This window comes from Corvus hawaiiensis, chromosome 30, assembly GCF_020740725.1.
Source record: "Corvus hawaiiensis isolate bCorHaw1 chromosome 30, bCorHaw1.pri.cur, whole genome shotgun sequence".
In the NCBI taxonomy this organism is placed as follows: domain Eukaryota; kingdom Metazoa; phylum Chordata; class Aves; order Passeriformes; family Corvidae; genus Corvus; species Corvus hawaiiensis.
In genome coordinates, this window is record NC_063242.1 from 18,695,691 (window position 1) to 18,984,048 (window position 288,358).

The window sequence follows — 288,358 nt, forward strand, 5'->3', positions numbered from 1 at the left end:
AGCAGGCTAAGTATAATTAGGTTATTTGCTGACTTCAGTAAGCACCGTATTCTATCCTCTGACTCTCATGTGACATGAACATTGCTACTATTGATTAGGGCAAAGTTCCAGTGGAGTGTTTGCCTTTAGCTCTAGTTGAAAGTATTCATTTAGTCAAGCTTTTTTTCAAAAGCCTGCAGTTGGAGCAGATAAACTATATGAGAGAGCTTGTCCAGCGGGCAGGGGAAAAGAATTCTTATATGAGTGTCCCACATATTCTTAATGATAACCACAGTCTCCCTAGATGGCTAGAGCTGATTAGTATTTTCCACTCTGTAATAACACAGCTTATAGTTAAATATGCTTTGAAGCCTATCAGGCTGCTCAGTGGAAGGATTGTCCAGCTTCTCAAGGCTTCCCTGAGTATGCAAGTTACTTGAAGGTCAGAAGTTAGAAGTAACCCATAATCTTTCTGCCAAGAGGCTGAAGAGACCAAAGAGCTATTCCTTCAACAAAAATTTGCAACCCTTGTAGCAAAGTCATGTTTCACAATTGGGAACCTTGAGATGGTCAATGTCGTTCAGGCACAGGTTCTTACATGTGTTGAATTTAACAAGGCGCCTTCCTTACCTTTGTGTTTGCAACTCTTGTTATTCTCTCTGTCACATCTGTTGTGGTTTTTGTATTTTGTGTCCTCAGTGCTTTTGTTCACACTATGCAAATCCTCCATTTCAATTATTTCTCTGTCTGTATTTTTGATAGCAGAACTGTGTCCCTTCCTTCTTGTATGTTCCTTCTGAATGTCCTCCTGTTTTCCTTTGCACTTGAGGTTGGCTTAAGCATAGTGAGGCCCTGTCCTCATGTCCCTAACTCCACTCTTCAATTTCATGTACTGACAGGAGGAATTCCTGAATTTGGTCTTGACATAATTTCACATTAACTTTTTGACATCCCTTATTTCTCTCCATTGGTGGCATAAGAAAGAGTTTTGGCTACCACCTGAAGAAAGGATGGGGGCACTTCTTTTGTCTAGTTACCTCTGATCTCAACCATGTGAGGAAATTCAGAAAGAAGTAGATGTTTCAAGGTTGTTTGGTTTTGGTGGTGTCTTTCTGTCCTATAGGCCACCTGTAATTTTCATTCTTCTGTATCCTGGGTTCGGTTTTTGGTGACAGCTGAAGGGTTTCTTATCAAAGAAACTTAAAAACAACTAGAAGACAGAAGCTTCCATCTAGAGTGTCTTGTGCACTTATGTTGCCTGGAGGAAGTTCAGTAGGACTGCTTGCAAAGAGGAGCAGTCTGATTTTGGACTTCTTACTGCCTCCATAAAGCATTAGGAGAAAAATTCCATCTCTTTGAATAAAGTAGATCTGAAACCACATTCCAAGTAATACTTTTCTACTAAGATTTCATAGCCTCTAACTGTGTATATACCTTACAGTTGTAAGGTATTATGATATTCCATGTGAAAGCTATATACAATTAATAGCAGTTACACAGCATTTATTTCCCAATGGCCGTAGATTGTTGGCTTTGAAATACAATGCTATTTATTCTTCCTCTCTTCTTCTTCTGTGATGAGACTTGTAAAATAAAGATTACTTCAGGTTTATGTAGACAAGGCTGCTTTTCCTAACATAAGCCTGTAGTTCAGCTGTTTGGGGTATAGCCATACAATTCAAAGCATCATGCTCAAGTTTTTTGACTGTTTTTCTGATCTATAGCACATGGCATTTAAAACACCTAATTTATATTGATCTTGGGTTTTGGTCAGGTGATTCTGATTGTATGTAAGGCTGAGGAAGTCTTCATATCGTTGTTGTCCTCTGAAGCTGCATTCTCCCACCTTTTCATGTGGAGGACATAGGGTCTGGAAGCACCATTTTTTGTTGAGATAGAATAGTATGTTAGAATAAGGGCATTGGGAAACCTAAAGCTAAAATACAGTCATAGGCCTAGTTCTTCTGGAGTTTGTGAGGTAAGAAACTCAGGTGGCAAATTTGAGAAGAGTATCTACTGAGTTTTAAATTCTTCTGTACCCTCTCTGGAGAGCTTGTAGCATGGGTACATTGAGTCCTGCTGTAACCCTGCCGTGTCCTGCATGTGCCACCACCCTGGATAGGTCCCTCCACACCAAATCTCCCTGGATTAATATGTCTTATAGTACTACTGAAACTATTCCACACATGGAGAAGAAAAGGCGTGGGAGTTAAAAGCCAGTCCCTGATGCAAAAGTTGTGGATCTGCTGTTCTATTTAACACAGCTGTCTTCCCATGGCACACACAGAGGATGTAAAGAAGTGATCTTGACTCAGATTTACAGTGAACTGTGGCTGTCTGCGCCCAGGCAGCAGCATAAAGGAGCTGCTGCAAATCAACTGCTCAGTAATGAGCTGTTTGAGGTGCCTGCCCTGCAGCAAGCAGAAGTTGGGAGCCACTTACACTTTTAAAGTGTTGCAGCCAAGTAGGGTTGAGTGGGCCAAGCCCTCTGGGCATCTACTTGTCCTGAGCTGACATTGCTTTATTGATAAGTGGCATGGAAGTGAATTAGATTTGAAAAGCATATCTTCATTAACAAGATTGGGATACCAGACATTTAATTTTAGGTTTTATCTGCTGTGCTGAATCCAACAGTGATACCAAGATTTGGCAAGCAGTTGTTGAGCAGTCCAGGAAAGGTTAGTCATTGCCTTTTGTAGGAGTTTCTCAACTTTGAGGACGTAGTCAAACAGTCCTCAGGAAAGAAAAAAATCATCTAGCAGGAGTGTTTCAGAAGAGTTATCTTTTTTTTTTTTAGTTGGTTTGTTGGCTTTTTTTTTTTTTTTTTTTTTTTTTTTTTTTTTTTTTTTTTTTTTTTTTTTTTTTTTTTGTTCTTACCCTCTACTACTGGATGGGAGCTGTGTCTGGTTTTTCATTTCTCTTGCCAGTTTTCATTTAGCCAAAAATGCTGCCATAATTGCTACTTGCCATCTGAATTCACCAAAATCAAATAAAAATCCCATGTGTCTGTTCCTGACCACCACACTACCTCTCCCCAGAACATCCTTCCAAGGGGATGAATGTGCACTTGTGGGCTATAGGAGAGCTAGTGTTATCCTCTGTAACTTTCCAGGACAAGGAAAGAAGTGTAAGTGTTGATTTGGTCTGATCTTTTTCTTTCTGACCATCTTCAGTTATCAAATGTTGGGATGCCTTTTTTTCACATGGCATTTAATTTTGAGAGGAAGTCAATGGGGGCATCATTGCTGTGCCTGGAATTCTTGGATTTGGGCTGTCCTTTCCTACAAAATCAGGCCTGTTGGCCTAAAATAGGTTGTTTTCTGAGGTACAGGTATTTAAACATTAATCTAGCCAGCTCTGCTCACAGGAATATTAAGAGATGGCTTGGACCTGGCAGGTTTTTCTAGGGAAGGTAAGGAAGTGCTTAGCACATCCCAGGTTAAGCTCTTCCCGGTCACAGCTCAGTGCTAAATGCTGTGTGACCTGCAGTGTCTGAAGGGTAGATACAGCTTAAGGCATCTTCATGGCACAGTGCTGTGTCTTTAGGATCTCGCAGTGGGAGCAGAAATGCACTGCATCCATGGTAACGTAGTATTTTTCATGAGTTGGTGCATCTGGCTTTTCTAGAAGTGTAGATGGCCTGAGACAAAGTCAGTAGGTACCCCAGGGAACCTGGACATAGAGCACTGGGTGGTGCTCGGTGCTCTTAGCCCAAAACTCTAGAACAAGTTTCCTTGTGTATCTGTGGATTGGCTGTCAGTGAATTAGAAACAAGAGAATCTGTAAGGCACCAGCTTTCCATGTTTGAGTGAAAAGTGTCCTTCCCTGTGCGTTATTAATTTGCTTCCTCCTGATATGGAAGGAACAAAGGAAGCTAACAAGCCTAGCTTGTTTTGCTGCAAACTGTGTATATGCAGCATTGAACATCTCCTTAGGTAGCTTTGAATGTGGACAGGCAAAAAAAAAAAAGGGGGGGAGGACAGGGAGGTCTTTAATGATGTGTTACGTTATTGATGGTATTTCTAACCCAGAGGAGAACTGCCTGCCTCGGAGCTGTGGGCAGTGTTACCCACAGTAACTGCTTGCTTGTGCATAGTTCATTTTTGTTTTATTGTTCAGGAAAGATAAAGTGGTGTCTCTGCTAAGTGTGGTGACTGGCTGGGAAGAGCAGCCTGGTTCTGTTGAGCACAGCTGCCAAAACTGGAGCAAGCCAAGGGAGAGCGGTTCTTTTGTCAGGGACAGAAATGTGGTCTGACACAGCTTTCTTATCAAAGGGAAGGATTTTTCACTTCAGGAGGAAGTTTGGCTGGGAAGGCATCGGATAACTTTTTTTTTTTAGCTCTGCGGGAAGTCCTGAATAAATGTGTTTTCCATGAATGTAATAGTTCTGCTTCTGACTCTCTGGAGAGAACATTAGTGGCTGTATATGAAGGAAATAACACAAAGGTGACTAAAATATTTTTCATCTGAGTAAGTCAGCAAACACACCTTGCACACTCACAGCCAGGAGCCATTTGCTCTTGGCTCGTGCCATGGGGTAGACAAAAAGTTGTTCTCTTTTTTTTCTAATTTTTTATTCTAAGTATTTCTGAAATTTCCCTTGATCCGTTCCAAGCCATCATGTTGTAGTTAAATTAAAACTTAGCCTTTTCTTCTGGTAAATACCTTGTGTAACAGGAGTGATTTGTTTGTGTTTCAGCTTAAACTTGCATAATTTTGTTTAAACTTTAAGAACCTATGTGTATTATAGAGAAGTTTCTCTAATACCATTGAAGAAACAAATTGTCCTCTAGCTGAGGCCATTAGATTTGTTAGATTTGGTTTCCGTGGTTTTCCTGTGAATCTTTACACAAGTCACTTAGTTTTGTGTTTCCTCTCTTCCTCAAGTGTGAAATGAGAAATTACTGCTTGGGGGTATGAAAAGAAATCTGCTGGTGTATGCAGGGAATCCTACAGCAGCCTTAATGAGTTCCTGAAGGTAAGATGCCTCCCCTGCCAGCCAGTCACACAGTGGTGTACCTGCTCAGTTTAGTGTTCTCCTGATGAAAAACTGAAACCTGGTACTAGTGCTACTTCAGTCTTGCCACAGAGCAAATAGGCATAAAATAAACTAAAATCTCTCATCACCCAAGCAATGGGAGTAATTAATTAACTAGTAATTATATACAAATATGTATTTTATTATACTTAACAAGTAACTGAATGATTATTATTTCCTCATTAAGGCTGTTCATGAGAAAGAGCTGTATTCAATACAGGTACTGAGTTATAACTTCAAGTAAGCTGACAAAATGCCAGCTTTTGGGTGGCAGCATTTCTCTGACATTCTGTCTCCGTGATCTTGTCAAGTGTACCGAAGCATTTTATTAAGTGCTTTCTGAAACTCCACCTCCCACAGCCAGTGGGTGTCACTGCAGCATTGCAGTGAGGGAGAACAATTTTGGGGAGAAAGAATAAAAGTTCAAGTGTATGTTGTATTTTCTTTAAGTTAGAAATAATTGCAGAAGAACAATTAAATCCTAACTTATTAACTTGGCAATTTGCATAGATGTTTCTTGGAGATGCTTAAGGGTTTGAAATACTTACTAAAAAAAAAAATTAAATATCCTAGATGACCAAGGCAAATCTTCTGATAGAATTTGTCACTGGCAACTTCCATAGTCATGCTGGCCCCAAATGCTGGCTTGCTTCCTAGTGCTGAATGTTATGCACCTCACAGATGATGGTGGTTTAAAAAAACCTAACAACAAAACAACCAAAAACGAACACCAAAGAATCCCAAAAAGCCTTTCCTTGAATTCTTTAAAAACCACTTACATGGAATTCTTGGTGTTTGCAGACCTAAATCCTTGTCGTGGTTTGATGCAGCTGAGTGTCAAGCACACAAAATCTGTTATTTTTATAAGGGGAAAATAAGAAAAACTAGAGAGCTGTGAGGCAAAACATGTTTCAACTTAAATGGTTGAGGTACAAAGAAAGAGTTTTATTACTAATAGAATTAAAAGTAAAAAGAAATAACAAGAAATTAAAGCAAACACCCCCCCTTCCAGCACTTTCCTCCTTTTACCCAACTCGCACAAAGGCTAACAGAACATGGGATTTTAGACAGTGTTGCAGTTCTTGAAAAATCTCTTTCTTATGCTTAAGGAAAAAAAGGGTTTCTTCTGCTTCACGTGGTTCCCAAACTGCCACCAGCAGCAGACCCACACAGAAAGAAACAATCTGCTGTGGTGTAAAACATCTCTCTCATGAAAAATCTCACAGTTCCTTCACACTGCCAAACACAGGCCATCACATGGGGTTATTAATCTTTTCAAGGATGAGTTATTTTCGCCTGCACACAAAGGCTTTCTTCGCCACAAGTCTCTAAAAGCCTCTCACTGCTTCTATATAGCCTGGCACTCTTCACAATCTTCACGGGCCAAACGTGAATTCTCCATCCCCCATGTCCTTCAAATGGATTAAAGAGACAAACAGTTTGTGATATTACAGTTTCTTACCACGGCATGCAAGAAGGTTTTTTAAGCTACGCGTGAGAAACGCGGCACCGCCCCCTTCCTCTTTTCCCGAACCTGGTGGGGGGAGGGTGATTGTAACCTGCCTTGTATCAGAGGATATTTTCCTCCAAATTTGTCCAAACTGGCACAAATAATTTAGTGGCGCCCAAGGTGTGGCTCAAAGGAAAGTGAAAGAACCTGTACTAATTACATTTTGGTCTGAATTTAATTAGTTTGTGTTGGGGTAAAGTAGTCACCATGTTGGTTGAGTTCATAATGCCTCTCTGGTTTGATGTACCCAAGTCTTTCTGGTCCCTGGGCCTGTTTGCCTATCCACAACTTGCTCCAATCTTGTCCCATACGTAACTTTTGCAGAGCAGGGATTCGAATCCGGATTTCTATTTTGCTGTGCTCGGTGATAATGATTTATAAGAAGTTAACAGAGGTACAGGCAGTTGTTCAAAGTGTGTATGATATGTGGTTTCTCCATCCTAACCCCAGTCCTAGTTTCAGTAGCCTTTTTTGTGGGTTTATTAGTAATTGCACCCAGTTTGTTAGAGGTGGAGGAGATGGGGTTTCCCAGCCTTTCATGTCCCTCTGCTTTAAATTTGAGACATTATCTTTTGAGAATGTTCAGTTTCCCCTGGATGTTAAAGAGACCACCTTCCTGGTATTTTATCTGGTAAGCTTCCTCTATGTGGTTTGCAGCTTGTCTAGAATGAGAACTCAGATTTCTAGGGTGCCTAACGAGACACCTGACCCAGAAGTGGAAAATCCTGAGTGATACGGGGAATGGGAGGATATGGGCCAAATCCTGAAGAAATTCTCTGACCCAATAGCTTGGAATTTTCCCCCTGAACAAATTCAGAACCCAGCTGAGGTGGGGAAATATCTGAGAGAGAAATACAGTGACAATTCTAATGAGAAAAATCTCATTGCAGTATGTTGGGCCTTGGCATATGCCTATCGCATACTGCTAGGTACCGTACAGCAGGAGGTAAAGGTAGAGGGGCAGGAAGATAAATCGGCAGACACCCCAGTCACACTTGGCTGCAGCCAGATGGAGAGCCTAAGCCATTGACAGTGGCTCCTGTCATGAGAAAAAAGTACACAACCAAAACTGGTTGCCTAGTGAAAGGTGGTGATGATGCAGGGGAAGGGACCTCAACGCCATCAACGGACTCAGGCACAGAGAACATTACTGAGTCCATGTCCATAAAGGACCTTCAAAGCCTGATAAAGGACTACACCCGACGGTCTGATGAATCCACAGTAAGTTGGATGGTCCGTATTTGGGATGCTGCAGGTGATGATGTGATGCTGGATGGTGCTGAAGCGAGGCATTTGGGATCCCTGTCACGTGATCCAGTGATCGACCAAGCGATGATAAGGGGGGCTGACTCTGCCAGTCTCTGGACATGGGTTTTGACAGGTGTGAATGAAAGGTATCTGTGCACAGGTGACTTCTATATGCAGCAAACCCAGTGGAAGACCAGGGAACAAGGGATCCAACGCTTGAGAGAGCTAGTGGTGGTAGAGATTGTCTACACGAATGACCCAGGACTGAGGAGTCCAGGCAGGGTCAGAGTTGACGCGGTGATGTGGTGAAAACTCATACGACTTGGGCCACAAGAATATGCTTCTGCTTTAGCAATGATGAAACCGGATCACGGTGGGAATGAGACCATGTGGGATATGGCGATGAAGCTCCGAGCATATGCAGACTCCGTACATGACCCAACACATGGAAGAATCGCAGCTGTGGAAAAATGTCTGCAGAAAGTGGAAGAGAAGATAGAGAAGAATCACCAGGAACTCAAGAAGGAGGTTAAAGAGGGCCTTCTCCAAATCTCGGTGGTACAGATCAGAGATTCTGCTACCAAACGCAGACGTTCCCCAGAGAGAGAGAGAAGGTACATCCCACGAAGTGAGCTGTGGTATTTCCTGTATGATAGTGGGGAAAACAAGAGAATGTGGGAGAGACAACCCACTTCTGCTCTGGCAGCACGGGTGCATGAATTGAAGGAGCGCAAGACTCAGAAAGGAAGTTCTACCAAAAAGGAAGTAGCTCCAGTTGCCAGTAGCCAAACTGCCAGAAATGATGGAAAAGATGATGACATGTCCAATTCCCATGAAGGAACCTCTAAGATACAGGCCCAGGGAAAGAAGGATAGCCAGGACTAGAGGGGCCCTGCCTCTAGCCAGGTAGAGGCCAGGGAAAACCATGTTTTTTGGACTGTGTGGATTCATTGGCCTGGTACCTCAGAACCACAAAAATATGATGCTTTGGTTGACACTGGTGCGCAGTGTTCAATAATCCCATCGCAGCATGTGGGGGTAGAATCTGTTTCTATTGCTGGTGTAACAGGTGGATCACAAGATTTGACCCTGGTGGAAGCTGAGGTGAGCCTGACTGGAAATGAGTGGAAGAGACATCTCATTGTGACTGGCCCAGAGGCCCCATGCATTTTGGGCATAGACTTCCTCCGGAACGGGTATTTTAGAGACCCAAAGGGACTCAGGTGGGCTTTTGGAATAGCTGCTGTGGAGACAGAGGGCATTAAGCAATTGAACACTTTGCCTGGGCTATCAGAGAACCCGTCTGCAGTCGGCCTTCTGAAAGTGGAAGAACAAAGAATACCAATTGCCACCTCAACAGTGCATCATCAACAGTACTGGACAAATCGAGATGCTGTGATCCCCATCCACAAGATGATCCGTGAGCTGGAGAGCCAAGGGGTGGTCAGCAAGACCCACTCACCCTTCAACAGCCCCATCTGGCCTGTGCGCAAATCGGAAGGAGAATGGAGATTGACTGTGGACTATCGTGCCTTGAATGAAGTGACTCCACCGCTGAGCGCTGCCGTGCCAGACATGTTGGAGCTCCAGTACGAGCTGGAGTCCAAAGCAGCAAAGTGGTACGCCACTATTGACATTGCCAATGCATTCTTCTCCATTCCTCTGGCAGCAGAGTGCAGGCCTCAGTTTGCCTTCACCTGGAGGGGTGTGCAATACACCTGGAATCAAGTGCCCCAGGGGTGGAAGCACAGTCCCACCATCTGTCATGGACTGATCCAGACTGCACTAGAAAAGGGTGAGGCTCCAGAACATTTGCAGTACATTGATGACATCATTGTGTGGGGGAACACTGCAGCAGAGGTGTTTGAGAAAGGAGAGAGAATCATCCAGATTCTCCTGGGAGCTGGTTTTGCCATCAAGAAGAGCAAAGTCAAGGGACCTGCCCGAGAGATCCAGTTCCTGGGAGTAAAGTGGCAAGATGGACGGCGTCAGATTCCCACCAAGGTCATCAATAAGATCACAGCAATGTCTCCACCAACCAACAAGAAGGAAACACAAGCTTTCCTAGGTGCCATAGACTTTTGGAGGATGCATATTCCTGAGTACAGCCAGATTGTGAGTCCTCTTTACCTGGTTACCCGCAAGAAGAATGATTTCCATTGGGGCCCTGAACAGCAACAAGCCTTTGCCCAGATCAAACAGGAAATCGCTCATGCAGTAGCCCTTGGCCCAGTCAGGACAGGACCAGAGGTGAAGAACGTGCTCTACTCTGCAGCCGGAAGCCATGGTCTGTCCTGGAGCCTTTGGCAGAAGGTGCCTGATGAGACTTGGGGCTGACCACTGGGATTCTGGAGCCGAAGCTACAGAGGGTCTGAGGCCAACTACACCCCAACAGAAAAGGAGATCTTGGCAGCCTGTGGAGGAATCCAAGCTGCCTCAGAGGTAATCGGCACTGAGGCACAACTCCTCCTGGCACCCCGACTACCAGTGCTGGGGTAGATGTTCAAAGGAAAGGTTCCCTCTACCGAACACACCACCCATGCCACGTGGAGCAAATGGATTGCTCTCATCACACAGTGTGCCCATATCGAAAAACTGAGTCGCCCTGGGATTTTGGAAATAATCACAAATTGGCCTGAAGGTGAAAACTTTGGTCTCAGTGATGAAGAAGAACAAGAACAAGTGACACGCGCTGAAGAAGCTCCACCGTACAACCAACTGCCATCAGAAGACACACGCTACGCTCTTTTCACTGACGGTTCTTGTTGAATCGTAGGGATGAAACGAAAGTGGAAAGCAGCCGTATGGAGCCCCACACGACGGGTTGCAGAAGCTACTGAAGGAGAAGGTGGATCAAGCCAACTTGCTGAACTCAAAGCTTTTCAACTAGCCCTGGACATTGCTCAAAGAGAGAGGTGGCCAAAGCTCTACCTCTACACTGATTCATGGATGGTAGCCAATGCTCTATGGGGATGGCTGGAAAAGTGGGAAAAAGCTAATTGGCAGCATAGGGGAAAACCAATCTGGGCTTCTGAAGAGTGGAAAGACATCACTGCCCGAGTAAGAAAGCTGGTTGTGAGAGTCCGCCATGTAGATGCTCACGTCCCCAAGAGTAGGGGCATAATGAGGAACACCAAAACAACAAACAGGTAGATCAGGCTGCAAAGATAGAAGTGTCACAGGTAGACTTGGACTGGAAACATAAAGGAGAGTTGTTCCTAGCTCGATGGGCCCATGATGCCTCAGGCCATCAGGGCAGAGATGCCACCTATAAGTGGGCACGAGACCGAGGGGTGGATCTAACCATGGACAGTATCTCCCAGGTGATCCATGACTGTTGAGACATGCGCTGCGATCAAGCAGGCCAAGCAGGTGAAGCCCCTGTGGTACGGTGGGCAATGGTCCAAATACAAGTATGGGGAGGCCTGGCAGATTGATTACATCACACTGCCTCAAACCCGCCAAGGCAAGCGCTATGTGCTCACAATGGTAGAAGCCACCACAGGATGCCTGGAGACCTACCCTGTGCCTCACGCTACTGCCCGGAACACCATCCTGGGCCTTGAAAAGCAAGTGCTTTGGAGGCATGGCACCCCTGAGAGAATCGAGTCTGACAATGGGACTCATTTCAAGAACAGCCTTATAAACACCTGGGCTAGAGAACATGGCATTGAGTGGGTGTACCACATCCCTTACCATGCACCAGCGGCTGGGAAATCTCCTTTCGTTGGAGGAAAGTGAAAGAGATAAAAACTATTTATTTAACAAACACACAGGAAAAGGATAATAATGCTAAATAATAAAACCTCTCGCTGTGGAGAGAAACCTGGGGAAATTTCAGAGTCCTTCTGTAGGTGTAATCTCTTTCCTTCTCCTTGGAGCTGGGTCGTGGACCCACCTCCAGGGCCTCAGTGGAAAATTCTCCCAATGTGTTCTGATGTTGAAACAGTCCAGAAGAGAAGAAGGAAAAAAACGGAAGTCACAGGAAAACAAAGTTCAACTCTCCGTCTCCCTCCGGAGAAAAGGAGCCAAAAGCTGGCTGAAAAGCAAGCAGGGTGCTTCCTCTGCTCTTGCTACTGCAGCGGAAGAATGCAGAGAAGAGTGTGTCTGTATCCTTGAACAACTGCTTTGAAAAGTTCACTTGGTTTTTTCCTCTCCCCCCCTCTCAGGCTCCATTTAAAGGCACGGAAAGGCACAAAATTAATTTCTGGGCATAGAGCAGCAATAGGGGATACACAGCATAAAGTCACCCCAAGACAGTGCTGAAGGTCACTCTGACTCAAAGCACCCACCTTCCCCAGAGAGTTGGCCATCCCCAAAGCCAGACAAGCACTGACGCGGATGCTCTTCCAGCCAGTGCTGGAAAAGATGTGGTTATACCCTCCTGGGCAGCCCTCAGGCCTGTGCCTCTCAGCGTGGCACAGCCCAGGCAGCCGTGCGGGCTCTGGACTGTTCACAGGACAGACATTGCCTAGCGGTGCCTACTCTTCGGAAAGGGCCTCCCTCACACAGGTTGTTGCTAAGGCCCACGTTGTCTCTGCCTGTGTTATCGTGAGGATGACAGTTTAAACAGGCCTTATCACTGTATATTCAATCAAGGTTTATGAGGGCTGATAAAGATGTCACCTAGTTGCTTCGTGTGTTCATTAAAACCCTATTCCCCAGTAGGACTTTGCTGTATTACATTTTCTTTTTTCCTTCCTTCACTGAATTTTAGGTATCTTCTGAAGAAAGAGGTATGTGTTGGAAGGGAAGGCATAATGCTTACTTGAATAACCCTAATATTTCTGCAGGGAAGAATTAAAAAAGCCCAAAGCCCAAAATTAGTAGCTTGGTTGACACAACCTTATCTGTATTTAATATTGTGCATCGTCATAATTGCTTATTTAATAGTTCAGGAAAGTTTCCTAAATGTAGCCTATGCAGGGCAGTAAAGTGACTTGTGTGCACTTCCCTGCTATGCTGTGTTGGTGCTGAAGGTGGCTTGGGAGGGGCTTGGTGCTACTCAGTTATGATACAGGATGTTGTAGATTGAGTTCCCATTGTGACTTTTCCTGATGGATGGAGACTGCATATTTCCAACACAGGAATGTAAGCCTTGTTGGCTTACTGTTCTGGTTGTATGTCAAAGCTGAAGAAATGATTGCAATAAAGAGGTAGTTATATAAAATGCACCCATAATTTTTATGTCATCTGTCTGTGAACAGAAAGCAGGCAAAGATTAAGTCTGTCTTGTCCTGTAAACTTCTTCATTTCAAGGTGGTTTTTTTTTCCTCAACCCATGTCCTCCTAGCTAAAATTTAAAATAAATACATTGTCCTAATTGTATCTGATATCATGTCCAATTCTGCCAGTCTTCTGAAAAATCTTATTTCTACAGTGAGCAGAAGTTGCTCAGTTGCATTTTTGTTGGTTAAGTAAAATTTCTTTTAAAACAAAACAGATATACAAAACCATAGTGAAATATGATTAGTTGCAGCTGCTTGCTGTGTTATAAAAGAGAAAAATGTTAGGGGACTCTTTTGGCTAAAAAGATTGAAAATATGTAACAGACTCAAGACCCTAGTTCAGGCACAAATCAATTGAGATTAAGCAGGTATGTTTAGGCTCTTTTGAAAAATAGGAAGAAACTGAATATTCAATTGATTCTGTAGATCCCCAGGTCACAGTAAATTCCTGTTATTTACACTTTAGTGTATTGGCTCTCTGCATCCTCTAAACTTTGTGAATACTGATGGCTGTTGGCATTTCAGAAGTGATTCTTTCATTTTGTTTACAATTTTGCTGCCACTGGCAAGCATTGGACTATCAAAGGCTTTAATGCTGTGCATGTGCATTTCATAATAGAATGTTATTCTATGATGATAATAACACTTACTAGAGATCAGTAATAAAATGAAAAACAGAGCCTCTCCACCATCACTTGTTAACACTTGTTATGATTGTTTGCCTATTAACACTAATTGGTTATATGCTTCCATTTTAGCCCTGTGCAGGCTGACATAAGCATGAGGCACTTGTGTATGTACAGTACTTATGAATAGCTGTGCTGGCCTACTGACCTCTGCAATAAAAGTTACTCTACCATGATCTGGGTCTGCTTTTTTTTAAAATGTTTTATATCAGAACACTTGTTGACCTCTACCTTATCAATTCACTCTGTTTGCCTTTAAACAGTAGTCACGGTATTCTCTAGAATATTTGCCTGATGCAGTGGTGTCCATTTAGCCTTGGCCATGGAATACTCTGTGGTCATCCAGCAGTGCAGTAGTTTTTAAAGCTTGCCTTAAAACTAGAATGTGTTGTCAAACCTTTGTTTGACTTAAAACAGTTGACTGTGGGCACTCTAAAATCATAATTGATCTACCTTTTGATGTTCCTAGAGCTAAGATAGAAAGTGTCATGATTGCAGCCAGTCACTGGGTTCAGGAAATCACCTTCACTCATGGCAGAGTGAGGAAGGAGAATCTGAAGCATGGCAATGAAAGGTACCTTTGGAAGTGTTTCCAGTTTCTGTGCTGAAGTCTCACACCAGACACATGTGCTTACATGCTAAATTGCCAGAACATGATTGCCATCCAAAAGCTTGTCTGGCTTTGAATGTATGTTGATTTCTGTTTCCTCATTTAAGTCCAGAAAGCTCATGACAAGAGAATATTATGCTGAAAATCTGGGGATAATTTGGTATAGAAAAATAAAGTGGTTCAAATATTAACAATAACAAGAGATCCCTGGTCTGTTTCTAGCCAGCTGAATGGGAAAGCCTTCTCAGTGCAGAGTAATTGACTTTTCCCTTCTACTCTTGCTTGGATCAGGCAATATAATATATTCAGTTGTATCCACAAAGTGCTCATTTCAGCCATGCCTGGTGGATACTATCCAACTTTAAACATTGAGCTGAACAAAAAGTACACTTCAGTACAGTTCTTGGCATCAGGAATTGTCTTTGCAGATCTTAGGCTGCTATCACCAGCCTTTGGAGGAGTGTCAAGAAGTATCAGAGAGTCACAGTCACTTCTGCGTTTCCATACTGAGAGGGGAATCTTGGTAAATCAGGAACAGGAGAAGGCCCTGTTATGGGAAGAGCCATGAATGATTGTGTTTGCCAGTGCCACCACCTTCCCAGAGCACGCTGCTGCCTCGTGAAGGGAGGCAGTGCGTGCAGCGCTGATAAAGGACGGCGATGGTGCCAGTGGTGCCATGGCTTTGCTGCAGTGTTGTGCCGTATCCATGGCACCCGGTGATTGATGAATGTCTGTGGGCTGGTGCTGTGCTGAGGTATGATTAGATATTTATTGCTAACAGACATGCTAGTCCAGTCTAAAAGATGACTGAGGCCTCTGCAGGTCTGTTGAGAAGACTTGCTCTCAAGGCATCTGTGTGCAGTCAGTGTTTATAGATACCTGAATACTCACCAGTGGTCAGCCTGGTTAATCCAGCTCCTATGGAGAGGTCAGGAGCTCCACGCACTGGGAGGTTGCCAACCCCTGTCCACGAGGATGTGGTAATTGATTTTCTCAGTTGAGTAAAAAGAGCAAGAAAACTTCTGTCCATCTGTCATTCTGGAGCAATTGCTTACAATATTATGTGATTTGTTCTATCATGCCCACCAGCATTACTCAGGGACATACAGTGAATGTAAGTTTAGGAAATAGGCTTGTTTCTTCTTGAGATACCTTTCATTTATCTTCAAAGCAGACCTCAAAGACTGATGATTTAAAACCATTACTCTAGAGGGTAGAATGTCTAAATCCAATCAAAGAGTTTATCCCACAGGTATTTGTGTACCTCCCTCAAATTCATGGAAATGTCAATAGGACTGATTTATTAACTAGAAACTTCATTTTTTCTAATTAGTGAAATTACAGCGCAGGCCAGCCACAAAGTTTTGTTGTTCTAACCCTTACCCACCTTCCCTGCAATGTTGCTTCTACTTGTGCCAATCTAAATGTGAATTGTAAGCCCTGTGGGACAGGGTCTGTCCCTTACATTCTCTCCCTTCCTTTTGTGTGTATTTAATTTAATTTCATTTTATGTTTGCACATAATCCTCAGGGCAGAGTATCTTTTGTTTGCCTTATGTGCTCCTTGATGATTCCTAAATTCATGTCCTTAATCGAGTCCACTTGTGGCCTCTCTTTTTCGACCATGAATCAGAGTATCTGCAATAAGCCAGCAGCAGAGAGCGTATTTTAAGCTCTTAACAGCTCCCACTGGAGCCTCCTCATTTCCCCCATGACCAGGGAAAATGAATTGCCTGTGTGAGATGCTTGATCAACTAACTAGAATTGTTTGGGAAAAGAAAAAGAAATGGATGTGTGGAAGGAGTTACAAAAAGCCAGAGAACACCCTGTGGTTTCTTCTCCCTCTCTCACAAATGGAGATCCTGCTCATGCACATCTGTGGTGGTGGAGCCCAGGCTGGGAGAAGGCTTTGGGATATGTAGGCCTCCAGCCACAGAGGGGGTTTACGGGTCAAAATCAATACCTGTATGTTAGTCCATATAAATAAATCATATGCCTGTAAAATACACGCTGTAGTTTGCTGCTGGGTCCTGAGGGAGCAGGAAAATAATTTAGCACAGCTGGATGCTTGTTCATCTTCCAAACTGTTTTTATGGTCTGAAAGAATAGCTTCCTAAATCGCCGTCTTATGGAAAAGCGGGGTGTGGGGCTGCATCAGAGTGCAAATGCACTGGCGTCACTGTAATTAAAAAATCTGCTCTCTCACTTACCTTCCAAAACATCCCTGTTCCCTCTAACGAAGGAATTTTTACCTAATCCGAAGGAGCAGCTGTTGCCTGCCAAATGGCCAGTCCGTGCTCCTGGTGGAGCCGCCCGGGTGAGCAGCGTTCCCCCTCTCCTGTGCTGCGAACGGCTCTGTGTGAAACCTCTTCCCTCAACTTGAACTCCAGCGAGGAGTCCCTGCGGCCCACGGAGATTGAACCAGTCCTAGCAGCAATAAAGGCTCATTTACAAGGCTCCCAAAGACTCTGTAAGTGCCCAACACAACTGATGTTGAGGACTCGTTGGAGATGCTGGGATGCCAAGAACTGATGTTTGATGCTAACCCTTAATGGACTGAGTAATTTCTTCACTGCTCTTGTCAGTCAAAAAAACCTGGCTTTTGTGAGCCCAGTGGAAGCTATAGGAATTATTTGAGGGGCTTTGAAGACCACAAGTGTGGAATCAGTGCTAATTACAGAGGCGCTTCATTGCTTTGGTGCCTGCAATCCATGTGAGGGAAGAACCCAGCACAGGTTTCCACATCCTTAAAAACTGTGGTGAATATAAATATCTTTGTAAATACCTTTGCATTCAGCTCAGGTCTCTAAGGAAACATGGGAAGCCAGTTCTGGTGTTTGATCTGCATGGCTGGCAGCACCCAGCAGTTGCTCTCAGCTGAAGGATGGAGAAATGCTGGCTGGCCCAACAAAATGCTGTGTGAGCAGCAGCAGTGCCAAAGTTTTGGTTTCTCCTCGATTTCTGGTCTATAAAATGCTCTGGTAGGTTCTGTCAATGGGGAGTTGGAAGGAAATGGTGTGGCCCTCGATACATGGAGAACGTGGGCCCTTGTCAGATATATGCCCCCTTTTAAAAATGCAAATTGGTAAATAAACACTGAAACAATAGGGCTGTGCTAATCCTTTTACAAAGAGTAAATTGCTAATCTAACTCCCCAGCCAGGATGGCTGCTTCACCTTAACAATAGCTGCATTTATACCTTATGTTTTACTTGTAAACTGACATGTAGAGAATTGGAAAGGGTTTCAGCTCACCTGCTTGCTGGGGGAGGGCGGCTAATCCTTTCATGCCCTTCACACTCGGTGAGCAATGCTGCCATTTGATCACGCTGAAGCAAAAAGGCCAGCCAAATTTTCAGCCAGTTTAGACTCGGTTGTGCTTGTGTTTTAACAATGCTGCCTGTGTCTCCAGTGAGGGCAAAGAGAAAGGTCTATTCATGTCTTCACATAGCAAGCACCCAAGGGCCTGATCTTCAAAGGCACTGGGCACCCCCAAGAAAGGATGCTGAGCTCGCTGACGTTCAGTGACCCCGGTTTTCCTAGCTTTGCAAGCATGTTGAGTCCTTGTTAATGGATACTGGCAGCAGAGAGTTCGTGTGCCCATCTTCAGTGTCCTGCTCCTGGCTGATGGGACTATCATGGAAAACCAGCAGGAAGGGAAAAGGGTCTGAGCACCCTGGTCCCACAAATTGCCATGATAGAGGACTGGGAGCTTGAAACATGGGCTGTGTGGTGGGTTACCAGGGAGGTGGAATGGTGCCAATGAGTTGATTGAAAGGTTGTGTGTCTTTGCTTTGCCTGGCATTCATGCAGATTTTATAAGTTTAATGGAATTGCTTAAGGTGATGTTGGGTAAATCCTGCCTTGGAGTTTTGTCCTCAGCTGCTGCAGCTTCTTGTTCTTTCCTACCACTTGGGGTTTTTTTTCCCCTTTTCTTCTATATTAGTCTCCAGCATTTGGTCTGATCCAAAGAGATGGAAATAAGATTTTTCTTGCTGTATTTGGTCAGTAAGATGTCTACAAACCCATGAGCCTGTTTGGGAATGAAGGTAACGTGGACAATTCATAGCTGTAGAGTCACAAATCTAGAGCAGTTTGATTCAGAAGGAGTATTGAATGAAATATCGAGGTAGACAAGAGACCTATGGGGTGCTCTCTTCCATGTAACCAGCTTTATATGACGGTAGAAGAGGAAAATCAGGATGATTTCTACTTTTTTATCCCTGGAGGAAATATACTTGTAATCTCCCAATGTCATGTGAGATTAACATCAGCTTGCATTTTTTCCAAGAGAAATTGTGTCAGGCATCTGGCAAAGCAATTCATGTTGCTTGTATTTAAGGTATTCTTTAGAGAGGGAGGCAGAAGCAGTCATGGACCAAACATGCCAGAAAGGTGTGAAAGACTTGAAGAATCTTGGTCTGACATTGCTGGTCTGAGGTCTTCTCCTCACTGCCTGGAGAGGAGTGTTAATGCAGCATCAGCTCCAAGGAGAGTCTAGTCAAGTAAGGGACGCTGCAGCAGATTAAATTAAAGACTGTGGGAAATGGGTTATTAGAACTTAAAACCCACTAGCTCATAAAGACATACAAGTTTCATTATTTTTTTAACATGAATTTTTACCACAGCTAGCTTGAATTAAGAGTGCCCATTCCTTTTGCTTTGGTTAATGAAGGCAGAGCTAGCACATGTAACACCAATGGAAGAGTAATAGGAAAAAGCTTTTTCATCTCCATTTCTGTCTCACAAAGCTAAGAAAAACTCACACGTTAAATTACTGGTCATGAGTTTTATTTGAACTCCGATTCAAACTATTGAAATTGGGAATTCAGTGTGTGGTTAACAGACAACAAATTTAAGTGACTTACCTGCTAAAAAGAAATAATAGATTGGAGGGAGTTTTCTTGGTACAGTTTCATAAAATTAAATTTGGCAACTAAGTTGCATTAATTGACCAAGTGTCAATGTAGGAGTATGCTGATGACCTGGAATTGGGAAGCATTTTACATAAAGAGTGGAATTTGGATCTCCACAAGGAGAACAGAATAATCACAGTAGCAGAAGAGGTGTGAAATGTAATGCTGCAGAAGATAAGATCTCATAGTATTTAGGGGGAAATAATAAACTTTTTGGCAATGATCTGGAGCCAGAGGGTTCAGAGAAGGTGAAAACCAGGGTGCTGTAGTGAGTCACAGGAAGTGTAAGTTGGATGCAGTGTCAGTGCAACCCTTTCCAGGGAAGAGGGGAGCATTGCAGCCGTACTGCTGAGCCAGGTGCTGAGGAGAGACCTCGTGTGAAGTGCTGCATACGGCTCTGGGCAGCGGCCTTTGTAGGAAGAACTGGAAAATGAAACAGTCCATGCTGAAAGTAAGTGCAGCACAGGGCTAGGAGAACAACCAGGAGGCTGGAAACCCTGTCTTGTGAGAGAGGGCAAACCAGCTTCACTCACAAGCTACAGAACGGGAAAGATGCAAAGAAGAGGAACTGGGACTGAAGGACAGTGACTATAAGGAGTATACATGAGTGTAAAATAGTAGGGAGAACAATTAACTGTAGATTTAAGAATATAGGCTGCAGGTTTAAGAGGAAATTCCCACCATTTGAGCTGTGAGATTCTGGATGAGCCTTCCAAGATGAGCAGCTTAGAAAACCTGATGAGTGTTTAAGTGTTTAGTACATGCAGTATTAGATTGGCAGAAACAGTTGATCAAGCTAGCAGCAGGGAGGGCAATATTCATTATAGTACTGGCCTAGTTTGAGGGATCCTTAGGAAAGAAGGGTAGGGGCAGTCCTCAGCCAAACAAACTGTGCTGGAAAGACAGAAAAGATGCAGCGGCTTTAGATCAAATTACACCGTCCTAGGTCTTGTCTTCTCTGCCAATACAGTGGTACTAGGCAGCTCAGAATAAATGTATTCAATTTTGCTAGGTGGTAAGTGCTTAACCTGGTGGTGGAGAAGAGACTTGTGGGAAGTGATGAAGGAAGAAAATGGATTTTGTTTCTTTATTCTTTCTGTATTATTTTACACAGACATATCTGTAATTTTCATGAAAAGCCTCAAAGGAAGCTATTCCTGCTTCAGGATACTGCCATCCTTGTTTGTGGTAGGCAGGGGCAGGAATGAGCTCTTTGAGTGAATGAGAGCAGCAGCGTCTAGCAGTCTGTTGGGAGGTGTAAATCTCTGTGTGGGGTAAGGTGACCAAGCAGGGTTTGAGACTTGCAATCTGCCCAGCTAAGTCCCCTTTTGGACTGGAAGCACAACTGTGTTGAAACCTGCTGTGAGACCCTCAAGACTCTTGTTTAAAAAGCAACTGGACAAAGGTCAAACCCAGAAAGGGAGAAAAAAAATCACAACAAGAAACTAAAACCTGTGGGAACAATCATGGACGGAGAGGAAGGAAGAATGTTTCCTGGAAAATAAAGAACCTCACTGAACTTTAAATCTAGCCCAGACATCCAGAGTCAGCCCTGTTATGTTGGAAAAGCTTAATCCAGCAAAAACAGGGAAGGAAAAGAAAAGTTAAAATGCTAGAGGAGTGAATGATAACAAGTTGCCCTCGTGTCATGGTCCTTCATATCCTGACCATACTGCGCACCACAGAGGGATGTTTTGTGCATCCCTGTGCTCAGGCTGCTTTGTTTCTAGATAGAAGAGAGAGGGGAAATGGGTGCAAGGAGAAAAAGTGTCATGTTCTTGATCATCCAAAAGAGGAGGAATGTCCCTCTGGACACGCAGCTCAAACCAGCCTCCTAAATGCTGCACAGGAGAAACCCCACTCTGTAATCCTAAGCACACACTGTGCAAAAGTTAAAAGCAATCTCAAGAGAATTTTAATGCCATATTAAATGTTGATTCATGTGTGGCTGGAGCCACAGTGACCTGGAGGGCTGGTGCTTGATCCAGCTCCGAAGTGATAAATTGATCTGTAACTTATGCCAGTTTCCGTGCGTGGCTAAAGTCATCTGATAGGGACCAGGGGCGAAGGGTGTGACTTGGAGCTGGAGCCAGGAGCCGTGTCCTCCCGGAGTGGGTGTGCACCTGGCAGGCTGAGTCACTAATTGCCTTTGGGAATAGCCCTCTGCACAGGAACGTTATCACCACCTCTCCTGCCGAAGCACACCCCAGTAGCATCACTGGTCGCTCACTGCCCAGAGTCAGGTGCATCGTGTTCAGTTTCTTCTGCTTGAAAAAGGAGCGGCTGGAGGGTTTTAGCAAAGAATTGCTCCCAATCTGGTCCACACCAATGGTAAACAGCTTTTCCCCCTATCACAAATGGCATCAAAAAAGACTATCCTATTGCCTTTTTTTACTATTATCGTTTGGTTTTGATCACACAAAAAAATAAGGACTATTTTTTAGGAAATAGATGGAATTTTAAATATATATCAGATGTTTAGGCCAGATGCTTATTAAGTCAATGAATCATTCGCAACTGAGAAATATTTGCTCTCTCCACATGTTACTGACATGAGGAGTTCTTTTTTTACAGAGCATATGGAGGAACAAGTCACTCTCTGAGTAACGGAGTGAACTGAATCAGATTTTCATCAGCTTTCACTGGAGCGGGTTCTCAGAGCTCTGGCTGTTCCATGAATGAGCCACGCTGCTTTCTCTGGGTCTCGCTCTCTCTGCCCTTGCCTCCCACTTGTTCTTCTCTTTTATGCAGTTGTATATTTTTCTCAGGCTTTGTTGAAGTTCAGTTTGTCAAATTTGGTTTGCCCAAGGTTTGGTTCCATAGGATGCTGAGCTAAATGCAAACCGGTTAAAATCTTGCAGCCAATTTGTGATCACTTACATAAAGAAAGGGAATTGTCTTGAAGTGTGTGAACATTGATGAAAATTGGGACATCTGTGTCATCTCCTCACCAGCAACAGTTCTTGTGAGTATCCAATAATCATTGTCTGCCTTGTTTTCCCATAACTCTGAATCAAGGACAGCATCTACAGGAACTGCAAACTGTATTATAAAATATCTTCAGGCAGACAGTCGTACTTCATGAGTGAGTTATTATTGTCCTAGCCAGGCTGCAAAGAAAAAGAACAGTTTTGGAAAGATGCAGATAGCGGTCTTTGCTACAAATTAATGTTGGATACTCAGAAGGTGAGAAGTCTTAAAATTAACCACGTGTGGAGTTTAATGGGTTATAGGTTTGAAATGCCATCATTCCCATGAGAAGCAAACAGACTTACGTGCCGCATCCTGGATGAAATATCGTTATACTTATTTTTTTCTAATGTAACTGTTGATTGGTATTGTGTGTGTGTGTATATATATGGTGTAAATGTGTATACTGTATATAGACATGGTTGTATATTGATGGGCTTTGGGAGTCATTAGGCCCACTGCTCTGTTGTGTCACCTGCTTAATTGAAATTAGCTGTAAAGTTTTGGCCAAAATATGTGTTTGGATTATCAAGAATCCAACAGCCTCTAGGACTCTGGCAGGGAAGAGAGGAACAAGTGTCACATTTATCTAGCTTGCTTATTTAGTTCTGCACGTAGTTCCTTGATGCTGTTTGGGCACTAGGTCGTGTAAGTGTTTCCCCAGAGCTATCTGTCCAACAGGAAATCATGAAAGCATTAGACATGTGCCAGCTGAAAATCCCCTTGCTGAAATGCTGTCAATTTTGCTATATTTCTGCAGTAGGTGCTTTTCTCTGAGCTCGTGCATGAAGAAACCTCCCAGACTGGAGCTGAACCAGAAAGGAGAAGCTAGACAATGTGGCAAAGTTGACGTTTTGAAACTATTTCCACTTATTTAAACAAATCTATTACCTGTTTGAATACCTGGAAGTACTCCAGGACTTCAACAGTTTATAATTTTCTCTTGTCTAGCTCCCCTGGTTTATTTTCCCAGGCCTAGTAGCTGCTGTCTTGAAATGTTCTCACTAAGAAGGCAGAGAGGTCCCTGTTTTCACCCTGTCTTCATCCCTGCAGTTGCAGGACTTGGTATCATGGTGCTGCTGCATTAATCCTCCATCCTAAAATCCTGATAATGTTCAAGATTCAGATCTGCAGGACAGTAGCAAAGGCTCTGGGCTGGTGGTGAGCAGTGGTAAGGTTCCTTGCCTTGAGGTAAAGCTTTAAAATCTGACTATGGTGGGTGGCTATCAGCACAAGGGACTGCAGGAGCTGGGTTGTCCTCCTGGGATATAGGAATAAGGAGCTGTGTGAGGGGTATCACTCCAGGCTTTCAGAACGGATAAAACCCAAGGCTTTTCTTAAGTAGTGGCTGGGCACACTATGGCTTTGGTCACAGGGGGAAATTGCCAAGGCCTGTGGTCCTTAGAAGGATTTAAAAGCAGCTTGATATATACACACAAGTGCTCTATGGCATAAGCAGCAGTATTCGTCTAACATGTTAAAAGAAATAACAAACCACTGTGAGGGTTGACGGTTCCCCTTCCTTCAGGCTATAAACCAATTTCTTGTTGTACTTTTAATTCCTCTCCTCTCTCAATAAAAAGTGATCCTGTTGGCCAGGTGCAGTGTCAGAAAGTAGTCCCTGTCAAGCAAAGGCATTGGCCAGTTTCCGTGGGACTTTATTAAATAATGGAGTACCGCCGCAAAATATGACAGAAGTCCAGTGTTGCTGACCGCAAATAAATAAAACACCCGTCTTTGACCACGGGGAAAAACTCAAGTTATTTTGCACACAAATCTCTGGCCCTGGAAGAGGCTGGGGGAAGGGATATTTAGTTCCTTTCATAATGTTAACCAGACCTGCTTCCTAGTCAGAGCTGAGCTTGCCATTTTCTCTGTTTGGAGTGCTTTTCCTGAAAGTGGGAAGTGGGAATCCAGCTGCACAGGTCGAATTTGCAATGGAGCAGGTCAGGAAATACTTTCCTTCCAGTCTTCGGTATTTAGGATTTGTTCTGTTTTCCGCTTTGCACGTTTGCTGTCTATACTTCTCATACCTTTAGAGCAAAGCTTAGCAGCAGAATCCTGCACCCAGTCTTTTCCAGTCTTTCTAGATTAATAAAATTACTTTTGACAGGCTTTCTTGCTCAAATCCCTTTACTGGTGATGTCTCTCATATCTTCTACTAGGTGAGAATGGCTTTGTCACTTTTAGTTTTCTTGGCTTTTTAGGATTTTTTGTTTTCAGAGAAGGAATCAAGTGTGTGTGGGCAGCTGTTTCCAAAGAAGCCAGAGGATTTGAGAAGCTCTTTGCTAAGAGACCAGGGCAGGCATTTTGCAACAGATTATTCAGCTGTATACATGGTGAGAGCAGAGGGGCTTCAATGGACTCTGGTGAAATTAAGAACCTGAATCACCACCTGCTTTTGAATGAAGACTGTAGGAGAATGGCTGAATTATACTGTTGGGAGTCCTAATTCCCATTCTGCCTTCACCTCCATCTCAGACTGATTTCTGGTGTTTTTTGCACATACATATATTCTACAATTTGTGTTTGTGAGTTTGCACCTTGCAGTGACAGAGGAAGACTCATGTGCCTCAGGGACACTTTCTTATTATGTCTTAGCCTGTAATTCCTCATCTCAGCACGTTCTTTCACCTAGTTTCTGTGGATCAGGAGATACATTCCTGCAGAGGAACATCTTCCTCTGCAGCTTGAGCCATGCCTGCAAGATGGACACCTGTCACCCATGACTCAGCTTGAACACAGCTCCATTCAGGTGATATTGGCAGACCAACACAGCTATTTCCTTTCCATCGATCATAGCTGGATCCCACAGTATGATGCTGTTATCCCAATTTCATTCATGTTCTGATGTGCTTGCCTGCCCCACTTTGCTAGTCCCTGATCTCACAGTCCTTGAAGAATGGCAGTCACCATTTGTCACTGTAAATGTAGCCCCCGAGGATCCACGTTCCTTGATGTCCATCTGTACTCTTGCTCTTTATTTAGGATAAAATGTCCTTTATCACATGCCCATATCCACATCAGAGGCTGAGGGAAGTGGCTGGATGCATGAGATGTGTGAAAGGAGTTAACTGCTTGCAAAATAGATGGAGACCTTACAGCATAACCAGAAAACAGTTCTTGGCAATCAGAGTTTGATTTTCCTGCTTAAAGCTCAATTCCCTTTCCTTTCTAAGCCACTTGGCTATGGCTCTTGATCTTCTCTTCCCAACCAGTCACTGTAGAACTCATAAAGGTTTGTAGAGGCCACAGTGGAGAGGAAATCCTGTTCTGTTTCAAAACCACTTCTATTTGCATTTTCTTTTGAATGGTATGTAGAAAATCAGTCAGTCATGTGTGAGGAGAAAAGCTAAATCCCTTGTAACCAAGCAGTTGAATGCTCTATATACCTGGGTGAGCAGGCTGTAGAAGCTGCAATTAACCACCTTTGACTGTCTAGTGACTTCAAATTTTCAGCTTTGATGGCCACTCATTGGTGTTTGCAGAGCATTCCTATGGCATATGGTAACCTTTAGCCCAGCACAGACCTTCAGGAGTAAGTGCAAAACCTCTGTCATTCCTTTATGGGGCATATGGTTAATATTACAAAATGGCTTAGCTCTTGTTTGTTTGTTTGTTTGTTTTTGCTTTGAGTACATCTGAGTCCATCAGCTCCCATTCAATATCACCTTCAGGGCTGCTTGAAAGACTATGTCAGTGCTAAAACAAAGCATCTCGTTTGCAAGACACTCAGTCATAGAAAGGCACGACTAATCCTGAGGTGACTCGGGTGACATGACACAGCTGACAACAGATGAGGCCAGGAATAGGACCCAGAAGTCCTCGGCTGTGTTGCCTCTGTCACCCACTATGTTCCCAGGGTGGACTGTTATTTTACAGACGTTCGTGAAACATCTGCATGCATAAAAGAACAAATCATAAACCAGTTGTAATTTTCTGCTTTTCTTTTCTGTCAGAAACATTGTTTTAGGACCAAGGAAGAGAGACAGAAAGATTTGTTAAGCAACATCCCACAAGAAATATAAATCTCCTGAGAAAATAATGCAGCTTCTTCATTCTATCTGATTTCTGAAAGGCTTTCTTCCCTCATAGGACAGTATACGCTTGGTGTCCCAACATATTCCCGAGGAAAAATGCTGTGCTGGGCAGGCGGCAGGGCCCAGCTGGGATCCTGGCAGAGCATGAGAGTGGGGGTGAAAGACAGTGGGTGTCCTAGCTGGCTTTCTAGTGTTTGGACACTGTCTCTTCTTTTCCTGCAGCTTAAAAGAGAAAAGAGCAGCTGCAGGGGAAGTTAAGGTCCTCTCTCACGTCCTTACCCTGGAAGGGATGTGTTGCCACACCTGTGCCTCCATATTTAAATTGTTGGTGGGCAACATATAGGGCAGTCAGTGGTGTCTGCTCCACCCGTCTCACGCAGGGGCAGAGACAGAGCTGTATCTCAGTCAAAGCAGTCTACAGCTTGTTGTATCAAAGCAGCCCTTTTGTCAGTAGCTGGAGCCAACAGGGATGTTCTGAGTTGGGAGAGCTCATGTTCTGCTGCTGCTGTCCTGCCGCAAGAATCCAGCAACCTCTGGGACGGGGGAGGTGGAAGATGATTGTGCTCTGAAATGCAACCTATCTGCTCAAATACCTGTACAGGACCTTTTGTCTGCAGGTCTCTCGGATCCTTGGGAGCACTAGTGACCTAATCCCCGTGGAGTTCTCACAGACCTGACACAAGTGGGAGCTCTGGGCACCTCAGACAGTCAAGCCATATACTTTCAAAATGATGCTCCTAAATGGCGAACAACCCAAATTTAAAAACCTCTTTTGAAAATCTCAATTCTAACAACACTCCCCACAGCTAAAGTGAACCAGTGGGAAAGTCTTCTCAGTGATGTCTGAACACAGGCAGTTGCACGAGCAGAGGAAAAGTCCATTTAGCACTGAAAAATTGAGTGCTTTTGAAAATACGTGTCCAAAAATGTTTCCTGCATCATTCAGGGGTGTCAGCTCTTCAAGTACAGATTAAAGAACTGTTGGGAGAGGAATTACAAAAATCAGACCATCTTCTTTCCCTCTCCTCCACTCCAGTATCTGCTTAGGTTAGGATAAAAGCTGAGTCCAGATTACCTTTTCTGGGACATTTTTCTGTGAAGACATAGATATGAGAGAGGGGTAAATAATGGAAAAGTACATAATCTGAGAGGTTGCTGAAGGGGCTGAGGTGTGGGGAAGTGAAAGAAGACAAACTGTCACCAACTGATAAACTTTTGTGTAATTTCTAAGTCATGGGGAACAAAAAGGTTTGCCTAATTGTGACTGTACTAATTTAAAACATTAAGATGAATGGTTAAAAAATGGATGCCTAAAATGAAACCCCTTCAAATCCATAGTTAAGCATTTAAGTAGAGAGGCTTCTGGACTCTGTGGCAGAAGATCCCTTTGCTGCAGTGTATTTACTGGAATATTGCTGGACTTTTGCAAAAGCCTTGAGCATCCGGCAGCTCCCGCTGAAGTCCCAGTTAAAATATATTTCCATTTCCTTAAAGTGCTGAATTATGGACTTAAGAACCCGACTCTACCATTTTTCTCTGTGTGAATGATCTGGTTACAAGTATAATATAATAAATTGTAATAAAATAGATTTATGGCCTTTTTTCCTTTTTTGCTAGTGAATAGATGGAAAAAATCAGATTTTTTTTTTTTAATGTTTCTCAGTCAGTAGGGATTGTGCTAGGAGCTCTTGCCTCCCAAGCTATTCTCTGAACAAGGCTGTTTTGCCTCAGCTGGCTGAGCTGGTGGGCCCACTCAAGCATGGGCACTTCTGGCTCTGAGCACGCAGCAGGGCTGCACAGGAGCCTGATGGTCTGTGCCAGTAGGAAGTGGTAACGAGCCAACCCTCTGAGATGAACTACAAGTTTGAAATCTCCCTCCTCACATCCTCTTCAGTTTTCAATGTTTCCCATCTGAACTGTGCCTGGAGCGCCTCTGCTTTGCCCGCAATGAATACCATTTGAGAAAAGAACGACAAAATGCAGAAAAAATCCCATGGCCGTGGTAGATCTGTGAAATCTTAAGGCAAGTTTTCTGACAGTACAACTTCTGCAACTTCAGCTATCAGCTCTGGTCCCTCTGGCTGGAGACACATGTTGTGGTATTTCTAATTAATGGAGAGTAGAGGTGCGAGTCACCCAATAGGTACCAAAGTGCTCCTTCTCCCTATGCATCCCCCCACTCCCCCCTTTCTCCTGCCTGCCACTTTGTCCCACCTTTTGTCACCATCTGTACATGGTTAGCTGGAGAATGTTTATTATATAATTTAGTTAACTTTTGAGCTGTGAGCCTGCCCGTTTGATGTGCCCTCCTGTTAATGCAAAGCACACCATTACTAGTTAATGATCATGAACTGTCATCACAGTCACTTTGAAAAGGTGACAGTGATGAATGGAGCCGGTGGCTCCCAGGGAGGTTGATCACTGAATGGACAGTAAAGTTTATTTAAGCCCTGGCCTGATAATGGCTCTGCATATTTCAGATGGGTTGTTTCCACTCAGTTCTGGGATAGCAGACATTCCCAAAATGATGCGTCCCGCTGCCGCCTCCTTCCCCCTGCATCCTGCTACCTTATGGTAAGAAAAAAATCTCCCCCTGTTTTTGCATCTGCTGCCCTAACTGCTTCCTGGTCCACACGGCAGTTCTCTGGCTAAAAGAGAGGAAACCCCTGGGCAAAATTTCCTCCAAGCTTTGACAAAAGAAAAAGCCCCTCTCAGAGCTGTTTCCTGAGTGAATGCCCACAGCTGCTCCACAGGCCGGGGAAGGGGCTCACACTCCAATTTAACTTGCCAGGACTTCTCTAGCACGATGGCAGCCACTTGCCTGCCGTAAGGTTGTGGGGATGGGACTAAAAATAAAATCTGCACCTCACTGGGCATTCCTAATAGGGGCTGGCAGCCAGCACTGGCAGGCCTCGGAGCTGGGAGTCAACCCGGTGCTTTCAGGTTGGGAGGTTCGAGGTCCCAAGATAAACAAATCTTCTGGTGAGAGTGACCAGCGTTAGGTCAGGCTAAGGGTCGCCCGAAGGTCATGCCGCCCTGCAGCTTGGATATTTTGGTTGTGTATTTACCTTCCCAAAATGCATGGTGTGCTGGAAGGCTCCCCACTCCGGGTCATGGAGCTGGGATCAATCTGCCAGTCGGTCCCGGGAGGGGACATCCCTGCGATGTCCCTAGGGAAAGATCCCGGGGAGAGCAGGGGCTTGGTGGTGTGACTGGAGAGGGGGCCTCTGAAGGGCCACAGGGCTTGGGGTAGGCAAGGTCTCTGTGAGCAGGGGGAAGGTGCATGAGGTGATTTATGTCACAGCCTCTTGGCTTTCATTTTAATATATGCTGTGTGGAAAACACTGGTGGTAAAAAGCAGGCACTGCTTTCTCAAGCTGTGTAAGACCTGGATCTTCATCACCTGACAGGAGCCCAGCCTAGCAAATCGCACTGCCAGAGACTCACACATGCAGCAATCAGGTCTGGCTTAAGGAGCTGGAGAATCTTGCAAACCTGAAGAAACAGAGAAAAATCCAAGACACTCTTCATTTTTCTTGTTCTGGCTTTTGAATCTTCGGAAGACCTGTCTGTCAAGGTTTGCTGTGCAGCCAGAAATGCTAGAAATGCCTTTTTTAAAATTTTTCCTAAGGCGTGAAAGTAGAGATATTTGTTTAGAGGCTCTGATAAAAGTTTCAGGGAAGTTCACAATTGAGGACCTTGTCCTTTTTAGAAGGATGAGAAGGAGCCTGTCATGTAACAGTAGCTTCTAGATGACCTGCTGGTACCTAGGACTTCTATGCATGATCAAAACCAGGAGGTGTCTCAGCTGCATGAGAAAATCATATCAATTTACATAAGTAATGGTTTGTCTACAGTTCAAACAGTATCAAGCTTTACTGTCAAAGCAAAATAAGGACACTGCCACAAGGGAGCCACTTAACCAGACTGTTGATAAACTGACATGGCTTTTCCTGGTAGACAAGTCTATAAACCATTTGCTGGTATCTCAAATGGCAAGTTATCATGCACATTTAGGGGGTAACAATGGGCTTTTAGGAAAAATAAATCAATGGGTGGAATTAATAATCGCTTTCATTGTCAAAATAAATGTTTCAAGTGAGCCGCAGAAAGGGAGGCAAATTATTCTCACGAAGTTCTGAGGTTTGGGGGCGATGCCAGGGAGCTGCTGGTGGCAGGGGGCTGTCAAGCCCAGGCAGCGTGGATGTGTGCAGCAGTACTCCAGAGCAGTCATGTCCTCCGGAGAAAGAGCTCCCTGTCGGTGCAGGGCGCGGGGAAGGCGGGAGGCCGAGCATCAGCAGGATGCTGAGACGCCTTCCCCCGACCTTCCCAGCGCAGGGGCAGGGATGGAGCAAAGCCACTCTCATCTCGCTGCTGCCTCTCCCGCCCCACGCACCGCGGGGAGGTGACTGTCCTTATAAATTTGGGTTGAGACATTTTACCCGAGCGTCTGCAAACATTTAGACACAGAGCTGCTGCTGTTAACTGCCAGCCCATTGTCTGCCGGTGACACTTCTCTCTGAAAGTCACTTACCAGGGGGCGAATGTTGATTGAGCAAATGAACCCAAAGCGCTGAAGCCGCTGGCTGCGAATTGTGCTGCTGTTAGTTTAAACAACTGGAACAGAAATGCCATTATCCGGGTGAGTTGAGGGAGCTGGGTGGAATATTCACAGCGAGAAAAAATTGCCGGCAGTGACTAGCGCAGCGAGATGGATGGAGTGTTTGGCCTTGATTGAGATGTCACCCTGGGTCTAGCTTATTGTACCCACACTCCACTCCTTCCAGAGGGAATGAATCCGAGGCTTCCCCCTCCCTCCCTCCAGCAGCACTGAACCTGTGCTCCCTCTTACTGGCACAGCTCAGCCAGACCACGCAGAGCCAGTGGATCTGCTCCAGCCTCAGCCTGTACATTCCCAGCCCTCCATGTTCTGCTTGTTTATTCCCCTCTCCGTTCTGTGGGTTGGTTTATACCTTCTGTGGTTGGTGTGGAGGCCAGTACAGCTGGCTGGTCAGAGGAGCTTGCTGGGCTCTTGCAGAGCTGGAGCTCCAGCTCAGATATGGCTGGGGGGAGGGCATTCCCTTACTAGTGTGGTAACACCAAAAAAATTGCCTTCAAGCTGGGGATCAAAGGGTCTCTCCTCCAAGCAGAGCACTTAATGAATCCCTCTGGCTGATGGAAGGGCCTTGGGAATGCCACAGCTTGGCCACTGACATGGCACAGGGAACAGGTAAGAGGAGTAAGAGAAGTCTCCAAGGTCTGACTCACTATGCCATTAGCGTTACAGATGTCATGGAAGAGCAGCTCCACCTTGGCTGTGTTTGCCACATCCTTTTCCCAAGACCTGTTCCAGCCTCTGCCGCCACACTCACTGCCATGTGTGAAGCAGCACCCTTGGGCATAGAAATCTGTCCCCACAAGGGGTACAGACATGGCTCAGAGAGAATAGCAGTGCCTGGACTGGGCAAACTTTTTAGCTGACAAAGTGGAATAGAGGAATGAAAGCCCTGAGCATTCAAAGGGGTGGGGAAACATCAAACCAAATGAGAGATGTGGATGTTGTCTGATACAACAACAGTAAAAGAACATTTAAGAGAGACAAAACACAAATTTAACATTTGTGTTAAATGGGATCCAGTCTGATTCCCAAGGCTGGGTAATTTGTGAGTGTGAGGCGTCACAGCTGGAGATTGAGGTGAACACGATACATTATACAGATTATTTTCTCACTTGAATTTGCTAAGGAGGCGGGGGATCTTCCTGCTTTGCAGACTCATGGGAGCAGCAGTATTGGGTGCCTGGTGTCTGAGTTTCACAGGGAGCAGGGTATTAGATTACTAGATGCAGACATTGGTAGCTGATGGTATTAATGCTCTTTTCCCAAGCTGGTGTGAACACAGTAAAGCAAATACAGTATAAAAGTGAAAGTCTTCAGTGCTTCCCAGCTGGAGGGCACACCAGTTTGGCTTGCTGTGAGAGGAATGTACCATCCCACAGTTTGTAGCTCCATACCAGCAGTAACAGGAGCTGCTGAGCTCCTTGTGGAGGCAAGAAGTGAATTGTACCTCATCCAAAGTAAGGTCTAGCCACCAAGACCTTCAAGCCCTGGTTTTAATTAATTTCTCCCACCACACTCTTTGCTCTGCCCACACCAAAGCCAGATTTTCAGTGAGCAGTTGGAGTACTGGGATAAGGGAGCCAGTAATATCTTTGTCTTCCTCTCCATGGGTGCTGTTGTGCAGCCTCATCCTCCATGCAGAGCAGGTCTGCTCACCAGGTGGGGTGAGAAGAAACTCTCCAGTCTGGGATAACAGATGTCACCAGGGACACCTTGTAAGCCCCCTGGGGTGCTCAGGGAGACTGCCATTTGTTCCAGCAGCACAGCTTAGCCACAGGGCACAGCCTGCTGAGGCTTCATGTGAGTACAGGTAAAATACTGCTGCTTTTTAACACTTCTCTGCCAAGTGCCAATCCCAAAACCAGGGGGGTTGCCGTTCTTCAAGGGTGTGTGCTGCCCCTCTGCTTGCTCTGAGCCCAGTTCCCCCCACAGCATGCTCCCAGTGCCCAGCTGATGGGAAGCACTCTGATCCTCTGCCTTGCACCAAAGCAGTTTACCAGACCAAGCTGATCTTTCTAGCACCTATCTGTTATGGCTGGTACAATGAGGGGTCAGGGCAGCAGAGCCTGCATGAGTGGGAATGATGGTGTGTGTGCTTTGGCTGGTGGCTCTGGACATGAAAAGCATCAGCACAGGGCAGCTCAGGGAGCATCCAGTCTGGGCTGTTGCCTGTACACAAAGAATCAAAAAAGGAAAGAGGATTCCCTGTTATCAGCCATATATGTGTCAATAAATTAAATTAGGCCAGGATGTAGCTGTTCTGTACACTGAATTGTCAGTGTAGTACCTGCATGGGTCTGGCTCATGCCAGTTACCACCCCCTGCAATTTTGTTGCTAAGCTATTGTCCATCATCCTTGCAAAATCATGGGAGGTGCCCGGTGATTAGAGAAAAGCCGATATTATTCCCATCTTCAAAAGGGCAAGAAGGAGGATCCATGAAACTACCAGATGGTCAGCCTCATGTCCATCCCTGGAAAAGGAATGGATCAGATCATACTGGAGGTCATCACGAAGCATGTAGAAGTAAAGAAGTTAATAAGGACTAATCACCATGGAATTACGAAGGGGAAATCCTGCTTGACGGATCTGAGGATTGGTCATGGCATCTATTGGTCTAGCAGGATGGGTGAATGAGGGGAGAGCAGTGGATGTTGTCTACCTCAGCTTCAGCAAGGCTTTTGACATTGTGTCCCAGAACATCCTGGTAGGTAAGCTCAGGAAATGTGGCTTAGATGAATGGACAGTGAGGTGGATCAAGAACTGGCTGAATGGCAGAGCCCAGAGGGTGTGACCAGAGCTCAGAGGGTTGATCAGTTGAGCAGAATCCAGTTGGAGGCCTGTAGTCAGTGGTGTTCCCCAGGGATGAAGACTGGACCCAATCTTATTCAACTTGTTTATAATTATTTACCTGGATGAAGGGATAGACTGCACCCTCAGCAAGTTTGCTGATGACACAGAACTGGGGGGAGTGGCTGACACACCTGAAGACTGTGCTGCCATTCAGTGGGACCTTGATAGGCTGGAGATCTGGGCAGAGAGAAACATAATGAGGTTCAACAAGGGCAAGTGCAAGGTCCTGCACCTGGGGAGGAATAACAGCAAGTAGCAACACAGGCTGGGGGCTGACCTACTGGAGAGCAGATCTGCAGAGAAGGACCTGGGAGTCTTGGTGGATGACAATTTGAACATGAACTGGCAGTGCCTTGTGCCCAGGAGGGCCAACAGTATCAGAAGGTGCATTGGCAGGAGTGTGGCCAACCCTAACAATTCTGTAATTCTGTAATTTGAGTGTTTCAGATGTTTGCAGCAGCTGTGACTACTGAGCGCATTTGTTGTGGCAAGTCTGTTTTTAGAGGTACGAGAACTGGCCCCATGGCTGTGAACTGCACTGGGCTAGCAGGCTTTGAGGCCAGGGGACAGCCCTGGAGGATTTTAGTCACTTAGAGAGATGTAACTACACTTCCCTGCTGCAATGTGCATTTGGCATTAGGCACAACTTGGTCCCTGGGGTGATCCTGCAGCAGGTAGGCTGGAAGAGAGCCCTGGCTTCAGGAAAACTCTTTTGGGGCTCCACACCCTTTGGTTTTGCACTGTGTTGGGCATTACCCCTTTGCTGCTCCATCGTTTTCCCAGAGCTGCCCTTCCCTCTCTGCACTGCCTGCTGCAGCATCTCTGTGCTGCCCACATCCTGGGAGCTGGTGCTCAACCCTTCCAGCGCCTGTGCTCCCCTCGCCTGCATCCCACACTTCATCCCTCTCCTGACTGACTGTCCACACCTACTCTTGTATCACCTCTTTATGAAAACACATCCCCTGCACTTCTTCCATGAGAGCCACACACAGAGTCATGTCTTCACATGCATCGGATGGCACGACCACACTGACTGCTGGGGCAGGGGACCCACGCTGACGTGGAGGTGTCACCCTTCTCCGTCCACACTGGCACCGAGATGGACAAGGCAAAGCGAGCTTAATGCTGTTTTCTTGGCAAAGTCTTCATTTACACCTCAGCTGGTATAAATGAGGCCAGGCTTTAGCAGTTAATTTAATCCTTTTACTTCTGGTGTGAAAGAATGTGTGCTCGATGGCTGGGACTGCCCCACACAGACCCATCCTCAGCCTCCTCCTTTTCTCCTGGAGGTAAAAAGTTCAGCTGGCCTCGGTGTGGGGAAAGGTTTTCAGCATACCCAGCTCTCCGGGGAAGCCATCAGTGTGCAGCACAGCATCCTTGGGTGCAGCGATGTGCGCGTCTGCCCGGGGCTGGGCGGGCACGGGCTATACATAGCTCAGGTCCGGGGCCGGCAGACAAAGGGAGCCTCTAAGGCTGCTGGGATTTGCGGTTATCAGTGGCCAGGGCAGGAAACGTCCCACACCACAATAACCTCAACTCCACCTTATGTCAGCAAGCCCTACAAACAGAAGGACCCAGCCGCGGGCTTTTGCTCAGGCTGGTACTGTACACTGGACCCGGCTTCCAGGGGGAACGGACGGAAAAATAACATGACTGGCCTGTTCTGATGGCAGGCAGATAAACCTCGCTCCACTCAGACGGGTATTGTTTCCTTCCCACAGGCCTCCTTGCTGCTACCACCGAGCACATGATAAAGCCTTGGCTTTTTATAGGGCTTCTGTTTGAGTTTGTGCCGATTTCAATGCAGTCATTCAAAGTGAACATGCTTGGTGAATTGTTAATTCAAGTGTCCTGGAACACAGCAGTTAGGAAAAATGGAAGGATTATTATTAACCAGTTAATTCTGGACAAAAGATCCCTACCTCTGCTTGCATTAGAGATAGAGCCTCTTCAGCTTTCCACAGCGGTCGAGTTTGGAGCCAGGACTGGACAGGAGGGAACATGTGCAGATGTCAAGAACTGTGCCACAATTTTGGTCAAACTCTGCCAATATTGCTGCTTCTCTGTAGGCTGAGTCATTGCTCCAGCCTGGATTCCAGCAGAAATAAAACCAGACGTTCATACAGGCTCTGTTAGGTACTACATCCCAGCACATCCACACATGGCTAGAGACAGGAAAGACCTATGGGGCCTTTTAGACCTGAATCCTCATGTTTCTTATTCCTGAAAGTACTGACAATTAATGCAGATATTTTGCCGGATGCTTGATACATTACAGCAGCACCTTGGGATCACTGGGCCACCTGCTGATATCCTTTCCCCATGCTGCAGCATCCAGCTGGCAACCATACAGCCAGGCATGCTCAGGCAGGAAGGGAAGGTGGGAAAATGCCCGGCGCACTTGGGCAGAAGTTTTGGTTTTTAGCTGGATGGTTTAACACAACAACCTTCGGGAGAAAACCTAGTGCAGGTACTCTAACTGCTGACAGCCTGCTTCCTTGCACTGCAGGACTGAGGGCATTTGCCCTAATTGGTGTTTCCTACTCTATTTTAAGGCTGAATGCTCTTTCAGGAAAAATAAATGAATAACAGGCCCTTTGTAACAAAAGCAAGTACATTAAATGCTTCCCTCCCATGTGCAGCTCATCCATAGCCTTTTCCCTTGGGATGTCCTTCATGCCCTTGTCCCTCACACACACTAGAAAACACTGTCTTCATTTAAATATTTCCTGAGAAGATGAAGTGACTTCTGTCTCTGCCATGGTAAGTGGTACTTACCAGCCACTACCATCTGGCTGTATGCACCTAGAAGGACGTGGCTCTCTAATCCTTCAAACTGGTTTAGGTATTCTTCTTTCATGTACTGCACAGGCTGTTTTGCCTTTTTTTCCAGCTCAGGTAGCTCTCTGCAGCTGGTCCACATTTCTTTTTGTACTGGATTATCTGCAGCAGTTTTTTGTTTCCTCTGTTTGTGAATTGATTTGTTTCTGTTCAATTCCTCCTTGCCACATCCACCACACTCACTGTAATTCTACCCACAGTACATCTTCATTTTCCATGAAGAGGTTAATTTTGTTTGACTGAAATATGCAATGGGAACACGGGAGAATCTCCCATGCCCTTGTAAGTCATGTTTTTCTCCTCTTTTCCAAAACCAAACAATACAATATGACTGGAAAAGACACAACAGCCTGGGCTCTGATGAGGTACAAAGTCTTTGGTTGCTGCTGCTGCTCCTGCTGCCACTGCTCAGAGTGGGGAAACAACCAGACAACTTCACTGCCCTGGGAATATGCAAAACCCAAGTGAGAAAGAGACCCCGGCCTGAGAAACTCACAGCCCTGTTAGTCAAGACAGATAGTGGCAGGGAGAGGAGGCACGGGGAGATGGGCACTGGAACAAGAAGTAATTAAATCCAGGTTTCTACTCAGGAAGGGCTATCCACGGCTCCAAGTCACCCACTCAATTTTTCAATTTTACTTGATCAGTGAATATTGTGATCTTTATGACTTTTATATCATTCTGTGTGTTTCCGTTGCTTTTTTATGTTTGGGCTTTGATGTTTGTTTCTTTTTTGCTTTTTGTTTCTTCTTTTTTTTTTTTTTCTGCAATGCTTACTCAATAAGCAGGTAATTTCAAGCTGATGTCTCCTCTTATAAGGCCATTCTTTGGACACACTGAGACCCTCCTGAGGGATGGCTTTTGCCCAGTGTCATCTGCAGCTCTCAGGCTGGCATGCTCAGCTTGTGAAAACTGCCTAGAGTCTTTTGCTTAAGAGGCCAATAAAATTAAACACTGTGGCAATTTCTGTGGTCAGGGCAACATCTGCTTCCTCTGACATATCATGAGTGTGGAACATACTAGGCCAGAAGGGACAGAACTGGGAGAGAAAAAAGGTCTTAAAAAATTAAAAAGAAAATACCCTTCAGCAGCTACAGTGCGTCAGTGCTATGTCCTGGCACCGAGGCTGGCCCAGCGTGGGCGCGTGCATGCCTGTGCTCCAGGAATGCCATCCTGGCTGGCACTGAGCCTCCCAGGAGCCACACGTGGTCCTTGTGGACCCAGCTGCTGCCTCATGTCCTTGCCACCATGAAGGGTCTCCCCAGGCTGGTGGGGCAGTAGGAACCCTGGCCAAGAAGAGAGGATCCTTGTGCCTTGGGTCCTCTGCTGAACCTCATGGGTGTGTGTGGCAGGGCCTGGAGTGTGGGAACTGTGACCAGCAGCACAAAAACCTGGGATTATGTTTGTTATGGCCATACGGGCATATAATTGCCAATATAAGTGCATGCAGGCTCCAGTCTCTGGTTGGATTAACTCCATGCAGTAAAGTTGGGTCCTCTGGATATTTCTGTATCTCTTGCACTATTGTTCCCTGCCACAGGAGGCATACAGTGATTCCTATCCTCCAGCATCTCCAATCCTTCCCTATGCCACAGGAAAGAAACATTTGGAAAAGTTTTCAGTCAGATCCTCCTCCTCGTTAAATTTAGCACAAGCCTGTAGACGCCACCAGGAAAAGCAATTAGGGAGCTGCACGTTTTGGTTCATGGTTATCTGCAAGGTCAGAGAGAAGTACAGGCTGTGTTAGTGAAGGTTCGTCAGTCCTCATACAGTATAAACACAGAGGCAAATGCTAAAAATAAGAAGAAAAGCAAAATGTATTAGTCAGTTCTGACTCTCAAAAACCTAAGCCCCTTCCTAACTGCTCCCCCCCAATTGCTTCTTCCATCTGCAATATTGGTAAAACACAATCAGCTGTATTTAATGGAAGTTAGCTTTGTTGAAGGCCAGAAAAGTCAATGAACCACTTGTCACTGTGCAGGGCTCCAAAAACAGGGATCTTCCCTAGGATCTTCAATTTAATGGCATCCCACTTGACAGAGAATGAGGCCAGAGGATCTTCATGCTGAATGTTTCACCATCCCTTGTTCTTTTTTAACTCTTTTTCTTCTTTATCTTTTCCTCTTCCTCTCTCCTGCCACCCACCCAGCATCACCCACCCTTTGCTTTTAGTTCTTTCCCGAGCTCTGTACCCACTGCTCTCCCAACTTTTTTCTTCCCTTTCCTTCCTTTTCCACACCAGACTGCCTTCACCCTGATCGTGTAGGCTCCCTTTGATCCCTTGAACTCCCTCCTGCCCTCACTGTGGTCCTTCTCTCCCTTATGTCAGGTCCCTGCCTGTTCTCAGCACTGCTGGGGGACATCCCAGTGGGCGCTCCCTCTTTTCCTGCCATGCTGGTGGCATCACATGTAGGAAGCACGACAAGGACAAACACTTTCTACAGGGGGATGGAACACCAGTGACATCACTCAGCACCCCCAGAGACAACCAACACATCCCTCAGGCTCAGTCTGGCTTTAACTTGCCATGGGCAACACTCCAGCCTTCGTGCCACCTCATTCTCCTTGTGTCCCTTTCCCTTTCTCTCTTCCCCTGCCTCATTCCACGTCATTTCCATTGCAACCAGAATACGCTCGCTCTTTCTTTTCTTTAAAGAGCCCAGTCTGCAATTTGTCTGAGGGGTATTTTTAGCGGGAAGCTTGGCAGCCTGGCAGTCCTGGGCGTTTTGCCACCTTGAGCAAAAAATGTGCATCAGCCTGATAAGGATTACAATGGGGTGCTGGGGGCCGTGAGCACCCTGGTGGCTGCGTACCTGCTCTGTGGGGCAAGGCACAGGGGCTGTGGGGCTGCCCCCAACCCATCCTGCACCCTGCTGTGGATCCCACATAGCCTCTAATGCATGTTTAAAGGTATAAAAGGAGGGGTTGCTGGGAAAGCTATGGGAGTTAAGTGGAAGAAAGCCATTGTATGGCTGGAATAGGGATATTTTCTGGCCACAGTGTGTCTGTAGGTGATGGGAACACAGCACAGTGTCCCAAAAAGTTGCCCTGATGAATGTAGCAGCCAAGTAATGATGGGTACGGGGCACAGCTCCCAATACCACAGCCTTAGGGTTGCTCCTTTTCTTCTGCTTTTTCTTTTTGGCAGTGCCATGGCTCAGGGTGAGGTGTTGGCCACCTCACAGGCACAAGGTGAGTTCTGGGAGCAGGCACTATTTGTCTCAGTGCTGTGGCTGGCACGGCTTGTTTGGAGCTGTTGTCCCCTGACGTGTCAGGCAAAGTATTTGCAAGTAGGAATGGCCTGCCGTGGTGACTTCCAGCTGCAATCAATAGAGAACTGTGCTGCGGGTTTTTAATTTGAAAAATAAGTATCATGTCCAGCTAATGTTTTTTAATATCTAGTTCCCCCCTCACAGTTCAAAGGTATAGATCTTAGAGAAATGGCAACAATGTAATTAAATATCCTGTGAAATGTATGCAAAAATGCCCCTTTTTACAAGCAGGGCACTTTGGGGAAATGGGAGATCTATAAGCCATCGAACCAAGTTTGCTTATCTAGCCTCCTGATCATCCTAGCTACCTCTATAGTCGAGGAAGGGAGAGAAATTCCCTCAGGATGTATTTTTGGGGGGTAACACAGATGCTCTAAATACTCTTCAAATAGGCCTATCTTTCCTACTGACACCCCAGGGAAGAGCTGGCTGGTCAGTCAGGGACCCTCAGCTGTGACAACCTCTTCCAATCCACACCACTCCGACCACACCTGCATGGACTGGTCCAGGCGAGCGCGATCTCCGACTCCAGACAGATGGCTCTGTCGTCCTTCTGTGAAAAACAGAATAATTTCAAAGGGAACCTTGCCTCAAGGCTGGTAGTGAGGATGTTTATTTGGTGCTGGGTAAGTATGGATGACTGCCTGCCTGCCTGCAGGTGAGGGACCCAATGCCTGGAGCACAGAAATGGATGGAAGGATTGGAAGGGGTCTCCAAAAGCATCTCTCTGCCCAAGAAGAGACCAACTATACATGCACTGTGTTGTGAAAGGTATTCTTACATCATTCTTAAGGGTTTCCCTTACCATTAGAAAGGTTTTTCTCCCTGTTAACTAAGAACAGGGAAGCAGACTTCTCCCTTCCTCATCTGTGAGCTGTTTTATGTAGCTGAGGATTATTACTGCATCCCCCTCAGCTGCTTTTTTTGACCTAAGCCATCCAGTTCTTTCAGCTCTCCCCTGCAGGTCACATTTCCCAGACTTCTGCTGTTTCTGGATTCTCTCCAAAAGGCCAACATCTTTTCTGAAATGCACTGCGCAAAACTGGCCACCCTGTAAGAGCAGTAGCATACCACGTCTGCCCTGAACAAAAGGGCCGTTTCTTTGTACAGGCAATGCTGCTTGCTATTCCTTCCAACATGACGTTTGTTTTATTGGTTTTGGTTTTTGGTTTTGGTAATTGTGTGATTTAGAGTATTTCCTACAGAATTGCTTCTTAACCAGCCATTTCCGCTTGGTTATTTCTGCCTGACTGTAGTTCCTTGCTCTCTGCTCTGCTGAGTTTTGTCACACACTTTCTCTAAATTGTCAAAACCATGTCTCTCTCCCCCCTCTTCCCCTTTTTTAAAGATTTTAAATTCTGATCTTCTCTGCCAGGTTTGTCATCACAGTCTGTGTTCCCTTGTGCTCTGAGCAATGATGCCAGGGTACCCAGCTGGGTACAAGCCTCCTGTACCCACCCCTCTGTGCCTTTTTGACAACGAACCACCAACAGCCGCTCCTTGGACCACATTATCCAACCAGTTTTGCATCAAAGCTGTGTTTTCCTGGTTTACTTGAAGGCACAGCACCAACCCTGCCCCCAGACAGTGCTCAGAAGAGGCAAGACAGCTCAGAGGACACCCTGGCACAGACACTGGTAGGGTTTAGGTGTTTTGCCACTCCGCTTGGCCATGTTTTAAGAAGCCAGGTACATCTCAGATGTCTGAAGGCACCTGGGCAGAGATGTTTAGTACCCAGCCTTTGCACTCAGGTGCCTCTGGGGCTGTTGAGGTTTAGGCACCCCTGCCTGTTTGCTGGCTCCAGTTCTCGCAGTGCAGCTCCCTGCTAGGCCAAAGGGCACAAACTCACGTCAAACTGAAATGTTTCACTCAATCCTGGTCACGTGTTTGGAGATGGTGTTCTGTATGAAAAAGACTCCCAGTGTCCATTAACTGGTATTTTTCCTTTGGAAAACTTCTCTGTCCAGGAAAACACTGGATACTAAGAACTTCTATCCCAACTTACCAAGGAGAATAAATGTCCAGGTGCTGGGAAGGGCTGCAGCCTACAAGACCCCAGCTCTCAAGCAGCTGCTGGGTTTTGGTTACCACAAGTGCCTTGTATTAAAAGCCAGGGGGCTGCCCCATGAACCAGGAATTTGCCTTACTGTGAAACCTGCATCTCGCCTTCCCCTCACCCCTTCCTGGTATTAAAACCTTGAAGAGCTGCAGCACACACAACAAAGGAGAAAGCAATAGCAGAGCGGCAAGGTCACACATCTGCTGCTTTCCACACTTTCTTATCTCTGACATCACGGGCCTCAAGGTCTTTCTTCTCATTAAAACAGCTGAATAATTGCAAACTGTACACAAACTGACTAAACCTGTGGCCTTCTGCCTTAGTCATAATATGGGATGTCTGGCTAGGGAGGATGTTTCTCGGTGAGGGAGAGTGAAGGGGCTGAAGAAATAAGCAGCTCTGTGCCAACGAAGTGGGAAGCTGCTGCCACTGGCCCTTGGGCTGACAAGCTGCAGGTGACCCAGCCAGGCGAGTTCGGTGTCATCGATGGGGCTACTGAAAGCACCGGGATGTGACCACACCCCACCCTCAGGAAATGCAAGGCCAGCATCGAAATGACTTTGTAGAGGGCTGATTTGCAATGATCCCACCAGTGCTGCCTCTGCTTGAGGTTTGCTGTTAGCAATGGAGAGAGAAATAACAGGCCAAGGGGGGAAGGGGAACTATGGACTGAGAGAACTGTGGAAAATCAAAGGATAAGGCATGTTATGGATGCAGAGGCATTAAAAAATGATGGCAGAAAAGGCAGGAAATGTACCCTAAATCAGCAAGTCTTTTGTACAGCCTGGATTTGTTCAAGCAATACCAGCCTAAGCTGATCTCAGGCCCCTCTGTCTCTTGCATCTCTTCACGTCTCCATGTTTTGGACAGTCGCTTCTCAGGTCTGACCATTGCACGCGCTCCTGCTGATGTCTTTGTGGCTGCTGCACCTCGAAGAGCTGCCACTGTGATTTCTGAAAACCACACCTGCATCCCCCACCCTGCTAGTCCCGATGAAACTCATTAATGGCAAGTCATTTGTCATGACATAACGTGGGATGAAAAAGATCTATTTCTGGTGGTCGCACACGCCTCCCTGCTTGGTGATTAGTGTTTAGCATCTGGGAATGAAACAATCTGGGAAAGCTAAGGCATTAGCAAGTGGATGGGGGTGGTCTCCACTGTGAAAAATTATATGTGTACTGAAGTAAGTGGATAAAGATGCTTTTGAGGTTCCAAACATTTTCCTACAGGAATAGAAATGATTGTGAAAGATGAAAATCAGGAAAAATCATGTAACAGGTGGCTACTGACATCAGCAGATAAACATGAGTGTTAGTGATTTTAGTCCTTCCTCTGCTGTTTGTGAAGGTTTGAAGGTGCCAGAGCACAGCTCTGTGGGTCTCCTGCATAAAACCAGCCACACTGTGTTTCCCTGCATTTTGTCCCCATGGTGAGCCCAGCTGTTTGCTGGCATTCTGCTCATGCTTCACTGGGAAGAATGCAGTTGTAAGTTCTTACATCAGTTTTTTGTTTTTTATTTTTTTTAACCTGGCTTCAAATTCCATTTCTTTATATTGTGTCTTTCCCTACCAAGAAAGTGGGGTTTGCTATGTGACACAATTTCCTTCTGAATGAATTTCTACTGCCAGCAAGCCAACTCAGCCTTCTTTTAAAAAGCTGAACACTGACCGAGAGATGCTGCCTCTGATCTGTATTTTCCCGCACATTCTCCACTTTTTTGGTGGTTTTGGAAGTGTTGATCCCAGACCAAGAGCCATAGTCCACAAGTGCTGTCTCTACTTCCTTGCCGCTTGGTGAGACTCCATTACACCCTTTTCATCCTACAAAAGCAGTAGGGGCAGAGACAGAGATCTTTCCTGTAATGAGAATGCACAATTCTCTAGCTGCATTATGGGTTTGTTTTTACAATCTTTTTTTCTTTAAAAACAGGGTCTTGACTGCTGCTAGAAGGAAAGTTTCAAACAGATCAAGTTTTCCTTGGAAATAAGCTATCTAGCAAATTTTCTATTTGTGACAGGTTCTTAGATCAACATGCTGCTTATCTGATAAAACTCTTATCAGAGACAATTTGTGGCATGTTGCCCCAGTACCATGGTGCAGTCCTTTTAGCTTTACTCAACTGCGAGAAGACAATAGAAGATGACACTGCAAATAGTAAAGAGCAAATGCTGACTGTGTGTAGGTATCTTCAGAGTATCATTCCATAGTTTGAACAAACAGTCAAATACCTTCTGACAAACAAGCAAAAGTTGGCAGGAGTTAATGGTACCTCTGGAATAACAATGTGCTGTGGGAGTACTGTGAAGCATCCTGAGCTGGACAACTGTGGCAAAATTTATGTTATCTGCTAGACAGAAATAGTTTGTTCATGGATTACTGAGTCTTTTAAATGATCTTCCTCTGGGCCCTGCCTCTTGACTAATGCCCACAGGCAAAGTACAAAGAGAATAAAAAATATGCAAACTAGCAACAGTGATGCTTGGTATAACTGCAGGATATACTAAAGCCTGAGTGAAACAGTTATTCCTTTTCAAATATCTAAATATTTAATGCAAAAAGAATTCCAGTTCTGATGGGACCAAATATATTGAAACAAATCACTAAGTCTTCTGCATTTCACATTATTTCATAATTTTGCTCTAAGCAGCTGCTTCAATTAATGAGTCATCATCTTTGGCAAAGTAAAATTTGGCAAAGTAAAATTATCCCAACAAAGCTCTCCTGAATATCCATTTTGTAATTTAAAATAAGGTAGCAATTCAGGTTAATACTTTGGTCAAAACAGCCCAATATTTTGCAGTGGTAAAATAACCTGCAGAATAGAAATGATCATTCCTCACCACTACTAATGAGAAAGAACAATAATTCAAGTCTACGAGCTGTTACACACAGAGTATCCCATAGATAGCCCTATGCCTAGTGTGTCTGCTGATGTGGGTACAGACACATCTCTCTTACATATGTATAGCTTCAAACCTGTGGAGGAAAAGCCACTCTGATGTGACGCCTCTCTTCCTTCCTCCTCATGTTCCTCCAGACTCAAAAGCTGGAAAAATACAGCAGATCAAGCATGATAATGTCAGGGATAAATAACATTAGGAAGTACAGACTCACTTGTAGGTCTTCCCTAATGAGCAGAGTGGGACTTCCGCAAAGTTTTGAGAGGTATCCCCCATGCTCAGATGATCCATGTTTGACAGCATTTCCTCAGCATCTGGCCTGAAGCACTCAGCCTGAATGCACTGCCTTCCCACCCCCAAATACTTGTCCCCCACTAATAAAAAATGATCAGCATTTATTGCAGTGTTGTCCATAATGGACTTAGGCTGCTGGTGTTCTGGGAAGCAAGACTCCACAGTCTCTTACTGCTCCCCTTTTTAGGATCATTCATATTGCTGCAGTACCTTGGGATCTAAGGATCTCTTGGTCTTGCTGTTTCACACACACACAAGAAGGCAACATCATGACCTCTAGGATGCTTATTACTGAAGTAGATACCATAGGGTAGAGGCAAATGAGCTCATGTGAAGTCCACACGGCAAGCTGGATGCAGAGATGATCAATGAGACCAGAGTTTCCATTATCCCATGCCAGTGTTCTGAGCCATTGGGCCCAGCATTCCCATCCTTAGTGCCTTCCTAAAACCCTTCTTCCATCTGCACCCAATGTGGTCTAGAACAACAGGCATCACTGCTGTAAGACCTGATTTCTTGGTTGCTTCCTCCTCTGACAGTGGCATTCAGATCTTCCCCTCTTAGCATTGCCTGAGACATTTGTAACTGGAGTCACCATTCAGGCAGCATCAAGCACTGCTGTGCCTGCAGATATCATGTTCACCCTCTGCCCCAGCATCAGCCCCTCTCCTCTCTCCCTCAACAGTGGGTGCAACTTTTCAACAACAGTGGCTGAAAAGTGGCCCAGTGGAAAAGGACCTGGGGGTGCTGGCCAGCAGCAGCTGAACATGAGCCAGCATGTGCCCAGGTGGCTAAGAAGGCCAATGGCATCCTGGCCTGGATCAGCAATACTGTGGCCAGCAGGACTGTGCCCCTGTACTCGGTACTGGTGAGGCCACACCTCGAGTGCTGTGTCCAGTTCAGGGCCCCTCAATTCACGCAGGACACTGAGGTGCTGGAGCGTGTCCAGGGAAGGGCAATGGAGCTGGGGAAGAGTCTAGAGGGTAAGTCCCATTAGAAGCAGCTGAAGAAGCTGAGGTTGTTTGGCCTTGAGAAAAGGAGGCTCAGTGGTGACCTTATCACTCTCTACAGCTCCCTGAAAGGAGGGTGTAGCCAGCTGAGGATCAATCCCTTCTCCCAGACAACCAGCAACAGGACAAGAGGACATGGCCTCAAGCTGCACCTGGGGACATGGTGGACATGAGGAGGAATTTCTTCACAGAAAAGGTTGTTAAGTATTGAAATGGGCTGTCCAGGGAGGTGGTGGACTCACCATCCCGAGAGGTGTTAAAGAAATGACTGGATGTGACACTTAGTGCCATGGTCTAGTTGACAAGATGGTGTTTAGTCAAAGGTTAGACTCGATGATCTCAGAGGTCTTTTCCAAACTACTTGAATCTGCAATTCCATGATATATTCCTGATCCTAGAGTTCATCTATGGGGTCTAAGGGCATAAACTGGTGCAGCATTTACATTCTCCCAGAAAGAACTGGACTCTAAACTGGAACTATAAACAGCTGTGATTTGGTTCTAATTTAGCTGCAGCGTTTTCTACTAACCTTATGCTGCACTTTATGCTGATTTAAACTGAGAAAGTAACTCTGAGTACATTTGGACCATGCTACTAACCCAATCTAGGCCTAGACGTCTTTAGCAGGGATTGTCACCTTGGACCCAAGGTGGCTTTAACTCAAGTAGTTCTTGCAGTCAGCTGTGGAATTTCTGCTCTGCAGTCTCCTGTGATTTGGGGTCTAAGTTTGGAAGTCACTACACCTAGGATGTAAAATCACCTGTGTCTAAGAGGTTTAAATACAGGCATTGTGGAGGCCTTTCCATGCAGGAGAGTTTTCTCAGAGCAAAACATTCCTGATGCACTCATCAGCTTCCTGAACAGGAGATCCTTTGATAAATTCATGTAATCTGCTTTAGAGCTGACCCAGAGGTTTTCGGTGTACAGTGCCTCATCTGCAAGAAGAATGGCCACAGAGGAGCCTTAATTAGGTGTGTCTTTAATTATGTATTTATTCAGAGCACACATTCATTCTCATTGTATTCACTGAGCTTTGGTCAAATCCCAAGTCATTGTCTGCTTGCACACAAGTATTTACCCAAAGGTATGGGTTTAAACTGATTAACTCACACTGGAGCAAGGCACTGATATTGGCTTAATACCTCACTCAGAAGTACTCTGAAGTTGGCTAAGGTCTTGTACGGATCCTCTTCTTTGAGAGTAAAGTGTTTGCACAGGGGCAGGACTCAGCTTTACTGGGTTGTACAATGGCTGAGTTGAGCTGATACCAGGCTGGCTGAGGTGCATGGAAGCAGCGTGTCTGGAAGCAGGCTGCTGGACAGCTGGAAATGGAGGACCTCAACTGCATTCCTGGTAGTGGAGACTGACTTTGCTCTTTCAAAGCTTCCAGCAAGATAATGGTGTTTTAGATCAAGGTGAGCAAATGCTGCTTGTACCTTCCCCTGGTGTGACGTGTCCTTGCCCTGTCCCAGAGCAAACTCATTTGCTTTGCAAAGCTCTCAGAGATGCCTGGAAGTGGAAAGGGGTACAAACCCACCCCTTCTGACCCAACTCCATTGCTGATGAGCCACACACACACACACATGTTTTCTGCCACTGGGGTTGCCTTCGCGCTTAGTGGTGCCTCCTGACTAGTTTAATCCTCCTCATGCAGGAGAGAGACCAGAGCAGCAGAAGAAGCACTCAGCTTTATTGGCCCCATTTCTTCCTTCAGCTTATCAACAAATGAACTCCCAGTTGGCTTTATTTGACTTCTAGGGTTTATTGGATTTGTTGCTTCCCTTCTTCATTTTCATATTAAAGGCTAAGGTTGGGCTGTGATCCTGCTACTGTAGCCTCCAGCTCCTGAACTGATCCTACCAACTCTAATTGCTCAGCTGCCTGATGTAATCACCAGGAGGTGTATTGTGTGTGTGGCTACAGGCACTTCATGTTTTCTCCCCAGCCAGATGAAAAAAAAAATAAAAAAGAAGAAGAAGGAAAAAAAAGAGTCAATTGGCTCTAGGTCTGTCAATAGTGACTAATCAGGCGCTGTACAATTAATTATGAAGGGGTGTCATTTTAAAACAATTCTGAGGTGGGAAAGAACAGGCCTGGGCCCTTTACCTGCTGGCACTGTTTGTGTTGCTAAGCCAATCCAGGCTGCGTCCTCTATTTCATTTACCTTTTAAACTATTGCCCCCGCATAAGTAAACACTTTCTATAAAGTGTGTGTGTGTGCATGCATGTGTGTAAGTGGGTGGAGGGTGATCTGGGAAGCTCTCCACCCTAGAAAAGAAATTAATGATGGGGAGGAAAAAAAAGAGAGCAGCATAATTTGGCAGTAATTTCTCAAGAACAGCAGGAGATAATAGCAGGTGGATGAAACAGGAATAGGATGAAACAGTCTGGGGCTGAATCCCAGTAATCAAAATAGCTGTGAGATACAGAGATGGAGGTGAGAGATGTCCCTGCAACACAAACACCGTGAGCAAGGAGCCTGGGTTCCCCAGCAGCCCCCTGCCAGCACGGGTCAAAGGGGCAAATCCCTGTCCCACCTAAACTGGCTCACCCAGGCTCCACTCCCAGCAGTGGCCAACACCTCCCACCCACTCCCCTGGGGATGTGGCTGAAGAGAGCAGGATGGCGTTCCTCCTCTTCACTCTGCTGGCAAAACAGAACCATCCCTTGCAAACCAAAACTCGTTTTTCAAGGAGGATGGCAAAGGAGCTGCTACTGTCCAGTGCCAGGCTTAGGGCACTGACTGGTGAAATTACGTGAGTGTGGAGGGGAAAGAAGCGCAGCCACAGAAATGACAAAACAGCTTGTAGAAACAAAGTGACAATGCTAAATGACTAAGCTTTATTTTGAGAGCTGTCAGTCATTGAGACTGTGATGACACCGTGTCTGTTGCCTGGAGGGGTAGAAGGGATGGGCTGGAAATGTGAATCCAAGACGCTGGGGGAAAGCCTCTGCTGGAACCACCTCCTTGAAGATGCTGACTGCAAGACATCTTCTGGGATGTGGCAAGGGGCAAGTGTCATGGTGTCTAGTAGAAAAAATTAGAAATGCCCTGTCCAACCATTTGGCTTGCTAATACAAAAACTCCAAAAGGCCCTGTGGTCAAAAATTCTGCCTGCAGCACTTGCAATTCTGTTCAATGGGCAAAAAAAAAGGTAAATTCCTGTGTATGTGAGAGTGTATAATTGCTAACATTTCTTTTTACTACAATAATTGTAGAATTAGATGGATTATTCTGGATAAAAATTTATAAGCAAAAATATTTTAGTTCTGTTTTGAACTTTTCAAAATCATGCATGTTAACTTTGTTCCCCAAAATTAGTCTTCTTCACTTTACTGGTTAATATTTTAAATTAAAACATATTTGATCAAAATGCACATTTATTTCATCTAGTTAGAAGATTTCTAAAACCTTATTCAAAGTTATTTTTACAGCTTTGCATGTATTTCAGGATCATTGCTGGCAGAGTTCCCCTCTCCCCAAACTTCAAGAAAGCACATTACATTGTCTATGTTAACAGTGAAATATTTAGTACCCTTAACCTCTGTTTCTGTCAGCATTTTGATGACAGCAGCTACTGGATCCCAGCCACAGCATTTCCTTGCCCTGTGTCAGAGGACTTTGAAATACGACGTGAGGAGGTTCAGTTTGTTGGGGCTATGCAAGGCAGGGGTTGCCAGCTTGGTTTAGGTCAGGAGTCTGTTCAATCCTTTGTCCTGGTTTTGAAGCCTCAGCAAGTCTTGCACCAAGAGCAGGGAAATGCATGGTCCAGGGAAAGAGCTTTACCCTGAGTCATCCCGAACCCCAGTCAGTCCCTGCAGAAGGGCACCGTGGCACTGAGCAGTGACTAACCCGGGGTTACACAGCAAAGCAAAATTAGCAGCTGTAAAAGTGGAAGTTACAACACAAACATGTGCTCAGATACTGGTGTAATGAATGTAGTATAAATATTTAGATGTATTCCTACATCTTATTCTTAGACTCATCATTCTTATGTCAAATGGTTTACAAAAGGCAAAACTATATTTCTGTTACTGGCACGGCTTCATAATTCTTCAAGTTAATTAAGGCATCTAAATGTGCTTCATGTCTTTCACCTCTGCTTTGTAAATGGCACAAACCTGAAGGTAATTAAAAGCTTGTAATATCAGTGACAGTAATGGCAGTTCAGGTGTCCAGCCTCAGGGAAAAGCAGCAGCTCTGAGTGTCATTTGTACACCTCCAATGAACAGATTGTTGCTTGTATCGTGTGTGCAGACATCATGAAGGGAAAGAATTAATTGTGGTTTGGGATCTCTTTGTACTGAATGTGGGGGTCCAGGTGCTGGTGTAGATGCTGGGTGGTGTCCCACAGATGGGCTGTTGTTGTGCTGATGGGTGCCCAGGGATACAGGGGTGCCTCTGCCAGCTGTGGTGTCAGCAAGGGGCCTGTGGGTCCCACCTTCCCAATATAGCTGCAGTACTGTGCAGCTTGTGTTGGCCCAGAACACCTTTTATTGCTCTGATTCTTCCTCTGTCTGGTGCCTTTATGCATAAACTGTGTTACTGCCTGCACAGGCAAGGGAGGAGAGGGTGGCCTGTCCCCAGCTGGGGTGTACCTTTGCAAAGGGCATAGGGTGAGCAGGCAACTGGGTGCCACGCACAGCAGACGTCTCCCTGGGGGCCTGAGGGTGGGCTGCCTGTGGTGGTCCCAGAGCCTCACTGGCGACTGAGGTCTGCTTGGTGCCAGGTGGGGAATCTCCCTTTGCCAGGGGAATCCCTACCCGGCCACTTCATAGTGTTTTTAAGGACAGCAAGGAGCCTTATCACGTTTCCACATCTGCTCCAGATGCTTTGCATTCCAGCAATGCTCCACAAAGGTGCTGAACCAAGAGGGCTCACTTCTCGACACCTCGGCAGCTGTCAGCTTCTTGCATGCACCCAAGCCAAGGGGAAGGGAATGGCCCTGCTCTCAAGGATGTCCCTGCAGAGCTGACAGCAGGTGACACAGCCCTGCCCCTCACCCGTGTCAGAGGGACCGCGTATGGCAGCGGGTGCTGTGTGTGCAGGAAGGCTGGACTGCATGCAGCCAAAGTTCAGGCAAACAGTGGAGAGCAGAAATGGTTTCTGACCCAGTGGCACCAAGGCTGCTTTGGCCACTTTTGGGTTTCACCTTGAAGCACAGCCAGAGCACAAGGCGCTGCTGGCACTGGGGTCTCTGCAGCGGGGTATGGCTCTCAGGCAGCGCTCAGCTCCCAGAAGAGGGAATAATTAATAAGTGCCTCTCACAGCATTTTCCAACGTGCTAATACCCATCAGTCCCTAGCCAAACCCCAGTGCTTTGCCATCTCATTGCTGTGTGGGTTATCAGCATGCCCTGTCCTCCATCTCTCTCCTTCTATCATCTCCCACATCTGTGCTGTTTCAGAGCTTCTTTCTCTTTAAGAGGAAACTCGGCGGAAGCCTAGCTATTCAATATTGTTTCATATTATTTGGTTGTGAAACAATTTAATTTGTTTATGGCTCTAAAGGTCAGATTTGACTGTTGCCCAAATTTCTAAAGAATAAAGAATGCATCAGGCTGAATGGGACTTCGTGGCATGATCAACTGGAGAAAGAGAAGGGGGCTAGTGAGAATATTTAACTGCAACGGCAAGGCAAACTTACCTTCAGCTCAGGTTTAAAAGCCTAGTCAATCATTACACATTTTTTATTATTTACTTGGTACAAAATCTCCCTGGGTGAAGAAGTAGAAAAACTCACAGGCCACACTCTTTCACATTTTTAGTAGCTTGCTCAGCATTTTTTTTTTCCCTCTGTCTCAGGACAGTTAGAGTGGTATGAGTTGCGATGGTGCCTGTGGATAGATGAGAATAAAGTGGAAGCACATTGAAGTTGTAGCTCCAAGCAAGGGTGTTTGTAACAGTGAAGAGAGAAGGGCCAGCCAGGGACTTTGAGAAGGAAGGTAATTCTCACACAGTCATCAGAAGACAAAGGTTGCATTTACACCTGGCCAGAAGGTTTAATCATCTACTATTTCCAAACATTGCAGGCTCACAATCTGTTGTGTCTGAGATCATAAAACATAATCACAAACTGGAGACAAGAGACCTGGGGCTTGATTGACCAGACCTTATCTTTTCTTTTTCTTCCTTCTTATTTTTCACTCAATTTTCTGCCTTTTTCAGCGGGGGGAAAAAAAAAAAAAAATAGAAAAAAAAAGAAAAAAGAAAAAAAAAGATGCTTTGCAAAGAACTTGCTTTGATCAGAAAATTCTTAATGCAAAAAAATTCTGAAACCCAAGGATTAACGGGCAATTTTCACTTGTGTCAAGAGCATTTGGGAGACAGATCACCTGCTTGCTAAGATCTCCCTCCCAGGCTTTCAGGGAAGAGAAGAGAAATTGTGGAAAAGGGACTAAAAAGAGAGAAGTATTCAAAGAGAGCCAGGTACAAACCTCTCATAGCTTAGTTTTTCCAGGTCCTACCACAAAAACAGCTAACATTCAACCACCTGAAACACTGGGTGTAGGTGGCTTTCATCTGTCTTTGGGGGAAGGGTAAAATTACGGTAACATTGAAAGAGAATCTGACAGTAAGGGGAGGGTTTCTGGGTAATGTTAGCCACATTTTTTCAGTTTGAGACTGTAATTGGTTTCCTCTGTACCTATGAGGTTGGTGAGGAGGTTTATCAAGCATGATCAGTGACTCCCATGGCAAAGAAAGTTTGGGGCAACATCACTTCTTCTTCCCTCACCCCATTGCCTCTGCAGGGTCATCGCTCTTTACTGTTTGCCCATGGCCAGGCTTGCAGAGAGGAGCCGGGTGTTTCTCACCTGATATTCCTGATGGTTTATAGGAGAAAGGGTGGAAGGGCCGTGTCCCAGCCGCGGCTCCAGCCTGGCTCAAAAGGGTTGTGTCGGCATCAGGGAGGGAGCCTGGAAGCGATGATGGTGCTTTGCACCTTGTTTGTGTGTTACAGCGTGGACTCATCAAAGCGCCTAGTGCTGGGAGGAAGAACTGGCCCTGTTGAGATGAAGGGTTGCCCTTGCTGACTTCAAAGGGGGCTGAATTTAACCCTTTGATTTCAGTGGGGTTTGAGCTCCTGGTTGGAGTTAAGCACGTGCTGTTTCTGGATTAGGACCTTCCTCTCTTTGTTTGAAGGGGGAAATAAATAATCCAGTTGATTTGCAGTATTTCATCAGCTACCTGATGATGCCTCTGTGTGTTTTATGACTGCCAGCCCTGTAACTTCCCGTCCTCAAAAAACCAGAGTGGGAGCAATAAGAGCTTCCCCAGGAGAAGTTCATCAAACAAGGCAGGCTGGAGAGCCATCTGCCCCTGGCACTGCCGGGTGCCTTCGCGGTGTCCCTCGCCTGGCTAGGGCTGCCTGCCACCTGATGAGAGTGGCATCTTTGATGTCGTCTAGGGCAGCAGCCATACCCAATTGCATAATCAAGGTCACTGGAAAATTACACAAAACTTTGCCCAGGTCTATTGGGGAAAAAAGCGAAGCACTTGCAAAAAAAACCCCTAACCACCCAAACTTCTGCTCATGACACCAACTTGCTACTCTGCGTGAATGTCACATACGGTGCCAAGCTGCCCCCTCACACTGCCCTGTAAGCATTGACAAAAAATAATATTGTCCACATTAAGGCAATTGCAAATTTTCCCTGGTAGCCACATGAAGTCATCCCTGTGGTTTTCCTTGTCTTTCCTTCAGCTACAGTTTCAAGTAGATAACAATGATGTGCAAATGCAAGAAGTAATAGTCTCATGCTTTGCATTGCTGGATGCTGTCCTTCTGAGGATTTTAAGACTCAGGGTGGTCAGTATGGTTTCACATGCCCTTAGGAGCTATCAAGTCTTTCCAAGGCTTGATAGAGAAAACAGTCAGCTTGAAAATCTGTAAATGAAAATAAAAGAAGAAAAAGATTCAGAATTTATCTTCAGAAAAAGAGAATTCTTAGAGAATTTTCCATTATTCCTCCAACATTTTTCCACTTCTGTTTGTGAGGAAAAGAATCATGGACTTTCTTTTTCTCACAAACAGAAGAGGAAGAACCTGCAGCGTGAAAGAAGCCAAGGCTAAAAAACAGAGTAAGAAAAAATTCCTGAAATTTGAAGCACTTTCCTTTTTTTATACAAAAAAAAACCTGAAAAAAAATGCTTCTGAATGCCTTGCTAGGCAGGTGCTGTGTGTCAGGGAGGGTGCAGGTCCAGCCCTGTTTGCCCAGCTGGACTAGCAAGGGCCATGTTTCCTGGTGACCTCCTGCTGTCCATTCAGTGGGGACATCCTGCTGGTGTTACACTACCAAAATGTATGTGTCACAAAGGTCCAGGTGGTGCTGGGCAAGGCACTGTAATGCCCCTTTGAAAATCTTATGCCTTTAACTCTGTAACTCTCAGAATTTACATTTCTGACTAGCCCCTCTGTCAGCCAAGTCATTTCTGAGTAATTTGAGTGTGTCTCCTTCCAATTTCTGTCTTGCCAAAGCTCATCTTCTTCAAGCCTTTCCCAGCTTCCTGAGGATGGTTTGATAACTGTCAGTATTTCTGGTCATGAGAATATTGTGGCAGAACTTTTAAGCTTCTCTTTCCATAGACCCAGGTAAATGAATAATTTGAAATATCTGCTGTTTCATAGCTTCTAGACTTCAGTTATGTTAGAAACAAAGCCCATCTTTCCCCACCCCCCCCCAGTGGAAGGGCTCTGTCCTTCCATTCTTCAGATCATACATGGCACAATGATTTGAGTCTGTCACCTCAACTTTAAAAGTTGGAAAGTTTAATGAACCCTTTATCCTATTTTTATTTGTGAGGAAGCTGTTAGTAAACATCCCTATGGCTTTCCTAGCCAATGTGGCATCCTCTAAAAGACAAATCAACCTCCTTAATCACATTCTTAACCAGACGACTTAATTGCAGTATAGGAATTGAAGGGAGGGCACAGTCCATCCTGTTGGGTTTCCCTTGTGCTCTTGTTTTTCTTTTTGAATTGACACGGTGGGTAAAGATCCTCATACTCAGGACACTGACATTTATAGGGTTGCACTGCTTATATTACCTCTGATGGCCACTTTGTTTTGTCTTAAGTGGCTTAAATGTCCATCATCTGATTGCATGCTGCAGAAAGAAAAAAAGAAGATATCCATCCTGGAGAGCTCCTATATGCCTGTGGGCACCTCCCCACAGCTGGCAGGAGTGCAGCCAGGCATTCCACTTGATGTCACCCACCTGTTCCTCTGTCACCAAAACATAGTCACTTTCCAGTTTATTAAGGAATAAGACTTACATTACAACTGACAAAGCATGTAGTAGGTCAGTCTCTCCAAGAACTTTTGGTTCCTTGCTCAGGAATTTGATGGAAGTTAAATGCTGGGGGTGGAAAGCAGATAGGAGCTAGCACATGGAGATCTTGTTCTCCCTTTATTAAGACAAACTGCAGCAGGCCCAAGGAAGTGCCTTGTTTGACATTTATTTTGTCCAAGGGCTGCTACGTGTGGTTTAGCCCTTGAAGGCTTTTGTCTGCCCTCCAAGGAATCGCCTTGCCCCTGTGGAAAGGGCTGGGTTTGGGGCTGGGTAGCTGGGAGCTACACAGAGCCAGCAATGTCTCCATCTGCCCGTTCTGGCCACAGGGTGGAATTTCAGTGAGAATTTGCAGGAATCTGGCTAAACCCGTGCCTGGCCCGTTGGGATAGCAGGGTGGCTCTGGGGCCATGGGCGGGGCAGCAGCCTGGAAAGCCAATAAATTCAGGAACTCTGCTTGCTTGGCTGCTTTGTGTAGAGATGTAACAGTACCAGCTGGGATATACCCCTCTCGCACATACCTCGAGCCTTTACTGTCACCCTCACAACATTTCCTGGATTAGCAGAATGGCTCTTCAGCTATAATTTTTGTTGAAATATCTTGCTTTAAACCTAGAGAGCACCAATGAAGGCCTCAAATCTGTAAATCAGCTGCACTTTGGAAAACAAATCATTGCAGTGGAGTTTTGCCAAGCCAATTTTCTGTGCTCATTTATTATGTAGTTTTCACTTTATGAGCTGATTTAAACCAACCATGCTCCAACTGTACCAGTTGCATCCAAGATAGGAGCCTGATTTACACTTTGAAAATGTGAACTGCTCCATGGTTGCATTTCCAGGAGGAAGAAGTGCTACAAAGAGGTCGTTGGGCAGCACCCATAGGCCTTATAGACAAGAGCTTGCAGGTTGCCTCTGCTTGTCTGCTTGAGCTGGTGAGCTGTTATTAGTGAAGGGAAACCTATGATGTTCCCATGTGCTGCAGAAAAAGTGGTGTCTTCCACGGAGAAAATTACAAGACAGATCCAACTGTGATTGCCCAGTGGGAAATTAGAAGATAAGAAGGTAGAGTGGAACGAGCATCTATGAAAGTAAAGGGGCACATGGAAAAAAGGGGTAGCAGAGGAGAGACAATGGAGATATGGCATTAACATCTGCAGTCTGTGAAAAGGCAGTGGTGGACAGGCAGCATATGTGGCCTGTGAGAAGAATGGGAAGAAAACAGTGGAAATTTTTAGACTTATTTAAGTGCCCACATAAAACTCAGCTCAACAAAATTGTTCTTTCACCCAGGATGTCTGCAGGGGCAGTGTGAGACTGTGTGTCTTCACCAGCTCTGTAACAGCTGTTAGGGAAGACAGCAATGGTTTTTAGTTTTTGTTCTTGGCTTTGAATGTTTCTGTAATTCTGAGGTTTCCTATGGTAAAGTGAGACAGATTTGGCAAAAAAAAAAAAAGCTGGATTCAAACACTTAACCAGCACTGCTAACAAATGTTATTAACCTTAGTTATTTATTTTTTGGAAGTTAGCCTGCTAGAAAATCTTTCCCATTTTTAGCCTTCCCAACAATTTTTTCCCCTGGTATCCCTGTGAGATCAGAATTTTTTTTGATTGCAGTAGTGGGACTGAGCTTCACCTTAAGTATCTTTGTTCCAGTTACAAGCAAGGCAAGTATGAAGGAGGAATTGCTGTCATGCAGTGCAGTTTCCACACCATTTTTGCAGTTCCTGTAAGTCTGTGTAATTACAGAGACTTTGGGATGAACCCCACATATCCCTTCCTTGCTCATGTGAAAGCTGTTCAGGCTGGTTGAAGGTTATTGTAATAATGCCATATTGGCATGTTAAGAAATATCTTTGACTTTCTAAGAACACACAGTTATTTATATCTATCATAAAGCTTATTTTTAAAGAAGAACTTTTCTTCAAAGGCAAAATGGGCTGCCTTTTTATTAATATTACAGCCTCCTTGTTTTCCCATCTTGGTGAGCAAAAAATGTCACCATACAGGGAATAGTCTTATGTACAGAAATATGAAATCCAGGACTGGTATATGTGCATGACTGAAAAAAAAAAGAAGCTGGGTTTGTAAAATTCTCTGATTTCACATTTGTCCACTCATAGATTAAGAAGATTTAAAATAGTTGAACAGATTCACATAAGAACAATTGTTATAGCCTCTATCAAAACAGTACCATTGATATCCTCTCTAAAATGCTTTATGCTGCCAGAAGCAGAATGAAGAAGCCTTTGTCTAAAATCACACTGAGTCACCTGTACTAAGACTGTGTAAAATGCTTGGAAGGGCAGCTGCTGGAGGTGATGGAACCCTGTGTATTCCAGCTTCTGTGAAATTCCAGGTACATTTCTCCAACAGTGACTAACAAGAATAGATGCCCTTGACAAGCTCTTTTATGTGGATAGCAGTTAGGAATGGCAATTACCGTACTTGTTAATCTGAGTGACATTTGCATTAGCCCATCTCTGATGTTCCTTCTGGTACTGCAATTCCCTTTCATGTAGTCAGAAGTATGTATCATCCTTCTAGGGAGGTGATCACAATCCCGCAGTTTGGGTATGTCCTTCCTTCAGGTGGATCCCCTTAGAGATTGTTATCTACATTTCAATGCCTCCTTCCCCCCTGCAGCTGTGAGAATCTTGAGCCACATCTTCCTAGCATCTTCCTTGCTTTTAGGATTTCCAAGAAGTCATCCTGGTGGGGTATCGAGGAACTGAATGTGGTGCCAGGGGTGTTGCAAGTTCCCCAGTGAGAAGACCGACTGCATTTTACAAGAGAACGGTTGTGCAAGGATGGGCAGGACAGATGGCTGAACCTGCAGAACGAGTTTCAGCCATAAATGCTCTGAACACCGTAAATGTTCGGTGGCTTTTCTTTTTTTCTGTTTGAAAGCTGAAATATATTTGGGAAGTACTTGTTCAAACTACAGACTCAGTCAAATATTAACAAGTGGAAACTGAGCGGGGGGAAAAAAAGATACTTTGAAGGGCTCAAGCATGTGTGGGTTCTTGCTGTATTTGCCTAACTATAATCACTGGGGCCACACTTGCGACAGGCTGAAACGTTGCTGTGAATAGAAAGTATACCATAAGGGTTCTCAAATATGAAAGTGGGGCTGGAACAAAGAGCAGGCACCAGACAGACTTCCCCTGTTAACGATTGCTGGCCTGTCACCCTGGTGCCAGCAGTCTCAGAAATCCCGTCGGGAGCGGGCGGCCCTATCTCGCCCAGTGTGACGGGGCTGCTTTGAAACCCTGCCCACAGCCTCGCCGTGTTCCTCGCTACCGCCTCGTCCCGGGGGAATGAACTTTATCTCTCCGCTTTTAAGAGTGTTTGCTTTAAAGATGATTTACCACACTTGACAATTACCGAATTTCCTAAATTCAGCCTGAGGTATTGTTGTTGTTATGTATTTTGCACCGTGCAAAGCAGCGCCTCAGCCGCAGCCCGCAGAAGGTCACCATCTCCCGGTGTGCAGCAGGTTGCTCTCAGCTCATGCTGAAGGTCCTCCAGGGCTGCTTCCCCCTGCAGTTCTGTGGCTCGGGATGTCAGTGGAGACATGAAAACCTGACTGAAGGGCAGAGGAAAACAAAGCTGTAACCCATTCTTGCAGGAACATCAGCACACTACTGAGTTAGGACTCCTCTTGCTGGTGTAGCAGGAACAAACACAGAGCTGAAAACACTCCATAAAGAGTTTTCAACTTTTTTCTTTCCTTGCTCTTTTTTTAACCATATTTGATATTTTTAATCAATGGGGTAGCACCTCCAAAACAATACATATGGATCAGTAATGAATGTGATCCATTTGGTGCTAATGTGATTTTCTTTAATGATGTTGTTGCTGACTCAAGTGCTACAGGAATGCTCTTCCTCCGCTCAAAAAAAGGAGTTATTGTTTCATTTATATTTTGTTGGGAAAACTACCAAAACCCTTATATTAGAATATTTGACTACAGTGTTAACAACATTTCTCTGGACTGCTGCTTAATATACTTTTATTATTTGCTTTCCATATGTTGGTTCTTTTAATCTGTACTTATTAAAGTCTTCCATGTTTCAGTAATATTGTCATTGTGTTTCTTTTGAAGAAGGCAAGTGTGTGTACTGAAAGATTAGATTATCCTGTTAAAGAAAAAAAGAGAGAGAAAAGGGAGAAATGTCTTCAAAATGAAGTACATCAAAAGTAAAAGTAGGTGACAAATGTTAATATTTGCAAAGTGCTTCTGCTTTGATCCTGCATTTCTATTTCTTTAAGAGCTTGACAAATGTGTCCTGTGGTTTGGCTCAAACCTCTTTGCCTAGTGCTTTACTTGACCCACAATCCATTTGATCTTCTACTTGTTTTTCCTTCTGTCCAGGAGGCCTCTGGACTTGAAAAAGGCTAGTTCTTATCTTCCACTTGCTGCTGTTCAGAGAAATAATTTTTAATTTTTGGTTGGATTAGGTTATTGTGTCTGTTTGCTTAGGCAGTTTCTAAAGAGATATTCACTTTGCTGTTATTTGGGATGGTTCCCTTTCCATTTCCATGCCAGTAACAGCTATATCAGATCAGAATCTGGTTTGGCTGATTGACTCTGGCACCAGATGTGAGGAAGACATGGATGCTGGAGTGCCTGACTTGGATGGCAGGCTGCCACTTCATTTCTACAGCACAATTTCCAGGCGCGCTGCATCCAGTACCTGAGCTTACAAGTATTTAGTAGATCAGACACTTTCAGGGGCTCTGGAATGGCCACAGCTGAGTAAAATGCACATGGCCCCAAACACCCATCTCAGTCTACCTGCTGTGATCCCAACCCCAGTATTGTCTGCAGCGTGTCTGATCTGCTCCCACTATGCTGCTTGCACAATCTCAGTATTGCCCAGCTCAGTAAGAGCCATCCTACCGCCCAACAGCCTGAGCAGTCTGGAAGATGCTTCTACAAATATGAACGTTGGCCATAAAAGCTGACATGTGATTTACAGCCTGTTTTATAGCATCAGCTCCCTTATTCCCCCTCGAGAACCCCTCCTCCAGAGAAACCATAAGCCATAAACCACAACTGAGGGAAGCATGGAGTTTTGAGCTGCAGTTTCAGCCAAGTAGGCCAGGAGGAGCAGCATCTGCCAGCCATCCTCCCTGCAGACCACTCCACCAGCTCCAGGCACAGGGGCACTTCTCCATGTCTCTTCCTCAGGAGCTTTCTCCTGTCCTTAAAGCAACGGAGAATAAACCATAAATCAGAGTAGGCGATGACTGCTTATGTGTCAGTTTGGGGAGCACCCCCCTACAACCGAGTGTGCCCCCATGGTAGTGGTGCCCCTGGGCCTTGGGTGCTGACAGTGAGGTTGATGCCATTTATGCTGCTCCCAGGTTTCAGGACAGAATACAGAGGGCTCCCATGTGCTGTGCATTTGCTTTCTGGAGACAAGTTTAGGATATTAATTACATTGCAGATGTGTGGCTCCTCCACATGGCACTCAGCTTCTGTCCCCAGAAAAAGCTATTGGCAGAGTGAGATCAATTCCACTGCCATTGAAAGAGACATGTGTGTTTTGAATAAGTGTGAATGTAGGGAAGAAGGGAAGCTCACTTTTGGGAGCAACAATTACAATGCCTTGCTTAACTGGAACAGTTAGGCAGGATGTTATAACAATTGAAACCTTTGCAGCTCCATTTCTTGTCTTTAATGGGAGTATGACACCTGCCAGCTCTCCATCTGTTTCCCTCTCCTGCAGAATGCATGCCATCAAGTGAGTGAAGAAGAGAAGGTATGCAGCAGAGCAGATCAAGGTCCAGATTTTCTCAGGTACAATTGTCTGTCAATTAAAAAAACCCAAATAAAGCGCATAAAAAATTCTGAGAATGAGGAAAACTGCGATGATGGCACTCAGAGATTCAGAAAGAGCCTCTCTGGGTAAACACTTCAACATCATAGCAGCCTCCTTTGTGTTTGTCTATCCCTTTCCATTCACTCATTTTTCATGCAGACTTATTTCCTTTTGCACTTAGAATTATGTGACTCCTTTGCCTGTCAGCTGTTTATCTTCTAATACTATACCCATAATAAGGCACTCTGCCTTTCCTGGGGTGACAGAATATTTTTATTCTGGTGAGAACTATTTTTTTTTCATTAAAAAATCCCTAAAACAACAATAACAAAAAAATTCACCCAAAAAACAGCACCAGGATTTTGCACCTTTCTTATTTCAGGGAGTATCTGCAGCCAGATCAGCTATTACTTTCCAAAACTGTTTTCACAGGCATTTCCTGAAGTCAGACTATCAGATAAAATGCTGACTTTAGCATTTTCTTTATCCTCAGCCTAGGGTATTATTTCATTGCTCTTATTTTTGCAATTTCTCTCTCTGGGTTTTGCTGATACCACTTTTGCCAGTACCTGAGGAGTTTTGGTGCCTCTGTCACAGAAGCTGTGCATGTCTCTGCTGGACAGATGCCCGAAATTGCTTTATGAATTATAGCCAAAATAAGTTAAACCTCTAATCACAATTAAGGAATGTATTTGCTGGGGGTTTTTTTGGTTTGGTTTGAGGTATTTTTTGAAAGACAGTCTTTGCAAGGATTCCTCTGCTTGGAGGATGTCTCTGATGGACAAAGGCTGCGGTAATGTCTCTTATTCCACTTTTCAGTATGCAGGAATCCAAGTGGACAGTAGAAATAACTAATTTTTGGTACTGTGGTGGGGTCCTCTCCACTGGCTTGCCAGCTTTGGAATGTCAGAAATATTGCCACTTTACCTCTGAGCAGGTCCAGTCAATCTTTAACTATTCGATTGCTTCTGAGGCTGGAAGTCTGCAGTTTTCCACAATGCAAGAATGCAAGAGGGTGTACAAAATTACTCCTTAAACACAATGCTGCTTTGTGGGGAGTAAAACACCCAATAAAATGACCCAGACCGTACAAAATGGAAGATGTAGAAAAATATATTATAATATTAAATATTTTAGTAATATTATTTCTCATCATTATATTTCTCATCTCGCCAGTAGCCTTCTCTTATGCTTTCTCCCCACACTGTTAGGTTGATATGCAAATTTCCTTGCATTTCCTGAGGAGAAGACCAGGCATAATCCTTGTTCCAGGACACCTGTGCAGTCAGCAATAATTGGTTGATTTGCATGAAGATAGAATACATCATTGCTAAAGGGAAGGATGTACATGAGGTTGAGAGTCCCAAAAGGCAGCCTCTCCAAGGATCTCCTCTTTTTCTTGGACAGATGACATCCTGCATCGTATCTCTGAACTATGAGCTAATGGAAAATGCGCCATGTAGAAAATGAGACATTTTTAATAACATCTAAGTGTCTGGATCCCAAGGGCGGGAATTCATTCCACTTGCTTGAAATCTAGATGTTTCATTTCAGCTAATTGTCCTAATTATGATGGCCATAGAGATTTAATATCAAGGAGTGATTTAACCTTTTTTAGTCTGGACACTTCCGTGAGGCAAAAAAGGACAGTGAGGGATGCAGTGAGAGGAAGAGTATCAGTCATCTCTCTGAAGATCACCCTCTGAAGTGCTTGTGCTCTGCATGCCTGCACTACTGCTTCTACTTAGCACTGGCATTTGTTACCTCCTCCAAAACCAAACTGGCACCCCAACACTTCAAATTCTATTGCAGTCTTGATTTCCTAGTTCTGGCTATGACATTGCTTGTGTAAGTAAGTTCTGTAAGTGCATGTGCGGGCTGATGCCCTCCATGGAGAAGGACCAACTGGTTGGTGTGTGAGAAGAATTCCTGTGCCTCTGTGAGGTTATTTTTCTCCTCTGGGTCTCCTATTTCAGCCCAAGCACGGCCCTGCTTGGTGGGGAGGTTCCCAGCACCATGCCTCAGACGGATCTAACCCAGGGGGACAACGGCAGCTGTGGCCATCACAGAGGAGCCCTGAGGCTGCGCTCACGTTCACTGGCTCTTCTAGACGCTGTGCAAGACAGGGAAAGTCTGTCTTTTGCTTTTGTACTTGGAGAAGTGTGAGTGGCTTTTTGCCTTGGTGTGAGCAGAGCCAGGAAGCCTCTGGGGAGGATGGAATAGCAAGAAGAAAAGTCCGTGCAGCAGTTTGTGGAATGGAAACTGTTACAAGTTGAGGTGGTTCAGGGTTGTTGCAACACTTGTCAAGGGTAGGAAGCAATACCTTGACCCTTCCCTAGTGCTGCTCAGTCAGGTGCTGATACAGTGATGGATGTTACTTACACAGGGATAAGGGGGAGGCAGGAGGAGGGCCTCATTCTTTCCAGAGAAATATGTCAGGAGAAAGGTGCAGATTTAGCAGGTCTGGAAACGCTGGGCAAGAGCAGGAAAGGATAAGCATGTCAGAAATCATGTTAAGAGGAGGCAAATGAGTACAGCTTAAAAATAAGCAAATAAGCAGAGTTAATCTAAAAGCCCAGACTTGAACCAAGCCTTCCTTTTTTTTTTTTTTTTTTTAAATTTGAAGTTTACCTGTGCATAGATATCTTATATGAACTATTTTCCATTTTAAGGAAGGGGGCCATTTCTGGATCTGACCACAACTGGCTTGCAAGGTATAGCACCATGGAATGTTCAGGCAAGATTCGTAGCCTGCTTCAAGGTGGGAAGAACCAGAAATCACATGAGGACTTGTGATTTTTAGTTCCATTTAGTTCCATTCTGGAGACACAAGAAATTTTATCTTGATCCAGCAAGACAAGTAGCTGTGTCTGACTTTCACATGTGTGAGTAGCTGCTTTATTTTTGGGCCACTAATGCAGAGGCTCACCGTTACAGCAAGTGTTGCATAGTTAGAGAGATACCCCACAAAATCCTTCCTTTGTGAGATCCTATTAGGTATCCAGGTGTTTGTGAAACATCCAGAGTGAGGTGAATGCCACCATCTTGTGAAGTTTGTTCCCACCTCAAGCTGCCTGGGTTCAATCTTTTGCCCAATAAGATGAGACTAATATACGTTATGCAAGTAAAACTAATTTCAGTTTACCAGCCTCTCGTGTAAAGCCTGTTGTTGCCTTCATACAATTAATTGGTAACCAGCAGGGCTATCTGAACCTTGTCCATTATTTGAGGTACCTGCATATTAGCATTAATCATAGACTGATCAAGACAAATCTTAAAAGGAATGGGGAAAAGATGTAATCTTCTGCCAGTCCCTTCTGATGTTAGAGTTTATCTTTCTGTTTGATGTCAAAGACAGGAGGCTTGTTTTGCATTGTTCTCCCCTGTAGATGACTGACATAGGCAGTGTCCATCATCAGCACAGCCATCTTTTATGCTCTTGCCTTTCCTGAAATTTGCCAAAGTGGTGGCATTCAGGGCAGGAAGTCTGCTGTTGTGCTCACAAAGTGGAGTCATGGTGTGCCCTGGCATTCCTCTTTGCTCCCTTATCTTCCATTTCCTGCCTTCTGTTGCATTTGGAGCCAAGGAGCTCAAATCACCTTCATTTTCCCAATCTGAGTTATAAAAGTTACCTCTTCCAGTTGACTGCCTCCTCAGAAATGAGCAAACCAGTTCTGCCAAAGAGCAAGTGGTGGAGGCTGCAAGGGAAGGTCCTGGGCAATCTGGGGCTTTTTATTCAAGGCTCCTGTAACCCTGTCAGGAAAATGGTCATCATAGCCTTTATTTTGGTCATTAGTGTGGCCACAGACAAAACCCAGTTTGCCACAGATCTTTCTGTTTTGTGCATGAGAGCTCTGGGAGCCTGGTATTCTGCCTTGCCTAGCTCTCCTGTGCTTTGAAACAACAATATAACATAAAAAAAAAAAAAAAAAGAGGGCTTTTTTTTCCCCCAAGAATAAATGGCCTTCCATGAAATATGTCTGAAAATTTCCAGGAGGCCCTCTTGATTTTAACCCATCACACCCTACAGACCCAGAGTTTTTCTACTGAGAGCAACTATGAGATTTTCTGTCTGCTTTGCTTTTTTCTTGCCTTCCCCCACATCCTCCATTTTCCCTCTTGTATTATTACCTTAAACAATGCCTTTTTGGAAAGCATACCCTTTCCAGAGGTGCTTTGTTAAAAAGCAAAACAAAAACACAAACCCAACAGCAAAAGCCAAACTTCCCCGAAATTCCCACAGAAACAAATAAGACAGCTTTGAAATTGTAAAGCACTGGCACACAGTGGGTGCCACTGAGCCCAGATGTTACAGCCCTGGCAAACCACAGTTGCCCTCCTGTTGCCCTGCTGACTTCTTTTCCAACTTCCATTTGATGCTCTTCCATCGAGCCCTAAGGTTTCCAGGCTCAAGTACCAACATCCACAGAGACCTGCTAACTGGCAGGGAAAGATGAGTGTGTACAGAAATACTGCTCCCTCTGCTTCCTCCCTCCCTCTGTGTCTTGGCATCTAAAAGGGCTCCCGAGGGACGTAGCTACAATGAGGAAGGTGCATTAGACACTGTGTGCTCTTAAGTGTGTAGACAAAGGAAAGCTCAGGAAGGCCCTGCTGAGCTGGAGCAACTGGCACATATGAGGATGAGGGATTTTTTTCCACAAACCAGGAGCTGCTGTTCCTCCTCCCTCAACCCTCACGACCCTTCTGGGAAGAAAAAGAGTAGGTGCCCCACCTGCATAGTGCCACATGCCCTTAGCTAACCCTCAAACCTTTTTGCAGGCAGAGGACAGGTGAGCTCTCCCATTCCAGGCAGGACCCTGGAGCTCCCTCTCTCCCTGCATCTTGACTACAAGATAATTATCTTGTGGTGGGTGTACCAAAATAACTATGCCATGAAAAAGTGTCCTCTTTGCACTGCTCAGTGTTCATGAAGGACGGACAGATGAGGGGCAAGGGGAAAAACCCCCATGTATTCCTTCCTCATTTCCTTTCAAAATTGCTCATGACTCTTAATGTTACAGCCTCACCAAGTATTTGGAGACTGTTTATAATCTAATCTTTGGAAGGACCTTAGGACTACTGGATTTATAATATCATTACTTCTACAGGAATTTCTGTATTTTAAACTATCCTCTGGGCCCAGAGCTGTATAAAGTGTTCACACACTTTCATTGTGTTCTGGTTAGTATGAATATGTGTTAATTTTTTTTAATGTCCTGCCACATCTGTGGTGTTGATATCATAGGACCGATTTCTACTGCCAGATACCCCTGGGTAAAGCAGCTTGTGTGAGTATCTTGCAGCACATGCAATTTGTGTGGAGGGAATTTTATGTGACCTTCTTTGCATTGTCCTACCGATGACCCCTTCTGTAATCAGGCAGAAATCATGCTCCTGAAGAGTGGGAGGTATTACTACTTCCATGCTGGTCTGTTCCTGGGCCCCTGCTGCACAGACATTGCCAACAGTAACAAATTGCTCTGAGTTATGTGCAGGGGTTTAGTGATGTGGACTAGTTATTTATTAGAGAGGGAGCTGAGACATCAGCAAAGGGCAAAAGACTGAATAAAAGAAAAATCCCCAATCAAATGAAGTGAAGCTGCCTCATCAGGCAGGCTTCTTGCAAAACTGCTTTCTCTTCTGGATCACACCTTGTTTATCTAATGGGGGGATCACATGCAGAGTTTTGAAAGTAAACCCCTTAAAACAAAGGAATTTCCCCAAAGTCTGTGGATAAAAGTGACAGAGTTGGACTAAACTGCATTTCCAGAGGTGGCAAATCAGTGATTTATTGTTTCGTTAGTCACAGTTTCCTAAGCACAAACCTGTGTGTGATACTGATTGCCTTGTTCAGAGGCACCTTTTGAAGATATATGATAAAGATAAGGGACCTCCTCCCATGCACTCGGAAAGAGAAGGCAGCTCCAGAAGAGTGAGGGCCCTGTCTGCTAAAAGCCAGACCAATGGAGGTCACTGAAGAAGCATTCATTGCCAAGAAAGTCCTGTGTTTGTTTTGACTTGGAAAAGAAACTTCGAAGTTTAACACCATGTGTCTACAATGTGTACTTTCCAAAAATGGGAGGAGAGATCTTTATGGTGATTAATAGTGATATTGATGTGCAAAAGAGATGCCATTAGACTATTAGTCTGCAAACATAATTAAGTTTCACCCTCATCGATTGAATTCAGTTTGCCCAGAATAGGTTTCTTGCTTTTTTTCTTCTCTTCAGTTACTTAATGGTCACCCATACTAATACTCCAAACATTTTCCTGATGCAGAGTCCTGAAGAGCTGGAGGTGCTCTGGAGAGGACACTGTCAGCTCCTGGGAAGCAAAGGACTTCACAGTCAGAATGAGATGTGACAGCAAAGTGACTCAGACCTGGAAAGATCTGGAACAGAAGAATTGGTGGGAAGAAGTGTTGATGCAAACTCCAGAGCAAAAGGCAGGCTGTGCTGAATAAGGGCCTCTCAATTCCTGGGTCTCTGACTCTTCACCAGAGAGATCTGTGCTTGTCTGATGCACCAGAGAAGTTAAATGTGTTTTTCAGCAACTGTGGCACATGTCCCCAGGAACAGATACCCAAGGAACTGGTGCTATTTGCTAAAGTTATCCCTCAAAAATCCTGCAGCACATTGGGAAAATGACTTCCCCAAGGATTTTTCCATGAAGAGAGAGAACTAAAGTAGACAGTTACATTCATAAATAGATGTTGATCTGTGAATTCTGCTGGGAAAAAAATAAACCTGACTTTAAGAGTGGCTACAAGGTGGGTTCGGGTCTACCTAACCAGTGTGGGAATTGTGTCTTCAGGATAAGGGTTTGAAATAAGAAGGGAGATTGGCTTGGTTCAGGTAGAATCACCTCCTTCCCAACAAAAAAAACTGTGACCCTGGGAATCGATGAGTCTTTCAGTTATGAGCTTCAGAGGGGCTGAGAGCTGTGCCTGCAGGGATTTGCTGCCAAGACTGCAAAGCCAAATGTTGCTCTCCTGTTGGCCACCTGTATGCAAGGCAGGGGCTGTGTGTGCCTTCCGTGGGGACAGCCACTAGCAGACCTCTTATTTGTGAAATTTTTCATTCTGTAAAAATAGAAATACTTTTTTTTCAAAAATTTCTGTTTCAATTATGGAGTTTTTAAACATTGCATTGTCTTTCTTTTCCTCTTTCTCTTTTATTTTTTTTCCATTATCTTTTTTGCTGAGTAGTGTAATAAGTAGACCCTTTTGATCTCCCTCCTTTTGCCTCTCCCTGATGTTTCAACATTTCCTCAGCTTTGGAGGCTTAGTGACCAGATAAAGCAAAACTAGGTGGATCCTGGATATGTTTCACTCACCAGAAAAGAAAGGTCTGGGGAGGAGGGCAGAAAACTTTTCCAAGTGATTTACAACAGCTCCCAAAATCAGATGAAAATAAAATCTGGTGAGACCTGAAAATTAAAAATAACACTGAAAGTCCAGCTCACCCCTGAGATAGTACTTCTGTTATTTGGCCACCTAGAGCAGCAATGCTCAAGATTCTTCTCACCACCTTGCGAGCATGTAGTGAAAATTTATGGGAAGCTGCAGCATTTCCAGTCCAACATAATGGACTTTAATGCTTTTTTTTATAGACATCAGTAACAATGTGTCTAGATCCACCCAAAACCCTAAAGCCAAATCAGCTTTGAGATGAAAAAGAGGAATTTCATTTTTCCTCACTTTCACTGCTGGGACAGACAGCCTTCCTCCCTTATGAGGTAATTTAATTTTCACATTATGCTTTATGGGATATCCTTTATTTACCTAATGTTTTCCTGTCAAGTCTTTTCAGACTATGAATCTTGTATATTTTATATACACAAAGGTGACTTTTCCTTCCTTTAATGACCATGGCTTATCAGTGCAGGCAACCGATACTGGACTCATAAATATGTCACTCTTGGGTTTGTGGCAGCCCCTTCTCCTCCGTAAGACTGTTCCTTGCTGCTTGCTCCTCCCTTCAGCTCGCTGCATATCCACAGTCTGCTCAGCCCCTCAGTGCTGTTGGACTCACCATTGGCTGGTATAAATAAATCACTGATTCCAGCTATAGGTGAAAATCACTGTGAAAGGAACACCCAGAGGAATGCAATACAAGGTCAGTGGAGCCAGCGCCTTCCGACTCCAATTAAATATTTCCTGTAAGTCAGTGCCAATTGTGCATCTTGTAAGAACATTTGAAAGCAGGAGCTTGAACTCTCCGGGACCCTCTCGCCTCGAAACCTGTTTCCTGTTTAACAAGATTTAACAAGTACAACCAAACATGCGCCATCAGCAACAAAAGTCATTGTAAACGGCTCCAATGTGCAAAGGTGCTGGGTTTCCTCTCGGCCCCGAACGCCGACCGACCCCGTCAGGCAGGCACAGGGTGGCTGCAGCTCAGTGGTGCTGTGCCCTGGTGCCACAGGACTGGCGCAGGCTCAGCCCTTTTGCTGAGAGAGGTGGAAGGAAAGAGGGAAAGGCAGCCTTTTCAAAAGGGGTCAAAGCTTGTTGGGTGAAAGCTTCAAGACTAGGTCTTACTGTCCCAGGAGTTTTCTACAGCGGGTGGAATAACATCTACTCTGTGCCGTCTGCCTCTTCGGCTTAAAACACAACCTTGCTCCTACATAATGCCTTGAAGGTATCCCTGTAGTCAAAGACAGCACTGTGGTTCCTGGAACAGGCTGTAGCTCAGGCCGAGCTCCCTGTCCAGGCAAAAAGGATGCCCAAAGCAGAGATCAGCCAAAGCCAGCTTTTGATTGTGCAGTCAAATATGGGGAGAGTGGTCACGAGAGCCCCAAAGTTTAGGGAGTCCTTCTGGTTGTAAATGCAAGGGGGACACTGAAAACATTTTCACAGTAGCCAGGCACTGAGAGCACAGTACTGCTTCCCAGAGGGCTGTACAGTGGTAAAAACATCTACAGATGTGTGTGTATATATATACATATATATACACCATTCTTACATGTAAGATACACATGAATGTAAAATTGTGTGTGCTTAAACATCCACATACATTTAAGTGTTCTAAATTTCTGTGCACTATGCTTGTAACCCAGACTAGAAACCCTTGCTGGATCTCTCTCCCCGGTTCAAAAAGCCTGGGACTTGGGATGAATCCTCTGGTGCTCCTGAGATGACAACAATAACAGTAACAGGAGCAACAACCCCATCAGTTTACTGAAAACCGTAGTGTCATCCCACACCAGAAAATACATGTCCGACCAAAGTTTCCAAGTGCATAGCCCATGCCTTGCCTCTCACCTGCAATCAGCTACTCTTTTCACCTGTGCCATCCCTACAACAACCAAGGCAAGGTCTGTGAGCAAAGGGAGGACATGGGTGGAAAAGAGCCGAAGAAACAAAGTAAAGTGGAGCCCAACGTGATGCTGAGAGGTCTGTCCTCAATCTTGCTCACACACTGAAAATGACATTTCAGCCATGGATGTTAAAATTGGGATAATTATCTTTAAGGAGGTCATGAACTTGATATATAAGATACATTAAAAACAATTTTCTCATCGTTAGGGAGGAGGAAAAAGCTTGGGAATTTGGTATGGGCTCCTCAGCTATGTGCTAAGTGGGCCATCCTCTATTTGAAATCCATCATTATGGGATATAATTCAAGTTCAGGGAGGACAGCACTTTGCTGAGAGAAGTCTCCTAGGTCTTCTCCTAGGCTCCCTGGGCTATGCTTAGACAGGAGTCAAATCTGCCCTCTCTGCCTTCTGCAGCACAGAGCATCAAAACAGTGAGCCCATGCATCAAAGGATGGTCTGCACAAGGTCCTCACCACCCAAAGCAGAGGTGTGCTGGTTTCCCTGCCTTGTGGCTGAGGAGTGGACAACCCAGTGGGTCCTCTGGGTTGGTCTTCTTTCCTCTGCAAATTGCCTGTGACTCTTCACCACCATGGCTCGAGGCAGTTCCCATGCACCATGTCCCAAGATCAGCCTCTCTTGTGCCTGTACATTGAGGCATCTTGCTTGCTAAACTGACTCCAAAATAATTCTTGGTGTGAAAGCAATACATTGTATGATGCTCTGTTGACTTCACCAAGGCCATCCATTCCCACTGTCTTACCACAGCACAGGGGCAGAAGTTCAGCATTCTGGGATCTGGCAGTGAGAGTTTTGGGCACTTCTCCAAGAGAGGAGCATGCAGGAGGAAGGCAAGACTCCTGCTTGTGAAATCTACAGTTTAGCCATGGGGCTTGGAGGAGACCTCATGAAATGCCCACGAGCAAAGCAGTGGCACAGGGCAAGGCTGCACTTCGTCCTTAAAAGGGCTCTGATTCACAGTATAACAGACATGCTTTGGGCACCATTAAATCAGGACAGCTCCTGCAGGCTGAAGCTGAGGTGGCTCACTTGGGTTTAGATGAAGGAAGGAGCTCCCAGCCTGAGGAGCCTGGTGCCCCACTAGGTAACGTACAGACAATGCAAAGGACAGAAAGCTGTAACATATTTCCCTCGTACAGATGGGAAACTGAGGCCTGCTGCCATCCTGTTCTCCAAGAGTGTGACTTGGATTTATATGAGGTCTCTGGAGCACAGCTGGGCATTAAAATCAGAAACTATGTCTTATATCTGTGGTCAGGAGGAGGAGGAGGGGATGAGTTGACTGGCAAACATTTCCAGACAGACGGTGGAGTGGATTAGCACAAAAGGGGATGCAGATCTCGGCTGTTCAGCTGCCAGCAGAAAGGAGGGGGAGTATGGTTAGGCAGCTGGTGGAGAAACAGGTGCAGAGGTTTCCTGATAGCCCTGCTGTCATCCTGCTTTGAACCCTCAGCTCCTCAGTAAATCTTCCCTCTTGGAACTCTCTCATCAAAGTTTCATTTCCTTACGTTCCTAAAATAGTTCTTGATAAGCAACTTGTCGTGCTGGTAAAGCCTTTTGGTTACTTTCCTAGAAATCTATTTTCATGTTTTCTCACTGGGCTTCAGCTGCTTGCATTCCCATTTGGAAAAAAAAAGTATTAGAGGAAAAAAGTACAGCCAAGGCTTAACACAACAAGAAGGTGAAATATTTATGTTTAGTAACACAGCAGGACCTTGTCTGTCAACTGAACTTCCAAGCAATGATATAAAATTGTAGTGGTAGAACTTGCACCTAACCAGAGGGACAGGGGGAAGAAAATATGAAAATTTATTTTTTTAGCATGTAAAATATCTGCAGGACATACATACTTTTCACTTTCAGTAGTTTCTTGTAGGGCATTTTGTCTTCACACTACAGTCAGACATGGAATAAAGCAGAGGCGGTCAAGATGAGGTTTTCAAGGCCCAAGGGGAGCCCTTGTACAAGGCAAATGCTCTTTCCCTGCTCAGCTCAGAGATACACTGGGGCTGTGCTGACACAGGGCTCCTGGGCAATCCCAGGTGCTGGGGGAAGAAAACTGGCAGGGTAGATTGGATCTAAGATGGCTCAATGACACTGTAACCAGTCCACATCCAAATCATCCCCATCTCATGGGAAAGTAGTAGGGAATACCTGTTATCCCCAAACAATGAACTTTTGCCAGAACTCCTCCCTCAACACTCTGATGCCCACAGCGTTGTGTTGTCCCACAGCTTTCATCTGCAAAAGTTTTTGACACTTATAAAAGCTTGCCTGGGGGAAAGTTGGCCATCCTGCTTTGTAGGGCAGGAGTTTTCAGAGACTCATAACAATGTGGGAACCCAGGACTATTACAGGAATGGGGGAGCTGGAGGGAATAAAAAGATTCTGGGTGGGGAAGCACTTGGTTGTACATGGTCTTTTTAGGTCAACTAGCCACCATTCCTTGGGGTAAGTGCAGAAGACTCTATATAAAAACTACAGTAAGAGAATGAGAGGTGATTTTATTGGCATGGCACCAAAAAAAAAGGATAAAGAGCTTGATCTAGAATGATTGGGATGTGTTATGGTAGAAGAGTGGATCATCTGATGAGAGCATCCAGGGAAAGAGTCAGTTCCCTTCATTTGAGCTCAGACAGAAGTTTTGCAACTTCTGAGCATTAGGAAAACAAGTATCAAAACTGTTGGTTTTTCTTCTGGATGATTCTTAGCTGATTTTGGGTGTCTAACCACAAATTAAATATCTAGTGCCAAATCTGCATCTGTCATTAGAGAATTTGTTTTCACATGATGTGCCAGGACGGTTTCATAGGGTGAGAAAGGCAGAACAAAAATTGTACTTGAAGTGACCTGCTCACAACAACCCTACTTTTAAATCCTCAGCAATGTGGAAAAAAAAAATGGACACCAGATGCAGGTAAGGGCTGTCTGGAGCCTTCAGAACAATTTATCCAGCCTGTCCCCTGGTTGTGGTAGCTTTTTTTTCCTGGGAACCTATTGGCATACCAGATGAGCTATTCTGCTGTTGCAACCTGCCCACATTTGCCTTTTTTTTTTGCAGGGCTCCTTTTTCTTGGACACAGAGTTGCTAGGAAGAAGTCACCACTTCCCCAAAGGATCAACATTTCCAATGCTGATTCCCTAACCATTCCAGAGGCCTGCACCTTTTCTCACAGGTGACAGGCAAGGGACACGTGTGTGCACACATGCAGCAGGTCTGAAGCAACTCAGTGTCTCCAGGAAGCACGGGAGGAACTGTGCCTGGCTGTGGGGGACTTACAGCTCTCTGAGGAAGGGGAGGCAGTGCCCAGACCTCTGCTCCTACTGCAGGAAGATTCAGGACTTTTCTGAACAGAGACGTGGAAAGAAGTTCACAAGTTTTAACAATATTCCTAAATAGATAGGTCATCACAGTGTGTCTACCCCACTAGCAAACAGCATATTTCTGTTTGAGTCTCATGTACTTCTTCCCACTCAAGTCTGACGCAAACAAAAAACACTGCCCCCAGCTTTGCCCAGAGGTGACCTCTGGGCAATAGAGCCTCAGAAGTACCCAAACTGCACACACCCTAAACACAGACACACATTTTTCCAGAGTTGAGAAGTCTTTTGTGTGGGTTTGCAGCAACTTACAGGCATTTGGGAGGGAATCAACCAGGAACCAAGACAGTAATTCCTCTCCTGTATATCAGATGTTAACAAAATAGCCCAGTACCCTCCTTCACCCTCTGTGCTCAAACACCCTGTAAGCAAAAGCCTTGCTTCCCTGGGATCCAAGAGATTCTAGTACAATCCATGGGACAGTGTAAGTCACATTATTTGGCCTACTGACTACAAACTCTGGATCAAATCACAGTCTCATGTGGGTTAATGGAGGCTTCTCATTGTTTCTCTGAGTCTCCAAGCAGAACAAGAAGGCCGCATCCAAAACGCACGTAGGAGTGATTTTTATATTATCTTAGAATTTAAACATTTCAATATGGAATATTTTAGCATCAGTCCCGTATAATTTTCCAATTTACTGAAGATGGGTTCCCTAGTGATGTGAGGGGCTCCTCTCTGGTGCCTGAATACCATTAAGAATGTTTATTCCCACTAGTCTTAACCTTAATAATTGCAGCAAATTGATTTTAAATAGTGGATCAGGAAGGCCTGCAGAAAAAAAAAAACCTTTTTTTTGTATATTCTGCATATTAACTTGCAGAATGAAGAAAATTGAGAGTCATCAAAGCACAATTTCCAAACAGACTTGCATCATTAAAAAGACATTTGGCTTCGTAGTTCAAGGTTAAGTTTGTTCCCAGAAGATGAGGTAATTTAGTAAAATAATAAAGCTCCCATTAAATAAACCCTGTAATAGAACTGAGCCTTAGAGGCTGCAAAGGAAGGAAACTGTAACTTCTGTCAAAGCACAGAGATGAGATTAGCGTTAATAAAGCATTCCTCACAAAGCACAGTGATAGTAGATGGGGGAAAGCACATCCAAATAGCTCTCATTTCCACAGCACTTCCCTTCAGATATGGACTTTTTAATTAGCCATCGGAAAGAAAACTGAAAGTGTACTTTCTCCTTCTCGGTTTCTCCCTGACTATTAATCTCCGTGCTGAAAACAGTGCCACCAGTCCATCTTATTGTTATTAGCTCAGGGAGACGTAAAAGAGCTACATTCATAGTCCTTATCACAGCCCAGAGGTATTTCCTTTGTGTTATGAGGAGTATTTTAATTCGTTTTGACTGTGTCTGCAGGGAAGACACAGTTTATATTTTCCACAGCTAGAATAATTTCTAGAAATATAAAGATTTGTTCCAGCACTCCCCAGTATTTATTGGTGGGGTTTAATGATTGAAAGCTTGATTGTTGTGCCACAGTCATTCCTTTTTTAACTCCTCTTGGCTTCATGACTAAGTTTGAGGCAAACTTTGATAGTGGATTGTTCCTGGAGTAGGTTGCTGCTTTTTAATGAATCATTTGTTTGAAGAATGCAACTTTTCTCCCCTGTGACTGCACTGTCCTCTGGCAGATGTGGATAATCACACATTTGAAGAGCCACAGAGGTATTCTGATGGGAAGGATCTCAGAGAGATACCAAATCCTTTTTTCCCCTATATCTTGACTTTTCTTAAAGTGTTTAACCTTCTGTTAAAAGCACAGGTGATGGCAGTTCTCCAGTTTTCTCTGGTGGATCCCATACCTTCCATCTGCCAATGGAGACAAAATATTCCTTTTCTCTTTGTGGCAGCCTAGTTTATATATTTGAAGTCCATTACCTAAGACCCACTTACTTTTCCCTTCATTTCATGCAACAGTCGGATCCATTGCAGACAATGCAGCAGGTGGGACCTGGGGCCACGCAGCAGTTTGAGGTGGCTGTCACTGGCAGATGCTCTCAGTGCTGCTTGTGCTCCATGCTCCCCCTGAGCCAGGGCGGTACAGGGAGAACCACACACAGCACTGTGCTGGGCAGGAGCTGTTCTGCCCTCCCCATTTCCCACACACAGCCCAGGGTACATGCACAGGCAGAGCAGCATTCACAGCACTTCTTCCCAGTAGGAAAAGCTCCCTGGTAAATCTGGTCATAGCAATTCAGGATGACACAGCTCTGTGGTTCCCTGTGGCTTCTTACCACACAGAAGGGAAAGGAAAGAGTAATATTCTCCTTCCCCTCTGCAGAAGGATATGGTGGCTGGGCTGACAGCCCCCAGGTAAGAGTCATGACAGCACTCAAAAGAAGACTTGCACCAAACACTGATGCTCACTTGTTCTTAAAGTCTCATCAAAGGGAGACAAAAAGAAAAATTACAGTGCTTCCCAGGCGCACAGGTTTTGCTTGAGGGAACTGATGGGAAATGTAACCCACTTTTGGGTATAACAGGAATAACACACGCTTACACTTTCCTTCTCAAGGTTGCTAATTTTGCATGACTAAATCAGCTGAGGAAACCAGATTTTAAAAAATCAAGTGCTGGCATAGTTCCTGCTGACTCAAGAAAACTCAGAACTACATTCTACCTTGATTTATCTTTTGTTTCACTCACAAACCTGAAGTAAGCAGAAGGTTTAGGAGTGCTAATTTGGGATCATTAAAAGTGCCTAAATAATTAAATTATGATCTGTTTTGTGTGTGGAAATAAAAAAAACCCAAAAAGCTACACCAGGGTAACAATGGCAAATGGCCCCCCAATTCATGGATTCCTGCCACTTCAGACATTTCCTACCCTGGCAGACTATGAATATGGCTCCAGATGAAGGATCAGGGTACGCTTCACTGTGAATTTGTTTTCTGGCACTGTTGTTTAGCCATCCAAGTGCTTTTACTCTCTGCAGTTGCTGTTACCCTAAACCAGGCAGGTCAGAGTTTTGCCCACTGAAGTGACATGGGCTTATGCACAGCAGACCCAGCTTTATTCTCTTAGTTGCAGGAACTCATGCCTTCTGATCAACAAATCAATATGATTACACAGAAGCATCTTATTGTTTAAAATACCCCTGTGTTCACACATCTCACAACTTTGACATGTTACTTTACTTATACATTTCACTTGCTTATCTTACACTACTTATACGTATACATATTACTCTACTTATACATTTACTTACACTTTTTACAACTTCTACATGACACAGTACTTATGCGTTTTACTTACTTATACATTTTACCTACTTATGCATAATACACTACTTACACATTTTACTTGCTTATAAACACTTACACATGTCACTCTACTTATACATCTTACAACTTTTACATACTACTCTGCTTATACATTTTACAACTTATCCATAATGCAGTACATATACATTTTCCAACTGCTGTGTATGAGATCTCACGTTGCTTGATTGGTTTCTCTCTTCTGTCCATGAGCTCTGCATGCACTTTTCTGATAACATGATCGGTTTTTAATCTAGTACAGCACAGTCCTTTTCTATCTATTCCTTGGTGTCTTGGTATTTAGTTTTTCAGCTTCTTCTTTCCCAGTTTAGTACAGTTTACCTTTCAGTCCTTGATGAATTCCTGAGGGCTCTAACAGGTGGGGCTCCTGATCCAGGCAAGCAGCATGGAGATGATGACAGCAACAAAACCCATCCAGTGATCAGCAGCCAAGTTAGTCCAGGAAATCCAAACAACAAGACAGCAAAGGACAAGGAGCTGATATAAATCTATCCCACCTCTCCCCTCGAGCCTTCAGACTGGAGCTTAAAACCCCTCTTGGGGCTGATGTGCTGCAGCTGAAGGTGGAAAGGCCAGGTGAAGCCAGTGAGGGTAATTCCAGCCTGGTCCCACTCTGAGGGCTCTGGTAAAAACAACTAAAAATGGTTTGGCTGGGGTACACTATCAAGGTTCAAATACTTTACAACACTTTGTTGAGCCATTGCAACATCTCACAAGTGGTAGTAGCTACACAGGAGCATCAGAGAGAAAACATTCTGCACCTCAGGGCTGTGTAGGCAACTGTCAGCACCCAGGGCTGACACTAGCACCCAGGAACTCAGACCCTGGGTGCCTGAACCACCCTGCTTCTCTTTGCCTCCCTATATCTCCAGTCTCAACAGGGCATGAAAGAAAAGTGTTCCTCATGTTGAGGCACTTAGATACAGTGAGTTAACTCTCTATTTATGGAGGGTTTGGAGCAGATACCTTCCACTCTTATAGCATGTGCCTCAGAAAAGTCTTTCTCTACTGCAGAAATCTCCCTGCGCCCTATAATCAAGGGAGCAATAAAGAAGGTATCTAAAAAATGTGGCAACAGCACATAGTAGGCAGTGCTTAAAATCAAAACAAGGTCTTCAGGGAGCAAAACAAGCTTCCCATTTTGGAAAATTGCTGATCCCTGTTTCCCAAAATGCCGTGGCAAAACATGATTATCATGGCTCTTCCTATCTCTAGCCTGTGTCATTGAAACGGCCTGAACGAAGTTATTATTTGTAGAGTGTAGCTCATCCAAAGCCTCTACCAATGAAACCACTCAATTGCTTTCTTTGGAATATTATGCAATTGGCTTTTCTGTAGTAGTTTTCCTTGTCTAGGCAATAATCTTGTGACTCACTGTCATGAGGGAGCCTTCTCCTTTGTGCCAGCCATAATCGTAATCCGCTCACTCCTGAGTCTCTGCTTGCTCCTGCAGATTGGAAGACACCTCCTGACTTGGTGGGTACCTTCAGGTACCCATCAGAAATTATTGTATTCAAATGAAGCTAGCGAGGTAAGGCCCCTAAGAAAAGCTGCAAGATGGAGGTAATGGTAGATAAACTTCCTTATGCAGTTCATTAGTATTAAATCATTTAGTGGATAACTATTTGGGAGGTATTGTTACTGCTTGATTTCAAGCAGAGAGTTGCCTATTGCATCATTCATAAATTCAAGCCTTCCCAGAGGTTACCCCAGGCTTGAGCCATTCTGCTGCGAAACCTAACTGAAGAGCCCTGTTCACAAGTGTGGGGTTCCATCCACCCCTCTCATTTAGTGTAAAGCTGGTGCTTTAAGCTCTGTGAATGTAAAAATGTGTTCCTGAATGAGAGCTAGCATGAACAAGCTCTCTCAAAATCCTGAAAATTAGTTGTTAAGCTGATTCCATTGATTAGATTCTCTGTCCAACAAAGCACTGCAAAAATTCAGGAGCTTGCTTCAATTCATGTTGGAGGCATTTAGATTCCAAGGTATTTAACATGCTGGGAATAATAACCAGTCATTTTGGGGAAGGTTTCTGTAAGTGTCTGCTTCTGGCCGCCCTGAGGGATGGGATGAGAGGTGAGGGAGGTCTTCCAGGGTGCAGTGCAGCATTTCTCTTCCTACTGCAGATTTCTCAGGTCTCCCTTTCTCCATGCTCTACTCTCTTTCTCTTTTTACCTTCTTTCCTTCTGGCTCCTCTCCTCCTCACGAGGCACTGAGGCTGTGTAGCACCTCCCACAATCCATATGAAGCAGAGAATATCGGGTTGTAAGATATCTAGCAAAGGGTGTTCACTTCAGGTGGGCAGTCAAGCTGGAACACAGCTTTTGGAGGAGAGGTGCTGCTGTGTTTGTACTGAATTTTATGACAGCTCATGAAGTCTGCTCCATCATGGCTGCTTCCCCACGGCCAGGCAGATCCAGCAAGACAAAGAGAGTGGTAGTTTTACTTGTAACGCTACAAAAGCAGCCTTCATCTCTTGCTCTGTCAGTTTGCTGCCTTTGCCAGCTACCAGAACTTATTCTGCTGCATACCTACTAAAAAGAACTCCAGATTTTTTTTATGGGGTTGACCCAAACTGTTGGTCCAAGAACCAAATTTACAAGAGGTGCGTGATGCATACCCACCTCAGTGGTGGTGGAACAGAGCCCAGCAAAGCTCTGCAGGGTGCAGATGAAACATTCCCTGGCTCAGGGTGAGACAAAAAGGTGATAAACAGCAGCACCTGGGGAATATTCCCCTTCCCACCTACCGCCACCACCTTCTCTATTTCTTGAAAACACAAACAAGCCAACCCAATTTGCATTTTCATAGCTGGGGGTGATTGCTAAATTAATGAGCTCTGCTATTTATAACTAAATAATCACAGTCCTAAACAACTGCTTGGAGGCATCAGTATGGAAGATAAGATTCTGGGCTATGATTTGATGAGATTCAGGCAGCACTCGTCATCAGGAGGAGGAAAATCCCAGCTACAAAAAATAAAAAGCTTTGCCATATTTCAGACAATCTGAGGGACACTGAAAGAAGAAAGTTCTGTGAGCAGACTTGGCTTGCTTACTAGACTATGCTGGCCTTAACATTATTCAGAGGAAATACTTTTGCTAAGCAGCTTCCTTTAACCATCTTGGTTGCCACAACCCTGTTAGGCACTTCAGCATTAAGCTGTACTGCCCAGATGCACAGAGTACTACTCAGCATTGTTCCCAGAGTGTGTGAAGAGCCCTTGCAAGCCAGCTCTGTCCTCGCTGCCTTTGGCTGAGTTTCTGCAAAGTGAATCTCTTGGCTTAGTGCAGAGCTTGTGAGGCCACTTAAATCTCTCTGACCCCTTAATGAAGTTTTTAAAAGGGCTTCATAAATCTTCATCACTAAGAATTGCTTAAAGCCCTGCAGGGTTTCTCTAGTGGCATTAACCACTAAAACAAGTAGAGAGGCTCAGGTCTATTTATTGCATTCATCTTCATTATTCCATGGGTTTTCCTTCTTTATAGTCTTTTACATAAGCTGCAACTGGGAAAGGGAGCTCTGAGTCAACACTGCCTGTCTGGTAGTTTGTAGCCATCCACTATGACTATGTCTGATCAGTCCTCTTCTTGGGAATGTTTTCTGTGCAGGCAGAGACTGTATGTTCATCATTTATCCTTCCTTATTTAAATCACTGGGTTGTTCCTCATTAGGGAAAGATCCTCATTTTTGCCTTTTCTGTGAAAACATACCTCAGGTCACAACCTTACAGCTCCGAAGTGGATTAGTTACCTGCCTGCCCTTCTATTTTATTTTTTTTTTCTTGGAATTTCGGCTGACTTTGGTAATGGCTTTTTATGAGTAGCATGAGTATTCTCTGAAATAACTTCCAGCTCAATGCATATGTAAGGATTGTTAGGAAAGTACGATGGGGTTTTTTTTAACTTTTTACATACCATATATTGTGCTCTCCAAGTGAGAGTGTAGATTCTATTCTACAGATCTATATTCTGTACAGGTTGTTAGATTCTTCACCTCTGCATAGTGAGGACAGAAGAGTCATGATTGAGGTTCACAGACAAACAGAAAAGTACTCCAGTGCAGGCAAAGTCATTGAAACCAGCGAGAGCCTTTGAAGAAGTGGTTTCAAGGCTAATTCTGCAGACAATGAAGGACTAAGGCTCTATTGAGCTTTTAAAGGATTGGAGATCCTTGTGATTCGACATGGTCCAGCCAAGCTTGGGCTGCCCCATTCCATCACAAAATCATACATTTGTGAGCTAGATGATTTTCAAGGTAGCTTTTTCGGTTGGCATTTTGTTTATGCCATCAAGATACAGCAGAGTGCCGTGGAAGTGCTACTTTAGAGCCAGTGTGATGTTAGTTTATTTTGTTTCCAATTTATTTGCATTACAAGAAGGTCTCGGGGACTCAGACTCAGGGAGGACTGAAACAGTGTGCATGGAGCAGAGGAGAAGCAATATGCTTGTGAAGGCCAACAAGATCTTGTTATTGAAGGTTTGACACTGAAGTATTAAATCTGCCAGAAGTACCATTTATGATTAAGAAAACCATCTAGGCTCCTAGTCTGGGTCATGACTGGAAGAAAAAATGATGTCTGATGAACATGGTGGAGACTCAAAACTCAGCTTATGATGTGTGAAGTGAGTTACTTGAGGCAGTAAAGGAGAGCTCCAGGCTCAGCTGAATTGGTATTTCTTCCATTGGGGTCAGTAGGTTCTAGGTGATGTCATGCTGTGATGTTTTCACATGTGAGCCAGTCAGATAATTGTTTTTAATATCGGGAACTGTAGGATAGGTTATACCATGCAGTGTTGTCTGCTTTAGAACACATTGGTAAGTAGTGTGCTAGGGACACTCTTTTACCCTAACAGGGATAAGATTAGATATTATCTGACTTCCTGACTACTTAAAGGCTATGCAAGTTCACCCAAGTGCTTACTTACATAGCTGTTAACAAAAATTCAAATTAGGTCATAGCTTTCAAGTCCTCAAAAGACCAAAATCACAGGCAGTGGACAGAAGAAGTCAAAGAGCCACCATAGCCTGAGGTCCATAAAATGTCAGGAAGTTGGAGAGATAAGAAAGAAGGTTTCAGCATGTGACTCATGGCCTGTGCTTTAAGAAAAGATGCAAGAGTCCTAAATCACTGCCAAAACTACCTGGTAGAAGTTCTTACTCGGTCCTGAGTCCATACACAGCTTGATCCTTTGCATGAAAGCCAAACATAAAAGGCTGTGAGCAGAGACCTGGGAGAGTGGGTGGGTAGGTGGCTGCTGTCCTATGGCCAAGGCATTGTCACTGACCATATGCCTGCTCCTAACCCTGTCCATTTAAGCCTTCCACTGCCTAAAAGTTAGCCACCTAAATGTCTTCAAGGATACCAGCCTCAGGATTCAGCTGAGGCTTCATGCACACCATATTTCTTGGTGATACGGCTCACGTGACTGCAAATCTCTAATGGAAATGAACCAGGCTGGGGTAGGAAAGCAATGCTGGGCCAGCTCTCCTGTACTAGGAATTTGGAGCAGAGATGCTTCATGGCTATAAAAACACTCAGGAAAGGCAAAGTTTAAGTTCATGCAGTGAACTACCACACCGTAGTCCCATGATACACTGCCTTTGCCAGCTGAGCTGCTGCAGCCAGCTCCTGCCCCAGATGCTTGTTCCCACCTCTGGCCTGCAGTTTGTCACCTCCTCAGCTGTGCCAAAACAACTGCGTGTAGAGCAGTGCTTAAATCAGCGCACTGAAGTGATGGAAGTTAAAAATAAACTCTTTGTGGGAGGAGCAGAGGAAGAGCTATTTTTAATTGTAATCACTTCAATGGTCTTTCTTCCAGTGTGGTCCCACAAGGAATTTCATTAATACAACTGGGAGAAGGCACTGGATTGCTGCGCTGGCACTGGAGTGACTCCTCCAGGCAGAAAAGTCTCTCCTGGGAGGGACAGGATTTCTGAAGCCAGGATTGCACCAGGGCCAATGTGCTGCAGAATTGTACCTTCCAATATGCAGAATCATGACTTCCCTACCTAGGTCCAAACTGGACTCAGGTGTCCCAGGCTCTCCATTAGCTATTCTGCCTCCTAGATCCTCATAGCATTCATTAAAAAAAAGTATTGTATGCAAGCCAGCATTACCATTAATAAAAACAAATAGAGAGACACTGAGGTTTTTTCCTGCTTTATAAACAAATACTCCTTATAATCATTCTGAATACTAGCCTGCTCCACAATTTACTATGGTATGGTTAGATGTCACCCATAAAAATCTATTCAAATACAAAATGCACAGTAAATTGAGAATAAAAAACATCAGAAGAGATGCAAAAAAAGGTTTTATTTAATAACATTTCTTACATGATCAAGAAAGGAAATACTTGTATGTTCCTTAAAAAGCATTAAAAGTTTAAGGAAAAATGTCTGAAAAGAGTTCAAACAGTTGCAGTGCAGCTACAACTTGAAAACTCACAGAATAATTCAGCAACTTACTTTTGTTTTGACTTTAGTCATTTCTGTGCTTAGATGAGCTTCTCTGTGAGTGAGTGACATGTGCAAAGCCTTGGTTATATGTCTTGTGTTCAGGCACCTCAGTGATTTGTTTCTGTTTGAACATGAAACACATTCACTTGCATTCAAATGTTCCTGATGCATTTCTCCAGAGGTTTTGTACCAGTGAAGCATGTGAAACACAGGCAGATTTCAAACTGCTGTTGCTTTTCGAAATAAATAATAAATTACACTTCTTTTTGTGTGTCATTAACATTATTAAAAGTTTTTCTGTGCTATTGACTGAGTTTCAAAGCACTTCTCAGGAAAATGGGGCAGTAGTTTAATTTCCATCATACAGAAAAATGAAGTAGTATCCTGAGTTCCACATCAAGGCATCCTTCTTTTGGGACTCATGATCTATGTGCTGGCTCACACCAGTTCCTGGATGCTTGGGTGTACAGGCAGGATTTAAATTTAAATTCCTAGACTCTGAGTATGTTTAGTATGTCCTTCAATTCTCTTCTAATAAATAGAACCAAGGGCACAGTGAGTCAGTTTTGTAATTAGATTATATAATTGTCTCATGAACTCTGTACAAATTACCTCTTCTCTGTATTGTTTTTGCAGTGTATTGTTTTTCTTGAATAATATGGCACAAATCCAGTATATATTGCAGTCAATAAAGTACCCCAGTTTATAGTCTGATGGCCCACAAATGAATAACTGGCATCAACAAAAATAATTAAGTCAATGCCATTTTTAGTACCATCATTACTCTTCACTTAGACCACCAATTTTATTTTTAATTATTAGCATGTTTCCTTAAAAACATCTTTTTACAGTTTTTTATTACCAAGAGGTAACCACAGATTAACCATTTTTCCCAGGTTTCAACAACTTTGTGATTCTAAGGTTGACATTAGAGTGTAATGATGTAAAGGAAATTGCATTTTATTGCATTTTAATTAAACAGGTCAACTTAAGCAGGCCTTTCTCCAGCAAAATTCCCATTGGAGTTTAGTCCTTTATTTACTTCTTGAGCTTTGCACAGCAGATTTTTGCCTTCCCAATAGAGGACCGATAAAACAATTTAATCCATTAAACAGAGTATATTTGACATTCAGACTGATAGATATGGGGTAGTATCATAATGCTGAATACCATAAAGGATGTGCATCATTGTTATTCCTCTCACTAAAGTGTCACTCCAGGTGTGCTGGAGTCTATTTTTATGCAGAGCACTGGATTGGTTCAAGACAGCCCATGAGCCATCCAGAGCCTTCGAAACCCCATGGAGTTGCTGGCCATAGCTCTGTGCTCGCTTTGGGGTATGGACCCAAAACAGCACTTCTTTCATGTGCTGGGGAAGAGCACATTTGGGAAGCCTGCTTCCTGCTGGGCCCTGCTGCCTTGCTGGGATGTGGGGACTGAGGTGTACGCCCCATCTTCCAGGCACCAAGGAGATGGGTGGGTCCCTCTCTCCTTGCATTGCACCTGGGAAAGGGCACTCCCCCTTGCTACCGCAGCTCTGTCCTTCTGCACTGACTTGCTGAACCCAAACTTGTATTTTTTCTCTTCTCCTAAAAAGCCACAGAGCTCTGAATGGGTTTGTCTCCCCCCTTCCCATCCACTTAGCATTTCTCACCAGTTCTACTCTCAGTCATGACAAAATGCCCAACATTTTCCACTTTTGCTGTAATAATGCTGGCTGCATCCAAAAAGCCCAGATGAAGTGGAGAATTCAGCTTAAATACTCACAGTTAGCATTCAGCCAAGCTCTTCCACATTTATTCCTGCTCATTTGGTCCAACACCATTAAATTCAGGTTGTCTGCTTCTCCAGCTGAAAAGTTTGCTTTCCAATTCTCTCCATAGGCTCAACCTAGTCAGCTCCATGCTGCACAAGTCCGAACACTGAGCAGCAGTTAACATTATTTCCGTACAGAATATTTTTAATCTTCTGGTAGCTACAGCTCACAACCATTAGTTTCTCCTCTCTACACTTATTAGAGGAAACACTCGTGAAAGATATGTCACCTCTCTGGACCTCAGAGGTACATGTAGTTCCAAGCAGGCACAAGGAAAATACGTTTTTCCACTTCTTGCAAGCAGAAATGAAGTAAATTTGTTTGGAAAACTGCTGCTAAAGGAAATGTCATTCAACAATTCTGTTGAAGCTATCAAAACCGAAACCAAATGGATTTGAAAACTTAGCACAGGTCACAGTTAGCGATTTGACTAGCAACTGTTCTCCTAGGCAGTAGGAACTAAAATAAGAGTGTAGCATAAATTCTGGTTTCAGGCTGAATTACACCTCTCTCCAATGACATGAGTGAAATGTTTTGGAGCATATTCATGCAAGCCCTCTATCTTTAGGAAAAAAAGTTTAAAACCTTCAAGCCAGAGCACAGGTAGCAGTTACAATCAGTTCAGAGTTGTTGCTTTCTCTGTGCCCTGCTGACCGAGAAGAAAATAAGAGGTTTTGCTGTAGTTTCTGGTGGCTGAGAAGGGACGAGCTGCTGTGGTTTTGGCTTCTGGTCCAGGCATGGCAGACCTCTCCTACCACCCCAAATGTGAGTATGTTACCAAACTGAAAGAAAGAAAAAAATACAAAACACATTTTCTGCCCTCTTGAGATGAACCTTGTTGCATATTTGATTCCAAGTTTATTTCCTTTAAAGGGCTAAATACTTCAAAAACAGCACAAAAATCTTCATTCTGGATAAAATCAAATGTTTTGATTGATATGAGATTTTTTGGAGGGAAAGAGTTTGGCTTAGTTTAGAAGCTGAAACACTTTGATTTAAGTAGTGGTACGTAAAGCTGTGTCCCTACAGCCCAGCCGGTGGTCTGTGGGGAGTGGGGCTGCATAGGGAGTCACCTATGGGGCATTTGGGGGAAAGCTGAAAATAGCCAGCGAAAAACCCTCCAGCCAGCTAAGCACTACTGAGTTTTCATCTCCCAACACTCCCAGGTTCTGACAGTCCCACCTCTGCTGGATTTATCTGTGATGCCATGAGATGTCACTGATGTCAGTGCTCGTGGTTGTCCTTTCTGCTGGGGTCACTGGCCCCCAGAAGTAAGGGCAATATAAGTTTATAAGGGCGTGCCAGCCATGGAGTTGGATCTGCCATCTTTAGTGTCTAATGTCATGGCCTCTGTATCATACAGAGCTGCTGTTAAACCTGACAGAGCCTGGCATAAATCACAGAGAGCACCTGCAGTACCTTTACTGTTAAGTTCATTACAGGAGCTATGGTAGTTGCTGCGTTAGTGCTGATTGGGTTTGTTTGGGACCAACAGCTTCCGAGCTGTGACAGCAGAAAGCTCTGCTTTAGCTGACCAAATATTCACCTTGCGTTTGTGTAAGAATCTGCTCAAAGCCAGTTTAGTTAAGTTGAAACCATGACTTGAAGGGCTGAGTAGCAATTCTTGCTGGTAACCTCAGAAGTGATCCACTAGCAAGGTTTCTTTCTTCAAGAGGTATTTCTGTGGTGGTCTGTGGCATTGGCTCTTCAAGCTTAAGCCATGGTGAATGAGGACAAATTTAGACCTTTTTAGGATCTGGATAAATGAGCAGAGACACAGAAGCAGGGCTTCTTTGTAAGCCCCGTTTCACACATCCTATCAGAAAAAACAACCTACAGTAAAGTTACAATGAAAATGGGCTGCTGCAAAGCAAATAACCTGTGTAAATTTATACTAAAACTGTTGCTGGGGTTTTTTTGTTATTATTTCAGAGGTGAATATTAAAGTTGTGTGCTGCTAAACTTATGTTTGGTTGCCAGTGGCAAATGCTAAATGCATCATCCAGATATCATCCTGGTTACTTATGGATGTTTCTCTGAAGTTTTCCTGTAACACTGTTGCACGGTATTTTCTTCAGAGTTTATTGAAAGTGCATAGGTTGTTTCTTTTTTTTCTTTTTTTTTAACCCTTGGAAATAGGAGTCACTCTATACATCACATTGATCTACTCTGAGGATTGGTGTAGCAGGTTGAGTTTGAAACCGGGCGGAAACACCAATTAAATGTAGTGGTTTTGATTCAAAATATTCATTATTTACTTATCTTCCTTCTGTGAGATAAGAATTAGGAGAAAAGCAAAGCAGGCACAAACCTTAAACAGTTGCAGTACAATGAAAGAGCTTTATTACTAACAGAATTAAAAGTAAAGAGAAAACAACAAAACAAAATTAAAGTAAATTCCCCCCCCCCCCCCTCTTTCCAGCACTTCTCTCCTTTTATCCAGCTCACACAAGGGATAACAGAACATGGGATGTTAGTCAGTGTTGTAGTTCTTGAAAAGTCTCTCTCTTATGCTTAAGGAAAAAAGGGTTTTCCTTCAGTTGCACGTGGTTCCCAAACTGCCACCAATAGCAGACCCGCCCGGAAACAAACAGTCTGCTGTGTGTAGAACATCTCTCCCATGAAGAATTTCACAGTTCTTTCACACTACAGAACATGGGCCATCACATGGGGTTATTCATCTTTTTATGGATAAGTTATTTTGGCCTGCACACAGAGGCTTTTCTTCGCCACAAGTCTCTAACAGCCTCTTACTACTTCTATATAGCCTGGCATAGGCACTCTTCACAAACTTCATAGGCACACGTTGATTCTCCACCCCCTCCCATGTTCTTCAAATGGATTAAAGAGACAAACAGTTTGTGGTATTACAGTTTCTTACCACGGCATGCAAGAAGGTTTCTTTTAAGCTGCGCGCCAGAATCGCGGCACCGCCCTCTTCTCTCCCGTCGCCATGCTCAGCTCCGTCCCACGGGACTCACTTCTCTTTCTCTCTGACTCTGAAGCCGCCATGTTGAAGAGTGTTCTTGTTCGGGCTTTACGGTGGGGAAAGCCTCGCTCCCTCTGTGCTGCTGGCTGCGTGGTGTCCTCTTCAGTTCAGCACGGAGTGTGCTGGCTGCAGACAGGAGGCTCTGCCGGCTCCCGCTGGCTCCGCCGGCTCCGCATGGAGAGGAGAGGGACCCGCCTGTCCCCAGAAGCCGCGCTGGATGGGTTTAGCTGTGGCAGTCCATGGCTGGTTTTAGCTGCCTGCGGCTCTGGGACAGTCCCCCTCAGTGACCCAGGGTCCGTGCCGCAGCGATGGGAAAGGGGGAAAGGGGCAGTGGCCCCGGCCCGGCCCAGCGGGGCCGGGAGGCTCGGAGCCTCCCCACCTTCCAGCAGGTGAGCTCCGACCAAAAGGGGAAGTCCCGCCTTTCCGTGCGGTTTAAATATGTAAATTGTGAGAAGCGTAATTGGTCTTAAAGACTGTCCATCAACTCAGGGTCAACCCAACACATTCCACCCCTCGCTTCTTAAAATTTACATATCCAAAAGTTACTTAAAATAGCAAAACCAGAGCTAAAAGAAAACAAATTACATAAACCTCCACCTCTAGAATTTTTACCACTACTACAAAGCAAATTTCTTCTATTATTCTACTTAATTTTATAACTTTCTACTTGCTTTGCTTATTATTTTCTCCTAATTAATCTTCATCTCACAGCGCTCATTAATTGCCCGCATTCTCCACCATTAATGTAGCGGGTTGAGTTTGAAACCGGGCGGAAACACCAATTAAATGTAGTGGTTTTGATTCAAAATATTCATTATTTACTTATCTTCCTTCTGTGAGATAAGAATTAGGAGAAAAGCAAAGCAGGCACAAACCTTAAACAGTTGCAGTACAATGAAAGAGCTTTATTACTAACAGAATTAAAAGTAAAGAGAAAACAACAAAACAAAATTAAAGTAAATTCCCCCCCCCCCCCCTCTTTCCAGCACTTCTCTCCTTTTATCCAGCTCACACAAGGGATAACAGAACATGGGATGTTAGTCAGTGTTGTAGTTCTTGAAAAGTCTCTCTCTTATGCTTAAGGAAAAAAGAGTTTTCCTTCAGTTGCACGTGGTTCCCAAACTGCCACCAATAGCAGACCCGCCCGGAAACAAACAGTCTGCTGTGTGTAGAACATCTCTCCCATGAAGAATTTCACAGTTCTTTCACACTACAGAACATGGGCCATCACATGGGGTTATTCATCTTTTTAAGGATAAGTTATTTTGGCCTGCACACAGAGGCTTTTCTTCGCCACAAGTCTCTAACAGCCTCTTACTACTTCTATATAGCCTGGCATAGGCACTCTTCACAAACTTCATATGCACACGTTGATTCTCCACCCCCCCCCATGTTCTTCAAATGGATTAAAGAGACAAACAGTTTGTGGTATTACAGTTTCTTACCACGGCATGCAAGAAGGTTTCTTTTAAGCTGCGCGCCAGAATCGCGGCACCGCCCTCTTTTCTCCTGTCGCCATGCTCAGCTCCGTCCCACGTGACTCACTTCTCTTTCTCTCTGACTCTGAAGCCGCCATGTTGAAGAGTGTTCTTGTTCGGGCTTTACGGTGGGGAAAGCCTCGCTCCCTCTGTGCTGCTGGCTGCGTGGTGTCCTCTTCAGTTCAGCACGGAGTGTGCTGGCTGCAGACAGGAGGCTCTGCCGGCTCCCGCCGGCTCCGCATGGAGAGGAGAGGGACCCGCCTGTCCCCAGAAGCCGCGCTGGATGGGTTTAGCTGTGAGCAGTCCATGGCTGGTTTTAGCTGCCTGCGGCTCTGGGACAGTCCCCCTCAGTGACCCAGGGTCCGTGCCGCAGCGATGGGAAAGGGGGAAAGAGGCAGTGGCCCCGGCCCGGCCCAGCGGGGCCGGGAGGCTCGGAACCCCCCCCCCACCTTCCAGCAGGCGAGCTCCGACTAAAAGGAGAAGTCCCGCCTTTCCGTGCGGTTTAAATATGTAAATTGTGAGAAGCGTAATTGGTCTTAAAGACTGTCCATCAACTCAGGGTCAACCCAACACAATTGGTTACTTCAGAAAAAAAGCTGCTAACTCTATCCATACTAAGAATATAAAAAGTAAAATCTTGGACCTCAGTAACATTAGGATTACTCCTATCTCCTTTGTTACTGTGTTCCATCTTTAATACTAAAACGATTTTGTCCATCAAGAAAGATACATCAAGAAATTATTACGTGTGTGTGTAAAAAATTACAGCAAGAAAAAACCTTATGTATCCTGAACTATGCTACTTTTTGCTCATCTGATTGGAATTAAAAGAAAGTCTTTTGACTCCTTAAAGTTCAGTCATCTGTGACCTCTTAAAATCAATCAATAACAGCAGGGGAACAATATATTATAGCCACCTAGGTTTGGGACAATCGGCTTTTTAATTGTTCTTTTTATTGTTTGCACATACTGGCGTCCTTTACTATTGAATTATAAATTCAACGTGAGCAGCAATAACGGGTGCATAAACCCAACCTTTTCCTAAAGCAATCGCAAAGTGCGGATTATTTGCACGCCCTCTTTGGTCGTGGAGGCTTAGGCGAAATGGATAAACACTGGCAGTGATTACATGAACGAAATGGAAATTGCGGTATTCCCACGGCGAACGTATATATTTATACTTTTAACTGCAAATAGAACGCTGTGTCCGCGAAGCCATTAACGCCGACGGTAAGAAAAGCAAAAGGGAAGGAAGGCGTCGCCTCCCCGGAGGTGAATTAGCAGCATCGCTTATCTTCGGGCCGCCGGGGATGGGACCCGCCCGGCCGGGACCTGCCTCCGCGGCTCCCTCCGACACCTCCATCTATCAAAAGGAGGGAAAAGCCGGCGTCTGCGGGGATGACAGGCAAAGCCAAGGGGGGTACAAGCATTTTGCCTATCCATGGGCCCCCACAAGTCTCGTTGGAAACATCTCCCCATCTTCTCGGTCTCCATCCTACGTCCCGTGGCATGCTTGCTCATTCCTTCCCGAAGCAGGAGCCATCCACTTACTTCTGATAGCAGCTAGGAGCAAGGCTATTAATAGGCTATCTAATTACCCCGAGCTGCTAACTCTGAAATCTCTCATTCTGTGATGTGGTTTTTTTGATTTGATTTTCCAGTCTAGTAGGACTTGCATTTACAGAACTGGTCAGACTCGCTCTGGAAGATACTATTTTAACGTTTTAAAATCTACTTTCATTCCAAGCAGGAACAAAATCGCCAAATTTTGGCATTTCACCGAAAGCAGCGAGTGAAAACATTATTAGTTCGGATGGAGGGAAGCGGTTTGCTTAGCTAAGGCTGTGAATGTCGTTGTTTGGGGGTTTATTATTATTATTACTATTATTATTATTATTATTATTATTACTATTCGCACGTGTTCTCAGACAATTCTGTCAGGTAGGTAAATGGCGAGGAAAGCGGTTTCAAAAGGGAGGGCGAGAGGTTGCCACGATGCCAAGAGAAACGGAGCGGCCCCGCCACAGCTCAGCGTGGACACGCATGAAACGGAGCTACTCCCGAAAAATGCTTCCAAGAGAACGTATTCATTTTGACCTGTGGAAAACATTTCACTGGAAGACCATGACCTGTTCTGATGGTTTATTTTATTTCCTGGACAGGGAAGTAAGAAGACAACTATGTGGGGGTTTCCCGGCAGGTTTCGATGTGTGCATAAACCGATATTTCCTTCACGGTGTGCCGCAGTGGCGACAACAATCCCAGGGAATAGTCAGTGATGTTTTTTGTTTGGTTGTTTTTTGTTGGTGTTTTGTTTAGTTTAGTTTTTGTTGGAGTTCTTTTGGGAGGGGTGGGTTTAAGTGAGAAAGAATTAATTCTCTGTGCTGCAGGCATGGGGGTGGAGGCAGAATAACTGGTTGCAGATAGGATTTTATATTGCCTAATAGCCGTGATAGGGAACGGGGGGAGGATGAGGAGAAGCCCGGCTCTAAAGCGCTGGGGAGGAGAAGTGTGACTCCGCCGTGCCCCACGTCCCGCCGTTCCCAGCTCTCTCCCACAACGACCTCTCGCAGCAAGAAACTTTCCCCCGGGTTTTCCTGCCAGATCCAGCAGAAGAGAGCCCTGAAAGCCTTCGCCAGCACCCAGACAGGAATCGGCAGTGATCCCCACGGCTCCGGCCCGGGAGACGCTGCGGCGGGAAGGGCTCTGGGCTCCCAGTGCGGCCCCGGGCGGGGGCGGCTCCCACCCCCCCTCCCCCCCGCCTCCCTGTTCCCCTCGACGAGACGGCGGGAACCAGGGTGGGGGCCTTTCCTTCTGGCCTTGTTGTCTCGAAACGGGTTCTTTCCCTAGGTGTGAAAGCCGATTCGCACACAGAATCGAGGTACTTGATTCATCTACAGCTGTGCGCAGAAAGGAGTACTGCAATTAAAAATAATACATAATATTCGTCACCGCAAGCAGTAAGTGGGACACAGCCCCACCGCTTTGTAGCAAGAGCATTGAGGTGCCCGTTGATAAAAGTGTCAGAATTAAGCCATTTTAGTCACTTATTCTGAAAACCTTTAAAACCGCCGAGGAGCAATATAAGTAATCCTTAACTCATTTTCAAAGTCTCTCTGTGTGTGCTGGAAAGACACAAAACGCGTATGCTCCTGTTGGACAGAAGCAGCTAAATGCTGCTCTTTAGAGTGCTGCGTGGGTCTCGGCTGCCTCCCGGTCACCCCGAGGGCATCGCCTTCGTCCTGCGCGCCCCACCGGGGCTCAGCGTGCGGGTACCGCGGAGCGCAGGCTCCGGGAGTCAGGTTACGCGGCAATAGGAGCTCCTCCGCGCGTTTTGTTGATTTTAATTTTTTTTTTAAAGGCTGAAATCATTAACCAGCCGGACCTCAGAGACTGCAGGGAGGGCAAATAAAATGAAGGTGCAGATCATTATTTAAAAAAAAAAAAAAGACCACAACAAAAAAAAAACCCCCAACGACACAGAAACCACACGCTTGGGCATATATTGCATAAATGTCCGTGCGGGCTCTGTGCTGCCTGATGCTGATTTGAGCATCAAGTGTTGAAAGACGCCGCGGAAATCACCCAAAAGCACGCGGCAGCAGGTCACCAGTAACGGGGAGGCCGCTTACTGCAGCGGGGAATATCCTTCTGCCCTGCTCCCCGCCTCCGGGCACGGCTTCAGCCTGGGGGAGAGGCGAGCGGCCGGGAGGGAGCGGGCAAGGTTCCCCAAGCCGGGTCAGGGTGTCCTGCCCCGCGGGGCCCGGAGCCTGCTGTCTGCGAACCAGCAAGGACGGCTGCAGCTGAAGCCCGGCCTCTGAGCACCCGGCAGCCTTTCGTTAGGAGTTTTGGGAAAAGAAAAAATAATCTCTCCTCGTCCTTGATAATTTGGGGTCCCTCCTCACCATGGAACAGAGCTGATCTATCGCAAAGGACACGTTCACCGTGCCCGCCCCTGCCCTTGCAGTGGTGTGTAGAAGACCTTGCTGGTTTGGGGGTCAGTTTGGCTAACCACTACCTTTAGGTCCCCGGACTGTCCCGCCCGGCCCGAGAGGGAGGTGATGGGTGATGTCAAAGGCCCCTATCCCTCTGAAATCCATCTCTTCCCCGGCGGATGCGGATTGCTCCGCCGGCTTCGGCCGCCGTTCCTGCCGCGGGAAGCGTGGAGCCGGTCGGCCGGCAACTCCCCGCTGGGCTGGGCGCTCCCGAGAGCCGCCGGTGCCCGATCGATATGTCCGCTTCAATGTCACAGCCGCTGGGGAATGGAAACAATCCGTATCGTGGGGTGGCCTTGATAAAAGTATATTTTAAGTAGCGCGGATAAGCGAAGGGGAGAAGAGAGGGGGGAGAGGTGCCGGCACGTCGCCCGTAATAACCGCTGCGCTTATCAGCCCGGCCTGAACTCCCCAGCAGTTTCTAAAGTACATTAAGTTACATAAACACATCTCGGAAAAGAATACACTCCAGCCTACGATAGTCACCAAAGTGACCCCTCGTACCGCCTCGCACCCGAACCCGCCGGGCCCCCACGGCCGCAGCGCCCCAGGAGCGCTGGAGCCCGACTCGGCTGGCGATGCCCGCTGCGCCCGGGGTTGTCCGGGCCGAGGGGCAGCGAGGGTGCGGCCGGACCGAGCCTTCCCCTCCTCCCTAGGGCACCTGGATCCCTGGGAAGGGATCACGTTTGCAGAGAGCCGTGAGTGGGGGAAGGAGCAACAGCTCTGCGCTTGCACACGGCTTACCCCCAACCCTTTTTTGGGAGATTGAAGTGCCCGCGAGGGAATTTGCCTTAATTGGATAGGAAACCTTTTTTTTCCCCCCAATCTGCCTTCTTCCCTCTTTGGCCACAACGACCAGGAGCGATGGTCACCTCGCTGGCGCCTCCTCCCCAGCGGTGTCTTCCCGCAACCGAGCACCCGCCTGCCCTCCAAAATGTCCCTGCACATGCATCCCCGGGTTCCTAACTCAGGCATGGTGGTGCAGGAGATACCTGAGAGCCTCCCGGAGCCCCAGGGTGAAAGTTACGTCAGCGGAGCGGGATTTGGGAAAGGAGTGACGTAATGAAGGGTTAGGAGTCTGTGATTTGAGCGGTTCGAGAGCAAACCCGAAACGAAAAGGAGTGGAGAGGAAAGGGGTGACTGGGAATGGTTTCCCACGCTGGTTCCAGTTTAAGCCGGGATTTCTTATCGTGTTTATCGGAGGAAATAAAATGAAGTTTGTAGCCCGGCTATAACGTAAACTGGCTAACCGGCAGTGAAAAAAGCCAAGGCGCCTGAAGTGTAAAACACGGGTCACTTTGGAGCCAGGGAAAGAGGCGCCTGCCAGGCCAACGCGGCTGTTCTTCCCAGCCATCCTCACCTTTCAGGCAGGCACCCTCCGGGCCCGGGCAGGTCCCCACCGCCCACCCTGGGCTTACATGAACACCGGCAAACCCCTCCCAGCGAGCAAAGCCCGTCGCTTAAAAAAAAAAAAACAAAACCAAACCAAACCTCACGGTATTTCTCGCTCTATATCCACCTTTACACGTGTTTGAAACACCCTCGTGTTTAACTGGAGAAGGGGCATCCAAAAGACTGAAAGGACACGCGGGGTTGAAAGCTCGGCGCTTTTCAGCACAGAAATTTGCAGTGGCAGCACCCAAACTGGGGAGAAGCAGCGTGGGCATCGACTCCCGCAGCTTCCACTGCTCGTCTCACATTTGCAGGTAAAAAACGCAGGAAAAATGTTTTACGTTTCCAGCTAGGATCGGAAGACGAGTCGGGCAGAAAACGAATCACTGCCCTCGCTTGCAAAAGCTTATTTTCTATTTAATATTGCACACACTAAAATACACCTAAAGGTAAAAAAGGAAAAAAAAATCACTTCAGCCTGGCAGGGTGACCAATAACGATATTATTTAGAGACAACTGACAAGAAAGAAGTATCACCTTTAATAATACAATTTAATAAAGAAACGGTTTCTCGGGAAAGTGCTTGTTTTCCGATCAAATCCCTGCCGTGCTATACCACAAAAATTAACGCTCACAATAAACTTCCAAGTCACAATCAGTTCACCCACGCCGGCAGAGCGGATCGCTACAGCCAGTATTTTGCCGTACCCCCAGCACTGCAAATTCTTCACCTCCCGTTCACCTTGCCTGGAAAGACCGAAAGAAAAGCCGTGCCTACCCCAGGAGCGACAGCACCGCGCATCAGCAGGTTTGGGCTCGGGTTCTGTCGGGAGGGCTCATGCCTGTTGGCTGCCGAGAGCCCGGCTCTGCTCTAGTCCAGCCCTTTGCCGCAGATGACTCTTTCTGTACAAACTGATGATGACAGATATCCAGCTGATAACCTCTGGTGAACGAAGTTATTTTAATTTCCAGTCACTTTCCTGCTAAGTACCATATCAGTTTGTACACAGCTGAGATAAGAGAGTTGAGGAGCGGGGGGGTAATAAGAAAGAAACGGAGGAAAAATGCCTACCGCCAGCTGTTGGGATGGACACATCCCACAGCTTGCCTTGGCTTCGCCTGACGGTTGGGGCAACTCAAGGAGGAGCCACATTTTTTCATCTCAGATAGCTCGGATTTTGACGAGCAAAAACTAAGGAGATTTGAGGGAGGGATACGTTCGCCTGGTTGCTTAGGGCGAAAGCCAAACACACATCCCCGCGGGCCGCTGCCAGGGGACGTTCGCTCACATGCCGGGAGGCGCGGAGAAAAACCTTACAGAAATTGAATATTCACCATAAAAAAAAAAAAAGAAAAAAAAAGAAGTATTATCTGGGAAGGAGGGAAGAGTGTGTATTGTTTCTGGGTGAAAAATAAATTTTAAAAAAAGGAAGAAAAAAGGCTGGAGTATCTGGCAGGGCGAACCCTCACTGCTCTTCCCCGCTCCCCGAGCAGGGATCTGTCGCCCCTTCTCTGCGGGCGCCCCGAGGTGCCCCCCCGCCCGCGGCGGCCCGGCTGGCCCCGGGACTGGCACTCCTGCGGAGCCCCGTGTTTGTTTAGAGTTGGTCGAGCCCAATCAGGGCCGGCTGCCTGCAGTTTTCCGGCAGGGCTGCGAGAGGCGCCTCCTCTCTCCTTTTTATACATGAGCCGCCGGCCGCTGCCGCCGGACTCGCCGCCGCCACTCGCCCCCGCCGCACTGGATTTACCGCCCGCCGCGGCCCCGCGCCTTGGCCCCATGCGGGGCACCGGCATCAGGTTTGGCCCCTCTCTTTCCTTGCCTCGCCGCGGTTTCGCTTGTTCTTCCTGGGTCTTCTGCTGCTGCCTCTCTGCCCTCGGGCGCTCCGAGGGGGAGCGCGGCGCGGCGGCGGCCGCCCCTGGCTGGGGGAGCCCGAGGGAGACTGTGTGGGCAAACATCCGATACCGGTGCCTGGAGCTCTTATCTGCCGGAGCCTTATCTCCCAGTTATCTTGCAGGAGGGAGAGACGTATTTGGTGCCTATCTGCGAGGGGGCTTTGTGTGTGTGTGTGTGTCCTGTATTCTCATGCCTGTGGTTATCTGGAGAGCCCCGAGGTGGGCTGAGAACGGAGAGCCTCGCCTTCTGCTGTCACTTCTCTGTGTCCCTTTCGCTTTCTGCCCCTTCTCCCAGGGGCTGAGCACCGGGTTCTCTGTGTCTGTCTGTCCGGCCTTTCTCATGCTGGCAAGCTCCGAACTGACACCGCTCTGCTCGGGACGGGTGTCACCCCCGCAAGGTGTGCTGTGGCTCGGAGCAGGAGCCCAGCCAGGGCTGTCCTCTGGATCCGGCCCCTACGCCAGGCACATCCCGCCCGGCCTCGGTCCGTGTCCCGCCGCCGCCGCGCACGCTTCGGGCCCAGCCCGTGCGCATCTCCCGTCTCCCGGGTGCCTTTCCCTCCTCCTCCTCCTCCTCCTTTCCGTGACCTTGGGCTGGAAATAGGCAAACAAGCGAGGCGATGCGCGGAACAGCTAACATCGCTCTCCGGCGAAGTAACCTTAAAGGGATCGCCTTACTAATTGTTTTCTCAGTGGAACCGAGTCAAATGACTCATTCATTGAAATAATCATAACAACGACAGCAGCCAAGGAAGGGCAGAGACAGGGAAAAATGCCCCCTCTGTCCCCACGCCCTTACGCCCAGCTTTGTCCCGGCGTGCTTCATGTTCAAATCTGCAGCCCGGGATGCCAAGGGAGAGGGGAGCAGCCCTCCCACGGTGCGGAAAGCGGGGACGGAGCCGCAGCCCTGGCCCCGCGGGACTGGCGTCTCCCGGCCCGTCTTGACCTGGGCTGCCTGATCCTATTCCGCTGGGGCGAGGGACAGCAGCGCCGAGGCGACATGACTGATTAAGCGCTCAGAGGGGCCAGATAAGCCCTGATGAATCTCATTACGGGAGGGAGACGGGCAGTCCTGTTTGCAAACTTTGTTATTATTATTTCTCTCTCCCCCACTTCCCTGCTCTTTTGTGTCCTCCTTCCCCGCCCTGCCCTGCGGATCCCCCCCTCCACTCCTCCTCCTCCTCCCCTCCTCGCCCTTCCCCATCCACACCCAGCGGCTAGAAGGGGACCTGGATGGCCGTGGCTGAAGGCGGCTGGTGCGCGGTGAAGCGGTGCGCTACGGACGCCGGCGATTCCTCTTGCCCCTTCGCGACCAGGGAGCCGCGCCCGTCTCCTCCTTCGCCCTCCTCCTCCTCCGGCTCTCAGGGTGAACGCGGCTCCTCCAAGACTCCTCGGCCGGAGACCGACGACAGCCACCGGCCGGCCCCGCCGCCGCCCCCCGCCGCCGAGGGCAGGTCGCTGCTCGCCCCCTACGTGCACTTCGGGACCCCGCACTCGTCCGGCCGTCCCAGCTGGGAGGACATCCTGCTCTTCGCGGACTTAGACCAAACCAACAAGCTGATCTGGTCCAGCCGCGGCCCCAAGCTGAGCGCCCTCGGCGCCGAGCAGCCCGAGGAGATGTACCAGACCCTCGCCATCTCGGCCGCCCAGGGTCCCACGCCTTACGACGGATCTCCGGGCGGCTTCATGCACTCCACGCCCAGCTCGCCCGTCTACGTGCCCACGACCCGCGTGGGCTCCATGCTGCCCACACTGCCGTACCTGCAGGGCAGCGGGGCGGCCCAGCCCAGCCACCCGGGCGGTGGCCACGCCGTGTGGTCCCAGCCGGCCGCGGAAAGCCCCTCGTACAGCACCGGCGGCGGCTCCCACCCCTCGGGCCGCTTCCCCTATTCCCCAAGCCCGCCGGTGGCCAACGGGGCCTCCCGGGAGCCCGGCGCCTACAGCAACAGCCTGGGCGCCAGGGACCAGTACAGCCCCTTGGCCCGGCCGCTCAATGGCTCCTACCCGGGGCCCTACACGTCCTACGTGGGGCCGCAGCTCGCCCCTGCCTGGCCCACGGCGCCCTTCGAGAACTCCATGCTGCACTGCCTCCAGGGCCGGGCCGCCCCCATCCCCGTCCGGGCACCCAGCGCAGGTAGGACCCGCGGGCAGGGCAGGGCAGGGCAGGGCAGGGCTGGCAGGGCAGGGCTGGCAGGGCAGGGCAGGGAGGGTCGCCGCATGCGGGGGCTGCCCGCTGCAGGGGGTGCCGGGGGTCGGCGGAGGGGCCACCCCGGCGAGGGTTTCGCTGGCGTGGGGCGGCCCTGGTGTCCGTGGCAGGATGGAGGTCCCGGGACCATGGCTGTTCTGGAGCGGAGGTAACTCCCGTCGTTTGTGTTGAGTTAGGGGGGAAATACACCCCCCAAAAGCCGCGTTGTTTGGAGTATGGCAATCGGGGTTACCAACCCAAAGATCCCAAAACGGATTGCCCGGTGTAAACTTAATTTTTAATTTTTCCAAATCAGTACATTCCTGCTTGCCCTAAATGCTATGATCTAGACGCGAAACGGTGACAAATTCACTGCAAATTAATCTTTCTTGTATCGGAGAGGAAAATTGCAGGGGTTTACTTAACCCATTTTGGATTTTTTCAACTAGAAAACATTTCACTGCTTCGTTAAAAAAGAAGAGCGGCGAAGCAAAACCGCAAATATGAATGAGGAAACCTAAGTTGTAAACTGCTGCTAAAATACAGCACCTCCTGATGGGGTTTTGCTTTCATTTCCGAGGGGTCCCGTCCTTACTTTTTGTTTTAGTTAAGAAAATGCTAGGTGTCATTAAGTCAATTGTAGAAGAGGAGTTTGAGCTGTGATGTTTTAGTCAGAGATAGAAAGATTAACGATTATTGCAATCTCTTCAGCTTTAGAATAAATCTATGTATATATAAATAGAGGTGTATAGAGAGGTGTGTGCGGCTATGTATATATATTTATATATATGTTATGCATATATATATTATGTATATATACATATTTATGTATATATGTGTATGCACACAGATTTGATCATCATTCGCTTTAAACATAAACTACCCACCAGGTGAATATATTTTATAGACACTGTAATTTTCTCTTTCAGTGCAATGTTGCAGAAAATTACCCCATGGATTTTCATCTTTCTGTAGGGCTATACACACAATGCTCCTCCCATCCCTCTATGACACCAGGTAGATTTAAGCATTTTAAGCCTCCAGCTTGGTGTTTGATAACATGACAGAGGGAAGAAAATCAGTTGTGGCGGTGATAGGAGACGCCGCATCTCAGGGTAACACGAAAGCTGAGTTTTAAACTCAACTTCCAGAAGTTACAGTGTGAATCTAGGAGATGGAGGAAAAAAAAATCTGTTTTGTTTTTTTTGTTGATGTTGTTGCTTTTTTTTTTTTTTCTTTTTTGGTCGGGAGAAAAGTGAGGTTGGAGAATCTCACGGCAGGGAGAGGAGAGGGGTGTGTAAGAAGGAGCAGAGAAGTGAAGCAGCCGAGAGCTGGAGGAGGTTGGGGCAGGAGTGTCAAGGCAGCCGAGGAGGACCATGGCAGCTTCCCCTGCTCCCGCGGGTCTCTCCCGCCCTTGTGCCTCTGTCCCACCAGTGCTGGGGGCCGGAGGGGTTAGGGATTGGCCTTTCGATGAGGGAAAGGACGGATGCCAGGGCAGCCGCATCGCGGTGTAACGCAGGGCGAAGCAGCCCGGAGCTCCTGGGCCAGGAGAGTTTTCTGCTCCTGCGAGGCAAAACGCGGCAGCAAAGCCGAAGCTACGCGTTGTCCCGTTTCAAAACTGTAGGAAAATTGTAGCCGAAATATATTTTTTACGGCTAAATATTAGACAGTTTGATAAAGCTTTCTTAACGCTACTCGTAGAGATACTAAAACGGTATCTAAAATTAACACTTTATTTTTGTTTTCTTTGGAGATAAATGTATTACTCACTCTCTAAGGGGAAAAAATATTTTTAAATGCCCGAGAAATATAGTCACGGCAGGATTTCTTTCTGCAGGCACGAAGGCAATGCTATAAAATAAATATCTGAGACAAATAACTGTTTAAGTTCCAGAGTCCTTGACGTCCTAAGCATTTTTCTGGTTGCAGTCTTCAGTGGTGCTTTTAGTGCAAAGATTAATAAATCTTAGCGATGTGCTAAGAGTTAGGAGCTGACAACGTAAGTTGAACTGTGCTCTCTGGACTCTGCCGTGTGCCCGTTCCTCTTTAGCTCCTAATAATTTGCAAACGAAGGGAGGAGAGAAATGTATTTGGGTGGGTGCGGGCCAAAAGGCCGTTTCTTTCTCAGCTCAATGCCTGCCGTGTCACCGCAACACCGCAGCCAAGTCTCCAAAGCTGCTCGACGCTTATGAGTTCTCGTTTGCTGTACAGTGAAACGTGGAAGAATAACCCAATGATGAATTTAGGCAGGTAGCAGAGGGAGGGGAAAAAAAAAAACCAATGACGAAGCTCTGAGTCTGAAACATACATTCCCAGGCTGGACTCGAAAGCTACTGTAAAAATCCAAACATCTCCTTTTATTATTTCTGCACGACGTGGCACAGTCTATGTAAAATAAGTATTTATTCCCCTCCCTCCCCGAAATATGGAGAGGTGAATCAGAACAAGGATTCGCATGGGTGAAAGTATTAGCTCTTACAGGTGGACTCTCTTTTTTCTTTTTCTTTTTCTTTTCCTTTTTTTTTTTTCCGTGCGTTTAAACCTTTTTTTTCCCCTCAGTGCTCAGTAACTATGAAAGCAGGAGGCACAATACCGCATATTTTCCCATTTCCTCTGTTTCCTATGAACCAGCTCTAATTTGACCAAATAGTCGAGGCGAAGTTGTCGCTGCCCGTAGCTGCCTTGGCACAGCAAAACCCCGACAGCTGCCTCTAAACTTGAAGCTTTACTAGTTGCGAGGCATTTAAAATGAGAGTTAGGGTAGAAAAATTCTTGCCAAGCTTCGACCCTGGGGAATATTGGGCAAAACGACAGCTCCTTATATCCAGCTCCCAGGATAGCTCTGGAAGTGGCTATTCTGACAGCCACCTCACTCCCCCCTCTGGTCGCCTCTAAAGGCAAGCGCACCTCCCTTTCCGCCCTGTGGGCACCAAGGCGGGGGTTTCACCCCTCGAGCGGATCCCAGCCGAATTTCCCGAGGGTCAAATCCCGACGGGAGTGTACGGCGGGCCGGGGGTGAGCCCTCCGGCGGGCCGCTGTCCGGGACGCACCGGCTCTGCTCCGGCTCGGAGAGCAACCGCTGCGCCGGGGCCGGCAGCGGGTCTGGCACATCTAAATAAATAGGGAAAAAAAAAAAAGAAAAATAAAAATCCCGGGATTTTGTAAAAAATCACCGCATGGCCGCCGTCACTGCTGTGGAATTGCTTTTCCGAGGCCCGGGTGCTCGCTCGCCCGGGACCCGGGTTTCGGCGCGGCGGGGCCGGGGCCGCGCTGCGCGGGGCTACACCGGGCTCCGCGGCCGCCTGCGGCCGTGCCCCACCGCCTCTCCCCTCTGCTCCTGCCCCCAGAGCTGCTGGAGGACCTGTCCGAGAGCCGGGAGTGTGTCAACTGCGGCTCCATCCAGACCCCGCTGTGGAGGAGGGACGGCACCGGCAACTACCTGTGCAACGCCTGCGGGCTCTACACCAAAATGAACGGCCTCAGCCGGCCCCTCATCAAGCCCCAAAAGAGAGTGGTGAGTCGGGAGGGAGGGGAGGAGGCGGGCGAGAGGAGCTGCGCCGCAAGGAACCCCAGTCAGCGCTAGCCGGGGAGAAACTGGGGACAAGGATGGGGAAGAGCAATCAGTGTATTAGCCTGGTGATCCTCTTGGCTGCAAAACCGAAGTGGGGCTCCTGACCAGGTTTTCAGGCCCAACTGGTCACAATGAGGGGCGACAGGGCTGGCAGCCCTCTGGGAACTGCTAGGGACCCACTTTCAGGCCCTGAGCTGGCAAAATCTGCCTCTGCCCACTCGTGAGCTGCACACCAGGCACGGGCCAGCCTGGCTCTTTGAGCTACGAACCCTATCTGTGAAGGGGATTCGGTGGCTTGGAAGAAATTTGTGCTGGTGATGTTCGACACTTCCAACAGAAAAAAAAAAAAAAGAAAAAGAAATCAAGGTTGGAAAATGTTTGTTCAGAGGGCTAGGAATTTCTCCAGACCTGCTTTGTTTGCTGAGAGCTCGATCCTTGGGAATGTAAGCAAGTTTTGTATATAATTCAAAGAAAACCAATTGTTTAAACAATGATAATAGCCTTTGTTTTGTTTTACTCCTAAGAAATGAACGGCAATTTTTCTAAAAATATACTCCTAAAACTAGGGGGGGAAATAAATAGCACAAACCAGAACCCCTGTTTATAACTCAGGCTGGCACTGAATAGGCAAGGAGAAAACTTAACAAGCGGGAACTGCAAATCTGGGTGGAGGTCAGCAGACAGAAAGAATACGCTCTTCCGTAATGGCTGTTACCAAGCGAGCCATAATAAATCACACCAGTATAATCCAAGCTGATGTTTGGACCCTTGTGTAGGGAGACAGTGTATCAAACCCATCAGCCTTTCAAGCCCCTTTCAATCATGCCAGCTGCTTCACTCCATGCCTGTTTTCCTGGGGTTAAAACACCTACTGTTCTTTATTTCACAACCGTTTGAGTTTAGTGCCCTTACAGGAGAGAGGGGGAGCAAGACCCAAACGCGCGATGATCAGAACAGACAGTAAGCGCTTGGGAACCAACCCACCTCTGCTTAAAGACCTTTCTTTAAGCCAAAGAGTTCATTTAACTCTAAGACAGAGGTTTATTACTGCTAGGTGCCTGTTTTTTCTAGCTGGTCATCCAGTAAGTTTCATGACACGAGGTGTTAATCTCATTAGCGGGGACAGACCCAGCAGCGGTGGGGCCAGATCTGCCGATTGTCTCAAACGTCAGAGCCCGACTGGCTGCGGCACCCTGGCCCGAGGCAGATTTCAAGTAGCTGACACCCAGTTCTAGCTTTCTGGTGTCCTTTTTCTTCTTCTTCTTCTTCTTCTTCTTCTTCTTCTTCTTCTTTTCTTTTCTTTTTTTTTGTTTTTTTTTTTTTTTTTTGAGGGAGGGGTTGGGGTGAGAAGACTAAAGCAGAGTCAAACTACAGCCCGATTTCAGTCTGACACTTCAGCGAAATAGCTCTGAAATAGTTCTGTGTAACAATCCCTACCGACTACCCTGGCCATAACTATAAATCAACCATGACTGTGTGTTCATACAGTTGGAAATATGTAGGTGAGAAGGGAAAATGTTTTGAAAACGCTAAACATGTTTAGATTGCCCCAAAGTTTCTGATAAAATTCCTGCATCAGAAAAGTCATTTTAGCTTCAAAACATGCCAAAACTCCATGTCTGTTTAGATACAGGAATAAGCAAATGCTATTGAAATAAAATGTATGAAGGCTTAGACCAGTCTGCATAGGAAAGAGAAAAGATTTAACGGAGTGAAACAGCTGACAGCATTTCACTTGTAGAGAAAGAAAATGAAGTATATGTGTTACGACCAGCTTTCTTTTACTCAGTGTGATCACGTAAAACACGTATTGAGTTGAGGGCGCAATTTGAGTGCTGTGTGCGTACATATTTAATAACTAGGCCAGAAATTCTGTTTCTATGAGACTTGGATTTTTAAGATTAAAAATTGTATCTGTGTACTTCAACCTATATTACACTTGGCTGGGTGATTTGCTTTTTTTTTTCCTGCACAGTTAATAATAGATTACTGATTCAAGATTACAAAATTTATATTTAATCTGGAGCCCTTTCTGAGCTGTGGTGTAAAATGACAGCTTACTGCTAAAGACACTCAAACATAATATTTAAGAAACTCAGTTATCACTCTGGAAAATTCTTCATTCTCAAAACTTTTTTTATTGGTTTCCCCAGTGGCAGGCAGCCCTGTGGTATCAAAGGTGACCCAGTTACGTCTAACAACCCAGCAGTAAATGATTCAAGAGGAAGGGCATTGTACCCTTAAGTTAGTAATTTCAGTTATGGGCACTTTATAGTCAGAATAAGATTAATGCAATCCTCTAAAACTGCCTTCCCCGTGTAAACTTGTTCAGCTGCCAGACACAGAGCTAGGCACATATTTTTTTATATTTTTTTGACAATGCGATACTTTGAAAAAGACTAGATTTATGATGTAGCTGGAATTCTTTGCTTGTGATGAACGTAAAAGAGATCACTTGTTACAGGGACTTTTATAACCCATTCACCTTCATTTCACATGTTTATGAGGACTGCCTTCACTTATGATATACAGCCCGTGGCCATAAAGCTCTGGGTTGTACGGTTATTTCTGATACAGAGTTGCTTCATCTTGGCTCCAAACTCCACGGAAGAGTGTCATAAATGGCTTGTTTGCAGTGGGAACCTTGTTGTCACCCACCAGCTTTTCTGCTGGCTGAGGAGAGGCTCTGCTGTGTAAAACACACTCCCAAGGCATGTTGTTTTTTGTATGAGGATATTAATGGGTGATGATAAAAAGATCTTTTTATGAAAGTAATGCTCTTATATGTGTTACCCCTGGGATGCCCAGCAAAGTATTCCCCAGATGTGGTGCCGCCGAGGGCAGGCGATTAAAGTGGCTGATTTTTCCGATGAGTCAGGAGTATCAATGGCAGGATCAGAGCTGTCTCTTCACCCACCATACAGGACAGAGGGCATTGAACTGGCTGGAGAGGCGGCACAGGAGTGATGTTCCTTCTCTTCAGCTCAATGGAGCTGTAGTGGAGATATTTCCTAGCTGTCCTGCCAGGAAAAGAAGCAGTACCTGGTGGTCTGAACAGACTTCTCTGGGTCAGCAGTTCCAAAATGGGAATTTTGCCTCTGCTGCAACAGCCCAGGGTTGCAAGACTCTCAGTACCTCTTCACACCATCGTTCCACTCTCCGATATGAGGATAATTCTGTTCTAATTCTGGGGCGTTGCTGGCAGATACTGTAAAAAAAAGCTCCTACCATCCTCGCCATGTGTTAAAGGACTTTTTATGAACCATGAAGACATAAATCATTTGCTCCTGCCCACCTGTTTATGCCTGTGTTTGCCTGTGCTTGCCTCCAGCCCTCATCGCGGCGGATGGGCTTGTCCTGTGCCAACTGCCACACTACGACCACCACCCTGTGGCGCAGGAACGCCGAGGGGGAGCCCGTCTGCAATGCCTGTGGCCTCTACATGAAGCTCCATGGGGTAAGTGGTTGCTTTGCCAAGGGACATCCCCTGCCAGCTCTGATGCTGCTTTTGGGAAGGGGTGGTCCTCAAAAAAACGACGAATGAAATGCATAAAATAACAGAAAAATGTGTGATATTAGAAAATGCACCATTTTAGCTTGTTATGCTTTTGACAGGTTATGTGTTTGCCACTGTCACTCTCTCAACAGATTTGTATAAAGAAACCACTTCTGGATGAGCAGCAGAGGTAGTTTTGCCACTGGGATTTAAACCAGCTCTTCAGTGGGGGAAAAAATCCCTAGGCCTTTAATGAGATAATTTTTCATGGACAGACATGGCTATGCCAGCAAAACTTCAAGTGTAATTCAAGCCATAGCTGTGCCAGCAAAACTTTAAACGCTATTTCAGCCTTTGTCAGGCAGTAATAGAGTAAGAAAAAACTCTGTCCTGAATGTGATGGAGCATATTTTGGGTGAGACCCTTGTGGACTGAGTTACAGTCAAGCATAAGTGTTTGAAGAGCAAGGGCATTAGGAACGATTGAGAAGTGGTCTAGGCTTCAATAAAATGTAAATTATGTCACAGGTTTAAATATTATAATGCTAGAAAACACATGAATTGTCTTTCCCCAAACTGGTGTTATCATGAAGTTAAAATATATTTTAAGCCAATGTTTTTGTGTAGTGATTTTCATTGTGATGAACACAAAGATGATTTTTGAGCACATTTAAATATAATTTTATTCATATAAATATAAATTTAGATACCATAAAGCTGTGTTATGGGCAGAACTGCTTATAGGAACAAATACTAAGTCAATTCTTCTATTCTAAAGCTTCTGTCCTAAGACACTTACTCGTGATGATCTGGTTTGCATAGCTGGTCCACAGGATGAATAGGATTTTATTTTCTCATATACATTCTCTCTTTCCAGAATCAGGCGCTGGAGATAATTCCTAATTGACTGGAATAAGGAATCAAGGACCAGATATACCCCATCCAATTTAATTTCTTATGACTTATTGCCAAATGATGCTGGTTTTCCCTAATTCTGTGCTGTTTTCCTGTGGATTGACAGAGGGGTTGAAAAAACTGTCAAGTTTTCATCAAGAAAAAAACTTCCTAATTTTTTAATTCAGCTAAAACTCCCCTTGAATCAAGCTACTGTTTTGCCCAAATAAAATGCAAACATTTTTAGAATTAGTACTGTGACACAGAAAAAATTGACTTGCTATACAGACATTTTCAACATCACATCTGATCTTGTAGTATATTTTGATTTTTGGTATTAGAGTACATATGCAACTCTGTGATTGGTGTGGAAATTTAATTTTTTCAGGTTCCTCGGCCCCTTGCTATGAAAAAAGAAGGAATTCAGACGAGGAAGCGAAAACCTAAGAATATAAATAAATCAAAGGCATGCTCTGGTAAATATAAAATATAAGAAAGTGTAGCTGCAATAGTTTGTAGTTGTTGCTGTTCTTTTTTTTTTTTTTTTTTCCTTCTTCTCTGTCTGGAAAATATTTCTTTTTAATGCCAGTTCCCAATTTTCCAGGTAACAGTACTACTGCAGTTCCCATGACTCCGACATCCACATCTTCTACTAACTCAGATGACTGTAGCAAAACTGCTTCTCCCAGTGCACAGACTGCAGCCTCTGGGGTAAGTGTCCGTATCCGCAAGCAGGCTGATCACTGGGCAATGTTATCACAGCTTTTATCTTATCTAGCAGAACAATAATCTAAACAAACTTTCCAGTTTTGTTAGCTGATACTAGAACAAGATTTTCGGAGGATATTACATATAGCTATAAACAGAACGACAAGCTGAAGTACTTTGCAAACCTTCTTGACTAAGATCTATATAATTTTTATGATTGTTACCCATATCTTAACCCCATATGTTTTATTTTTGAATATTCAGGTTCTTTCATTTCAAAGGTTTTCTTTTGGACAGAGGACAATAAAATATGCCCAACTGATCCTTTCAAGAAACAGTTGTGCATGTACCTCTTTTTTTTGGTAAATGATCTGATAAGATTTATAATTCAAGGCACTGCTGGTTTATATGTGTGTATATATGTATATGTATATATATATGTATATACATTTTTGTGCAACTGGTAAAACCCAGCAAAATGTTATCCTACTGTACGAAGTAAATCATAAAGGCTTTTGTTTTAAGCTAAAATGTGCAGTTAAACCCTGATCCAAACCCAGCTGAAACCAGGCTGGAGCATCCTGCTGATTGCAGTGTACAGAGGGTTCAGCCCTCTGCTCGCAGAAGGTTCTTCAGGGGCCAGATGCCCAGCATCTGGCAGCACCAAGCTCCAGAGGAGCACTCGAGGAGTGCTAATCATCTCCTGCTTTAGTTTTGATCCTTATTTTACATCATGTACTTCAACCATCTCAAACTTCCTTTCTTCACTCAGTTAGCATGTGTGATAAATACTACTGCTAAAGTTTAAGGTAGATTAATTTCTAATGCCTTGGCTGTACTTATCCATATCCACACTCACTTCTCGGCCTTTTGTGTCCCTTAATCTGTCACATAATTTCTTTGAGAAGATTTCCTAATGTAGCTTTCTTTAGTCCTTTATTAATGAAAAGAAGACATTGTTTATAATAGCTATTTTTCAGTATGTCTTTGTATTCCCAACATCCAAATTCCTTTCAGTAGTTTAATTTCTGATGTACAAAGTTTCATTGTACAAGGGGAGGGAAAACCCATTTTTTAGCAAATGTGATTGTTTGTGGACTGACAGGGCCACCCAATTTCAGAGGCACTGGGTTTTGGGTTTGGGTCCTGTGAGACTAGGATATTACTAAACGGGCTTGTCTTTGACATGAGAAAACCCTGTCAATCCAGTAAAATAAACAGATCACATCAAAAGAAACCCTAACTAAAAAGTGAACTCTTGCAGTTACGGAATTGGGTTTCAGACTCCCCTGGTGAACTGCTATGCACTGTTTTAGGCTCTCCCTTAATATTTGTAAAGGAAAAAACATAGCCAGCTTTTCCTTACATTTTCCTTGCCTTACCTTAAGCAGTACTAGTGATCCTGAGCAGTGTGGTGAGCTATATGTAATGGATAGAAACAGAAGCACAATCCTGGCTGAGACTGAGGTGGCACAGCCGTGTGCTGCTTGGGGAAGAAGAGGCCATATAGACAAGATCTCATTTCCACTATGCTGCTGCCTTCTTGCATGGCTAAAACCTGACTTCCTTTCTGTAGTATTTCTCCCTAGAAGGGCACATCAAACATGTTATTAATAATCTTTATATTATAATTTTAGTAGTACCATTTTTAATATGATTTTGCCAGATGGAGTTGTGTGCGTACCAGAGGAGAGTGGTGTAAGGGCATGGATTGTGGGCTAAAAGACTCCTTGAGAGCTGTTAGCAAGTAAGAGCAACTCCCAGGAGGGACCCTGAGGCTGCTCTTAGTTACATGATGGCATCCCCAGTGCCAGGACTTCAGTTCTCCCTGATTTTTCCATAGTAGATCAGACTGGGAGAGGACACCTGCACAACAGCTGAGAAAATCTGTCCCCTTATATCGAGCAGGCAGCATGGTAACATCTGCACAGCCTTTCCCATGATTTGATCAGATGTGCCTCGCATATGCAAAGCACTTGCAAATACCCCCTTGTGAAAAATTTCAATGAAAGGGAAGTGATGGAGAGAGGCTGTGACATGCGCTGAGGAGAGGAAGTTGCAGCAGCAGCCAGACCTGTGGGCATCCCTCTGACTCCATCCCAAATTATGTGAAGGGCTTACTGATCTCCCACCCCTGTGGCCCAGTCCCAGATGCATGTAAATGAAAAGAGGATTTGCAGGGGAGCAGTTGTCAGGACATGTCATGGGCATGGTCTCATCCTTCACTCAGGCTCCTGTCTTTGCCCAAGCATCTGTAATTCAAAGGCATGGGGACTCGAGAGACTGCAGGTTTAAAGTAGAAAGTGGTGGCTCTTAAGACTGGCTCCCCTTGTCCCAGACATCATTTGGGAACATGATCACTAGCAGCAAAGGATGCAAAATAATTTCTAAAGGGTCTAAATCCTGTAGAAGGGACTGGGCACTCATAAAGCCCATTTAGGGTGTGGTGAGTGAAGGGATGTCAGCATTTTAGAGCAAGACAGCCTGTAACCTGATTACATGCTGAAGCAAAGATACTCTACTAGACTTCTGTTTTCCTTGATTACTTTTTCTTTTTTCTTTTGATTCGATCCATTGATAGATCAAAGGTTTGTAATTATTTCTAAAATAGTCAATGGCTTTGCACAAAGAGAATAAACTTCTCCAGCTCATGTCAGGGGTTAAAAAACCAAACCCTCAGGCGGATGAATCCAGGCTCTGTAATCTTTGGTCACTTAAAAAGACTGGTGTTGATTCCTGACAGTGGTGCTGGTGATGTTGCCAAAACACAGGCACCTGCTTGAGAAGTGAACCTGGCTTGTTCGCCGTGTGTTGTACAACAGGCACGGCAACTTGTTTTTGTTTTCCTCTGTTTTTGCTTCTCTAGCCTTTATTCTATGAAGAGGGGGAAAATGCCAAATTGACATTAGGCAGAGAAATCTGATGACGTTTTAGAAACTGTTGTGTGAAATTCACAGCAATGTTGTTGCTAAATGAAACAGAGAAAATGAATTCCTCTACTGGTACAAAAGCAATTTATTATGCCTTTTGTGGGAGGCTGCCAAAAAAGTTTACAGTTATGTAGAAATCTAATGGAAATGAAATTCAGCAGAATTCATTTGTGTCAGTAACATTCACTTTTTGCCCTACCTTTCTTTATCTCTTTTAATGTAAAATAAAGAAGGAAGGGCAGAAAAAGAGGAGGGCAGCTATTACTCTTGGTAATGTCTTTGAGAACTATCCATTTCATGAAGGGAACCTTATATGATGCCAATTCTGAGACAAATTAGCAAGAACCCTAAATGTTGATTTTATGTTCTAGCTGAAGTTTAAACATTTAAGAGAGACGATTAATGAATTGCTGTGGGGGCAAAGTTGATTTCAAACATCCCAAAATGTAGAAGTGTTCGGATCGGAGCTATTTCGTTGTCCCATTGTAAAGGGGCTATTTGCCAAATTCACATCTGGATCTAGGATTCAGGCCTATTTCTGTTTTCCTAAGCAGTATAAGTACTGGGTGTCCTGTCTTACTAATATGGAAACGGTCCAGCTGCATGATATATGAAGTTGCCTTACGTCCCCGTAAAAAGAAGATTTGAAGGTTTCAGACAGCCTGCATCTGCATCTATACCTGCTCTCCCTTTGATGCTGCTGAAACTGTACAGGGAAAAGCTCCACCAAATAAATTGCTAAATGAAGGGCACGGTCTGCAGTGCAAACCCATCCGTTTCCATGCAGGGGCTCCAACAAATATGATAACCAGAAAGACTTTATTCCCTTATTAGGATAAAAGGCAGTATGAAACCTGCTGTAAAATCTGCTTTTTATGGCAGGACATGGAGGCTCCTTGAGCCACAACTGATGTCAGGAAAGGCTCAGCAGCACTAGGGGAACTCTTCTTTCAGGAGACTCTCCAATGTCCTTTGCCTTCAGTTTGGAGCTTTCTCAGAAGGACCATAATTACACACCACAGAAAAACTTAGGAGGTAAAACTAGTGCTTACTTCCCTTGGAGGTTTACCTTGAGAAGTGGTTCAGGACTGGCTCTTCAGTTTTGTAGGGTGGGAAATGAGAGAGCTGACTGAGATGGCCTTGGCATGTGGTGAGCTCGCAGGAAAATGCAGTTTGAACTGTCTCCAAAACGCTGGACAGATGGGGCTGGATTAGCTGAATGGCTTCTCCTGCATTTGCTTTCATGGATTTTTTTCTATCAGAAGAAGATTTGTGAGCTGGTTAGAGGCGGTGTTGTTTGCTCCTGTTTAGGCAGTAAATTGGTAGGATATTCATGCTGGCTACCGGGAAATCAGCCTCCATACAGTATGTCCCAGAGTCTGGAAGAACCGGAGATTCGACCTCTTAAAACAATATCCTGATCTCCTGGATATTGAGAAGTTAAATGTCCAGGGGTCCTTCAGATTATCTGATGGAATAATTTTGTAGGTGTTGGGACAGAGTTTCCATGAGAAAGGCTCACCAGCATGGTTGGTAGGAGGTTGGTAGGACTTTCACCTGGAAAAAGAGAACACGGTGCCTCAGTCCTGGTATGAGTAAATATTTATCTAAACCAGGTGGAATAAGATCAACAGGAGGCATGAGGAACGTGGCAGCCTAAAATACCAAATAGCGTGGCAGACAGGGCAGTATGCTGAGAGATCTGATACTCTAGACTCTAGTTTAAATCTTTCTTGGTCTCCTACCTCTTCTGCGTCAGTCCTCACTCCTGGACAAAATGGGATGCTACTTCCTTCTCCCCGCTCAGTTTCATACGTTGTGTTTTTTTCTTTGAGTCGTTTTCTTTGCTCTGTGTACATGTATCCATTAAGTGAGCTTTTCATTTTTATATTAAACAGAAGGAAGCAATCCAGCTTTTTTGTTTCACTGGGGAAAAGCAAAGAAAAAGTATTTTTGCTTCTATCCCAAAATTCTATATGCATATGGACACATACCTTTTGCTTGGTTTTGTTTCAGTGCCAAAGCAATAAAGCCAGTTATTCATACAGCCCTTGACAGCAGTGGGTCATCAGTTTTCCAAGCCATGCTGGAAGTTGCCTCCCTTAGGAAATTAATGAAGTATTAACCACAGATTTATGTTGCTATAATACAAAGGAGAGATTAGAAGATATGTAAACTTACACGTCTGCAGTATAAACAAAGGGATCAATTGGACTAGCAAGAAATGACAACTTTGTGTGCTAAGAGGGTCGTTACATCAGTAAAAAAAGCTGTCATTTTGTAGTGCCAAGACTTGCTCTTCGGATTCCAGGGAGTGACAGTATTGGGAAAACCTGCTCTTTGTGGAGATGGGAGTTATTGCAGGGAGGCTGAGGCTGGAAAAATTAAGGACTGCACCAGTTTGCCACAACACTCCATATGTGAAAGAAGTCTTTGCAAGTTTCTTTTAACTGACTGTGGGTATCATTTAAGTGTTGCAAAAGTAAACGAGGCTAACTGAGGAGGAAGAGAGTCTCAGCTGAGACTCAGATTATTGCAGACTTCAGTGTAATGTCCAAAATTCATGGAGCAGTTTAAACGTGTTAAGTGGATAGAGCAAAAGTCTATCTGATAGACCAAAGGTCTAGATCAAGGTCCTTCGCTGTCCTTGCCCAGAATATTTCCCTCTTGGCTGTGGAGGTGTGGGGGAAGGCCAGAGGGGAAAGTGTCCATCCCCTGTCCCTGCTCTCTGTGGTGGGCAGACGGTTCAGGAAAGAGTGGGTGGAAGAAAGCAGGCGTCTTTCAGCCAGAGCTGCTGCTGCTGTTCCCTGAGTACTGGCCAGCACAGCCTGAGCAGCTTGGTTTTGATCTGGAGCAAGATTTAGTGGGGGTAAAATCACCTCTAAGGTGCTGACAGCAGGTTTGGGTACGATCTAGTTGTCTCTGTGGCTCTGGCAGAGGTCTTCCTCTATGCATGGTGGGTTGGTCCTCTACAGAAAGGCCACCTCTATACATACAGCCTGCCTGGGGACTGACTCATGACCAGCTCCTCCTGGTTTGGGTAAAAAGAAGAACCTTTGCAGATACAAACACAACCTCCCTGTTTGTTTGGGAGGCAGGCTCTTCCCAGTGGGCTTCATTCATTTTTTCCTCTGCAAGCTGACCTTCAGCTGATTATCTATGCTATTATCAGATTTCACCAATAAAAATAAAGGCATTACCTTTTTATTGATAGAGCCAGTAGTTGTGAATTAGACCTCATTGATTTCATCAGCATTGTTCAGCTTATTTATTTCAGCTGAAAAAAGTCCTCTAATAACTAAGTGCGACTTCTGTCATCTTTCATCCCTTAAAGCTGAAAAAGTAAGTGCAAAGGTAGGGAGGCTCAGGAACAGAACTGTGATTCCGACACGTCCTTTTCATGAGCTAAAGTTTGTTTTCCATGTCTCACTCTGGGAGCTGCCCAAGCTGCCTGGATTTGTCATGACATTACCGGGGTGGGGTTTCCAGGCCCGGCAGTCCTGCCCAGGTCCTGCCCGTCCTGGCTCAACAGAGCCAGAATCCGGCCTTGGACAGGCAGGGATGGGCAGTCTTCAAACAGGACATGCCTCCCTGTCCTCCCTTCTGGGGTGCCCAAGGGAGGGGTACCTGATAACCCCATGTGGAAACTGTGGGTCCCTGCACCCCACCTCTGTGTAGGGCTGAATCAGAAAAAGGTGAATTACACTTTCCAAGCCCGGAAAAAACAGGCAGCGATAAGATATTTGCCTACCAGAGCAGCAGTGGCAAATATGGGTAAATGGGAACCTTTGAAAGCAGCTCCTAGTATTTTTAGCTCAGGTTGAGCAAACACTACTCCACACTAATTTAAACCCTTCTTCCACTGTGGGGAGGTGAAGCTGTTAAAAATTATGTCTTTTGTGCTAACAGAAATCTGTTTGAGGTATTAGAAATTAAAAGAAGGCTTTGAAAAGCTAGGCTGATGCAAGAGCAAAACTGTAGACAAAGGTTAGCATGGAACCTGCCTCACTGAATTCTCCATGCGCAGTCACAGGGAAAGAGGATACAGAGATTCGCGGTCACTGATTGGCAACTGTATGTTCAAGGGAGTGATAAAACTTATTTCTCTAGGATTAGAGCAGTTTCAGCTGGTTTTGGGGGACAGATAGGTTTTTCCCTTCCTTCTCTGCATTTCTGGGTAGTGACTAATGGTGTGGGATCAGGGCTGATGACTGGGTGGAAGAATAGCGGTGGTCAATCGTTTTAATAAAAGGTTAAGAAAATGTTGGAGCCCAGGTTATTTCAGACATAAATGACTGCTAGCAGTGAGTATCTCTTTCAGAAGGTGAGGTTTTCCCTGGGTTAAGCACGGCAACAAGAGCCCTGCACAGCACCATTTGGAAATTACCTTTGAATAAATGAAGTCTTGCTTTTCCGATGTCAGGACTGCTAGCCTGGCACAGCTCCAGGAGAGCCAAGAGCGCTACTCTTGTAAAATGATTAAATATGTATACTTTGTACTTAAACAGCAGGCAGGAAGCTTCTGCAGTCACAGTTTAGGATAGCCTTTTTCTTTTCTTTTTTTTAAAAGGAATTTCATCCAAAGACTATCCATTAACAAGTAAATTAAGGTTTTAAAGTTGACGTATCCAAGAGTTAATTTTGCATGAAGTCAGCTCTTAAACATTTCCTTTATCAGGTGAAAATGTTGCCCCTTCTCTGTCTGGCACTGCAAATTTTTCCTCTTTAGCAGATCTGCTCAGCCTCATGGAAAAAATGATTGTTCCTTTGTCTTTGCAACTCTCCATTTCTCCGGTAAAACAAATGGACTGGTTCCAGTGCGGTTCAGAGGTTCATCTTCGTGCCTACCAGGGCTCCCCTGCATGTTGTCTTCTGCAGGCGGCAGAACAAAAATGCTCCTGCTTCAAAGGCATAGTGTTTCTCCACTGGAGATTAAAAGCACATCTCCTTTAGTGGCCAGTCCTACGGGGATAAACTGGTTGTGGCTGGCGTTTTGAAGAGTTGGGAATGATTTTAAGCATTTCAAGGGCTGAAGAGCCCAAAGAAAGCTGCTTTCCAAAACGTGCTCTGTATCTGCTCCTGGAGAATTGGGATGTGTTGGGCTTCTCCCATGGGGAAGAAAAACTAGAGTTGCCACCACTCCCAGATCACATTTTTCGTGTTGGCACCGGTGTCCCTTCAGTAGGGGGCAGTGGGACACATGCACATTTCGTTCTTCATCATGATCTGATTTCCAAGTCTTTCTGCACATCACGTGGTTTCTTTTCCAGCTCTCCAAACGCAGATATCACTCCCATCAGCAGGGCTGGGCGACTGGGTTCATGCTGAGACATTTTTTTGTTTCAGGATTTCAAGGCACAGAGGCAAGCAGAGGGCAAACCCTGTTTTTGAACAGAAATCCTGGGATGATGGCTGTGCTTCAGGCTCGCTGTGCTCTCACTCACACGCCAGTGTGTGCAAAGCTCACCTCAGTGAATCTCTCTTTGCTCTCCCCCTCCCTCCAGGCGAGCTCATCAGTGATGTCTGGCCCAGGAGAGAGCACCAGTCCCGAAAGCAGCAACCTTAAGTATTCAGGTCAAGACGGGCTGTACACAGGAGTCAGCCTGACCTCCACGGCTGAAGTGACAGCATCCGTGAGACAGGATCCCTGGTGTGCCCTGGCTCTGGCATGACCTGGTGTGAGGGAAGCTGGATCCTGGCAGCCCCCAGACGTCTGCACACAGTTTCCTCTGCGGAGCGGTTGCAGCGGCAGCGAGAGTGCTGGCAAAGACCATTCCCCTGAAACAGTTTTTGAGCCTTGGTGGCAGAGGTGGTTTTCTCCTTCCGAAAGAGGCTTTGCCGAAGCATCCAGTTCCTCATCTATGCAAGAAAAATGTAGGGAAAGCAAATGACCACCGGGGATAACTAATGAAGCCTTACACTCTCAAAAAATGCATTAAAAAACAAAAAAACAAAAAAACAAAAAAAAAAAAAAAAAAGGAAAAGAGAAAAAAAAAAAAAAAAGGAGAGATAAACCCACACCTATTGATAGATTCCAGAAATCCAGAAATACATTCTTGACTTACCCAGCAGTGCTGCCTTTCTGATTGTATAGTTGTTTTCACTCTCTCATCACCTTTTCCCCTAAGAATTTGGTGGATGTTGTCCGTGTCGGGGAGGGAGTAGCAAAGACTTTAATACCAGAGATAGTGAGATACTTCTTAATGAGTGTCAGAAGTGCTTACAGCTTGAGTTGACACAGACTTCTCACACCGAACATTTGATGTCTTCGCCCTGTCCGACCTCTCCTGTGGCCTCCATCTTCAGTGTGCCTTGCTCTCCTCTTCAGAGCCCAGCTAAGTCCCTGGAAGAAATCACAACATTTGGTACAAGTCCCACAAGGTCCAGCTGGTTAAGGAGATTTTGGGATTGTTTTTTTTTTTGGTTTTAAATATTTACTCACTTTTCAAGACTGCGATATAACTTTTAAAGTACACTGTGACTGAGATTTATGAAAGTCCATGTTTCCTGGCTGAACTGTATAGAGTCAGTCGAAATTTGTAAACAGGGTAGCAATCAGATATTTTTCTTCCATATATACAATAATTTTTTAAAGAAGTGCAATTTGCGTTGCAGCAATCAGTGTTAAATCATTTGCATAAGATTTAACAACGGTTTTTATACAAATGAATGAATGTAAACATTTTAACTTAATGGTACGTAAATAATTTAAAAGAAAAACTTAACTAGGCATCCTTAGGCTTTTTAGCGCAACAAAAATGCATCCACTTTCTGTATTTCCAGTTGTTAAAGCAAGAGTTTCAAAGAACAAGCCTTCTCTCAGGAAAATTGCCCTAGCCATTTGCTCCGAAGTGTTGTACAAAAATGCAAATGCATCCCCAAGGGGGTTTTTTGCCATTGAATAAGTGTATGGTGGAAAGAAACAAACTGCAATGAAACTTTACTACCTAACTGATACATATGTAAATACTGCAGAAGATATCTAGGCATCTTGAAAATGTAGGATGCAATCTGTATAGTGTGACTGATGCATAGTTAGGTTGGTTTCCATTGGTTTTTAAGTGGGATGTCATTTGGAAAGTTGTTTCATCAGAGCTTTACAAATAAAAGGGTATCATTTTGGGATTTTTTTTTTCTGTACAGTGTGCCTTTTCCTTTGTCTCCAACACAATTGTTAAGCTACATTAAAAGGTATGGAAATGTACCTGGTACAGGTGGCATGTCTGATGGCTGCAAGGAAGGTCTCCAGCTGAAGTGCCTGCTCTGCCTGCCTAAGTCTGCATTTTGTGGTTTTTCTGCAGCTCCCTTCACTACACCTTCTGATGATATGCAAAACTAGGGCTTCCACCTACCAACAGAGGCTCCTTGTGGGCACACATGTGGTTTTTGTGATGAGGGTCTGGGGAACTGAGCCCATGCCCTGTGAGGGCTATCATTGTTTTGCTTGCCCTTCACACCATAGCTAAAAGGGTGTCACCCAGGTTCCCTGAGTGGGCAAATATCAGAATGTCACCCATTCCACACATAACTGCTGGGTGGCAGAGCCTTTGAGTGCCAGCTGGCATCCTCCTGTGGCCAAAGGTGAAGGGCAGCAAAAACTGAAGGCACTGCTGCTGAAAAGAGAAGACAGTGAATTTTAGCTACTAAGGGAAGTGGAAAACCTTTCACTGGCTCTGAGGACTGGTTCTCTTCACTGCTCAGCTGATTGGAGCCAGACGTACTGCCAGGTGTGATTTCCAGCTATGTCAGCAGTGCTGTTGGACGGGGAAGCCAGGATGCCCAACCTTCATACCCAGCGACCTGTGGAGCGGCTTCAGCGTGTCTCCTTGCCTCTCTGTGCCAGATCTTCTTTTGGGGTGAATTGGGTAGCTCCTTGGCCTCCAGTGAAGCTCTGCTGTCTTGCACCAGACAAGAATCTGCCCTTTGGTTTTCCAAATCTAGCCGGAGGTGTTGTGAGGACCGTGGGATGAACGCTGCAGCACAGCCCCAGGAGGAAAGCAGATCCTAGCAAAAAGGGATCAGGCCGAGCCTTGCCTGGGGTTTGGGGTGCTGTGGGCAGCCAGGAGTGGGGATCACTCGCCCTTCCTGGGGAGTTGTCATGCCATGCTCAGTACTGGGCCACCTCACATCCTTGCTGCCTGTGGGTTAATGTGGCCAGGTACCCCAGCCCTGCTAGCCCTGTGGGCTTGGATCTTGTGATTCACAAAAATAAATACTTATCTAAGTAAAATTGAGTCATGCAGAGAAACACTGGGCTTAGAAAACAAAAGATGTGGACAAGAGGGTGAATATCTTCCCTCTTGAAGCATCTACTGGCTAAAATGCCCTTATTTGTGATTTTACAGGTGTTGCCATTTAAATGGATAAAAAAGCTGTTGCTAACTGTCTTGCAGATTGTTCAGCCTTAGCTAGGGTCAGCATCCTTTCTTGTTTCCCTTTTCCTTTTCCCTTTTTCTTGCCAGGGCTATTGTTTGGTGTGCCACTTCTGAAAAGCTTAGCACATAACCCATACCTGCTGGGTGTGTCAGAGCTGCATTGCTCGGAGTTACCATAAAGCAGGAGGTTTAGACAAGCATGTTCCAGTTTTGGGCTGCTGACCCAGCAGAAAAGGTCATTGGGTTGCTGATGCTCTTGCTGGCAGCCTCTGGAAGGCCACGTTGCTTTGAAACCCTGTGGCAACATTTAAAAGGGCTCCTAGGAGGCCCTGCTGCCCTCTCAGCACCACCTTAACCCAGGGTCTATATTAAGGTGCTTCCTGCAGAAAATAAGTGTTGCAGGGGGCATATATAGATGCCCTATGTGAAAGCCTTCCTCTTGGATCTGAGGATAAAAATGCTCTTTTGGGTGATATCAGGGAAAAAAAGCTGTAGAACCCCCCCAATATTTCATAGGGAAGGTGTTTCCAATTATTTCTTACCAGCAAAAACAATCAAGAATGGGATACTTTGCCTCCTTGGACTAGAGGCAGGGCTGTCAGGTTTTCAACCCTCTGTAGGAGTCAAGTGGGGTGCAGCACCATGTTGCCTTACTGAAAAGGTGCTGAAGATCTCAAAGCCAGGTTCTGTGTTATGATTTTACATAGAAAAAGACTGTGAGAATGTACCTCCATACTTAGCACAACTGCCCTCCAAGTGTGCCGATTGCTGGAGCTGCTACTCCTAGATGAAATAAAGGTTTCTTTATTTTTTTATTCTTTTGCCTTGTAGTCCTGCTGAGCCAGCACAGCTCTGAGTGCGTGAGCTGGACTTTGCTCTGGTTCTTCCATTGCGATATCACTGCTACTGATGGATGGTCTGGACAAACGCTTTCCTCACTTATCACCTTTTCTCTGTAGTGACAGCCCTGGGCTGGGCTGCGAAAGAGCAAAGAAATGGTTTGACCATGGGTTTTGGTTACTAGTGAGACTGAACAAGACAGGTAGACCCCAGAGCATCTTTCTAGTACCAGAATAAAGCTTCAGAGTTGACATTTGGAGGTGGGGGGAAAAGGCATATGCCCACTTGTCATGTTAACACCTTTTCTCTGGAAGGAGTAAAAATTAAATACTGAATGTCCCAGGGCATCTGCTTTAGGGTCCCCCATCAAGAAATATTAGAGGCTCAGATTTGCTTGGGTGGCCCCTCAAGATCAGACTGCTCCTGTCCATGCGTGTTACTCTGGCCTCCAATCTTCCCTAGGTTCTAGATTCTGTTTTAGTAGTCTTCCCAACACCCTCACCCACAATCATACTTTCTTCTGCTCAAAGTGCTTGAAATAAGATGAGATCCCTACTGTGGCTCAGAGCGGTATTTTTCAGCATGTCAGTGAGGGTGTGTGCTGGTGTGGTAGGAGTGCGTGCAACAGCTGCCAGACTTGGGTGGGTGACCTAGAGAACCAACCCAGGCAAAGAGAACCAGCCTTGCACAGGCTGCCTAAAGGGAGTAAGAGGTGCCTGGCTGTTTCCAGAACTGTATGTGGGCTTTGTTTCCTGTGAATGATCAGAGGGCAAAAATCTGGGCGTGAAGTGAGGAGCCAAAGTATTTGATTTTTGTTTTCCTGCTGCAAAGCTAGACAAAGCCATACATCAGCTCTGTAACATTTGCCATCTAGAACTTGGGTAATTTAGTGTCTGTTCCTGCACAAAAATAATATAATTTCTGCTCCTTTCCAAGAGGAGAAGGGATTTAGGAATGACACCCTGTCCTTCCTATTGTGAGCCTTATTTGAGCACAGGCTGCAGAAACCTGAAATGGACTTCAACCCTTCCTGTGTGCTTGCAGCTCCAGATCTTCTTTTATCCAGCTGTCATGAACTTCATTCCTCACAGATCCTCCAGTTCTTAAATCTGTATACACTGGACATTCCAGGGTTTTGTCAAACACATTGAATTCAGTATTAAAATATAGGGCAAGGGTTGTTGCAGTGGGCCAGCAAGGAGGAAACTGAAGGCTTGAGGAGCAGTTTCATGTGCCTTCTGCTCCATACGCTGCAAAAGGCTTGAGGTCTTCACTGCATATTTGTAACATGTTTTGGAAACACTTCTTAATGTTTCCTCAAAGCTATCTGATGGAAGTTGGTATCATATCTAGGAGAGGGGAATAGAATTTCACAGAATCACTGAATCATTTAGGTTGGAAAGGACCTTCAGGATCGTCAAGTCCCATCTTTGATCTATAAATATAGGTGCTTGGGTGGACACACCATCAAACAGGAGTTGCCAATGTTGTAACCAAAAGTGCTAATGTACTCCTTGAACAAATAATAAGGAAAATAGTGAGTAGGAGTAAGGAGGCCATTTTACTTTGGAATGCTGCATCCAGATCTGGCACCAACATTTGAAAAGGGTGTATAAAAATTGGTGAAGATAGGGAAGAGAATCACTGAGATGATTTACAAGCTGAGGAAAATATCTGGTCTTGATAAATTCAAAGACCATGGTCTGCTTAGAGTATCTGAAGGAAGATTAAAATATGACTGGTGTAGTAAGTCCCTTCATGGAGAGAAAATGATAGGTGCTAAGAGGCCTTTGACCTTGCAGAGAAAGACATAACAAGATCTAGTGGCTAGAAGGTGAAGCTGGATTAATTAAAAAGATAATTTAGCGTCAGCTGAAACAATGAGCATAATTAGTGATGGGAGAAATAGCAAGGGAAGAAGATGAGTACTCAATCTCTTGTTGCCTTCGCAACAAAGCAGTCTGGAAAATCAGCTTTAGCTGACCAAAAGTGACTGGGTTCAGGACTGAGCATGTTGCATCTGCTGCATCATGATTTATAGGCCGGATTAGTTTCCATTTGGTCTGAAACCATATTACTTTTTGGGATGAGACCCAGTGCTAAGACCTTGAATTTTTGTTGTTATTAAAAAACCCATGGCACTCTTCCTGAGAGCTGTGGTAAACACTGTGGTGTTTTGACCCAGTTTCAGCATAAGTAATTATTTTTTTGCATACCTAAAATGTCCTACTTCCTCTCCAAAACTGTCCTGCATCTTTATTGTTTCCTGTTAAATACATCCTGAGTTCCATAGAAGAAAAGGCTGCTTTTCAAAGTTGAACAAACAAGACTTGAAAATCTGTCCCCTCTTCCAGCACAGCACAGAGACAGGGGCTGCTGAGCAACCCCTGCTCTTGGACAGGCAGGAAGGAAACCTTCTCTGGAAACGGCAGTCTGCAGGTCTTTAGTCTGTGACCTTTTGATGCTGTGAAGACCACAGCCTGAAGAAGGAACAGAGGTGTTTGGGTCACCGCACAAAAGTGGCAATTTGAAAAAAAGTGAGTGCAATGGGAGGTTTAATTAGGGCACTGAACCCCAACTGGAACCCAAATTCTACATGTCCTTCTCATGGGAATAAATAACACTTATAATAGTGCTGCTTTTTGTGCCTTGCTTACAGAGGACCCAGTCTTGTGGCATGAGAGGCAGGGGATGAGCTTTGTCTGTTTGGCTGTTCATGTATCTGATCCCTTTGCAGTAGAGAGGAGTCCAAACCATCCAGGTAGATCCTGGTGAGCGTTCCCACTCTGAAGGGGTTTTGCACAAGCTTGGCAGATGTGCCTCTCAGGAGTGTCCTTGCTGGCAGGAGAGGATGCACATGTTTGGCCAGGGCTCTGGGGAGGGAGAGGGAAGGAGGCCTGGTGGAGGGGAGATCTGCCTTGCCTCAACTGCAGCATCACGAGGAGCTGCTTGTGGGCAGCCTCTGCTCGCAGTGACTCAAGGTGCATGAGGACCAAGAACCTGAAGCTGGCCTTCTCTGAGCCTGCAATCACCTCTGGGAAGCTGAGAACCCCCATCTTCTGTGTGTGTCTCTGTCTGTGTGTGTGTGTGTGTGTGTGTGTGTGTGCAGTGTCCTAATTTTCTTATAATTAGATCTTCTACTCTGTGTCTTTTTTCTATCATAATCCACAGTTGCCTGTAGTTGTTCCATTTTACCTGAGTAGAAGTTTATTAAAAATGGAACAGTGGGGATGATGAGCCCCCTCTAGATCAGTGACAGAGACGAAAAGTAGTGCCTGTGAGGTTTGGGGAGACCCAGCTATCCCAACATTGTGCACACTACGGCTGGGGCACCTCTTGGGCTTTCCATGACTTGGACAAGATATAAGGTTCTGCTCTTCACTGAGTTAATGACATATGTCACGAGGTTCATCTAATTTAATTTTATTTTAAACTATTAGAAACCTGTCAGCCTGAAACAGGCTCCTAAAGAAGCAATACTCCCTTCCTTAGGATAATGTCATGTTCTGTAGTTTCCAGTAACTTTGACATGTCTTTTTTTTCTTTCCAGATCAAGGCAAGGGTCTGGAGACTGAAAAGCAGCATTACTATTTTAACCAAGGAAAAAAAAGTTGCTCAAAAGTTTGACTAACAAAATGTTTATTATTATTGCAAGCATCAAGTGATACCTTCAAGGTTTTTTAAAACATGTGGCTACACTCAGAATAGGCATGGAATAATTTTACTCTGCACATTCCGGGGACTCTCAGAAAATTAAAAGATAACTTCTCAAAAAAGAATTGATAGGATTAAATGCGCTCTAGGCAGAAGGAGGCTAGGGATGCCTTTAAAGTTAGAGCTCTCACTTTGTTATCCAGTCTCATGCTTTGCTCTGGGTAGTGATAAAGTTTCTGGGACTAAATGAAAGCTTTGTATAAACAGGAAATTCAGAGAAAATAGCTTGGCTTTCTATGTCTCCATGATCAATTTTCAGCAAAAGTAAGAAACCTCAAGCACAGATTCCAGCAGACTTGGGCTTCGTAAACAAGATGCCACTGTCTTACCATTTCTCTGTGTCAGAGCTCATCAGGGAAGACAGGCACTGACAGCTGTGTGCTGTCCCCCTTCTCCGGTGTGAACAAGTCCTGATCCCACTGCTTGCAGTTTTCCCTTGTGCAGGTAGCTAGGGGTACATACTGGAGCACTTGCTTCAGCACTGGGCTGCAGGGTCAAATCTGTCACACTGCAAAGCACTTTCTTATCTAAAGCAAAGGATTAGCACTTCTGAAATGAGCCATACATAAAAAACTCACGGAAAAACTGAAAGAAACTCATATTTCACACCAGTTATGTACTGAGGCACTATGATATTGGTGTACTCTCTACTTTTTCTGTTCCTGTTAGTCATCCTGAAAGGTGGTCAGGATGCTTCACTTGTGTTTCAATGTATGCTACTGATGGGGAAACCTATGTGAGTGACATGTTAACCCTGAGGTTTCAGCCATGCATGATTCTGAGAAATCTTACCCTTGCCTCTATTCCCACAGATTTACGCTGAGATCTTCCACATCCTCCCAGCCCTACGTCAGCTCTAACTCCCCTTATGGTCAGGAGTGAAACTCCTCACATCTCAGTGGCAGAGGTGAGCACTGATTTATAATGAACATTTAAAAGAGATGAGCCCAGCCAGGAATTATGGCCAGCTAAAGCAGGCAAGCACACAGGAAGCAGATCAAGCCTTTTCAACAGAAGCTTTGGAAGATATTTAAATTGCTGTTCTAAACTAATGAGTTGAAAGTATTTGGTTTTCAAAAAGAAAATTCATTTTCACTACAGCCAAGCTTCTTTGACTGGAATACAAACGTTTTGCAAAGCCTTTTTGGTTGAGAAAATGAATTTTTGGTTATATCTTCTATTGTAGATTTTCTGATAGCAAACTTCTTATTGGAGCTAAGGGAAATTCATAATTTGCCAAACTTCTTATTGCAGTCATTTTGGCACAGTCTGCTGTTGCCCTTTTTGCATCAGAGAATACTTTTAGACACCCCAGGCACTATGGCTACATGCTGTAATGAAGACAACTGCCCCCAAAAGAGAGTCCTCCAGAAAGGCATACTGTGGCCCATGAAGCCTATATGAGTTTAGGGCTGTGGAGAGGAAACATAGCCCAGATTAGACGGATCTTTTAGGTAAAATCCCTCTAAGCAGAGAGGGTTCTTAGCCCTGTAAGCAGACAAGGTAGAAGTACTGATGAGAGACAGCAGTGACTATCTGAGCTCTCTTAATCACTTAAGCTCGTTAGCCACTCTATCTTCAGTCTCATCAGCGGGTGAATGGGGGAAAGGGGAAGCCACCCTCAGCTGCAGATTGGCCCCTGACACATGAGCAGCAAGGCTGTGTCTCAGCCAGCAGGCTTGGACAGTGTGCATCCAGAGAGGGCTTCCCCAGCCCTAGGGAGAAGGGAGCTTCATTTTCCAGCCATAGATAAGATTAGATTCACTCCTCTGTTCTGTGTGTACTGTTCTGCTTCTATGAATTAAACATGAGGCCAGGGAACAGGACAGCATCCTTCTAGTAATAACCACAGAGCAGATAATTGAAAGAATGAATGTGAGAATTTCATTGTTTGAAAAGTTAAGCAGCGGACTTGAGGCATGCAGTATGTTTTTAATTAGCATTATTCTTTAAAGTGAGCAATACTGAACAGGCTCCTTGAGTTCTCTGATAGCATATTCATTAGCTAATCAGCAGAGCTATTATTTTCTTTAAAGTATGCCCTACTTTGTGGTACTAAAGTACACACACTGATTTACTGGTAAGGGTAATTAAAGGGCATGTCATAAACACCACTGACGTCATGGAATACTGCTCTTTAACCATCTTTCCAGCTAACCCTTCCACATGGAAAACCAGGTATTTTGCAGCTGACCCTCACCTGGTGTCAAGCATCCATTCTCCCTCTACTAGCATCTCTGCAGTTTTGTGAACCAATGGCAGCAGAGGATGTAGTTTTGCATTTATGGTTTCCCACACACATGAAGTGTATGAATTTGAAAGTCTTTCATACACCAGCCTTTGCAAAAGTCTCAACGCTGCTCACAAAACAGTCTTGTGCACAATCTTCAAAGGAGAGCCTACACATATCTAACCTATGTTACTTAGATGTAAAGCCCTACTGGGGCTGGTGAACTCCTCAGAGAGTAAGAGCTTTCCACCACACATCCCTTGCACTTAGGTTTTCCCTGAAGGTGGAAATACAGCCCCTGGTGGTATATTCCTTTCAGGTTCTGAATGGAAATCTCATGTATGAGGGGAAGGCCAAGTACGTTGGAACAACTGTAGCTAAACTATGCATTCCAAACATATATGTCTATGTAGCTCTACATACGGGCTGCAAAATTTGGAGGACCTTCAGCACTCAAGTCTGAAAATCGGGGGTGCTTTGCATCCAGCTGAGCTAATGGCTTGTAAATGCTGTACTGGAATGTGGGCGCACGAGTGAGCAAGGTATCATTAGCCCAGGTGGCTCCTCCTTCTCGCCTGCTTTTTCTCCTTCCTTCTTCCTCTTCACCCCTCTTTTTCTCCTTCCTTCTTCCTCTTCTTCCCTCTTTTTCTTCCTCTATGCCTCTATGTTTCATTCTGTGCATTTTGTTTTGTTTCTTCCCAGCTATAGGTCTGTCTCCCATATATTTTTGGACATTTGAGAGATTGGAAGCATCTTTAAATACACAGCACCGAAGAAAACCCCTTCCTGATTTTTTTCCACACCATTTATTAGATTCTTCAGTATAAGAAAGTTGTGTCTATCTTTACTGAAGTTCATTTAGTGATATCATTCCTGATAGCAGCAATAAGCAGGCCATAAAAATAGAATGGATAATCATCTTCCAGTCTTGAAAATGAAAGAAGCAAAAAAGATACATACCAATAAGAAACAAAATGCCAAACACATTATTTCAGAATATGGCAAAATATTTTTATATTTTAAAGATTTATATTCCTGTTTATTGTGAAGATATCCACTTCCAGTGCAGATGACTGGCTTCGTTTGTGATTTAAAGTAATGGCCAAAATTCTGTTCTGATTATGAATTACACACTTAAATGAGTGTTTGCTCTCTTTTCAAATGAAAATTACCAAACACAATGGGATAAGCCCACTTGTGCAGCCAGGGTGCTGTCATGTTTTCCTATTACTTTTAAGTTGGAAAGTGCTCTGTCCTCCCTCCACTGCTGAGATATCCAGTGGGGTTTATTATCCCCATTTTATGGATCAACAGGGATTTAGAAAGCCTCTGTAGTTTCCCTAAAATCTCACAGGAGTCATTCACAGACATTTACTGAGTATCTTCCAGATCCTAGGCAATGTCCCAGCTGGGGACTTTTGTAGTACTTGTCACTACCAGGACACAGGCAGTGGTGTGTGACAGCTCCTATTAGTAACTACATGGCATGGCATGGTTTTGGTTGGGATCACCTAGCATTCTCCCAGCTGTTGCCCCTGGTTAGGGAAAAGCATCTGGGCCAGGACTGCTCCTGGTTTGGACTGTTGCCCTCTTGCTTTGGAGAGTGAGAGCTTAGCCAGGAGGACATAGGATGTGCTTTGCAGTACTCCTCCTTTAACTGTTCCCTGGTCCATTTTATTTCCCAGCACAGGTACAGCCACTTGGCATGTATTTGTGGTTTGTGTTTGTCTGCTGGCACGGAAGTGACATATTTGAAGACTGGTTGGTGAAGAAAGAAGAGGAAGCACGATATGAAACGTAGATGAGTCCTATGTGACTCTGAGCCAAGCCCTGCCTCAAGACTGGGGATATGTTTTCATGAAGGAACGTGATTCTCTGCCCATGCAGTGTCAGCACAAAGCAGAGATAGGCCCCAACACGTGACCCTTTAGTGACTAGTTTGAATGGAAATGTGTGATTTCTGAACAGATTTATTGTGCAAGCAAAAATGTATTTGCTAAAGATTACAGCAGTGTGTTTGCTCTGGATGCTGAGCCTAGGAAAAAAAGCCTGCCCTGTGTGACTTTTCATAACACAGTGAAATAAGGTCTGTGGTGTCAAATACCTGTTTTAACTTTGTTAGCCCTCTCCCATGGTCTGCAGTGCGGGGATTAGGCAATGGAAGCAGAGTAGAGCCAGGGATGTAGAGCCGGCTCTCTGGCTCAGACTCCAGCTCCTGCATCCCCTGTGGATGTCATTGACAGACCTACTTACCACTCACATAGCCACAAGGTCTATGCCAGGCATGGAACCTACATGCCCATTGTTCCCTGACCTTGCCAAAACTCCTCTCTGCACCATGTGTCGGGGGACATCAAGGAGCTCTTTGGCTCACTGGAGTCCTTGGAGCTCTTCCCTAATCTTCCTCAAGCTTCTGCTTCTCACTTCCCTCTCAGGGTATCAGGGACCCAGGAGCCTCTGCTGTTGAGAACTGGGACTCAGACTTGGACCTCTAATTAGTCATTATTTCTTCAGATAGCCAATATTATTACCTTTATGCTAGTGGTATCACGTTGTATAGTCGCATAGCTGGAAGGTTTGTGCAGGAGTTAAACTATGATTCTGCTACTGTGACCATTACCCCTGAAACTCAGCAGCTAAGGAGCTGGGTCCCTTCCCCTTCAGAGCTGTTTTGCAGGGTGGGTTCGTGACCATTTCCACTGAGGATAACTCATAGGCCACATAGTCTAGCAGGCAGCCAACCCTCCCTGTCTGAGACCATATGTGTTCTGGGATTGTGAACCACACGGGTTAGGGGGACAGGGGTGTCTCAGGCTTTTTGATAAAGGCAAGGGGATGCAGAGTGCCATCTGGGGAACTCCACAAGTCTAAATCCACCCTGCTTCTTTTGTCTTTTTGAAAAAAAAATTAAAGCACTTAAGTGACTGATCTGTAATATGCAGACCTCGGTTTGGTTTGGAACTGAAATTCAGACACACTTGTAGACAAAAATTAAGAAATGTGATCTTATAGGCATACTCAGGGTCAGCTGATAAAAATAATTCTTTTGCCAGTGTGTTGAATCCACTTACCAGTTCTATCACTCAATTTCCCTGGTAGAAACATTCCTGGGACTTTTTTTTTTTTTTTTGCTGATATTCTGCTGCACTGTTTGGAAAGAGAAATGCAGCCAGCTGGCAAGTTATCTTGGAGTTGTCCTTGTACAAGGGAAAATGGGGCTTGATTTGGTCTGGAGGTCTGCTAACATTTGCTGCTGTGGCATTTTTGCCAGTCTTCATGACGCCAGCGTACGGAGGAATGCTGCAACACATGGATTTGAGGTGGTTTGTTTAGTGTGAGGGTGTCTGTAGGAGGAGTAGTTTCCTGAAAGGAACAAGTGGAGTGGCTGACCTTGCACTGATTCTGCTGACAGCTCCTGCTTGAAATAAGGTTGCCCTGGTCTAGTGCAACATCACTCACCTCTGGTCAGGGAGTTTCAAACTGTTAGGAGACACAAAAGAGCAATATAAGGAGTCACATCCAAAGGCATCCCTCTGCACCAAACATGGGATCTGAGCACATGAAGGCTCTGAAGAAACTCAACTCCAGACTGAAGGTTGCAGTGGGTTTATAAAAGAAGTTTCTCAGCTCTGCCCATCTTCAGCCATCAGAATTCAAATCTAGTTCTGGATCCCAAGTCATGCTAAAGGCAAGAAAATGGAAAATATCCTGAAATAGCAATCAAAATGAACTCCAAAGTACTTGTTTTGCAAGGCCAGCAGGAACAGTATCTGCATAGCTGTTACTTAAAAACATGAAAATCAAACAGCATTGTTGAAAACTGATTTAAGGGACTGGGCAGATTCAGGTGCAAGGCAGGAGATTGAATGTTTTGCCTCTTTGCCCTCTTCATGCTTTATGCCTTGGAAACCTACCTATGTCCTGCCTGTTAATGAACATCTGCTTTTGATTGTCACAAACCCATATATTTCAGTAAAATAAACATACCTGATCTCCACTTGGGAAAGAGCCTATTGTTTCTGCTGTGCCAGGTTCAAATATTGCTTTTAAATCAGAGATGGCCATTTTTTTCTCACTTGCCTAATAGTTACCTTTAAGTGCTAAATGACTCCATCAGGAATTATGCTTTTGTGTTTGGACTAGCTGCAGGACAAGGGCTGAAATGTGGCCTTTTCTTCGGTGTCTGATGGATCCTGTGTTGAAGGACTATCTCCTGGCTATACCGGCTGTTGGTGTTAGAAAATAAATATATCTTCCTAAGCTAATTCTGTGTTAGTCCAGCTGGAGACTGAACTAAATACAAGTGACAACAACAGAACATGGCCTTACCAAGTCTATTCATCTTACCTGGCAATTCTGAGCTGCTGTCTATTGAAGCCAAGAAAGCTGTTACCATTGTGGCTATCTGTCCATGTGACTTCATGCCTGACAAGGGCTCCAGAAACCTGCACGATAAACAAATAGGGTAAAAATATATGTGTGCAGTCACCATGAAAGCTGTACAGGGTCGGAACTCCTGGTTCTCCAGAACAGAGAGACCTTTACAAGTCATGATATGGTGTTTGCTGCTTGGTGACCTATCAATCTTATCCTACAGCATGAAAATCACTGTTTCTACACATGGGATAAATCAACATATATTGGTTTCATGTTGACTATTGGACTACATGACCATGACCATTTTTATCATGATTTTGGTTGTGCCTTAGTGCTGTGAGCAGCTGAGAATTCTCACCTTCATATTTCAGTCTTGGTTTCAACTAGACTCTGCAATTAGTTGTGAAGTAATACGGGTAGGAATGATTTTCTACTTGAGCGAGTAAAATGTTCAAGATTTAATCCTACTTATTTATATATTTAGTATGTCCTACCTAGATGGCAAAAAAAAAAAAAAAACATTTAGCAGTTTAATTGTAGGGAAAACACCTGTGCAAATGTACTGGTTGAGATCAAATATCCTTCTAGTCCAATACTCTGTTTATAAAACTGTTTACAAAAAAATGGCTACTTGCTTGGGAAGCATGAGAACAGCACACATAGGTATAGTTTCCTTGAAGTCCCTTGAACACTGTACATTTTCAGCTCAGAATGGTTTGGACTTTCCTAGCCACCACAGCTTGCTTATCTAGTAGCTTGCAGTGGAGCTCTTGTCCAGAGCTTGTCCTGTTCCTTCTGGCTGCACAGGTACCTGCACCTGCTGCAAGAACCAACACCCACTTTGGCTTGCCATGAACCCTGATCCTATTTGCTTCTTTTGATGGTTCCTAGGTCATCTTTTGAAGATACTCTGGACAGTTGATCCCTCTCAAGTCACTTCTGACAGATGACTGTCTTTAATGTCCCAAAACCTGGATCCTCCAAGAGCAGGTGGTCCACATCACGTTGACTCTGCTTATTGCTATTTGAGAGGAGTGTGGTGGTCCACACGCAGTGTTTTGCATCAAAGGCTGTGTTCGTCTTGGGAGAGTTAGTTGAGAGAAAATGGACAGAAGTGGTTTAGTCCATAAGGAAGCCTGTGCTGCAGAACTGGCCTGTTTGTGCACAGCAGGTCTCTCAGTGACATCCAAAAGCATCAAGCCAAGAGCACAGGCACAATGAGACTGTCCTACACCCTGAACCTGCCCAAAGGCACAGGACTCGCTGCTGAGGAGAGCAGTTGGCCAAGGACATGCCACAGCTCATAACGGGCACATTCAACCTCTGTCTGGACAGAGAGCCAGCTGAAAAAAGAGGACCTCTCCAGGATTCCAGTGTATCTCCTGATAGGTCTGGTTGGAAAGAAGTATGTTTTGGGAGATGCTTTCAACCCTCTCTGTTGTATATTTCCTTCTTGGCTTGCTGCTCACCGGTCTCTCCTCACAGCAAATTTCTGCTTTGCTAAAATTAATGCATGGCTGCCTCCAAGCAAATATCTCCAATTTCCCAGGTATTGGAGAGTTCTTCACTCACATCTCAAATCTAGGCCAAATTAAGGCCAAATCTGTGCTCAGATGGGAGTTCTTCCACCCCTTTGAGTTTCCACTCAAAGACAGTCCATTGTCCATAATTTCTTTTTTTTTCCTTATTTTTTGACCTTCTCAAGCATCCACTATCTTGCATGATGATTAATGCAGCTGCAAGAATACAGGGACTGTGGAGGGGGCAGTGAGGGAATACTCTGCCATTACTTATGACTTATTCTCAGCAACTGAGAATACTTCACAGAGTGACTCAGTGAACTATTACCTCACATTTCTCATTTGAGCAGCATCAGGGAAAGGCTAGAACAGCAGCAACCCTCACCTCTCCCTGCCCCCAAAGGCAAACGAACCATTAATGGTGCAGTAAAGCAGCAGAGCAAAGGTGTGTTTGCTGCACAAGGCTGGTCTAATAAAACTGAACTTTGCCCAAGACTGAACAAAATTGTAAGAAAGACACAGTCAACAATTAAGGACATTTTTTTTATAAGGAAAAGTTATTTATGACCTTCATCTGACATTTTATAAAGTTTTAATTTTGTTACACAACATCCATTCCTTTCACGCTTTGGCAGGAGAGATGTCAGGACATAGGATAGATGCAATAACCACATTTTTTTATGCTTACTTGTTATTGAACTACCTTCTCCTCCTTAAAGTGTTTTATGGTTGAGTTACTCTATTTGCATAATTACTGCCACATCACCAGTCAATCAATTTTATGTGTTTCTCTCCCAAACCAATCTAAAATATGATACATATATAAAAACATCACCCATGATTATACAGACTTCACATTTATTATTGCTTCAGGTCAAAGATAAATGATAAAATTACCCTCTGTTATTCCCCCCTCCCTTCCAGCTTCTTTAATTCACAACTCTGAACACTTCCTTTTGTATTGTTTATCAGCAATTTTATTTTTCTCTGAATGGGAGACAAAAGAAAATAAGTAATGGAGCTAGTCACAACAAAGCAAGTAACTACCACAGGCAGCTCTGAGAATTGCTCATTTTTACAAGCATGTGGAATCACAGGCAACTGTACACATTGATAACCTTGTCACACAGATATCTGCAGGAAAGACAAAAGTATTCCAGCTTTCTGGGTAAATTCCAGACTTGAAAATAAGTGGTTCCAATGGAACTTGCACTCCTCTGACTGCTGAAACTTGATGGTTCTATTTCACTTCTTGGTGAAATATAAAAGACAAAAGAACCCAACCTCAAGTTAGACAATGTGACGGACACAAGTGTCCTCAGAAGCCAAGATGAACCAATTCCTTTCTGCATTTTACGTACAAGTTAAATAGCGTGACACAATTCATCGCTGTTATGAGTTACACTGGTTGGATCTTGCCACCAGTCCACATACAGGGAGAAAATTCAGAGATACTAGAAATCATTTATAATGAGAAGAAGTGCTTGATTTCTTCATGGCAGGAGCTAGCTTCCAGTTATGAATTATCATAGAACAAACAATCTGATAAGTTCTTCAAAATTTTTTTGCTGATCCTTGCTAATCTTCCATCCAAGGTACCCCACAATGGACTTGACTTTCATCCTTCTTATTGCAGACTTATTGAATGTAAAAATCACTTCTGAACATTTGAAGGAAAAATGAAAAACTAGCTTGTTTCCTGCAAAAAGTAAAATACAACAGTAAGCATACTTATCAAAATTCTCGGCTCCAGAAGATCCCAAACAGAGCCAAAAAATATGTAATATCTCACTTCTGCTGACGACTAATTTATCTTGTTCTCCTCGGTGTCCAAAGTATCAGTGCTGTGTTTTTGTGTTTAGGTTCAAATTCTAATGGATCAGAGCATAGTGGTTTGAAGTAAATGGCAAAATTCCCACTTATTTTCATAAAACAAGAATTTACATCTGCTTCAATAAAAGGTTTCTTGGTTCTTACTACCCTGGTCTGGGTGGTGTAATCATCTGTTTCTTTGTGCTCTACTTTAGCTCATTGTTGATTCAAACTCTGCTATTTGCATGCTGCTAGGAAATAATCCAGTGTGCTTTAAACTGGAAAACTCTAGAAGAGACTGGAAGGTGAACTGATTGCTGTTTGTGGTTTTACAGTCAGTTCTTCATTGCTGACAAAATTTTTATAGGCAAATAGCGGTTTCTTTCAAGCAGCTTTCATGGCAGCTGTTGATAGCTTCCTTCAGAAAAGCCAAGCCTCACCATTGTACAAATAATGTGTTCAGTCTTATCCTGACAGGGACAGCATTATCAACAAGCTCATGTCTTCTGCTTGATAAAAAAGGTTTAATAAAGCAGTCATTGCAAAAAACACACCGTGATGAAAGCAGCGTGCAAGCAAAGACAAAGTAGATAATTTGACTAACTCATGTTGGGTGGAGATTTGGGGTAGATGCTGTAGCTGTGCTTGTAGATGAGGTGTGCTTGTTTCCCTTCCACAAGATATGAAGGTCTGGTGGCAACGTTGATTCTTAAACCCTTGCCAGAAGATGCTGCTCTGAATCCTGAGACAACCAGGCTCTGTCTATTAATTAAAGTCAGATAGTCCATCAAGTTTCTGCTTTCTTCTCACATGGAGAAAGTCTAAATCATTAATTTTTGGATTTTCTGGTTTGTGGTTTTGTGTTTTGGGTACATATAACCTGCACAGTCATGGGACTATCAAACTGACAAGGGAAGCAATGGGACAATGTGCCCTGTGGTGGCATCAGCACCTCTCTGACCCATCAGGTGACCCGCCTGCTATCCCACACAAGCAAGGCATCAGCTCAGTTCCCTTGCTAGGCTGAGACAGGGCTGAAATGGGAGTTCTGTGATTGAAAGATGGAGAGATGCTGGGCTGTGAGGGCAGTACTAATCACAACCACAGATTGCTTGCGGACAGAGGTTGTGGAGTCTTTCGGAGATATCAAAAGCTGCCTGGGCATGGTCCTGGACACACTAATCTAGAGATGGCCCTGCTTGAGCTGAGGGGTTGGACCAGGTGACCTCCAGAGGTACTGTTGTGGTTTAGCCCCAACCAGCAACTAGTCACCACACAGGCTCTCACTCACTTTCCACCCGTCAGGACAAGGGGGAGAAGAAATGGAAGGGTAAAAGTGAGAAAACTTGTGGGTTGAGATAAAAGCAACTTAACAACAATAATATTATTAGCAATAATATTACAACAATAACAGCAATGGCATAATGAAGATACATTAAAAAAAAAAAAAAGAGACTGAAATAAACCACAAAAAAGATGAGTGATGCAAATGAAAAACAACTGCTCACCACCAACCAAATAATGACCAACCAGCCTCCAAGCAGCTGCCCCTGGTCAACTTCCCCCCAGCTGTATAAGTTAAGCATGACACCATATGGTCCGTGATGCCCCTCTGGTCAGTTGGGGTCAGCTGTCCAGGCTGTGTCCCCTCCCAGCTTCTTGTGCATCCCCAGTCTCCTCACTGGTGAGGAGGAGAAAAGGCCCTGAGTCAAAAAGGCCCTGTAAGTGCTGCTTAGTAATAACAGAAATGTGCCCGAATTATCAATGCTGTTACCAGCCCAAATCCAAGCTACAGTCCCCTATTAGCTACTGTGAAGACAATGAACCCCGCCCCAAACTCCCGGTTGCTTCCAACCTCAGCCATTCTGTGATTCTGCAAGTACTTAATCCAAGAGAAACCACTATCTTCCCAGCTGAGCCATATGTTTTTTCCTCTTCTTCAAGCAGTGTTTCCTACCACACACAAAATCTGCAAGTGTTTCCAGTGGTTTCACAGCCCTCACTGGATCCTGCCATTGTGCTCACTTGGTTGTCCCTGAAAGGCTGGGGTATCTTACACCTGTCTGTGCACTATATGTTCAAACATAATGAACGTGTAATGCAAAGACTGATCTGTCTTGCCAGTCATTTCCAAGTATAACACAAGCTCCTCTGCTCTGTTGAGCCAGATTCTCTTAGGCTCCAGGGTGGTTTTTTGGAGTACTCTTTCTGGAGGGCTAAGCAAGAAACAGTATTAACAGGCTGTAACTCTGTACTTCTCAGAGCTGTGGGCTTGGTCTCCTCAGGAGAGAATCCTTGATTCAGGAATTCACTTCCCCCTTCCTGTGAGAAAGGCCAGGTTTGTTGACTTTCCCAACACATTGCACAGGCTATCTATTTACTCAGGCTTTTTCTGAACGGGTGGGTTTTGAGTGGAGGATCTTTGACATTTCCTTGTGCTTGCATTTCTTTGAAAGACATCCCTTTAAATGCTTACAAGTTTCCAGGCTTAACTACTTGTCCCTTATGACTCCTAAAACATCATAGATGTACTAAGATTAAAAAAAAAAAATTACTTTCCTCCTCACACAAGCCTCTGTATCAGTTCTTTAGCAATTAAGGGAGGAAACTAGACTTCCTCTTTCTCAGTGATGCCAGTCCTTGGCAGTGCTGGTGCAGGAAGTGTCCCTCATCCTCAGGCACTCACATCCTTACAGTCTGAGAAGAAGCTGGCAGATGAGTGCAGCAGGGCCAGCCTTACCAACAGGAACAATCTCCTGTGGAGCACTTTGGAGATCAAAAAGGATGTGCTGTTATTAGCTGTGCTCCCCACCAGCTGCAGCAGGACAACAGGGGCCAAGGCAGGACCGATCCTCCTGCACAGGGAGAGGAGGGAGGAAGGATGAAGGGAGCGGGGAAAGGGAGAGTTTTGGACTGAGTCGATAGCAGAATAAAATATTTTTTGAGTTGTAAATCTATTAGATAAACTAATCTCAGTCTTTATGAGATTCCAGATGAAATGCAGGAATATGCCAAGCTTCTCGTTTTTATTTCCAAATGTTGAGTTAGTTTGGATCCAAACTGAGCCAAAATTTGCCTTAGTGTAAGCAGGTGCAACTCCACTGGATTGAACAGAGTTACACCCACTTACAACAGGGATGGATTTGTTCTGAAGTGATTTAAATAGGGCAGAAAAGAGCACACATGTTTCCAGTGTTTCATCTTTGAACCATGAGACGTGAATTGAAAAAAAATTTGTTCTCAGTCTCTCTCACACAAGTTTGTGGTCTAATGGAAGGCTCTACTTAAGCACAAGAGCTTATTATCTTTCCTTCTTTTGTTCATTTGCTGCCACTTTCACCCACTTTCTTTTCTTCTTCATCCTTGCTTTTAATCTTTTAATTAATCTGGTATATTTTTTTGGGAAAGACATACCACAAGAGTGAATGAGGGTTTTACTTTTGAATTCACATTACCTAGATGTTATCTCACTTCCTTCAGATTTCGGTCCGATTAGATACTGCAATAATACTTAATTTGTAATTTTCACTGCAATTTTTATGGGCACAGTGTTTTTCCTGTTCTCTGTATTATTTAAAATAGAAAGCAAACTAAAATATTGGGAAATATATGTTTCCCACTAAAACCGGTGACTGATGCTTGCCTCCCTGCTCATTTAATAGCAAGGCAGAACGTAGAAGCAGCCTTATGTGTAGAAGATAATAAATGGTACATTGACTTGACACCACTATTCTTTTTAAGACAGATATAGGTATATAACCACAGATGGAATGGAAAACTGTGTAGATACAAATGTTTCCTTGAAGGGGAGGGAGGAGAGCATCTGTTGACTAATTAGCTCCATTTTGAAGTTTTTTTGTCTGTCTCCTGCTTGGGATTTTCTCATCCACAACACACTCCCTGAACATTATGGCCCTTTGGCTCAGGTGAGGGGCAGGATGGCAGGATGGCAGGATGGCTGGATAGTAGGATGGCTGGATGGCTGGATGGCAGAATAGCAAGTGCTGCCCAAGAGGTGCAGGAGCATCTTGGTTCCCACATGGTTCTCGCAGATCCAGCAGCAGCTCTGGCAGGGAGCTCTGGCGGCTTCTGGAGGTTGGTATCACCTGGCTTTTATTCTCAAATCCAGATATTCACAGCTCACAACCTCCGAGTCTTCCTCCGTGCCCCTCGGGTGCCTGCAGGACGGCTGTGTGTTATCTGCTTCCTTCCTCCATTGCCCCCTACCATGACACAGCCAAGGGAGCTCCACAGTCCCATTCAGGAAGGAAGCCACTAACCCACTGCCCTCTGCCTTTGTGGGAAACACTCTCTGAGCCTTAAATGCCTTCTTTCGTGCAAGTGGGATAGTGAAAACAAAAGTCCATGCATTAGGTTGCCTATTTGTGCCTGGTAGCATGTTCTTCTGACCAGAAGGTCAGCTATTACTTCCATGAGTAAATATTTTTCCCATTCCAGCATGTTTGTGAGGAGCCCAGAAGTGTTCAGCACCTCAGTCAGGGTGCCAGCAGGTCCCTCCCTGCCAGCCATGGGTGCACCCTTGGACAAACACCTTCATGCTCCAACGCCAGGGCAATACATCGGGCAGGTCTTCAGCCAGTCCTTGGCTCAGTACTTCAGCAACACCGATGAAGATGCAACTGGGCCTGAGCAAAGGCTCTGAGTTTACCCAGAGGAAAGAGAAAGATGCACTGATGCACTGTCCCATGGGGATGGAGGGCTGTGCAAGCTGAGCCCCCTTCTCAGCTCTGAGGTCTCCTGTGGCTCAGCTGACCCAGGCACTGCAAGCCTGGCCACTGGCACCAAGGCTGGCAGTCCACTGGCACTCCAGTCCCTCCCACTCCTCCAGACAGCGCAGCTGTTTAGTGATCTGGCTGGGTGAGATTCAAATATTTTCAGAGCTTCTAAAAGACACTTGCTGTTAAGCAGTGAATCCTTAACAGCTAGGAAAATATGAACCTTCATAAAGATGCATATGAGACCATCTTCTGGGCATTCCCATGACAAGATACTCTGTTCACACTGTAAATCCAGTAATTTATTCTCCTTGAATTTCAAGTAATACAGACAAAGCAATATAGATAAAGGCTCCAGTGTCCCTGAACTCACAGCAGCCTTTTTAGCAACAATAGCAGCTTTGGCTGCAGAAAGTGCTTTAGGTTCAGGCCTGGAGGATGTTAAGCCTCATCTTGCACTTCCCCTTCAGCCATCCCTTTTGTTACTCAGGTTAATATTCTTGGCTAGAGCAGCTTGTGCTGAAGGAAGAAGAACAAACATTTAGTCTTTTAAATGATCAGCCCTGTAATTGCTTTTTCTCTCCTACTGCAAAAATTTTACCTAGTATGCATTCAGCATAGGACCTTAAAGGATTAATGTCTCAGGCACAAATTAATCAATGCGCTCTCGGACTTCAGTAATACAAATCTGTGCATATGTCTTATCAAAACAGTGGTTAAAATGAAAAAAGATAGAAAAACCCCAATAGTTATACAATTTCTACCTTTTCTTGCTGTAAGTTTATTACATTTGAAACTATAAAAACTTGCAAGGGGCTGGGCAGGTATTCAGAATATGATATTTATCTGCTACCAAACTTCCTCAGGATAAGTTTTCTTTAGAGGGTTGGTTGTTGGTTTTGGGTTTTTTTTTCTTGCTGAGTTGTACATGGAGTCCTCAGCCACGTCATTGTTTGAAGGATGATATAAGTGACTGTAAGTTCTTCCTGCTTGGAATGCTAAAACATTTTTGACAGATCATGATCCAGGCTCACTTTCTTGTGTGACACCCTTCTGTGACACTCATCTTGAACATGAAAGTAACTTCATGATGTTATGACTTTACCCCTAGGTAAGACAGCCAGCTCATCTGAAAGCAATTGCTCCAACTGACTGTCATGCAGATGCCTCAACAGTGACACTGGGCATTTGCTTACACATTTTAATATTTCTTGTGTGTTTTTTACAGGCAGTGGAATCTCAGACATGGGCAGGATGCTGGTGTGGTGGAGCATACAGTGCCTGCAACACTGCCACACAACATCCTTGCCTAAGTAACCGGCCTTACTGCTCCATTTATTTTTCAGCCTAATAAAGCTCAGTAATTCCCAACTTCCATTGTTTTTGGATAATTTAAATAATATAATTTCTTATCAAGCTGTAATTTCCATTTCTGTTAATTCTTCCAGGATGCTCAGTAGAATAAACTAATAGTCTGACAAACCTCGATTCCTATCTACAACTCAATGCTTCAATGACCCTGCTTTGGCCAGGAGGCTGGGCCAGGCAACCTCCAGGGCTCCCTTCCAGCTGGTATGACTCTGTGAGTCTAAAATGTGACTCTCTTAAAATGTACATATGCTTTTGGCACTATGCAAGTCTTTTCTGACACCTGTGTAGGATTAGCTTTGCACAGCTATCAATATTTTTTTAAGTCAGTTGCATTAGCCCTCCCTTTCACAATTTAATCCTGTCACCCAGCTTGGCTCTTGCAAAGAAATACTTCCATTAACATCTTCTAAATGGTTCCTGCTTTTATGTCAGTCACTGCTGCCCTGTAACTTCGAGGTAAAAGCCTGTCAGCCCCAAAGTTAATACGCCTTTTTTACTTGTTTCCATTTTCCACGTCAATAATGCTTCATTCTTTCAGACACATGAGGGCTTTGGGGTCTCTGTGGTTCTCATTCAGTATCTATTTAGTGTCTAGTGACTGGGAAGACACTCGTGGCTTAGGCAGGCAGGGCGCACAGAGTGTCTCCACAATACCCAAAGTCAGTTTTAATACCCACCACTATACACACATGCTGCCTTCTCCTTAATTCAGACCACGCTTTATGGGCAGAGCAATGCTATTCATTTCCTGTGAACATGTGCAAAGCCTGTGGTTTGATCTTCTTCCCTTTAAACTCAGCCAAAAAGAGCAGGTTTCACTTTGCAAGTGTTGTCCAGCTGATGGGCACAGGCAGAACAAGGAATGCCTCCCAAAGCAAAGTGTTTGCTGCAGCCTCTGGGGTGAGTGCTAAGAGAGTGATGAATTCCCATTTCCTTTGAGAAAGAACAAGGCAAACTCTGCTTTTAAAGTACTCAGGTCTGTTAAATATGTGCACAGATAGTCCATTTCCTCATAAATAGATACTGATAAATCAGTAGTACACAGGCACCAATTCTGATACTCAAATAGGGCTGCCACAAGTGAAAGAGGAATTTAATCTCATATTTTCATAGACCTAATCTGTCCTGTTCCTCTTGTTGCTTTGAAATATCCAATTACATCTGACTTAATAAAATTGGAAGACGTTTATTACCATCATTAGTGGCTTAGGTTGAAATCAGCTGTGAAATTGTGTGCACATTAACTTGCAGAGAACTGAGCAAGCCAGAAACCCTGGGAATTGATTTTCTAAATGGCTGCAGAGCTCTCTTACTGTATACTGAGCTACTGACACATAAGGCTGGCCTGGGCTGTGGGGCAAGGAAAGACACAAGAGAAATGCTCAGTTCTCTTTCCCAGGCCCTTGCCTGTGTCTCTGCCCTGAGCGGAACCATCTCCCATCTTCCACTGGAAGGGAAGATTGATGCTGTCGGGGAGGGATCTATCTTTGTTACTTAAAACTGGGTTATTAATTCTGCAAGTAAGAAGGTAAATATAAAAGACAGGCTAAGTTGCTATTTTCATTTTAAGTACAAGTTTATAAAGAAAAAGCTCTGGAAAGGGGAGAACATGAAAAGATCGCATTTTCTCACACATTTCAAGACAGCCAATGGGATCAAACCATCTGTGAGATCTTAAAATGAGTATTATTCCACAGCATCACTCAGCTGTCAGGTATCATATTTATTCTTTATCAACTGCTAAAATTCCAGAGCACAGTCTTATTGCTGGCTGTGCTTCCATCCTTCATAATTTACCCACTAAGCTGCAGTGTTTTGTTCTTCTCTGTCAAGTATTTGCCACAAGGAATTTTCCCACTGTGGTGCCACAGACAGCATCATGTGAGAGGACTAAAGGTGCGCCCAGACAGCCCCAGTTAAAGACAGCAGCAGGGGTAGACAGGTGAATTTTCAGTTTTTAATAATTGCTGCAAGAGGAAAAGCAAGATACTTAGCAATAAGTAATTATCAGGCGTTGCTTGGAGTATTGCCTGTGGGGTGAAAAACTAGTTACATACCTGGGCATTTTGCTGCAAGAAATGTTTTCCAGAATGCTTTCCTGCTAATCTATACTAATGCCTGCAGCATTTCACAAATCAGTCTATGTCTTCTCCTATCTACTCCATGTCTCAGATATCCATCTGTTGAAAGACAAAAAAGTCCTTTCACTCTCTCACAAAGGTGTTGGGAGGGCAAATATATTAAAGGTTAGGAGGCAGTGTAAATACTGCAGTTACTGGTCCATGCAAATCCCTCAGGAATAGAATTAAGACATTTTTATATCTTCATGGATTTTTTTTTTTTTAAAGAAGCTTCTCTTTTTGAAAAACAAGGCTCAGTGAGGCACAGGCAGAGTTTTCTAAGGTCTCATATTTGTGTTTCACCTTGCTGTTGGTAGTTTGGCAGTGTCATTAAACAATGTAGATAGTTAATTATTTTTAGTCAAGCAATGTAACACGGCAATAACATTTTCAAAAAGAGACCTGTTTTAAAGGTCGATGACCTCATATAAATTGCTAAGTGTCAATAAATATCTTTCAACACGGGTGGAACAATATTTGTACAGTTATGGACAGAGTTACAGAGTTTAGCTTACTCAAGACCATTAAAGTTCTCGTGCTTATAGCTGCACAATAAATGTCACCAATGGAACCCATAAAACTATGCCCATTCAGACTTGATTTTTTCCAAAAAAGTGTTGCTAGTTTTGAAAATTGAAAGTCACCGTGAAAACAGAAAGGTTTTCATGTAAAGAAAAAAACTGGCAATTGTCTTAGTAAAGCTTGATTTTCTTTTGATTTCCCTGAAACATAAATCCTGAATCACTGAGCTTTACACATTCCCAAACAGAAACAACACTGTAATAAGAATCTTCTTTTGGTTTTGAGCTCCTGGAAGTAAGTTATTATGGCACTGATTACTAAACTAAGAACACAGAGGAAATTTCTAACCTCAGTCTTCTCACATACTAATATAATCTCTTGGACAGGAATTACTTTTCTGTAAGATGCATCTATAGCTGCTACTTGTTATGCCACCAACAGAAATGTGAGAGGAAAGATATCAAATGCTCTTTCACAAGGACTTTCCAGCTTCATCCTCTGTTTGGATGCACACCTGCTAGGTGATCAACATACCAGGTCTTTATGAATGGAGGAGAACATATGCAGAATTATCTCACTGGTATTCCACATGCAATTTCAAAGCTAAACAATGCACGTCTTTTATATATGATTCATCTCCTAGGAATTCATGCCTTCATAGCACCTTTTCTAAAACAGGAAATAAATATGTGTTGATAAGTTTCTTTCATGCTTTGAAAAATCCCACTGCCATTCCCATTGTCCAGTTTGTGTTCTGAAGGCTGTGCTCCATCACAGGGATTTTTTTTTTCTTCCATAATGAATACCTGCTCTTTTTACCTTTGTCTCACTTTCTGGTGAAGGTAAAGTCACACAGATTCCCTGCATGTTTTGCTTCTTACACCTGTGCCAAGTGTGCCTCACATTGTGCCAGTCTACTGGGAAGTGCCTAGGAGATGCAGACAATAATTCTCAAGGCACAGACAAAAATCCTCTGGGCAGTGAGGCACCAAACCAGTGCAGGTGACCTTACACTCCTTGCTGGAGCACTCTCTCAAGAACATGTTGGTGTCTTGACTGGGACACTTGATGCTCCAGCCAAGGCCAGTGCTTTTGCCTAGCAGCTAAAGTAAGCTGGATCTCAAGGATCCACTCCACCATCTTTCCATCTTCAACTTGGTTGCACATAAACTTTATACAGTATGTAGTTTATACAGAGTTACTTCCCATCTGTATCTCTTAAGAGCAGCTGTATTAAGGTTAACTAGCTTGGGAGTCATAAATAGTAATGGGTAATGTGATTGTACAAGCTTCCCCCCAGATCCTGGTCAATATTGTAACTCTGACCTGTAATGCACTCTCCCTGCAATTCCAGTACTGGGCGTCTCTTAAGCAAATACGGCTAATCACTTCAACAGGTTGCTGACTTTTATGAATTGAATTGCATAGCAAATAACTGTGACAGTGTGTACAACATTGCCAGACAAGAAAACAACATCATTACATAGGGAAGAATGTGCCCCAACCCAAGAGAACAGAGGAAAAATGTTTTATGCTACTTCTTATAAAAGAAGGGTGTTACTTGGGGCTGCTACTTGGAGGAGAGGGTGTGGGCGTGCGGGAGGGAGGTTTTTGTTGAGGTTTTCTTGGTGTGTATCTGTGAAGCTGGTACTGAAATGGTAGGTCAGATACACAGAGAGCTAGATTCTGTCTCTCCATTTTCCAAGACAGGGACTTGATGCTGAATAATGTGTGATGGTGCAATTAAGCAAAGGCAGATAAGAAGCAAATCATGTAAGATACTCAGCCACCTCTGCAGGCACAGAGATGAAACCCTACTCTGAACAAACCAAATGCATGGTGAGGCAGTGGATTTCTCCCAGGACCCACATGGGTTTCAGCTGCCACCCCCTCACGTCAGCTTCCTCTACTTCTGCCTGATCCTCCCAGGCTCAGGGTGTCTCAGGCCCTGTCGCCCCAGACAGGCTTTAACACAGGCTAATTACCCCTGTAAATGAAACATGTTATTTCATCAATTCTACCTTTGGGAATCTTCTCCCATTTCCATTTTCCACCTCCTGCTACAAGTAATTTCAATGACTTAAATTTTGTCACAGCTGAAATACACTTGGCCACATCTTTCTTGCAAGAAGATGCAGCCTGAGTTTACATTATAGTAATTTAATTTTCTGAAGGCTTTGACATAATTAGCCAGTTGAGCCAGCTAAGCTGTAGATTGCTTTCTGCTGTACATTCAAAGAGCATTCAGAGTACTTGGAATACTCTGGAAATCATTTCCCTGCAATTTTCAGCAATCTAATACAAATTCTTGGTGAGATGGTACATTAGTCACATATTACACAACATGTCTGTCTCTAATAACTTACAGCTCATTTTAGCTGAACTAAAAATAATAGTTACAGCCCTCATTAATTATAACGATGTTGGATAGTAAATTGCTACAAAAAGCTTTCATGCCAGGAACTGCAGCTCCCATGTTTGTATTTGATGTCTGTATTATGAGACAAATAGTGTTTCCTCTTCCAAAACCACAGGCCCTGGCCAGAAGATCTGGCAAAACTCTCCTGAAAAAAAGGAGACAGACCTTGGGGACACACAAACTCCAGGGCTTGCGCCCGGTTTTGTGTCACCAGCTTTAGTTGAGCTCATGTAGCCGGATGTGTGGGGTTGCTGGTGTCATTTGCAAGCAAGATCCTGATAATGCTATAGAGAGCATGGCTCTACAGGGAATCCATTGATTTCAGGAGATTATTTTCAGCATGTGGGACCAAAGGTTGTTATAATTGGCAGCACTGCAGTGAGGTTAAACCAGCAATCTTCAGGAGAATTGTGTTTGGAAATCTATTTGCATCCAGTGGGAACACGGATAATTGTTGAGAGAGATGATATTAGTTTACAGAAAAGTGACTGGTGTGAAAAAAGTGAAATGGGAACAACTATCACATTCCTAGAATTAAAGTTGCACATCCAGAGCAGCCTAAATTGACCTAAGACAGACATTGGCTATCACGCCTTTTCACAGGCTGGAAAACAAATCAAGTCAATAGTATCCGGCTGGTCTAGCTCCATGAAGCAGCTTGGCAGAGAGCTGGATGAGCTTGTGTGAGGCCAAGGCTGGGGCCAGGCAGAAGGGCAGCATACCACAGTCCTGGTGCCCTCCCTGAAGCTGGTGAGACCTGTCCCCCCCTCCACAACAGTGAAACATCCCGGGCAGATGGCAGTGCAAACCCCTTGTCAAATACACCCAGGGTGAAGTCCAGCAGCAGACAAACAGAAGGGGATCCTTTTCTCCTGCAGAAACTCAGAATGAAATGGTGGCACTTGTTTCCCCCAGAATGTAATGAAGGGATGAATGCTACAGGTCTGGGGAGGGGGTAGAGAAATTCTATGCTGTTCCCTGTGCACCAGCTGTTTTGGTGACAGGCCAGGGTATTTCTGGTGGGACAGCTCAGACACTGCCCTGCTCATTGACACCTTCTCCTTATTCATTCTTATGGATCAACCAAGTAAAGTGCACACAAAAATTCTGTGGTTCCTTTTTCTGCAGATTTTTTCTCCTTAATTCAGCTTCTTCCTATGTCTCATGACATAAGGGTCTTTGGGTATGAGTAGGGTTCCCCTGCAGTAGTAATATACCAAAAAACCAAACCCTAACCTAATTTCATTACATACAATTTCCTTGCTAAAATACAATAGTATAAGCTGGTATAATAAGGCATGCCACTCTTTATTGTGGTTGAGGGCCAGATTCCAGAAACTCTCTTGCTGCATTCTTCTTTGTCTCAGATTTGATGGATTTTTCTCAAAATATTGGGGGTTTTGTTTTTGTTTGGTTTTGTCACATAACTATAGTGGTTATAAAATGCAGAATTTATTCCCTTTATTCCTTTTCCTTTTCCTTTTCCTTTCCTTTTTTAAATTTCCTTTGAGAAGGCCAGTAAAATCCAATTTCTTCCCAGGAAACCTTTTTTTTTTGTCTTCAAAACCCAGAGGTCTCCTATATTAAAACAGGCAGGTGTTTGCAAAACAAGACCTCAGACATTTTCTGCATTAACAATAGCCAGAAGGCACAGCTTTATCTCAACATGCGGTGCAGAAAAGACTGTAACACTCCAAAGCCCACACCACGTAAACTCTCAGTTAATTGCCAATATCTGCTGGGGCATTAGGTAACAGGCCACATTCATGAGACATCCAAAGCGGCCTCACCAGTTTGGAACTGTCCCATCCCTCAACTCTTTTAAATGCCACGAGCCAGCTGAAAGTTGGGCACTGTGAAGTTTTCCAGCAGCAAGTGCGCAGCTGAGCTCCTCCTGCTCCTTTCCTGGGCACAGGGAACATTCTCAGACTCACTCCAGCGGCGGCGACTGTGAGTAGAGTAGCTTTGAGGAGAATTCCTCAAAAACACTCACTCAAGGACCACTTTGGCTCCTCAGCCTCCTGCTGCTCTCCTGCTACATCAGCGACTGGGGAGCATTGCAAAACCACTGCTGCATGAAGGCAAAGGATCTGGTGAAATCTGTGAGATCTGGGCCTTGCAAATAGGCAGGAAACAGTAGCCAGCAGGAGGGCTAGGTCCTGTCCTCCTGCAGCATCACACTTCGTTAAGTGGATGCTACCAGCACTAAAAGCAGGGAGTATATGATGAAGGAGCTTTCAGGCTTCTTAAAAAACACTTCCCAGAGGAAACCGAGTGCTCCCGAGGGCCAGCAAACAGGTGTTTGCTTTCTCTTTTCTGCAGCCTGGTACCAGGGTCCTGGATAGCACATGGGAAGCTACTTCCCTTATTCGTTCTTCCAAGATTGACCAGATTAGTCTCCTCATCTAACATGCTGAAAGAAAGTCATTTGTGTAGCAGTTCTAGGGGCCAGCCTTTTACTCATCCCTAAGCTGTTAACCCCGACCTTACTGGATCTGTATCCCGACCTGTCTGAGAGCCCTGCCCAGGCTGGTAATGATTGCAAATGATCTTGCCGGGACTTCTTCACAATTACAGCTATTTTCATGCCTTCTGTGCTTTCTGTCACTGTACCTGCCATAGGACTTAAAAGGACTCTTTCCTGGTTCAGCCTTGGACACAAGTTGCCTTAAATTTTTAAAGACAGGAAACAAATCAGCTGTAATCTGAAAAAGGAATATAAGGGTTCCCCCTTTCACCAAGGGAAGATAACTTAGCGATCCTTGGTGAAAATGCCCCTTCTGACTTGGCCGTTCCCATATTTCTGTGCAGTAATGAGCCCTTTTTCTCCCTAGAGGAGCAGGGCAGGGAGGGTACTAAAGAGGCAAGTCACCAGAAGAATGCAGAGAACTCCTCAAAGAGCTGTGGCCTGGAAATTAGGCAGAGGATATCTTGTAGCATTGTTTGTATGGCTGCTGGGTTTCCCGTCTCTACAGGGCTTGTGGAGGCTTTTCATTCTGCAAAACCAGCACGAAGCATCAGGGGTAGTGGTCATACCATTTAGTAGCCCCTGGAATAAAAAGCTCCATGCAACCTATTTATGTTGACTCTTTGCTAATGAAATCATGAATTGTGATTCACATATACTCTTGTCATAAGATGACCACTGCCTCTTCCCAGGCAGCAAGTTATAAAAGAGTCATTCAGCAGTTCGTTGGCATTTAGCAGAGAAAGTAAGTCAGTTCTAAGTTGATGATGCTAAACTATCAGTGAAATGAGATCAAAATCATTATTGGCGAGACACTGCCAAGTCATGTTATTATGCTGAAGTTGCATCTCCAAAATGAACAAAGAGATCTCAAGCTTTTAAGCCCAAAACATATATTCAGCTGCTAGAGACCCATAACTGAAGATCTGCAGGCACTCAGCTTCAACAGGTCCCTGTGGGGGTAGCAGCACCTTATCACTGACCCTAAGGCCGATATCTAATCTCCCTGGGTGGCAGGGAGGTGGTGGATTAAGGTTTGGATCCACCTTATGGTAGTGCTTTCTGCCTACAGGCATCTTCCAGCTCAGCATGGAGATTTCTGGACTGCACTTTGGAATTACATCCCTCATGATATGTTCAGTTTTAATCCCTAATTCTGCATTCTGGGTTCTGTCACTACTGCTCATTAGATGAACTTGTGGGCACCCAGGCCTGGGTGCTTGCCAAGGTTTCCTAATTGCATTTATTGAACACTATTCCACGAGTGCATGTTTTTAAATAACTTCATTTGGTGAGTTTTGTATCTCTCCTTTATTGACTTTTTGTAAGTGATCTCCTGGCAGGCAGAACAACACTTTGCAAGCCCATATTACATTCACACCACAGTTCAAATGCTATCCCAATGAGCCCGTGGGGATGATGGAAATCCACTGGAGTAGGATGCTGGGAAACTGTCCTTTATTCACTGTTAACTTCAGCCAGGGCGAGGCAGTTGGAGAGGCTGGAGACAAGTCTTGTGACATGCGCAGAACATTCCCTGCTGCTTGCTGGAAGAAATCTGCGCTTATTAGAAGGAGTAAGGGATTCCTGACTGATGGAAGAACATGACTCTGCTCTCTGCTGAACTTTCAGCATTGCAACTGGTCTGCTCTAGAGTCAAAAATAACTGTTTTAGAAGTGCTCTGAGACATACATTTCTTATTACCACCTTATCCTACATCAGGAACTGTGGATTGACTTTCTCCCTTACTTTTTCCTCTCCAATCCTGATTTCCCTGAGAAACTACGGGACTTACGATGCCTATTTCCATTTGCCCCATCCATCAGACTTTTCTCAGTTAAAACCACTTAAAGCTATTAATGTTTCTGCTTTCACCATAACAAACAGCTTACTTCATGATCTCATTCATGGAAACTAAATTAATTTTAGAGGCTAATAACAACAGATAGAGTGGGTGTTATTTTTACTGAAGGAAAGATGTCAAATTCTAGGCTTACTGGTGGTGCTTACGTCTGAGCTGAGCCTGGGCCACAGCCACTGTATGCTGGTGAGCTTCCTCTGATGCCATGCCAGTTTTTTCCAAGGGAAATTCGTTCCTCTTTTTAGGTAGGAGCATCTGCCTAATGTGGTATTTATAACATATTTCTTTCACAGAGTCTCATTTAGAGCTACAATTGCATTCAGAAATGCAATGAATGAAATTAATATATTTCTGAAAATATTTTAAATGCTTTGGAAATGATAAAAATGTGAATAAAAGGATCCTTGCATACATTAATGAAATTAAGTCAGCATAAATAAGACCACATAAAAATTCACTGGTTTCAGTGGCATTTAGACTTTGATATTGATATTGGTATAATCAAGAACAGGAAGAGGTCTTCAGTGTTTTCCAAAGTTTGTAAGGACACCATGCATAAAACTTAATGCTTTTCAGACGTTGTTGTTATGTATACTCGCCTGAATGCTTCTTTTATAATGGCCAAGCCATTAAAAGGAGACCTTTCCTACCCCTCTAGCATGTAGCAGCTTTAATAAATCAAGTGATTTCTTGCTGGCCAAAGTAAGTTGGCCTGAAAAAAATGTATGTAATATGCAGGTTATATAGCTGTGATCTTCTTTACTCTAATAATATACTTCTTTATACTGCATATGTATTAGTTGTTTAATGACAACATAAAATTAATATTCCTTTAGAAGACAACTTACGGTTGAAAAAATGTAGCAATAGCCATGCGTGTAATATGGTTTAACAATCTTAAATATTCCAGACAGGAAAAGTTTTTTGTCAAAGTCTCTGACAGTTTAAACTTTAAAGCTTCAGCAAAACTTTTAAACTTTTAAACTTTGAACCTGTTTGAACTTCATTTGATTTATGAATTATTAAATGTACCACTGAAATTCACCGTCTTTATTTTCATCTAGTAAAGATTTTTTGTTTAAAAGCTACAGATGAAGAGTGGGAACTAAGGAAATGCAGCCTGAGGAGATTATAGCCCTGTTTTATCAGAACAGCATTCCTCTCAGTTGTATAAAACAAAACCCCAGTAAAATATTTAGAAGTGGGAGAGATAAAGGGCTGAAACCGGTATATACAAAAGGGTGGGGAAAAAGAATGCTAAACTGGAAAGCTGGATTAGGCAAGATTTGGAAAATGAGATACCTCTAAATTAATTATTTAACTCTTCCTTCACGTCCTGGTCCATTTTTCTATGTCAGGATTAAGAGAAGGGCAGCACCAGGTTAACAGTGTCTTTAACACAAAGTCGAGGGCAGTGGGAAGGAGGAAGGCATTACTTTAGCGAGTTGCTCTGGAGGAAACAAATCTCTGGAAAGGGAAATGCCCTGAATGGCTCCCAGAGTCCTGAGCCAGAGTGCTGGCTGTAATTTATGTCCTGGCTGACAGGGAGCCTACCTAAATCACAGCACTGACACCATATAGGTATAAATGGAGAAGGTAAATGGTTAGTGCCTCTGCTGCAGCAGCGTTCACACACTGCTAGTCACAGCTCTCAGGTCTTGTCCCAGGACGGCCTGGGCACAGCACAAGGATCTTCCCAAAAACCTTTTGGAAAGGCTGCACTGGAAGAGGGAGCGTGGCAGCAGTCTGTGCACAGGCAGAGGGTATTTATAGCCTGTGTCTGAATGAGCCTGTACAGATGCAGTTTATCTGGGAGTGTTAGATACTGTCTGCATGCTGATGATCCCTCGCTAGCAGGATAAAAGGAGAAATAAACAGAAGGCAAACCTGCCCATTTGCAAAAGTCTGTTTTTTTGGGCTGCTTTGGGGTATCCTTAACAGAGCCAGCTGAGTTCCCCAAGGAAGACACACATCTCCCTGCCAGGAGCAGAGCTGAGCTGGGTAACTGCGTGGGAATGGGGCAGGAGAACAGCATGGGCTCTCCTGCTCTCTCCTGCTGGGGTACGGTACCAGTGCCTTTGCGAAGGCAGCGTTCATTCGGCAGCCACCGGGAAACACGGGTTGCTCCAGCCCTCCTGCATGTCTTCCAGCAAGTGTTGTCACAGGGCAATCACATTAATAGGGCCAAAGATAAAAGGGATAAAGCACATAGGGAAACCTGAATGAAACTGGAGCTGCATGAGTGCTGTAATACCCAAACTTGGCAAACGTAACGTCAACAACCTAAGTTGCAACTGAGCTTCTGAACCTGCAGTGAAAGAAATAGAAGACAAAGGTGAAAATGAGGAAAAGTTGGGGAAGAGGAAGGGCAGAAACAAGGTATTCCTCAGCCTTGCATGCAGCCATTACAATAATCCAAGCAGCATCCAGCATCAGATTAGGCACTGAAAACAAGGTCTTAAATGGGAGAGAAACTTGATATGCATTTTTCTCTAATAAGGAGCTTTTTGTCTGTTTGTTTCCTTATATCTCATTTAGGATGATGTCTTCTTACATGAGAAAAACTACAGTGATTTTACCTGCTTTCAAGTGGAACACAAAATCAAGGCTATTCACCAGTGAGGTGAACAACACTGGGACACTGCACACAGACAAACGCCCTATGATGTGTCTAAGGAAGGGAGAATCAGGAGCCTTGGGATCTGATTTAAAGCAAAGCACTTCAATCTTATCTCATTTTGAGTGTGTTTTACTGAGAGGTTGCCTTTAAAATAGGACTACTTGACATTTTTTTTACTCTGGAGTGTATTTACTCAGAAATCTGAAAAACTGGAAAGCTTATGGATAAGGAGAACTGTAGAGAAGTGCAAAGCCCAGCTATGGGGAACAAAATCACAGACAGCCAACTGGACCAGTAACCACATTGTTTCTGTAAGGGTATTCATGAGTATAATGGTTACAATCACAGAACTGGGCATTTGGCACACATTTGCTGACATTTCCTAAGGAGAAAAATAATAGTGCCATTCTTTCACAGCGCCAGAAGAGTTTTCTCTTTTGTCCAAAGCCAGAGTCCAGCATCTTTTCCTTAGAAATATGTTCAGAGGCACTGGCTCAGGTAAATCAGAGAGACAGCCTACTAAAGGTGCCGTGATTCATCCCCTACACAGTCGAACCTCAGCACCCCATGACTCTGTGGTGTTTCAGAATTGAGCCATCCTATGTGGTTACCAGCCTTCAGAAATGCTGTTTTAAAAACATAATGCAGGCTTGAATGCTGAGGACAGTTTCTTGACATCAGAGAAAATAAAACCATTCAGCCATATTCCGAGACCTAGGTGAAGTGGGCAATACTTTTTTCCCTCAATAGCTATTTTCACAGCCGCTTGCACCTGGCCGTGCCAGAGGACTGACTGGGTACACTATGGCAAGATCCTCTGTGGCCATTTGTTCCACCACATTTCTCTTGTCCTGTCTTAAAGGGTGCACTAAGACAATAGTAACTCAAGACAGAGGCTGGGTTTAAAATCTATATTCTCTGTAGAAGCTGAGAAAGAGAAAAAAATTAAATAATGCCTCGCTCCAAAGCTCAGGAGATTGGCAACCTTCTCAGCTCTCAGTGTGGAAAAGCAGCTATCTCACATGCACACTACAACGCATTCTGTGAGCAGGCTCAGATAAGGCTTGGGTATAAATACATACCCTCCAATCCCCGACTGCTCTGGAATCAACTTCTCTACCAGTAGCATCATTCTGAACGTGGGCCTGCGAAGCAGCATCAGAGGCTTACAGACTGATCAATGTGTGAGGTGTGTAGATGTTGTAACCACTGGACTCTGCCTAGCAGGCTGCTTCTCCCTGAGAACTCAGCGAGGGCTTCCTAGGGCCATGCGACTAGTTGCATCCTGGAGTCCATTTCGGACAGCCCCTTGATCTGGCTCTGGCAGCCAGCAGCGTTACAATGCAGTGGATGGCAAAGGAGAGAGAAGGGTCTCCCATGGGGGTTCAAGATGACTTTAATCACATCACGCCTTCGGTGGCAGAGAGAGACAACATGGTCTGGGGGCAGGGTGGTTTTGTGAGGGGCACAAGGGCGGTCCCTGGGCGGGGTTGGGGTAAAGGAGCAAATAGGGAGAAACCGAGGGAGTGGCCAGGGCTAGGGCAGGGAACAGGTGGAACATGTGGAATAGGAAGGGCAATGGATTAGCAGATCCCCGCATGTAGGGTTTGGCAGTTCCATCACTGAGGAGATACTCCACACAGTTTTACCCACAGTGGTATTAAAAAAACCAAATTAATTGTCACTTTGGCTTCCCTGCAGCCTCTCTCTGTTTCGTGCACAGTCTGAAATTTCCATTGGTGCCCTGACCCAGCCAGGGGCTTTGAATCAGCTCTGAGGGAAATAGGTCAGTCCAGAGCAACCTGGTCTGTTGCTAAAAGCAAGCCTGTATTTCAGGAAACAACGGGACTGGAAAATTAAAAGAGAAAAAAAAGGCTTTTCTCTGAGAATTTTCTGTGAAATCTGTGGCAAAATCCAAGGAAATTGTGTACATCACAGACATTTAAAAAGAAATATTTAACAGTGGAATTTATGACTCACAGAAATGCATTTTAATAGTTCTTCCCCAGCACAAAGACAGAGAAAAACATACAGTCAGGGCAGGTAGAGAATGGCTGCTGCTGGACTCGTCCACTCTGGCTTCCCCCTTGAGCTGTGGCAGAAACATGGATAGCAGGGATTAGACAACACTGCAACAACTTGGAAGGAGCAAGGCTGAAAGAGTCTGACAATGTGAAAATTTGACTCATAAAGTCCTTTTTTTTTTAACTCTGAGACCTTTCACCTTCTGTTTCCTTTGCCTGTTATAACCACATAAGGTCTTCTAGAGATCCCTTCCCGTGTTTCTTGCTCAAGGAAGCTGGCACCCACTGGTATGTGCTCCCAGCAAAGGTGATCTAACGCACCCATGGGTGTACGGAGGGATGAAAGGATGGGAAAGGACAGGAAAGCAAAGGGATCAATGGCACACAGGGATCCCGGTTCCCAGGGTGCTCCAGGCACCCCAGCCAAATAAGCGTGGATTTGGACTTCAAAAGGGTGCGGATGGATGGGCCGGGAGGGGCTGAGGGGGCCGAGCAGGGGCAGGCGGTCTCTCCTCCCGCAAATTTTGGCCTGGCGGCCTCTCCCCCATCTCCATCCCAGGAAGCATTTGAAATATTTCCACCCTGAAGTGGACCCAGTTCCCCCGCCACTTGTAGTGCTTGGCAAACAGCGGCGGCGGCCCGGCACATCCCGGCCCGGCCCGGCGGGAGGGAGGGAGGGAGGGAAGGAGGAAGGTGGGTGCCGGCCCCCCGCGTCCCTCCGCGGCCCCGGAGCCCCCCCGAAGTTTGGCGTGGGCGTGCGCCTCCCCCAAGTGTGTGTTTTGGATGAGGCGGCGCATCAGCTGCCTGGTATCAGCGCTGCGGCTCCGGCGGGGCGGGATGGAGGCTGAGCAGAGCCAGGCTCGGGAGGGTCAAGTACAGGTTGCTGCGCAGGAAAGAGCCGGGGGAGGGGAGCCTGGGTCACTCCTCTCGCCGCTGTCTCTCCCTTTCTCTTTTTCCCTTTTTTTTCCCCTTCTTCTCCCCCCCCCCCCCCCCCCCCCGTTCCTTTTTTTTTTCCCTACCCCCCTCCCCCCCCCTCCACCCCCCACAGAAGGGGATGTTGGGACTATTCCATCAGTGTGGTATGTCTGTGTAAACATCATTAGCTCCTATGAGCTGACACGCTGGAGATTTTCATTTCTTCTTACAAGTCGCTCCGTTCCACAATAAAAATACCACGCATATTAGGCTGGATATGTTCGGAGGGAAGATGGAGATGTTTATTCTCCTTTGATCTTTCACAAAGCAAAAAACAGTTTTGGCAGAAGAATAGCACTGGAGACGGGAGAGGGTGCGGGTCTCCCAGAGGGCGCTGGGCAGCCTTGGGGCTGCAGTGAGGGCAGGTCCAACGGCCTCACCACGGGCACACTGGGATGAGCCAGAGGTGTGAGGCTCTGGGGGCACCATCCCAAACTCCTGTCAGCCCAGCCAGCCCCTGGCCTTCAGCAGGGCACTCCAGAGGAGCCCTGATGGTCTTAGTGAGGGAAGGCTGTTTTGTGAAAAAGCTCATCTCCAGAGTACCTCTGGGAAAAATAGCCTTTTTTTTCTTAAATTCCTTGGGGTGTCCAGCTGCCAGTGGGGTTACTCCACTCAGGAAGCTGTGCATGTGCTCAGCTTGGCCGGGCTCCGTACAGCAGAGCAGAGCCCTGCAGAGCCCAGCAGAGCCGAGCCAGGCGTGCTATCTCCCTTGATCCACTCCTTATCTCCGGGAGCAGTTGTAGCAAGCAGGGAGCTCCAGCAGAGAAACTTCCCTCATCCACTTCCCCCTTCTGTCTGTTTGCCCTGGCAGAGAAACAGCACTTTAGTAACCATGTCCACACCCTTCTTCTTCCAAAGCCCTCTTCATTTTCCTTGCCTTGATTCCTTGGTGCATATTACTTGCTTCGCTCTCCTTAGTAATTTTGGGGTGGGGGGGAGCAAACTTGGTGGGATATTCTCTGTGTAGCAACGATAGAATCCATGATGTACTTGCAACTGATTTTACTATTACAGGTTTGTAAGTAGTTCTTTTTTTACACAAAACATGAACATGGACAATGTTAAGGGCATGGAAGTCTGAGAGAGTCAGGCCTTTCAAAACAAGACTGAGATGTGCTATGCTCGTTTCTCCGGCTGTGCTTTGCCTGGCTCACCAGGAGAAGGCAGCAATCTCCTCACAGCATGCGGGCGTCCTCACAAGCCTTTGTGGTGAGACTTCAGCCAGTTTTGCTAGTTTGTACATCCCAAAGGCAGTTTTCGTCCAAAGATCCACCCAGATCCCAGACATCCCAGGCTTTCTCTTTTTGCTTTTGGTAAGGTTTGCTTTTGTCTCTTTCTAGTGGTGTGTGTGTACCGAGCCATATGAACAACCGTGCAGTTAAGGCCGTTCACAGAGGCCAAGAGTACGGATGCTGATCCAGACTCTGCTGTTCCCACCTGACGCTCCGTGTGAGCGGGCAGCCCTGCTGCCAGGCTGCTGTGCAGAGTGGTGCCAGCTCAGTTGCTAACACAAAGCTGGCAAACTCCAAATGTCAGCCTCTTCCCCTCCACAAGGCTGATCCCCTTCCAAGAGCATGGATCGCGAGTGCTGCAGCGCAAGCCCATTAGTCAGACTGCATTGGGTAATCTTTCCTATTTGTCCTCTGGCATTTTCTTTTCATACCTCAAACCTCCTCTTCATGAATCTCTGGGATAAGGATGTGGGCAGAAACCCCCTTGTTCCCTTGTTCCCTGCCCAGTTCCCCCAGTTCATCAGCTCAGTAGCTGGGTAGGGTTGTGTCAGAGCATTCAGCTCCTTCCTCCCACACACTTACAGTGATTAATCACTGAGGGCTCAATGAGGGAGCTTTGTTCAGATGCTGTCTTTTCCCAGACAAACCGAAGTAATTTGCATCGAGAGCAACTCATGAGAGGTTTTTCACAGGTCTCCACACACACGTCGTTGTGGGAAGTTGAAAATCCATGGCTGCAAGATAGCAGGCTGCTACTGCAAAGATGTTTTGCTTTCAACTCTACCTATGTATCTGGAGTTGTTTCATGGTCTTCAAGATCTCCATTTTAGAGAGTCAGCTGGCTAAGTAAGGACAGCATTTTGCTTAATAAGTGTCAAAAGTCAGAGGCGAAATGGAGTTATCACTTTTCCAGCGTCTGACCATCTAGCCCTCATTCTTTGAATACGTTTGTATGCCATGTGATTGCAGTCACAGGACCGATAGGCCTGGAGCCCATATCATGACCAAATAGTGAAGGAGTTAGGAATCCACATTTCTCAGCGAGACATGAAAAGCTGGAGTCTTTCAATCTACATAGAAAAATAAATGATGAAAAAAATTCATCAATTAGGCAGAACGAAGTCATGAATTCAAAAGCCTTGTTGAATTCATGTAATTCCTTTTATCCAAATAAGTACAAATGGAAATCTCAAAATGTAGTTCTCTAACCACCCAGGAGGAAATGCCCATTTCCAAGTTTGGAAGATCGTTTTCATGTGGCCAAACTTGTGATTCCTTTGAAGATTTTCCTAAAGGATAAGTGTGGTCATTCCATCATCCCTAATACATTAATTGTGTAGATAATGCTGAAATTTCTAGGCTACATGATTTTAAAACTTCTGTTTTATAAGACCAGATGGTTTCCTTCCACCGTGGGGCATGGGCTGTGACTTTACTAACCTGGATCTTGCACATCCCACTGCTGGTGTCAGACTGTTCAGCCCACTGAGTGATCCCACGGGCTAAATGCTTTTACAGCAGTGATAAGATGTCAGTTTTTCAGTGCAGGGCATCCATGAATGACATCATGCAGAAAAATGTATCCTCATTTTTATCACCAGAGATGCCTGAATATCTAAAAATTATCTTGAGTAAATAAGAAATGTTCACCTTTTTTTTTTTTTGTGGCTTCTGGATTTATTCAATGTTAATAGCTTAACAAATAGGTAATTAGTAGAAGTCTAAACCAGTAAATTTTTTAACATAGTATTGATGGAAATGCAATTTTAAATTCACTTATGCTGACAATCACAGGAAAAGAAGACAATATTTAGTTTTTCCTAACTGGGGCTCAGTGAAATCAGCTGCAAATCTTTAGGCAGAACTAATGAGATCAAATCTTGGATCTGCAGTAGAATCACATTTGTTAATGTTTGTATAGACCAAAGTTTCTTAAAAGCATACAGAAAATGGTTTTGAATAAAGGCTTTTAAAAATCTCATAACTCACAAACTGAATTAGCCAGGCCCTCTAAAAAAATTATTTGCGGTGAATTGTTTGCCTAAACATAATCCTCCTTCTCATTCTCCTCCTCCTTCTCCTCCAGCAGTGTTTTTAAAGTGAACAACCACAGATTTCTTGAGTTTTCATCTCCAGAGGTTTGAAAAAGAAGTTCACAGAAATAAGCGCTTTTTTCTCCTCTTGATTTTGTACATTACTGTGAATTCCAATATAATAAATTGTGATGGAAGCGGGCTCATCAGGCAGAGCATCTGTCACTTCTGTTCCCTGGATTTGGAACCACTGGCTGTTTCCCTTGAAAGGGTCACTCGTGTGAACTTTCCAGGGAGTGGAAAGTCTTGTGGGCAGACTTACTGTGCTGGCCACAAAGCAAATTGTAAAGAACTAAGAAGGATTTTCCCAAGGCTAGCTATCAGCACATAGCTTATGGAACACAAAAACTATGGGACAATCAAAAACTAAAATGGAACATTTTAAATATGATTTTTTTTCAGAACTATATGAACATATGTCAAATATGAAATATGTTAAACTTTTCAATGGATATGTGAAAAGCTACAAACTCTCATTTAGAGAGCTGCCTTCCAGTGACACATTTCTTGAAATCAATGTAGATGCAGAGAGGCTGTCGTACCATTTCCCCTTTATATTCTTTGAAAACCTTTGGTTTGGATAAACTATGTGTAGAATTTCAGAAATCACGTAGCAAGACAATGAAATGCAATATATAACATCATCATATGCAATCAGCACCATGATAATGGCCTTTTATATTGCTGAAATAGCATCACTGCTTTGTGTTTACTGAGCAGGTATCAAAAGCAAACCTTAGAAATACAGTGCAGCCTATCTCATGTGTAAGGTAAGACCTCACAAATGATAGGGAGTGAAAAACTGCACTTTTCCACGTCTGCCTACCAACATCTCAGAGCAGCTGCTGAGATAAAGCAAGCAGGAGCAAACCACATCCATAACATCAGCGTGTGCTTTGCAGATCTGGATGTGAGACTTTCTCTGTGTTTCATCCTGCAGATGCACAGCCAGTCCGAGTGCTCAGCTGGAAGTGGGAAAGCTCTCTGTTGCAAACGGATGCCTTGAAATGACCCCCACATTGTCCATGCTCGGGAGCTCTCTGGAAAGATCATATACTGCACATAGGGCTGTTTTCCCCCCAAAACAGATAAGCTTACTTCCTCCTGTTTTCAAAAGATGCCAAGAAACATGCTCAGGCATTAATACCAGTTTGACTTTTTGGAGAATTGATGAATTCACTGCTTTGGTGCAATTGCTAAACACAATTTTCTTCATACCATTTACATTTTTTCTTGCCCCTATGTGACTCTGGTGTGGTGTCAGACTCATTAGGCTCAGAATGGAAATATAAGGTGGTGATACCGTTGTTGGTGATGACAAAACTCCTGTGCACTTTGAAGGTGGCAAATGGGTTGATTTTATTTTCATTAGCAACATTTGTTAGGGCAATCATCATTTGGGATTGCTGACAGCATTGTCTGAAGTCAGTCCTTTGGGCCCCAGTCTGGGTCTTCTACTTTGCAATGTCTGGCAAGACCTAATCACTTGTGCGACCATATTTAGACACCCTAGATTTCCCCATTAAATGGAGATAATTGTTACTTTTCAGGGCAGGCAGTGCTCAAGCACCCAGAAAACAGCTGCTGGCTGATACCCTCTGTGTGTGCAGTGATTTGCATGTCCACAACAGTCCCGGGCAGCCTTGCACCCGGTGCTACTCCAGTCGGAGCGACAGCCCTGCTTGAGGAGGTGTGACTTTTGATTTAGCTGCCTGGACAGAAATGGTAAGTTACTGACTGAAGCTGCTGCTACCCAGATTCCTCTCCAAGTTGTTCTCTGGACTGCTGACTGCAAACACCCATGCATAAAGCATGGCTTGGTGGTCACCCTTCTTCCCAAGCTCATCAATTTTTTCCCTGTAAAATTTTGCTCACATGTGAGGCTGTTTTAACATTTTAACTGTTTTAACATTTTTCACTCCTTCGTGGAAACCAGGTAAATGTCATATGCCAGCTACACTCAGAGGTGACATCTCCTATGGAACTTCCCTGTCATGGTAAGCTCTGGGCAGCAGAACGAACCCACGGCCACCGGAGGCAGCAAAATGCCCCAAAACTGGCTCTGGGGCTGTTTCCTACTAAACTGAAATCTCCTCTTGCTGCTTCACAGCATGGCTCTCCAGGTGTGAACAACCTGGCACGTTAAGGCAAGCTGGCAAAAAGTGAGGTCTGATGCAAGCGCGACACACCGCTGCTTCTCCATGGGGTATGCCAGAACAGTCGGGTGGGAATTTAGACTTAAACTTAGCTTTCACTAGTTTTCAATGACTTATGGTGATTTTAACGACAATTTGTTCGATTTGAACTTATCATTTCCTGGGTGTTCATTTCGAGAAGCATGAGAATCACTCTTCTGAGGAAGATGGAACACATGTTTTTATAAATGGCACTTGAGGATGGCGCATGACAGCCACTTTTCCTCCCTCCTGCATCAGCTTCCCTCTGTGGTCTCAATGATGGCAACTTAATGCTTGTTAAAATATTTTTTCCTGGATCGTTCCAAATGCTGTTTCCCAGGGGAAGAAATACTAAAATAAATAAAAAATGCAATTTTAAAAAACCAACATTTTCAGGCAAACAAACACTAAAATCTGCCACATTCGATTACGCAGACAATGGAAATGATACAAAAGTTTAAACTTAATTTTAAGCAAAAAAGTAGTCCTGTAGAAGGGCTGTAAGCTGTAAAACAACAGGGTATTTCACACTGTAGCCAGTCCAGGTCCAAGTGGAATTATTTGCAAGGGGTATGAAATGCCTCTGCAGCTAGAATGAGAGTTTTTTTATCACAGCAGAATCCAGGCAATAGTCCTCCATCATTAAGTTTTTCTAAATTCTCACAAACAATTTCACTGCGAGTACAATACAACCTTGAGAGCAGTCCTGGAAGAAATCCGAATGTCCAGTTCTCAAAACAAGATTTCAACATGCGTCACTTCCCTCCTTGGATTATTTTGGCCAAGGGTGACAGGATCAACCAGAACTCCAGGTTACAGTTCATTAGTCCATGACAGCTAGATTATCACTGTCTGCAAGTGGGGCATTTCTGGCCATACACATGAGGATCTTTTAAACATTTCCAAGGGTACTTATCTCGATGCAATTTTTTGTGCCTCTGAACAGGAATAGAAGCAGTTAGACCTGAGCTGTAGGTGTAATCTACTAGTTAGGAAACTGAAATTTTATAAATTATAAATTCTGCCTCCAATGTGAAATTTCAGATGTGCAAAAGAAGATTCTTTCAAGTCCGGCCTCAGAAATGCACTTTCAGATAGACCTGAACATTTCATACAATTTTGCTTGGTTTTGTGCTAGGCTAGGGAATCAGAAAAAAAAAGTGCTTTAAAATCATCCTGAATTAGTGAAACAAATTATCAGGAGTTATCAAGAGCATGGGTGACTGGTCACTGGGAATGTTTTACTCTAAGAAATGGTGAGTACTCCATTGATGTCATCAGATCAAGGCTGGACATCTTTCTGGAAGGTTTTCTGTCAGATGAGAAGTTATTGAGCTCAACTTGTGATTATTTCTACATCTGAATTTGGAATGGTTGACAAGGAACCTGAAAATGTGATGATGATATGTGAAAGCAGTTTAGTGGGGTTCCTTTTTTCATCTCCCAGTGTAATAGTATGATTCTGGGCCGGAGAATGAATTGAGTGTTGCCTGAAGTGTGGCTGAGTCAGTACAGCTCTCCACTTGCTCTCAGCACTGCATTGACTCAGTAGTGCTGACAGCAGTAAAAAACTCGTTTATTGATTGTCAATGAAGTATCATTTGAAAATGCAGTCTTCAAACACAAGAGTAAAAAGATGATTCTACATCATCATCAGTCTGGCTATCACCATGTGTAGCTGCACCGAGCTGATCCAATTGTCTCTTCTGTTGTTGTTAAAGAGGTTTTATTTTTAAGGAAAACTATTCCCATCTAAGAAGACCTAAATAGCATCCTGGAAAAGAAAATGTTGACTCAGATAAGGAAAAGACTGCTGGAAGCATCGGGGAAAGTAAATTCTGTCTTTTATTTAACTCTTTCATCCACATTCCCCTGGAAAATATGTGAAGATGAGAAGAAGAATACGAGCAATATACAGAAAATTACAAAAAAGTGAAAAGAGAAACAGAAGTGTTTTGTGTACCTTGAAATGTAGGAAGAAATAAATTTTTTACCCCCCATTATCCCCAGGCATTACTCTGCAAAAACAATACAAAAACATTTCAGCATGTGCTAGCAATGACTGTGTAGGACTGACCCCCCCACTGAAAGCCAAAGCAGTGTCTGGCACTCAGATAAGACACAACAAGTCCTAATTTGAAGGCAGCCTTTTACAAAGGATGAATTCTACTGTCCAAATAGATTCGGTGTCCCTATCTATGACCCTATCTATGTCCCTATATATGACACTGTAGTGTCATCTTAGCAGCAGTGTTATGTCTGAAGATGCTCTTTCCTAGTTTTGGGTGCATGTCACCCTGGTGCATATCACCAGGTTTGTCGTGGGGCCCACTGGGCTAGGTACAGTGCAAACTATACCAACAAGGCAAAGCTTTGCTTGCAGGGTTTTAATGGCCTTTACATTTACACAGTTTTAAATATGCAGACAGCTTGGAAGAATGGCATTTGCTCTTAGTGTCATTTTCTGTAACAGCAGGGCAAGTCAGTATTCAATGACAGAATAAAAAGCTGCAGAGTTAGACAATGGGCAACACATGGACTTCGTTTTAGTTGGTATAACTCCAAAACTTTATTCCAGAAGTTTCTGACTTCTTCCAGTCTTAGTGGTTCATGCTGACAAATGTACTTGGCACAGGGTTAAGAGATGTGATTTAGAGTCACACCTCTGTTACCAGGTCTCCGAGCACATCAGCTGTCATAGGTGGATTCATTTCTTCATTTCCCTGATGCAGACAGGCTATAAGAGCAAGATAGAACCCTGGGTTTAGCTCCACTGAAAGAAGTGACCCAGACTTTTGTTGTCAAAAGCACAGAAGCTGCATGGGCTGTCTGACTTCAGGCAGAGGAACTCACCACATGCACCAGAAGCATTCAGAGCAGTACAGAACTATCACAACAAGCCAGGTTTCCAGGGGAGATTTAATGGATCTGTTGATTCTAAGGAGGTCTCAGCCTAGTCCTTCTTCACTGCTTCGTAGCACATTGTGACAGCCCACAGGACTGCCCATGCTTCTCAAATTGTGTGTTTTGTCCATGGTCTTTGCAAATTCTGCCATCACCCCTGCCCAGAAGAGCATTACCAGTTAGGTGATTACCTAAAGGCAGCGGCAGGGTTTGTCTTGTCTTCCATTTATTGCTGCTGTGATTCTACACACTCAAAGGGGTGTTTGTGGATGAACTGGACATGCACAGACCATGTTAATTCATGGGGATTTGGGGAGTTTGTATGTCTGAATGGAGTCAGAAAACTCAAAATCTGGGGTCCAGTCATCATTTCATGGATGGAAAATACATTTTAAATTTCAAGTGTAATCTAATACTCTAATGTAGCTTTCAGAACCATGTTAACATAAAGCCCATGTGTATGTACTGCTAGGGTAACACTCTTTACACAGCATTTATGACTGTGCCTATATTTTAGAGCATGATGGGAAATTACTGACTGCCTCCGGTTCTCATTTCCATCGCTGGGAATGTGTGTGGAGATCCCAGTGCATTCAAAGGACACTGCATGAGATCCCAACACACTCAATGGATGTTGCATGAGAGCTACACAATGGAGCCACCTCACAAAACAAGGCCAGGGTGCTGCTTGATCTTAGTCCTCTCCTGAACTAATTTTTCTCTTTTTTTTTAATGTTTCTCCTCCCACAGCTTTGCCCTCTTTGCCTTCTGAACTCTTACAGATACTTAAACATTGCCTTTGGTACTGAAACTGCGCCCTGATCTTATGTGAAAAAGAAGGGTAACCCTCTGAAGGAATAACCTAATTGTAGCACCAGATAAATTAGAAATGCTCACTGCTGTCATTTAGCAAAGCCATGTGCAGACAGCGAATTTTCACAGCTATTAAAAAAAATGTGCTATTCAGTGCAACCTTGCCATCTGGCTCCTAGTGCTGGATTCCACTACAGTGTGCTTCTTGAGATTACACTCATCTGCCAACCTCCCCCTCGCCTCCCAAAGCACTTAGGAAAAACTCTTCTGGGAACACAAAGTGAATTGTTTTATTCCAATCACCATGCAGCTAACTATACATGGTAATTAAACAAGGAGACATTCTCCTTCTGCCATTGGAGGCAAAGATTTTCTTGGTAGTCTTAAATAATGAGTGCTCATTGGGAAAATGAAAAGATGTTTACTGAATAAACTGGTATATGTTATCATGCTGATGGCCAGGCAAAGATAATCAAGTATAAAACAGAAAACAAAGGTAAAATATTCAAAGCTGAGGCTTCTTATGCCACCTTTATTAGATGCAGTTGTTCCAGATGATCACAAGCATCTTTAAGCACAGGAGAGAGAGGGAATGTTTACCTCTGATTTAAACAGCTATGAAGCCAGCACATTGCACTGGGAATGACTGTGCTTTGAGGGAGACCTCACCTCCTAGGGACAATGGAGTAGCTTTAATAATCCCTGCGGCCTCAGTAAACAGTGACTTCAGTATAAAAGTTTGCAGGATGAAGCCCTAAGAAGGGGCAAGGTGGGGAGCTTTCCTGTGCAGCTCCCGTTGTGTGTCTGGGAAATACCAGCATTCAGGCAGGGGAAAGTGCTCTTGCTTGTACCAAGCACCGCTGACTTCAGCTGTGGGAGACCTGCAGAGTGCAAACCTCCCCAGGGGCACCCACTCACTTGGCAGCTGCCCTCTCCTGTCTGCAGTCCCAAATGACTCATGCTCTCCTCACGCCCTCTCTGCTGCCTCCTCGATACTCCCTCCAGGCTCCAGACAGTTTGCTGAGCTAGAAATTCCCAACAACACACCATGGTTCATGGAGTTCTGACCCCAAAACTGAAATTCCCAGATGGCTCAAGCTCTTCTTTTTTCTAACCTGAAGGTTTAGCTCCCTGATGACTCAAATGCACCCAGTCTTTTTTTAGCATGCATTTGAAAAGCTTTGATAATTTTCATTCACCTGCAGCTCCTGTCTCAATATCAGGACTGCCAGCTGTAAATGACAAAAAACAACGTAATTCACATGCTCCTAGTTCTGTTTCACTCTGTAGTCATGATGCTTACTTGAAGAATAGAATTACCTTTTAATTTAGTGTTTTGGAGCCTTAGAATAAACCAAAGCTATGCTTCCAGGACCCTAAAAACCCAAACAAGCCCCAAATCAAAGAAACCAAAGATTTCGAAAAATTCCCAGTACTCCTGGAGCTTAGTATTTGGTTAACCATTCAGTTAACAGGAAATTTGAAATTTCTCCTTAGTTCAGCTGCTTCCCCTTCAAGCTTAAAACTACATCATGATTTGGGATTGCAACTTGAATCTAAAATTTTATGACTCCCCGCTGCTTTCTTGGTGGTCTTCCAAAGTTTTCTGGACCTAAAATTTCTTATGTACAGCTCCTAATGGAGGAATTCCTCACTGAGTCCTAAACTCTTGCTTGGATTCTCAGTTGTCTCCAGCTTCTGCTCTCGAGACTGAATTTATCTTATTTCACAAACTGAGGTCTCTACTGGCTCCTGCTCATTGGTTGATTTTCCTCAATAGCTGACACTCCCCCATGGTTTTGTACTCTACTTCCCAATCTGCCAAGTAATATATAGCATGTTATTCATAACTCCATAAATGCGTTTTGATAGACCAGTTCATTCAGTATCTTTGGTCCTGCTGATGTCACAGATCTGGTAGTTTGTGAGGCAAAGAGTCTTCCACTTGCTAAAACTTCAAAGTTTAATGATTAAAAATGGATTAGGAGAACTATATATCCCTGAATTATTTTTAAACTCCCCCTTTTCTTTATATCCCGGAGGATATAAAGTTTTATGAATTTGTACCAGCTGTAATTTTGGTCTCTGGTGAAATGAACTGCCAGAGTGTGTCCATCTTAACTTGGTGTGCTTCTAAGCTCATTTTCAACATCAGACTCTACCACCTTTAGCATTCTGAGTCCTCAAGATTGTGCTGAGAAACCACCAACTTTCAAAGTCTGCAGAAGAGAAAGCTCAAGCCTGCTTGGTGTATTAGGGCTGGATTTCCCCCTTTTTCAAACAACTTAGCTCCACCAGGCTTTACAGATTCGTCCTCCAGCCCATGGGCTGACCTCAACCACTACCAAGCCCAGCAAAATGCAGTGATGTGGAGTGGACCCAGGCTACAGGCAGCAACAAGGACAAAAAGCAAGGGGTATTACTGGCTCTGGCTCCTGCTGAAGTCTACCCTCACCACTTGTACAGCTGACACTTTTCAGTGTCCCTCAGCTAGCTGTCAGCATCACTCTCTCTGTGATACCCCTGCCTACATGACTATGTCGGGGTAGAGCAGGAACTGAGAGCAGAGACTGAACTGCTGATAGTCCAAACTTGGCCCTAGCCTGGTGCCCTATGATTCACTCCCACACTATTGTTGCCTATTAATAATATGCTTTTTCCAAGACACAGAATATGAATTACTCATAGATAAGACACTTGAAATAAAGTCTTGTCAGCACTGTATATTTAGAACGTGACTGTGGGACAAATCCAGGTCAGCCTTCCATTCAACATAGAGTTAACACCTGAAAGGATTTGCTTGCTGCAGGGGACAGTACCCAGGAGTACTCACTGCCTTTCCCTCTTGCCATACACTGACTATCTGCACCCATGGCTGCAGCTTCATATAAAATTCCACAGCATGGAGAACAAAGCAGACAGGTGAGATACCAACACTTTTGATGTTCTCATTCTGACCATGAACAGTGAGTTTCTTGCAGTAAGCCAGGAGTTTCAGAAGGTTACTGATGCTTTCCTGGACTTCTGCTCACCTCTCTTCCTTCCTCCATTGCTCTCATATGCCTTCCCTCCTCCTCTAGAAGGACAGAGAGGGAAACAGGACTTCTGTATCTTCAGCACCAAATGTCTACTGAACTGATTTTCCCCAAAGCTTTTGTATGGGTTGACTTTCAAAAGCAGTATCTAAAGGATTGTTTTTTCTTTTCAGAGGACTCTAGAATTTCTATCAGAATCCTTGTCAGGGATCACAACTCTATTTTCATCTCAACGTGGAGAAATTTTCAAATTCACTTCTTCTCTACTAACTTTTGAATCATGCCAAGCTGCATCCAGGATTAAACTGAATTTCTGAAGAGTCTCAGATCTGCATAAAGTCTGTGCATCAAGGCAAAGCGTTTGTGAGCAAATGCAGTGCCCATACTGGTAGATCTTCTGGGCTGATGGTGCATTGAGATTATGGTGGAGATGTGAAAAAATCAGCTGGCCCTCTAGATTGCAACTGGGGACAAATTTCAAGTAAAGATAGTAAAGTATTAATGCCATTTATATATAAATGCAGAAAGTAAGTACCATGAAAGGGGAACACCTATTTAGAGTAAGCAGTAATGCTACTCCCTATGGCTTTCCCTGCAGTAGGACCAGACCCTGAGTATTTCAGACTAGGCCAGCATGATAGGGTCGACTTCTGAGTCATTGTTAAGTCCAGATGTGCTGAGTGCTTGAGCCTCAGCTGAACCTCCAGGTATGAAGTGTGTCCTGCTTCTCCTCACTTCCCAGGCTGCCTATCCATCTCTGTGTATGGTTGACTTTGCCCCCAGAAAGCCCATCAGCAGCAACCACCAGCTCTCTGCTCCCAACTTCTGGCCCTTCAGCATCCCATTTCTTTCCTTTAGCATGAGCAATGGTGACTGACCATGACCTCACTAAGTCTTTGTACCCTGAATAAACATATGGCTTCCAGGCTAGCCAATGCAGCCTGCTGTCTTGTGGCACTGGGGACAACTCACCACTCTGCTGCTTCAGACCCAGGTGTAAATCCTGCTGACCCATCCCATGTTGCAAAAACTAATGTTAAAAGGCTTTTTTTTCAAGCATCCCTTCACAAAGAGTCAAGGCAGATGGTGTTCTGCTCAGCAAAGAACATTACATCCACAGCACTGCATAGTTCCCCTTTGTACATGACGAGAGATTGACAGGCTTTTGACATTATGGATTGTTATTGTGACAACACCTAAAAATGACAGCTTGGTTTGTATCCCAGACAATTTACAAACATTAATTGCATGATCATACAAGAATCATGTACTGTATTTACCAGAAAATGTGAAGAATCCTTCTAAGATCAACATGCTGTGAATAACAGATTCCTTCAGAAACAACCACAGAGTGTAATAAGAGGAGTGTTTCTAACAGAAATGCAATCCCTGGCAATTGTGTCATAGAAAGTAATGAAGCAAGGCTGGGAAACTGTCTATTTATGAGTGGAGTGTCTTTCCTGTGACAGTGGGAACACTGCAACTTAAAAATAAAAACTACATACAGAAACACCTTGCTGGAATGTATTTTAATTTAACTTGAACTAAGTTGGGAATTCATTCCTGCTGCTTCTTTGATGTGGCAATAGGCAAGTGAAAGAATGTTCACAGTTTATACATTTATCTCTGGGAGAGGCAACCCTGAATTCCTTGTGAAAATAGTCTATTTTTGCAGTGGGAAATCCTTTTTCTCCGAGCGACTATTAAATTTTCTTTGCCTGGATTTTCCGTCCATCTCATGTGCAGAAAGATCCAACATCCATATAGATTAGAGGGACTTTCACCTACCCCTGGCCAGTTACATGTATGCACATGCAATGCCAGCTCCAGACGTCGAGCTTGAGTGCTTTGGAAAGAAAGGAGATACAAACCTAGTGCTTGTGAACTGACAGGGAATGGACAGCCAGGGCAATCCCAAGAAGTAAGCCATACTAGGCACACGGATTTGTCCTAAGCAGGCATGAGCTGCTTCTATGACAGAATTATTGCTGGAGTCCTTATTTGGGAAATTAAGACCTTGAGCTGCAAAAGTATTGAGCCACCCACCTGCCTCTTCAGTACCATGGGCAACACCTTGGCACCTCAACAGACTTTGTTGCATCCGAGCTGCTGTCAAACCCTGCAAGTCTCTGGATCCTTTAGATGCCTTGATGGCCCTTGTGTTCCTCATCTTGCTCCTTTTCAGGTGACACAAGAGCACCTTCCTGCAAAAGACATCCTACAAAAAACTCTAAGAAATGGGTGGTGATTTCTGTATCCTCAGCCAGTGCATCCAGTCACATTAGCCATCCTCCCCCTTTCATTTCTGCTACACAGGGTGGAAAACAGGGCTGTCCCATGCAAGCAGCTGACCAGGCTCAGAATACAGAGGATTTCTGCCTTGGGAATTCAAGATGGGGGAAGAACCATCTCTGACTAAGTAAACCACATCATGCACTCCCATCCCACTTCTTGCTTCATTTTACTCTTTGCTTAGGCAAACGCTCGAGTCTGTTCCAAAAACTCTTTATTGCATGTGTGTGTGTGTGTCTCCTTTTTTACACAGGGACACCAAGCACTGGTTCATGACTCAAGTGTAAACAGGTCAGACACTGTAGTATCCCCAAATCTGCACCACTTTTCTTTGTTTTCATGTCATCCAAGGCACACACCTTATGTTTCACACCTGATGTGACTTTAAATAGTGGTGATCAGCTTTTCCATATCCAGTGGCAGGGGTTTTCAATGGTTACCTGTCCAGACCTCCACCCCACCAACAATACAATAGCCTGCCTATGTACATGCAACATATTTTGGAAACACAGGCCTTACCCGGAGCACATGGCTCTGAGGAGCCCCCAAGCAAAGGTGGCATGAACAAGCTGCTCCTGTCTTTCCCAAAATTTCCTGGGGGGCTGAGTGAGGAGCAAGTGTGTGTGAACAGTCTGTGTTCACTCAGAAAGCCTTTATTACCACGCCCAGGTATGACTGATACTCACCTGGAAAGATGATTAGATGATGTGGTCCTTCACAGCAATGACCCAAATGCTGTGACTTGCAGTAGCCCACCCGAGCCCCTTGGGCAGCAGGCACAAGAATCAGTTTTAGCACTTGCTCTCAGCTGTCAGTGCTACTTCAAATTACCCAGATAACCCGGATTACTTCAGATTCTGGTTTAGGCAGACCTTGGACTTCTGTCCTGAGACAGGAAATAAGGTAATTTCAGATTTTACAACACAAAATCAATTTAAACCTGTATTCTGAGAGAAGTAAAGAGACACTTTGTTCAATGTCATCCTTTTCCATGTAAACCCCTCCCTCCAACCCAGCTGCTCCAATACTCTTTTTCTCTGAAAAAATCATACAGAGTGAGGGATTTTCAGGTTTTGGCTCAGTGGATTCTCAATGACCTCCAGCTGCTGCCTGGTGTTTTGGTGAGAGGTGGGAGGTTTTAGGGTGCTAATTGCTGGTCCTGCATTGGCGCTCTGCCCCGGGCTTCCACGGGGGAGCCCTCGGGCTCTGATACAGCCCAGGGGACAGAATGACAGGGGATGGCAGTTACAAACCTGTAGTTTCATCAAAGCTAGAACAGAAAAAAAACCCGAAAACCAAACAACAGGATAAATTCTAGCCTTCCCTCTTCAAGTCCTCGCTGACACCAATAAATTATTAACCTCGGTGATTAAATTAACATTTAGAAGAGTGCACTAAAGCAGTAAAGACGGGCTAGTTGCCGGCGTACCGTTTCCTCACTGCACATCCCCTCCTTCCCCCGGGGTTTCCTCACTGCACATCCCCTCCTTCCCCCGGGTTTCCTCACTGCACATCCCCTCCTTCTCCCGGGTTTCCTCGTGGCACATCCCCTCCTTCTCCCGGGTTTCCTCGTTGCACATCCCCTCCTTCCCCCGGGTTTCCTCACTGCACATCCCCTCCTTCTCCCGGGTTTCCTCGTTGCACATCCCCTCCTTCCCCCGGGTTTCCTCACTGCACATCCCCTCCTTCTCCCGGGTTTCCTCGTGGCACATCCCCTCCTTCCCGCGGTGCCAGCCCCGCGCAGCGCTCCCGGCGGGCGGGGAAGCCGTGTCGGGGCTGAGCCTGCTCCGAGCGCCCTCGTGTGCCGGCCTCGCCCCGCCGCGCCCCCGCACCTCCGGATCCCGGCCCTTTGGGGTGCCCTCCCGACAGGCGAGTCCCAGCCAGGTCTCCCGCTGGGCGGCATTGGCATCAAAGTCCTTTTCCCTGCGAGAAGGGACATTAGCAGCTCGCCCACCCCATCTCGGTTGATTTGTGTCGGGGAAAGGAAAATAGAATTAATATAAGATAAAGGCAAAATAAAGCAGTAATAAAGCCAGCCCTCCTTTCAGGATGAAAGAAGAAACCAAATAATATCTCTTTCTGCTTGAAAACTCCTCTCCTGGTGCTGTGAAGGTGGGCTTAAAAGATTCATTTAGTTAGAGTAAAATTCAGTTTCATTCACACCTCCAACCCAGCCTTATCAGTGCCCACGGATTTATTTGCAGCAGGCTGTGACTATTTTTCTTAGGTGTGTTTGAATTTTTTCACCTTGAAGAAGGTTTCTTCCATTGAGCATAGACCTGCCAACACACCTGTCTGGCAGAAAAAGGTATGAATTTTTTGTTCTTATTAGCGGCTTTCATATTAAAATCACAGCAAAGCAAACACAAACCCCAGATATGAAATATAAATAACAAAGAATGCCCAGATTGGAAACTTTCTAGAGATTACATTAGACCCTGGCAGGGCCCCTGACTCTGTCAAAGAAGTGTTATCTTGAGATTGTCAATGCATGCTTCAGGGTAAGAGTGACTTTGTCCCCAGAGACCCAAGGGAACATAACAAGTGACATCAGTCATATTTTGGAGACTGCAGAGACTAGTGTCACTAAATGTCAACTAAATCTCTGTACATGGCTCTCTTCAAAGAGTCATTCCTGGAGTGCTGAAAGGTGAGAGGGGCTAACTAAGCCAATTAAAGAAACATTTACTAAGTACGGGAAGGACACGATGATGTACAGACCAGGTACATACCTATTTTGTTTTCCTTCAGTTTCCATCAAGACCAAAGTGGGTGGGAAAAAATGCCCCTTTACCAGAGTTAGGACATTAGCTGACGAAAGGCAGGAGGCTTATGCCAAAGCAATGGCCATTTCTTTTTCCCCTAGAGCTGATGTTCTGTTTGTTCCACCTCAGCATTCCTCAGGAGCCAGAGACAACACACCAGTCTGCCTGAACACAAAAATAAAGCACCAGACAGGCTTCTTTGGGAAAAGCAATGTTACATGTGAAAGAGGAATTGCAACTGGACTTTACAGGAATGCTAGCAGTCATGCCATCAGGTCACATCCTGATCCCACTAGCTTAATTGTAAATAAAGAGCAGTCCTGGGGATACGCCAGCTGTGGCAGCTCCTTATTAGGCCCTTTATTCGTAAGTCTGATCTCTTCAGAAAAAATTAAGTGGAGAGACATTTTATGGTATTGAAAACAAACTTTTGTATTTTCTTGGTGAAACCAGTGTTTTTCCTTTTGCAGAAACTGACTCATGTAAAAAGTATCCACAAAGGAGCCATGCAAATATACTCAGGGATACAAATAGACTGGGCTTTGTCAATCGGTCCCCTGTCACTTTACAGACAGGACACAGTTCTGCTTTGGAGCAAAGCAGTGGCATACTTTTGAGCACCACGCAGGGATGGAGGTAGAGGCATTCTTACAGGTCTTGCTGAAGCAGTTAATGAAACAAGCCCTGATCCTCTGCCCCTGCACTGGGGGTTACCGTTTCCACATCAGGGTCTGGTTGGGCAAAGGGACAGGACATCTGGAAAAGCCCCCAGCTCGGCTCAATTAACCTAAAGTGACTTTGCTGACTTTGCACTGAAGCTGATTAACACCAAGTCTGTTCGCTTGGCTCAGCTGAGGGCATGGCAACCTCCCACCCAAAGGCAACGGCAAAAAGGAGATAGGCAGTAATATCTAAGTTCAGGAAAGCCCCTTTTTGAAAAAATCATGTATCTGAGCTTTAAGGGAAGAATTTGCGCACGGCATCCTTATCTGGGATCTGAGTTCAAGGCTGTTTTATCTCTGGTGTTGGTTCAGTTGGGTGTGGAGATAAGTCCAAGCTGTGAAGTTTGAATCCAGACCAAATTTCTCCATGATTTGAAAGTGTTTGGTTCCATCATTTTGGAAAGGGCCTGTCACTAGGCCTTTTAAGCTTAGCAGCAGATACAGACATACTAAAAAGAGAAATACACATTAGGAAGTCACTGTAGCTGCATGTGGCTGAACCCCCAACGCTTTACAGAGTCACTAATTTATAAAGAAAGAAGGAATAATAAAGCATAAACAATAACTGAAACACATCCAACATTTCAATCAGCACAGTGCACCTACTGTGTAGCCACTATAAATACATTCTGCTAACACAGGAAGTTTGGGGCAAGAACAAAAGCAAAGGCAATTAGCTGTACTTGTTGCAACTACAAGACATTCGACAAAATATTTCTTGATCTTCGAAAGCATATAATTAAAAAAGATGATCTCTATCAAAACTGTTTGTTTAGTATAATGAGTGTGACTATCTATCTATCTATGTTTCTATCTATCTAACCCTGTGGCAACACCACTCCACATCATTGAGGTATAAACTATAGACTATAGGCAACTTCAGGCAACCCAAGAAACAACAGAACTGGGGTAGAAAGCTGAAAATATGGAGAGAGATGAAAGCCAGAGCCAGCCTTGTTTAGTCAGTACACACTGAGGAAATAAAAGATAGGCCTGATATTTGGAGTCATCGTTTCAAAGAGCCCCTTCCTACCTGGGCCTGTGTAGTGGGAACCTTTTGGGTCAGCAGCATGGATATTCTTTGGGGACATTCATAGAAAATTTGGCTTCTTGTGATAAACACCTGAGAAGTTTAGCCCCAAAGCTACAAATGTTAAGCAAGGGCAAAAAAAATTTTAGACATAGAGTTTGTTCCTGAGCCTGGTGAATTCCGTGGAAGACTTTATCAACATTGTCTGGCTTTTGTTCAGGCTTAGCGTCATTATTACAATTACTGGCAAGAATGTGATACCACAAAGCAAGGTTTTTCAGGAGGACAAGTGCTGCTAATCTTTTTGCTGCATCTCAGCCTTGATTCTTCTTTTAGGGATAACTTTGCTATGCAATCATCTTGTTTCTTGTCAATTATTTGACATACTCCATATTACACTCTTTATTATGTTCATTTTACACATAGATTGGCATCATCCAAACTCGGTAGGCAAGTGTTTGGCTTCATTTTAAGAAATGTTAAAGTGCTAAAATGCAGCTGAAACTGAAAGTATCCAGGCTGGTTATTTTTTGATACTTCAGCTGTGGGTCAGAACGTGAATGTGAATTGTGGTGAAATAGAAAAATGGAAATCTTAGGAGAGGAATACAGTAGCAAACCCAGCTAATTTCCAGTACTACAATCTTCCCAGGACTATAATATTTCAGTGTCTCATGAGCTTTAAATCATTTATCCTCTCAATATTTCTAGGAGGTAGGTGAATAAGAGATGTATAGGTGTCATTCTTTGCCCAGGATGTTTGTGGTCTCCAAAGCCCTCAAGCAAGGCTCTCATTGTAGACTGTGCAGCGAGGACCCTGGAATAAGTGAAGGCTGCATCTCACTGCTTATTTTTACTTTAGGTTAAAGCCAGGGGAGAGAGAGCTTGCAGAGTAGCTGTACCTTGGACACGACCAAGGCCAGGAGGGCAGGAATTATGGAAAAAGAACTATTAGAAAGCTTAGAGAAAACCTAGCACACGTATGCAATATTTTTCTTTCTATTTTCCTTGCCTGCATTTGAGGCAGAGTTGAGTGTTTCATTCCTCTATGCATGGAGCTCTCCCCATGCTGTGCTTTCCTCCACAATGATTTACAAACTGCTCTCCTCTGCTTCATTCTCCTTTGTGGGGAGATTGCCAGTCCTGTCAGCATTATCCTCTGACACTTTGGTCCAGAAATATTTCAGGATCAGACATGCTTTCCATGCTTTTGCTGCCTATATTTCTGGAAGGTCCATCAACCAGGCAATGCTTTGCACTTGATGGTCTGATGCCAGTGCTGGGACAGGGATGAGTTAGCAGCCACTTAGTCTGCACAGTATAGTACCAACCTCACTCTACAAACAGTAGCAAACCTGAAAATCCAGGGAAACAGGAAGCCTCTTGAAGTGCAAACCATTCCCTTATTCAGACCTTCTGGCTGTAGCTGCTGATGGAAAGGAATTTGCAGCGGGAATTGCAGATCAACCTAAATCTCCAACTAAATATAGCCTTGCACTGGTGGGGGGGGAAGGAGGGGAAATATGGTGGGGAGGAGGAGAGCCAGGAGTACTCTTAATACACAAAACCTATGTTGAGAGTAGCTAGGCATAATTAATGAATGACGAGTTTTAATGGTGGGGTTTATGTGTTTAAATTCTCTCTAAGTAAAGTTGAAACATGAGAGATTGTGTATCCAGAAGACGAGTTACATAGCTGTGCATGTTACAAAAAGAAAACACGTGTGAGTACCAAATATTACTCATTGAACAAAAATAAAGTGAATGAGTCATATAAAACAACTCTACAAACAAAAGTTGCAAAATGCCTGGGAAGACTTAACTAATTCAATTGCTAGGCACTATGTTCCACTCGTGTGGTATTCCTCTAGCAGGCCTGAAAAACTAATGGGATGCCAAAGGGACCTTAGAGTGAACTGCAGAGGAAGAGCATGCAATGTAAGGGCTAAGTGTGCACGATCATGTCATCTTTTCCCCACAGAACATGAAACATCTGAACAATGTGGTTTCTGCTCTCTCATCTCTTAGACTTGCCTTGCAAGGAGATGTAGACAAAATCATGGATTTCCTGCAGATCTTGGGCAGGAACAGGCTCCGGGGAAGACTGGAGAACATGGGATTTTCATTTTAGCTTGTGTCAAAAAAATCAGGAGCATAAAAACTGATTTCATTTCAGTAGAATAACAGAGTACCACCTGAAATAATTCTGCAAAGATGTGATTTAATGGCTGATGTTCATCATGACAGGGCTCATCTCTGTCTAATCCTATGCATCATTTGAAGCTACTTCTAGTGTCAGTGCAGGGTTTGGAGAGTGGTCAGGATCTGGTGAAGGTCTGAATCAAACTTGAACCTGGCATGGCACAGTTTCAGCACTGGAAGACCTCCAGACTCCCAAAGTTTTTCACTGTCTCTCTTAAGGTATCTCCATGTATCTTCTCCTCTGTGGTGTGACCTCACCAACCCTCTAAAACAACTGTGTCCCCCTGGATTGCGGCAGACTCATTCTATGAGAGGTTTTACTGGAGCTGCTGGGTAGAGTGCTAAAGTCCAAAGAGTTTCTGAAATGCAAACCTTGCCTTGACATGTAAATAAGTGCTAAAAGATACTTCCATCTCTACCATTTCCATGTCCATTTAGAAGAAGGGAAAGCTCCCTCAGAATCTTCATGAAGTCTAGGGGACTTGAAAGGTGAATTTTGAAGGTTTGAGCTAGGATGGGTGGGTTGAACTCAGAACTAGTGTGACTTGCACATCACTTCAGTGCTTCAGCTTGTCTTCTGCATGTCACACAAACATAAACCCTCACACCAGTGAGATATGTGGTGGGAATTACTGGAATTGACACTGTCTAAATTTGAAGTGTCAGAAACTGCAAGTCTAAAGTTCTACCTTACACAAGTAATTTTGCTGCAGTGTCTGCTACTGCAGACTGCTTAATGTGAGGCTCAGCTTGATGCAGCAGTATGAAATATAGTAAAGGTGACAAAGTTATCTCTGCCCTTGTTTATTGCCTGAATTCAGTTCCAGTGTTTATAAGACAAAGAACAATATTCCAAAAGCAGGGGGAAAAAAAGATGTTTAATTCAGTAGTGCATATGAATAATACTTGAAAAGACAAATAGTATTTGGTTTAGTTAATATATTGCTCATTAGTGAACCACAATACAGACATTTTTTAAAAGACTGCAATCACCATGACAACCTGATAACATTTAGTCACATCATTTCCGAATGTGATTATCCTCCTTAAAAACTTTTCTTTTTTATGAAAACAGAGGGCAGATTTCAAGTCTGTGGTCTGTTCTTAAGATAACCTGTAAGTTCCCCTTTTAAAAAGTACTGCAATTCAGTGGGAAATTGCAAGGAGAACTGAAAGAAAGATGGAACTGGAAGAGAGGGAATGCATATTAGAATTGTAATCCCAAGTTCAAGGAAAATCATGCTGTCCTACCCTGTAAAGTCCATACAGAGGGGGTGATTTGCATATATAATTTAGACTTAATATGTTTACTTTAATAGGGTCTTCATCACTGTGTCATGATCCCATGATGGAATGAGGGATCAGCACCAACTAGGCAGATGTCATTGCAGGACAAAAGGAGATGGAGACCAAGACCTTTGGGGACACTCATCCTTGCAGTGGCACAGCAGGGAACCAGTGCTAGTTCAGACCTGAAGGATTTTCTGGGCAGGACTGTATGGTCTTCAGACTGACTTGTCCCTGAAACTCTGAAAGACTTTAAATGCCTCGGGGTGCTGGGCAACAGATCATGTTGGGGGGTGCAAAATGTGTTGTTATAAAAAGAAAGAGTGGGGAGGATGTTTGCTCTTTCTGCTATGAGCTGTAGCTGGTCCTGGTGCTGGTCACACTGGGACACGAGGCAGTGTAGCTGTGGGTCAGTGTGTGCAATGCTATCACAACAAAGGCAGGTCAGACCCCTGTAATTCACTCCTGGGATGAAGGGAGGTCATGCTTCCCTGTTCTCCTGAGAACCTTACCTACTTCATTTTCTGAAGCAAACTACTTTAAGAGCACAGTAGCCCATGTCTGCTTGCAGCTGACAGAGCAAAATGACGTGGCTTGATAAATAGGTTGAATTTTATCGGTAACCTCTGCTGTCGTACACTGATTTACTATCATCATCTCAGGCACTGCCAAATTATTATTTTATTGGGAAGGAAAATAGAGGTACCACAAAGTGACACTTATTCCTAGGAAGAATTTGGCAGGCAGCCGTGATAAGAAGGACTCGGTGGCCTGAGTGTGATCCTCCCAGTGGGACTGCTGCAGTGTGAGGATTCCCTTACTAGGATACAGCGGGAACGGAGCCTGAAGCCCCCTTTGGCAGGCATCCGTGGCATCTCGGTAGGCTAACACTTTTTGGATAACATGTTTGCAAACTTCAGATGTGTGCAAACTTGCAATTGCACGCATATTTAATCGTGATTTCCTGACAGAAATTGTTACAATTAATTGGTTAAGCACTTCTGCTTCTGGTCCAGGCAAGATGACTGCTGGCAAAGTCACTGGTCAGGAATTTGCAGAAAGCCAAGGAGAAAGCGTGCAAAAGCTGTCGAAATAAATTTGGTCTGGGAGTCTGAATTAATTGAATTAATATTCAAAGGGGAAATAATGTACTTTCACTGTCCGGATGAATATAGCTAAAGGACCCAAACCCACGACTTGAATTCTGAAACTTTTGGATTTAGGGATTTGGCTTGATTTATGACATTGGACCAGTCGTCTTGAATATATTTGACACTGAAATTTTGCACCATAATTTCTGGCTTCTCCTATGCCTTACTGAGCAAAAAATACCCTCAGACCTTGTTTTCATGGGAACCCAGGGTGTGATTCCCCCTTGAAGTCGGTCGACATTGGTGCAGGGCTGAGCAGCCGCTCCAAACTGCTACCCTGCTTCATTCCTTCCCTGGTTTCTGGCTTTGCACAAGAATGTGTGGGATGGGGAGATTTCATAAGGACTATTAATAAAGGAGGTGATATATAAGACCTTCACCATTGTTATCCTGACTGCAAAACAACCCAGTCAAAAGCTTGAACAGGAAAGGAAAGCAGGCAAATAGTCCTGAGCAAGACAGTGTTGCCAGGGTTCAGACTGAGAAGGGTCTTTGGGGGAGCCCAGTCTGAAAAGCACAGATCTCCAGCAGGTTTGTTGGGTGTTCTGCAGAACTTCAGATGTCTTGGGGGTGCTGGCTATTGCCTCCAGACTGATCATTCCTGGCATAGCCAAGCATCCCATGTCTCAAAGCCATTTAGTGGATGGCCAGCCCACCAGATTTCTGTGACGGGAAGAAAACACCTGCATATTATCCTCTTACTGGTGTATGCTCTGTGGAGAAAGCATGGCTCTGCTCAGATGGCTGTAGTTGAAACACAGGAGCAATTTTGGCACAGGGAGCATTTGCAGACCCTTTGCCTTCAGGTTAGCTGGGGAGACCACACAAAAGGCTACAGACCCCCAGTCTTAGGGGCTGTGTGTGGTGTGCCCACAGGTGTTCTCAGTGGGATCGCGCTGCAATATGAGCACGATTAAACAGTGACATGGACGGTGTTTGTCAAAGATGGTGGCAGGAGGCAAGCAGCAAACAAGGTGCTGTTTCCACGCCAGCCTTCCTCGCAGGCCCTGGCAGGCTGCTGAAGCGCGTTTCCTGCCCAGCACTGCTGGTGTTGGGATGGTGTTTGGGAGCGTGTGATCCCAAGCAATGCAGTGCTGCACCAGGCACCAGCCTCCTACCTTTCAAAGAGGTGCTGAGCTCCACTTGGCCCTCTGCACGGTGGGAGTGGGAAAAAGGGCTAAGCTTTCTTATCTCTTATTTCATAATTTTATTGAAATATTGTGGCTGATTAAGTACTTGAGAATGACTCTTCATGCAATTTTGGTTTTGCAAGCTCCTTAGGGGCAGGTCCTTGTAGCCTGTGTTCTCTATTTCAGTATGAATAAAGGAGGCTATTTTAAACCAGCCTTTAGGAATTACAGTTATGAAAACCCCGTAAAATTATTCAAAAGTCCCCTCCATACACTCTTAATGCTGTCATATTAACTTTCTTCTGTTTTTAAATGATAAAAGTCTTTGTTCCTTAGCTAAGGACAAGGATCCAGCCCAGAACTACACATTTCATAGGAGTTATAAACTCCTCAAGACAAGTGGCACTAATGGAAACAAAAACAACTCTGTAATGGTAGCAGGTGCAAAATGAAACAGTACATTAAAAATAGCCTGGCTGCATTCTCCAGTGGCATGAGTTCTACATGCATATCACTCCAAAATAATCCATTTATCCTTTCTCCCCATGGTTGCAAGAAGCCAGTCCTTGCTGTGTATCCTGAGGCTCTGCAGGCACGGCTGTGAGAACTGAAGCAAAACCACAGCCCGCCAGCCAGGCGCTCCCCTCTGCCTTCCTTTTAGCACCAGAAGGTTTTCCCTGGCTTCTTCCTGCTTCAGGTGGGGAAAAGACTTTGACAAGCCAATGTGTCTCTTCAGCCTCTGATAAGTATGAGGTTAAATTAACTTGCATTTTACTAAGCATGAATTTGGCTCTGGAACTGATTATGCTGCAGTGTTTAGTGATCACAAGCCACCCTGGAGTTTTGAGAGCTGAGCAGTTTTTTGTGGAAAAAGAAGCATATTTCTCCTTTAAATTGCCAGCATTTCAGGAGCAGAACTCAGCTTTCACAGACTCCACCCAGCCTTTCTGCAACCTCTGCCTGCAATTTCTTCTTCAGACCCAAAACTTCTCTCCATCCTAGGCTTTCTTTCTTTTCATTAGGACTGATTTTTGGTGTCATCTGGTGACCTCACAGGATGTATTTTAAGAATTCCTCTCCATGTTTGCATTTGCCAGTCAGATATTTGAGCCAGCTGACTCAAAAGCAACAATGAATGTAAATGCTGCCATGGTGCTAAAATCACGGAAAACAGTCTTGGAACCTATGGATACATCTTGTGGGCAGTCACCCAACTTCATCCAAGTGAAGCTTTTGTTTGCCCTCTTCTTTGCTGAGGGCTCCTCTGGGTCTTGCTTGACTGCAAGGATATTCATTTTGCTAATGAGTGGAAACATCTGAATCGAAAATTTCCAGGCAAAATTTAAACTTCCAAATAGTTCATCCTCATGATAGTTGTCAGGCTATGGGAAGAGCTAAAAAATATGATTTTAATATTGTTAAGAAATATTAACAATATTTATTTGGAAGTTGAGTTGTTGATCGCTCATAATCATTCTTTTTCCCCTGGGTTCGTTCTCATGCCAGATTTGTTGATCCCAGCAGACAAGGCTGCAATACCAGAGAAGACCCAGAGAAGACAAATTGAACCACAGCCCCAGTAATTTTAGTGGGGGCAGGGCTTGTCTGTAGACTTCCTCCTACAATCCAGCTTGCGTTTCTGCTGCTCAGTACAAGGTCTGTCAGGCCGTGCGTTCAGAGGATGTCAATGAAGTTCATCTGCTGATGGCTGAACGTTATTTTATCTATCTACATGTTTCACAAGGCATTTTCCAGCAGCTCCTGAGCTGCAGTCAGCGAGCCCAGAGATACAAGGCCCTTATTGCAGTTGGTTGATATCACCCATCATAAATCAACTCTTCTAGCATAAATCAGTTTGTCACAGCTTAGTGTGGTCATGTAACGCAGACCTGGGTGATTTGCTGTCACAGGGACTCACCTATGAGAATGCAGATGTCCTGGGTGCTTGGGGACCTCCTCCTGCCCCTGTCCCAAGGGTGCACACAGCAGAGATGATGTCCAGGCCAGTGTGGGTAAGTCACTAGTGGAGCTGTGTATGGGGACACTTTCACCTGCTGAGGTTTACCCATAAAGAGCAAAAATAGCTTATTTGCCCTAAATAATATCTGTCTTTCAAGCAAACATGCCAAGACCCACAGGAAGGCCTATTTGACTCTCCAGTAATCAACTCTCTTCTGTGTGGGGCTGTTCTCCTCTGATGGCTGGACTTTGCCTGGTGAATTCAATGTTTATGATTCACTGCAGCAGAGAGGACAAAAGGCTTTGCCTGCCCACCTGCTACAGTCAGCCAACCTCACCTGCAGTGCATGTTTTTCAAATGCTCAGAGACTCCACAAAGAATTACATTGGTAGAGCCAGTCTTGTCCATCAGCAATTGCAGCCTGCTGGAGGCACCAGCAAAGTGACTGGGGACACTGGCAGGCACTTGGGTAGCCAGGCTTTATCGGCAGATGGTTAACACAGCATAGCCTTTCCCCATGGCCGGAGAGTTCTGTAAGCTTGGAGGCCTTGCTCATATTCCAAATCCATGCTCTGTTTATATTTGCTTTGTCCTGAACAAAAATTGGCCCCATTGTGTGGGAGCAACACTGGAAAAGAAAAACAAGAAACATACACTGAGGGAAAATGGATATTGTGGGAGCTGAGGAAATGCACATACTTTACTGATTCCATTTTCTGATGATGTCAGAGTCAAAGAATATCTCTTAAAAAAAAACCCCTCAGCAACTTGGAATCAAAAGCTCTGTTCATCCCAGTCTCTTGTTAAAAGAAGAAATGTAAACACTCTCCCTTGCCACCCCCCTCTTCCCCCCAACCTACAAGAAATTAAATCTGGCTCCATTTGGATGGGCCCTCAGATGGAATCAAGGGTATGTCTCCAGGGAGGGAGGCGTTAAAGTACCGGGGAGGGATGGAGCGGGGGGGACAGGAAAATTTGATTGTGCTATGTGAAATGCAGGGATTCAAGCTGCTGCTTTTCATGGAGACTGAAGAAGGGCAGCCTGACACTTTACAGATTGGGTGTAATACACAGGAAATTTTTCCTTTCTGCCAGAGCAGTCTAGGGATAGGGCTACCCACACCCCTCCCCAGCCACTTTGCTTGGCTGGTAAAAGCTCAGGAGAAAAGGGTTAAATAAATGTTTGTGATATGATAAGGTGCTTGTTTATTCAAGGGATGACAGATTATTGGCTCCCAAGGCAGGGTTGAAAAATAGTACAAAGGAGCTGGCGTTCCCTTCACTGATGTGATTTCCTCCTAAGGTTTTGCTCTTTGGTAGGAACAATATGCGCTGGGAATTAAGAGGGATGACTTTATTTCAGACTGGAACAGACAGACTAAGAGCTGTTTTCTGGAGTCACTGACTCTGTTTTTGTTTTTATGTTTTGCTTTTTTTTTTCAGTTTTTTTTCCTTTCAGCTGAACTACTTCTCCCAAACTCTTTGGAAATGGGGTTATCTCTGATCCGGGAGGAACACCCAGCATGGCAAGCTGACTAGAACACTTCAGATTAGGGGTTTGACCCTTTTACTTTGTACATAATTTTCTATTTTATCACCATGTCTCTAAAGCTAGCTCCTGCTTCACTGCCCTTGGATAAGAACTCAGGTCCTTGCTGAGGGCTGCACATAAGTCATTAAATCCGGGCATTGCAGCAGAGCTGACGGCTGCCAGAGGACTACATGCACGTCTTGCAGACCAAATTCTCCTTTCACAAAAATGCTGGCGAAATCCAGAGCAGCCTTCTTTTATTCAAGTGCATTGGACAGGCACTGAGCTGCAGGGTGCACCTGGCCAGGTGCTTCTGTGGCTGTACCTCTGGGAGTGATGCTGCATTGGGAATCTGGGACCAGGGCCCCTGCAGTTAATCCTGAAGGTTGGAGCCTTGAGCTGATCCTGGATACATCTTATAGATAAAGATAGAAAAGGTGCCACTTCGTGCCCCAGTTTCAGATGCCCCAAAATTGCCTTTTATTGTCCCTCAGGTATGGTCTGGGGTGAGCTCCCTCTGCACCACAAAATGTGTTATTCCAAGGGGCTGGGGATGGTGTCAGGGAGAGGGCACCACGCAGGGTCGGGGTCTTGCTTTCTAACCATGGAGTTGCCTGGGGCCAGCAGTGATAGCAGCAAAGGCCTGACCACTGTGAGAGCTTCTGCACACCAGGGGGAGGTGGGGATTTGGGTGGCATCAAGTGTTTCCCATCACTTATGTCACCCTGAAAGTGATTCGCCGGCCAAATGCCTACAGCACCAGGATGATGCTCCATCAGTGCCATGGGCCAGGAGAGCTCTTCACACTGAAACTTCACATTATTAGGACAAATACACATTGTCTGGTCACAACACATCAAAAGGCGATGGGAGGGTTTCTCAGCAGCACGAGGCGTGTGTGACAGCTCGTCGGCAGGGGCGGCAGCAGCGGAGATGTGGCTCTGATGACATCAGCGCCCGGGCTGTCACCCGGAGGCGCAGCAGTGATGTTCAAGCTGCACCAAGCTGGTCGAGTCAGTGTGCCTCGGATACCGCGGGAGAGCATGCTAGCGGCTGCTCGTCTGGAAAACCAGGCAGCAGTTCCCATGATCCTGGAGTAAATGACAGTTAAGCCACCCATTTGTTTTCAATGCTTGGATTTGGCACTGGATTCCTTTTTGAATGAAAACTATGCCAAACATCTTTTATGATTTTTTTCCTCAAGCAAATATGTGAGCAATCCAGCAGCAGAGTGCCAGAAACATTTGCTTTCCTTCCTAAGAAGTGGGGTAAAGGAAAAAAAACACCAACCACACACGCACACAACAGATTTTATTTAAAGGCTTAAAAGAGGCCAAGTCACTTTAAACACTGGTAGGACTGGGCTATTGAGCTCTGCTCCTGGGTGTATATGTGCACGTGCAAGTGGAGAGTAAAAATGCATGTGTTGGGGTATGCATGGAAAGATTTTAATGCTGCCTAGTCCTTTCAGGTACTGCATTGCCTTGACAATAACTATACATGCATAAAATGAAAGAAAAAAAAATTTAAAAAAGGTCTGAATCAAAGCTCGAGACCAGAATTTGGCTCTTGAAAGGAGGACTCTGTCTCATTTCAGGGGTAAGCCCAGGAGTAAGCTATGGAGCTGGCAGATCCACATGTGCCTTCAGTTCTGCAACAGCGTGGGCCCAAGCAGCAAAGACACCGCTCCTAAAATCCTTGGAGCCGTACACAATCACGGCAAACAAAGATCAAGCAGAGGTGCAGGCTGCACTAGAAGGTGGATTAGTGTTCAAAGGCCGAGTCAAAGGAGAAAAGAGATAAGGTGAACGGCGTCATACCAAAGACAGCTATTAAATGTAGTGGTAATCTGCTGAGCCACAGCCAAACTGAGCCTTTTCGCCTTGTTGGACGTGAATAACTCAGGGACAGATGGGAGCTGGGGGGGAGGGGGTGGCTAGGCTATGGAGGGGTGAAGGTCTGTCTGAAGGCTTGTTCCTCAGCATTTCTAGACACACAAAGTCCCCTTCTCCTCTACCCTCACTGGTCCTGATGGAGCTGCCGTGGTACCTAAGTCCCCCACCTTGCAGGGGCCTTAGATGAGCATTTAATTTGGAAAGCACTCACCACTCCCTGGCCACTCATGTGTGGCGTGTGGGCACCTTCCTAGCCCAAAACTCCAGGGAAAAGGAGTCTGTAAGTCTTGTTTCCCCTACAGCTCCTCACTTAGGCTTTTGCAAATGTAACTTTTCTGTTCCTAACAGCATTTCATCGTGAGCACTTAAATAATTTGTACTGGCTTAAATCTCCTTTGACCATCCTATTAAGATATTTCTTCTTAATTAGTATTCAGTTGTTAATATCTTCAGAGAAACTCTTTGTCAGGTTTCTGCCATGTTTCATTAGCTTCTGTTTGGATCTTGTTTCTTTGTGCAACCTTAATAGCTCTTATGATCCTGTTACATGTCTGAATAGTATTTTAATATACATCCAGCCTCTCACTGTCTCTATTCCTTCTCCTATGCTGCTACAACATTTAGTAGGAAGTCAGATCATCCTAAAACCAAGTCCTGTGCTTATTCCCATGTCAGTAAAAAGGCATCAGTATTTTTTTATCTGTACAAGAGTATCACATACCGTTTGAAATGCCACTTGCCCCCCTGCACCCCATGCCCATGATGTTTCCATGGGCAGTTCACTGTTTGGTGTGCTGTGGGTCAAGTGCTTAGGAAGGAACAGTGCCTATGTATCCCAGAGAACTGTGTTTGGCAGTTTAAGGCACATATTTCTAAGGTCTTTTTGAGAGTTACCCCTAGTGCTCTAAAACTGAGTAATGGTAATATTTCCCTACTTCTGGTGCAGCCCTGTCCCTGTCTGTGGAGTGGAGTCAGTTCACACCAGGGGCTGAACTGGTTTGAACAAACATTGTAAAACATCCAGCTCTGCAATGTGTCAGTAATCTGTGCCAATAGAAATATTCTTACATACGTCCTTCAGTCCTTCATCTGCCATTTATGTTTATCCACAAAAAAATAAGAGGAGGGGGACGGAATTTTATTACATGCACATGCTCCTTCCCCAGCCTATATGAACAAATTATCCCAACCCAAAAAGCAACAGCTCAGGATGCAAACAATTTCTCCTGTACATGGAGAAAAATAGCGTATCAATGGGATTGCGTTTTTTTAGTTCCAGCTTTTGTTTTCAGGATGCTCTTTCAATTTGTGGGTCAGGTTAAGTCAAATATTTCCATTCAGTGTTTCACAGAGAACAGACACCCCTCTGGCTGCTGAACCATTTCTCTTTTTGGACATGAAGTTGGTCTTCAACCAAGCCTGGGTAACAGGTTAACAGAAAGTCAGGGGAAAGTCTTGTAGGATGCAATAATTCTTCCCTAAGAGACTATGTGGAACCGGAGGAGAAGGAGGTTACGTCCTGAGGCTGTGTCTTTGCACTGTCCTCAGTCCCTGCGGGGGGGATCGTTGGCCGAGGCTGACCATTAGGCCCCTCACCCAGGCTGCTGCCATTCAGCACTGGCTGGATCCTGAAACCAAAACCTTGCTTGCCACGTTTGCACGGGTCGATGAACGTGCTGGGCTATAAAACCTGACGCCCGGCCACATCCAGGGCTGTTTCATTACATGGGGGCAGGAATTAAGGGAGCTCTTGACTCAGTCGGTCACCATATTGCTGACTCTCAGCCCCGCAGGCCAACTTTTGCAGTCCCAAGCCCAGTTTTACCTCCACCCTGCACCAAAACAGTGCCACTGAGTGTGGCATGTGCCCCGTTTGCCCCTGCCCGACGAGGCGCACAGCCAGTCCATTCCTTCTTTGCTTGGATCACTGTCATGGCTGATAGACCTTCCTCCTCCCTCATACTCCCCACCCAAGGGGGAGCAATGAAAGCAATAATAATTTGGTTGCTGATGCAGTTCTGTGATGATAGAGATCACAGCCAGTGAGACTTTGATTGCGGCCTTTTGAAGTTGAGGCAAAGGCTGCTGTTTACCTCATCCCCCAGCTGCCGACAGCCACGCAGCTTCCTGGCACTGCCTCTGGGGTGATGCACAGCCTCCGTTTCCCCAGCACAGCTTCGTCCCCTGAGAGGTGTCATTCTGCCCAGCACAGGGGTAATTCCTTCAGTTACAGGGAAACAATCAATCACATAGTGTACTGTCTCTAGCTTGCTGGCACTAGCCTGGCTGGGAGCACCCCCAGTTCCTCCTCCCTGCTCCCTGCCGGATACAGACAGCGCTGCAGGAGAACTAATGATGCCGCAGCAGCCCCAGCTTCTGGAATTTCCTGGCTTTTCATAATCTTAACATCACATTAGCATTTATTTGCAGATGCATATCCTTGTTCTCTTCTCACACAGGCTGCTGTAAATCACTGCTGCCTCTGCTGCAATCACTGCGGTCACCTCAGAAAGGAAAGGCCAGTTCCCAGAGGCAGAGGGACTGCTGCAGAAGCAGTGTCTTCATCACCATGGCCTGAGCCTCCAAGCTAATTGTACCATCTCCAGAGGCCAAAGTCAAAGCCAACTCCTCATTTGAACTTTCCTTTCATCACCTTGTCAAGCACTGGAACAGGCTGCACAGGCAGGTGGTTGAGTCACCGTTCCTGTTATTTAAAAGATGTGTAGATGTGATACGTGGGGACATGGTTTAGTGAACTTGGCAATGCTGGGTTAACAATTGTACTTGATGACCTTAGTGGTCTTTTCCAGCCTAGAGGATTCTACAATCCTATGATGTCACCAAACCAAATTCACAGAATTTCATGGAATTGCCCTTTACCAGCTTCTACTTGGAAGTAGGGCTATCGTGTCACCTTTTATTGGAGCAATGGATACAGCCAGCCTTTCGATAAATGGAAGAGGTTTTGGCAAACATGCTTTGAGCAAGCAAATGCTTTATCTGAATGCAGAAAGAGATCATCAATATTACATGCACTAGAAAGGTGTGTAGCTTTATTTTTAGCTGAATAGAAAATACAGAGGTTCACATGGTTATTCCAAGGTTGAAGATCGAGTGGAAAAATGGTTAAAGTGTAAACAGGACTGGAGAGCGATGAAACAGGGAGCATCTGTCTTCTCCTTATTTGTTCATGGTGATCACTTGTAGTCAATATTTTTGCTATGATGATAAAACTGCATTTTAAATAGGGATTTGTGTTTGATGAATAGGTCTCCAGTTATTGTTAAGAGTACAATGTTGTTCAGTCATAGCACACAGTGTCAATGATTGCATCAAAAGTAGATTATCAAAATGACAGGAAAATCTCTTCTGTTGGAAAAAAAAATCTAACAAAATGCTTTTATAGTGTTTCATCTCCTCTTCAGTGGGAAGCCAAAATACCCAACAGTGGAGGAGAGATGCAGAGGCAGAAGAGATGTCATTGATCACTGCCTTGAACTGCAGGTGGTCATCATTGTCCAGCTCCAGATTCAAACTTTCCTAAGGATCAAACTTTCCAAAAGATCAAAAAGACAAAAGCACAAGCCTGTTGGCCAAGCTGCATCCTCTTCCCCATGCTAATGCTGAATCTTCCCAAGATTTTGCCAACCCATCCCCTCAAGTTCCTCTTAGATTGTGTCCCAGGTACCTGGTGACCACTTTGCCACCACCCTATCATGCCTTCCCATGGTGTGGCCAAAGCTGTCCCCCAAAGAGGCACTGACACCCAGAGAGATGCATCAGCCATCCCTGCCTCTGGCATTTGCTCAGGGATTCAGACCCTCACATTACAGCCAAGGCCTCGCTGCTGAAAACTGAAGCTCCAGAGGAGCCTTTTCTACTCCACAGAATGGCTGCCTGGTGTGGTGTCCCAGTTGCTGCACCCAGCCTGTCTGGGCAGAGAAGGATATTTGCCTCTTGTGCTCCTTGGAAAACATTCCTCAGATAAAACTGAGCTCATAACTCATCAAAATATACTAAATTACAGGAAAGTTGTAAAAAAAGAAACCTATAAACTGTATGCAGATACAAGATACACTGAAAAACTCAACCATAAATCAATATACACCTCATAAGAAATCTTCCTATACTTAATGTGTACAAAATATGAAGCAAATAAATATATATCATTGTATATTCCTACAGGCTGTTTTGGTTTGGCTTTTTTTTCCTCTCAGCCTGAGATTAAAGCTAGCATTGCAGATTTATTCTAGTGGAAATGATGATGTTTGTGTGAAGTGAACTCTTTCTTTGTTTACGTAACCCCAGGTTTTCAGCTACTTTATCAAGTAACTACCTCTTCGTATTTGCTGGCTGGCAGAAAACCTTAGCTTTGTTCCACAGCTCTAGTTACAGTCAGGATGATACAACAAACGTGTGGTTAAGGGGATATTAAAGCAGCAAAAATGCCCTGTGAGAGTTCCTGTCTCTAAAGGTGGCAAACTCCACTGTTAGTCTGTGGGATAGATGTTCCACAAAGGAGGAAGAGGGAAAGTGGGAGTTAAAGACATTTGTGCAATGCTTTCCCTCTGAAAAGACAATTGATTTATGAATATGCTTTGATTTTTAGTTGGCCCTGAAGTGGTCAGGTAGCTGGACTAGATAAAGGTTGTAGGTCCCTTGCAGTTGAGCTATTCTACTCTATTCACCTTTTTCTCTCTACCCAGTGTTGTAGCACAACATGACCTCCTGAAGCTGGAGAAGAGTTTTTAGTTTCATACCTTTGCAGTGGCTGAGGTGGAGACTTTGCTTTTCTTTGCCACCATGTCACTGAGGCACTGGAGAGGAGGACCTGTGAGTACAAGTAGGACACCTGTGCTGCTGAAGGTGAAACACTCTCCATCCTCCCACGTGCATCCTGCCACACTCTGTACACAACCCTACTGGATTCAGCCCAATGTGGACCTGTAATTAAGGTGTGAGTGCTGTGGGCCAAAACAATAGAAAAGATGTTCTGAGTGCAGTGAGCATTTCTGGTTCACGCTGCCCACCAAGATAACGTACACATCCTTTCCATTCAGGTTACAAGGGAATGTATTATAATTTTTCTATGCAACAAGTACAATTCCTGCAGAACTCTGCAGCCTATTTTAAACAAATGATTAACAAGCATTATCGGGCCAATCTTACACCATTTTTATCAACATTTATGTAAAATCACCTTTTATGTGTGTATTTATCTAATCACCACTTACTGCCCCACTTACTCTAAACTACTTCTTTCTGTTTCTGATTTTAACATATTTTTCCCATTTTCTTTTCCCCCCTCTAAAACAACAGGTTGCCTTTTTAGCTGGTTGCCTACTAAAAAAAATATGAAATATTTTTTCCACACCTTGCCAAAAGTTGTCCAAAATGAAACAGTGACAGGGTCATGTAAATCCAGATATGTCATGGCTGTAAGGGTAGTGGGGAGAGAAGCCTGTCTGTAAGTGGGGGGTATGATTCATTTGGATAACAATAGAGTCCACTGCCCTTTTCTACCAAATGTTTTTAGTTTGCCTCAAATAAGTCATTGTCTAACTTGTATAAATCTTCCCATCGTTTCTTGAATTATTGTTGGATATTTGGGAAAAATATTTTTGGGTTTTTATATTGCAAAAAAGAAAGAAAAAAAAATAGCTGATTGCAATCACTTCCAAATAACACTTAACTCCTTGACACGAGGTCAGCAAGAGGGTTTGGAGTGTTCGTGCATGTGTGTGTGTGTGTGTGTTTTTTCTTTCTAATCTTTGAGCTGTTCCCTGAGAGACACATTGAGAACTGGGGCTTGTCTGCTGACATGTTTTACACAGCTGATCCATTAGGATCCTGCTCTTCCTAGCCTCCCTGGCACCGCTTTGATCAGCGACATGTTTTAAAAAAAAAAGTAAGGGGAAAAAAAAAGAGTAAAAGGCACTTCTCTGATCAGGAATCTCTCCCCTCCACTAAATCATCCCGGGCACTTTAAAGCCACAGGAACCACTGAGGGACCCTTCAGCTCTGCGAGGCTTCATGACAGCTCTGCGCTAAAACATCCAGACGTGAGCCAGCAACATCTTTTGCCCAGTGGCCTCTTCTGCCTGGCTCTGTGATTAACCTCTTCCCAGCCCATTGGAAAGCCCTCTGCCATGTCTGCCTTCCCAACAGGATGCATCCTGAGGGGCTTGGTGCCCATCACACACACCAGGCACGAAGAACAAATGCCGGCACAGCTTCAGTTCCCTGTTTGTTTGCAAAAACTTGCCTCACCTGGAAAATTTGGCTGCTGCAGGATGCTGGTTCTGCCTTTCCATTGAGGAGGGGGCATTCATTTAATTTTGCTGAGCACCTTTGCAAAAGTTGGTCAGAAAAGCATATGGCTGTGGGAGGTCACGGTGAGGGAAAAAGGAGAGAGAGGACGCTATGAGCAGGAGTGGGTTCAGATGTGTGTGCTTAGCCTGCCACTCTTCTCCAGGCCAGATACATATGAAAATGCAGTTGTAGAGACAACCTCACAATACATCTCAGCCAGACTAACATCTGGCAGGAGGCACCAGGGGCACAGAGATTATGGGTGGGCTGTGGATGGTACAAAGAGGGTGAGTGATGTTCTAACCGTGTGGAAGCACCCTCTGACAACACACAGGGTAGACACAGTGGCCATGTCTGCACTGTAACCCCTTATAGCACATACACACAGTGCCAGGCAAGACCTCACCAAGGAGTGAATGAACCCCTGTGGGTTAATCCCACTGGCCAGAGCTAGGACTTTCCTCGTCCAGCTCAGCAGGGTGTCTTGCCCTGGGACAGCTGCTCCAATTGCACTGGGAGGCACCAGATGCAGGCAGCAGTGGTCAGAGACTGCTGACAGATGTCACCACTTTGCTTTGTGGCAAGCCCTGTATGATAGACACCCTTGCTTTAGCTGTTGGGTACCACCTTGGAGTCTTAAAATCCCAGCATCTTCTTTGGAAAGACGAAAGGGGAGACTGTTGTACAGAGAGCCAGGGCTCCCTAGCAGTGAGCGGGGATGTGAGGGCCATCAGGTGTGCTGCTGCTGCTGTGAACATCCAGATCAGCTTCCTCCTCATCCCTCCTTTTTAATATCCATGAGCCTGGTGGGGTCTTCACTTTGATCACTTTCTGGGCAACTAGTAATAAACATGTCATGGCAGGGAGGGAGGAGACCAACTAACGAAATATTGGTTGCTGCCTTCCAAGACAAAATGAAAAGTTTTAATTGTGCTTGTTCTTTGCCACGTTGAGACCTCAGAGGGATGGAGAACGAATGAACCCAGGACAGTGTGGCAATCTGAACCCTAAATAAGTACTCTGTGGTGTTCAGCAGCAGCAGGTATAGTGCCATGGTGGTACCAGCACATGGTGGTATTGATTGCTCCCCCTTGTCCAGGTCTTCCAAGTCACTACAGTTTGCAGGAGATGGAACACATACCAGACATTGCAGAGATCCAGATGAATTGTCCACTGCTCAAGGAAATCCCCTAAACTACATTTCTAGCAGCTTCCCTTCTCCTCACCCCCCACACATTAATTCCTTGCCTTTTTTGAGCATTTTTCACTGACTTGAGTGATGAGAGGAACTTTTTGCTCTGAATGTCCAGTGTGCCCTTTTTATTTGGTTTACAGAACAAATAGGGATAGTGTGATGGAAGATGTGCTCTTGACAGCCTTCTTGAGATTGATATTTTGGCAGCACAGAAGTTGAGGAATCACTGAAATGTACTTTCTTTTTTTCCATACTCCTGCTGCTGGCTCATACATAGCTCTGTGATTCCCACATCCAACTCTGAGAAACATCTGGGTATAGCAGCTTGGCTTTAATGCAGGTTTGAGAGCATATAAGGGAATTTACCTTCAGCTTGAGGCATTTGCAAGAGTTTGAAGGTGCTGTTTTTTACCTTGTTTCGGGGAGGCTTTACTTTGTCAAATATTGGTAGTGAGATTCCCTCTATTGTTCACATTCCAACTCAAAGTCCCTGCAGCCCGGTGGACACCCCTAATCTGCATCCCCACCACCCCATTTTTATCCTACAGGTCCTCTCTGACATGGCACTTGTGGGCTTTGTTAAGCAGACCAGTCTTAACAGAGAATTTAAAAAAAAGCACAAATCCAGTCTCAGTTCACTTACACTTCAGTTCAGACTGAGGCTGGAGGAGGATCTCTTCAGCTCTAGGTTTTCCTCACAGTATAAATCCCTGTGACTGGATCCCATAAAACAGTCTCATAAGCTCCCTAAGAATTTGTCGGGATGCCAGGTCTGGAGTGCCTAGCCCTCACAAAATGGGGTAGCTGAAAGCAGCAGAGTGAAAAGAAGCCAAACACCTTAATAAAAGCAAGGATTAAGGAGGAAAAAAAGCCACATTAAAACAACATCCATTTTTTTCAGGCCATTTGCAGATAAATGACCTCCGTTCTTCTAATTAAAGAAAATGTGCAATTAGCTTAATCAGATCTGTGGGAAGAAAAGCAGTCACCGAGTCTCAAAAGGCAGGTTCTGAGAAACTGCAGCCAACTTTTCCTGGGGCCGACTGGAGACACTACATCAGAAACAGCATGAGCCCTGCCAAAGACTTCTTCCTGTGAAAAATGATGTTTCAATTTAGGCTCCTGTATATTGTTTTCCTTAATCTCCCTCTCACTTGCTTACTCACTTGATCTCTCTTGCTCTTTGACACTCTAAATAGAGGCACAAAGAGGTATTGCCTTGTACTGATAGGGGCACTGCATCCTAATTTCCCAACCAAACAAGATCGAGTTTATCATCACAGCTCCCCATCAGCCTTCATGTTCTTTGTGATCCTCAAATGGCACACAGGATCCAAAACCATTCAGGGGTGAGAAATTAGGACTTTCCTTCAGAAAAGGAAAATAGGACTTGAAACCCTTAGTGCTTGTGGCGGTGAAGGTCCTGAAAGGCTATTGGAAACCTTTGTGAGGAAGCTGGGCTCAGAGATCAGTCCCTCCTCTCTAAAGACAAAGTGGGAAATTGTGCAAACTGCAGGGCCAGTGCCCTTAACCCTTTGCCAGTAACCTCCTCTGGCTTATTCCACAGGCATTCAAAGAACAGAAAACAGGGAAGGAAGAAACACACACCACATTAGGGGAAAAAAATTAAAAAGACAGTTTTAAAGGATTATCTATTCAAATAGTTTTAAAGTTCAGTCTTCTTCCTAAAAGTAGGGAAAATCCCTTTTAGTCAGGCAAAGAGGCAGCCCTACAACAATGGCTTGCCAAACCCACAAACTGGGCTGCAACTAGGCAAATGGGGACACAGCTAATTATCAGAACAAATAGCCCTTATTCTGTCCATTTCTTACCATGCATTTCCTAAGGGTGTTTTCAAGCTCGTTTTCAGCCGTCTCTGCAGCCACGCAGGCATTTTATATTTCTCTGAATGTTGCTCCTAAGAAGTGAGAGAGGGATACAAAGCCCCCCAACCCCTCCCACCTCTACTTACCTGCAGAGGGTCGTGTTTGGATCAGGGTTTGCTGGCTCTGCTGCACTCCCAGTGCAAGAGATGAAGACCACATCAGTGACTGGCTCCTGTTTCATTCTCTTCTTCTTCCAGGACAATTCCTCGGTGTCTGGCCAGTAACCACCACTTTTTCACAAGTGCTTGCTCCTCTTCATGCCCACCTTCAGTTCAGCTTGTTTTTAACACGCCTCACAAGACTTGGGCTGATATTTTATATGGGAGTTTTCCCTGTCACAGCAGTTGTTAATGTCCTGGTTTGCCCAGTTCAGACATCCCTCTTCTGTCCTGTGGGAGTGACCTGGACTCTTCAGAGAGTGACTGGGTTTTGTGGGGAGCACAATTCCATCTTTACATCTGTATCTGCAGGTGCAGATATGAACTGAAGATGTGCCTGATGAAGTGTCTCCATGACCTCCATGTGCTGGCAAAACTCTGGTTGCTCATATGCAGGCAGTAAATACCCCCAAAACCAGACTCTTTTTTCTGACTCCTGGGGTATCTTTGTTTCTCAGCCCTTCTGTCCCAGAGGTTTTCATTTCTTCTTATAGACATTTTATAGAAAAAAACTTTGATTTTTGAATGTTCATGTGATATTTTTTGTTTGCTGTTTGAGATTCTTTTTTCTTCAACAAGAAGAAAAAAGCTTGGTTTCTCAGCTATGGCTTGGGTTTTGTTTTTGTTTGGTTATTTACAATTTTCCACCTAGAGAAAATTTAAATATGCAGTTCAAAAAATTAAAGGTTTCCTTTCTCTTGCCTGTGCTTTCTTGTCATCTCCTAATTTTTTTCCATTGCTGGATAAGGGGAAAAATGTCAGGGTTAAAAATAAAGATGGGGCCCTAAAATATCTCCAAACCAACAATAGGAAACGGATATGTTTAGCTTTTGGTTAGTTTCCAAAAATCCAAAGGAGGTAATACTTTATGTTAAGAATATTTATTAGCTCGGGTAATGAACAGATTCAGATAAAGAGCCCGTTGCCTGAAGTGTGAGGCAACAAATAAGCTAAACCTTGACTATTTTACATCATGTAATGAATGTTTTGGTGCAAAACCAGAACCTCTTGACCAGTCAGGAGGGAATAATGTGCAAGTCTGTGTCACACAGCTCCACATGCTGATGACAGGATGGATTCAGCTTTGCTTTCACCCCCAGGTTCACTTCAGGGAGTTAGGGGGTACATAGCAGGGGCTGCAGGCGATGCTGGCCACTGATTTTTAGCAGCCACCAGCCCATGATGTGGCTTGAGAGAGAAGGGTTTTTGCCTGCATCCACGGGTCCCATAGGACCCCGGGGTATTTGCCTGGTGCGGCAGGGCCAGTGGGCTCCCTGCCAGCAGCTCCAAAATGTTGAGAGCTGGAGGCTGGCCCGAGTCTCTGAAAAACCCCATCACTAACATTTCTGACAAGATAAACTGCATTTTGAATGTGGAGATGACCTTGGTAATCAGAAATAAATCAGCAGGATAATCAAAATTGATGGGTAAGTCAAATCTAGAAAATTTATATACTGGGGCCCTATAGAATAGCTTGGAAATCCCCATAAGTAGGGTCCTGGCTGAAATTTTGGTCCCTTTGCTGCAATAATTTAAACTTTTCTATTTACTTTGGCACTCCACAGTTCAGTGACTTGGCCTGATCAAAATGCTTTGATATGTCCAGCAAAAATAAAAAAATATAAAAGTCCAAGGGTAGTATCTTGGTTTAGGACAACTGTGAACATGAAATTTAATCCCGGGCTTTGCAAGAGGGACTCTCTAGAACATACTGGAGGGGAAAGCAATTAATACTGCATTAAAAAAAAAAAGAATGGTCCTTCCTTTTCACTTTGCTTTTCAATGTCCTGTATTTTGGGCCAAAGCAAACAGTGCTTACGCCACTGCTGATGTTCGAAGTTCATGTACCGCTGCTGATGTTACGTACATTAACACAGCGGTCCCTGGAAAGGAAAAGCAAGTGCAATTTGTCCAGAGTGTGGACAAAAGGGGAGCACAGAATGAAGCCGCTCCTCCCATTACTTTATTTTATTCCCTGCTGTTAATTGCTTTCTCAGTACACCCTTGCTTTTGTCGTTCTGACAAGCAAGCTACCATCAAACTGCACAGCTACCAGAGCCAAAATTGCTCCAAGACTCATTATCCCTTAAAGAATCTCAGCTCTGGAGGCGCTGCTCTGACACTCTTCTAAAGCCTATTTACTGGCTACAGGGTAGTTAGCCCTGCTTCATATCAGTGCAGGGAAAAGTAGAGTCAGGCCAACTTTCTGATCTACTCGAGCCTGACATGTGGCTTACACTGCTTTTATATCAATCAAGAATTTGGCCTTGAGATCTCCACACTCTTGGTTTGACCCAGAGTTTAAAAAAAAACCTACTTCCAAATCCATACCTCTCTTCTCTGCCTTTCCTTCATCCTATCCAGACCCTACTGCATACACTTAATGTCTGTAAAGTTAACCAAAGTCCTGGACCTCTTACAGCCCATTTGTTGCTTTCTATTACACTTGGTACTTGAGTTTACACACATCTGTCTTCTTAAAAACATTTTAGAGAGAAGCATCACTTTTTTGTAGCATTGGTAAATATTTTCTCAGTGAAATTGCTCTGAAGTAAAGTTTATTTTAGCTAACAAGAAAAGATGTCCATAAAGACTGCCAGGGATTAGTTTCTGTTTTTCATTGGCAAAACAGGCCTGAGAACTGTGTATTGAGATTTCAGTGCCTGCAGTTGTCATTTTGGTGCCCAACATTTCTGTTTTCTTCTAAGGGTCTGTTCAATGCTTGAGTCATATCTTCAATGCCATAACTCCACAATCTTCTTTCAAAAGCACTTTTTGCTAGTTTACTACCACAGGTTCTGAACAAGGAATTTGACAGGGCATAACATAGCAACTCCTTCAGAAGTTCTGTGATAGAGTTTCCATCTCAGCCTTCCTTGCTTGGGACAATATATTTGAAGATAATAAGCAACTTGGGACAGGGTTTTTATTTTCTGACCAGTCTACTTGCAAATTTTTTAGACCTTAGAGATATAAAGGTAACAGTGCTTAGCCTGGGCAGCTAACTAACAATACCACCAGTACTAACCAGCCAGCAGAGAAGATAAACAGCTAGGAAATGAGGTGCAGAACTGGGAGAAAGATATCAAAGGAATTACAAACTGTATTTTTCCTATGTGTCTTGAAGATCGAAGATTATTGAAGATCAATTCCTAGGAGTCACGTAGGGGCCACGTGTGAAGTATCCAAGGAAAGTAACTCAGTTCAGTGACAAGTGTTGGAGATGGAAGTTTAATGGTTAAAAAAGAAGCTGGAAAACAGCTCAGGAAGAGGTTAAGAGAGGTAGGGAGGCACATCAGAGAAAAAAGTCTTTGCTTCCACACCATGAATTGCCTCTATTCCCTGGTTTCCTTACCAGAAAAGATGCTGTGAAACAAGTTGTGCTAGTGAGGAACGACACAGCTAGGCCATATGAGCATGCTGCATCTAAGTCTGAGCCATCTAACCATCCTTCTCTGAGCATGGGGAAAGACTTTTTGGATGGCACTTTGGGGAGAAGACAACCTCAGCAGGAGGTCTAGCTTAGGGATCATGGGTCAGGAAGAAGGCAATGCTTATGCTGAAAGACATACAGGGAAGTGTGACAGGAGGGTCAGAAGTACAAGACGGCAGCTGCTCAGTGTGGAAGATGTGATGATGATGATTATTCCTGTAATTATTATTCTTATGATTATTATTGCAGGAGGACCCCTGCAAAGGAGTATTCTTGCACAGAAACCATATATGGGTTCAGCTACTGGACAGGCAAAGATTTGGAATCATCTCAGTCTGCTGTCTCCAGAAACAACTGCTGCCTTCAAGCAACCAATTAAATGACTCTCTGCTTAGGATTTACCTGTTTGTACTCTAGCCATTTAAAATCATGGATTAAGTGTGACATTTCACCATCTTCTTATTGGTTTCCTTCTCTTTTATTACCCTTCACCATGTGGACTACATTCTGATGTCATATAATATTTTTCTGCACTGAAAAAATATCAAGGCATTTTTAGGTTGTTGTTTTTATCTTCTGGATACTTATCACTGGTTTAGAGGAAAAAAAATAGTTATTTGATGGCTCAGGACTTCAAGAAAACCCATTCCTCACAGCAGTACCCACAACTACAAATGCAGCTTACTTGGAAATGGAGTGTACAGCAAGGCACACATATTAAGCAGTTCAAATTCTGGTCATGCTCAGACAGCAGTTACTGCCATAATTTTCTGGCTTTGCATTAATTCATTGAGCAGGAGCCTTGGCTTGGTCATAGCATTTTTTCTTGTCTGAAAGGTGATCTGGTTAATAGAGGACAAACACTGGAGCTCCTCTGTTCTTTCCTCTTCCCTCTTGCACATACATATACACAGATATATGTGTGCCATATATAGCTGCCAAACACACACATATAGAACACTCACACATACATATATGATACAAATCTGTAGGCACACAAATGAATCTTCCTACTCTTTTCTAGAGCTAATGTGTGTGAAGACTTGAAGGGGCAGTTTGCTTCTCTGCTGTCGTCTTTTGTGTGTTCGTTTCCAATAATCCAGCAGATGCCCCTAGATCATGTGGAGGGAAAAGAGCTGCATCAGCTTCTTCTGAGCAAACAAAATAGGCTTTTGTGGCTATAATGTAATGTTTTCCTTGGAATACATGGTATTCCAGGCACTCCAAGGAACGTACTCTTTCTTGAAGTTCAGGTAAAGTATTATCTATGGAAAAACTAAAATTATCATCAGCAACAGCAAGGAAATAACGCACACGAAAATAAAAACAGTCAGAAACCTGGCTCTTACCCAGAAGACAATTGATTTCTGCTTTTTTTAGGAGTTATGTACACTGACAGTGACACTGTCAGTTCACACATGATAACACAGCTCCAGCCATAAGTGGCTTTCCAAACTACATTAGGTCTTGAGGGTTTGGCTGCAGGTATGTTGGGTTGGAAGGGTATCAGACCAGCCCTGGTGCAAGAGGATGCACTCATAACAAACCTCCTGTCCCCATGTGGCAAATGCCAGAGGACCCAGAGAGCAGGGTGAGGTGCCAGCCACATCTGTCTTCATGGCATGATGGGGTTGACCAGGCTGTTAGAGCCAGCCCATGAACACATCTCTGTGTATGTAATAGCTGGTGGCAGCCTCTTTGCTGCCACATTACACTAGCTAGATGAAAAAGGCAAGCTATTTGAATGTTGTTCCACGTGTGCCATGCAGGAGTACCTTATACCCCAAATACACGCTGAAAATAAATGAACCTGGGGGACACGATTTTCTGAGACTTAGGCTATAAAGTCCAGGAATAGTCAAAAGTTGTTCATGCCATCACTGGAAATCACAGAAATCAGAGCTTTCTCATCACCTCGTGTAGAAGTTTACACTGCTGCAAACAGGTGGAAACAGATGTAAAACACCTGACAGAATTGTAAAATGACTGCACCAGCTGTGAGGCAACTGAGGGCTAGTACCTTGTGATGCTGGCCAAGGTGGAGCTGGTCACATATTTTTAAAAGCAGTTGGAGAATGCAGAGAGCTGATTTTAAAGACAGAAAATCAGAGGGGCTCTCACTGCTCCAGCTTTCTAGGGGTGGCAAGAAGCCTTCATAGCTCTTGCACACTACTGCTCTGGGAGTCTGTCTTTGGTATGATACAGAAATTATCCTAAAGGAAGCAAGAAAATCTGTCCAGAAAAGTGGAGCATCCCTGAATGAGAAGGCAAGGAAAACTTGGAACAGTAAAATCATGTTTGCTAATGACAGCTCTGAGAATTTAAAAAAAAAAAAAAAAATTAAGTGGAAAAAAACCAAAACCCCTCCATGAAACACTGATTAGATGCCAGTTCACATAGCTCTCCTTGGCTACTATGTATTATTATTATTTCTTTTAAAGACTAATAGATCCTATTCTTGACAGGCGCAAAGCCAGAAGGTGGGATCTTATCCAGTATTTGCATTTTTTAGGCCACAAGAGGCAATGATTGTATCAGAATATTATTTGTCTGCCCAAATCGCATTCACTGTGTGAACCTCTGCAGAGGACTTCCATTCTCGGGAAAAACTGTTTTGTCAGACAAGAGTGCAGAAGAAACCCTCCTTCTCATTCTGCCTAAGCCAGCTCAGTTAGGACGGGATCTCTTTTCCTGAGCTAAATCTCCAGAGCTAACCTTCAAACTTTCACTCACAGTTTTTTACCCAAAAACCCTTACCCACAGAGCAGATTGGACCTAGGATTCTTGAAATAGCCGAGTGCTGGAACAGCAGAGTTATGCATGAAGTGGTTGACATTGTAAGGTGAGAATCAAGAGAAGGTGCAGAAATGTGGTTGAGCACATCTGATTTTCCCTCACCACATGGGAAACATGGCTTTCACTGAATGGGCTTTTGAGCAACCAAAAGTCAATTTGTATGTTAAGATGATCTGACACTCTTAAATATGGAGGTGTTTCAAGGAATATGGGGAAGATCTGCTGGGCAGATTGGGTTCAAAGCTTCCCTCCCAGTCATCCTATAAAGCCCTAGGGACTTTCAGACCAGTAATAGGAGCCTACAGAGATCTTCATGTTCTCAACTTTGTCTTCTGGATAACATTAAAGCAGAGGCAGTCCCAGAAGGTAGGCACTATCCTTAGCCTCGCGCTTATCTGTTTGTGCACATTTTCTCCAGCACTTAGTGTTACCAGATCCTGACTCATAAGACTGGCTTTGCTTTTTTATGAAGCTACCAAAAGGTCCTGGCACTAGCATGTGTGTGAGTGTCCTGATAAGGGTATGACAGGGTGTGGGAGGCCAGAGGCGGGTAATGCCCCTGGTATGTTGAGTGGGGAATTAGTCTGTGTGTGTGGAATGACATCTTCTTACAAAACCTCTCCAAGACAGAGGCCAAGGAGAAAAAGCAGCAGTGACAGTTCAGGATTCAGTCCACCCTACCAGAACTTTCCATCCTCATGAATGGAGCCATTCACTGGATTCTGCTTCTGGTTTTGCTTCTGTATCTTCTTCATCTTGAAATAGAGAATTTCCTCTCGGAGGAATAACTTCTGCCATAGCACGGTCCCAGTGATGTCAGTGGAGTTACATCAATGCTGATGTTGATCCTCGTGCCTCATTGACAGAAGGCTTTCTGGAGTTAGACCCTGGGTAGTACAACTCTGAGAAGCATTTGCACTGTTTTGGTCTCAGCCTGTTTCCTCTGAGAGCACAGAAAAAGATTGAAAAATAAGGAGAAGAACCCATGAAAATGTTGCAGTTGTTTCTGCACAGAAGACTTTAAAATGGAAACACATTTTATGGAATTTTTCACACACATTCTCCCTCTCCCTCAAATTTCAATGTTCCCTTTTCTTCTCTTCTCCCTGATTTTGACATATTTCCACTTGGTGAAATTAAATGAGAAATAGCCAAGGGCTTGCTCTGACATTGTCTTCCCCACCCCATCCTTCTGTCCACCCAGGCTCTTCTCAGTTTGTGCTTTTTTTTTTTTTTTTAATAGTATGGAATGATGAATGGGAAGTGTAGGCTGTGTGTACTCATTTGCTGAAACCCACCCATTCTGCTGTTCCTTGCCACCTTTCTTATCATTCCTTCAGCATTTTTTTGGACCATCTGAAGCTGAAAAGAAATAAATCCCTTGCCTGCAGATTCACTCTAAATTGACAGGGAGGGAGAAATCTGGCCCCAGCATCTGAGATCAAGAGCTTTATGGCCTAGTCCTGCCTAATTTTAAGGGATTTTATATAGCAGAATTGGAAAGAACCAAGAGACACTTAGAGCAAATGTTCTGAAATACCAAGAATAACAAAGCACAGGCTTAATGAGTTCCAATGTGTATGTCTGCTGTGAGTAATGATGCTTAATCCTGCTGCAAAATAATTCCTTTATATGTTCTTCTGTTTTTTAAAAAATGCATCACTGCTGCACTGGGGTCATAAAAATTACGAATATGTTTTCCCATGGCATGAAGCCATAGCATACTGTAAGGCATTGTGCTGGGCCATTATACACAGCCTGTAATCAGAAACAAATGTATTAAGTGAGATGATGTGATGTTACATGAGAAAAGTGAAAATAGAGCAGGGAAGTGTGATAGACAGTGACTTGGACCACAACATCAGCTCTGAACAGCCCCTTTCTCTTCAGAAATCAGAGGCTATGCCAAAAGAAGCTGTGTTTCTAGATACTGGTCTAGAAAACAGAGACATACTTCTTGCAAGAGGGGGGAAATAAAACTTGTCTGAGAGCTGGGGTAGGCAAAAAAACCCTGAATTTCCTGTTCAGAAAGAGAAATGAGGGTGGTTCTCTGTGGTGTGAATTAACACAGGCTTGGTAGTGGTCTCAGAAATGCAAAGAAGCCCCTCCCTCCAATCCTTCAAATTACAATTTTATTACAGGGGTCCAAGTGTTGGCTGTGACATGGTGCGATCTACTGCTGAAGAAAGTGTTCTCATTTCTTTGGAGTTTATGTTTCTGAGACTTTGCACCAGTACTACTATTATCAGCTTAAAAATTAAACTTGACTCAGATTAGGAGAAATAGAGCAACTCATTTGTCTCTTTGCCAATGTTTATTTCCTAAAAAAAAAAAAATTCTGTTTGTGACAGCTGCTTTCCTTTTCAGGAGTATACCACAACTCTTTGACATCAAAGCTGGATTTTAATTTATTGACTTAACTTTGCAGAGCATGGAGCAAGAGGTCAAGTAAAATGAGACTCCATGAGAAAAATGATAATTGCTATTAAGAAGTGTATGGGTCATTTGAATGCTCGGACACTCCATTTCCAAACCCTTTAGAAAGGGCCCTTAGAAACTCCTAAGGCTCAGCCAGTCCTACCCTTTGGGACTGTGGAGACTGGGCCATAACTGCAATGCACCAGTGGGAGCAGTCTTCACCCCAGCAGTAAAGCAAGTTATACTCCTATTTCCCAGTGGTGGGAAAAACAGTGGTCCCTAAAATGAGAGAAGTGCCCAGAACGACCTCTCTTCTACCCACTGACATTCCTCTCTGCTGGCTCTCCATGAGCCAGGATCCCCAACACACAACATGCAAGGGTTTTCATCTGATTCAGGCAAATGCTTTATCAGCCACAGATCCACTGCAAGCCAGCCTGAGAGAGAGTGAGACCATCAAAACTTGGCGTTGGAACAAGTTGCCCAGAGAAGTGGTGGAGTCACCATCCCTAGAGCTATTTAAAGGTCATAGAAGTGGTGCTTGGGGGCATGGTTTAATGGAGGGCTTGGGAATGCTTGGGTTAACAGCTGGACTTGATGATTTTAGAGGTGTTTTCCAACCTAAACAATTCTATGATTCTATTGTACTGTGGGGACAGTAGTTCATAAATTATCTAGAAAGCAGATTGCTTGATAATACTGCTTTCTGCATTCTCTTATTCCTTAAAACTGTCTGGTTTTATCAACAGAGTAGAGCACAATACAGAGTACCAAAGGACCTGGGTAAATAAATCCTGTCTAATTATTTACAACCATCTCAGGAATTGTCTCAACAGTAATCTTACAAAAGATTTGGATTCACTGAAATCTACAAGGCAAGTGGTTGCTGCTTCTATACCTTCTACAGGAAACAACTGCTCAGCAGCAAAGGACTTGCCCCATTTTTCCTCTGGAATCTACAAATAATTGATAAAATCAGGAGAATTACACCCTAGGCATTATAAAGCAGGGGTTCTCCTTCCTAATTTCTGGATCTTGGATGAGAAATTAATATCTCTGCAATGAAAGAGAAGTTTCTCAGTATTTGATTGCTGTGTAATTCAAATGTGTATTTATGAAACACATCAGTGAGCCAGGTGACTGTGTTGTAAAGCCTTATGCAGCAGCTTCTTTTCTATCCCTGTTTCTCCTTTATGAAACTGTAGGGCTTCTTTAATCCATAAATAGACGCTGTTAGGGATTTACCATAAAGGAAATCTGAAGGACACTCTTAGCTATTTCCAGTTAACTTCCCCTTTTCATGAACACATCCCCTTAGTGGATGACCCCCCCATGCATGTAAAGCTCTTGAGACTCCCAAACACAGGAGACAAACCATATACATTGTGTTTATTTGCTTTAATGAAGTGATTGATTTATTGGTCCCAAATCCCCCAAAAATATTTGGTTTTATCTCCTGGATTCCTCTCAGAGAGCTCTCAACATCAGTCAAAATCACAGCTGTCATTCACTACAGCAAAGTGCAACTCAAAGGCCCTCCCAGTGCTCCCTGTTAGTGGGGAGCCTTCCCCTGCCCTCCAAGCGTGTCCCCTGCCAGGGCACTGACATCCCCTTCGTCCTACAGTTGTTTGCTTCCCAGAATAGCTAGATTTGAGGACGAGAGCCTTCCTAATGGAGCTCGAGTGCATTTGTGGCACAATAGGTCATTTCTGGCTCACTTGCTTTCTTTTCAGCTCATGGGACAAAAAGGGACATGCTTACACCATTTGCTTACATTGGTAGGTAAAGAAAACCTTAAACGTCGCATGAGTCACTTGCACTCAATTAATTTCTGCTTGTGTTATTTATTCACGTTTAAGATATGACTTTTATTCTATATGTGACCTTCACCAACGGAACTGATAACAAGAACATTACTTTGGAAAAGTGAAAGGTTAAACATTAACCAGAAAAACAGTTCTAAGACAAACATTTTGAATGTTTTTTCCTTCATATTTGGAAGTAGCTTGTCACTTCCCCTCTTAGCACCCTCCCTCCCCTCATATTACTGTCGTGCTGCTGTTCCTGATACTTGGTAGATGCAGTAAGCACTGTACCACAATGTGATGGCCTCCTCTTTGCTTAAAGCAAATCACATGGGTCTTTGAGCTGGCTGCAAGCTCTTGCCTGACTAGCTTTTCATTAGCAATTTCTAGGCTTTCTCATCACTTGAGAAGTGCACTACAGAGAAGCCCATCAGCTTTGTCCTCCCTCTTCTACTCCTTGCTGCATATGGGGTGTGGAGAAAAACATAGCAGATGAACAGGGGAACAGGCTGAGGGGTTGCCCGAGTTTCAAAAGTGCTGTAGGAGTTTGAAGCACCGATTTTAGCAGATGGCTTTTTCCTCCATGTCCCACAAGCTTCACTTGGGAACAACCAACAATTTGAAATTTATTCTACATTGTGATGGGGGAGGGTGTTGTGCAGCTTTGGTAGTTCAAAAGTCTTCATATCTGTTAGGAAATGAGTGAAAAATTAAAAATAGTCTCTGCTTTCAAAGCTGAGTGCCTATTTTACCTGTGTATCAATTTATCTTTCTTATGTGGAGACACACTTGTGAGCTGCAACTCTGCTCTGAAATTACTTCAGCTTTTCTGCTTTAAGGCAGTCGCAAGCCTCAGTCACAACAATACCAATTGTTAAAAAAAATCTGTAAATCAATAATATCACTTCTGCTCCCACCCATTTTTGAAAGCCCGGGACATGGGACATGCATATACTTTACTCGGTAAAATAGTCTAATTGCTGGTTGTTTGGTTAATTTGGGTAGCAAAAATAAACCACCAAAAGTAAAGATGAATGAAACAGCTAAGATAAAACCAAGGCCAAACAAACATTGACAACAACAAACTACGTGTCTGGAAAAGGGTAACTCCTGCTCTGGGAGTCATTCTGGGTGGTCGAGGCTCTGTCTTAGCCCACAGCAGGACATGGGTCCCAGGGCATGGGGCTGCTGGACTGCAGGACAGCAGAGGTGACCACCAGCCCGCTTTCCTGCTGCCTCCCCTCTGCCCTTCTTGCTCAACTTATGCCCCCACCATGTCTTTAGACAGTTCATTTTGCCTTTTTCAGCGCAAACATTGGTGTACTGATAATATTTTGATCCACCCAGAACAAAAAAAAGCAGCGAAAACTATAACAAACTCTCAGGCAATCCCATCCCCTTTACTGATCTTTATACAATTGGTAAAACCCTGCTACTTGTCCATATATCTCACTCTCTATTCAGTCCCTCAAGACTTGTAGACAAAGTGGTGTCTTGTACCAACAAATGACAGCAGGTTCGACTATGCTGTCTCCATAAGTATTTCCTTTCATCAGTTCTTATTTTGCCATATATCAGTATTTTATTAAATGTCCTCTTATCCTTTGCCATAGAACAAGGTGAATAGAAACCTTCTGATCTTCTTCTTTGGGACCATTTATTATTTCATAAGATTTTGTCATGTCTCCCCTTATTTATGTCTCCCACAAGGTAGTCTGTCCTGGGATAACAGACTGCTCCACCAGTGTTGCTGACGCCGTCATTGCCAGAGAGAACCAGAAGCCTCCTGTCATAATTCCTTTGTGTGAGATCTGCAGCCAGGGTCACAGACCCATTAGGCAGGCTTGGCTTAAGGCAACTGGGGCCTGAGCCTACCACAGTGAGCCTTCTCCCAGCCCTCCCAGTCTGGCTCGTGCCCTTCCCCCTCGCTCAGCTCCCCATGGAGCTCTTCTTCCCCAGACAGATGATCCCTTCCTGTCGCCTCCCTGGGATGGACTTCTTCATTTTTCCTTAGCCAGCTCCCCTGGACAGACTCTTGGTTTCTCACTGACTTGTGCTGTTGAGGTTTCTTGGCCGGGGTCCCAGGGTTCCTGCCTTAATCCATAGCTTCAAAGAGATTTGGATAAGTCTGGATAAGCTTCCAAGTCTCTGGATGCTTATTCAAAGTGCAAGGCTGGGGGAAAGGGGGAGCATCCCTGAAGGAAGCCAGAGACCATCTATGTACAGTCAAACGACTTTTTTTTTCTGAATCAGAGATACTTCCCCAAATCCCTCAGCACCTGTGTGTCAGAATCTGCATTTACTTTAGTGAAAAAACAAATCCTGGCCTCGGCATCCTGAAACAAAATGCCTGGGCATTTAGACACACAGATGGGCCAGCATCTCACCAGGGTGTCTGTTGCAGCATAAAAAGCTGGGATTCCTTCTTTCAGGAGAGCTTGGGCATGTTTACATACCACTGGGTATTTTAGGGGTGACTCACTACAGAAGTCCCATTTGAAAACAAGAAAGAACAGAGTTTTGAAATAAAGTGCACTGAGAAGGTAAGAACACAGCAACAGATCACAAAAAAATGTGAGGCTGGATTCTCCAGCCTGCAGGAGTCCTGCTGGGCTGCAGTATGGGGGGGATGGTCCTGACTGAGCACAGGAGAAGGGTGAAGCAGTTGTAGGAGCTGGGCCCAAAAGGAAATGTCTTCTGTACTATCCATCCTCCTCCTCACTTCTGATGTTGTGGATGGACTGAGAAAGTGCCATTTGGAGCTGTTTCTGCATGTGTTTTGCATGGCTGTGGTCCTGGTTTTAAGTCACTGGCACCTGCCATGAAGCTAGGCATGTTCCCCCAAAATTAGAATCAGATTTTAGCCCCTCTGGAATCAAAACCAGCATTTGCTCAAACCACAATTGCTCCAGTCCTTCCCATTAGCCCCTCAGCATTCAAGATACATTCATTCATAGTTTAGTTTCCTGCTCTGAACATGTTTGCTTTGGGAAAACTGATCTTTATTTTCCATCTAAATGAAGCCCAGTTGTGTCATGTCCACCAAAAGAACAATCTGGCTCAAAGCAGCTTTAAGAAAACCACTATCTGATGTCAGTAAATCTATGTCTATGCCATAAATGCTTTAAGTCAGGAAGCAGTGGGTGTGCTCAAAACAACACATAAAGATAAAAGATTTCCAGTGCCAGGAACGTGGATGTATTTTGGAAGAAAACACGGGGGGCATTATGTGCAGGAAGAGATGAAAACATGCATCAGCCTGTGGAGCCTGCCAGGGCTGCAGCTCACACACGCCGGCTCTCCGGGGAAGCCACGTCTTCAGATGGAGAGACGGAGGCACCGCAGGGTCCTGTCCTTGGCACACAAACAGAGGGAATGGCTGCTGCTTTAGTCCTTTCTTTGTCTTGCAGCAGAGCAGTCTGTATTCCTCTGTCCTCTAGGAGCTGAAGGAACACATCAGAGAAGAGACCCCTGCCTCTTCTCTTTTCCAGGGATGGATGTTGAACAGTTCCTGGAGGTGGGAGAGTATTTGGCCATCTGGCCACGTTGCACTCCTGGACTCCCATGGGGATCTACTCTCATCCTCTCCTGAGCAGAAAGGGTGTTGCCACAACCAAACCTTTACATGCTGGTCACACTTTGACCCTGTAATAACCCTAGAAAAGCCATTACAACAGGTGATGCTGGAATAATTCCATCAAGGCCAAGGATATTTCTATCCCTTGCCCAGCATGTGTAAGTTTGAACGGAAGAGAGATCATTGCTCTCTGTTAAAGGTATACCTGGTTATCAACCTACTTCTACATCTTATTGCTAGTTTTTCTTTTATTTACAATGCAGAAAAAAAATTAAAACACACACCAAAAAAAGAAGAAAACTAAACAAGACCAAAATAATAATAATATTAAAAAAAAACCCCAACCAAACAAAACAAGTAAGTATACATCCACTGGAGCAGTCTTCTTTTCCAGGAGATATCATGAGGTACCACACTTACAAGAAAGAGAATCAGTCCTCTGACTGGTTCCTTGATTAAAAGCCATAACTTTTTTCAAGCCATGATCATGTGCAGGGCAGTAAGTAACCAGTTTAGAGGGTATTTTGATTCAGAACGGTAGGCACATCACCTCTATCTTTTATTCTCAATGCTACTTACACAGCTTCTTTCATCCCAGAGTATCCTAGAGCTACTCATATAGTAAAGTGTAGCAACCTGAGTTCTACAGTCCATGTATTTTGTCTGCCACTGGCCTTCCTCAGACAACTTTTGTCCTTCTTCACAGTTGTTTTGGGAGGGAAGCAGAAGGCACAGGGAGAGCTGCAGCTCTCCTGCCACCCCTTGCCAGAAGGGAAAAGGCAGTGGCAGAGGGCCACAACAAAGGGCATTGCTTTAGCTTGGAGAGTCTGTGTCCCACACTGTGTCACTGAGAGGCTGCATGGTGTTAGCAGGCTGTGGTGGCAGTGTGGGAGAGACTGCACCTTCTCTTGCTCTGGGGAAATGGATGTCCCAGCAATGTTCCCAGGTCACCCCTTAGGACACAGCCATGATTATATGCAGTCTCTGTCTTTCAAACGGTGGATGGACATGGTGGTGCTTATGAGAAACCACTGAAATCCTGTCCACAGTAAATATATATATTTTAAAAATTTCATTATCAGAATAACGGTGGTTTTGTGTGATCATTGTACATACTTCTCGTCTCTAACACAAGTGATAAAGGCTTTGGGCAAGAGCCTTCTGTGCTTGCTCTCTCCTACTCCATGTCCAGATCTGCCTGTGAAACCAACTGCATAAAAAAATAATGGATTCAGACAGGCTGGTCCCAGAGCATCATGCTATAGCCAGCATCTCTGGAGGAAGACTGAAAAGCAAAAAGGTCTTTCTGGGCACAGCACCTTCTCTCTGGCCTCCCTAAGGTTACTCATTCCTTGCTGCTAGGCAATTGCGTTTCCAAAGCCAGAGAAAATAAGTTATGCATTTAGGGACACTTATGCAACCTGAACAATCCAGCATAATTCTAGTGAGCACCGCCACAGTAGTGACTGCTGCCAGGTGTCCAAACAGAGGAATTAACAAGCACAAGAGAGCAGAGCTCATGGAAGCAAGGGCAGGCAGTATGTTAAGACACAGAACTAAGCCTGACTAAGCCTGGCTCTTCCCTAAGAGCGAGAGCAAAGCAGTGTCCCCTGGAGCCTTCTAATGCTGAAGCTTACAATAATAATGAAATCTCCATGGGCCTAAATGAGCCTCCCACACACATCTTGGGTAGGAGCTTACCACACAAGGAGTCCTGCTGAAAATTATGGGCTGTGTGTGGATTACAAGACGCTATTTAGAATAACTGAGGGTGACCTCGCAGATATTTTCCCATTGTTGCTCCCATTGTCCATTCAGTATACCTGGCTTTTGGTTTAACTGTGTCTCTTCATGAAGGAAATGAAACACAGGGAAGGAGAGAGAGGGAAACATTTATATGGAGAGAAGCACAGTGTAATGGCTGAAGCAGAAGACCTGGTGTCCAGCCTTGGCCCTCCCATTGACTCCTGTTATCTGGATGCAGTTATCCCATCTCAGCTCTGCCATCCATCTGTCAAGCAGAGCCTGTCAGTCGGGCATCTTGTGTGATTTCATGTCACTACGGTGACACAGGGCTGGAGAGGATCTCCCAGGTTCCCACTGCCCGTGCATCGCTCCGTGCGGGTACAGCCCCTGAGAGGGGTGATGTGGCTGTAGCTGCGAAGCAGGCAACAGCAGTGGCCTTTTCCTGTTTGCTTTATTCCCAGGGGCTATTTCTGGGCTGGAGGGAGGCTGCACTGTGATGTCAGTGTGTAAACAGGGAGGTGAGTGTCGTCAGGGCTCGGGGGGTGGAGATGAAGGCACGTCTGGCTCCCCGGAGCGGGGAGCAGGAAAAAAAATCAGCTCAGATAAAGAAGCACAAGGGAAATGGCAGTGGAGCCACAGAGGAGGCGGCGGAGGGGGGAAAAGGCTGCCGTCCCCATGCAAATCGTTTGGGAAAACAGTGCACCGCCCTCCGTTAATTCGCCTGATTAAAACCGCATTAGTTTGTAGGTGTCAGGGACAGGCAGCTGTTTTCAAGGAAGCCCTGGCTCCACCAGGTCCTTCCTCGCCGGGCAGCGGCGGCTCTATCTGGAGGTAAATGTCAGCGAGGCGCGGAGCTCGCCGGCGCTTGTCCTCCTCCTGACAGGCCCTGGCCAATGTCCTGCTGCTGAGGGTCGTGGTAATTTACGTCCCTTCTGTGTACATTAACTTATCTGCAGCAGAGCTGGCGGGGCTCTTTCAGCCAGGCTGTCTCCTCCGCAGGCTGGGAGACTTTTCCTGCCTGTGGGACCAGGAGCGGGGACCGGCTGCGCGCCCCTGCCAAGTTCCTGCACCGGACCAACAACAACAAAAGCGCCGTGGAGCCCGCGGCGCTCGCCCAGACCCCCGGCATCGCCCGCGCCCCTCGGACCGCGGGGGACACTTGTGTCCTGCGGGCCCGTGCGCCCGGGGACAGGGGAGCCAGGCGGCCGCCGAAATCCGGGCACTCGGTTGTAAGCCCCCCCGCCCTGCCTGTCCTCCCTGTTTCTATTCTGCTGTTGCTGCAGCAGCTGACATGGTTATTTATTATTTGCAGCTCCCCCGGGGCTCCTTTCCCACCCCTCCTCCCCTGCCCCCATGGAAGTAAGCGAGAAGCCTTATTACAGGAGGCAGATACTTCCCACTGGGCTGCAAATTTTGGCTGGGGTGACTATATCCTTATGCTTTGTCCAGGAGGGATGGTAACACGCAGGTACGCTGCTATCGGCGGCAAGATCACTCTTTGCCTGAGGAGACGAGTGCCAGGCATGAAGGCACCATCTCAGTTTTCCTCTGGGTATTACGTTTTCCCTACAGCAGGGTATTCTCTCACATCTATTTAATAAGTTTCTCTGTCATCCCAAAGTGCACAACTGAACACATTTAATCATCCAGCAGCTCCAAGGAGGTTTCCTTGATTTGAAAGTTTTGGGGGCCATTACATTCGGATTCACTTTTTGTGTGATTATTCCCTTGGGAATCAACGAGGCCTTATTGGAAACCAGAAAGGATGAAGCAAACTCTGCCTGTCTTTGACTAGGTTAGGTGAGGTTGTCCATTATCATTACAGAACTCACAAAAACACTGAGAGCAGAAAGAAGCAGTGGCAAAGACCACATTGTGGTTAGCAGCCTGAACCCACACCAGTTCAGCCAGAAAGTGTTGATCTGCCAACCTAATTGATTGTAGGAAAGAGAGGAAAAAAGAGTTGATATCTGTAACAATATCAGAAAATGTGCCCTTTGCAGTCTTTCAAGGTCTCCTGAATGACCCCCATCAGGTGGCTTGCTTTACTGGATGCAAAGGACCACTGTTGTATCAGATTGTATTAGAAAGCCACCAACAAACTTCCAAAGTGCCACAATAATGTGAACAACCACAAATTACCTTTCTTCTTCACAAGGATTGAAAACTGTGTCTGATTAGGAGCTACTGGCTTGATCCTCCCACCATGTGCTTTACATGTACCTCTCAGCCTAGTGATGTCTGGGTGTAGCTGGTAGGTACAATAATGAGTGTGAGGAAGAGGATGGGTTATTGTGTTATGTTCCCAAAGCTCTTGGTGAGGATTAAGCTACTCAAAATAATAGAATATTAAAAAAAAAAAAAAATCAATATTATGGCTACAGGCTGTATATCCCTGTTCTAGTTCTCCTCAGAAGCTGCAGGTCACCCTTTACCAAGGGTAAAGCTGTGACGAGATGAACCTCGAATCAAGGGACAGGACTCACAAGAGGAACTGTGAAATACAAGACCTGTATTTACTGCTGAGAGTCAAATGCCATGCATCTCAGACCCTTGTTGGGAGACATTGAAAGATGACTTGTGGCTTAGCGAGTGGCTAAGAATGCACCGAGTTTTTAGGTACATCTATAGCCCAAAGTTAGGTGCCTACAGCATCTCAATGAGGCATGTAGAGCATTAAGCATCTCAGTTCTGGAGCTACCTCACCTAGTTAGGACAAATACCCAGGAGAGGACTTTGATTTAAGCTCTGCACATTTAGAGCTTAAGCCATAGTTTAAAAGGGAAGATCCTATGTTCATCTAAAAGATGAGGGCCATTTTCTGAATACAGTCCTTTTTTAAAAAGCTTTAGGGCAGTGGCAACAGCAGTAGAACCATGTTTGGAGTTATCATTCTGGATATTTACACATTTTTATGTTGAGTATTTCTTGTATCAAGCGCTGGACCCTGGTTCTTCTTCCTTGGGCCACTCCATAACCACTGGGCAGGTACCTCATTTTTCTCCTCACCTCTATATTGGGAAGGTAGCTAAATTTCCTTCTAATTTAGGTCCCTCACTGGTTATAAAAATAAAAATTATCAAAATTTTCACTACCAGATGTTTTACTACTTATCAAATGGAAGTTTCCATTCCTCCAGATACAGTGGTTTTTTTCTCACGGCAATATTTTCCTCCCATCTCCCACCAAGATTTGGTCTCAGTCTTGCTGGAATGAACAAGTAACTCAGTAATTTACATAGATAGGGAAGAATTCCTTTGGATATTACCAGAAAAGATGCGTCACTCCTCAGATTTCACATTGATAATAAATACTGTAAGTATAGATGAATTAATTAGGATGGAATTCATCAATCTATCTTGCCATTTGCAGTGTATGGCAGCACCTGCCCTAGGCACTCAGCTTTCAGACAGGGACCTGTACATGAGAACAAGCTCTCACCAAGGATAGCCTTCATGACTTTTTTTCCGTAACTTCATGGAATTCTCATGGGAGAAAGAAAAAGACTGGATTGTAGCTTGAAGAATTCTATTCACCAGAACTACTTTGTGTTTAGTAAAGATCCTAAGGCTTGATGTGATATTTGTGAAGTTCACTATGATAAAGACTGTGCTGTTTACCCCATTTTGACTGAAATCTCACAAATCTCTTAAAAATTCAGGCTTTGCTTATAGACTTTCTTTTTAAATATGGCTCAGTCAACACACTGAAGTGAAGCCTCCACAGGATTTTCCACATTTTGATCTAAAGGTGATAACACAAGAGATTAGGGTTTTTTGTGGAAAAGTTGACAGCTTTTTTCCATGTGTAGGACTCTCATTGTCAGAGTTTTCTGCTGAGACAACACAAACACTTGAATCGTGAAGCACATCCCTTCCTTCAAGCACTTCCAAGTCATCACTTGCCTGTGAACACTTCTGTGTTTAAATCTGGCCTTATGAGTTTTACAGATGGACAGGAACAAGGGGTGTAGGATGAGGGAGACCCAGAGCCAGAACAGAAATAGAAGGAAATGACCAGCTTGGAGTCAAAGCAGACATGGATACGTGTTTCTCTCTGGAAACCACTAGAACACATCGAAGAACAGATTTAATCACGTACAACTGAGTGTGAACAAGTGTCTCTTGAGTGCTTCTCTCCTGAAACTCCAGAAGAGATTTCAAAATAGCTCTTTTTTTTCTGCCTGAGCATCACACAGTCTTTCTGACTGTCTTTCTTATGACAAAAATCACTGCCAAGACATAAGTACAATGTTATGCATAGGACATAACTTTACAGCCACTTGATGCAAATAATTTTTGTTAAAGAAGAGCAACAGAAAAGAGCTAACAACCTTGCCTGTTTGACATAAATGTTTCCATGTATTTAAGTCTTACAATGAGTCTTAGAAGAAGAGCAACTAGGATAAGCTAGAAATATATAGAAATGTATAGATCTAAATATCTCTGTGTTCCAGATAAAGTATAAACGTTACTGCAAATATGTAGTGCCAACGCTGTCTATTCTTCCAGTTAAATCAAAACTCCTGTTAGGTTCTGTTTTTAGTTCTTACAGCTGTGCCTCCCAGAATCATGTGATTTTATGACAATCTCAATTTTTCCGTCTTCATGTTTGCAATGGAAATCTTGAAAATATGTTCCTGTGGGCTGCTGTATCAGGATGCAGGGGAACAGGCCCAGTCTAACAATACTGAAAAATATCCTGATGCTTAAGAGAATGTCACAGTTTGGGTTAGAATGTCACAATAAGGTTAGAAATATCATGATGCTTAGCACCATTTTCTGTTAAATCATGAGTGTCCATGAAAGTTCATCTCCTGCCTACAGGCAGCAGCAAGGGAATAAACTGAGCAACCCACATGTTCTCTTCTCATCCTGTCTATGATGTTGGGAGTCATGAATATCCCTTGATCAAGTCACACACAGGATGAGATACTAGAGGACTGATTGTTACCCTTTGATTCCTTGTTTTCATTTTACTATAACAGACCCTTATCTTTGTCAAGCAAGAGCGGGAGTTCTTCCATTGGCACACACACAGCAGAGATCTCTTTGGCTCTGACAGGGTCTTACAAGCTTTTCCCGCCTGTCAATCTTGACCCAGATGTATTTGCACAGACCTGTTGATTTTGCACACAGTACCAGTTGAAATTTGAAACTTTCCAAAAATCACACAAAGAAAAGAACATTTCTGTCTGTAGTACTTTTATGGCAAGTTTCACAAACCCTTCCAACAGTGTTTGTAGTTGAAACATTGGCAGCTGGTTTTTTTGTCGTTTTCTTTTCTCTCTCTCTTTCTTACAGTGACATTGCCAAGCTGTGTTCTAATCTGGTGGGCACTGGGAAAATGAAACAAAAAATAGTTGAAGGGCTTCTGGTAAACTTGAATCTTTCTGAGTCAAGGATGTGTGCTGTGAAGCAGTCAGAAATCCAAGAGCTCTCTCCCAGTGCATGCACTTTGCCATCGAGGGGGCTAAGTCATTTCTTTTGAAGAAGGCTCTATTTTGATGGGCAAGACACCAGAGGGTGACGTAAACCTCTAAAGATGATTACTTGGGTCCTGTGTCCGGCTTAGTCTCAAAAAAACTGCCTTGAAAAATGTTTGGAGCTGCTGCTCTTTTGTCTGTCAGCAATGAAAACAAGGGAGATGTTACTGGTCACAAAGCAACTGAATAAAATGGCAGGCATTGTGCTAGGAAAAAGTTCCCTATGATGTTTGCTTGTCCTCAGTACAGTTAGTCCTCCATTTGTTCTGTGGAGGTCTTCAGACAGAGGTGCCAGCTTGGGGGACGCTTCATCAGATCTCAACCTTGTTGTGTGCACTTTGTCTTTATCTGATGCTGTGAGTTGAGTGCACTCCTCAGGGTGCTGGTGGTCCTCAAGGCTGTCACCCACATGGGGCTGGCTGAACAGGCCTCTGGCTGCTCTTTGTAGCTGCTAACGCACATTTGGGAATGACAGTGATGCCATGTGCTTTCCCTCAGCATCTTGGGCAGCTGCATCCACATGGGCACAGAAGCCAGCGAGGGTCTGCAGTAACCCTCTGCACAAGCCCCTTTGCAATGGTCTGAAGATTTTGACAGTCACTTAATGAGCCTCTTGGTGGTCTTGTCCTTTTGATAATGAGAGAAAGAAAAATAGAGAAATTGAAACATTGCTGAGATTCATCATGTGTCATAAACCTCTAATCTTAATCTCAGTCTTTTCAACCAATAAGCCTTGATTCCTCATATTATCCTCCTACGCCTGTCCACCATTCCCGTTCCCAGAACAAAGCCCCCAAATTCCCATCACTCTTGTGGCAGAGCACCAAGATCAAACTAATCATCTGAGAATTTTTCCACTCTCCCAAAATTGTTCAGAATGTGACAATAGCTGTACATAACAAAACAAAGTCATACTCATGCTAAAATGCTGGCGTTAAGGTTTATTTATACTATTTTATTTTGTACACACTCCAATATTACATATGTCATGGGAGTGTCTGAGTCTCTTGCAGTGATGCATTCAGAAATGTCTCCCTCTTCCAACAGCAGAAAGTGTGTAGGGGAAGGTAATATAGAAATAGACACAAAGACAGATGCAATACAGAAAGCGTCACTGGTACCAACAGTGTAGATCAGCTTTTGGAGAGGTCATTTAATTCCCTGCCACTGGTCAAGACCTGAAAAGTCCCTGCTTTCTGTACAGTTTTCCCTTTCTTATTAAAGGCCCTGTGAAAGGGCCTTTGACCACAACTTTTGTCCCAGAGCTTAATTGCAGGCCTTTTTAGGCTCCCCACTCAGGCCAAGAGGACATAGAGATAGTTAATAAAACCATAATCTTGATTCAAATCCTGATTGGACACCATTCAAAGGAGTAGAGGACAAATATGAGAAATCTGGAATAGCCTCAGCTGTTGAGAAAATGCAGGACCAGTTTCTGCACACGTTGATTCACTGAAGGCTTTCTGCACTGCTGTAGCCTGGCCAGGAAGTGGCACAGGCATGAATTACTGGAGCCAGACTAATGACTGTCAGAGTGGGAGAAAATATCTTGAACAGCTCCAGACAGAACTGATCATTACTCTTGCTAAACCTCTTCAATAAGGCTCTATATAAGAATAAAAATAAAGTAAAATACCCGGCACATTACTGAGGAGACCTGTAAGGAGCATGACCTGCCATGGAGAGAAAATCAGAAATGTTAAGGCAAAGCACAACTTCCAAGGAGATGTAAAGTAAAAATGAGGCATTATTCTATATTGATCCAATTTGGTTCTTTTTTATTTTGGCCTTCACTAAATAGAATCAACTGTAGACCAATGCTGACTGCACTTAACACCGCTGGCATAAAACTCATTTGTCAAAAATTGTAATACACCATTAGTCAGGGGTAAAGTAGAAAATGCCAGATTGTTACCTCTTATGGAGTTAGATATTATCAAATAGGTTTCACTTGATTAAATTCACTACAACAAATTTGGACTCAGTATCAGTGATCCAAAACTCCAGATAGATGGATGGAGTTGTAGAGTACCAGAAAAGAGCATATATAGCTTTTATTTTCAATAAGGAGAAGTCCATGAGCCATGGCCTATCTTTTTTTATTTTAATTTGCAGAAAAATAATAGAGTTCAATACTGTACATATATACCATAGCCATACATATAGCCAGAAGATCAGATGACAATCAGACTACTTGGGAGATAATAGCTGCACAAGAACACGGTTTTGTCAAACAAACACTAGCACTTTTAAGCCTAACTCAATTTTCCTCTCTAGCAGGATATGGGTCTTTGTGAGCTGATGTCATATATCTGGTTGCTAGGAAGGCTTTTGACGCTGTCTCATGTGACAGTTTCCTAAGGAAATTATAAGAAAACATGAGCTCAAAACTATTGTGAGGCCACTTGGAAAACTTTACTTAGCAGGTAGCTGGAAACCGGTCATTTGCCAGACTGCAAAGTTTCTTCGTAGTTCCACGGGGGTTCCATCTTGGGTCAACATTTTTATTAAAAGCTTGGAAAATTTCAGAAAGGATTTCTCACTTCTTTGGAGAATCTGGAAACATTTGGGAGGTTAGATTAGAATTCAATGAAGAAGCAGTGCTTAAAATAAAATTATCAGAAAGGACTAAAGTACTACACCTAGAAAGACATTTTCTGCCAAAATGCAAGTGCAGGGAAGAACTGAATAGGCAACAGTTCTTCCAAAACTGAACTAGAGAATGTAGGGGACCACACATTAAGGGTGAGTCAATTTTATGACATTAATGTAAAAAACTCACGTAAATGATGGGGATTTGTAGAAGAGAATATTTTATTTAAGACTAAAAGAAATCCCTCCATTCTGCTTAGCATCTAGAAAGCATCTGTAAAGAACTGTGCCCATATTGAACAGACCATTCATAAAAGACTTGGACAAACTGGGAAAAGTCATGAATAATCAGAGGTTTAGACAACATGAGTTATAGAGAAAGAATGACAAAAATATGGGCTTGTTTAGTCCAGAGGGAAGATGTGATAATACATTTCAAATATATAAAATGCAGCTGCAAAGAAAGAGTAAAAATGAAAGTCCTTTCCATCCATTAGATAGATAAAATGAGAAAATGTTAGCAGAAATTGCAGTGTGGGATATTTTTCAAGGATAAAATGAACATTTTCAAATGGCAGGGGCAGTTAAACACTGGCACAGAAGGCTAAAACTACTGTGGGCTAGGGATGGTTAAGAATTTTGTGTTCCTCTCTTGCAGTCCGATCGCAAGGCTCATATCTTCTTTCAGTTCAGTGGTGCCTAAGGTTCTGAAAACAATCAGGAACACAAGAGCACCCTTAGTGCATGGGAGTGACTGGTTCATGCCTCCCACCAAGAGGAGCCCAACTCATACCAGCTCTTCAAAAAAGCTTCTTTCTCTCAGTATCTTCTGGATCATGATGGGTTTAGCTTTCAGCCAAAGCCTTTTTAGTGCTAATCTATGTACTGCTCTCCTCCAGAAAAAGTCACCTTGCTCACATTAACCAAACAGTAGGACTGTGCAACAAGAAGGTGCATCAGAACTATCTGGGTGCTCTGAGGCGGCACATCATCTGACTGGCAGGAAGATATTGAACAGCAGAACAGAGAGCATTGATCCCTGGGGGACTTGGTAAGTGCTGCTGTCTTCCAACAGCAGAAACATAGCTTTCTATACCTGGCAGTCACTGGCATCCCTTCAAGAGGGACCTGGCCATTTATTGCATTACCCTGTCCCCCTGTTAACACTCTGAAGTGAAAGAGGAGTATCTTCAGGTCAAGAGTGTAAAATGTTGAAGAAAGAGCCAGGAGGATGAAAATGGATAGCTGTTTTCTATCTATTGACAAGGAGAGATCATCTGTCAATGCCACTAAAGTGGCTTCACCTAAGTGTCCTGGCCTCAATCTGAATTGTGCCATCTCTCACACTTATTAATACCCCTACATATTGAAATTGAATTGAAATATGTACAGGCCATATTTCATCTTCCCGTCAGATACTGGCCTGAACAAAAGGACATCTGTTCTGATATACAGTATGTCTATAGACAATGTATGCTGTGTACTTCTTTCTCCCCACTGGATGGTTAGATTTTTATAGAGAGTAGATGTTCTAACAAAACTTATTTCAGAAGCAACATATCTCCCATCTCTACAGGGAAATTGAATTATCCTGTTGGAAATAGAGATGAACTTAATTATCCAATAAGTGAATGCCAACACTGAAATCTTTGTAAGCACTCCTAGGTAATTCCTTTAAAAAAGAGAGATCCATTATACCCTAACCTGCACTTTGTCACCAGTGTTGTTCCACTGTCAAGGTAAAGAACTGAGGAATGTCCGCAGACTTGTTATGACATTAATCATATTAAACAAGTTATGTGAAAAACAACTGCAATTAAACTGTAGCAATCAAAGTCATAGGAAGCATTTACATTTTGGAAGACCATAAAGTGGTATGTTTTACTTAGAAATAACAAAGGTTGTGTCAATCTGTAAGACAGGAGCTATATACACACCCTTCCTGAAAACTATCCCTATCTTGGGCAGAATTTGTCTGCATCTCCAGTGAAGAGTCAGAGAGTTCAACAAGGAACTAAAAACTTGACCCTGGCACATAGTGGTATAACCTCTTCAGACTCTAATGAATTATAAACAATCCAAACTTATCTCCCAGCATCCACTTCTCATGTGGCTACCAGAAAAATGCCCAGCAAATAACCAAGGTAAATAAATGTTAGGCTCCTTGTGCAGAACTATAATGCCTCCCAAACTGCTATTTCACCACTGGGAATATTGATGGGCTGACATGAATCACTGATTGCAGACACATCTGCGCTGAGGAAAAAAGATTTTTTTCCTCCTCAGGGTCTCACATTTCTACGTGAGAAGTCTGAATGGTGAAGTCAAGGTTCCTGTCCTAATCTGGGGTTGCTTAGGAGCTCCAGAGAGCTCGGGTTTGTACTTAGGGCAAATCAGAAAACGATACTATGCCACCCCACCCAAGTCCTCCAAGACAACCAAATCCTCCCAGACTTTTAAAGCATTCAGACCTTGGGCGTAATATAATTTATATTTTGACTATAAACCTTCCATGACTATACACAGCAAAATCATTGTCAGAAATACCAGACCTCTAGCTTCCAGTCGTGAAGGTGATCACCAAGTATGACTGAGAAGTGCTTCACATATTCTACTTTACAACACACTTTTCAGGGATAACATTATGAGAACCAACTTGTTCATGTACTGCTTTGGGCAACAGATGAGATCCTTACAAACAGGAATGAATAATGTGCATATGGCTACACTTAGGCATGCATCTGGGCAAGGCATCTGTATGAGAATAGAAACTTTTGAAACAGGAAGATTCATTAACTTCACTACTGGCATTTGATCTGGGAAGATGCTTCCCATTACTCCAGGATCTGGCAAATTCAGGAGTAGAGTGTGTTAGAATTTCATCTGCTGTGGCCTCCTGTCACCAAAGCTTAGTTCTTTTCTTTACTATACGAAGTAATTTTGAATGCACAGAGCAGCAATATTCCAAAACCTATAATAATTTCCTTGGCTCTCCAAGGCTTAGTAAGCACACAGTGCTGTAGGTACTGATGTGGTGATTACAGCTGCCTTTCAGCACAGGTCAGACAGACCTGCTCAGTGGAGTCACTGCTCTCTGGCTCCCCAGCTTCAAGGACACTACTAACAATCTTTTTCTCTGAGGTTGAGCTGGCCTACTGCCACTGTAAACACAAAATCTCACTTACATGGTTGAAAGATTAAATATCTGATTAAAATTTCTGGCTGCTAATTTGTTGAACTTGGCCATAGGGGTATATTCAATGCTACATGTTCAGGAATAGGGGGAGAAGAGAAAGGGGGATGTTGTATTTCATGAAACAGCAAGCAAGTCACTTCTCAGCTGAAAATCAAGATGTAGGATATGATTTGGCCGTGTCCAAAGCATGAGGTGAACTGCGTTTGGGCAGGTTGTCCTCCTTGGAGCAGCCTCTGCAGGAGTGCAGCTCCAGGGAACCAAACCATCGTGTGAATTCACTGCAGCCACTTTTGAGATGCAGTGCCTGATTCCAGCAGCATGGCTGTAAAAGCTTGCTAGAGGCAGAATTTAGGGACAGTGTGCAGTTGAGGCTGAATTCGGCATGAGATGTCAATGGGTTAGATCAAGGACTTCTCAGTCTCCATGAATAACTCAAGGTACCACCTGGGCCCTGGTTCATGACACTTAGGAAATCACACAGGGTTTTCTGAGGGGCAGACATTTCAGTCTCCCTACCCAGTTTCTTCGGGGTTAATCCATAGAAAACAGACCTGGACAACCCACTCCCTTGGTCAGAGTCCTTGAAGGGGCTGGGGTGTGTTCAGCTGGTAGCACATGCTCAGAAACTTCAGACAAGTAAAGTTTATAATAAAATACAAGGAATGGGTTTGGGTTTTTCATTACAGGGCCCAGGCAACTCTGAACAAATGTATTGTTTTTTCAGAGACATCAAGCAGCTCCTTCCTAATTGCAAATCTGACCCTTGCCAAATCTCTGAAAAAAAAATTGGAATTTTTTATAATAGGAAAATTAGGCAACATTAATATAGGAACTTTTGCTGCTCCTGTACTAAGTCTTTATTGTTGTGGCTTAATTTGACATGATGATCTCAGCCTTGAGCTTCATTTCCTTGGAGCTGTTCTAACAGGACAGGAGCCTCAATCAAGTGTGCTTCCCCATAGATGTTATAATTCACATAGTAAGTATCAGAAAAAACTCCACAATCTACTTATAACAAGGACTGCAAAGCCCCCATCACTTCTGCATTCAAAATTCACTGATGTGGATATGTTTAGAAAACTCCAGATTATATAAAAGCCATGGGTTTGTCCTGACAGTTCTGGTCTGCTTTGCCCAAACACCTGTGCAGATCTAGTACAGTACATGACTCCCCAGGCAAGACTTTCCAGCATTATTTTTAGCATATTCTTGCAGTCATGTTCGTTTTGGACTCTCTTTTCACTGCAGCCTTTGCAGAGACTTAACACTGCAACAATCACTCATACCAACCGCATTGCCTCTTACTCTGTGCAGACGTGATAGGGCTGTGTTTTTCCAAATGTGTGCAAATCCCTGGCATGTGTTTTATCTCTTCAGATTCAGTACAGTGAAGATAGATCCTGAACAATCTTATTTCAGGCTGGGCAACGACCAATTTGTCTTAATTGGCGAGTGAAAGCTCATGGCATTGCTTCTGTTCCCAGCATCAGGTTTCATTCAACAAAGTCGATGAGACACATCCATGTACTTAGAGTTAATAAGTATGTTTTTGAATTGGGGTCTGGTTGTTCTTCAGAGCAAATATTGACATTTCTCCCCAAATTGGCTTTCCTTAGCACATTCTTGCCAATAAATGTCACTGCTCAAATGGTAAACAAATACACAAAGGTGCAAATAGAGCCAAAGCAAATTAATTCAAGCAGATACCCCCAGGCAACGTTTTGCTCTGCCACCAGATGGCTGCAGGCAGTGGGAGGGAACAATGTGCAAGTTAATGGCAAGAAAATTCTAAATGCTGAGGAGCTGAGAGCACTAGGGAGCTCTTCACAACCACTCCACCACTGGCAGGACATGAGACTTGGCATCTCCAGGGTTCAAGCACACAGGAAAGCTCAAATAAAATGAAGACCATAGGGGACGGCTGTGGAGGTAACCAGCACACCCTTTACATTTACCACTCACGATTAAACCTCTCCTGCAAATGGGAGAAAACAAAGGAAAATCCCAACAGACAAGTTGGGGAGCTGAGCTTCTATTGCTGCTGCTGCATAAAATCAATTATCAAGGTATGGCCCATGAGATCCTTGTAGCCTGTAAAGGCTTTTGCAATGGTAACCCAACAGGTAGTTTCCATTGTGGTCATCTTACAGAACCAAAAGGCTCAGTTTTGCTATGAAGGCCCCAGCAGAGCATCCTACTGCTCAGGTGAATGCTCATCAGAAAATCTTGGAGGCTCCCATTCAGAAAAGACTTTGTTTTGTTTTGTTTTGTTCTGTTTTGTTTTGTTTTGTTTTGTTTTCACTGGCCTACATTCCTGCATAATATTGTCATGTCCTGTTACATTTATCCCAGCAGTTGCCATACCCCAGCATGGCTGGGCAAGCCTGGTCTTCTATCCCCTCCAGAGATTAAAAAGATGCTGGACTGTGCTGCTTGAAGATCTCTGCACAAGGAGGGGAAAACCTGCAGTGGAGAGGGAAAGCAGAGCAGCAGACTCAGCATCACACTTCCGTGCAAAATATGCAACTCGATAGCCCAAAAATGTCATTGGCTGGAAGGCAGCCATTTACTTTTAAGAGTATTTAAAGTATGTTAACTACAGACCAAAAGAATACATTGTAAACACAACATAATAACTCCTCTAACAGAGGAGAGAGGTTTTTTATTTACCTAACAGAGACATTTGATTATCAAGCAAAATTGCCTTATGAAAAGAAAAGCACTCCATCACCTTGCAGCCTCAAGTGCCAGCATACCACATATAACTTTAATGTGGTCTGTACCTGTTTAGAGGTCACTTAAAAGGTAACTGTTTCAAAAAATGCATTCATATAAATGTACATTTTAATGCCTTTTGTGTGAAATGCTGAAGTTGAGTCTTGAATGCCTGTGCTTGTGAAAGATCATGTAGTATTTTTAGCAAGATTAAAAGGGGTAATCCTGGTCAAATTCCACTTGGAATACTTACACTTGGCCTACTTTAATTCTCCTGAAGTTTGATCTGTACATTGTGTTCTCCTTGGCTTTTTCACTAATGTGTCAGCACTACCTAGATATGACTGCATTTCGGTAGCACACTCAGTTGCGGGGCCCTCCACCCTGCACAGGTCTGCACTGCTCCCTTTCCCTCTTCTGACACAATTCCTGAGTCCTTGTGGGCCATTTCACTGGGACCTGGGAAAAAAGGTCCCTGAGCAAAACAGGATTAGCCAGGCTTGATGTGCAACAAGGGAGGACATTTCTCCTTTTTTTTTTTCCAATGTCAAGATACCCAGGAAAAAAACAAAGTGCTATGTAAGTAAGAAGGATCATTGCTGTTAATATCAACAGCAATAGTTATATCTCTATCTATATTCCTTTTCACTTAACATTTTTGGTGATAAAAGGGTCCTAATTAAAAATATAAACAGGTCTTTTGCTTTTTGTTTCATACTTATCTTCCACATGTGCTTGTAATAATCTGCTTTCTTGCCAACACCATCTTGTAAATGAGATCCATATCTCAAGGGTTTATCCTGGTTAAATAAACTGAATTCAATAAAACCCATCTTCAGATATTCCACATGTGAGAGTTATTACTACACTAACATGCTACTGTTGCTTCTGTTACCTAGTGTTACAGATGCATTAACTTCTCCCCCTTGCTTGAGTTATGCTCCACTGTATATCTAAGATAAGAAAATGGAGTGCCTGGAGTCTGTTCAGTGTTATCGTATAACAAACAGTGACTTTTTTATTGAAGGAGCTCCACGAGCGATGCACGTTTTATTGAAACTAATTCAGAGGGAAAAAAATATTTAAAGATAAACGTTGAACTAAAACCAAAGTAAGTAATGATGTTATTTGCCCCCTTTCTCTCCCCTTCCCTCCTCTTTGCCCCCAGCTCATAAGCTTTGTGATAGTGTCGCACAGGGCTGCACAGCATTTCTTTGCAGTCAAAGCTCAAAGGTTACAGTGCAGCCTTATAGCTGCTCCCAGTAAAGTTAGCATCAGCATTTCCTGCCCCCTGAAATTCATTCATTTATCAACCTACTTTCTGTGAGCACCTCTGCTGAGCCTGCAAGCTGGATTGTGCTCAGCACAAACCTCAGAGCAAAACAAACAGTTTTATTTCAGCTCCATTGTGCTGCCTTTTTTTTTTCCTTTTTTTCTTTTTCTTTTTTTCTTTTTCTTTTTTTCTGGATAACTTCTTGTAGCTGCTTAGCTTGAACTTCCTGCCTTGTTACTGCAAAATGATCTGATGTGCTGTGAGACACCGAGCCCCCAGTATGTTTTTCTGACAGCATTTCTTTCTCAAAAGCACCCCAGGCTATCCACTAATCCAAGCAAAGTTATATATTAAAAAGTCACTGCATTCCCTCCAGAATCCTTCTGTTGTTGTTTGGAAAAGAGTGCAGTGGACAACAGGGTGTTTTTCCAAAATTAGGGTACAAACCCCTCTTAGAGCGGGATCCCAGAAGAAGAGCACAAGTAAGAGATAAGATACAGTCACTCTTCCTGGTTTCCTGTGGCCAAGCCTCCCTTCATGTTCCTTTTTATTTGGTTTTTTAATCTCTTTTTCCTGTTGCCTTCCCAGCAAGGAATCTGCTGCATTGCATCACAACTATCAGATGGAAAGCTTCAGTTGAGTTTGCAGGGACATGGACAGACTAAAGGCCTGACCCTGAGATACACAGAGGTTTTGACTGGCAGCGAGAGCTTGCTGTCCAGAATGATTCCAAATGATGCATTAGAAATACAAAACCAGGGCTCTCCCAAGATGGCCAAAAGGCAATTCTTGGCCCATCAGAAAAATAATTAGAACTGTATTGCAAATAGTGAGGCTTCTTTTGCAACTTTTATAGCAAGTGGAGGCCTCTCAGGAAAGATTTCCAGGAGCAGAGCCAAATTCAGAAAATAAAAGCCAACGAAAGGAAGATTTACACTTCCCTCGAGAAGACAGCCAGTAAGATTTCAAGGTGGATTTTGAGACTTTGGCTGCTGAACTACATTTCTTGGATTTTTCTCTTTGATTTTAATGAGGTGAACTAATGTGTTTGTTTACTTAGAGGAATAATAATAATAACACACAGAAACAAATACCGAAGGAACATCTTTTCTGAGCATCAAGACCCACTTTCAGCATTTCATCTCCAACTACACTCTCCTATTGGTTTTTATTTGCCGAAGCACATCCTTGTGATGGGTCAGTTCCTATACTAGGAACTGTTTAAACAGCATAGAATAAAGCCTTTTTTGCAGAAAATTCACAATGTCTGCTTCTGGTAGAGGAATAAAAAGGAAAAAAAAAAGGGAAAAGAATGAGAGGAACTAGAACTACTGCAACTTTAAAGTGCAATGTGCTGGCATAAATCATACCTGAGACCCAGATGAACATACTGTGTAGAAATAAAACTATTGCTGTGCTCTCCTATTCTAGTTCTCTTAGAGGGTTTTTCTTTCCTTGAGCTATTTCTTAATTTTTTCTCCAAGAGATCTCCTCTTTGTCCTTTTTGCACCCTCAGCTACCTCTTCTTTGCTTGTTGGCTTGGAGTGCCTCAGCTACACCTTATTTCATTCACTGGTCACAGGAGGAAGTGGAAGATTCAATGAATGAGTGAATAAGTCTGTTAATCAGGTAATCACCTTTTTTTCCTTGTAGGATTCCTCCTTATCTTAAGTAAATACTAAACCCGAAGTCAGTAAGAAAAGGTTTCATATCTCTGAAATATAAAAAAAAGGATGTGACAATGTCTTTTTTCTTGCGACTTCGTCTATTAAACATGAAATTACCTCAGGCCTCTGTTTCTTGCATTTGTAACCCTGGTAAATAAATATGACATGATCAGAAAATATTAACTAGTATTTCTGTAAACAGAAAAGGCTTCCTACATATAGGCCTTAAGTGATACTGCTTTGAAGCATTGTTTCAAGCCATATCTTTCTGGCAAAGCTTAGAAGTTTTTAAGTGGAAATATCACACTGGGAATTTTTATCCAGGCTCAACAGCCTGTTGTTAGAGGAGGAGCTGAGACCTGAGTGTCATTCCTGTACTGTGCCACTGCTATCCTCTGAGATGCTGTGCTGGGTTCTAGAGTAACTGGATTTCAGAATAACAGGACTTCAGATCAATGACTAGGAATAAGAAAGAAAATTATCAGAAGACGTACTAAAAACCACCCTTTTTTGTTTGAAGCTGGTACTTGATAGACTGGTTGGATGTGAGGTCTCAAGCTGGGAGGGGCAATAATCATTCTGTGTCTGTTTCCCCTTGCTCTCTTGCCAAGGCCTCTTTAGGCTCTGGCTCCAGGTCTGCCATGGAGGTTTCCTTTCCAAGCTGAAAAGCCTTGCTCACACACTCACGGCATATGTGGAAACCTCTTCCACTCCTTCAGCTGCCTTCATCACCCTTGCTGGGACCTCCTTCTCTTCTGCTGCAGAGGTAGAGGGAGGATTCAGACCTGAGTGCTACTCCATGCTCAAGGAAACCATGGATCTATACAGTAGTGGCACCATGATAGTCACTGTTCTGTACTGTACATTTTTCATCATAGTCCCTAACATCTGATTTGCGTTTTTGAGTGAGCACTCAAAAAAGGCTGACATTTTCATGCTGCTATTATAGCCCCAAGATGTTGTTCACAAGTGATAACAATCTGATCCTTGGCTTTTTACATTTAGTTTCCAGATCATTTTCTCCCGTGTACATCACCTGATGTTTATTTACATGGAGCTTCATCTACCATTTTACCATTTGGCCACTTAGTCTTGTAAAACCCTCTGCAATTGTTCACAGCCAGCCATCACCTTGCTCTCCTGAATAATCTAAAAATGTTCCCAGTGTTATCTCACTATTAAGCTCTTTTACAGATCCTACAGAAATATTTTGATTTTAGCACAGATCTTCTGGAACTCCACTGATAACAACCTGCCATGAAAATAGACTGTGTTTTCTACTCTTTCCTTCCTACCTTCTAAGCAATTATTTATGCATACAGGGACCTTCTATCCCATGTTTTTTCAGTTTCTCTAAGAGTGACTTCTGTAGTCTTGTGGAAAATTTTTAATAATTCAATAGACTGAATCAGTGGAATATCCCTACATGTTTGCTGAGTCCTTCAGAGAAATAACATTTCAAAAATAAGATTTTAATAGAATTTCAATGATATGCCCCCCTTTACAAACATCATGTTGGCTTTTGTACAGTATAGCATATTTACACATACTTATTAATTAATGGCCCTCATTATTGTTTCTTCTACCTTGCTCAAGCATAGACGTCAGGATAACTGGCCTGTAGTTCCCCTGAAATTCCCTTGAACAAAGTTCTTTTGTAGTTGGCACAATTAAAAATTTGGTGTTCATTTGCCAACTACCAGTCTTCAGCTACCACTCTAGCTTTCAGTGTGCACTTAAACACTGCAGTTCAGTTATTTGATCCTTGGATCCCTCCACCGCCGTTGGGTAAATACCATCTGGTCCGGATGGCTCGGTATTGTTCATTGTGCATATGGAGCCCACAGCCTCTTCCACCGGCACTTCACTTAGAGACAGGTCCTCTGAGGAGTCCCTCATAAATTAAGATCCCATTGTGGGAACCTCCCAGGATCTTTCCACACGTTCTTTTTCAGATGAAGTCTTGCATTCCTGATCTTAAATAATATAATACACTTGTGCAACTCTTTTAATGACACAGGGTCCTAAATTTTGTTCAAAAGTTTGGAAAAACATAATTTCCATTGTGGCTGAAAAGCAAGAAGGGGCGTAAAAATAATTTCCAAAGTCATCTACCTACCAGAAGACCTGCTACAGTGAATCTAGATAGGAAAAAATTTTGATATGTATAGTGATTTTTTCTTGAATATATGTCATGGACCAAGCACTGCCTGTACTGTATGCAGCCTGTGGGATCAGTCAGCCTAGTACACAAGGTTTTCCAACTGACAAAATCATTGTGATTTAAAGGCTAGTATAAGTTTACTTACAGACTTTTATTTGTTCAAATTACACCCCTCCGTGGATCAGGACTGTGACAACAACTAAACTGATGCTCTTCCATTAAAATGTCAAGAAAACCTCTCCCTCAAAGAAAAAACAATTTAAAAATTGGGGTTGTCAGCTTTACCAAGCAAGTGTAGAAATTATCTTGTTTGGAGCAGACAGAAGGAAAGAAGGCAGTAAGTGTCAGACAACTCATGGTCACTTATGCAGAAGTTTCTGAATTGCTCATGGCAAGACAGCATACGAAGAGTGTGAATCATAAAAAAGATCTAACACAGCTTCTAAGCACAAAACTCTTGAAATGTTTTTCATTGTTGAAACACATGAAATCACAGAAAACAAGTGGATGCCTGCTAAGGAAGTGAGAAATTTATACCAAAATTCCACCATGCTCAGTTCAGAAGGTGAATTGATTGTGAACAGTTTATTCTTTTGAGGCATATTTTGTACTGAGTGGTTCATGAGCATTTGTGTACATGCTGTAAGATTTGTGCACATGCTGTAAGATTTGTGCACAAAAAAATGGTGAAAACGAGATGACGTGATTTCCCAAGATTCACTCACAGCTGAAAACACATAACTTTGTAGGACAAAAGCTTCTGTTTGTTGCCAACACCAAATGCTGCCAATCATATTGCTTTTTTCAAATAATATAAAAATTAAATCTTTGATAAAGAGAACAGATTTTAGTTTGTGGCCAATGACTCTCTGCCATTGTAATATTGAAATGTCTTTAATAGCTGTTGCTCACTAAACAGAGAGGGGAAATTATCTGTCGTCTGCTGGACTGCTTTCAATGAGGCACTGAGACTGCATTAAAATATCCCATACAAGCAGAAAATATGCTATGATCACAAAGGTCCTTGGCTTGGTATCACTGTTTGCACTGATAATGCTTATGATAACTCTGTGAGATACCTCTCTAGCTATCAAGTAATGAAAAATGAAAAGGATTATCGACTTGCAGAGAGCTGGTGAGCTTATGTGCTGCAAAATACAGTAATGCATTGTTTAGATAAGTTACTATTTGGTCTGGAAAATTGTGAAATGCAGTATTTCAACACTTTTCCTCTCCTGCCAAAAGAGCTTCAGAATCACAGAAGACAGTTTATTTTCAACATATGGGAAAGATGAGGAATGTTCTCCCAGAGATAACCATCTTTATAACCTGCAGTTGAAAGGATCTTCAGACCTTTTCCAGCTATTGGACACTGCTTTTGTATATTAGGTGAGCATTTCCCACTTGCACTTTTAAATGTTTGGAGGGAATGGAGAGATATTTAAGTGACTGAATACTTCTTCCATGTCTCAGGCAAAACTGTCTCAATGCTTTTGTGATGGGCTTGAAACTGGAACAATCTGATTTTGGACGTGCTAAAGTTTATGGCATAGAACCACAGGACAAACTGCAACAACTGATAGCAAATTACTTGTTCATAAATATAACCCTCATCTGATATCACAGCAAGGGAGGAAAAATGGAAAAGAATTTCATTCACGGTAATACTTCAGCTTTAAAATGTTTGACTTTACTCTCCACCTTCATGAAATTGCTCTATCTTGAGATAGATTTGATTCTTTGGAAATGGTGCTTATTTTTCAGGCAATGGCAGGCATTGATAAAGGGGTAACACTTGACAAGAGGCCGGGTACTGACTATTTTTATGAGAAATATTTTGTATTGAGACATTCACAAGTATGTGTGCATATACTCTAGGGGGTTGTGCATAAAGAAATGGAGAAATGTTAAAGCTTTACTTACTACTACTCAGTTTCTTAAAACTTACAGTTTATTATACCATTCCCACCTCAAATTCAAGAGTGACAAGAAATTTTTTCTCTGTCAACAGACTAGGAGAGAGACTGTTGAATGTGTGCTTTTAGCCAAAATTTAAGGTTAAAATTAATTACAGTTGTATAGGTAAAGAATTTTTCTGATTTATTTATATTTTAACTAATAACTAAGCTATATGGAACATTTAAAAATATTTGACAACATTTAAAATAACATATTGCAGCTTTATGATGAGCATAATGAATCATTGTGGGGTGCACTACCCCAGTGCCATTTGTTTCAGCTGTAAATATCCGTAGGGCTACCTGGAGTCCCATGGAGACTGCAAAAAACATCCTGCAAAGGTGAATAAAGGCAGTTTTTCCACCTGGAGGTCAATGACACTGTGAGCTGACTGCTAGCAATACCCAATTGGGGTGTCGTAAAACTTGGCTGGTGACTTTTGGATGACCTGGTGCCAGAAATACACCTGGCACCAAGGTGCTCTGTGAAAGTGTCCCCAGGGGCTGTGCCCACATAGCACAATGGCTCTAATGTCTTTCCAGTGAAACGTCCTGTGACACTGATCGTGCTGTAATCAAACCTCTCCTCATGGGAGACAGTTTTTACAGTCCTTGCTAGGAGTTCCAGAGACAAAGGGGACTCTCAGCCTTCGCTGCTTCTTGATAGTTGTTTATTAAGTCTTATCAGAGAAAAAGAGTCACTAGCATGATCCAGGCATAGCACAAAGCAGAGAATGCAGGAGAAAGCTCAATTATCAAGATTGCATGGCCTTTTTAAAGGTAAATCAACCAATGGTTACTAAAAATGTACATTATTTTTACTTTTCTACCAATTATTTAGTAACACAGCCAGGAACTGCAGAGTCCTTTGTCCAATCATCCTCAACTACTTTTACTGCAGAATATGGAGTAGTAGTAGAAGAAGAAGAAGGTTGGGAGAACAACAACAATCTTCCATTTTGATGGTTTTTGCTTTTATCTATTTACTACATTAACAAACCCAAAACCTCTAAATTTTTCACCCTGTGACAATCTTATATAGTAGTCTATCACCTAATTTACACTAGTGTAGTTTCTAGTTCTTCTCTAAGAGTAGGCAGTTTTTTCCAAGGGCGGAGGTCAAAAACAGTGTTGTTCAGGGGGGTGAAACCCCTCAAAACAGGCAGAGAAATATTCTCTGCACTCTGGGTTCACACAGTCCTGGCTGGACACACCAGGTGTGAGGAGCAGGGCATGCATCCACAAAGCATCCTGTGATGTTAGCCAAGCAAGGAATGGCTCTGTGTGCTCCATTGTGCCCAGCCTGAACATCTGTAAGGTCTGGCAGTGCATTGCCCCATGCCATGGTATTTCAGTTTCTCTTTGTTCACAAGGAGCTACAGACCCCTACAGTGCTATAGAAATAATAGGCATTTTAACTTGCCAAGGACAAATCAAGTGTTTTAATTTCGCACTCTAACTTAAGATACGAAAATAAACATGAGCTGCTGGGGAGTTCAGTAAACTTGCTCATGAACTGGAGGGGTGGAGTGGAGAAGGGGAAGCAGCATGTGAAAACTTCCATTCAGTGGGATTTGGATAGAAAAGCAAATAAAACATTATACTGCATATGAAAAAGTCTAGGAAACAATACTGAAAATACCCAGGTATCGCTGTAAAAACCAGAAATATGTCCTGATATAAAAACTTGTATTTTCTGTTTCTACTCCAAAAAGCTTCAGCTATCAAACTACAATAATACTGATTCAAACAAAAGAAGAGACCTTCTTTGCCTTTCACTCCATCTTCAGGCTCCCCTAGCAATTTTTTTTATATTAATCCAGGTGCTGAGGAGAAATCTGGTTGACAACACTGTGGCAGTGGTAGGTTTTGGAAGGAATTGCAGATTTTTATGCTCTTACAGGGATTGTGATGCAAGAGCACAGGCTGAGTCACAGCATATTAGAAAGACATTTATTGCATTGGCAACTTTTCCCTCCTTTTTTGGCAATTCACATGAGCTATAGAACTCTTCAAGAGAAACAAGTTTTTCTTTTCAATCTTGAGTCTTCTCAATATTTCAAGAACTATAATCATCTGGGGAGCTCTTCAGCAACTGTATCTGTAACACCCACTTCTCTGGGCCATGGGGCCATGGACTGCATCTCCAACAAGTGAGCAAGCCAGATCTGAGGAAGCAGGATACTTCAAATCATGGAACCACAAACCAGCATGGGTTGGGAGGGACTTTCAAACATTATCTAGCCCAGCTCCTCTGACATGGGCCAGGATCATCATTCACTGGATCCAGTTGCTCAAAGCCCCATTCAGCCTGACTTTGAATGGTGATGGGACATCGACAGCTTCTCTGGGAGACATGTTCCAGTGTCTCACCACTCTCATTATAAAAAATCTCTTCCTTATATCCAATCTAAACCTACCATCTTTCAGTTTAAAAATGTGGCCCCTTGTCCTGTTACTAAAGATCCTGATAAATAGTTTCTCCCCATCTTTCTCATAAACCCCCTCTTTAAGTACTGAAAGGCTCCTCTAAGGTCTCACCAAAGCCTTCTCCTCTCCAGGTGAACAACCCAAATCTCGGCCTCTCTTCCTCCCTCTGATCATCTTCACTGTCCTCCTCTGGACCCACTCAAAAGGTCCATGTCTTTCCTGTTCCATAGACCCGAGAACTGGATGCAGCACTCCAGCTGCGGTCTTACCAGAGCAAAGCAGAGGGGCAGAATCACCTCTCTCCACCTGCTGGCCATGCTGCTTTTGTGCAGCCCAGGATGTGGGTTCTGAGTGCATATTGCTGGCTCATGTCCAGTTTTTCATCCTCCAGTATCCCCAGGGCTGCTCTCAAATCAATTTTCTAATCATTCAATCAATCAATCAATCAATCAATAATTTAATCAATGAATACATGCTGCCACCTAGATCTTTTTTTCTCAGAACAAAGTTCCTGTGTAAGACACCCAGCTGTGGCACTGTTACTAGCCTAAGGGTAGCTCCAATTTTGCTTAACTAATAGCTTCTAGTCAAAGCAAATGTGCACCCCTCATTTTTTGTTCATACTGATCTCAAGTAACTCCGTGTCATTCAGTGGACCCTGGGGACCACGATGTCAGCGAAACAGGAGAATCAGCCCCTTTGACTTCTGTCATAGCACTTCTGAGAAAAATTGCTGGGCTCTCAGAGGTAAACCTGGTGTTCTGGTATCTGGTACAAGTAATGATTGAACAACAAGCCTGTTTCACTGTGAGCAGGCCAAAAATGATGGATGGTTTGGGTTGCTTCAGGACTGTTGTGCTCATCAAAAGGAACAGGCATGCAGAGCTTCCATTTTCTTGTGCATTTCAGGAACAGGATGACATGATCAAAAGATCAAGACTTCCAGAAACGATATCAGGAAGTGGTGATCTGTTAACTAATAAATTCTGGCGGCAGCTAAAAGTGTGAGGATGTAAATTCCTCTGGAAGTGCCTTTTCATGACACTGCAGTTTAATCTGGTCCTGTCTGTGGGTGTCTGCAGGACGAGTGCTGTTCCGGAAGCAAGAGCAATTTTAAAAGCCTCTTCTGAACATTCCTCTCCTACAGGGTCCATGAGAAAACTAGGGCATGAACACTGAGATTTTGTTTTCTTGGAGCTACCATTCTGAGAAAAGCAACAGTTTTATTAATGGGGGCTATATTTGTTCATATTATTGTGTGACTTTTCCTTAGTTCTGATTCCAGGGGGCAATGCATGACACTGTACATTTTTACAAATGGACCAGATTGGTTTGCAATTTGGGAAACAGATGCTCTACAATACTTTCTCTAACCACACAAAAAAGGCCAAAATGAGACAGGAGTTCATTTCCTATCTTGCTTTTCAGATTTTCTAGGCATTTTTTAGTAGTCACCAGATTAATAAATGCATCTAAGTGATGCAGAAGTGCATCATTACCAAAGGGCATAAACATGGGGGTACCTGCCTTGGCCATTAGGTATAAATCACACCTAATAACTAGAAGAAGTATTTTCCTCTATGTAGCGACAGAGCAGCAGCTGTTCCTCAGTTTTTAATAGAATGGCACACATTCCCCCTAACACTAAACCTCGTTTTCACATTGTATTCATCTGGTATGAGTCCCCACCTAAGACTCTCACAGAAGCTGACTGATTTAAGGCAGATCCACAAGAGGTAGCTCTAGACTATATGGCACAGGGGCACTGACCTCCCGAATTAAGGCCTGTTACCCCTGTTCAAATGCTTGGTGACACCACCAAGTGCAACTGGGCGAAACTGTAGGAGATAAGCACGGCTGGCTGCATTTGCTGCTCAGTACATTTCTCAGGACCAGGCTGGTTTTGCCTGAGAAAATGCAGGTCTGGCTTAAGGTTCTTGCAAAAGGCAGCACCAGAGCACCACAGTCCCTCTAAGTGATGTGCCAGACCAGTTATTTGTTCAGTACTGACTCAGAAAAAAAGTAGAAGTCACCTCCTGAGTAATCAACCCCACATCCTGAGGGATGTAAGTGTCTAAATCCTCTGAGATTTCCCAGAAGCTTTTTTTCTCACTTTTCAGATTTGAGCTGTCGCTACCTGAGGAATGGCATGTCTAGGCCTGGTGGCAGGGGGCCTGCAGGCAAGGGGATGAAGATTGGCAAGAGCACAAGGACTTGGATGCATCCTGCACCAGCATCTGCAGGCTATGAGAGGTTCTGCCTTGCCCCCAGCCTGGGCAGCAAGCCCCATTGCCTTAGTGGGAGCCCAGTGATGAGTCAGGAGAGGCAGGTGGAGTGGCTGATATCTCCTGGCCTACAGATGGGATTGCAGATGCTTGAAGGAGAATGTAACGTTCTTTAGGCTTTAGTAAGTCATGAGGTATCAGAGCTGGCATGCTCTGAACCTGGGATATTTAGCTGTGAAAGAGGTGAGACCCAGCATGACATGACCCTGGGGGGAAGGATGTCTGAGGAGACACAATTTGCTACAGGGGTTGGTATGGCTATTGGCACCTTCCTCTTTGTTGGATTGCCTTCCTTGCCCTTCCTGTTCACTTCCTGCCTCTCCAGCCATCTCATTGTTATTAGTACATGTGGTGGCCAGAAAACACCGAACCCCTTTCCCTCCACCTTGCACACTGACTGTCTTCTTCTTTGGTGTTTTACTGCTAGATGAAAAGGGCAGGTGTCACTGTCACATTCAGGCCAAACCACTTCTTCAGCTAAGGGAAACGATAGTAAGAGGGTGTTTCATGTACCGAAGGGAGATCTCACTGTGGTTTTCAACATCCTCATGAGGGGAAGCTGAGGGGCAAGCACTGATCTCTTCACTCTTGTCACCAGTGACGGAACTCAAGGAAACAGCCTGAAGCTGTGTCAGGGGAGGTTCAGGTTGGATATCAGGAAAAGGTTCTTCACCCAGAGGGTGGTTGAGCACTAAACAGGCTCCCCAGAGAGGCAGACACAGCACCAAACCCGCGAGAATTCAAGAAGCATTTGGACAGCATTCTTTAGTCACATAGTGAGATTTTTGGGGTGACCTGTGTAGGGACAGGAGTTGGACTCCATAATCCTGATGGGTCCCTTCCAGCTCACCATATTCTATGATTCTGTAATTCCATGACAATAAACAGGTTCTTCATTTTTCTCTTTCAGAATACAGCAGACTTTTTTTTAAAGTTTATATGGAAAAACTATAATGGGAAAAAAGTTAAATAATTAAAGAAACATGCTCTAAACAGACTATCGCCTGGTCCAGCTGTATGAATTAAAGACCTTATGTAAAAGAAAACAGTCTCAGTTATGTAGAAAGAATAGAAAAGTTGAAATAATCTCTGTAAAATCTTGAACTACACATTTGTTATATGGTCTATTAATTGGGGTTTTTCAAGATTTTTTAGCTCCCAAGAGTCCCTACAGTTTCTGCAGTCAGAACCAAGTTCTATTTTAAGAAATAATTAACTAAGAGACAACTGTAAAACTGATGTATTTCCTTGTTCAGTATTTATACAATTCTCAAAACATAAGATGACTTTATTTTCCTGTGGACATTTTAGATGGTAGCATAGTGATCATTTTGGTTTTTAATTGCATAAATACATAGAATAAAAAATTAAATTATCATTATGGTACCATCTAAAATATCCTAAGACTGAAATCCTCTCACACCACTATTGTTGCTTTACTAATTCTCTGTGTTCTTTACAGACAAGAGGATGAACTGGCTGCTGAGGCAGCACAAAAAGATAAGAAGGATACCCAAGGAAAAGTAGACAGGAGGATACCCAAGCAATGTTACAGGTTTGGTGCTGTCTATACCTTTTGTCATAGTTTCTCCCACTGCAGAGCAATACCTGCCTTCACTGACCACAAGAGACATTACTCAGGAGGATTACAGATGACAAGCACATGAGCAGTTCCCTGTCTCTCAGGGATGCTGCTCTGACAGCTCTCCCTCCCATTTCAGTCTCACTGCCAGCAGCATTTCCATGAGAAAATGCTGGTTTGGCCAACTGCATCAATTCCACCAGAAACACCGAGAGAAGCCACGGTGGGTGTCCAGGCCCTCCGGCATGCAGCCTGCCTGCCTCTCTGCAGTCCCAGTGCCAGACCAGTTCCTTGGCTCCACAGTGCTTTTAAACTTCAGTTTCTCTGGAAATGCTGAGTTGCTAAGTTAAAAGTCAAAAAGCCTTGCAATATGTGAAAATAGAAAATTTTCAGCAGGATAAAGGAATCTTTCTCTTGCATTATTTTTTTTTAACTGTTGCATTTAGGGTTTAATTATTTAGAAGAGCAATAATTGGACAAAAAGTATCAGTATCCATAGACACTTGGCAAACAACAAGAATTTCAATATTGTCACAACAGTAAGTCTAGTGATAATTCTTTAAATCACCAGCTGACTGTTACTTGAAAACCATTGTATCATAGAATTCTTTAGGCTGAAAAGATCTCTAAGTCCATAGGTACACAACAAGGTGTACAACAAGCCATGTATTAAAAAAAGACATGCTGTTTATTCTAAGAGAAATTAATCTATTCAGGTTTGCTGTTTTGAGAGTATGTCAACCATCCTGTGATGTGTAGATGATTCGCCTGTGAATCTGCTTCCAAATCAGACTTACTAAACTGAAAATTGAGTTCCTTCCCCACTTACACTATGGATTCTTTTGTTTTTCTTAATTCCATTGGCTATTACATTATAGTCTCAAACAGCATCTCCCAACTGCCTCACGGAGACTAACTGAATTTATTATATAATCTCATCTCCCTTTCCAAAAAATTCAAGATCAGTCTCAAAGAGCAGTCCTCTGAACTTGGCAGACACTCGTGTGGGAAAGTCTTTAAACAAAAACAAAATTGTTTATGTGCTGGGAGAAGGAGCTCTGCAAGAAGATAACATGAGCTGTGAGCCAACACTGCCCTCAGCAGCAGAGCTGGGGTGGCTCCCACAGTGCAGTGTTGAGCTCTGCAGCCGCTCCACCAGCTGCCCCCTCCATAGCCAGCCCCCAGCTCTTGTTGGGCACACGGCGACTACTTTTGCATCAGGGAAGAGGCAGACTGAGCACAAAAAGGGGCAGCCAGGAATGCCTGAAGGGTGAAATGGTTTCACACAAAGTCACTTTGAATTTATGGATTTCGAGGGCATTTATATGGAAATTACCTCTTTTCCTCAGAAATTATTTAAGTTTGTAGCATCACTGGCTTTCCTTGAGGTTTAATCCCAAACCTCGGGAATTTCCTTACTTGCAATCTAATCCCAGTTCTGACAGGACACACAGTCAGATTTTCTGGATGGAAAAAAGGCTATACCTACTCAGGGTGCCAGCACAAGAAGAGTTCCCCAGTCAATTCCCACAAAAGCAGTGTTTAAGGAGTTTGCAAGTGTGTCTGTATGATCTACTACACTGAATTAGTTAGTCCGAGAGATTTAGACTATGGGTCTTATCCCAAATATGCACATTATTATCTTTTCAGGAGAGAAAATTCAAGAAGTGTGCTCTTATGACATGGCTGAGTAAAGATGGCCATGTCCTGTGCTAGCAGGTGAACCTTTTGTACTGAAACCACAGTCGCCAGGTACCCGCTGCTGAGTTGTGGCACAGACCACCAACACAGGAACCATGCACACACCTGGTCAGTGAGGCAAACACAGGGGCTGTCCCAGGTAGTTTTGCTCACTTGAAGCAGAGGAATAGGGTTAGCAGGCAGTGAGGGATTTGCTAGACACATGAGGACTATTTTTGCCTCTTGCATTCAGGCTTCAAAGGGCACTGCACTTTCAGGGCTATGCAGCTATCTCAGGTACACAGATGCCACAGCAGTCACTGCTGTGATTGCAGGGTACAGATATCCTCTGTTCCACAGGTTAGGTTTCCTAGCTGGTTGACAGCAGTAGAGGCATAACTTCTGAATGATGTGATGTTAAGAGCTTTACATGAGTAGGAATTCCAAGAATCTAAACCTAAATGGTCTAAACAGTCAAAATTTTTATCCCAAGGGACAACAGCTGAACACTTTCCAAAAAAGCCATATCTTCTTTGGTTAGATTTTGCTCCAGTCTCGACTGGTCTTCAGTTGTGAGAGAAGCTGATCGCCTTGAAATGCTGTGCCATGTCAAAGGACAGGTTTGTCTGGCAAAGGACCTGCATGTCGCTGGTCCTTTGAAGCTGTGACACTCAAGGAGCCCATGAACATTTCAGTGAGAAAACATGGGACTTTATTGTGAGCAAAATAGAGATGCCCCTCAAATCTAGCTATCCATTAGTGTACTTGTCATGGAGCTTTGCAAGGAGTCCAATTCAACTGCAAAGGCAGTTCCCTAAATATGAATCAAATCTATCAGAAACAAAAGTGGAGCTGATAAGCAGTGGAAGGTATGAAAATAGAGAAAGTACTTGCCTGGAAAAAAGCAGTGTCCAAGAAATTCTATTTTATCTGTTGTCCAAACAACCATAACTAAATTCAGATGCTCTGAACATGACATGGAGGAGTGACACAGCCAGGCTGCCTTGACAGAAACTCAAAATATCCAGTTTTCCAAGCCTCTCACAATCATCACTAGTCACACACAGATACCCTCCAGACTGCCCCTGCATGAGTGCTCCAGAGCCACAATCTCACAGGAAGCCAACACCTGCATGTGCTAGGATCCATTGGACAGCATCACCTGAGGATGGTACCTCCACAAGGAAGGAGATAGCTTCATTAATGAATGAATAAAGTGATGCATGACACTGCCACAGAAAAAAGGCTCAGAGACACCTTGTGTATTCAGTTGACCAATGTGCAGAGCCTGCATGTCACATGGAAACTAAGGGATTGGATGGAAATCACAGTGCACCTTGAAGTCACTGGTTTTTGGGGAGCTGTGACAAAGGTTGTGGCATTATGGAGCCCTTACCCAAGGTGCTTCCTTACACCGTGCTGCATGTTTGGTTTGTGCTCAAGGCAGAATACAATGGAGCCTAGTTTCCCACTAGATGCCCGTGCTTAACCTCCCTTGGCTGCTAAACACCCTGACCTGTGGGTTTTGGTGCAGTCGCACTCCCAATACACTTCACAGCTCTGGGACAAGCATGGCTGGGACCATGTGCTGCGCCAAGTATAGAAGGAGAAAAAAGTTCCTTTCCTGTGGAGCAAGGGGAAACCCAGCAAAGGGATTACGAGGGTGTGAGTCACCGTGTGCCTTCTGCATGACTCTGGGGACAAGGCGGCCTCTTGTTCCGGGGCTGGGGCAAAGTCACAGCTTCGCCTGTTATTATTGTTAGTCACAACCCCAGCTATACAAAGTCCAGCAGAAACCACACTTGCAAATGCCTCAACCTGAAATGTAAAATAAACACTAGGCAAATAGCTGCTACTTGCTTTCTCTAAACGTACCCTTGAGGCCAGATCTGCTTCCACTGAAGTCAAGTCCAGTTGTGCAATCAGCAGCCAGGGAAGTGAGATCCAGACCTTTATTTGGAAAGATGTTAATAATCAAATTGCAGTTTTAATTTGTCACCAAGACAGGGGTGTGATAAGACATTTTGGTTGCTGCTATAAGTAGCTCTGAGAATTTTCAGGGGTTGTTGTAGGTGCTAAGGACTTTGTGACATCCTGGCGTGGCGAGGAAGGGATTCTGTGACTCTGGCATATGTCCTCACTACAGAGAGGTGAAGAAATCCCTCTGATCCCCCTTCAAACACCAAGGAGGGGCATAACTGCATCTGTGAAGCTGCAAGAGGAATGGGCATAGAAAAACAGGAATGTTGAAAGCTATAGGTCAGCTTCATTCAGTGATCTTATCAATATTTTCAGTGACTCATCTGTGACTTTTTCCCTTCTGAGATTTTTATGATGTATTCACTTCCTTCATTACCATATAAAGAGGGGGAATTTAGGCAGAAAAGGTGGAAAAGTGCTAAGTTAAGTCAGTTAGAAAAAAATAAATGTTTTTAGCTTTAGCAAACTGCTGGGTCAAATCCTCCCACACTCATGGACTTTCCCAATGTCATGGACTTTGTTTCATGGTGGTATATGCTGGATTGTGTTGGCAGAATGGATGACACTGGCTCTAGATGGTGATTTCCGGAGAACTGTGTTTCTGTGATAAGCACACTTCAACTGTGCCACGTCATCCCCTGTGTATCCAGCATAGTTCTAATTGCTGTGGTGTCACAGCTAGAGCATTTTGAGTTGTTACTGGACCCCACCTGGGAAGCAGGGCCAGAGGAAGACAAGAGAGGGAGAAAGGGACTGCTACATTTCCAGGTTTCAACTCAATAGGTGCTTAGGACAAACTCTGGGAGGCATCCAGAGCTGGAAGCGCAGAGTCACTCACTCCCAAGAACAGTTTAGACCCAGCCTGCATGTCTTTTAGCACATTGCACATATTGGAAGTGAAGACTGGTCAGCTTTGTGATTGACTCCAGAAAGAGTCAACGTAAGTTTAGCCAGACTTATTAGCTCTAATTCAGCCCTGGCTTTGCCAGATACAACCTGCCGTTTGCACAATCTCTTAGGTATTTCTGCACTCTGCTCCAAGAGGGTGTATTAGCTAATGTGCAACCCAAGGTATGTTTGCAGCACTGCAACCACAAGGATAAATTTTGCTGGAGCCAGGGCATACTTAGGTGTTGCCACACAGAGTTCACTAAAGCTTTGGACTGGATCCTGGAACTCTGTGCTTGAGCACATGAGTGCAGATGGAGCCCCTTGCACAGTGCCAGCAAAGTGTCAGGGCCTCTGCGGCACAGTTAATCCACAACCTGGATAAACTGCTCGTGAATAATTGAGAATTCATTGTACACCCACCTAGCACCTCTCTTTTATGGCAGGATAAACACTTCTCTACAAAAGTACTTGTAAAAGTGAATTCTACCTTTATGAACACTCACATTTTATATACATTTCCTTGATGTTTGGGACTTTTTTTAATTGTAACATGAATCATGCCTTTTACTGCAGTTGAAGGTACAAACTCCAAACACTGTAGGAGCAGAAGCATTTCACCTGAAGAGCTTAGCTTGAAGTGCAGGACACACCCAGGCAAGTAAGCAGGAGGATGCAAATCACAGCTTTTCAAAATCTAATCACAAGAAAGTAACTCCAGTTAATTGAAGGCTTAATTTTCTTCCCTTGGAAACTGTCCTCCAGCTCTCACATGTCATTTAGCTGTCAGATATTCTGTTGGGACCTGGACAGTTGTACAGGATGATTTACAGTTCTGTCGGTCCACTGAGAAAAAATCCACTCCATATAAAAATATAAAATTAACAGCCTCAGAGGTAAAGGCTTTCTTCCTTTTTCCATCCAATAGCTTTGAACTAAATTCATTGTTGGAAACATTCCAGTGCTCTGGAAAATAAAGCTCAAAAGCAGTTTGAAATCTTCAGTTGGTCTGTAGATTCAGTGGAGTCTGAGGCTGCAGCCCCTGCGTTTCTGTGGTCCAGCACTTCCAGAGTCAGTGACCTTGACTCCTTAGCCACATCCACAGCATCTGGGATTTCTAATCACTGGCCATTCAAATACCAAAAAGTTACCCAAGTTACTTTTCAAGAGAAGATGAAGGAATTAAGCCCAGAATGACCAGGTGACCAAACCTCTCACAACAGCACCAGGCACAGCAACACTGTCACAGCCCCTTCTGCCCTCTCTCTCGTACCTGTGAAACTCCTGTAATTTCCATAAGGACCAGGAATTTCTAGCTGCGATGCTGACGTTGGAGGGGTGACTTTAGTGAGCATTTTATGACAGCCTTTGTAGTCAGTAACAATCTGACTGAGGATTATTTGTAGCTCAAATACACACCCTTTACAGACGAAAAAGAGGCACTATGGATCCTGGTTAATGGATTTAACTGGGAACAAAACATCAGTTACAGGAGCATGTCATAAGAACAAAGTTACAGTTAAAGAAAAATTTCAGTGAAGTCATGAAAATATCCATAGTTGTATTGCCCTTGATATAGATGTGAAAGAGGGCTAAGAATGGAAAGGGGGGAGCAACTTTGTCAGTTAACATCATTTAAGTGGCCATCCTCAGTCCCTGCAATTTTCTGCTTCATTTTTTTTAATGTAAAGATCTGCTCATATACCCACTGCTTCTGGCAGTGAAGATGAGGTAAGGGGAGAAGTAAGACAATTTTCCTTGGGTACAAATTATTACAAAAACCTCTGAAACAGACCGGCAGTGGTGACAGCTGAGAGCATGCCACCGCCTGTTTTCAGCAACATGGTGGATTTAATTCCTTCTGTTTACTCTCACCACTGCTTCCATCCCCACTGAAAAAAAATAAAATAAATGCCTGTTATTTGCAGTCTGCACTGAGGGCAGGCATCAAGGTTGATTGCGGGTTTATGGTTGCCAGCCAGCCTCCCTGCTCCAGCAGGTGCCAGGCACCCTGAATTACTCCCATCACTCCCTGCTCGGCAGGGCAGTGAGTAAGCTGATGAATTCTGCTCATTTCGTCTGGGAGGCAACTGCCTCCCTCCCTCCACAAGGAACATCCCACGTATAATAAAGGTTTATAGTCAACCAGAGCAAGACTTCAAACTCATTCCTTCCAGATTCATTCATGACAAGGGTGGGGATGCTAGACTGCTCAGCAATGTTTAACCCAACAAATACTGAAATCTCCAGAGCAATGGCCCTTTATCCCCCCTGCTTTCTTTAAATACAGAATCAAAGACCTAGCAAGCATGTCCTGCCAGCTTATGGTTACCAGAACTGAAAGAGAAGCAAGCTCTTAGGTGACAAACAAAGTTTTTAATCAAGATAAAATGACACACAGTAGAGCTACTGCAAGATGCTGGAGGGGGGCTCCGGCCTTAACATGGAAAGCAAGGCAGCCTTTTCCCAAAAAGTTGATTTTTAATTAGTTGTTTAAAATACAGTACTTCATCCATGAAAATAGCCTCACATGTCCTAGTCCACAAAGTGAGGAGACATCCAAGGTCGTGTTAAGGAGAGTGTTGTTAATACATCAGACTCAAGCACCTGCAGTGTGCAGATGTGAACCATTAAGCCTGAACAGTAAGAGCCATTACTGCCTATTTCTGGCTATGAGTAAAAAGGAGTATTTTATTTCTTCAAACAAAACAGAAAGTAAGACTATCTTATTGCACCTGAGCAAGATCAAGGGCTCTCCATTGCAGAGGGCCATTTCCCATGTCCTCCAAAGAGGGCTTGCATCCCTTAATGTCAGTGCAAATAGCCAAACAAACCCTTGCACTATCCTACTTCATACACCTGACATAGCTGCAGCATGTGTAATTTCATCAAGTGTGGCTTTGGAGATTGCAAGCAGTGGCAGAACAGGTTAGAGAGCAGAGAAATGTGTTAGTGTCAAAAGGTCTGGATGGAGAAGGACCACGCAGAACTGAAATAAAGCTTTACATAAACATTTACAGTCGCTACTTTTGACTCATTCTAGTATGTATTCTCCAGGATTTTGTAAGCTGGGAAGTCTCACTAGGTGAACAGGGATTTAAACAACCCACATTAAAGGAAATTCAGGCGAGGAGAAGAGATCGCCTTATACTATTTCATATGTTTCAACTGGAAAACCAATTCACAGCTTCTGAAAATAAATTTTCAAGGGTATTGTTGACAATTTGGGGTTTTGAACCCAGAAACAACTGGTTTCAGTGTTTTCCCTTTCCTGAAATTGGCCTTTCTTTTCTCCCAAAACACTCCTGTGTATTTGATACAGCAAAATCAAGACTCATGAACAGTATCATGGTTTGGGCTAGCACACTGCAAGACCCCAGCACATTTTCCATCTCAACACTTCATCAAATACTCCAATTTAATTTAACGAATAATTCTGAAGTCCTGAATTTTGGTCTTCTGGCATGGAATACAAGGAGGCCTTGAAGATGTGTCAAGAGACAACTTCCTCTCCCAAAACCACCAAGAGTCAGGGGAACTGGACCGGGGTCAAGGATAGAACTATATTCCAAAAACCTTAACTGCACCAGGTTTCTTGAAGTCTTGACCCTGTTTCTGTCAGCTCCTAGAGAGGGCCTTAAGGAAGACGTGAGCTCTACATACTCTTGACAAGAAAAGTTACTGTAACGGACATATTACATATATGTAAGCTTGTAAAACATATCAGGCTATCTGAATCAAGACTTTACTTCAATAGGAAAGGGTAGGGAAGGGTGTCATTAGAAAATTTACTTGGTTCCAATAGGAATCTCTTTGACAGAAAAGGACAAGCAAACCAAGTTTCATGGTGAACTCATAAAACAAGAGGGTATCACTGAACACCTACTGCAAAACTCCAAAACAATTCCCTTTACATAAGCTGGACTTGCATCAAACTCTCCAGCATGTTCATGAAGGGCTATATAGGCAGAAGTCAGACAGGAATGAAAGATTTGCTGACAGATTTGGGGAACTTTGTACCAGGAGCAGTAGGATGTGGTATCAGAACTCTTAAATGACAGAAGTGCTCCATGTGGGCTTGCAAGATGAAAGACTGTCTCAGGTACTCTCTTATTTATGTGGTTTCAATTGCTTTTAACTTCACAGTGCATTTAGAAATCACATTTTACAAATACTGAAAAGAAAAAAAAATATTTCTTTTGAAATTGGCAGCTGTGCAAGTAGGAGAAAGTATTACCCACCCCACCTTACTTCGTACCTGGCTCTGGGAAGATCCTGGCTCATTCCAAAGGAAAGAGTCAGTGAGTGTGGTATTACCCAGTGGAGCTACCCAAGCTGAGTCTGCAAGAGCAGCACTTCCCAGCATGGACCTCTAAAGCAAGGAACACCACTGCATTATTTTTTCCAAGAAGCCCCAGAGTTTGTTAATTTTCATTTGCAGAGCATCAGGAAACCATTCCTGCCAAAACTAATCAGCAACTATCACCCGATGTTGAAGGATACCTCTAGACTCCTCTGGACTTGGCACCCTCCAGACTGATTTGTCAGATCCCATAAATTTAAAAGAAATTAAAAAAAAAAAAGAAAAAGAAACTAATACCCTGCTGAACTTTTCTGTTTTGCTGTTCTTGTAACATATATGAAACAGATCTGACAGGAGAGTTTCCTTCAGCTCATATCTCAGCAGTAAGTAAGGGTATGAGCTTTTTTCTTTCTTTTTTTTTTTTACAACCTTTACTAAAAATAACTCCTTTAAGATTATGGAAGGACATTTCCAGACATGTAAGTTCAGATGTGCCTGCATTCATTCAGAAGGTTGATCTGGATTTAATATGCACAGCCCTGTCAATACCGTGTTAAGCCCTCTGGCACCAGAGGGTCCGGGCAGCCTCTCTGTATTGTATCCCAACCCCAAGCATCAAGAGGGATGTAATCCATCACATCAGCTCTTGAACCAAAACTGCTGCAATTATATGCTCTCAATAAGGGCCCATTAACCTATCAAAAAGCATTTGAGAAGGAGTGTAATGTTGTCAGTTATTGTTCACGGGGGAGGAGTGAAGATAATTCTTATCTTGCAAATAGATTCATGCAAAACCAATTGCAGTTCGTGTTGCTCTAATTGATTTAACCCATTTTCTAGTCTGTGAAAATTCCAGGGTGGAGTGCTCACACAGACACACAAAAGGTAATGCCATTTCCCAAGAGTGGATTCGAGGGACAGCCTGCGCCTGGCCCGCTCCAGGAGTGCAGAATCTAGTCAGCCACAAATAGCCAAGCATGTTCCCAAGGAAGGCAGGCAACAATGGAGAATGGAAAAGGTGGCAAAGGCAGTGCTATGCATTACAAACAGCAATGGATGTGGTAGTGTTGATATTCACATCTCACTTAGGTGCTTCTATGCATCAGCAGCAGTTAAAGGTAAGCTGCACCCACAGCACTTTCTGTTTCCACAAAGTGAGGCTGGAGAGTTCAATAGCCTCCAATAACCTAGTCATCCTCTTTGCAAACAGGATGACTCCCTGGCACTCAAAGCAGTTCTCTATTGGGAAATAACTGCTACAAGTAACAATAATAGTTTGCTAAGCTTCACTGAAACAAAGAGAAAGGGCTCCAAATCAGGTAAGCCTGGATACCAAATGTTCAGAAAATTTCCTGTGTTACTTACAAAATGGGAAGTATGCACTGTAAGCCCTCGCTTTGGTGGAGATCTAGAAGAGGAGATAATTGTGATGGTGACACTCCTTATGCTCCTTGAGTACTCAAGAGAGGAAGCATCCATATAATTTAAATCTCTGACATGATGAGATAGGGAACCTTAGAAGAAAAGACCTCCTTAATCAAGGAAATAGTTCTCCTAAATTAGTCTCCAAATAAGTGTCTGCAGTTAAGCAATGTGCATACCTGTTATCTGCACCTTCTCAGGTAATCCAGGGCTCTCTGAAGTTTTGCCAATGCTGGCTCCAAGCTGATCAAAGCACTGATGGGCCTGAGTCACCCTTTCCCAAGAGGCACAGGAAAAGAGCTGTTCTCCCCAAAGCCATGGGATTGTGCAGCCCCATTTCCACACTCCCTACACAACAGAGAGACCTTGGGAGAGCTCAGCCTCTCACTAAAAACACCCTCAGCAGCACTCAGACCCTCATCAGCTCTGTGTCCCACAGAGAAAACACAAGGTCCACTGGCTCATGTTGGGCAACTCGGAGGAGCATCTTGGACATGGAAATGGCAAATGCAGGTCTCCCTGTCTCTCTTTTCCTTGGCACACCATACTGCACAACCTCTACCCAGGTGACAATCCAGCCTCTACCATGACTGCTAGAGGAGAGTGCATGACACAGCCTACATTCTCAAAAATGAGGTCCTGTCCCTCCTTGTGACTCCTCCCAAACCAAATCTCCCGGTGGCTTTTTTTCATTGCTGAAAATAATCATCACTGGATTCATTCTGTTCTGATGACTTACACACATCGCAGAGGATGCTGCTCCAAAAATAATAGGACAGATTTCTCTTTGAATATTTGCAGTCTTGCAATCCATTTCCTTGGTTTGAACAGTGGAGCAGTGAAACTTGTACTTTCCCCCTAACCATCTTGTACTGACTGCTGCTGGAAGATTCTTGGGCTGCTGGATGGCAGATCAGACCTACCAAAGCAAGCCTTGTCTCCCTTCTTCTGTCACTACATCCTTCCTTGCCCATGTTGCATCTGTGGAGGACTGTATTTTACTTGGTTGGTGGGTTTGTTTGTTTGTTTTTAATTCTAGCAAAAGAAAAAACTTGCCACCCCTAAGATATTTCCATTTGTTATGGAAAAGGACTAGAAACACACACATTCAGAAAATGAAAGCTTGGAATCTCTTTAAATTCATCGTTCTCTCAGATGAGTGGGGCCGGTGGATGCAGACTGCATGGAGCCTAAAGGCCAGCTCTGTACAAAAGGGCAGAGGCAGTTCCTGTATGTGCTCCACAACAGCGTGACACATAGCAGGGCTTTTGGACGAAGGGATGTAATTTTTATGTGAAATTGTTCCTTAGCTGTATATTTCTTTGTCCTCTGCCCACGGGAATAATGCTATCAGGCCAAGAATGAAAGACTCCTTTAAATTTCTCCATGAAAATAGGTTTGCTGTTAGTATTTCTTCCTGACTGGAGAAGCTGACAGGTTGAGGCGATATTAAAAACTTCATGGCAAAGAAGAAGGGTACCTGAAATCTGAACATTTTTAAACACACACAAATACACACTCTATTGAGAGCTACCCTTTCCAAAATGGGGTGGTGTGTGGGGGCTGTTCAGGTAAAATTACTCCAGTAATTCCTCCCTGTCCTATAAACCAAATTGATAAGATTTAAGCTAACATTTCATCTTGACATTACTAATACATGTGTGTGAGCATTCAGTTTACACTTTCAATACAGCCTGTCAGATTAGATCTGTATACCTGCTACCGAATAACAAGGGTACTATTGATTTTTCATTATTTTCAAGTATTTGTTTTCTTCACTTGAGCACATTCTATTTATTTTGGCACGGCTAACAGAGAAACCAAAGCAACTTAACCTCTTTTCAGAAAGATTTAAGACTTGACAGACATCAGAGCTTCAACAAACTGTTTGTTCCCACAGCGGTCTGTAACAGAGAATTGTCCTGCTCATTACTTTATTCACTGTTTATTCACTTAATTTTATAACTAAATCTGCAGTGCAGAGGGCAGGCAGAGGTGGTCTGCCGGTTATGGAGCAACACTTTTCTTCCAGAAAGACTTGAAATGTACTGGCAATGTGTTTCGTGATCTTGTGGCTCGGTTCTGAGGCTCGGTGAAGTACCCACCAGGTGTTCTCCACCTCAAGTGTCATCCTGCTTTTTACTGCACATGTATCCATAGTGAAGTGCAAACGCAGTTTATAAAATTATTTCTACTCAGTAGGAGTTTAGCTGTGTGTGTTGCCAGGTGGATTAAGAAAAAAGAAAGGATTCCATGCCTGTCTGTTGTTTTCTGATAAAACCCATGATTTGACAATTAAATATTCTTCCAGCAGCAAGTACCATTGGGTGATGGGGCTCTTTTCCAGCTGGATGGAAGTGGACAGGCTCTGTCCATGTCAACCTATTTGGGGCTCCCATTGCCCAGGGGCAGTGGGGACCACCCAAAGGCTACAGCAGCTGGTTACCCCCTGTCCTGCTCCATCTAACATTTTAATAGCAACATTGCCCATGGGAATCGCTTTAGACACTACTGGTGACCCCGTGCATGGTGTATATTCAGAATTAATATTATTAATTAATTATTCAGTATAAACTGAGAACACTACAAACACATGTCTATTTGAAATCACATTTTCAAGCACATGTACGTCTGAAAAGTCTTAACCATGCCTTTTTCTCCCTCCTCGAAATGTACTTGGAGTGGTGTGCTCCTATACTGGCACCTAGTGGGGAGTGCATGGGAGATGGGCAAATGGGGAGAGCAGGCTGCGCTGACACACGCTCACCCCTCTGAATACCTGGGACACTTTTTTTTTATCTTGGTTCTTCGAAAGTGCTTCTGGATTAGCACATTTTTAGCAGGTTTCCTGAGTGCTGCTGCTCTTGCGGCCTTCCCCTTCTGTCCAGCAGCTATGCCAGACTCTTTCCTGAAAGCCTTCACCATGCAAACCATCTGCTCCCAGCCAGTTCTCTGGGACCATACCCTCCTTCATACAAGCTGGAATCCCCATCTATGATACCCTCCTCCTGTGTTTTTCTGCTGGATCTCCTCATAGCAGCCAATACACTTTTCCTCCTCCAGGTCCCCCTGCCTTGACCTGGGCCTGGCAGGTTTCTCAGGAAAGCTGGCGACCACTGGTGTTGCTTCCTGCCTCGTAGCTTGTGCTCCCTCTTTGGCCTCAGAGGAAAGGGCTGCCTCTTACCCAGCAAAGGACTTCCTCCACCAGTTCCCATCACCCTCAGGAGTCTTGTGTCCCACAATTGTCCCATTTTAGCTGAAACAGCAAAAGGCTCAACCTACCACTTCTCCCAAGGTCCACCCTGCTCCTTTCAGAGCATCTGAAAGGAAACACTGGGAAGATGTGACATTCTGCCAAAAACCATTTATCTCCTTCTTCTTACCTTCTATACAAAAAGGACAACTCTCCTGAGGAGTCTCCAAAGTTGGTCTCAAATACTCCAACCCAAATTAGACCTCCTGAGCATTCCAGTGATACCAGCATAATTGTATTTGTTCTGCAGTCCCCCTGGCTTATACCACAGCAGTTAAGGCAAATATTTTCAAGCATTTAAGGCAGCAGAGCATTTTCAAGCTCAGCTTCTTCCTGCAAGGAACTGGACAACAGGGGGTGGAGGTGAATTGCGGTCCTACAGGAGAGCTGATCACCAGACAAATATGCTTCCCATGCACTGCACTATTTTGCTTCTAAATTCAATGAGGAGCAGCAGAAACACCTGCTGATTCCCTAGGGTTATTTCTTGTCCCATTAAGGATTTCCTAAACCTCTCTCACTTGAGCTACAAGTCCAGCCAGAGGGTGATGTCTTTCCTTTTGTCTACCCATTCATTTTCCATCGTGGAAGAAGTCTTTGCTTCCATCTTGAAGGAATCTTATTATTGGTTATGTTGTTAAACAGCACTCCATACCGCATGGCCCGTAGCCGTGATTTACAACCTGTTTCTAGCTGCACCATGATTCAACTGAGTTTTCCATTGAGCAGTGGATGTGAATGCTAAACCTATTCAAGGCTAGGAGCATTTCTGTGATTCATTCAACTTGAGGAAACACTGGAAATTTATTAGGATGTTTTTACAATCCCGGAAATTGCTATGGGACTCTGTCAGTAACAAAGGAACAGAAATTGCTCACAATTTTATTGTGCTTTCTCATCTGCATTAGGTAATGCCGTCTTTGTCATTTTTTTGGTTTTTAAGTCAAACTCTGTCATGGGCTGAGACTCTGTGAGACTTCCTGAACCTGCAATTTTATCATGTTTCACTATTACTTGGTGTTTTCTGTAATGCCCCAGCTCTTGGAGTCACTTGATTTTTCTACCTGAGAGCCTGGACTTCATGAAGAAACCAAAACAAAACTCCATCCCTTGCAACAGTGGAGAGCAGCAATGAAACATTAAAGCTACTCCCAAGCCAGATGGCAAAGGAAAGCTAGATGTTTAAGTTCCAGGACATTTTTACACCACTGCTTTTGGCCTATGATGTCTGAATCTCTGAGTGCTGTTGGGAATGTTATCTGGAAGAAAAGGGAGAAGGAAAATAAGCCATTTACAGCTCTTTGTCCCTCTGTTTGCAGTAGCCTCAAGCCATCTTAGCACACCAGCTGAAATCAGGCAGTGGTCAGCAAGTTCAGCCTATTTTTCTCCCTTCAGGCTCAATCCTCCAACCTACAGAGGCAGGTGTCTGCAGAGTCAGCTACTCTGCCCTTTCTGCAACATGCCACACTGGACTTCCCTCCCCTGACGGCTGCCAGAGCAGCCATAGCCAAGTGTCAATAAGGCTTGGGATTAAGGTAGAAATTCTTCTCATAGTTTGAAAAAGAAGAGCCTGACTTATGCAAATGGCTGCACCCAAACCACAGAGTACTGGGGAACTCTACCATGTGTTCCTTTGCCCTTATCTCTCCCCGACAGCACCGTGCTGGGTGTCAGTCACACCGGCGCCAAAGGCCTTCTGGCTCCTGACACCCAGGGACAGATGTGGGGAGCTGTGAGCACTGGCCACGCTGCAGGAGACAAGGCACAGCAGGAGGGCTCATCACACTTTGCCTTTGCTGAAACCCCAGATCTACTCTAAAAAACGCCCAGACTGGAAAGATATCCTTGCATTTAGCCAGCAAAGGAGAAGGGGATCCCATCACCACTCTCCCTGTCCTCACTCTCACTTGGAGCAGGCGCACCCCAGGGTGTTCTTGCCTGATGCCTGAAGAGGCCTCCTAGAAACAGAGACTAGACAGGAGTAAGGGAATAAAGGTAGGTATTTATTTGAAAGGCCTCCAAAGGTACCCCCTGGGGCCAGAGGCTATTGCCAAGATGGACCCCAAGATGGATGACAGGTCACGAGTTCTTCACACTTTTATAGGTTTGGCTCATTTGCATAGCAGGGTTAATTCTCCAATTAAAGTTTCGGTTTAATGATGTAATTCCCCTCAGCTTGCCTCCCCCTTAGAGGCTCTTTGGTTTCTACTTTTTGGGCCTAGGACGGTCTGAGTGTCCTTGGAGAGCAGGTCTGGAGAGGCTTTGTTATGTCTACCTAGTGTGAGAGAGCAGAAATTAACAGGCTACAAGAAGCTTCAGAGTTACACACTAGGCAGTACAGGATTTGAAAAATATGGAAGTTAAAACCTACGGTATCATGCCAAGGCCACACGGTGGCTAGGCAGGCTGTGCCTTCCCTGCATGTGTATGGTGAGTCCAGCAGCCCACCTCCCACAAATCTCTTCTCTGTGTGGTGGGGTTTAGTTAAGCACTGCACACAGGAAGCGAGGAGAACGTGAAGAAGCCTTAGCAGCCATGGCAGGGAACTACATCATTTACACCCCTGAGACAACCAAGTGCTCAGGAGAAAGGTACAAACCACACGTCAGTTCTGGGAATGGCATCCTTTCTCGTGACTGGTCTCTTTCCAAAATACTCATAGCAGTGATATCAGGGCCAGTAGCACTTTTGTTAAAGCAAAAAAATACTTCTAGAGCAGTGCAAAGTAGCCCACAGCCTTGGCTCAAAGCTCAAAGCACTTGCTGTTATTTAACACGAGATGTAACAGATTGGTGTTACATACAAAGGTGTTACATACAAAGGGAGGGACCAGCAGAGGTAACATGATTGCACTTTGGATATTTATGTCTTGAGTTTCATCGCTATGAATCCTTCAGGCTGGGATTTTCAAATGGCCTTAGGCAGTTGGACTTACAAAAGGATGGACTAAAAAATAAAAATGTATTGCCCTGTTTTTCCCTTAGTATTTTACACTATCCATAACCTTTTGCACCCTCTGCTTACATTCATGACTACTTACTCCAACAAGGAGTCATGTTATATGCTGCAAAAAGAAGCCTGCTTGTTTTTAAGACATGTGGTTGTGTTTCAAAACAGCAAAAAATCTTCTTAGTTGCTGATAGAGAGAGGCCACAGTCAAACAAAAAGACTGATGGAATGGAACTCAAAGAGAAAACCGGCCTTTAGGGATACCAAGCAGTGTTCACACAGCACTGTTATGAAGACTTCATTATGTACCAATTTAAATTTATACATACCAAATGTTCTTGAGTCAGCAAAACAAGAGGGACTGCCTCATTCCAGTAGATCTTTTTTCCACCCTTATGATGGATTTTTTGAAATAAAGGATCATCAATAACCATGACAGGCTTCCCTCAGAGGATGGACATCCCAGCATGCCATGAAGTTGTCTCTCCCGAGAAGAATTTCCACAGGCTTGAGGGAAATCATAAACTATTTAGGAGGAATGAGATTCACAAAGCTTTCCCAGCCAGCTGCATCACTGCTTGTGAGCAGGTCCTAGAGGACAGCTAAAGACACTAGACCCCATCAAGGAAAGTCAGCAGCCAAGAACCTTGCCCAGTTGTGAACAGATGGGAAATACAGAGGAGGAATCAGAAGACAAAAGAGAAGAGTGGGGAAGTTAAAAACTCCTCATGCTTTCTAAACATTGGCTTTGGGAATATACACTATGTACATATATTGCTTACAATATAACAATACTTGTGTCCAAAGCTTACAGAGACAGTAACCAAATAAATGGAAGGAAATTTTTTAAAAAGGACAAACTTGCAGCCACAAAGAGCTTTTGCTGGGGAGCTGTTAAGGGTGGTTAACATCTTTTACAGATACTGCAGTGCTGCATGAGATATTGCACCACACCATCAGCAGTGATACATGCCAAAGTTTGTCCAAGGCCTTGACAAGGGGGTACAACAAAAGAACTGATCTAGGCTAGGGCAGACACAGCTTTAAAGACTGATCAGTTTGCCTCTCTGATTTTGAATGTAGAGAGGATTCACCTGTGTGTGTGTGTGTGTGTGTGTGTGTACAAGTACTCCGGAATGTTTTGCATCAGAACTAGAGGAGTCTGGCAGTGGCAACTCTCCCCACCATTTCCATCCTTTGGATTAGTGTCTGTGCCCACCTCTGTCTACAGCTGATCCCTCCACTCCCATAAGCAGCAACAGCTCACTGATAAGATAATTAAACGGAATGGTTTCTATTAGATGGCAGCTTAGTCCATCTTTTAAAGAAAGCCACTCAGGCACAAAAACAAGCAGTCTTTTTCAAGAACTACTAAGCACCAGGTATATGCCCTGTATACATCCAGCATATATATGTATATATATGTATGTATGTATGTATGTATCTGTATATACATATATACCCTATGTGCTGTTTTAATTTCAGAGAAGCTATAGGTCGCTCCTCACTTTTGTAAAACAGGTCCTTGGATACCTAAGAATATATTTTGGAAAGTAACTTCAGGTTGAGGTTTTTCTCTCCTTTTTTTTCTTTTTTTTTATTAATCTTGGCCATAAATTCTATCATGAATGAGTCAAAACCCCATCTGCTCTAAATTTACACTTGATTTCATGCACAAATAGGGTTCACACATGTAAGTCCTGTCATTTGTGTGCTCCCAGAGGCAGTGCATAAATTACCTATGCACAAAACAAGAGGTCGGCCAGCTTTACCTCATGTGCTGCTGAGTAAGTGCACATCAAAGAGCATATTGTGTTCCTGGAATGAGAATGAGGAGTCCTGACATGGGTCTCCAACTCCACAGAGAAATGCTGCTTTCCTTGGGCACAAAGAAAGCCCCTAAAAACTTTTTTAAAAATCTGCCAGAATTGTTCAGCCAGTGGAAAGTTCAGAAGGAGCCAGGGTTTGGGTTAGCACTAACGACTAAACAGTAGAACTCACAAAGTTGTTAGAAACCTGGTTTTGGTCTTAGAACAGGCAGTAGTAGGTCTTCATTAGAAATTATGTCCGTTTTATAACAGAGCTGTGAGAAGTTTAATGTGAAGTTAAAATGCTTCTATGTGATCAGTATGAACAGAGGTAAGACACATTCAAAACCAGCTGGACAGAGACTATCAAATTCTGTAAAAATCACACAGTAAAAACAGACCAGACAATGTGAAGTTAAATACGGAATGCTCCTCCAAAAGTGCTACCTGCAAAAGGGTGTTAGCAGCACCAGGGGTGTCATGTCGCTCCTTCAGTCCCTTTTTAATGTGAATTTTTGTTGGAAGACAAGTGATTTGAAAAATTTGGCATCTCACTTTGGCTGCTTTATACTCCGGTCATAATCTGTACAAAAAGCAGGATCTTAGTGAGAATTGAGGAAGGAAAAACACTGATTTTGAGTGGATCTTTTCCAGATAAATAAATTTAAAGCATAGTAAAACACAATGACTACCACAGCTTGTAAATTAAGGGAGTAACTGGTGCATAATGAGGCACTGATGTATAGCCTGGAGGAGGAACAACTTCATTGAAACTACAAGCAATTCATTTTAGAAAAAACACTTTGAAGAAAAAAAAATTGTCTCCAGACCAGCTTGTGAATAAAGCACACCAAAAGGCAACTCTGATACTCCATTAGCAGCATAAAAATGGAACCATCCCCTAAGCCTGGCACAAAAATTAATTCCTTTTTCTTAGAAATATAGGTGTTTTGACATCTCAAGCTAACTAATGCTGCTTCGACAAGCATGGCTCGGGACAGACTCTGCACCAAAAATACAGTGCTCTTCACAGGCTCTTCAGCAGGTCAGGCTCTGCTCCAAGCCCTGCAGCGCTGGCAAAGGCCATCAGCCCACGCCACACTTCTGCTGCCCGAACTGAGCAATCCTGACCACCAGGTAGCATCTCCAAGGTGAGACATCCCGGCTTTGTCAGAGTCACCTGGCTGCATCCTAGTGGTGATACCCTGGGAGGTGCACATCGTGTCATCCGGCCACGTGGGCCATGGAAAGAGGGACAGAGTTTTCTTTGTCTTAATTCCATCTGTCTTTCCATTCCCAGGGCCAAAGCCATCACCTTTAAGCCAGCCTAGCAGGGTCCCTCTGGTGACCTGATAAAAATGGGAGTCACAGCTTCAGAAAATGTGCCAGCTACAGATTCACCAGATTAAAGGGCAGGAAAAAAGAGTTCCACATCTCTTCCTCCAAACTGGTCACACGATTTGTGTTACAGCAACAGTGAGATTCCCAAAGTGGTCATGGAGAGGCTAGGCACCACCCTAAAGGCCTCCAAGAAGATTTCAGTTTCTAGATGTCTTTTTTGGACGTAGTTTTTTATTTCCCTGCTTCACAGATGTTCCTTTCTTCCAAAATCCTGAGGGATTTTATTTGCCCTTTTTTCCCCTCTTTTCCACAAGGATAACAAGCAGTCCCATTTGCAGTTTCCTGTTACATTTTATGCTTGTTACTTCTAAAAATACGGCAAAACTGTCTTCACGTCTTACTGAAGATCTGGACAAAGTTTCAACTGCTTTAAAAAACTAGGTTTTGGCCTAAACTTACTTCATATTAAGAGTCAGACTGGTGATTATTTAACATTAAATGTCTTGCTTCCTTTATGAGGAAGATTTTTTGAGAGCTACTTGAACAACCACGTGGGTACAAGCGTGAAAGTCCGTTGAGACAAAGAGATTTTACAGAGGCAAGTGTATGTCCAGGTAGGTTTTTTGACATGTCTAAGAGATACACAGATGTAACATATACATGTGCAGGATGCAGGTAGGTAGTACAATCAAAGTCTACATCTCAGTCTTACTCGGAAATAAAAATCAGAGAGTAATAGGCAGAACTTGGCCAGACATCTTCTGGAGTTCAAGTAAGGAAGACTTTTGACAAAGAATGCTCCAGTAAAAACATGTCTTAAGACTTTTTTTTTTCTCTACTTCTTCAGTCAAAATACCAATAGCAAATCATTTTTTAATCACTTCCCTGACTTTGTAATGCCCTTAGCTTACACTGTCTGTGTGCTAGAAGCTCTGTGTACAAAAAAGATTGATTCCTTAACCATTAAGAAAACACGCAGTACCAGCATTAGCTTGTAGCTTTTCAAATCTTGGCAGAGCTTGCATTCAACCTCTCAGCTTCCACTCAACTTTCTTGTCTTGTTTTTAAGTTTGTTACTTTTAAGCACAACTAAAGGAATTCGCTCTCCCTCCTCCCATCCTCAAAACCAGACTTTTGCATCAATCAGTCTCACTGGCACCTTCAACACTAGGCTTCGTATATTTCTGTGCTGTGGTTGCAGATAAGTTCTTTAAAACAAAAACTTTAAAAAATCTAAGTTTAACAGCAACTGAAGGTTAAACACTGTGCAAAGCGAGAGAAGACAGTGACAGGAGAGCACTCAATCACCATATAGTTTCCCATCCCAATGAAAGCATCCTTTGAGAGTCTGCCTAGGTGTTGTCTAACCTATATGATACAGTGCAGTGCCCATCAGCACTTCTGTTTGGAAGTTTGCTGCTTAGAAATCACCAGCAGGCTCATTACTCATAAATCAGAAGAAGGCTTTCAACCAGGCCTGGGAATCTGGAGACACTGCATGAAGAGAGAACTCTGTCTGCTCCACGGGTTTCAGACCGCGGTGGGGGTTTGCTTGGCTTCCTATCCTGGTGCACTCAATCAAGTGAATTGCACAATCATGCTGCTTGGCTCTATGTAATGTAACATTTCCTGAAATGTCATTTGTGAGCAGTACAAGTTATGGTTGTTGGAAGGGGCAGGGGGTGTCCACAGTTTAATAATGTAAAACAAGGTATCTAAGAGAGAAGGGAAGCCAGGCAGGTATTCTTACCCTTGGATAGATTGAAAAGTGCCTATGAAATTACCATGTATTATTTGTCCCTGCAACACCAGGTGGGAAGTATCTCCTTGCAGCTAGATGGGTTCCCACTGTTTTTAGGAGTCACGGGATATCTTGCTGGCTGCAGTCTGATTTTGCAAATCTTGACCTTAGAATTTGCACCTAAGAATTCTTCTTTGTTCATACTTAAATAAGTCTCACCTAAACTGAAATACACCCAAGAGCAGAAAACTTGGAGAAGGAATTCTTGTCCTCAGAGGCTATGGAGATGCCTCATCCCATCTCCTTTGACAGGACGCAGGCTGAACAAAATAGATTGCTTGAAGTATGTGTTTCAATATGATTTCCAAAATAAGAAATTCTGCAGATGGACGAGAGACCGTTAATAATAATACCCTCAAAGGATTAGGACTTGAGACTCCAAAGTTGTCTTTCAAAGAGAAAGGTCAAGGCAAATGAGTATTGGTCCATTTTGGATGCGTACATGTAGAGACCAAAAATACAGTCTCTAAGTCAACCAGTACACAACCCAATTTAATATGTAGCCTCTGTATTTCAACCACTCCAGATATTCCAAAAAACTGCTGAGATCAACGGGAGTCTTCCAGTGACATCAGTGTACTTTGCAGCAGGGCATTCCCCTAAAAACTCAAAGGTAAGAAGCTTTCTTGTTCTTCTCTTATCTGCTGAGACAGACAAGGTCAATTTTAGTGCTAGTGTAAACAGAGATGTAGTTGAGGAGCATCAGTAATTTAAAATATCAAATAACTGGCTTCCACCTGGGGGGATTATTATATGAAATACACTAGTGATGTCTCCAACCTCTCTTACCATGGAAATACTGAATAAGCAAAAAGTAGCAAGTTAGGTAATAGCATATTGTACAGGGAGAAAAAGCACTGTTATTCATTCAAATCCATCAGCTGTGCTAGGAAAGGAGAAGGTGGTTCATCCCAACTCTTCTCTACTTCAGCACAAAGCAGCTGTTTTTAAATTGTTGGGGATGTTGTGTCACTGAATTAGAGAGCGCTAGCTGGATTTCCAAAAAAACCTGCCAATTAATAAATTGAGCTCTATATAGCCAAAAATAACAGCACTTAAAAGCCGTTTGGCCTGTTCCTGTTGAGAACAGACATCTGTCTGCTCTGGTAACTATGGAGAAGTAGAACCTCAAGGAAAAAGAATGCAACATATTGACTGATACCTGTGCATTTTAGAAAGTTCACCGGCTGTTCTTTATATTCTCCACAGGTTTCTGCCTTTCAGTCTGTGCTTCTATAAGACCCTCATGTAGATTTGGATTCACTAAGCTGCGTTATTAGGGCCACTTCCAGGTACAGTTGTTGTTAGCAACCAGCAGTTGAGGCAAATACATTTCTGCCTTAGAATAGCATAAAAAATACTGTAGCAAAATCATGGAAATTACTAGTAGTCAGAAAAAATGAAAAATAATTGGGTACCCAATATGTTTCTGTTCCTATATTTCCATCCATAGTTTTTCAGTAGGTAGTGGGAATGTGCCATCTTCTTCCTACCATTTGCCATCATCATAGCATCACCACAAAATCTGTAAGCATGAACAAGACAACCTGTGTGTTGCATGCCCTGCTGATAAAGCAAGGAAGTGTTCTCAGAGGATGACAAAGGTGACACTGGGTATTTGACTGCTCAACTGCTGTACCTCTAGACTAATTTTAAGTCTATGTGGCCAGTAATCCAACATGTTTCAAAAGGGTTCTGCTAGAAAAGCAGGGGTATTAGTAAATATTTTTCTGTAAATTCTGCAGAACTGGGACTGCAACTTGGTATTTGTTTATTTAAAACTAAATGCTTTGATGCTGAGTCAGTTTCTGAGAATCATTAGTGAAACAACTGACAGAAGTCAAATGTTATTTTAGTGACAGTATTTCTAGAAGAATAAAAAGAGGCTGTGCTGGTTTGGGCTGGTATAGAAACAATTTGTTTCATAGTAGCTGGTAAGGGGCTATGTTTGTGCTGAAAACAATGTTTTAGTTTACTGCTGAGCAGCACTTGCACAGTCTCAGGGCCTTTTTTGCTCTTTACACCACCCTACCAGTGAGCAGGCTGGGGGTGCATAAGGAGCTGAGAGGGGACACGGCTGGGACAGGTGAGTCCAACTGACCAAAGGGACCTTTCATATCATATGGTCAGCATATAGACCTGGGAGAAGAAGAAGGAAGGAGGGACATTCTGGAGTGATAGTGTTTGTACTCCCAAGTCACCATTAAACATGATGGAGCCCAGTTTTCCCAAGGATAGCTCAACACCTGCCTGCTCATGAGAAGTAGTGAATGGATTTCTTGTTTTTCTTTGCTTATGCATGGGTTTTGCTTTACTTATTAAACTGTCTTTACCTCAAGGCATGAGATTTTTCACTTTTACCTTTCCCATTCTCTTCTCCATCCCACTGTGAGGGGAGTGAACAAGCAGCTGCATGGGATTTGGTTCCTGGATGGGATTAAACCACGACAGAGGCAAAGATTTGTTTAGTTCCTTGGGCACCTTTTCTGTGTATCAGTCTCTCTTGGTAGGTTTTTATTTACTGTCTTGTGTGACTTCTTTTCTACTGAAACTTCCTTTGAGTCCATACCTGGGGGAGAATAAACATCACTCCCTACCGCAATTTAATTTATATGTATGAGATATACTCAAACAATGAACTTTAAATTGTTTGTTACTACTGCTGATAGTTCTTAGAGATGTTACCTGGATCAAAAAAGGTGTCTGCTCTGCACTGGATTTTTAAAATTTTCTTCCTGGAAAAAGTTAAACAGTTTAGATGCCAGATGAAGAAAATGATTACTGCCCATGTTTGCTAGTTTGCCTGAACAAGAACTGTCTTCAGTGCACTAAAGAGAAAAAATGCCAGGGTAAGATAGAGTAAATCTAATTTAGTCAGTGTCTTCTGATATGTTTTATAGCAAAATAGAGTGTATGCTGCCTTCAGCTTGCTTTAAAAGCACAGTCCTGATCAAGTCTGGGCTTGAGTTTTCTTGAATCAGAGTGCTCTTTGGAGCTAAGTGATGTTTTACTTGAATTTCATCCATTTGATTAATAGAGTGTGTTTATACCCCTTCCCTCTTGTTTGTGGATGGAAAGAGATCTGCTGAACAACATGGGGAAATGGTTTCATCAGGGACTAATACTATAGAAAATAAAATGTGTGTATGAGAGAGAGCATGTGAGTGGGAAAAAACGCCTCCTTTTATTTCCTGTCAAGCTGATGGTGAGACTGGAGAAGACCCAATTCCTCTGGGGAGTTTATTTAAACTGTGATACAAAAGATACTCTGAAAAGACAGAGGGTCCACTGACATCACTCAGCTGTTTTATTGACTGTGGCAACAAATTTGCTCTTGGTTTGAACCCCTGGACCAAAAGGTAGCTTGAAGGAAGAATCTGAGTTTGAGGCGATGCTAGAACTTGGGGAAGGATTTGGGATAAGGAGACCTGCAGTTGACATGAAGTTCGGTGCTGTCCAGTAGTTAAAACCTCTGTCTCATGAAGCATTTTGCAGTATGGACATAGTGGAACTGAGATTCTCAGTCTGTAGAGTGTTTTGCAGATATATCCTTCATCACATTGAACTTCACACACTTCTCGAGGAGGGGCAGAAGTACAGTTTTACTCACAGTAGGTGCAAGAGAAATGCAAAGCCAAAAGAAAGCTTAGCTGTGAGCTTATGGATTGTCCTGCTGTAAGTGAGGAGTGAGTTTTTATTGAATCTCCATTTTCACATGGACTTACAGCTACTTCTTTACTAGACAGTAAAGAAGATCCACAGCTCTCATCTGGCCTGGGCTTTCAGTCAGACTGTCTTTGCTCTGGACACACTCCATTTCAGGAAAACCTGGCCTTGTGCACATATCCTCCGACAGGAAAGGTCTTGGCCCATGTCCCTGAATGAGGCCTGCATGTTGTCTGCACAACCATCATGGCCAAATCCCACAGAGACTGGGGTACCACTGAACACTACAGTTAGGGATGTGCCGGTGCTGAATTTCTGCCCGGACCCTGTTCCGTTTACTAACATAGGTGTAACATAACAGATGCCATGCAGGATGATTGACATACAATATGCGTGAGGAAAGTGGCCCAAAATAAGTAGTTTAGCCTAATTTGTAAGAGAAGTCCTTATGCTCTGTACACAGCCTGTGTCCCTTTCACATTCATCTTCAATATGTTGACCAGCAGGTTAGAGATGACTAACAGAGTTTGACAGCTCCCGGAAGCTTCACGACAAGGAGGAGAGCAAAGAGAAGCAATGCAAACAGCTAAATCAGGGTTCACACTGAGATGAGACCACGATTTCAGCCTTGTTAGGAGCCAGAGAGTCTTCCCAGCAAAAGCATCTTACACTTGTCCTACTACTTAGGCTCAAATTCCAGCCTTCAACCAACAAGTGCAATCATTTTGGGATGAAACTAAAAGAAGCTATGCTTACTTAATCCCAGTTCTCATGCAAGTATACATCTGTCTCTGGTGTGCACATGATTGCAGGGCGGTTTTGTGTTGTCTTGCTGGGATCTGAAAGTTCTGTTGTGGGAGTGGAAACCCTAAGGTGGTGACCATCTGAAGCACTGTGGTAGGGAAGAGCTTGAGGTGATTGTTTCTAGCTGCATGTTTCCCAGCAAACTATCAAGGTTAAAATAATCGCAGTACAGCCTCAAAGATTGGCAGGATTAAGTTTACAAGCAGGAGATGTGGAAAAGTGACTCCAAATGTTATTTCCAGCTGAGAATCCATTACTATTTTAAATGTATTTTTTCTGACAGCAGTCTGGAGTGAAGAAGTCGTCCATGGAAGGACTATATCATAGCCATTTCTTTCCTTCAGGATTTAGAAGTTTGTGACTCTGCATGAAAGGCAACAATAAATTTGAATATTTCTTGAATTTGAATTTCTTGAGTTTTAGGTGGGGATGTATTAACTGTTGCAGGTGGTTGGTAGAGTTTATAATATTAGGTACACGATGCATTTAAAGTTACCATAAAAAATTTGCAGGTACTTACTGCAACTTCTTTCATGGTATTTAGGGGGGTCTCACAGTCTGAGCACCCCAGTTATTTTGCCCATGGTCCTTCCAAGCACTTCAGAGTTAGGTGCAAGATGAGGAAAATCCATACATTAGGGACACTGTAAGGAGAAGCAGACATTTGCATTTTGTGAGACATGGATGGGAGGAGACATCTTTTCTGAGTGTGGAGTTACAAACCAGTTGGGAAACAATACCTTGATGGTCACGGTGCTGCAGTGCTCTGTATTAAGGAATCAATTTAGGAGGTGGGAAAGGACCAAAAGGAGAAGGATAATGGGCAAATCTAGTAGGTTAGACAGGACTGTCTGACACAGGAGGTCAGGCTGAGTATAAAGCAGACATCCAAGCTGAAGAAAGGTTCTATCACGCCCAAATTCAGCACGTTTTGAAAGCACCAAAGGAAAGGAAGTTTCTAAGGAAAATACTTGAGCTGTGGTAACTGAGAGGGCTTTGAGCAAGTCTGAATAAATTTTTATAAAGCTGGACTATTTCGTCTGTCCTGAGCAAATGCTGTCAGCAGGTGGAAAACTGCACTAGCAAGGGCTAGAGGGAATCTGGAAAACAACTGCGTCCTTGAGATGGCACTTGGGTACCTCAGAGCAATGGAAAGTTTATTTTTGCTCCCCAGGTCAGACTATTTTCAGGCAACAAGGTTTGTATACTCTACACATCCGTTACTAGTGGGCAAGGCAGCATAAACTGTACTGCTGACAGATTTCCGCTCTTCTAGCGGGATGGACAAAGAGGTGAAGAAAGAGGTGTTTAAAAGTACAGGTATTTATTAGTATATTAACAATGGTTTTGTATCATTACAGCAACCAGCAAAGTCAGCTGATGAAGTGCTAATGATATCAGAGTTGAATAATTTGAAACTATTTCTTCCTATGGATATTGCAGGATATTTTGTATAATTTTTGAAAGAATGACACAAAATTAATTATCTAGGAGACTATCTGGCATCTGCCCAGAAAGGACACGTGAGAAACTCAGTAAGTTGAGAGTGGGCAATTTAGTCTCCCTGGTCCTGGAATAGTTTAAGTCTCATAAATAAAGGAAAGCAACTTGTATTTAGCACTACTGGAAACTGAGGTTATTCTTTGATGAGTAGTACAGTATGAGAGTGACATCACTGGATTTATACACAGTGAGAAAGAGAGTTTCAAACCCTTCACTTTCACGTTCTCTCCATCCTTTCCGCAGCATTTTGTAATCTTTCAGTGATCTCCAACACACGCAGGCTTGTTCAGATCATTATTTCACAAAATCTTTTTAATGAAGAAGAGAGGAGGGTAAGATAAGTGGAATGAGAAGCAAGTTGTCCTGGACACAGACTGCAAAACATCAGCCTCCATTTTCACCAAGAGACAAGAGGAAATACCAGGGAAAAGCAGCTAAAGGTCACTGAATGGCACATTTTTTGTATAGTTTACAAGAAGTATATGAAAACAGCTGTAGAGAGAATGGATAAATTATGTTTTAACTTTGGATTGAACTCAGAATTTTGAACAAAAAAATCTACCTACCCTATTTATAGCCAGTTCTGTCACAATATTGTATGCTATTGCAAATTTATTAGCTGGCAATGTTTTCTAATAAATCAGTGTGCAAGGCATCCTTGTAATAAAGATGCTATAATGAGAAAGATTTTTGATTGAGTTCCTTGTCCCTTTTTTCCTTGGGACAGTTTCTCTCCTGTCCTACTAGGTAATGTCTAACTTTATATGCCCATATGTTGAGAGAATAAAATACCAGCATGCCAATGGAAAGTTTTTGTTCATGTGCACAATGCTTCAGTGCTAGTGGCCTCTGCAGAAGATAGGGTCATATTTTTTGACATACAATTGCTGAGCTGCCACCAGAGCATGAAACAATTAAGAATTATTATATATTATGTATGGCAAAACAGCTTTTAGCTAGACATGGACTTAGTCACATGAAAATTTAGTTTAGAAGCAGTTTTCCATTCATTCTTTTGCCAGTAAGATTTGAGAGAAAATAAAATGTTACTAAAAAGAATTGTAATTGTTGATAAAAAGAACTTGCAAATTTATGCACAAGTGAATTTGGGTACTCCCTTTTGTCACTATGAATTTTCATTAATCTTAAAAGATTTAATAAACATAATAACATGGAGAAAGAAATCACCTTGCTCTTCAGTGCAAATATTTAAAGAATGTAAGAACATGAACAGGATCACCAGTGAGTTTAATTCTTAATTTGAACTATATTTGGAAGTCTTAGAAATCATATTACAAGAATGGGCTTAGGAAAATTCTCATATTTGAATCCAAAGTCAAGTTTAAATTCAAGTATTTTCACAGCTATGACTTTCCATTCCTTTCTAATAATGCTGTCTTCTTTTTTCTTCTTTTCTGAATACTACAAAAAATGAGTATTAAATTTGAACATGCCCCTGGCAAACAAGGGATATAAAATTCATGGTTCAAAAGTCCTCTATTTTTTGCATGCCTTCTACCAGCCTTATTTATATAATTAGTAGACATTGATTGCATGCAGAGTTTCACTATTGGCAAATAGCTTCATTGCTGGCAAACTACCTATTAAGCAAGCAGATGAATGTAAATGTTCAATAAATAATTTTAAATTTCCTAGAAGGGAGATGTCAATCTTAACAAATTTGTCCAACTGCTTGCTCATATACCTATGGGGGATTTCAGACTATCACAGCTGAGCACTGTACTTCTACCACATTTCTTATTGCCTTTTTTTGCTTTGATTATCAAGATAACAGAGCTCTCAGCTGCAAAACATACAGCAGCCAATGGAGCCCATCAGGGCACAGTCTTGTTGTACAAGGTGTAAAAGACACCAACCTTCTCACAGAAGGATCTTGACTCCAGTTCCCAGTCACTTCACGGAAGAGGAACGCACTCCACATCATCATAGAAATATCAATATGTTTATGTTGCTTCATTTTTTACAGGCTGGCAATTCAATAAAATTCCATCTGTACACCAAATTGGATCTAATTAACCAGAAATCCACTGTGTGCATTAAAGAAAGGCAAGTAACTTTAAAGTGCACTAAATTTCAAAGTAATGATTACATGCACTAAACCTAGATCTTCACCAGCAGAGCTCCACTGATGACAATAATTGCTTCAGTTTTACATGAAGATCCACACAGAACCACACCTGGGCTGATTTAATTCTACAGGATGCCATTCAGTCCTAAAGTGGGTAACTGTGTGCAAGAGGCAAGGTAGACAAAGGGGGCCAAGTCAGCTCCTTGTGAAGGTGGGGATAATAAATGTTTTCAACTGTGATGGTGAAAGGGTTAATGTTTCCCTGCTCATGTACTATCAATAATTGCATTAACTTGTTTTCATTCCTTTCTAATGTTGTTGTTCATTTTCAGATTCCATTTTTAATATTTTAAATTCAGTTTTAATATTCTCCACAGGAATTTAAAAACAATTTTCTCTTTAAAATTTAATTGTAGCATTTGTTATGCCATAAGAATACACTTTACATTTTCAAAGCCAATTTTGTGAAGTAGTTGGATAATAAATTAATAATAAGAACAACAAGACCCTTATTAACTTTTTAGTCATTAAAGTGACCTAACATTTCAGAAAGAAAAATAACTTTTCCAATAACGTTCCAGAACAGTGATTATAACTATAACACACCAAAAAAATGTATAAAATGATGCTGTCTTTCTTGGACAGTAGGATGGAAATTTGAAATTATTTACATTTTCCACAAGCAGCATAAATTACCAGCATTTCTCTCACAGAAGAAATTGTGCCCCCTCCCACTGTAAGGAACACAAACAACCATCCAAGCATTAATAAGGCTGATCACTCACCAGCACTGCCAGTCAGCCCCTCTGCAATGAACCTCCTTCTCCTGAACAAGTGGATGAGGCACTGGTCAGTACCCTGGGTGCTTACCATGGGGTCAGCCTGGGACAGAGCTGGTCAATCCAAACCCCCTACCCATTTCTGCTGTTGGAATAAGGCCCCATAAAAGCTCAGGAGATGCCACCAGCTCAGTTTAGCAGCAACCCTGCACCAAGCACAAAGCACAGCCTTTCCACAGTTTCCCTGGTGCCAGCTCAGGATAAGAGGAGATGCCCTAAGTGACGTAAGGCCTCCTCCACTGCTTTCCTTCTAACAAAGCTCCCCCATGCAGGGGCTTGGCCTGAGCCAGGGTAAGAGCTGAGGCATGGCTGGGCTCTTGGTGCCCAGGGGAGCCCAGGCAGCTGATACTGCAGGACACCTGTGCTCCTTCCCAAGCACAGATGTTAGCAGAGTGGTCCCACACCCTTGTGACCTCCCACACCAAGTAATACAGTTTATCATGATGGGTTTGGGCCTGGCTGGGGTCAGTAGAGCCTCATCTGGAGCAGAACAGAGCAGCCCTGCCTGGCAGTGGCTGTGCCACTTCATGTAGCTGCAGAATGGCCATAAGTGATACCAGAGAACATACTGCTGTGTGGTAAAGTCCAGGCCTTAACACTGTCCAAAGTACCATTTTGGCACCTCACACCACTTTACAACTTATTCAGACCTGTCGACCCATCATCCCAATCACCTAATGCTCTCTCCCTAATTCAAAAAATCCAGGTGAAATCTGGACAGCAAGAGACTTGAGCAGCACTGTGGAGCCCCCAAATTATTTGTAACACCTTACAACCAAGCATAAGTGGGTGCTGTGACAAAGTGTTGACTAAACTTTTCCTGTCACCTAATCAGCTGGAAATCTACCAGTACAAAATATCTTCTGTCTGAGTAAGAGCTGTTTTTCAGTCCTCTCAAGCAGCCCATGAGGACTGGGCTTCAGCCTGGTTTCTCATCCCAGTTCTCATCCCTCACGCTGGTTCAGGAGGAGACTTTAAATGCACGCTAACCGTCAACCACACCAGCAGAGCCTTTGAAGTCACAGACGACTTAATTTTAAATACTTCCCTCCCACAGTTCTAAAATAGCCACTGATACAATAAGCGATGAATGACCATGGCAGCACTGAGTACAAGGGTCGTGTCTCAGGCAACAAAAACTTTGGAGAAGTTTGTTTTCAATGGGAAAAAGAGCACTGGCAAGACCACTACCCTGACTGCAAAGAACAGGACTTTGTCTTTTAAGATCAAGTAAATGCAATTAATCTCTTTCTTAAAAAAAAAAAAAAAAAAAAAAAAAAGCTGCAGTTGTCCATGGGCTTTCCTATTCATACTTAGGTATAGTAGGTTGCAAACCAAGAGACAAAAAAGGACAGGTGACAACAATCTCAGCCCAGGACTATTGTGTTTGGCCCAGCTCTGCTGCCCCAGCCACAACACTTGGAGGAAGTGCCACACAAACAGAGGAAGCAGGATTCGGGCTGAGAAGGATTTAGTAACTGCATTACTACGCTCTCAGCACTGATGCCTGTAAAAGATAAAACCTGGGAAAAGACCTCGGGTTCCTACTCCTTATTGTTGCTGCCTGGGATTTAACTTGTATGTCTGAACTATGTACATATTTCACCGATTTAGGTGGGGCACCATGAACATATTTATATGGGCTGAGACAGTGACAGGACTGCTGATGTTTACAGTAACAGGTTAGAGAGGCTTTGCCAAAGCATTCTTAGTTTTTAAAAGGATTGGTCCGACCCAGCCCCCTTCCCCCTCTCCATTGTTATTTTGTCTGCTGGATTTACGGAAGAAGGAAATGGTAAATTACAAGAAAAAAATAGCATTTATCTTGCCAGGACGTGTTGCTTTGAACTTGGATGATATTAACATATCAATCAGATTCAGTGATATGTTAAACAAGGTTGTCCCTGGTTTATGGTTCACCAAAGCTGGGAGTTGAACCATAGCTTTGTCTGCCTGTCTGTATGGGTAGGGAGCTTAACTCCACCAGTCCAAACCCTTCATGTGGACACACAGCACTCACACTGTGCACGGGGCACCATTTGTTTCATCTGAGTTATGTTGACCCAAAATGAAGTCCAGCTTGCAATTTAATTTGGACTGAAAATTTGCCCAGATGAAGCAATTACATAATCACAAATAGACTGACCATGGCTGAAAATCCTTGAAGGATAAAAACACAGAACATAATGTAATGTTCTGGGAATAAAAGGGGAATATAATGACAGACTGCAATCACTGTTTAGAGTAGTCGTGTAGGAGGAAATATTTTTGGATGACATTTCCAGTTCCCAATCAGAGTTTGGCCAATTAGATGGAAAATTAATTCAGAAAGGAAACATTAATTAGGTCTTGATACAGATGCTAATTTCAAAATTTCATGAGGCTTCAAAGATCTGTCTTCTCCTCTCTGCCATTTCCTTATTATGGAATATTCATTATTTTACAATAACTCTTCAGGCTGGGGACAGCTTAATTTAACTACACTGCTTCCTTTGGGGACAACTACGGACTTGCTATTTAAGTGTTAAACGGCAGTACTGAACTGGATGGTGATTTGAACTGGACTGAATTTGATTTACAATGCAAGAAGCATGCCATGCACCAACCTACTGGCTACATGGAATTCAGAACAGAAAAAAGAGTGAATAAATTAAGTAATTCCCACAATTAATAGCTTAAAGAAAGAAGTCTTACTCTCTCCCTTCTTCCCTCTTTTAGGAAAGAACAGACACTGAAATGAAGAAATATATATAAACAATATTTAATCTTGCTTGTAACTGCTTTTCTTCCCATATGTAAGCCACAAGTGAAAACAGATCTCACTAAATAATACTATAAAACCAAATAAATAATTTAATAGACAGTAACAATGTCCCAAAAGTAAATTAATCCTCAGGGCTTTAAATAAATACAGACGATTTAACTCAAAAGTACAATCTTTTCCCTCAAGGAATTGTAAGCTGAGAGTTACAGCGAAATCTTGAGGTAACCATAACCATAGCATCTACTATAAATAAGTTGAACACACATTAGTGTTTGGAAAATTAAATCAGCCCTTGGAAAAGTACTTTTACTCATTATGTTTACAAGTAGTAAAACTCTGCAGCTAATCAGCAGACAGATGTCACAAATACATTTTGAATACTCAGACTAAGTATCCACACTTTCACAATTAACTTTTACATTCATGAAGTATTACAAACTAATAGAAAAAGAGCTGCAGTTAAAAAGTAAAAATGCTGTAAGTTCAAAGGCCAGGATCATAGCACAGTAATAATTCTCTGTAAGTGAAGAGAGAGAAAAACCCCAAATATTCTGATTTAAGAAAACAAGTAGCTACAGAAAATGAAGTCCAGTTCCTGTGGCTTTGTGTTTTGTGGTTGAATTATCTTGTGCCTAATAAGATGCAAACTCTGATTGAAACTTTTCCTAAAGTTGAGGCATCTCCCGGTTCCTTTTCTCTCCCATGGGGATTTTCTGATGTCCAGTAATAATGTTTTGCTCATAATGAAGTCTTTCCCTCAGCAGAAAAATGTCAGACCCCTCAACTCTGCTCAGCTACTAATTTGCACCTAACACAGAAGAAATTAATGTCAACTTTCCTACATCGAATAAACAGAAATTACTCAGCAAATTTGAGGATTGCAGCAGGAGAGGTTCAGATTAGGTATCAGAAAAAAATTTTCTCTGCCAGAGTGGTTAGGCATTGGAATATGCTGTCCAGGGAGGTGGTGGAGTAACCAGCTCCAGAAGTGTTTGAGAGGCATCTGGATGTGGCCCCTGGAGATATGGTTTAGGATTGATTATAGTGGTGCCACCTTGATGGGTGGACTAGATGAACTTGAGGATCTCTTCCAACCATGACAATTCTGTGATTCTGTGAAATTCAAAACTTACAGAGGCCTGAAAGACAGGAACCTGGGCAACATGACAATAATATGCATTTCTTGATGAAGCAGGTTGAAAGTGAAAGTATTTTGGGAGCACTTTCTTTTGTCTCAGATCAAGTTTTCCCCCATTAAATACCAAGTTTTTTCTTGTATGCCAATTTTATATAAACAAGGAGTGTGGGTTTTTTGTAAGTGAGAAAAACAGTAGTAATGGCAGGGGAAAAGAATCTAGCAGAGGTACTTCAAAAAAGGAGAGTAAAAGATCTGTGAAACTGCTACTCAGTACAGGTAATTCTGGTCATGAGGTTAAGAAAACATTTTTTTAGAACATATTCTGATGTGCTTTAATACCATCAAAAATCAGGGCTCAAATAAGTAAATTCTAATTCTACACTCTTCAGGAGCTCTTTTGTGCTTAAAGTAAACTCTCTTTAAGTGGAGAACAAGGTTTCTAGGCCAATGCCAAAAAGGATAAAGGAGGACATATCTTCTGCTTCAGCATTTCCTTATCTTTGTGTTCAAATCATTACTTCAGTATTTTTGACTTGGAAAAAAAAATTCTCCTTGCTCAGCTTTTGCCTAAAATGTTGTTACATCCTTTACTGAGAAGATGATGCAGAAGAACAAATGGCTATATTCCATTCTGAAAGTGCTTTAATAAAACATCCCTACAGCAGGGGTAAATGCTGTACAGCAGGGGTAAATGCTGTACAGCCAAACCTTGCCAGCTGCTCCTGTGCTATTGCAGGGCAGCAACTGCACTGCCCCTCGTGCTCTCCTCTGTGCCAGATCACCCAGAGGGTGAATATCAATTTACTGTTAAGTGTGGATGAGGCCCCAAAGACCTTGCATGACAAGTCAAAGCAACACCAGGGTCTTCTTTGCGTACTCAAAAAATAATTTAGTGCGTGCTTTTAAAACTAAAGTCATCTGATGAATTTAAAGATGTATTTCATCTGGTGAGACAAATTTTACAACAGGGAAGGATTAGCAAACTTGTAAGAATATCTCTTTGTCACAAGAATTTCCACTCTTGTCTGAGTCTAACAGATTTTGGCTACGTTCCCCCAGAAAAAGCACCAGAGGTCATGCATATTGCAACTACGGTTTACCTCAGCCAGTAAAACCAATTATTCTTTGCATCTCTCCCTCATTTTTTCCTAGGGAGATAATTTCTTCTGGGACTGCCCACTCCTGGCATCTGGCTGGGATCTAGGGATATATTTGAAAGTCCTTTATATGAATCCTCAAGTCAGAATTAGCTTACACAGGGATGCAGAAGTAACCCACCAGATACAAAAAGCTTTAGTCATCAGTTCAACTCTGCTGACAACACTTTTCCATCCAGCTTTCTTTGAGAAGAAGGAATCTGATGAGTTAAGGAGTTAAGGCAAGTCTACCACAGGTTTGAGACCCAGGGTCCCAAAGTCGGACTCTGTTCCTGAGTATGAGAAGCACACACAGGAATATACATCTAGGCATGTAAGTCCTCTCTCTGATGAATCTCAGGTGGCATTTGGGTCTCCATTCAGGAGCCTCTACAAAACGTCTGCTATGGCATTTGATCCCTCCTGAGGCAACTACATCTGGTACTTTCAATAGGGAAGAGCAAATGGGATATTCTAAATATCACCTACTTAAATCTACTTGGCCTCAGTGGTCCAGAAAGGTCATGGATAAAATTTAAACCTTTCACATACTTTCTGTTGAGGTTTTGAAACTGGTTGTTGGAAATGAGCACCTGAAGGACTGTGCTTTTCATATGCTGTCTGCAAAGAACCAGCAAGTACCAATGACAACCTCCACAGTCTTTGATGGCTTTCATCTGACAGGAAGCCATCAAATCCAACTGGACTACCTAAACCATGAGAGGAATCAGCCAGCACAGATTTTCCATGTAATTTACCCAATATTTTAATTATCAGCCAAACCAAACAGCAGAGGGTTCAGGAAACACACAATCTACTTGGGAATTCACCACCTGCCTGGTTCAAAAAGCTCACACAAAACCACATTGTTTTATAGGTTTCAAAAAGAGAAGGAGGATGAAAAATAGTAAGCATTTGATTGCTTTTCTTCCAGAAAATCTCTTTTTCTAGAAAATTTCTCTTGTAGCTGGATTTTAACAGAACTACTATAGCAAACTGAACCTTTTCAGTGGCCCAGACTGTAGCTTTGGGTCCATACTCTGCATTTTCCCAGAGATAAGACTGACAGAAGCTTAGTATTTTTTTCTGAGAATATAGCCCATCCTATGCAATTAAGGACTCTATGGGAAAAAACCATGTAAATTTCATGAACATGGAAGAGACAATGTAACAGAGACAATTTATTTCTGATATTTTGTTACTTTGTAGGGCTTGACTTGCAAGCTGAATAATGTAGGTTTTACATGCAATTCCATTAAAGGAAAAAAATGAGGGGCAGAGTACTGGAAAACTTCATGAGTAGTCATCAGGTCCCAAAAGCTTAGATCCACAGCACAGCCTATGATTGTCCTAATCTGCTTGAGCATTTGGTGACACAGTAGAAGACTATTGTCTATGCCCAGCCATGGGAGGGAGATGAGATGGAACTTTAATGAGTATATTTCAAAGCTATTTGTTAGACAGCAAATGAAAGATGAAAGTTGGGAAAGCACAGTTCAATCACAGAAGAAAAATGTATTTTCTTTTTGGAAAACTCTGCTGTTCTTGTTCTCCCTGGCTTCTCTCTCCATCCCCACATCTGTTCCCACTTACTCTGCGCCCATTTTCTCTCACTGGGAAGCATCAGACAATCTTTACTGCAGGCACAAATATCCATTCCAAGTGTCTTCGAGAGAATACGTTCTTAGTCATGCTTCTACTCTACTGGGTGTCCTTACTTTACATGCAAGTCTGTGTCCACATGTGTCCCAGGCTTTGACTCAACAAAATACTTATGCAGGGATCTCATAGTACAGAAGTGCTTAACCCCCCAAATGTCTAGCATGCACTTAATTTTGAGAATTCATTCCACTGAAGCTGGCAGAAGTGCAGTGCTTGTCACTGTCCTCTCCAAACCCAGGGCTTGAGACTTGCATACTGCACTTACTTGTGACACTGACAGCCAAAAATGCATATCGATTATATAGCAGAGACAACATTTCTGTTTTTTAAGAAAATGTAAGTTGGTGAGAAAGACTGTTACTTCCCCCACACTTTCTCTGATGAGTTCATTATTAATTTTCTCCTGTATTTTGTTATACACTCAAAACTCAGAGCAAGACTTTACTTGTCTGACTTGCGACAGTGTTGTGAATTCTCTGTGTCCCTTGTGTGTCTCCCACAGAGAACCAGCGAGCCCTTGGGTGCCTCTTTCTCACTCCTTTACTGACTTTCTCCCAGGGAGGGCTCCTTACCCTCACCCCTCTAGGTGGCTCAGGTGTCCTTTACAGACAAATAACACCACGAACACTTTGATGAAGGGGGGAAAGATGCCCAAAATCACAATGACGCCCTTATTTGCCTATTGCTTGTGGATAAATGATTGTGTTCCATGGAAGGAATAGAGAACTGGCATGGATCAGGAAACATCATAAGGCCAATAGGTTGCTATGCAAAATAATGCCTGTAAGCATTTATTGTATTAAATAATTGCAATTAACCTGTTTCAACTACCACAAAGATTTTCGTTCAGCTAGAAATGCAAGAGTTCACTTTGCAGTGAAGCCATTAAATGTAGAAAATCACTGCTCAGAAAATCATAGCTCTGCAAGAAAATAACATTGTTGCTAGCTCTCCCTTTTTTTTCCTTTTTTTTTTTTTCTTTTTTTTTTTTTCTTTTTTTTTCCCCCAGGAGAAAAGCAGCTGATATAACAGGACAGGACATTTTCCACTCAGAAAACATGCATGCTCAGGCAGGCTGGAGGACTGTGTAAAACAGGCAGCTGTGGAGAGATGAGTAAGTCCCATCCATTCAGAGATAAAACACCTTTTTTTTTTTTTTTACATAGGATAGTCTAATGTGGAAACTGCCAATCCTTCTCCTCTCACTACTTCTTTGATGTTCATTTGCTTTAAAATTTTTCCCTGTGATGAACAACAGAGATTGCCAGCAAGTAAGTATTTGCAAGCTCAGCAGCAATGCAGAAGGAACTGAAGACTTGTTGCTCAAAATGAATCCTTGAAAATGACTGTCTACAGTCATTCCCTTCTGTTTGCTTCACTTAGTGAGTTATGGGATAAAGGGAAGCAAGCAAAGTATGATGGCAATAGCTATAATAATAATAGCAACTCATTAATGTTTGTAAAACCTCTTCTGGAGGCATGTGAATGTGCAATGTATCCCTCTGAAAGGGATACTGAAGAAGGCATATTTATTTCCTCACAGGTTGCCTCTGTTTACCAATACATTTTGGGTTTTGATAGCATCACTGATTTTTGATAGCAAATTTCAATGCTGTAAAAAATACCACAAGAACAGTAAAAAGTATAAATAAACCAGTACACTGTCCATGAGGGTGGGATACTTTGGCAGGAGTGCAAGAACAGAGTCAGAATATTGGAAGATGGTACTATCTCCTCCAGACACACTCCCCGTCTCAAACCATCACATACGTTGCACATGATGAATACAGAGAACACAATCGGCTCCTTCAGAAATCAGCCATTCTGGGAGCTCCTCTCGCCTGAGATGTCACTTGCCCGAAGCAGCAGGGTGGGTGGCGGCACTAGGTGGCACTGGAAGCTCTGCGGTTAAGGCAATTTTTGTGTTATTTTGGGCTTTAAGCGCCATCTGGTGTTATCATCGGCTTTTTCTTGAAAAGTCTGGTTATGGGACCCTGACCCTGGCAACCTCCACTGTTCATGCTTTATAATAAATATACATAACTAGATATTAAAATACAGTACCATCGAGTTTTGCTGAACAGATTAGTATTTCCCCTCCTTTCTTGTTACACTTTTGGAAAGGAGTTTAATATGCAATGCACTTATCAATTCTGATTTTTAGCCAAAAACATTTAATCAGAGAAAGTTTGGCTTAAAGGCATGAATGTGCTGCCAGATTCACTCTGCTTCTGAATGTAAGAGCGTTTCAATGCCCCTTCTGTAACAGCTCATTGGCTTCTCCTCCTTTAGGCTTCCTCTTGAAAACTCAATCAAACAGGTAAGACAAATCAGAGAGACTGCCATGGGAGGTAAGACCACAAAGATCAAACAAACAAAATCACACATCCATATATTCTTCCAACTCCCCTCCACCCTGCCCCCTTCCCAAAAAGAAACACCAAAACAATAACAAAGGACTAGTCCTTCACAATAATCCCCAAAGCCTGGAATGTACCTAATCATCAGTCAAGATGCGGCACATGAATGCCAACCACCTAGTAAGGATTTTCTTCCTAGCAAGGTTGTTGCAACTCTGCTCATTCCTGTCTCCATTATTTACTTGTTTAGCCTGAAATGCTTTAGTAACAAATAACAACTTATTTTATATCCCTAGAATATTCCTTCTGGATAGAAGAGTGTATTATTTGTGTATGCAAAACTCTAGATTCTGCTTTGCCATTTCCTGGACACCATACATTGCTGTGTGGAAGGCAGTGTGCAACAGGTACACATTGAGCTTCCCAAAAAACAGGCATCTGTTTCACATTTTGAAAGACTTTTGCACTATTGTAAAGGCTGGGAGGGCAGGGGAAGGCTCCTTGCTCATGTTGAGGCTCAGAGATAGTTCCTTTTCACTTCTTTAGGAGCATATGGTGGATTTTGACTTTTGCCACCACCTTGTAAATTGATGCTGTAAGGAGAAATTGCCAGCATAGTGTGACAAGGAGAAACAGCTCTGACTCTAGGAGCTGGTGGGTGACTGATGCTGGGGTAGCAGCTGACTAAACCACTCCAGACCCTGTCTACAGACAGGGCAGAGGACTCCACTGACTCCACCTTGAAAGGCAGAAGGGCTAACTTGTTCTTCCTGGGATTACCAACACTGGCACACCAAACCCAAAACTCAGATCACCTTTGTATAATTTGCCAAGAATTCATTTACCCTGTTATTATCCAACATCCCATCACCTGGGGGCAAGGATGGAGGGGGGTGCCAGGTAAACACCAGGGCATAAGGTGGGCACTTCTGCAAACTGCCAGACCAAGCAGGTTAGCCAGGGGAATTCAGACAGGAGTGTGAAACAGTTGACCTACCTAAAAATGAATCCTCTCACAGACATAATGAAGACAGAATTTGCATTAGAAATTCATACAGCTGTTTGGAGAGGGGAATGTTGCCCTCAGGGACAAATCCACTCCCTAACACCCAGCCTTAGCGTCTCCCTCATGCCTGGCCAAGGTCCTCCCCCTCATGAGGAAGAATCCTGCCCCTGAGGCGCCTAAGCAACAGTGGAGCAATCCTGAGGAGGCTGCTTTATTAAATTAAATGTCCTCGTGGGAGGATGCAGTTCAGGGTTTTTTTCTTTCTTTTTTTTCCCCCCCAAAATGAAGTTCCTTTCACAGAGAAGAGGGTTTTATTTTGAAAAATTAATTCTGTGTGCCATGATTCAAACTGAACTTTGTCTCTTTGTTCCTTTTTTAAAGTCATGTTGTATGAAAAGTAATACATTTCCAAAATCAGATTGTCTCCTCCTTCAGATCTGATTACTTACTCCAAGTTCATCATTAGGATAGTGTAATGTGGATCCATGTTTTAAGCAGGACTCTCCAGTGAAAACAATGAGTGTTCTGCCTTCTGCCTAAATTAATAACACAACATGTCCCATAGAAAATAACTAAAAGATAAATCAAGCCAAGTTAGTTTCATTTAGGCTAAATGTGGGAGTTTTGCTTTGAAGTAAGAACATAGCCATTTGGTCTTGTTCTGTTCTAAAAGAAATTAATTTGAGAAACATATCCTAAATAATAAAGACAGGCAAGCATTTTGTATTTAAGTAACCAGGACTACATCCCTGAAATACAAATGGGGATTCTTTTCAGCTTTAATATCTGGTTTTCCATACAAAATACTCAGCATAAACTCTCACATCCAATATTCCTCTTTACTTTTTATAATTAGCGTTTTTTTACTTTAGTCAGTGTAACTCCTTAACAACACACTCCTTTTGTCTATTTTGTACTATTCTGCTCATGCTAGACCACAAAAATAAAACATTTTTGTAGAAGCAGCTTAGGAGATCTGTACTTTTGTTAAGTGCGTGCTTTACTTGGTGTATCTGCACCACAAATAAACAAAAGAAGAAGGTCACATCACTGTGCCCCTGAGTGGCATGACTAACAGGACTTTGGACTATACACAGGTCTGGGCACCACAACGGTTACTTTCAGACTGCATTTCAAGCCCATATCCCAGCAAATAATTAAGCTCAAATTTGTTTCATGTTCAAATAATTTCAATATTAACACCCAAAACACAGGAGTTTCAAACAGAGATTTAGAGTCATACTGTTCTTTAGTCCAGATTCAGACGTATGTCAACCCATAGGCCATGTTAATTTACGTCAAATTATATGCTCTTATCACCATGCAGCAAAATTACATGGTCAATACAATGCAGACAGGGCAGTATAGGTGCCTTCTAAAAACACTGGTGTCTGCACCAAGACACTGTAGGATATGTAGGCTGCTGAGCTGTGCTTCAGGGCCAGAACTGCAGACACACAGATGAAAGAGTGCATTTTGTTTCACGAAGCTTTCTGGCTTGTGCTCTACCCGCAAGGGTAAGGGAGATGCAGCCTATGTGGCCCAAAATTTCCTGATTCTTTTTAGAGCAAACACGATTTGTTAAGTAAGTTCTATTTTAACCCAATGGCCACCTCCTCCTCTGCAAGACCGTCCCCTTGCTAAGATTCTTTTCACAGGACAGAAAAGACATCAGGCTGTCAGAAGGGCTTTTCAGCCAGCCTTTGTTCATTACATCTTTTCAGCTCTTGAAGGTGCTGAGCAAAATGGCAACACCCGTTCTGAGAAGAGAGAATGCATAAAAAACAGTGTAAACGTCTCTTCCTACCTGTCTGTTCTCACTATCTGTGTTCTACCATCTTGTATTTATATTGTTCAGACATTTTACTGTTACCAGGGGATTTGTATTGTTTTAATCTAATTATCTTCAAGACTTACTGTATAGAACAACTCCACATAGAGCAACTTCACCAAGCTGGGAGAAAGAGGTGTACAAGAGAAATTTTCACTGCACTGTAGACTGGAAAAATGAAGGGAGGTCACACCTCACCTACTTATGCTGTACAAAGCTCTTACTCATGTAGGTAAGGTCACTGATGTAGACTGGGCTTGAAATTACTTGTTAAGAAGAAAATTAGTACCAGAAAAGTAAACAAAATTACAAATTTTTTGACTCTTCAGCTTTGCTGAGACCCACAACCTCTTTCTTGTGCCCCCCTCCAAACATAAAAGGCACCTTAACATTCTTTGTCATGCAAAAATTCTCGTTTGTGTGAGACTCCAGTGACTTGTCTCACTGGCCTTTTAGGGCATAAATACCTCTTCTGAAAAGAAAAAGGTCAGATTCGTTAAAGACTTCACTCTACTCACGACTACCAGGCTACTGCAATGTAATGACTCCAGGAGATAGGTCTCCAGTCCTAGTGTTAAGGAATGCAATTTGAGCCGTTGCCGGTACAGACATGTCACTGATGCTACTAAAACAAAACTTGAGCTAAAATTTGTTTCAAGTCTTTACTTGCTTGCAATGGAAAGTTTGCTGGCAGCTGTTGTCATCATTAGCCTTGTGGCGATGTTTTTTTCTGAAGTGTCTTGTGTCTTACTGAAGCTTAACGCTTGTTAAGTTGGGAGGGGACTTTGGGTGATCTGCCAACAGCAGACAATAAAGTGTTCTTTTCTCCTGTTGTAACAGCGTCGTAAGTTTTGGTTTATGGATAATGGCAGCTACACACAGTAAATTAAAACACACACAAAAAAGAGGAAAACATGAGGGCTTTTCTCTAAGTAGTCTATTTAGCCCATTACAGGCTCCCCTTGGGTTTTAAATGCAATCATAAAAACACTCTAATTTTTCACCATTAACTATTTTCTTTTCCTAGTAGGCTAAGAGCAGGCATTTTTACAGCAATGTCCCTCTCCAGGGACCCCAGCTTTATAAGCATTGAGCAGCATTACTATCAATTCCCTTTGCTGTGGGTCCCCAGACCTGCGGGGAAAGCTGTGATCTGGAGAACACCCCGTTCTCCCTGTGCAGTTCTCTGGAAAGGAGCTGAAATTCATCATCTGCTAGTATGCTGTCCTCTTGTTTTACCTTCTCACTATGGATTGCTGGGATGGATGGTGGTCTAGCTTTTAAATATGGATCAGATACATCATCTTTATCCTCTAAACTGACAGAGGGCTGTATCTCGTATCTTGCCAGGAAGCCCAGGAAAGAACCTCTGAAGCAAACCATGCAGCCCAAATCAGACTCATGTACATTGGTTCTATGCAGTGAAGCCTCATAGATGGCTTAGGGAGGTCTGTCAGGGGCATGGGACCCACTGCAGGACATCTGGTAATTTGTTGGTGTAAAGCACCAAATGCACCAGAACCACAAAGCTTCACCAACTTCAGTACAGAGGACTGTAATGTGTCCTGCAAGCAGATGGGGAGGTACTGTATCACTCCACAGAATCACACAGCAGCCTCAGACTGTTAGGTTCAATTTTAGGTTCATTATTGTAAAACAGGTCCAGTGAAAGCTAATCAGATTAAGATAATTAAAAATCAACCAGGCACCTTCAGCAGAAAAAACAAGACTAGAAGTCCAAGCAAAGAGCGGCATGTTTTTGCCCACTGGTTGTGGTTTTCCTTGTTTGCTCAAGTTACCAGAATCCTTGAAGTTACATGGAGCAAGCATGGCCAGGGACTGGCATTGTTTTAGCAGTATGATGAAACGAAACTGTTAAAGAGATCTCTAAGGTTTGTGTGTTTTAACACAGAGTTCTGTGGGTAGGTCCTGGGCTGGAGACGTAGGTTACATGGGGAATTCGGTTCCTTACAGTAACTCCAGCTCCTCAGGGCAACTTTGGACTTGTCACTTCAGCTCTTTGTGTCTTTTCTCCTCCTTCACATTACAGCCACAATGATGACACACTGCTTGCTGCCTTACCCTTTCCTGCCTCACCTCCTGGAACAGGAACCCCTTGAGAAGCAAGCTGTCGGCAGCTGTGCGCAGGAGCACTGCCTGGCACGGCGTGGCCACCGGTGCAGCTCTTCATGGCTCCACCAGCAGCAGCAGGGTGTGTGGCACTCCTGTGTCACCAGGAGAGCACACACAGCAAGGTTCGCTGCCCCTGCCAGGGTGCAGGCAGAAAAACAGCAGGCAATAACCACTCCCTGCACGCTTAATAATTTAAAGGAGGTAATTGCCATACATAACTTAAACCTTATGGGTAATGCAGGAAAGTGGAATTAATTAACTATCTTGGCACTTGGACTTGATTCTATGGCTAGGATGTATTATAAAACATATAAACATCATGCAAGTGTTGTTCTATCTGTCATGCTGTGTAACAAACTGGGGAAAGTGCTACCAAATAGGAAGCCAACATCTTTCCTCACATATGTTCTGCCTTAAGTAATCATCTCTTCCAGTACAGATCTGAGGCAACGGCGCTCCTGCTATGAGCTGTCTTCCAGTTACAAGGAATAAGAATTACCGAAATAAAATTCCACTTGTGTTACATCTGCCTTTCCTAAGTGGCCAGTGCATGTAACTTGCTCAATTTAATTCTAGAATCTCACACCTAGCCAGAAGCCAACTCAGTCTCCCCAAGGACACTCACCTGGCAGTCTTTTGCCAGGTTTTTTGCACTTGCATCTTTTCTTAATTTTCTTTCTTGGTGCTTGTGTGTCTTTTGATCTTCCTGCATGATAAAACCAGGTAACCTAATTAAAAAAAAAAAAAAAAAGAGAAAGGAACAGAAAAGCCATTTTAGCATGTGTAAAAACAATCTCATTGGAATTTCTCTGGAAGGCTTGTAGTCTGATTTTGCAGAGGCAAACACCTCAGGCTGAGTCCTTTTTCTTGTTCTGACTTAAACATTTGCACAAAAATGGGAAGTTTTATCTCTTTTTTCCTCACAGGTTCTAGATTTTTTAAAAATAGTATTTCATATATCAGTTTTCACTTAGGTATTGAGACAGCTGGCTGCCCTGATGGAACTGCAGAGATCCCAGATGAACTGAGTGTCCCCTCAAAGTAAAAGTAAGGTAATGGCTGCTTAAAATTAGGAATCTGCCATGTTCTCAATGGCAAAACTTTATAAAGAGATCAGACTAAAGAGCTGTCCCAAGAGAGATGTTATGTCCTTTGGCTTTTGAAGTGTCCCTAAAGCTCAGGTTGCTTTCCTCTGGTGCTAGAGCTCTGTAAGCAACAGTAGCATATGTATTTCAAACATCAGCCACTGCTGAAAGACAATGAACAAAGGGCCATGCAAAAGGGAGGAAAGAACTTAGAGCCAAATTCTCACAGGTCACATACCAGGTGAGATGACACTAGTTCAGGCTGTTCACTTGTCCAAACGAGGCCCTACTGCCATCTGCCCACATATTTCTGTCTTTCCGGTGTTGTTGTCACAGCAAGTCCTTCATTCTTTTGAAACAAAAAAAAAAAAAGTCCACCTGAACTATTGTATGTGTATTGATTTGGTTGATTTGCTGCCTGTGTAACTCAGAGCATCATTAATCTGATAGAGAGAGAACCATTTGAAAGGCTTTGACTAAGTACAATATCAAGTGTCACCCTGGGCTTTAGAGTACAAAAAGTACAGATAGCACAAACAAAAGGGCCATATTCACCCTGGTTTAACTCTTCCAACCTTGCTAACAATTGCCATAAGGTGGTTATTCTGGAGTTGAATAAGAGGAAAATCTGAACCAGAATAGAAATGGGAGAAAGTTGCTTGGATAAAGGTGTTTTTTTTGATTCATACCATTGAAAATGCCAGATGGTTGGAAACATTCATGTTACTGTTTTTCAGATGTTGGAATTGTCTGGTTTCTGGATAGCAATATGCTTAGCAAATGTGCTAATCCCTAACTCCACATAAATAAGATTAATTTCTCTCCAGAAAATAAATATGCAGGTATGCTCTGACCAGTACTGGTGAATGGCTTCATAAGCAGTTGGGTAACAGAATAAACCCCTGAGAGTATATTTAGAGAAAGTAGCAGCAGGCATTTGCTTTCACAAGAAGTAAACTTTCAAACTCAAATACACATTGTGTTGTCCAAATTCCTTCCCCTCACCTGCATTCTGGTCCATACTTTTAATGCTGTGTCAGCTGTCATCCTTGCTGTTCCCATGCCCTCCTACCCTTATTCTCAACAACTGCTGTCAGCTGGTGCCTTCTCCAGCCCTGGTCTCAACAAGACTTTCCAACTACAGCACACGGGGCTGCTGTACCGGCTGCAGCTCACCAGCCAAGTGCTTTGGAGTACGCTCTGTGATCCCACATGGATTTTCAGTGCTGTATACATTTCCCCTGTTCCTACAACCCACACATATGCATCCAGAAGAAGACATGGACTATTTCATTATTCCAGCTGAAAAAGAAAGGATGCCAAATCTCCAGCGCAATAGGGCTGTCATAGGCCTGAAGCAAAACAAAACTCAGCACCCTGTCCAGCCTTCCTGCCCTTGATCACTCCTGATATTATTCACCCCCAAGGGCTCAGTCTAACCTTTATGTCATGCCTATGGCAGACAGAAACTCCTATGGTTTTACTGAAGCTAAATATTATTTGATTTTTCAGTCATTCTGGTGTCCCTTAAAAGAAACTTTGCAAGGCAATTGAATGACTTGATTTTTGTCCTACCAATGAAATCCTTTTTATGTTAAAAAGGGTATTTTGATCTGGATGACAGAGGCTGGGCTGGATTCTGCCTAGTTTTCAAGCCAACAAGGTGGTGGAGGGCCAGGGTACACTTCAGCTTTGAGGTTTGTACACAACCCAGAAATGGGCAAAACATGATTTAGAAACTTCAAATAAGGTGAGGGGGGGAAACCAAGCAACTGTTTTCAGTTTTTAAACCAGTTCCAGTACCAGCTGAAATCAACCCTATGTGCCTTGAAATTCACTGAGACCAGAAAGTCTTTTTTTTGTGTGCTATTCCTCTGGCTTAGCATTACAAAAATGTAAAAAAGAAACACATTATTTTCTGAAGAAACTGGTGTTGTTGCTGACCCAGGTAGAGTACCTATGACAAAAAACCAACTTCTCTCTGTCACTGAATTATTGTTTCTCACTGGCATCAAGAAAACAACCTGGAGATTAGCCACTGATAAATGGTTTCTATTTCCCCAAAGGTAAGTTTCCTGTTTACGCTGCAGTGTAGAAAATCGAGCCTATGTCAGACTGTCAGTAACGCGTGACAATGGCTTCCTGTGACAAACAGGCCATGTTCCAGTATGCACATTCCACTTGCATTAATCCTTGTATTACTTTTTGTTTAAAATATAAGTAGCATGATTGGAAAAACAACAAAGATATCATCTGAGAAGTAAGTATACAAGGGTGCAGAATTCTTAGAAAACAGTATTGCTGACTCTGGACTGTACCTGGGCTTCTTAACCTATAGGGAAGATGAGATCTTAACATCCTAAGAACAGGTTAACGTAATTCACATGTGCTGACAAAACCCAGGAACTGAGGGTTTAACCCCTGCTGCTGCAGTGAAGAAAGCAGAAGCTGCTGCAATGAAGAAAGCAGAAGCAACAGATTGCTCCTTGCAGGAGCAATCACCCCTCCTTCTGCTCTGCTCTCACTCCAAAATAGTCACCGTTCATCTATTTTGCTGGCCTCTTACTGAGGAGCAGCTGGATAGCTGGCTGCACAGGGGATGCAGATGTCCCTTCCAGCACAGGTATTCAGGCAGCAGAATCCTTGCCAGCCCAGTTTATGAAACAGAGAGACCTATTTCATTCCTTGGTTCTGTGTGCCCCCAAAGAATAAACAGACACACATCTTTGAAGAGTCCTAAAACGCAAAACCTAAAGACCAGCAAATTAGTGAAAGGAGAAAGCACAACAAGACAATTTCCTCAAGCACCTACACTGAGATCCTCCATTTCAGGGTGAAAAATAATTTTATGCACTTCCTTAATGAAATAGCAATCCCTTAATTTCTAACAAGGAAGCCTGCTTAAACAGTAGCAGATCCTAGATCAATACCTTAGACCTGGTTTAACACTTTATGCTTTTGTTTTGGTGCCTTTAAAAGCATAACTCAAATAGGAGTCCCTGATATTTGTTCTTAGAATTCATTCTATTCCTGTATTTGCTTGAATACAAGCCAGAAAGAAACGAACTACAGACCTGAGTGTCAGAAAAAAAATATATGATCAAGGGTACATATACAGTATTCACTATTCCATACATTCTTTAAATTGCTGGGGTGGGTAAAGGTGTTCTCCCATTTAGCTCATGCATTTTCATTTACTGAATTAAAAAAGCTTTTGTTGATCAGTATTCTTTGCTTTCTTTTAGGTTCCTAGTTGCTGCCATTTTACATAGCATACTGTCTGGTCCTGACTCCCTATGAGTCAGCTCAGTTTTAAGAAGGTAGGTGGAGAGGCTGTGTTTGGGCCAGCTGACGAGAGTGATGGTTGTTTCCCAGTTAGTTTTGAACTAGAAATAGTTTGTTGGGGAGCATGGGGTGGGCATCCTCAAAAACATGGTTGTGTTAATTCTAGAGGGTGCATTACAGTGATTTTTCTAGGTGTTGTGCCCAGGAAAGAATGGTTTCACCACTGTGTTCTGATTTTGCATTTCTACATGCTTACATAAGAAAAACACCTTGCTGATTTGCAAATAGAAACACTCGAGGCCCCCACACTGTATGAGTAAATTGCTTTTTTGAACTCTAGATCAAATTCCAATTATTTTACTTTCAAAAAAGCGTCCGTTAAAACATGATTTATTTCCTGAGTAAGACCATACTGCAAGAACCTGCACAAAGGATGATAAGGACATTCCCTTTTTAGATAACTGAATGACATAGCACCCAATTAAATCACACACTTTACCTGTACAAGCATCAATTTAGAGGACATATTCCAGGTCAGCCTTACTGACTTTTCTGCCCACTTTTTGCTAACCATGGAGGAATACAAATTAATCTCATGAGTGGGATATTAGCAAGCTTCAGTGGATTAAGTCCCAGCTATACAAGGCAACCATTGCCAAGAGGACTAGGGAACACTATCAGAGTTCACTAGTTAGTCCACTTTGACAGTGGGATACATTGACACTTACTACAAATCTTTGTTCAGAAGGGACTAGAGCAAGGTAGCCAGAGTGCTGTAAATTCACACCTTAGCTTACTTCTCTCTAATCTGCCTATGTCAGACACATTGATGAAAGACGAGATTTTAAACTGATTACACTGAGAAAATCCGAAAAGTTGTCTGATCACTGAAGTTCACACTCAAAACCAGACTCTCTGATTTAGCTTAGCTGGTTCAGAATAGAAGTCAATGTAAGTGGCCGCAGATGAATTTGGTCTAGCTTAAGTGAATCATCAAATAAAGTCTTCTACACTAAAATCCTGTAGTATGTTTTCTCAGACAGCATGACTCAATCCTTAGCTATCAGCTGGATTCTGACCTTGACTTAGGTGAAGGCTCGGATAAAGGTGACCTGAGCCATCAGTCCTGACAATCCTGCCTTCTGTCAGGGCTTTATGGAAGCACCAGAAAAAAATACACTTTCCTTAAGGCAAATTACCACTTCCCTTGGAATTTTCAGAAGCTCATTAGTACTTAAGGAAACAACAATACTTACATTGTGTCTGTATTGTACTGTGCTTTTTTTGATCACTAGAGCATTGAAAAAGCTGTGGTGTTATGCACAGTAAACACAGCGCAAAACGAAATTTGACTGGCATCACCTCACGAAGAATCACTTCAAAGTTTGTATCTTTCCTGTGCAGGTGAAGAGTTTATGTTTTAGCCATGCAGTTTTCCTGAGGGAGGAAAATAAATCTAACACAAAAGACACTGTTAAATCACAATTACCTCTTCTGTGTTTCCGTGTTTGTGTTTTTTTCAGTTGATCCCATCTCTTTAGTGATAAAGCCGTTTGAAATGAGGAAAATGTATAGTGTCATTTCTAGAATTAGTCCAGTAATGTGCTCACATTGTAGCTGTCAGTTCATTATACAGTTTCCACATGAAATTTTAAAGCCTTTAACAGCATTAATATTGTATTAAATAAAGTTTTGGTCACTGCATGTGCTAGTTTCCCAAAAGTTTGATCTCTTTCATATATTGAAAAGTTTGGAGC

The 288,358-nt window shown here is 43.9% G+C and overlaps 1 protein-coding gene and 2 long non-coding RNA genes across 5 annotated transcripts; 2 read left to right on the plus strand and 1 right to left on the minus strand.

Annotated features, from left to right (window-relative positions):
- Nucleotides 1-48,876: 48,876 nt before the first annotated feature.
- Nucleotides 48,877-97,049, minus strand: LOC125318556. Its single transcript, XR_007200419.1, has 3 exons — nucleotides 96,110-97,049; nucleotides 58,748-58,949; nucleotides 48,877-53,960 (listed from the first exon to the last, which is right to left on the minus strand). It is a non-coding gene; the product is annotated as an uncharacterized LOC125318556 (long non-coding RNA).
- GATA6 (GATA binding protein 6) lies at nucleotides 97,039-168,811 on the plus strand. Of its 3 annotated transcripts, XR_007200418.1 has the most exons (9): nucleotides 97,039-97,125; nucleotides 98,433-99,352; nucleotides 102,751-102,917; nucleotides 106,306-106,431; nucleotides 107,752-107,839; nucleotides 107,968-108,074; nucleotides 124,743-124,837; nucleotides 159,861-160,035; nucleotides 167,413-168,763. XR_007200418.1 is itself a non-coding variant. In XM_048289443.1 (8 exons), exons 2-7 carry the CDS (start codon nucleotides 98,452-98,454, stop codon nucleotides 124,788-124,790), a joined length of 1,437 nt encoding a protein of 478 aa, XP_048145400.1. In that variant the 5' UTR covers nucleotides 97,039-97,125; nucleotides 98,433-98,451; the 3' UTR covers nucleotides 124,791-124,837; nucleotides 159,861-168,811. The 3 variants fall into 3 exon arrangements, 2 of the variants coding, with proteins under 2 accessions (XP_048145400.1, XP_048145399.1); XM_048289443.1 differs by having other exon boundaries at nucleotides 159,861-168,811; XM_048289442.1 differs by lacking the exons at nucleotides 124,743-124,837; nucleotides 159,861-160,035; nucleotides 167,413-168,763 and adding an exon at nucleotides 116,506-118,126.
- A 62,047-nt stretch (nucleotides 168,812-230,858) lies between these two features.
- On the plus strand, nucleotides 230,859-259,975 carry LOC125318665. The gene is made up of 3 exons (XR_007200477.1): nucleotides 230,859-231,009; nucleotides 237,756-237,848; nucleotides 259,827-259,975. It is a non-coding gene; the product is annotated as an uncharacterized LOC125318665 (long non-coding RNA).
- The last annotated feature ends 28,383 nt before the right edge of the window (nucleotides 259,976-288,358 follow it).

Excerpts from the sequence above, each read along its gene's own strand:
- GATA6 (XM_048289442.1), top strand. The coding sequence starts at position 98,452 with ATGGCCGTGGCTGAAGGCGGCTGGTGCGCGGTGAAGCGGTGCGCTACG. Across the intron at positions 106,432-107,751 it reads TCTACATGAAGCTCCATGGG|GTTCCTCGGCCCCTTGCTAT; the intron begins GTAAGTGGTTGC and ends TAATTTTTTCAG. Across the intron at positions 107,840-107,967 it reads TAAATCAAAGGCATGCTCTG|GTAACAGTACTACTGCAGTT; the intron begins GTAAATATAAAA and ends CCAATTTTCCAG.